Source organism: Mus caroli, unplaced genomic scaffold, assembly GCF_978045245.1.
Source record: "Mus caroli unplaced genomic scaffold, Mus_caroli_1 scaffold_1, whole genome shotgun sequence".
NCBI lineage: Eukaryota > Metazoa > Chordata > Mammalia > Rodentia > Muridae > Mus > Mus caroli.
This window is the reverse complement of record NW_028227256.1, coordinates 168,746,176-169,018,420: the sequence shown is the minus strand read 5'-3', so window position 1 is coordinate 169,018,420 and position 272,245 is coordinate 168,746,176. Positions and strand designations below refer to the sequence as shown.

The window sequence follows — 272,245 nt, the reverse complement described above, 5'->3', positions numbered from 1 at the left end:
CTTGAAATGATTGTGTGTCTAGTATCATGAACCCATGCAGAAGATGGTTGGAGTTTTTGATCCGTTGTTTTTCAAGACAGGGTTTCTCTGTATAGCTCTGGCTGTACACCAGGCTGCCCTCAAACTCACAGAGATCCTCCTGCCTCTGCCTCCGAGGGCTGGGATTAAATGTGTGTGCCACTGCCACCAGGCTCAGTTTCTTACACCTTAATGAGTTCTTATATCTCCACAATGCCTTGTACATAGTGGATAACTAGTTACATAGAATTAACATAGGTAAGTTTTCACTTCTAGAACTTCATTCTGGTCACTTTCCTAAATGCTTTGGACATGTTGGCTGGAATTATGCAATTAAAGTGCATGCGCGCGCGTGCGTGTGTGTGTGTGTGTGTGTGTGTGTGTGTGTGTGTGTGTGTGTGTGTTTCATTTTCCTTTTTGGCTTTTTGGACAACATATTGAATACAGCCCAGGCTAGCTGCTGTTCAGACTAGGATGGCCTTGAATTTACAGCAGTCTTCCTGTGACTTGCCTCTTGAGTGCTGGGGTTACAGGTTTACAAGCCTGATTACCTGAGTTTGATCCCTAGAATCCACATGGTGGAGAGAGAAAACCAACTCCTTGCAAGTCATCTGAGCCCCACATGTGTGTTGTGGCATGCCCCATCACATACAAAATAAAATGTCATTTACATTATTTTAAATTAATTTTTTGTGTGCATGGGTGTTTTACCTGCATGCATGTCCTGTATCAGGTGCATGCCTGGTACCTTCAGAGTCCAGAAAAGGGCAATGGATTTGCTGGAGCTGACGTTAAAGGTGGTTGTGAGCACCATGTGGGTGCTGGGAGGCAAGCCCTAGGCCTCTGGAAAGCAGCTAGTGCTCCTAACTACCAGGCCATCCCTCCATCCAGCCCCTGTAGTTTTTTTTAAATAGCAACTCTGAGGTAGGAAACAGTTATCTTCTGTGTGGGGATGATAGAGTCTTGGCTTTTTCTTTTTTTTTTTTTTTTTTTGTAATATTATATGAGAAGTTTTGTGACTTGAAATTTATCTCTGTTATCTGGAAATTGATGGTAACTTTTTAATTTTTTTAAAAAGATTTATTTATTTCTGTATATGAGCACACACTGTAGCTGTACAGATGGTTGTGAACCTTCATCTGTTGTTGGGAATTGAATTTAGAACCTCCGCTCCCTCTGTTGGCCGGGTGGTTTGTAAGCCACCATGTGGTTGCTGGGATTTGAACTCGGGACTTTTGAAAGCACAGTCCTCTTACCTGCTGAGCCATCTCACCAGCCCAACATTTTAATTTTTAAAACATTATTAATAATTATTACTGCATGTGCTTATTTGGGTGCACCTGTGTGCACATGTGTCAGTCATAGGAGAATTTTGTATAGTTGGTTCTCTTCCTCCACCTAAAAAAAAAAAAATTATTTATTTATTTTATGTATATGAGTACACCGTAGCTGTCTTTAGACACACCAGAAGAAGACATCAGATCCCATTACAGATGGTTGTGAGCCACCATGTGGTTGCTGGGAATTGAACTCAGGACTTCTGGAAGAACAGCCAGGGTTCTTAACCTCTGAGCCAACTCTCCAGCCCTGCCTCCGCGCTCCTCACCCCTTCTTCCACTTTTAAGTACGTTTTTCCAGATTGTACTCAGGTTGTTAAGTTTGTATAAAGTGCTTTTATCCACTGAGCCATCTCCCCAGCTTCAAATTCAGATGGTAGTTTTTGAAATTACTTCATTAATATTAGGGCTGTCCATCCTCAAATCCTTTGTTCTTCACATTTTAATTCATCCATTAATTCATAGGTCTCTGCTATACATAAACTTTGTGCCTGAGCTATATAGTGAGTTCTGTTCTCATGTAGGCATGTAGATTGGTTGTATCTACAAGTAATTTTTTTCCATAACTCAGAATAGCTTAAAACTTTGTATGTTGCTGAGACCCTTCTTGAACTTGTGACCCTTCTGTCTCTGCCTCCCAGTTGCTAGGTGGCAGGTGAGCTGGCCCAAGCCTGTCTTCAAGCCGTGGTTTGTCATGTAAGAAACTAGGGGCACTGTTTATGATTTTGACGGTGGAGCTTGACCACAGGGCCCCATGTATGTTAAGTGTACACTCTACACGGAGTTACACTCTCAGCCCTCATTTCATTTTCAGTCAGCCTTTCTGCATCTAATACAGTACAAAGGAGCTGGGCATGGTGATGCACGCCTTTAATTCCAGCACTAGGGACACAGAGGCAGGTGAATCTCTGAGTTCGAGGTCAGCCTGGTCTGCAGAGTGAGTTCCAGGACAGCCAGGGCTACACAGAGAAACCCTGTCTCACAGAATGAAAATATAATTAACAACAATCATCTTGTACAAAGGAGCAGAGGCTGATGTGCTGGTGTTGACTCTCCATCTGTATTCTTGAATCTCTTGCAGACATGTCGGCCGTCACTGCCTCCGAGCCCACCTGAATGCTCAGCTTTGTATCAGAAAGTAAGTTCCAACATCTGTGAATATTTTATTAACTTTGTTTTTCTCATGAAAAGGCAGTAGAAGGCCGGGTGTGGTGGTGCACGCCTGCAGAGGCAGGTGGATCTCTGGCAGTTTGAAGCCAGTCTGGTCTACATAGGGAATTCCAGGACAGCCAGGAATCAAGAATACATAATAAGACCCAGTATCAAAACAAGCCCTTAATTTCAAGTAGTTTCAGGACTTAGGGTTGTTTATTTGTTTGTTTGTTTGTTTCTAAAGATTTATTGAATTATTTTATATATGTGAGTATTTTATAGCTGTCTTCAGACACCACATGAGAAGAGGGCATCAGATCCCATTACAGATGGTTGTGGATGCTGGGACTTGAACTGAGGACCTCTGGAAGAGCAATCTTAACCTCTGAGCCATCTCTCCAGCCCTCAGGACTTAGTTCTTAAATATATTTTAAATATATTTTTTCCCTAAAAGTAAATATTTATTCCTAGTTGTTGACATCAACAGTTGTCTACAACAGTTTTTTAAAAGGTTTTATCTTGGAAGTATATATCTTATACACAAGCGGTGCTTTTTTTGTTTGGTTGATTGTTGTTGTTCTTCTTCTTTGGGTTTGTAGCCCTGATTGTCCTGGAACTCGCTGTGTACACCAGGCTGGTCTCAAACTCACAGAGATCCTACTGCCTCTGCCTCCAAGGGCTGGGACTGAAGACACTGGCCACCAGTGTCTTTTGTTTTTTGTTTTTTATGTTGGTGTCATTGTTGTGGTTTTTGAGGTAAGTCTTGGAGTCTTGCACAGCACGCTATAGATCATAAGTGTTCCTTCTCTGTAAGCCTCTGCTGCCGCCGCTACTGACATTCACTGCCATATATGGCACTGTGTACATTTCATCCTGATTCATCAATTATTAATATTGTTGTTTGCTTGTGTAACAGTATAATTATACAAGCATAATCATTATATTTAATAAATTAACTGATGGATGCTTCTCATCAGTTGATTTTCAATTTTTCTCTTTGTTCCATATAATGTGCTTTATAGCACTACAGCCTTTTTCCCCCACAGCCAGAACCTAGTTAGGCTCATAAATGTACTTGGCTGTGTTGTTTTGGGTTTCTTTTTATTTTTTTAGGATTGGGTTTTATTTTGGTTTGTTGTATTTTGTTTTGAGACAGTTTTTCATGTAAGCTCAGACTGCCCTTAAACTTGCTGTGTGGATCAAGATGATAGAAAATTCCTGATCCTCCTGCTTCTATCTCCCAAATGCTACAATCATAGTTTTTACCATCAAGAGCTCTTTTGCTTTTTGAGTCAGTTTTTCTGTGTAGTCTATGCTGGCCCTGTACTTACTATGTAGCCTTGAGCTTCCAGTCTTCTTGCCTCTCTGTTAGTGTGTGCTACCTTAATCTTTTTCTGTTTTTTTTTGTTTTGTTGTTGTTGTTATGTATATGGGTGTTTTGCCTGCATGTTTGTCTGTGTACCACATTCATTCGGTGCCCATGAGGCCAGTTGGATTCCTGAGAACTAGAATTGCTGTTACGAGCTACTGTGTGGGTCCCGGGAATCAAACTCAGGTCGTTTGGAAGAACAGCCTCTGTTCTTAACCTCTGAGCCATTTCTCCAGCCCTTGTCTTTTTTTTTTAATATACTTAATTTATTACTGTATGTTTGGTGGTGCTCATGGATGTGCAAGTAGAGGTCAGAAGACATCATATGGGAGTTGTCCAAGAAGATGGACTTAGGTCATCAGATTTGTCAGCAAGCACTGTTACCCACCGAGCAATCTTGCAGAACCAACAATACCTTTTTAAAAAAGACATTTTAGGTGGCTGGAGAGCACAGCATGAGAGCATGTACTGTTTCTGCAGAGGCTCAGATCAGTTTCCAGTGCCCATGTTACGTAGCTGACAGCTGCCGCCACTCCAGCTCTAGGGGCTCTAATACCCTCTTCAGGCCTCAGCACTAAGGTACACACACCCACACATAGACACACATATATCCATATAACTAGAAATAAAATACAACTTTAGAATGCACTGTTTGCTGTGTAAAATCTGTGCCTTAGTCCTTTTTGACCCTTTGTTTTATTTTAGTGCTGCTCCTTTGGGAACCACAGCTAAGGAAGAGATGGAGCGGTTCTGGAAGAAGAACACGAGTTCAAACCGTCCTCTCTCTCCCCATTTGACTATCTACAAGTAAGGGCCCTGGAGCCGGGTGGGCTGGTGTTGCCTTCATTTTCCTAATTATTGGGTGTGCAGTGCCTGGGAGCCGTGGGCTGGCCAATAGAGATGCCATTGCATACCTGAGTCCGGCTTCTTAACCTGGTAGTTGATGCGAGAGTCTACGGAAAGCTGCCAACAAGTAGAAGGTTTCTGAGTGCACAGCTGCCAAAACAATCATTGAAAGGCAAGCAGGCCATGTGTGCCAGGCGCTTCCCGTGTTGCTTACCTGTGTTGTGTTGCATGGCTCCTGTGCAGCCTGGGTCCACAGTACATAGCGTGCACATTTTGTGTTGTACGTTAGCATCACACTACACAACATTGAATGCTGTCTGCGACACTGCTGCTTGGATTTGAGTCTGTGGTATGTATTTTTTTTTTTAAATTGAGGTGTTTTCTACTCACATAGAAGCCTAGTGCTTTAATTATGGAAAACAGTGACTTCTAGTACTTCTCTACTGTGATCCCTTAGCATATAAATATCAAGATCTTACAACATTGGAGTATGCTAGAATGTTTGATCTTAAAAATCACTGTTTGAAGGCACATGCCTTTAATCCTAGCACTTGGGAGGCAGGGGCCTCACAGATCTCTGTGATTTCCGGCCAGTCTACAGAGTGAGTTTCAGGACAGCCAGGGCAATGCACAGGGAGAAATTGTTGTTTGTGGTTGACCACAGTGGCAAATGTGTGCACATCTGGAATAGTAGCACTTGGGGTGCTGAGGCAGGAGGATCACAAGTTTAACCTCATCCTCAGTTAAATAGCAAGTTCAAGGCCAGCCTGAGCGATAAGACACACACACAGATGTACACTTCTGCACTCCTATTAGAGAAATGGCTCCTCATGGTAATGTAAGTTATCAGGCTGAGAAGCTGGTTCAGTGAGCTGAGGTTCCTGGCACTAAGCATGATGACTTGAGCATGATCCTCTGGGGAAGGAGAGAACTGACCTTCACCTCCCAGGTTCAGCTCAGACCTGCAGTTTGTGCACCATGGTACTAAATTAATAAATGAAATATTTTAAAATGAATACACATGTTAACCAAGGCTGTATTCTTTTCCTTTGGCTGTAGGAAAATCTGTAGTTTCTAGCTTCTTGAGGCCACTTAGAGTGCTTAGCTATGTGCCTTACTAGTGTATTGTTGGTGTTTTAGACAAGGCCTTATGTAACTGAGGATGGCCTTAGATTTCTTATCCCCCGACTTCTACCTTTTGAATACTGAGATTACAGGTGGAGCACCGCCACACTTGTCTTCTTGAACATGCCCTTTGGATTTCTTTCTTTCTTCCTGTAGGGCAAACCTTGCTTTCTTTCAAAGATTCCTATTTTGCACAAAAGTTATGCTCTTTTACATTCACTGTTTATTTTGATGCTCAAATTGTTGTAGCTGTGGCTACTAGGAGTTCTCCAGTATGGCACCAGTGTGGGGTGCTAGATGTGCTCATTGCTACGAGCACACTAACTGTAGGTCCTCTCCTTGAATAGAGCTGTATGTGATCACTTCGCCCACATACATGTACACATAGCTATGTATGCATGTATACATGCATGTCCTTTTATCTCTTAGGTTTAGAAATAGAAGTGCTAACTGATTTATGTCTTCTAAGAAAATCCCTGCAGATCTTTTAGAAAATTAAAAGTAAATAAATAAACACCAACTCAGCAAAGTGTCTTGAGCCTTGCTACCCTCTTTGCTTGGCTTCCTGCCAGGGGATACTGGCCATTTTTTTAGCCACCTCCACAAATACCACAACCCTTTGGGATTTTTTTTTTCCAACTCAGATTCCAGAAATAATTTTAATTGCAGAAATTGGACATTGTATCCTAAGAGAAGGATGTTAATAAGCAATCTTAGTATTCTATAGTGAAATCTTTTACAAGATGATTGGTGAAACCCTGTCTTAAAAAATGAAGAGGTGGGAGAGGGAGGCAGAGGGGGAGGGAGATGGTTGGGGAGGGGTGGGATCACAGTGTATGGGCACACATTTCGTACAACCTTTAATAAGGGGTCACCCTCCCCTCTAGACCACCACCCAGCAGAGGTAGTGGAGGAGGAAAGTTATTAGAATGTGGGGAAGTGGACCTGCTCAGCAATAGTTCTTTGGGGTGAGCTCGATCTTCTGGGGCAGCAGTTCAGTCCCAGAGCAAACACCAAATATAATTCAGCAGCTGCAGACACCAGGCACGAGCCCGCAGTTACAGTCCAGTCCTTTCAGCAAGCAGACACCAGGCAGCTGCAGCTCAATCTTGAAGAAACCACCAAGTGGTCTAAGGCGAGGCCATGAATGGGCAAGCTGCCACAGGAACCTCAGGAGAAGTTCTTGGGCGAGTTCCTCTCAGTGGTGGAGTTATCTCAAGTTGAGCTCATCAACGCTATGTAAGGTGAACAAACACCTGTTTGCTGTTAGCAAAGAATAATTAGGTGGAGCAAACCAAACCAAGGCTCAATGCTCATCTCCCACTCTCTGTGAAGTCATATTTATACTCCTTTATCAAGCATCTATCCTTTCAAGTGTCTGCTATATCCTTTCACCTGTGTCTGCTTCAGAAAAACAGACTTCCACATGTCTGCTTTTGCAAGACACACCTTCACCTGTGTGCCTCAGTAAAACCTCATTTGACATAACTAACTTTCCAAAGAACTATAAGTTTCCACTTCAACAGTGATGGAGAAATTCCCAAATAACCTTGGCCTTTCTTCACAGTTCATTTGAAGAAAATGACATTAGGTCCATTTATGAATGTTTGCGTGAAAAAAAAAAAAAGAAATGGCAGGAAACATGAAGATATTTCCCAAATAATATGTCAAGCAAAGATGTCTGAAGTAGCCAATATCATACTTTTATTGTTCCTTTTGTTTCCTGAAACAGAGTCCTACTTGGTCTAGACAGGCCTTGAACTCTTTTAAGATCTTTCTCTCTATCTCCCTCCCTCTGTCCTTCCTTAACCTCCCTCCCTCCCTCTCTACTTCCCTCCTTCTATCTATCTGTCTGTCTGTCTGTCTATCTCACTATCTCACTGTGTAGCCCAGAGTTTACAGGTGTGAGTCACCACAACCACCCCGATTGCTTTCTAGTTGTACCCCTCTAATTGATACCCAGATGGGGACCCTGGTGAAAGGATTTTGAACTGTGTTGTTTTTATTACACATACAGAGTTTTCTGCTCTTACAGAGCCTAATGATTTAATCACAGTATATGTTTTCTGTTCTCAACAGTAGCAGATACTTGGCTTGGTAAAGTCGGGGATAACTTTTTTTTTTTAATATTTTTTTTTATTGCGTATTTTCCTCAATTACATTTCCAATGCTATTCCAAAGGTCCCCCCATACCCTCCCCCCCAGGGATAACTTTTAAAAGGATTTATTTTTATTTAATGTGTGTAAGTGTTTTGTCTGCATGTATATATGAACACCACTGCATGCCCTCTGCCCACAGTGGCCACAAGAAGGCGTTAGATCCCCTGGAGCTGGTTACAGACTGTTGGGAGCCATGCCATGGGTGCTTAGAACTGATCCCCTGCCATTTGCAAGAGAAGCCTCTCTTGCCCTTTGCAAGAGAAGCAAGTGTTCTTAACTGCTGAACAATTTCTGCAGCCCCAAGAAACAGTTTTATTTGTTTGTGTATTTATTTACTGTTTTGTTTTTTGAGATAGCGTTTTTCTGTGTAGCACTGGATATCTTGGAACTCACTCTGTAGACCAGGTTGGCCTGGATCCTCCTGCCTTTGTCTCCCAAGTGCTGGGATCTAAAGGCGTGCGCCACCACTCCTGGCTCTTTGAGATACTTTTTTAATAAGTAATTTTTCTTCTTTTTTGCAGTAGAGTGAACCCAGGGCATCATGCATGATATCAATCTCTGAGCTGTGTACTCAGCCAAAACTTTTACTTTGAAATTAGAAAGTGAAAATAGAAATATGAGCCGGGCAGTGGTGGCACATGCCTTTGCACATGCCTTTAATCCCAGCACTTGGGAGGCAGGGGCAGGTGGATTTCTGAGTTCAAGGCCAGCCTGGTCTACAGAGTGAGTTCCAGGTCAGCCAGGGCTACATGGAAAAACCCTGTCTCGAAAAACCAAAAATATTTTTAAAATAAAAATAAATAAAAATAAAAAAACGAAATAAATCTTTAAAAAAACAAAACAAACAAAAAAAGAAACTAGGAATATGAAAGCTAGGTAAGGTTTTCTTGTTTTTGTCTTTAAGGATTTATTTTATGTGTATGAGCATTTTGCCTGCGTTCATTTGTATATGCCACATGTGTGCCTGTTCTCTCAGAGGTTAGAACAAGTGTGGGATCTCCAGAACTGCAGTGATAGATGGCTTTGAGCCACCATACAGGGACTAGGAATTTAACCCAAGGCTTATGCAAGAGTAACAAATGCTCTTAACCAGGAAGCCATGTCTCCAGCCCCAGTCATCCTAAAACCAAAACCAGGACAAAACCAGGAAACCGTTGTCATCCTTTCCTTGTTAAAACTTGTCTTATGTGTTTCTTTGTAGATGGTCTCTTCCTATGGCACTGTCCGTTTGCCACCGTGGCTCTGGAATAGCCATGAGTGGAGGTAAGTATGTATAGTACACACACATGGACACACACACACACACACACATCCTAGAGGAACCGCTGTGACTCTGACTCTCATCCCCACCTTCTTTGCACCCGGTACCTGATTTAGAATGCATGTGAGTCCTTAGAGCTTTCCTTTTTTTTTTTTTCCTTCTAATTTTGGTTTTAATTTTTTTGATACAGGGTTTCTCTGTGTAGCCCTGGCTGTCCTGGAACTCACTCTGTAGACCAGGCTGGCCTCAAACTCACGGAGCTCCATCTGCCTCTGCCTCATAAGTACTGGGACTAAAGGTGTGTGCCACCACTGCCTGGTTCACTTTAAACGTTTCATTAACTCATTCCTTTAACAAGTAACTGAATCCCTATGTTCTTACTAAATTCAGTAACGCTTGCTACTCTTGTAGAGGACTGGGGTTTGGTTTGATTCCTAGGGTAGCTCACATCCATCAATAATTATAGTTCCAGGGGATCTACTACCCTCTTCTGGCTTCCATGGACACAAGGCACACAGTTGGTACACATAAGCAGTTGTAACCCCATACACATAAAACAAAATACAAACAAAGCTTTTAAAAGTATTTTTAAAAGCCCGGCATAGTGGCGCACGCCTTTGATCCCAGCACTCGGGAGGCAGAGGCAGGCAGATTTCTGAGTTCGAGGCCTGTTGTAAGCCGGCCCGCGGCTTACAAGGACCAGGTACACCTGGGAGGCAGTCTGGGGCTGAAAGAGACTTAGAAGGCGAGAAATTAATGGAGCCAAGACATGATTCTGTTCAAGCCTTCCAGTTTACTAAGAGAGTCTACTTATAAAAGGGGAAGGCCCATCCCCCACCAGTCCATTCTTGGTGTCTGGAGCCAGCCTGTAGGTGATGTGCAGAATAGAACGTTCCTCCTGGAATGTCTCAGGGGCTTCTCAGTGGTAGCAGTGTCTTGGAGAGGGCAGTGGCAGGTGGCAGAGCAAAAGAGCCATCTAGGTCGGAAGGCTCCACCTTAGGTAATTTCCTTCTCAGTGGCAGCAAGGTCAAAGTCCAGATCAGCCTACTTCAGGGCTGAGGGAGGCTACAGAGGCCAGCCCGAACTACAAAGTGAGCTCCAGGACAGCCAGGGCTATACAGAGAAACCCTGTCTCTCTGTAAAAAAAAAAAAAAGGGGGGGGGGGCTGGCGCCGACTGCTCTTCTAAAGGTCCGGAGTTCAAATGCCAGCAACCACATGGTGGCTCACAACCATCCGTAACGAAATCTGATGCCCTCTTCTGGAGTGTCTGAAGACAGCTACAGTGTACTTACATATAATAAATAAATAAATCTTTAAAAAAAAAAAGTATTAAAAAAGTAAACAACAAAAAACAAGACCAGATAGCCTTTATTCTGTTAAAAAAAAAAAAAAAAAAGTACGTCAAGAATCCCCAGCTAGTCATGGTAGTACATGCTTTTTTTAGTTACTTATTTTTTACTTTATGTGCATTGGTGTTCTTCCTGCTTGTATGTGTGTGTGTGAGTGTCAGGTCCCCTAGAACTGGAGATGCAGGCAGTCGTGAGCTGCCATGTTGGTGTTGGAAATTGAACCCAGGTCCTTTGGAAGAGCAGTCAGTGCTTTTAACTGCTGAGCCATCTCTCCAGCCTAGTGGTGCATCCTTTAACCCCAGCACTCAGGAGGCAAAAGCAGGCCAATCTCCGTGAGGTGAAGGCCAGCCTAGTTTACATAAACAGTTGCTGTTCCCTTTGAGATTCCCTAGATCGTCATTCTTTTCACTTGTAATACTTCTTTATGATGGAGGGTTTGATTAGATATACATACTTCTGAATATAGGCTGTGGTGATTGCTGTGTTTATTAGTAATTGATGTAGTTAGTCTTTGACATCTCAGAAAATGTCTGCTCATTTATAGTTTAAAATCTTGTTCTCAGCCCATTGCACATTGTGAGTACCCTGTTTTGGTGTCTATGTTCCCAAGATGGAAATGCATGGGGAAGTGGTCACCAGGAGAGGACGTGCTGACAAGTGCTTTACTGTACACCAGTGCAGATCCTCCCTCTGTCTCCCACATGCTGGGATGATAAGCATGTATAATCATACAGGTTTTAATTGTTAATTATTTTTACATTTATAAGTATTTTGCCTGTATGTATATCTATGTACCATGTTCGTGCCAAATCCCTGAATTGTCCAGAAGATGCCATTGGCTCCTCTAGAACTGGAGTTGCAGGTTGTGTGAACATTGATACCACTTGGGTGCTGGAAAATGAACCCAGGTCCTCTGAAAGTGAAGCCGGCACTCTTAACTATTGAGCCTACATGTTTTATAAAATATGCTTTTATTATTTTTAATTATGTGTATAGATTTGTAGGGTATGTACACATGAGTACAGGTGCTCTTGAAGGCGGGAGGGGGGTATGATTCCCCTGGAGTTACAGGTGGTGCCAGCTTCTCAGTGTGGGTTTTTGGGAACCAAACTCAGGTTCTCTACAACATCAGTGTGCACCTGTAACTGCTGAGCCACCTCTCTGGTCCCTCATACATGGTTTTATAAAAAAAACCAAAAGGCCCTAGATTTCAAAACCAGGGCTTATATATTTTGGCAAGTGATCTACATCCCTAGATGGCAACAAATTTTCTCATTTCAAAGAGGTTTAGGATTATATCAGGTGTCAAGAGCTGTCATAGAATCCAGTTTAATATATTCCGTTCTTTGTAACTGATAGCTGCGTCTTCTCTCTCAGGGGTCTCTCTTTTTGGCCTGTCGGCACTGCTGCTTCCTGGGAACTTTGAGTCGTATTTGATGTTTGTGAAGTCCCTGTGTTTGGGGCCAACACTGATCTACTCGGCTAAGTTTGTGCTTGTCTTCCCGCTCATGTACCACTCCCTGAATGGGATCCGACACTTGGTAAGTTTCTTGTAGGCGAAGAGCAGGAGGGCTAGGAAGCTCTCTCCTTCGTTTCTGAGCATAGTGTTCTTGCACCTTTTCCTACCCTCCTACCCCCCTCTTTTTAATGCTAGGGTCACTGAACCAAGAGCCTTATCCGTGCTGTACCTTTGAGCTACGCCTCTAACATTAGAGCTAGTCTTTGTTTGCTTCTGAGACAGAGTATATCACTATGTAGCCCTGGTGGGCCTGGACCATTCTATATAGATCAGGATGGCCTTGAATTTGGGATTTTCCTCCTGACTCTGCATCCCAGGTGCTGGAATTATAAGCATGAGACACCACATATAGCCTAACCTTATTTGACTATCTGTTTTAATTTTACTTATTTATGTTTTATTCAATGTGTGTGTGTGTTTTGTACATACGCCTGTGCATGTGTGTCAGTGGTCCTGGGCTTGCCTTTTCCTGAGCCGTCCTGCCAGTACCATTCTTTTTTTTTTTTTCAGGACCATTCTTTTTTTTTTTTTTTTTTTTGGTTTTTCGAGACAGGATTTCTCTGTATATCCCTGGCTGTCCTGGAACTCACTTTGTAGACCAGGCTGGCCTCAAACTCAGAAATCCGCCTGCCTCTGCCTCCCGAGTGCTGGGATTAAAGGCGTGCGCCACCATGCCCGGCTTTTCAGGACCATTCTTTTTTTTTTTTAAAGATTTATTTATTTATTATATGTAAGTACACTGTAGCTATCTTCAGACACTCCAGGAGAGGGCGCCAGATCTTGTTACGGATGGTTGTTAGCCACCACCATGTGGTTGCTGGGATTTGAACTCTGGACCTTTGGAAGAGCAGTCGGGTGCTCTTACCCACTGAGCCATCTCACCAGCCCTTCAGGACCATTCTTAAGGCTAATTGTACTGGGTCTTTACTGAAGTCCTTGTGGGGAAAGCTAAACAAGGTCTCTTGTGCATTTCTTTGTGAATGTGGGTTAGGTCAGTACTGAAAGAGATTAGTGTGAGCGTCCCCACTTTCATTAATAAAAGACCCCTGAGACCAAGGCTGACAAAGAAGACAGACCGAGGGGTTAATATGAGCTGGCGCCTGGTATTCATCAGGTAATCTTGACCCTGGGCATTTCATTATGAGCTAGGCGAGTCGCTGCTGCCTTCAGCTGAAGTCTTTCTACCCTGAGCAACGAGTCTGATCAGACTCCAGTGTGGAGTTTTGCTTTCCTCTCTTTGGCTGTGTTGAGTAACTGGAGAAAATGAGAGCAAGCATAGATTAGGTGCCAAAGACCCTGGGGTGCTAGTGGTTGTTACAGTTTGTTACTGTGGTACTGAGAATTGAACCCAGGACCTTGTGCATGCTAGACAGGTACTGTACTCCATGTACCACATAGCTGTATCTGCTGTCCTTTTGAAACTTTTTCCATGTTAAAATTTTATTTTTGAATGTTGTCTTTGTGTGTGTGTGTGTGTGTGTGTGTGTGTGTGTATGTATGTATGTGTGTACCATGTACATAGTTGGTCCTCTGTGTGTGTGTGTGTGTGTGTATATATATATACCATGTACATAGTTGGTCCCCATGGAAGCCAGAAGAGGATGTGGCTATGAGCCACCTTGTGTGCTAGGAAGAACACCTGGATCCTCTAGAAGAACGGGCAGTGCTCTTAACACTGAGCTGTCTCCTCCAGCCCCAATCTCTCCCCTTCCCAACCCCCCCCCCCCAGGCCCTGGCCTCCAAGAAGGTCTTATATAGTCAAGATTGGCCTTAAATTCACTATTTAGACAAGAATGACCTTGAAATTCTTATTCTCCTGCCTCTAACTCAATTGCCAACTGCTGGGATTGTGAGTGCTACCATTTTTGGCTTTTTGAGATAGGGTCTCATAAAACCTAGGTTGGCCTTAAATTTGCTGTGTACCCAAGGCTGGCTTTGAACACACCCACATTACTGCTGTATTTCAGACAGGGCTCACTTCATTGCCCAGGCTTGCCTGGTCCTCACTCTGTAACTAGCTGGGCCTTCCTGCCTTGCCCCCTCAGTAGCTGCCATTGCATTCCTGAGCTTCCACCTAGTCTTGACTAGGATTCTAAATTCAGATCTTGAAGTCAGGAATATGATAGTCAGCTGAAAACTGTTCATGTTACCTCTTACGTTGATCCTAACACTACATGGCGCTAGTTCAAATTGGGGCTAGGCCTTGGGACCTGTCTCCAGCATCTCATATTAAGTGGGGGGAGGGGAGACGACATGCTGCCATCATTTGGACTCAAAGTCTCAAAGGCAGAGGCAGGCAAATCTCTGATTACAAAGCCAGACTGGTCTACTTAGCAAATTTCAGATCAGCAACTCTGTCTTAAACACATCCACACCCAAGAACAGCATCAATGACAGCAACAGATAGAAGTCAGCACTCTGAGAAGAAGGTCAAGGTTGTCTTCGATCTCATAAGTTTCAGGCTAGGCTTGGTATGCAAAATTCAGTCTCAAAACGAAATAAAATCTGATGTCCTGGGTTTTGTTTGTGTTTTTTTGTTTATTTGTTTGTTTTTGTTTTGTTTTTTTTGCCTTTCTTTTTTATTTTGATTGACTGACTGATTGATTGATTTTTTTGGTTTTCCAAGACAGGGTTTCTCTGTGTAGCCCTGGATGTCCTGGAACTCTCTCTGTAGACCAGGCTGGCCTTGAATTCAGAAATCTTCTTGCCTCTGCCTCCCAAGTGCTGGGATTAAAGGTGTGAGCCACCACTGCCCGGGTCTTTTTTATATTTTTAAGACACTTTTATATGGAGGGTTGGCCTTAAATTGGTTGTATGTAGAAGGATGACCTTGAACTCCTGATTCTCCTGCTGCTGCCTCTGGAATTATGCCAACACATCCAGCTCTTAGCTTTAAATTCCTATTTTTATTTTATGTATTGAGTGTTTTAGCTGCATGTGTGTTAGCATGTTGTATATGTTGTGCCTGGTACCCACAGAGGCTAGGAGAGGAGGGTCAATCCCCTGGAATTGGGTTAGAAATGGTGGCAAGCCACTATGTGGGTGCCAGGAGTCAGCCCCTGATCCTAACCACTGAACCATCTCTCCAACACCAGCTCAAAAGGAATGAAAGCTTGCTCAAACCTGCCTTGGGGTCAGAGCATTTTAAGAGTTCATATTTGTGACCCACTAATCTTGTATCCTTCAAGAAGTAATTAAAGTGTATTTTTTCCAGTCTTCATTATTTCTGAACTCAAGCAAAATGTCAGTTGGGTGGCTTTTGCCTTAGTTTGACCTTTTATAGCCTCCACCTCAGAGCCAGCTTTAGAGACAGCATTCTCTGGATTCCAGTCTGGTCCAATAGACAGTTGAGAGAGGGGGAAAAAAAAAACAAGAGCTAAATGATGTATTAAATTAAGTGTATTTATCAAGTGTTCCCCAGAGCAGTGTTCAGTTTGATTTGAAGTGACTCCAATTCCTGAGGGAGACAGTAGAGAGAAAAGACAGTTTCATTAATGGCTTTTGACTCTACAGAACAAAGCTCTGTAAAGAGAATCAGTTGAAGGCTTGGCATCCTGGCTCAGGCAGGCACTTCTTTCTGTTAGTTTTTGTCTTATACCGAGGTGGATTTGGGGGTCATTTGGCAATTACAGAACACAAGCTGTTTGCCCTGGTTCCTGCCTGTTACGGTAATCTCTGTTGAGATAAAGTGGGCACCTAAAGGCTTTACTTAAGCCCTAAATCTGCTTTTGTGTTTTTCTTTTGACAAGTACTAGCTCTGGGTATAGGTCAGGTTTTAATGAAATTGTGTTCTTAGCAGTTGCCTGGCTGGAAGATCTAATAGGTTAAAGGAAAATGGTATGGTTGGTTATAAAGAAGATGGAGGCTTTCCGCACTGTGACCTCCCTCCCCCCTCACCTGAGTCTGGGGTTCTATTGTAGCTTTGACTGTCGTGGAGCTTACGCTATAGACCAGGATGGCTTCAAATTCCCAGGGTTTCATCTGTCTTGGCTTCCCAAGTGCTGAGAGAGGTAGGGCCTTTGACCTCCCTTCTGGAGGCTTCTCCTGTCACTGCTCCCCAGATGGACTCAGTGTCTCATGAGCACTGAGCAGGGGAAGTCTTTGTGCAGTGTGCACAAAGATGTCATCTGGGTAGAGACTAATGAGGGTATCTTGTTTTTTTGTTTTTCTTCTGAGTTCCCCCCAAATTTCTCTGCAGTGATTCCTAATTCAGTCAGTTTTCTAGTTAGATTGTGGAGGTTCATGTGTTTACATATGTTGAGGCTCCTATGTGTGATAAGTACAAAACCTGAACACTGCTTTTTGCCCTAAAGTTGTGGTTTTCAATGCTGCAGCCCTTCAGTATGTATGGTTCCTCATGTATTGTGTCCCTCAGCCATAATACTATTTTCGCTGCTACTTTATAATTCTATTTTTGCTACTGTTATGAATCATAATATAATATCTGGTATGCAGGACATCTGAGATACAACCCCAGAGGGTCACAACCCACAAAGTGAGAGCTGCCCTTGAGTATGTATGTGCTTAGAGAGTAAGGAAGAGAGGCTAGTGTTTGCTTTGCTTTCAGTGCTGGAGGTCTAACTTGGTACATACAAGGCAAGTTTTTACAGCTCAGCGTATACAAGCCCTCAATTCTTAGTGTTTTTAAAAATGTGCCCTTTGATCCAGTGGGTAGACAGTCCACTTATTGGATTGATACAAAAAAAAAAAAAAAAAAAAAAAGACTGAAAAGAAGGAATTTAATAGACTAGAAAATACATAGCATAGCATGTATTAGTAAGGGTAAATATTTTTAATGTTTCATAAACTTACAAATACATATCTACTAGACTCCAATTTAGAAGGTTTTTTTTTAGTGGGACTGTAGTAAAAAGCAGTTTTGGCCTAGGTGTGGTTGTAAATGCCTGGAATCCCAGCTGTTAGGGAACCTGAGATGGGAGGATCCTGCGAGTTTAGAAATTTGAATGCGGGGCTGGTGAGATGGCTCAGTGGGTAAGAGCACCCGACTGCTCTTCCGAAGGTCAGGAGTTCAAATCCCAGCAACCACATGGTGGCTCACAACCATCCGTAACGAGATCTGTGACTCCCTCTTCTCGAGAGTCTGAGGACAGCTACAGTGTACTTACATATATATAAATAAATCTTTAAAAAAAAAAAAAAAAAAAAGAAATTTGAATGCATCCTAAGTCAGTATAGTGACGTCCTGGTTGGGAGAGGATAAAAAACAAAGAAAGAGAAAAACATGGAAAGTTAGATTCTGCTTGGGGTGGTGGCACACACCTTTGATCTCAGTTCTTAAGAGGCAGAAGCAGATGAAGTTTGAGGCCAGCCTCGTCTACAAAGTAGGTTCCAGGACAGATAGGGCTACATAGGGAAACCCTGTCTTAAAAAAACAAAAACAAAACAAAACAAACAAAAAAAAAAACCGGGGCTGAATAGCTCAGCAGTTAAGAGCACTGGATGCTTTCCTAGAGGGCCAAGGTTCAAATCCCAGCACCCACGTGGCAGCTTAAAACTGTAACTTGAGTTCCAGGGATCTGATACCCTCAAACATACATACATGTACGACACCAATGCACATCAAATAATTAAAGAAATCATTACAAACAAACAAAAAAAACTAGGCATAGTGGTGTACAACTTTAATCTCAGTACTTGGGAAGCAGAGGAAGGTGGATCTCTGAGTTCAAAGCCAGCCTTGTCTACAAAGCAAGTTCCAGGATACTACATAGAGAAACCCTGTCTCAAAAAACCAAACAGACAAACAAAAAGAGATCTTAGAGGGAGTTATAGCTCAGTTGGTAGAATACTTGCCCAGCATTTACAAAACCCTGGGTTTGATCCCCAGTACCACATGAACTGAGTATTGTAATCCCAGTGTTCAGAAGGTGGAGGCAGGAGGATCAGAAGTTCAAGGTTTTTCTTGGCTACACGATGAATTCAAAACCTGCCAAGATCCTATCTCCAAGGAGGAGAGGAGGAGTCAGTGCTAGGCCCCAGGAATATCTCCAGTCCATCAGACCTGAAGGACAGTCTCACTAAGGAAGAGTTCTGTGATTGTCTCTGCTATGCATCATATTCCCTTTCAGAGGTTCACAGGCTGGGTTAGTAAACTGCTTAAGAATCTTGCAGTTAGGGGCTGGTGAGATGGCTCAGCAGGTAAGAGCACCCGACTGCTCTTCCTCAGGTCCTGAGTTCAAATCCCAGCAACCACATGGTGGCTCACAACCATCTGTAACGAGATCTGACTCCCTCTTCTGGAGTGTCTGAAGACAGCTACAGTGTACTTACATATAATAAATAAATAAATAAATCTTTTTAAAAAAAATCTTGCAGTTATAGCCACAGAACTTTAACCACATCCACATGATGTCCCACACGATGCAGAAGTACTTCGGTCCAGATATTGTGAACACCTGTAACCCCAGCACTTAGGAAATGCTGGCAGGAGGAGCTTGAGTTGAGTCCATCCTGGGATACAGGATGAATTCTACACTAATCTGAATCATATAACAAAGATCTTCCCCACCCCAGCCGAGAGCTGAACCCAGGGCCGTTGGCTTCCTAGGCAAGTGCTCTCTATCAAGTTAAATCCCCAACCCCATATAACAAGATTCTATCTCAGAAAACAAAACTGTTTTGAAGGAAAACTTTTCCAGAAACACTGATCTAGATGTGCTGTCAGGTAGAGAGAGGAGATTATGTCTGTACAGTCTGGAAGCTTTTGTGTGGAGGGCCTTTGGCATTCTGAAGAACAGTCACCCATCAGTACCACATGAGATGACTTGATTTTCGTCACTGGGGAGCGGGTGGTAGGGACCGTGTTGTGGCTTTCAGAAGTGTGAAACTGGGACATAGGGATATGCTGCTTTTCTCGGAACCCCAAAAAGGGAAGTACCGTTCAGTAGGTAGAACATTTCTGAGACAGGAATTGTAAGAGTGACTGGAGTTCTAATTGCTGAAAATAAAAATTAAAGCTTGTCTTCCCCTCTTTTTCTACAGCTATGGGACCTAGGAAAAGGCCTGGCAATTTCCCAGGTCTGGCTGTCTGGAGTGGCAGTTGTGGTTCTTGCTGTGTTGTCCTCTGGTGGGCTGGCCGCCCTGTGAAGAGCTGGAGTTCCCAGCACCCCTGTACATCATCAAACTGATTTATATTCCTGTTTATCACTCTCCCCACCCCTCTCCCCAGCCACCCAGGTGCTCCTGATTTGTTTAGATGCCACATGCTTTCAATCCCCTTGGAGTGCAGTAGAGCGGCTTAAAGACCTGTCGTAGTAGGAAAGGGTCGTCCTTCCTGGGCCTGGGAGCCCTCGCTCCTGCTCCACATTTGACTGATTTGTGCTGAGGGTCAGCTTTCCGCTGCTTCTTGCTGAGACAGTGGAAACAATGCCAGTTCTGTGACCTCCCTGAGTGCCACTGCCTGTGGGCTGCTGGCTTAAAGGACACTTCTGTCCATTGGTCAGCTCGGGGCCTTTAGCACCCACACCGCGTGACTGAGAGGAGAGAGGTGGAGGAGGAGGGATTGTCCTGCTCAGCTAGAGGGAGATAAAGAGCAGCCTGGGAGCTTGGAGCTCGAGCCTGGGAACAGATACACAGCTTTTAATGTATGAGGAAAATCAAAAAAAAAAAAATTGTATTAAGTTTCTGTTCAGTTTTTCATTTCTAGGAAAATACGCCTTTAATGTCATATTTTCTAAATTTATGTACCATCTTTCTTTGGAAACAATTAAAGTACTACTCATTTTATGCTTGACTCTTTGGAATCTAGTGACAGGTGGGTATTAAGGGTCTAATCTCTGCCCCTCCCTTTGGATCTTGGACATGTACACCCTCCAGTATGGAGAGAAATAGTTTGCCCAACAACTACCACTGTGAAAAATGAGGTAATCACAACCAAGTAGTGGAGAGATTTTGGTCAAGGAAAGAACATAAGAAGCCAGCTAAGCATGCAGGGAGCTTTTGGGGGTTACAGGGCCCAGCCCTGTGGATGGCCAGCTTTGTACTTCAGCAGATCATTTGGTTATGGATACCAAGCACCAGTGGAGGTGGAGGCTAAGGGCTAAATTAGATTTGGGGGGAGGTGGGGGAAGTAGAAGAAATTTTTAAAAGCAGGGCAGGATTGGAGGTGTCAGAATTCTTGAAAATATACAGTGGGAAAATGTTGCTTCTTTACCCTTACTGAGACCCTGGATCCTTTCCAAGGGTGCTTTGTTTGTGGTGCTAGGGGTCAAAGCCAGGTCCTTGTGCGTGTTAGCAAGCACTGTGCCACTACACCAATTCCCTAGCCAGGAGTGCTATTTTGATAGATTTTTGCCAACTCTGGAGTAAGAGATCCATCTTGGGACTAGAGATTTGGTTCCATGATCGTATGCCCAAGGCCTGTGGTTCAGTCCCCACCACCAAGAAAAACACTAAGAGATTGGTCAAAGCACTGGATTGAAGAGTGATTGTTGGGTGGCAGTTAGACAGGAAGACAGCATGAACTCAAATCCGTGGCAGCAGAGATGGGCTGGGCCCAGGTTGGGTTGAGGCCTGTTTCATTAGTCTCTTGAAATCTGTAGAAAGGGATTCACCATCTATCCCCAGCTGGCCTGGAACTCTTACCCAGACTACCTTCCAGTTGGTGTGCTCTTGCTTCTGCCTCCCGGGTGCATGTTACCACCACCCTCAGCCTATTCCTGGTCCCAAGGAGTGTTTGGCCTCAAGCAACGATCACTACCCACTTTCCTCTAGACAGGCCCCGGGAGGTCTGGTGGTGCCAGGAATCCAGCCCAGGGTCCCATCCGTGCTAGGCAAGCACTGAACCTGAGTCAGGCCTTGCCAAGTACCCAGACCGGCCCAGACAGGCCTTGAACTGACGACCCAACTGTTTCAGCCTCCCAAGTAGCTGGAATTACAGGAGCATGCTACCACATCCAACTGCCGGGATGCCCTGTAGCTTTCATCCAGCATCAGTCAGGTTGTCCTTTGAGTAGGGTCAGAGTTCATGGGGAAACACTTTGGCAGGCTGGGAAATTAATGTGGACATTTTTACTTTTTTTTTTTTTTTTTTTTTTGATGGCTTCTTAACGAGTGATTGAAGGGAAGTAGATCGCCTGGCTTCTTTATTTTTCTCTTTGTAAGCCGGTCTGTAGGTATATATATATATATATATATATATATATATATATATATATATATACACTGTAGTTGTCTTCAGATACCCCAGAAGAGGGCATCGGAGCTCATTACAGATGGCTGTGAGCCACCATGTGGTTGCTGGGATTTGAACTCAGGACCTTCAGAAGAGCAGTCAGTGCTCTTAACTGCTGAGCCATCTCTCCAGCCCTGGCTTATATCTTTTAAAATGTAGTTTAATAAGGGCATTTAAAGGCTTCTAACCTACCACCCAGCAGAGGTAGTGGGAAGGAAAGCTTAGTAACCAGACATTTGTACGTCACTGGTCTGTCAAGATAACTCAGTGGGTGCAGGCTCTGGCCTCCAAGCCTGAGGACCCGAGTTTGATCCCAGGATCCACGTGTCAGAAGGATCCACACTCCGCAAGCTATCTCTGGCTTCCACGTGCTTGAGGCACACCTCCATGCATACATAAAGTCAATGAATGCGTGTAATAAAGTTTTGTGTGCTCTACTAAGTGACCACACTTGTGATTCGGAAGATAGTGACAAAGTTTGGTTCTGAAGTTTTGCCCTTGTGTGGTGCAAACCAGCTTCCTCTTGGTCATGCTGTGGGAGTCACTGACATTCTTGTTAAGACTCACTGTCCCCTCTTCCCCAGCCTTCCTTGTAATTATGGATTTACAAAAGACAGACGTAAACCAGGAGAAAACCCAGGACAGTAAAAGACTTAACACACAATGTTTATTTCCCTAAATCTGCCTTCACTCCTGGCCCACCATTTCTCTGTTCCACATTTCTGAATACAGGGTCTTACCTATTTCAGTCGGTCTCTAAAATGTCACCCCAGCGTGGCATAGATCTGGACCTCTGCTAGACTAGGACCTACTTGGTGTTCTTACACGGGCTTGGAGGTGGGTTGTTGGGAGAGTTGGCTGGAGTTTGGGGACCTGGAGTGTGACCTGCAGAGGGGTGCGAGCTTTGCGGTTCATCTGGGTTGTCTCCTTGGATGACCGGGGAGCTGGGAATTATGGTTGGATTTGGTGCTTGTTGTACAGTCTTGGTGACAGATTTCTTCTGTTTCGTCTGACTGTCGGGATCGAAGGGCTGTTGGGACAGGGTGTGGTATTTCTCATTAGGCCCAGGTTGTTCCCAGTCACCCTCAGAATCCAACTCCCTTTCTTAATAGGCCCCCGGCAGGCAGGAGGAGGTCAGGGTTTGAATAAGAGCAGTTAAATTTAACCTCCCCCTTGGAATTCTTTTCTACTGGGGTTAGAGGTGGGGAACAAGGTGGCTTCTTTGTTTTGTTCCTTCAGACCTTAGTGATGAGGGACTGGGCAGCATGAGACAGATTTGGTTAGAGGTCCCCTCCCTTGGCTAGAACAGTGATTGGCAGAACAGTTTTGAGGCTGGAAAGAAATGGGGGTTTTGGTTAAACAGGAAGGATAGATACCTTGCCTGAGATCTCAGGACGCAGCCCATTACAGGCGTTGAGTAGATCAGGATTCTTGTGTATCCATTTGGTGAGGTTGTCGGCAGCTGTAGTTGTGCGGGCGGTCAAGATCACCTTAGCAGGTGGGATCTTCAGGGGCATTTGCCAGGTGCCCATGAAGGAACCCCAAGGACTTGCCTAAAGGAAAAGGGATTGTTCACCAGGTCTTCACGGCTGGTAGTGTCTGCTTGGCGGGGCTGTCTGGCTTCACGGCCACTCTGTTGTCTTGCCAATGCTTAGTAAGGAAACACCTGAGAGAGGGCCTAAGGCAGTGGCTTACCAAGTAAAAGGGAAGCTTTGCTTCTGTCAGTTTCTTCAGTTCGGCTGTTTTCTAGTCCCTTTCCTTCCAACTTAAATTTTTCATTCTTAGGCTAAGTGTGAGAAAGGAGTCCTGGGCATAAATATTGTCATCTGAAAACATTGCTTACATGTTTTCAGGACTTCCATGTGCTAACCTCAGCTCCGTCCTGGCAGATAGAGGGTAGGGGCATCACAGATTGGACTTTAGTTTTCTGTGTGACTGGAGCTCTGCTTTTATGCATTAGTTCTTTTTGTTCGTTTTGAGACAGCATCTCTCTCTCTCTCTCTCTCTCTCTCTCTCTCTCTCTCTCTCTCTCCCTCTCTCCCTCTCTCCTCCTTGGCTATCCTGAAATTCACTGTGTAGACCAGGCTGGCCTCAAACTCACAGATTCTCCTGCCTCTGCCTATTGAGTATTAAATCCCCCCTGGGATTAAAGGTGTATGCCACCACAACTAGCTAGCTCCTCCCCACCCCCTTTTTTTCTGGTAGAAGGGAGGTGGGGAATCTCACCTTGGAACGGGGCACTGAAGGCAAGAGATGCCCTCGATCGTTGGCGATGATCTGAGTGTAACCTTCATGAGCAGCGATTTTCTGTATTTTGGGGTAGAAAGAGAAGTGCCTGAAGTGAAAGAGGGGCTTGGAGTAAAAGTATGGGAGAGAAACACATGGACTGTTCAAGGGCTAAGGGACTTAGGTGACAGAGAGAACCAGTGAGGCCAGTCATCGGAAACTGGCCTTGGAGAGGGGCACTGAGCTCAGAATACCTCTTTTGTTGGCCTGGCAGGAGACCAGTTCTGCAGGTACGTGGGTAAGTAAGCTTTTTCATACTGTGGAGAGAAAGAGGAGAGTTCCTGTGAGATGGTGACACTGTTCTCTACAGTTAGGTGAATGCTAACTCACTGTGGCAAGGGTATATAGGGAGGAAGCTATCTTAAGGGAGGTAGGTGCTAAGACAATGGTTGCAGAGTATAAGGAGATCTGACCTGGGCACTAAGTCTGGGAAGAAAAGCCTACCAGCTGGAGGGAAGGGTTGAGAACTGACTCTTGTGTAGGAAGATGCCCTGACAAAACCCAACAGTTGGTATGCCAACCTACAAACAACACGAAAAGAAGAGAGCTAAATACAAAGAAAGACGAGATTGTGTCTGGCTTTGCAACGCTGCATATTGAACCCAGGATCTTGTGCGTGCTAGGTAAGTATGAGATTATAATCTGTTTGCTCAAGATGTGTACCGGGGGTGTAGCTCTGAGTTACAGTGCTTATCTAGCATGTACAGAGCTATGGTCCTCAGTGCTAGTGGGTAAAGATGAATTTTAAGGAGCTGGTATAAAGTATGTGTGTGTGTGTGTGTGTGTGGTTAGACTATTTTGTTTTTAAAAATGCAATTAAATGTTAATGTTTGAGGTTTATTGTGTTCTACTGAGCACTACAAAATTTAATTTTTAATTTTCACATAGCTGCTAAAACCTTTTAAATTATATTTGTGACTCACTGCTGGAGACTGCTAGATTAGACCAAGGGATGGTAACCAAATCCACATTGCTACCTGCTTTTGGAAGGCCAAGGGGCAGAAAACGCCACTTTATTTATTTATTTATTTGAGGCTGGGTTCCACCTTTCTGTCCCTGCCTCCCTGGCAAGAACGTTTTTTTATTTGTAAAAATAGACCATTTGTAAAACTATTTGTAGACATAAAACAACCATTTGTGTTGCTTTGACAGAAGGTAGTTGGCCAAGGTGGCACACACCTGTAAGCCTCACGATTAGCAGAGGAAGGTAGGAGGGTTGTGACTTTGTGGTCCAGTCTGAGAGAGGTAGGTAGTAGGCAAGACCTTACCTGCCTACCTACTCACACACATACACATAAACGAAGAAAAAGAACAACACTAAACTGGGAATACTAAAGAAGGAAAATATTTTCTCCAAAGGAATTCCAAAAGTGTGTAGTCAATATTTTGTTTCTTTTCTTACTACAAGACTCTGGCTGGCCTGGAACTCTCTATGTAGACCAGACTGACCTCGAACTATCAGTGATTATTTTGTGTCCTTGTTTTCATTCTCTCTCTCTCTCTCTCTCTCTCTCTGTGTGTGTGTGTGTGTGTGTGTGTGTGTGTGTGTGTGTGTGTGTGTGTGTGTGAGGGGGGAGGGGTTCTCTTGAAGCTCAGGTTAGCCTTGGACTCAGTATGGAGCCCCAGAATGCCTTGAACACCCATCCTCCTGCCTCGGGGACCACTGGGGAGCATCTCTACCCCTATATTTTGAATTTTTCTGAAACAAATTAGTGCTAACTTTCATGTAAATAGATATGACTTTGTCTCTTGACTTACAAAGCCTAAACTGCTTACTCTGGCCTATAAAAATAAAATCACTGCTTCCTGGCTTACGGTCTACAAATTTAACCCAGATCCTCTTTGCTTGTTCCTGGGCCCTCCCAACCATGAGATGAAGCACCACCTCAACCCAGTCAGAATCTGATGGGAGCGGGTAGATCTGGAACATAAACTCAAATGTAAAAGGGTGAAGAGCAAGCGCTTACCTGGTTGGCACTGTAGTTAGTAGCCATGATCCAGTGCTGTTTACACTTGTTGCCTGGCAACTGCAGAAGGACAGCCTTCTGGGAGTAACTCCCGGTCAGCAGGGGTTGGGCTACGTTCTGTGGTTCACACTACCCTCTTCCTTTCTCTCCGAAACGTAGGTTCATTTTCATTTTAGAATATAGAGGCCCAAACAAACATGAGAAAATGAACTGAGAAGTAGCCATGGATACCTTGAACACCCTGTCCTCCTGCCTCTGCTTCCAAAATCCCGGGACCACTGAGCAGGACCGAGCAGGACCGAGCAGGACCGAGCAGGACCGCTGCATTTGCCTCAGTTACTATGCTTTGAATGTGTCCAAAACAAATCAGGGATAACTTACATGTAAATAGCTGTTTCCCCAACATACGTTAAGTCTGCTTCAGAATGTCCAGGTTGTCTTTGAATGACATCTTCAACTATTTAAACAAACTTTGAGACCCCCCGCCCCCAGCTGAGGGTGTGAGACACTGTGGTATAATGAACTAACTAAGCCTAACTCCCCATCCATCACATCCTGTAGTGATGGCCTGCTTTGCACACTGACGGATAAGGTGAATGAAATGTTCACTCACAGTGGGAATTGGGCGCTGCCAAGATGATGCTCACAGGATAACAAAGGCACAATGCTTAGGAAGCAACCAACTGGTTTGTTCCCAAAAGGAAATATATGTCTTATCCTTGGTCCTTAAGTGACTCCTGTCTCCTCCATCGCTCTACAGTCACAGGACCCAAGATACAGCTTCATGGTGTTGGTTAGGATATGGGAAATCAGGACGTAGGGTGGGACACTGAGTAGGTACCAGGGCCTGAGCCTATTAGCTATAAAACCAAGAAACCCTGAGAGACATTGAAATTTCTGTTAAGTCCATCTACTCATCTATTGGGGTGTTAGAACTAAAGAGGGCTTGTCAGTTACATAGTCTTAAGTTTAAAAAAAAGAAAAAAACCCAAGTTGTCCAAAGATACTTAAGAGCCAGATATGACTGTGCACGCCTGTAATCCCAGTATCCAGGAAGTGGAGACAGGAGGATCTCAAGTTCAAGACCAGCCTTGGCTATGTAGTAGGATCCTGTCTCAAAAAACCAGGGAAGGGACTCATGAGCCCCCCCTCCTTCCTGGGGCTATGGAGGCAATCAACTGTTGCTGGGGGAGGGGCTCACAAGGCCCTGCCCTTTATGTTAATGGTTTCTGGAGAGGGCACGATCTTCTTTTCAGTGTTGTAGCCAGCCACACTGGTAGGTGGTCCATGCTCCTATGAATAACCTCCCACGTGTGCAAGCATCTCTGAGCTCAGTGAGACATACACACGCACTCGAACACTCTAGAGCATGGTCACGCCTCTAACCTCAGAACTTGGAGGAGTCAGACCTCTAAATTTGAGCCAACCAGGTTTACATAGTAAGTTCCAGGCCAGTCAGGGATGCATAGAAAGACCTTATCTCAACAACCAAACAACAAGAACAAAAGTTCACGTGAAGTGAGAAGAGGGTATGGGGGAAGCAGATGGGGTCCACTGGGAGGGGGAGGGGCATAAGAGCATAAGAGGGTGAACGGATTCAGAATCCTACATGTATGAAAATGTCACAATGAAACCCATTATTCTATAGATCATAGGTGCTGGTTTGAAGGAAGGACGTGGGGTGGGGAAGGGAGCTGGGGAGATGGCTCAGTGACTGGGAGTGCTCTCTGCTCATCCAGTGGAGCCAAGCTGGCTTTCCCAGCGCCCATGGCTCTCAGCCTCTGTAACCACAGCTATGTGGAATCTGACGCCCTCTTCTGAAACAGCTACCTCAACTCACACATATGATTTTAAAACAAATTATTTCTTTTCAAGAAAGAAAGCAAGCTGCATGTGGTTGTTTATACCTGCAATCCCAGCCTTTGGGATGCTGAAGCAGGAGGATGGCTCCAAGTTTGGGTTACTTGAGGCTGCCTCCAAAATTCAGTGGGAGATAATTGTTAGTTCTTTCTTCCCCTAAAATGTTTCTCCTATCCAACCCAGCATAACGATACTCCTGACCCTTCCAGATAATGGGGTAAGAACAGCTCTTATTACAGACTCTGACAGTTCACAGCTGGGTAATGTGACATAGGCCAGCAGCCCCGTGTGCTCTGTCCCCGTGGTTCTCATTACTCTCTAGAGTGATGGAGGACAGAGGAGTTATTTTAGGATCAAGGGCTGTCTCTGCTCTCGAACATCCATTTTGCCCACAAGAGGCAAAGTGACAGCTCTGTAGCCATGGCTTTTCTGGGAACTGCTGTCTTCGTTAACTATCAAGGCAGTTTTCCCTCGGCGCTGTGGGCAGTGTGTGAACTCAGACCTAAGTGAGGACAACATTAATGTCCATCCTGGAGCCAAATTATCTGGATGAAATTCTGGCTGTGCTTGGAAAATGAGGCCTTAGAAAAGTTCTTCAGCCCGGGCTTTAGCGACCTTGCATGAGAAATGTAGACTGTCCTACTTCAGAGCATTAACTGTGCTAACATGGCCTGTAGGCACTTCATGCAAAGAGGGCTCAAGAATTTTACTGGCTTAAAAGTGCCTGGGGTGGGGATGGGAGGTGAATGTGAGGTGCACACTTTTCATCCCAAAAATTGGGAGCCAGAGCTGGTGGATCTCTGAGTTTGAGGTCAGCCTGCTCTACATAGTGAGTTCCCAGTCAGCTGTGGCTACACAGTCTTTTTTTTTTTTTTTTTTGAGACAGGGTTTCTCTGTGTAGCCCTGGCTGTCCTGGAACTCACTCTGTAGACCAGACTAGCCTCGAACTCAGAAATCCGCCTGCCTCTGCCTCCCGAGTGCTGGGATTAAAGGCGTGCGCCACCATGCCCGGCCTTTACACAGTCTTAATGTGTCTCAAAACAACAAAAAGAGTATCCAGAGGTGATCAGCAAGATGGCTCAGTGGGTTAAAATACTTGCCTGAGAAGCCTGATGGGCTGAGTATTGTCCCAGAGCCCATGTGACAAAGCCAACTGTACCTGTAAGCCACGCACTCCTCTACCTAGACAGATGTGCAAGATAGCGCCCACCTGGGCTGGAGAGATGGCTCAGCTTCATCCTCTCCCTCTCTTTCCCTCCCTCCCTCCCTCCCTCCTTCCCTCCCTCCCTCCCTCCCTCTCTCTAAACATGTCCAGAAAGCACTTGGATTTCCTCTTCATGTAAATGAAGCATTCCCAGCACCCAGCACCTCAGCCCTAGCCAATAATGTACACTCACCTCAAAAGCCCTACCTACTCTCCAAGATTTATATAACCTTTATTATCCCCAAATAAAGAGACAACACACACACACACACACCCCTCAAGACAACCGAGTTCCTGTGAACCGATTACAGAGAAAGATTCTGTCTCAAAACAAAACCATGAAAAAACCATGTATGATGTATGTGTGCTATAACATGCGCTAGTGTAGAGGACTTCTTTTAATAACCACGTGTGCACCACTGAAGGTGCGCACCTCATCCGCTTTGCGCGCTGAACACGGAAGCTTCTCCTGAAGACAGGGCAGCAATGCCACTGCGCATGCGTCACTTGGCATGTGCGCATGTCAGTAGCATACATTAGGAAATAAGGTTGTGGAATCAAAGAGTCAGATTTGGGAAACTGCTTTTCACAGACATTCATTTCGTCCTTGAACCGCTTCTGAAAGTCTCCTAGCAGGTCTGGGGATGGAACTTAGTAGAGGAGTTGTGTCGTGTGTTCATGTGGAGCCCTGGTTTCAAATCCAGCACCTCAGAAAACAAAGAAAACAGAACCCACACACTCAGACGAGTCAAGCAAGTTTGGGGCAGACACCAAAAGCTTAGCTCTCCAAATAGCACAAGCATTATGTACTGTGGTTTATCTAATTCACCATCGGACAAAGTGTGAAACTTAGACCTCTGCCACTAGACAGGGGCTCTAGACCACGCTGGCTCAATCCCCTATGTAGCTGTGGCCTTCAACTTCTGACCCACCTGCCTCCACTTCCTGAGTTCTGGAGGCCTAGCTGTCTATCACCATACCACACTTGAAACACGAACTTTTCTTTTTTAAATCTAAGACTTATATTTTGTGTGGTGATTCTGCACAGGGGCTACGCTGATCTCTGTGTTATTCTAACTTTAACTGTGTGCTGTGGTTCACACCTGTGATCTAAGCACTTAGAGAAACTGTGGAAGGAACACTCTTTTTTTATTATTATTTTTGTTGTTGTTGTTTTTTGTTTTTGGGGACAGGGTTTCTCTTGTAGCTCTGGCTGTCCTGGAACTCACTCTGTAGACCAGGCTGGCCTCGAACTCAGAAATCCACCTGCCTCTGCCTCCCAAGTTCTGGGATTAAAGTCGTGCGCCACCACTGCCCGGCCAGCTTGCACTCTTAATGGCGTAAGTGGTTATTACTCGACTTAGGCATCTGTTTCCCTTCTTGGGCGGTTTGACACCAGAACCATTAGATCTGGTGATGTTGTCAAGCCTCCAAGATTTCTCCCAAATAGCTCCAAGGAGTCCTGCTTGTTACTTCACTGGTCCCAGCGGTAACTAGGTGTTGGAGTGGAGAGCCAGACTTTGTAGATTCCCCCATACAAGCTGAAAGCAGTTGGTGCATAGTAAGGCCAGAAATGATACAGGACTACAAAGGAAAGTGCTTCAGTTCCAAAACACCTGGGTTCTTTTCTGAGACTACAGCACCCCCTAATGGAAATTGTTATTATCTCTTTCTTTACTCTGTGTGTGTGTGTGTGTGTGTGTGTGTGTGTGTGTGTGTGTGTGTGTGTGAGAGAGAGAGACAGAGACAGAGAGAGAAAGACAGAGAGAGAGACAGAGAGAGCACGAGAGGAGGAGGAAGATGAGGAGGAGGAGAAGAAGAAGAAAGAAGAAACTAGAATTTGTCTTCAAAACAAAACTGGCCTAGATAGTTTCACAGAGTATTCCATTAAACCTTCTTTTTCTTTATTCTGTAAGAACCAGGGGTTGAACCCAGGTGTACATGGTAAGCAGCACTCTCTCACTGAGATACATTCCCTATCCTTTTAAATCTCTTTTAGAAATTGCTTTTCTTGGACTAATAGGGTGGCTACATGAGTAAAGGCACTCGCCACCAAGCCTGACAACGTGAGATTGATCCCCAGATCCTTATAACGGCAGGCTAGCCAGGCAACAGCGACCTAGGCCTTAACATCTTACCTAGGCCTAAACATTCCATTTAGGCCTTACTATTTGAGATTGGAATATTTGAGGTCAGCTTGGGTTACACAGTGAGACTGTCTCAATGGGACAAAGAGGATGAGTTTATTTTACTTTTTTTTTTTTTTGTTGATTGGAAGCAAGAAGTTTATGTTCCTTTGGTAACTTTCTTTTTTAAATGCTGGGCTCAGTGGAGGAAGCCTGCAATCCAGTCTCCTCAGGAGACTGAGGCGGGAAGACGGTAAGCTCAAGGCCTTCCAGAACTAGAGCATGATTCCAAGGACAGTTGGGACATCAGTGAGATCTTGTCTCAAAATAAAAACATAAGATGGAGTTGGAGATGTTGCACAGTGGTGGAGTGCCTGTCTACATGTGAAAAACCAGGGTTTAATTCTTAGTTGTGTGTGTGTGTGTGTGTGTGTGTGTGTGTATACAGGACCACTCCCTGTTACTGGCTAATCTTCATTGTCAACTTGACTAAATTGAAAATCACCTAGGAGACACACTTCGAGGTGTCTGTAAAGGTCCTGTCAGGTTTAACTGTGAAGAGCAGACCTTGCGTGAATGTGGATCACATGGACTGGAGGTCCATACTGAATTCGATGGAGAACGCTGCCTGCCTGCCTGTGTTCTTCTCTTCCACATCCTGACTGCAGACTCAGTGTGACCGGCTGCCACACCCCCCGATACCATAACCTCCTCAGCACGGCAGACTGGACTCTTGAACTGTGAACCTAACTCTTCACTTCCTAAGTTGCCTTTGTCACAGTGATGAGAAAAGTGACTAAGACACAAGCCTGGTGGAATCTTGTACTATTCCAGGACATTGACAGCAAGGAGCCCATCTAACTTTAAAAAATAAATATAAAACCAACCGGGTCCTCATATGGAGTTCCAGGACATCCAGGACTAAAGAGAGAGACCCTCAAAAAAAAAAAACCCTAAATAAATAAACAAACAAATGACATTTAAAGAACTCCAAAAGTGGGAGACAGAAGTGGGAGCCCATCATGTTCCAGGGGCTTTGTAGCAACACCCGATAGGGATAGCTTGTCTCTCCTTCAAAATCAAAATCAGTGACACTTGAGTTAGGAAGACTTGGAGACTCAAGATTGATGATAGGTTGAGGTGCTGGAATCTTCTGGAACTGTTCACTCACGTGACTGGAAATTACACCGGTTGTGAGGTATACTTCCCTGGTAAATTGTCACGTATTGTTTGAGATTTCTAGGAACTGGTTCTGGAGCTGAGATTGTCCATTTCCTCTATTTCAGACCCCAGCATGCTTGTCAAAGTGACCTCCAAGACCCCTTATCTGTGAATGGGCTGCCCCACCCTGATTCTGTGACAGGGGAAAACGGGACATTAACTGCATCTTAGCTGAGGTTGCAGGCAGGAGCAGGCTCATGTGGCCTCTCAGAAGATAGCATTTTAAAAAATGAATTTTATTTCGTTATTTTGCTATCAGGGCATTTTATTTCTCATGTTCAGGATGGCGGGTTCTAAGTGTATCCCAAGACAATGAAGAGGAAGATGTGTCACCTTGTATAATGAAACCGGTGACATTTCCTCTTTAGTCAGTTTCTCCCAAGGAGGAGATATAGGCTACATTGCTCAAGTAAGTACACAGAAATAGCATAATAAAGGGTAATGACTGGAAGCTATTCAGTGACTACAGTTAAGTGTCCGGTCTTACTCTTTTGAGACATCCGTATCCACCCTCAGGTTTCTAATGTGTTTCCTGCATTTTCCTAAGCTGCTCTCTCTCTATCTTTCAGTATTTGTCCTTAAGTCTGTATTAAACAAGGTGGCATCTACACCTACAATGAAGACCGGCACTCAGGACGTGGAGGCAGGAGGTTAAGTGCCAGTACTTGCCGTCTCTCCGGCTCCTGAAGAACACTTCTGACAAATTTTACACATGAAGGTTAAGAGAAAGAGAGACTAGGGAAAGAAAAAGGCATACTTAAGTGTGCGTAAGAGCTCCTCGAGGGAGAGCCATAAGTAAGTATTTTAACACGAGACATATATACCTAAAGTTGTATCTCAAAAGGTTGCTTAGGAACACACGTTTATTGAGTGGTTCTAGAGAAATCAACAGGGTTGCTCAGAGGGCATCTGGTGAAAGTCCTGGGAACACTGCCTCTTCACAAATTGAAGGGTTGTAATGCCTTAAGTAAGTGTTGCTAATTGGGCTTTGTAGTCTGATACTTTGTAGATTCCTCTTTCTTCCACCCTTGCCCACCCTTCCAACCCTCTAATATTAGATAAGAAAGAAAGAGAATAAAAAGGAAAGGGAGCTACATTATGGTTAGACTACTTCCTGTTCATTAGCAGTGTGGAGCTCTTTGGGGGCAAGTTTAATCTTTGCCCACAGGATATCTAATTTCTTCTTGTTTCTTCTTTGCAGACAACTACTTAGCAAATACTTAATCTTTCTCGAAACACACCTTGACCAACAGCAACCAACCAACAACCCACCGCACCACTCGGGACCCTAGCATTTATAGACCCTCTGGAGAGTCCTCAAATTCTAAATGTCACACAACTGCAGAAACTATCTGCAGTTGGCAAAAACGTGCCTCTGCTAGAGCACGAAGCAAATCAGAGTCAGCTGCTGTGGACCGAATGAAGCAGCCCCATATCCCATACCTGGGATTAAACAAAAATATATGCTTATAATATTTCTGTGTTTTTAAAATAAACCAAAATTTCAAAATTGTCACTACACTGCATTATTCTTTTATTATTATTATTATTAAGATAGGGTTTTTCTATGTAGCCCTGTAGACCAGGCCTTGAACTCAGGCTTGATCCACCTGTCTCAGCCTTCTGAGTGTTGTGATCGCAGTGGTACCCACCAACACACACACACACACACACACACACACACACACACACACACACACCAATCCCCCCCACAGCTCTGGCTATCTTGGAACTTATTATATAGACCAACTTGGCCTCTGCTTCCCAAGTGCTGGGATTAAAGCTGTCCACTGGCTCTGTAGAACAAATTTTAAGTCAGTGGTTCTCAACCTTCCTAATACTGCAATCCTTTAGTACAGTCCCTCATGCTGTGGTGACCCCTAACCATCAAATTATTTTCATTACTACTTCATAACTGTGATTTTGCTGTTATGAATAATAATGTAAATGAATATCAGATATTCAGAACATCTGATATGAGACCCCTGTGAAAGGGTCATTGGATCTCCAAAGGGGTCTTGACCTACAGGTTGAAAACCACTCTAAGAAAGAATTTGTGACATTGATGTAAATGTTTGGACCTAGGTCCATCACTTAATAGAATGGGATCACAAGCAGGTCTATTCTTTTCTTGATGCATAACATTTTGATGATGGTAGTTATCTCCTAAAATGATTACAAGGATCGGATGGCACTGTAAATTAATCTGCTACAAAGTAAATGGGAAATGAGCAATTATGATTTCAGAGTTCCCTTTAGTGAATTGAAGATTCTGAAAGTTACTTAATGAAAGATAACTTTCCCAAATTAACTGCTGAACTGTTGAGCTAGGCCGGGATTGAGGAGGGGGAGGATTAGGCTGGTGCGACGGGAACTCTTCTTGGAAGGAAAGGGAAAGTACCCATTTCCCTTGTGGGGTCTTTGGAGCCTCTTGGCCACAGCCCCTGCTGCAGAGAGGACCTGCCCTTTCTCTGCTCCGCTCTCCTCCCGCGTGTGCGTGGCCCGGGAGAGTCACATCCGGTCCCACTGGCCAGAAATGAGCTCAACCCACAACCCCCCTTTCCGTGACTCACGCCTGAGTACCGGGAAAGCGCTACTGGGACCGTGAGACCGGGCATGAAGGCGGGGCGACCAGGGGACGAGGAGGGACAGGCTGAGTCCGGGAGAAGGAACCGGAAGCTGGGGATGGGCCGAGTGGCCTGCAAGTCCCCAGGTCCGCACTTTGGTCTCATGCTATCAAGAAATGCTTCGCAAGCCAGGCCAGCCCCAAACTTGTCTGAGAAACCACTACTACGTACCACGTCTCTCTGTTTTCGATTGGCTCCCTTCATAACCAGTGGTTGTAACCACTAATTTGCTTTCCTCCTGTTAGATGGGTTTATCTGCATAAACCGGCCTCAGTAAATCTTCCATCTCAAGGTCTGTGCTCCATGTTATGTGTATTATTTGTACATTGTACAAAACGAAGATTATTTAGGCCAAAGGTCCAGTATCAGGCGCTGCCGTGTTGTTAGTTCTCTGGTAGGGACCTCGTGGGGATAGAGGAGACATGCAGGGATATCCAGCGATCGATCGGGAAACCAGAAGGAATTCAGGGGCCAAACTTTTTTTATTATTATTTTATTTATTTATTTATTTATTTTGGCTTTTCGAGACAGGGTTTCTCTGTGCTCAGTCTGTAGACCAGGCTGGCCTCGAATCCTTCTGCCTCTGCCTCTCGAGTGCTGGGATTAAAGGCGTGTGCCACCACTGCCCGACATTTTTTTTTAAACAGCAACTTTATTTCAAGAAATACATTCACGATGTAGCTTACTTACTCTGCCCTACTTTTATTTTTTATTTTTAATTTAACGTGTATGGTTGTTTTGCCTGCACGTATATGTCTTTGCACCAAACTTGGTGTCTGGTGCTAGGGAGGCCAGAAGAGGGGGTAGGATAGCTTCCCTGTGAGTGCTGACACCCTCTGGAAGGCAGCCAGTACTCTTAAACACTAGCCCCATCAGGGCTACTTTTTAATGCTTCTAACATCTAAATACTGAGCCACACGGAGGACCAATCTTCTAGCGCACAAACGTTTGTGTGTGGGGGACACACTTTAAACCATATCCAACACAAAGTCCAATATGAGGCAACCTAATCATGGCTGAATACGTGAATACACTGGGGGTTCAAGGTCAGGGTCTGGTTAGACGTTAGTGTATGATTTATGGTCAAAGTCAGATTGCAGCTCAGTCTTCATCCATCCTCAATGGAACGCTGGCTGATGGCCAGACTCACAGTAACAGCACCGTGCTGACTCCCTCCTGACTCCAGCACCGTGCTGACTCCCTCCTGACTCCAGCACCGTGCTGACTCCCTCCTGACTCCTAGGATGTGGCTTTCACTCTGTGTTCTGGAGTGTCCTGCCTCGAATTTAAGAATAGGCCATCACAGACTTGGCATTGAATAAATATTACAACAACAACAACAACAACAAGAACAAGAGATTATCTATCATCTTGAGTTCAAGGCCAGTCTGGATGACAGCGTGAGAACCTGTGTTCTATATCATCCTTCACTTTTGGATGAGTGAGTTTATTAAGTATATATCGAGCAAAAGTGAGAATTAGCCAGGAAGAGTAGCATATGCCTTTAAATCCCAGCACTAGGGAGGCAGAAACAAGAAGATCTCTGTGAAATTTTTTTTAAAGATTTAATTATTTCTTTTATGTATATGAGTACACTGTAGCTGTCTTCAGACACACCAGAAGAGGACATTGGTTTCCATTATAGATGGTTGTGAGCCACCATGTGGTTGCTGGGAATTGAACTCAGGATCTATAGGTGAACAATCAGTGCTTTTAACTACTGAGTCATCGTCTCTCCAGCACCATAGTGAGTCTTTAAAAAAAAAAAAAGGTACTATATTAGGAGTACTGGATGCCCTTCTAGGGGACTAGGTTCCCAGCACCCACATGGCAGCTCCAGTGTCTTTTACTCCAGTTTCAGGAGACTCAATGCCCTCTTCTGGCCTCTGCGCGCGCTAGATTGCATGTGGTGCACATGCATATATGCAGGCAAAACAACCATATGCATTAAAAATAAGTTAAATAGAGTGACTAAGGAAGCGTTGTTGAGGCAGCCAAAGTTCCCAGTCCAAAGTTGAAAGCACGCTGTCCTCCTGGTGAGGTTTCCAAATGAAAGAGCAAATGGCGTGCGCAGATATAGGCTAGGGAATGCTTGCAGAAGCAGCCACACTGGAGCTTCCAGCGGGGAGCGCTGGCTTTCTTAGTGAATGCTAGGAGTTGAACTTAAGTTTTCGTGCTTAGGGAGCAAGCATAATAATAGAGATGGGAGCTTTGTAAAGCAAGATAATCACGGGGTAGCGGGAGACGGGATAGCTCTCAGTACAGGTTATAAACTCTGGAGAGGAGGAATATGAGGCAATCCCTGCTGAAAAGATCGGAGCCCTTCTCGGGACAGAAGTATGAACTGACGACTCCACAGTGCCTTCTGGAAGAAGCTGAAGGGAGACATTAATACCTGCGGGTCTCTTTGGGAGGACCAGCTCACTGTCGACAGTCTCCCTTCGTTTGTGTAACTTTAGCTGGGCTGATCCAGCCCTCGATATGATCCAGGAGACGTGTAATTTGGTCAGATTCGTTTGTAGGTTCTGACTGTAAACTCTTTAGATCTTTTTATAGGATTGAAAAAACAGGTTGAAAAACAAAGTAGCTGTTTCCGCCCGGTTTCGAACCGGGGACCTTTCGCGTGTGAGGCGAACGTGATAACCACTACACTACGGAAACAGGCTGACAAGTTGCTCTATATGGGCTGCCCTTGAAGTGAATTGTTTCTTTTCTGGCTTTCTTAAATTCTATTTAGTCAACCAACACCTGGAACAAGCAGGTTCCTCTCTGAAGCTGTTAAATGATTCTCACGCATGGGAATTAGACGGTGCCCCCAAAGAAAACTGCCGGCAAAGTTAAGACTCTGCCCGGGACCCAGAAGCCCAGGGAGGAGCGCCAGCCAGGCTTCCGTAACCACCAATAGGCGCAGCTTTCCAGATCCTGCGGCGCCCCAGGAGTGCTTGGCTGATGAGTATAGAGCGCCACCTGGCGGCCAGCATCTGCTGTGTCGCGCGACTGGAGAGAAATGGAGCGAGCGAAGAAGGCCTGAAACAATGAAAAAGCACCCTGAACCTAAATGTAAAAGGCATTTCCCAGGCTTTCTCGTTCCGTTTTTGTTTGTTTGCTTTTAATGAGTCAAAATGTTTATCTGTTCGTTTCTTGCATCTGAGGTACTCTTCGCTGACATCCCTGGCCTTATTATTTAACCACTGCATGCGGACCGCTTTATCAGGTTTCCCACTGAGTCGGTTCTGCAGAGGCCTGCCCGTTGCCCTAGTTTCTTCCTCCAACTCGACATACACAGGCTCTGCACACTTGGGTGCATGCTCCAAGGACGGACTTGGTGCTTGTCTACGGTTTTGGCAGCTTCACGAATTTCAGTGCTAGGCCATGGTGGACGAGAGTGCTTTTCATACCCTTCTGTAAGGCAGTATTAATGTCTACTGTATCTCCAGGAGCAATGCCTTTCCAGGCCATGGCAACCAAAGAGAAAGAGTCCCTTCCACCCCTTAAAAAAAAACAAAACAAAAATAAAAATAAAATAAAATAGTCATAATACGTAATGGGAGACGTTTGGGCTTTTTGTTTGCGCAGCGTAACTTTTGAGACGAGCAGGTATTTGTGTTGCCCTACATATTATAAAAGTGAAAGTCAGTGGATGAGTACATTTCATTCTGCTAAGATAGAGGACAAAGGAAATGAGAACTGGAGCCAAGAGTCATGGGTGAAGGACGAGGAAGAAAGGAGAGAGCCCTGGGGAAGAGCTGACTGTGTGAGGCTGTGTAAAATGTGAAAAGACCTCAGCTGTTTCCAAGGGGTGCCCTAGACCAACACTAAAGAATGTATCACATTAAGCCACTTTTAGTAGGATCATGGGACATACTTTCTCAGGGAATCTTCTCCAAGCACATGCTGATCCCACTCTGTTGGAAACATTTACACTTTAGAAATCAATACAGAGCCTGATGACGGTAGCACATAGCTCTAATCCCAGCACTCAGGAGGCAGGCGCAGGCAGATCTTGGAGTTTGCAGTCAGCCTGGTCTACAGAGCAGGTTCCAGGACAGCTAGGGCTACACGGAGAAACAAACAGAAAAAAAAAGTCACTTAGAAAGGTTGGATTGACATATATAGCTTTAATAGGATAGAGGTCCTCTTCAAATGTCCTGTGACTGTCCTCTGAGTCCTACTCATACAACCTCCAAGCAGCACTGTCCTCTGACAGGTCGTTCCTCAGCAAATCATCCGGTGATTCTGCATCACATGACACAACCAGACATTTTCACTCCCGTCCTCCTGCCCTTCCTTCCATGGACTTGGTCCCTAAGAGCAGGTGTATGTATTTACTCCTTATTCGTTGGGCTTCAAAGAGCAGGCGCATTGCAGAGATTTTGATCACACAGGTGGTTTCACCAGCTCCGGCGCTGTCGTCACAGCTGACTCTTCTCAGGTATCCCAATTAGGAGGTTCAGTCAGTATACTTTAGTTATTAACACATTTTAAGAATGGAGTCCTTCTCAGTTAATTTAGTCAAAGAGAAAAAAGAGAGGCAGAGAAGAGACAGAGGGAAGAGGACACACTTCTATCCAGTAATGTAGTTTATTTGTAGGGTGAACTACAACGAGTTAAGCAAAAACAAAGCTCTGAAAAGCGTCAAGGTCCAAGACCAGAGTGGCAGCTCTTCAGTGAGCTAGACCCACAGCCAGCAACGTGACTTCAGGATGTTTGAGAAGTAGAGTAAAGGACGATGGTGTGTCTGGCAGTTATAATATTGAGTAGAAGTAAGAGCAAAATGCCCTAACCAAGAATTAAAGGCCACCATGGCGACAGTGATGAACCCTAGACACCAGGCCACCAGGAAGGCATAATGAATGTTTTAGCTGATTGGTTGGTTTGGGTTTTCAAGACAGGGTTTCTCTGTGTAGCATTGGCTGCCCTGGATCTCTCTTTGTAGACCAGGCTGGCTTTGAACTCACAGACATTCCCTTGCTTCTGCCTCCTGTGGGCTGGGGCCAAAGGTGTGCACCACCACACCCAGCTTATAATGAATGTTTTTACTTGAGCACTCTGAGAAAACATTTCAGGATCAGTTTGAATATTTTTGTTTGTGTTAGTGCGTCTGAGAGGAGGTCTCATGTAGTCTAGGCTGGCCTTCAACTTGATAGGTAGCCAAAGCTAGCTTAGAACTCATGATCCTACTGCCTCTGCATCCCAAACGGGAGGTAGCATTTGTGTGCCAAGAGCCATCTAAGAGAGGCTAAAAACCAGCAGGTGATCTCCCAGTCTGATTCCACCTTGGATTAAAATCTATGTCAGATTTGCTCCTGCATGAGAATTTTATTATAGGAAAGATTCCTGCTATTAATATGCTTTTCCTGTTATTACTAAACATATATAACAACCACTAGGTATTAGCCCACCCCTTTGAGCAGATCTCTGCAGACCAATGAAGATGCACTGCCTTGTAGTGATGCTAAATAGACAAATGGATGACTTCTCAATTCTTAATGATGATCCTATAAGAATTCCTAAAACTATAGAAGCAATTATCAAGACCTTTTATAATAGGACTGCTATTAAAGCATTTTTTTATGTAAAACTGCATTGAGAACTCTGAGAACCGTCTTCAAGTGTCATGAGTTAATTGCTTCTAAAATAGCGAGAAAGCATCTACTACTCAGAGCACATTACAGGAGGTTGTAAAACCATTCACCAAAGGTCACTAAAAGGGAACGAATGAGTTACTACGGGTGCAAGGACAGAAGATAAAATATTGACAGGGTTTATCTACACAAAACTTCACTAATAACATTGTCACAAAAGTTATGGTTTTTTTTAACTCTCCATGAACCTGCAGAGCTGGGACAGGTGATGAATGTTTAGGCAGATAATTACTCCTAACGGATATGTACATATTCTCTGTTGTAGACCTCTGACTCGATTTGTGACTTGAATTCATGTGTAAATGTGTGAGGAACTTTTTACCATGTGATCATGTGTTCTGAAAGATGGATAAGTGCTGAGGACACATCGGAGACAGCCCTTATCCCTCATTTTTTCTTATAAGCCCCTTTTCCCCATTTTTCTTACAGAGCTTTTATAGGGAACTTTTTTAGAACTTAGAAATAAAGGCTAAAATCAGTTTTTCTTCTCATGACTTCAACTAGCAGGCAAGGAGACAGAGCCCTGCCCTTCCCGTGGGGAGAACACAAAGGCTATTTTACTTAATCCCCTGCTGTTTTAGGATGAGGTGCTAAATAGTTTCTTCCATCAGAGGCGCTCAGAAGGCGGGCCAGCTACTGAAGGAAAGTGACTTAGACTTAAGATAGATAAACATTTTATTATTAAACAGCAACTTTACATCTCTCTCTCACACACACACCCTGTCGACATTCAGTCTGATGGTAACTGCTCTTTTGGGTCCTCATTTTCTATGGAAGGGCCCTGTACTGTGTGACAGGTGTCTGAAATTCTGTGACTTCCTACAGTTGGCCTATTTTTATGTCAGTTGAGTTCTAAACCTCAAAGGAATGCTAAGAGGTTGAATTTGTGCTGCCCCTAAATCCTTTCCATTGGCAAAACAACTACGACAACGACAACACACTGGGTTTTATTTGGCTGTTCTGCATCTGCTGTGAAAGATGAACAGGGCAAGCGGAACATGGCAGCCAGCTCTTAGGAAATAGAAGCCAGGCGAAGGCTAGTCGCTTGAGTCCAGCTGGGCCTAGATTGTTCTCACCCAGCCGGGGCCTCACAATGAGTGGGTGTGGGAATCTGAGAGCAACAGAGGAAGCGAATACAAGGAAATAATATATGTTTGTCTGTGTATACTGTGTGTATATTTTATGTTGTGTAATAAGATATATCAGAATGTTGCGATGGCTACTTTTGGTTGTCAACTTAGAATTCACTAAAATCTAAGTGGCTGGGTACACCTGTGGGGGATTTTTCTTAATTAAATCATCTGCAGTGGGAAGATCTTTTAATTCAGATCTATTGAGGTGGGAGGATCTTCCTTAATCTGAGCCACGCCTTCTGCTAATGGCCTACATAAGGACGGGGAAGTAGGAGACTCTCTCTCCCTCCCCGTCCCCCTCCACCTCTTTCCCTCCCTCTCTCTCTCCCCCTCCTCCCCCTTCCAGCCTCTCAATTTCTCTCCCTTCCCCTTGCCCCCTCCCTCCCTCTCTCTCTTCCTCTCCCTTTTCCTTGCCCACTTGGCCCCTCTCTGGCTGTCAAGTCCATTCGTTTACTGTCATTAGAGCCTAATTCTTTTCTGACATAGACAGAAGACCAGCTGAGACACCCAGCCTCATGGACCAGGCAACTTCTGTATTCTTGGCCTTTTCGTTGGTAGACAGTCACTGTAGGAGTAGCGGGATCACACTCTAATAAACCCCTTTTCTCTATATGTAGTGATTCATTCTATAAATTATGCTCCTGTAGAGAACCAATACACAGAGTTAAGATAGGAAGGGAAGAGAAAAGGGGAATACAAGCCTTGGGTTTGGCCTAGACTCTATGTGGGGAGGTAGGTCGGAATATCTTCAGTGAGGGAACCAAACTGCAAAATTCGGGATTAGAAGTAGAGCTTATGGATCATAAAACCAGGTGGCGGCACATATCTTTTTCTCAGCACTTGGGAGGCAGAGGCAGGCAGATCTCTGTGAGTCTGAGGCCAGCCTGGTTTCAGGACAGCCAGGGCTACACAGAGAACTGGGTCCCAAGAAAGAACAACAACAAAAACAACAACAACACCCAAAGGCTACAGAATAAATACTCCCTCTCATGGTCCTGAGGTAATAGCCAAATAAGCTACCAATTGTACCACAGAGGCAATGCCAATACACACCCTCCTCCTAAAGATTGTGTTCACGAGGGCCTCGCAAGTCCTCACCTCTACCTGAGGAGCTAATCTCTGTGGACTGTGTGGAAGTGAAAGACTCAAAAACTCCCAAAGGGAGACACTTACTCAAGCCTCGGGACAGCCGCGCACCCAAGAAGACACTGAGACCGAACTTAAGATGTAGAGAGTAAGATTTAATACAGCAACGACAAGAAAGCACATAAAAAAAGCACATATACCAGATATCTGGGGTCGAAACTCATGCAGCCAGCAAGGTACAGAGGAGATTCGGCACCCAGCCCAAATTTTCACAGGCTTTTATAAGAAAAGGGCAAGGGGGGAACAGGGTGGAGAAAGTACAAATTTACGTCACCAAGGGGTCGTGTCCTATATTTTGGCAATGTATTCGATCTATTGGAACATTCTGGGGTAGTACCAGGAGGCCCCTATCTCAAAAATGTTCTTGGCATAGTCTTTAGTTGGGAGGGGTTGGACTGAGTTCGCTCCAGGAGACCCTTATCTCAGAAATGCTCCTGGAACCGTTCTCACTTGGGAGGGGTCGGACCCTGGGGTGAAGAGTGGGGTGAAGAGTTCAGAATGTACTCTGAGGTAAAAAGTTCAGGTGTGTTCCGGGAACAACCTCTAGATGGGAGGGGTAGGACTCCGAGTTGAAAAGTTCAGTAATTTTCCTCTTTCAGAAGCATCACCTGCTAAGAACAAGCTGATGGCCTATTAGCAAGAGGCTGAAAATAGAAGGTGGGATTCAGAGAGAGAGAAAGAGAGAGAGAGAGAGAGAGAGAGAGAGAGAGAGAGAGAGAGAGAGAATAAATTACAAGCTAGTTGGGGAACGAGCCTGAGCTTACAGCCTGGGGCACGATTTAAAAAGACTGCTGTTACAGAGTAAACAGTTGGTGGCCTCTTGGGAGGTATGGCCGTCCAGTCCAGCAACTAAAATGCAAACAGGGTTCACCTGAATGGGGGGCTGGAAATGAAAGGGCAGAGGGGGGGGCGGGAGAAGAATGAAGCCAGAACAAGGTTCTGAAAGTTTATAAAGGGAAACCCCACAAAATCCACTCCTGTTTCAGATGGAGTGTGTTGCAGAGCAAGGTCAGCGCAGGCAGCCAAAACGGCTAAGATCCCATGGGAACCTGCAACTGCTGGCAAGGCAGATGCCTCTGTCCAGGTCAGACAGACCTGTTGTGACAAATGTTCAAGGTCTGCTTAGCCTGCTCAAGGCTGGGAACGTTACAGGGAGGGAGAGTCAGTTTTCTTCAAGGCTGGGTTGACCAGGTTCCAATAAATAGTCCCACACCCAGAAATGTATGGGCAGCACGAATTTGGGCCCAGGTATGTCAAAAAACAAAATTGGGGGGGGGGGGGAGGAGACAAGGTGGGAGGGTGGAACCAAGAAAAGTGGGGGTGAATATTATTAAAATGTACTGTGTGGAATTCTTAAAGAATTAATAAGAAGCCTTTAAAAATGTTGTATTTGTGGATCTCCTGCTTTGTAGCATTCTGCTGCTTTGTCCTGATATCCTTAGAACTCAGTGGCACAAAACTAAGAACACCAAACTGCCTCCACGTATGTCCTCCCCCCAAGTCCTGCAGTCTCCCCCTTCCCAGCTAGAAATTAGTGAAAACTAAGCTCACTGCGGTCTGCAGTGGGGAACAGACATGTTGGGAAGAGAGCTCACTGCCCATTTGAACTAGAATCTGTGCTAGAAGATGTCAGCATGGTGGATGTCTCTGTTTCTGTAAATGTCTCTGAAGCCAGGTTTTCTAATTTATTTGTGAATTTTACGCCCAGACACTGAGCCTTACTTCAAAAATCAAAGTTAAATCACACGGAAGCAATCTGTGAATGACTCTCAAGCATAAGAAGACAAAGTTTTAAATATTCCATAGAGAGTAAAACCATGTCTGAGAAGGAAAGAGACTGAGCAGGTTGAACACACAATCTCCACACACACACACCCCAGGCCAGTGCCACACAATCATTCAAAAATATCCCTGATGGGTCTGAGGGTATTTGATGAGCATGGACATAATCCTAGCACTCTGGAGGCAAAGGCGGGGCTATCACCAGTTCTAGGCTAGCTTGGGCTACATATGAAGAATTGTCTGGGAAAAAAAAAATTTTTAAACTTTACAAAGGCTGGGATTGCCCAGAGAAGCCCCCAAATTTATAATTACTTTACCTCAATTTAATTTTTAACATTGAAGTACACAGTCAAGCAGACGAAACCCAGAGTTTTGACCGAGCCCCCACCCCCACCCCCAAAAAGTGATTTACTGATCAGCTACATCCCCAATCCTCTGCCAGATATTCTGAATCAAGAAAAGGTTTTAGCAATGGATGTAATTTCCCCTTGGCTTTTAAGAGTCCATAGCCGTTCGTCATTTGGAGATTTCTTCCACTGTGGAAAATTCAACAAAGACTTCTGACTTCTGATATTTCTAGCCCTAGTTCCCACCAGTAACTTAGAAGTTCCTGGTTAAAGAAACGGACGACATTCATTGTACTTAATAGGTTTGACAAATCTAGATGTCACACCGGATGGGGCTAACTGTTCCGATGATAAAATGATCTTGGAAAATGTCCGTCCGTCCTGGGCAGCTGGGAACTGTTACTATATTGTATGTTTCCCCACCCTCTTTATTACAACTGCCAAGATCTCCTGTGGTTTTTCAAAAGACCTATAACCATTTAGCTGGAGTTCAAAGATCAAGAGCCCAGAAGCTTCAAGCCAATAATCTGCCTGTCCAACTCCCCAACAATGGTCAGCTGTGAATGGAAATCCAAGGATCTAGTAATTGCTCAGTCCCACAAGACAAGCAGGTGAAAAAGAGCGAATCTTCCTTCTTCCAGTGTCCTTAGTAGGTCTCTAGCAGAAGGTGTGGCCGAGATTAAAGGTGTGTACCACCACGATTTGTCCCAGATGACCTTGAACTCAGAGATCTCCTTGCCCTAGTCTCCTGGGATCTATAGTCACTATGCCTCAAGATCTCCATGCCAAGATCAGAAACTTGTATCGCCCAGCCTCAAGAGCTGGATCGCAGGTGAGCCTTCCAATTCTGGATTGTGGTTCATTCCAGATAGAGTCAAGTTGACAACCAAGAAGAACCATTTCTAGAGGACTTTTTTCTGAGTTAAGGGCCGGTGATGTGTCTGACGAGGCTGGGCGCACTGCGAGGCTTGTGTGTGCGGGCGTGTGATGGTGGCAGTACTTCCGGCTGGGCGCCAAGGGATGCAGAAAGCCTGAGATGTGCAAAAGTAAAATACTCCGAAAAGAAAGAGCAGGAACGAGGTGTGCATTTGAGGGCAAATGTGTTTAAAAGGACAGGAGTGCAGAGTCATAGAGGAATTCTAAACATACGCATGGTGAGGTGGTGTTGAGCAGCATAAGGACCATTAGAAAGCTTTAGCAGGTAAGAAAACTAAGAACTAGTGGAGTATACAGAGTAAATTTGAAAAAAAGCTGCACTTCCCTGACCGGGAATCGAACCCGGGCCGCGGCGGTGAGAGCGCCGAATCCTAACCACTAGACCACCAGGGAGTGATGGGAGGCTCCTTTCGCGAAGAATACCTAGGTCTGATCTAAAGTTCATTACTATTTATTAACTTAGCTTTTTGATGGGCAACCATAAGCAGAAGACTCCAAAAGGTACCTGCCCCTGGCACCTATCCTCCCGCTGGCCACATCCTCAAAATATCTCAAGCCTCTGTTAGGTCACGCAGTCTCGATACAAGCTGAGAGGCACCAGAAAGATCTAGTATTCAACAAAAACAAGCTGAGAAGCACCAGAAAGATCCAGTATTCGACAAAAAACACTATGCGTTGGCCGGGAATCGAACCCGGGTCAACTGCTTGGAAGGCAGCTATGCTCACCACTATACCACCAACGCAACATTAACTCTGAGTTGTGGAACATTCTGTCCTCTTAGCCTCTACAATCGGGAGCCAGGCCAGGCCACGAGAGCCACAGGCACCGGTGACCGCTTAGTCCGGGCAGGCCACTACCCAGAGCAGCCTGGCACACCGCTCAGGCCCAGCATGGCGCACGCCGCCCGTTCGGGCACACCTGGAGCCCACCGCGGTTGGGGTTGGGATGGGAGGGCTCGCTAGGGGCAGTGGGGGACGGAGAGGAGCGTTTTGGCAGGCGCCAGGGCGCTGGGCCAGCGGCCAGCAAAAGGCTTTGAGGACCCGGGACGGCTTTGCTGGAGGACACCGTGCGGGGCTGGATTATCTGGGTCTGCGTGTAGGGCGTGAGTAGAAGGGAGAGCGCCCATGGGGTCGCCTATCTGGCTATTAAAAAAAAGAAAAGTTACTGCGTCTCCCCGTCGGGGAATCGAACCCCGGTCTCCCGCGTGACAGGCGGGGATACTCACCACTATACTAACGAGGACGACGTCAGTGCCAGAACCCTGACGACAGCCACTGTCCGATGTCCGCCAGGATCGCCAGCTTCGGTCTGAGCCATCATCCATCTCTCTGCACTTCACAGCACCTCAACCCTAAATCCTCCGGGACCTAGCGACAACACCCCTCCCACCAGGAGCCGGACCTGCGTGCAACCATCCGGTGATCGCCCTCTGCCGTCTTCTCCGGAGAAGAGGCTCGGGATGGCAAGCTTGAGTTGTTGCTGAACTGGTTCCTAAACCGAAGATGATGACCCGAGACCCGGGGACTTTGGAGCATCGTGACAATTGTAGTAGAATCCAATTGCCTCTTTTCTGTGGCGAGGTTTACAGCTTGAATTTGGAGTCCAGATGCACTTGTTGCTAGATCCATTCAGCAGAGGATAAAGGGGCACGCTCAAACTATCCCTTCCACCTGAGCTGCTTATTGGCACTCGTTGTAGTCAGGATGGCCGAGCGGTCTAAGGCGCTGCGTTCAGGTCGCAGTCTCCCCTGGAGGCGTGGGTTCGAATCCCACTCCTGACAAAGTTTTGTACCTTTTTATTCCTGCTAGGTAGCAATTTGCAACTTTCAAACATCTTTTCTCTTCCTCCCCTGACATGAATAGCAAGTACTCAACCATCCACCTCAGCTCACCTTTGCCCCCCTCACCCCAGTCCCTTTCAGTCTCGATCATCACTTTAAGGTGCTGCCGTCCCTGCTTCCCCTCACCGTAAATTAATATATCTAATCTTTCTCCTTATTGTTTCTACATTTTCAATTACTGCTAGAAAAACATTACACTTCATGCTGAACCTTTTTCTAGGTCCTTTAGAATTTTATTTCCACATTTGGATTACATAAGTAAATGGTGAGTGTGGGCTCTTCTTCTCCAAGTTAGCTACCCAGTGTTCCTACTTTGATTACATATAGAGAACTATTTTTTTTTTCTTACTGCTTTCTGATACTAGTCCTCACCCCCTAAGTTCCTGATTTTGTACTTAGTTCTGTATCCGTCCTTGGCTTGCTTCTTTGTGGGCTTTCCTGTGCTCTGGTCTATGCCCAGGGCTTGCGAATGCTGGACAAGAGCTTTACACGTTAGCTGCAACCCCTTGCTCTTCTCAAATTTATGAGATAGGGTCTGTGATGGTTTCTGTATGCTTGGCCCAGGGAGTGGCACTGATAGGAAGTGTGGCTCTGTTGGAGTGGGTGTGGTCTTGTTGGAGTAGGTGTGTCACTATGGGCATGGGCTTTAAGACCCTCACCCTAGCTGCCTGGAAGCCAGTATTCTGCTAGCAGCCTTCCGATGATGAAGATGTAGAACTCTCAGCTCCTCCTGCACCATGCCTGCCTGGATGCTGCTATGTTCCTGCCTTGATGATAATGGACTGAACCTCTGAACCTGTAAGCCAGCCCCAACTACATGTTGTCCTTTATAAGACTTGCCTTATTCATGGTGTCTGTTCACAGCAGTAAAACCCTAACTAAGATTACAGATAAGTGATTTGATGAATCTCAGAAGAGACCTTGAACTTGGGACTTTTAACATTGTTGAGACTGCTATAGACTATGAGGACTTTGAAAGTTGGACTAAATGCATTTGGCTTTATGCTATGTTTAAGTATGCCCCTCCCATAGACTCCTGTGTTTGAATAAGTCTATGGGGGCCAGGGAGTGGAATGTGATGGTTTGTATATTCTTGGGCCAGGGAGTGGCACCATTTGGAGGTGTGGCCTTGTTGGAATAGATGTGACCTGGTTGTAGTAGGTGTGCCACTGTGGGTGTGGGTTTAAGATCCTCACCCCAGTTGCCTGGAAGTCAGTCTTCCACTAGCAGCCTTTGGATGAAGATGTAGAACTCTCAGCTCTGCCTATGTCATGCCTGCCTGGATACTGCCATGCTCCCACCTTGATGATAATGGACTGAACCTCTGAACCTGTAAGCCAGTCCCAATGAAATGTTGTCCTTTATAAGACTTGCCTTGGTCATGGTGTCTGTTCACAGCAGTAAAAACCTACTATTTTCACCTCTTGCATCTCCCACTGCCCCCTTTAAATCCTTTTACTATACTTTAAATAGTATTTTTTTAAAGTACTCATGTATGTCTGTATGAGCACCATGTGCATGCAGTGAATGCAGGGCCTGAGATGGAGATCAGAACTTCTGGGCTGGAGCTGCAGCTGTTGTGAGCTGCCATATGGGCTCCGGGAACCAAGCCTGAGCCTTCTGCAAGTTGTAGCTGGGTTGACCTTGAGTTTCCTGGTAATGAGAGATGGGCTTTGAACTCCTGATCCTCTTGTCTCTACCTCCAAGGATTTGGATCACAGGCCTGCCCCACCACAGTTGTGGTTGATGGGGTGGGGGGTGGGCGGGAGACGACTTGATAGAGTCAGTGATGTCGGGTATTTCCTGCGTCTATTTCTCTCAATACCAGAGCATGGTTTGGAAGCTTCTTTCTGGTACAAGTTAGGTTGAATGTCACAAGCATAGTTGATGGGGGGGGGGGGAGGAGCCTTTTGACACTCATGATATAAAGCACAGCTCTATGCTGGAAGACAGTAAGAAGTGGTTTATTCTGAATTGAATATGAATGAACATGGTCAGTTTGTCCCAAACAACACATCTCAATATGGAAGCTGTTACATACATTTTTTTTTTATTACAGAACAAACCAAACCATTAACCAAGGTGTGTTTTAAGTAACCTGGTGTGAACATTGGTAGGGAGGAGCAAGATGAAAAGAACGCTGCTGTGGATTTTGAATGTTATCTGATAGCATTCTTAGTGTTTGGGTTAGAAGCTAGTGATCTGTGAATTGGATTTGATGGTGAAAAGGAGGTTAAGTTGAAAGACCCCCGTTTCCGGGGAGACCCTCGCTCAAGTCTCAGGATGAGCCGATGCCCCAATAACTCGAGAGAAACCGTTCTTGATGCATGAGGTTTATTCGGGCATCAGCATGCTGAGGCCGAGCTCATAACCCGCATGGGGCAGAGGAGATCGACTCCAGCAGTTGCAGTCAAGGGTTTTTAAAGAATAAACTGTAAAGTGAGGGGAGGATAAGACCACAAAGACTGGGGAAGTTGAGTAAACATCGTAAAAATGGGGATGGTGAATTACAGCTCATCTCTCATGGAAAGGTTACAGGTTATCTTTGGCAAACATTCTTGGTCCCTTACACTATGAGTCAGGCGCCTGGGCGGGTCACCCAGTGGTCATCATTCTCTCGGGCTGAAGGCGAAAGAACAAAGAACTCCATGCTGGGCTTCGTTTCTAGGGGTCTAAGAAACACATTGAGTTGGGGTCTTACAAGGTCCGATACAGAAGTGAGCAATGAATGGCTATTAAGGAGACCAAAGATAGCCCAAAATAATTTGGCTGAGTTTGCAACATCCCGTCTCCCTACAACCATGATGCCACAATTGGTCAATCTGCCTTGTAGAATGTTTAACTAATCCCCCCCATGCCTTCCTATGAAAACTAATAGTCTGCAGAATTGAATCTACACAATTTCAGTGTTCCTAAGGTAGAGAATACACACAGCATATGCCTGTGTTTGTGAGGTCATTGTTTAATTCTTAAGCTTGCTCTTTTCTTCCCTTTTTCTTTGTGTTGCTGTTTGGGTTTTCTTTCTTTTTTTAAAAGATGATGACTAGCCATGTAACTCCAGAGGCTGGCTCTTGGTGCTGTTTCTCAAGAGGTGTGTCATCATGACCTGCATTGTATTTTGAGATAGATTTTGCTGGGTTCCTTAGGCTGGTCTTGAACTTATCAGCTCAAGTGATTCTTCCAATTGAGCCTCCTGAGTGCTGGGACAACAGGCATACATTATCCCACTAGCAAAGTGAAGCACTTCTGTCACAGATAGAAAATGTTAAGTTTCAAACCTGGGACCAGCAGCTGAGGTGTCAGTTTAATTTATCAAAGGAGGCCTGGCCCCCAGGCTTTCCCAGCATCCCTCAGTCTCAAGGGCTAGGCTGCCCTTCCCCTTATCTGATCCAGACATTGCTTATCTACTCTCTCTGCTCTTCCTTCTGCCTCTCTTTTGCTCCTTTTGTACTTCTGGCCTTCTGGCTGATGATCTTGGTGATAGGTGATTTGTCCACTGCCATTGAACTGAGCCAATTCAGATCACATTAACTGCAAGTTTATTAGGAAACCGCTCTCCGAAAGTCGAGCTCACTGCCCCCAGGGACTAAAGCCAGAGAACTCACCTTGGGGAAGGGAGAGAAAGAGAGGAGGGAGAAAGAGAGAGAAAAAGCATGTGTGCAGAAAGAAAAGAGGAGAGAGAGAGAGAGAGAGAGAGAGAGAGAGAGAGAGAGAGAGAGAGAGAGCAAAATGTCTGGATTATATAGGAAAGAACCTCTGGGGGCAGGGGGAGAGCAGTCCAGCCCCTGGGCTGGAAAATTCAAGGTTGGGGACAGGGTTTGTTAGGTAGGGACTAAGGAATGCTGGGAGAACCTGGAGGCCAGGTCTGCTTTGATATTTAAAATATGTGCTTCAGTCCCTTTTCCCGTTCCCCTCTCTCACTCTTCTCCCCCTCTCTCCACAAGGTTCAAGGTCATGACCACTCTGGACTTTCCCAGATATGTCTGCCCCTGGCTGTACTATTCTGTGTAACTATGTAACTATGCTCTTCTGCATATCTATGCTTGATATGTTTCCTAATGTGGCCTGATGCTGGGGAGAGGGTGTGCCATACCATGCTGAGGAACCCCACCCCACCCCCCAGGTACCAGCCATATTATGGGTCTAGTATAAAATGAAGTTTATTTTGGGGCAGCAGAGAAGGGGGGTTGAGAACGGAGTAGAGGCAGAGAAAGAGAGAGTGAGAGGCCAAACCTACTCCATCTTGGGACTGGCCTCCATCTTAAAGAAAAAAAAAAAAAAAAAAATCCTGAGAACTTGACCTGCAGCGGAACCCAAGCTGCACCCAAGTAGCAGAGAGGACCTCAGGGCTTGTCCTTGGCAGAGTTACTCCCTAGCTACTTCCTAGCAACCGTTAGTCAAAGATCAGTCTGATTGTTTCAGATGCACTTTCAGACCTTTGCGACTGTTTATCGTCTTGCTTCAGAGCACTCACTTGTTGGCTTGTAGTCATTCTATTAGATGCTTTGCCAGACTGGACCGCCCCTCCCTCACCCCTTCACTTTCTCCCATTTTCGTATAAGAACTTGTCCTGCTCCGCCTTCCCTTCCCATCCTGCTGTGTCAGGGTTGGGCTGGAGGAGAGTTCAAGCCTGAGCTTATAATAAAGAGACCCTGATGCTGCTATTACATCGGATATGGCTCTTTGGTGGTCTGGGGTTCACAAATGCCTCCTGGCACAAGGGGGGGGGGGGAGAGAGAGAGAGAGAGAGAGAGAGAGAGAGAGAGAGAGAGAGAGAGAGAGAGAGAGAGAGAAGTGGAGGTGGCTAAACCTTTTATAACGAGCCAGGCTCAAACCTGGCTGTTGCTAGGTAACTGTTGGGCGGAGCCTAGAAAAAATGCTAACAAAGCTCTCCCGGGCATGCTCTCCCTCTATCTAAAATAAACTTTCTCCAAAACCATGGAAGCCATGTCCTTTCCTTTCCTTTTTATTTCGTTTTTAGTTAATTAAAATATAGGAAATGAGGACTAAAGACATGGCAAGGAGATTAAGAACATCTATTATTCATGCAGAGAACCCAAGTTTCCTAGCACCCATATTAGGTGGCTCGCACCTTCTGTAACTCCAGCTCCAGGGGATCCAACATCCTCTTCTGACCTCCATGGGCCCTTGAACTCATGTACAAACACCCCAACACATACATTTATTTTTGTTTGTTTGTTTTGGTTTTTCGAGACAGGGTTTCTCTGTATAGCCCTGGCTGTCCTGGAACTCACTTTGTAGACCAGGCTGGCCTCGAACTCAGAAATCCTCCTGCCTCTGCCTCCCAAGTGCTGGGATTAAAGGTGTGTACCACCACAGCTTACTTTTTAAACAGTAAAAGTCAGCAAATAATAAGTAAATGATTCAAACAACTCACAAGTCTCAAGAAGTCCCTGAATCTTACAATGTTCACAAGGCCACTCTATCCCCGAACTTATACAAGCAACAGGGACACTTGTGAACAGAGCAGTTTCTGAAACATATAAGCTTCCTATAAGTCATTGCAGAGAGCTCCAGGGAATGTAGCTTCCATGAGTCACCACTCAGATTGGAGTGGGATTTGCAGTAATCCAGCTGTCTTTGAGTCATGTATGCTGATAGTGCGCTTTTTTACTATGGCAGTAGTTGCATGGGTCTTGCTACAGATAGTGAGACATAATTAAGGATATCCTATGGAGAAGTGGAACGTCCATTGTTGGGATAACCTACCCCCCCCCCCCCGCCCCATACACATAATGTCAGCTGGCTATGGATGTACGCCCCTGTATTGTCATTTCTCCAGCCCACAAGACCTGCTTTCCATATGTAAATGCTCTTGGCTTCATCACCTACCCCAAAAGATGTAAACAGACTGATCCACAATTCTCTCAGATTATTATGTTTAAAAAGCAAGCTGCCAAGGGGGAGGTCACATAGCCCTCAATTTGGCCAAAGGGCAGCACTAAGGGAAGGAGGACGTCAGGCTGCTGATTGGTTCAGAGCAAGTAAGGCGTGGAACCCCTCCCACTATGCTAATAAGCCTTTCATAGAAGAGAAAGAAGAGAGTTTCGGATGAATAAGGGGCTGGAGGCTGGTGCTGGAAGAACAGAGCCCAGCAATGAGGTAGAGCCGAAAAAGCAGTGAGGTTGAGACGCTGTGGCAGCCAGGTTCAGGTCCAGTCTACACGGTTAGCTGAGGGACTGCCCCCAGCCAAAAGGCTAACAGGCTTATACTGTACAGATGTCTCCCAGTCTTTATTATTAAACTCCAAGTGGGACCACCTCAAAGTGCCCACAATCGTCCACAGATGGAATCGTCACAGATCTGGTATCGAGTGACGTTCCTTCTTGATGAACTAGTGGGGTTCTCCAGATGAGTGTAGAGATCCCCTGAAATTGGTTAAAGATTTAAGCCAAATTTTATAATCCCTTACAGTAACACATGAGGTTGGAGAACATGGACAGGTTGCTAAAGAGGTCACGTGCTCACTGTTATGTGTAATAAAACATATGACTGGCTAACAGTGATTTCAGCTGGCTTAAGCAATCTCTACTTATCTATAGCCTCTGGAATGTTAGGTATTTTCCTGTTGGTGGCCCCGGTCTAGTGTCCTGAAACAGTTTGTGGTTTTTCTAGTAGAGTTTAACCTGAGGACAGGGCCCAGTGTATAAAACGGAGGCCTGCTTACAAAATGGAGTTTGTCAGGTCTAGTTGGGGCCCTTCAATTAGATAAGCTATTAAGGACCAGCACTTATCACCATCTGAGATCTGAAAGACACTAAAAGAAAAGACCGGTATAGCTGAAGGGTAGGTATAAGATGACATTTAATGTCCAGTTCATCAGGCCAGATCCTACTGTCTTTAGGAGAGTCAAAAAAGAAGTTGATTCAGTGGAGAAATCAGTAGACTTTGTGGGACTTTAGTGGCCTTTGCTGACATTTTAGTGGGGCGTGGACCTCGGGAGGTAGAAGGTCTGATAAATCTAAAAGACTCCGAAGGACATGTAAATAGGGTTTATAAAGTCCAAAACAATCAGGAGGAAGTAAAACAGGTAAGGTCTCTCTCTGTTGGAGTTACTCAAAGGCAAAACATGGTAAAATTTGTGTTGAGCGAGAGATCCTTAAAAAATTACCAGAGAGCCAAATGCTGGTAAGTTTCTGATATGCTTTTTCTTAGTTAGGGTTTTATTGCTGTGAAGCGACACCATGACTAAGGGCAAGGGCAACTCTTTTTTTTTTTTTTCTTTTGTTTTTTTTTTTTTTTTTCGAGACAGGGTTTCTCTGTGTAGCCCTGGCTATCCTGGAACTCACTCTGTAGACCAGGCTGGCCTCGAACTCAGAAATCCGCCTGCCTCAGCCTCCCAAGTGCTGGGATTCAAGGCGTGCGCCATCACTGCCTGGCTAAGGGCAACTCTTATGTAGGTCAACATTTCATTGGGGCTGGCTTACAGGTTCTGAGTTTCAGTCCATTATCATCATGGCAGGAAGCATGGCAGCATGCAGGCAGGCATTGTGCTGGAGGAGCTGAGAGCTCTCCATCTTGTTCCAAAGGCAAACAGGAGAAGATTGCCTTCCAGGCAACTAGCAAGGGTGAAGTGGAAACTTCTTTGGAAAGCCGGTTGTGTTGGAAGGTGTTTTGCTGGGGCAAACACATGAAGGAGTGTTTTCCTGAAGCAGACACAAGTGCAAGGGTGAATCACTAAAGCACACTCATTTCGCTGAAGCAGACACAGGTCAAAGGATGTTCTGCTAAAGTGAGCCTGTGAAAGGACACGTGATGAAGGATTCTACACGAATGTTTACAAAGTGAGTTCCAGGACAGCCAGGGCTACACAGAGAAACCCTATCTCAAAACAAAACAACTCCCTGTTAGCAGCTTTCCTCAACAGATAGCCCAGGGCTCTGAAATCTTGGAATTTTGGGGGTCTCCAAGGCAACTTCAATGTTACAGCTTCTTATCCCAATGTCCAGGATCCACACATGATCTTATGGGTTCCTCCAAAGGGCTTGGTTTACATCTCTAGCACTCTAGGGTCTGTTTGACTCCACTCTACTGATGCTGCTGCTCTTGGTGGTCATCCCATTGGTACTGGCATCTTTAATTTGCTGAAGTCTTTTACTGCAACTAGGCTTTACCAATAGCTTCTCATAGGTTCTGTTCATAGTGCCAAGCCTCTACTTCTTTGCATGACCCCTTCACATCTGGGCTGTCAACTGCAATTGAGGTTGCACCTTCACCAATGGCCTTCCCTGGCCTCTCACAGTGCCAAGCTTCAGCTGCTCTCCATGACACCTTCATGCCTTTAAAACCAATACCACTTGGGTAATTCTTATACATTTCCAGGTCCAGCTGTAGCACAAGGTACAATCTTGTTTATCTCTGGAACACAGCTTCTTTGTGCTTTCAGAAAATATTCCCAGAGGATTTCACCTCAGTGCTACTGGTCTCTTCATAATCACTGCTAATGTCTTGGCTCCAGCTAACTAGCATCAGTTGTCCCAGTAACCCCTTCTATTCTTGACTCTAAAGCCAGAGCCACATGGCCAAAGATGCTGAGTTCTGCTGCTTGCTGGGACTGGAACATAGCCTCCTTGTTCTATTACCTCATCACTAGCTTTCTGTTTTCCAACTCCTTCACTGCCTAAGTTTGGTTGTTATGGAAGTTACTAGGTAGACTGACTTTGAACCCAGTGATTCACATGGCTCTGTCTTCTAAATGCTGGGATTAAAGGCATGTGTCACCATGCCTGGACCTCAGCTTTTCTTCACCTAGAACTTTCTCTGTCCTAGGCTGGCCTTGAACTCAGAGATCTGCTTGCCTTTGTCTCCTTTGATTAAAGGTGTGTACCACCATGCCTGAGCCTAAGCTTTTCATGGCCACTATTACTCAAAATCTAGATCAGAACTCTGTGTCTTCCAGCCTTAAAATCTGAATCACAGGTGGGTCCTTCATTACTAGACTGTAGTTCGTTCCACAGGAAAAGTCCAAATGAAAACAATAACCAGGTAATGAAAATGCCTAAATATAACTATCCCTTATTCAACTGCAAAAGCACAAACAATAAGTTTAGCTGGGTGGAATCTTGCCCTGAGGTCTGTTACTCGCTTAATCTGTTTATTTCCTTTAATAAAGGATTCAGCTCCAGTCTACTTCCAGGTGCCTCTTTATTCTTTGTACCATACATTTTGTATTTTCCTTTCTCAGCTTGCTCCTTTTCATAAAAACACTCTTCATAAGAGTGAACTTTAGTAACCACACAACAGAATTTATACCAGGCTGTTTGAGACTTCCTTTGTCAAAGCAAATAAAAAGTCTCTTTACCTTAGCCTCAGGTAGACTCTTCAGACAGGGTCGAAAAGCAGTCACCTTCTTCACCAAAATATCACAAGAACAGTCTCTAGGCCCCATATTAAACTTCTCCTCTACTGGGCCAGGTCAACACAGTTCAAATCACCCTCAGCACCAACATCTTCCATATTCCTACTAGGATGGCCCATTAAACCCAACTTAAAGCATTCCACTGCTTTACAAATCCAAAGTCCCCAAATCCACATTCTCCCTAACAAAAACAAGGTCAGGCCTGTCACAGCAACACCCCAGTCCTTGGTTCCAATGTCTACCTTATTTAGGGTTTCCATTGCTGTGAAGAAACACCATGACCACGGCAACTCTTATAAAGGACAACATTTAATTGGGACTGGCTTACAGGTTCTGAGGTTCAGTTCATTATCACCATGACAAGAAGTATGGCAGTGTCTAGGCAGCCCTGGCACTGGAGGAGCTGAGAGTTCTACATCTTGTTCCAAAGGCAAACAGGAGAAGACTAGGCATCCAGGCAGCTAGGAAGGTCTTAAAGCCCACGCCCACAGTGACACAGTTCCTCCAACAAGGCCATATCTACTCCAAGAAGGCCATACCTCCTAATAGGACCTGTCCCTAGGCCAAGCATGTTCAAACCACCACAGACTTTAAAGTCTGAAACACACACACACACACACACACACCTGTTCTAGAGAATTTGATGATGTAAAGGGTTTAAACAATTGAGGTGTGACAGGCACAGAGAAGCAAAAATATACAACCTGGCTCCTCCTTGGGCCTGAGCCAGATTGAGCAACATAAGTCAGTCCTGTCAACACTGTTGGGCTACGAGGTAAATAGCAACTCATAATAGATAGCAGCGGCTCAGGATCAAAGGGATGGATAGCTCAAGGAAATGCCTGGATTTATGGGACTTGGTGGAGCAACGTTTCTCATACAAGTGATCATACCCAACATTGCAATTTTAAATATTTTTATTTTTTATTTATTTTTTTTAAAGTTAATTTTTTTTTAAAAGATTTATTTATTATATGTAAGTACACTGTAGCTGTCTTCAGACACTCCAGAAGAGGGCGCCAGATCTCGTTACAGATGGTTGTGAGCCACCATGTGGTTGCTGGGATTTGAACTCCTGACCTTCGGAAGAGCAGTCGGGTGCTCTTACCCACTGAGCCATCTCACCAGCCCCCTTAAAGTTAATTTTTTATTAGGTATTTTCCTCATTTACATTTCCAATGCTATCCAAAAAGTCCCCAATACACCCCCCCCACTCCCCTATCCACCCACTCCCACTTTTTGGCCCTGGCATTCCCCTGTACTGGGGCATATAAAGTTTGTGTGTCCAATGGGCCTCTCTTTCCAGTGATGGCTGACTAGGCCATCTTTTGATACATATAAAGCTAGAGTCAAGAGCTCTGGGGTAGCCGGGCGTGGTGGCTTTAATCCCAGCACTCGGGAGGCAGAGGCAGGCGGATTTCTGAGTTCGAGGCCAGCCTGGTCTACAAAGTGAGTTCCAGGACAGCCAGAGCTATACAGAGAAACCCTGTCTCGAAAAACCAAAAAAAAAAAAAAAAAAAAAAAAAAAAAAAAAAAGAGAGAGCTCTGGGGTACTGGTTAGTTCATAATGTTGTTCCACCTATAGGGTTGCAGATCTCTTTAGCTCCTTGGGTAATTTCTCTAGCTCCTCCACTGGGGGCCCTGTGATCCATCCAATAGCTGACTGTGAGCATCCACTTCTGTGTTTGCTAGGCCCCGGCATTGTCTCACAAGAGACAGCTATATCTGGGTCCTTTCAGCAAAATCTTGCTAGTGTATGCAATGGTGTCAGTGTTTGGAAGCTGATTATGGGATGGATCCCTGGATATGGCAGTCTTTAGATGGTCCATCCTTTTGTCACAGCTCCAAACTTTATCTCTGTAACTCTTTCCATGGGTGTTTTGTTCCCAATTCTAAGAAGGGGCACAGTGTATATTTATTTTTAATTATGTATTTGTGTCTGTGCATGTGAGTACAGGTGACAACAAAGGGCAGAGGCAGTGGACCCTCTGAAGTGGGAGTTATACATAGATGCTGTGGATATCATTTGGGTCCTCTGGATTAGCAGTGTGTGCTTCTAACTGCTGAGCTATCTCACCAGATCCCAACAGTGATATTTTATTTTGGGGGTGGGTATTTTTGGGACAGGGTTGGTCTGTGTAGCTTTGGCCATCTGGCCTGGAACTCACTTTGTAGACCAGGTTGGCCTTGAATTCAGAGATGTTCATGTCTCTGCTTCCAGAGCATTGGGATAAACAGCATGAGCCACCATTGCCCAGACTATTTGTTTTGTTTTGTTTTTGATGAAGGGCTTGATCAAAGTGATGAGGCCTTTTTGAACTGTATTGGCACTACTTATAATTTCTCTTTAAACATTAACTTAGCTGTCTAAGACATATTGACACTCATTTGAAACAGATAACTGTGGGCCTCCAGAAATGCTGCCTGCCCTCTGTAGACAGATTTTGTTACACAATTAGATCCCTTAAGGATCTTACAGATTGGGAAAAACAGTAAAGACAAGTTTAAACAAATGTTGTGAATAGCAGATGCTGTTTGTATTTTGATGCTAATTCCACTCTCCTGGGAGGGGTTGTAGACAAGGAGTCACATACTCAGGTGATTTCTTGTGAACCAATCATCTTAAAAATGAAAGAGCCAATCACTGGGCAAGTAGGAAGGACTTCCCGGTTGGACAGAGGAAGAGAGGAAGCTGGAGAGAGTTAGGTCTTTTTGGACAGGGATAGCTTAGGACAAGATGTAATTACTAGTGTCTCCTGGCTTCAGTGGCGGATCTGTCAGGATTCACCACCAGAGGATTTATATTTAATATGGTTTACAAAATTAGGATTTTAGTTGTTGCACACAGCAATTGAGTTACTGCTGTTTCTGAACTAAGCGTATGTTGCATTTTCCTTCACACAGTGGCTCGTCTGGGTTCAAGAGAGAAAGGGACAGCAGCGAAGCATGGTAGGTTTGCTTGATGGGCACCGCAAAAGTTTTAAAGCGTGGGGCTGGAGTAATAGTGACCGGCCAGTGGGAACCTAGCAGGCTGAGTGGAGAAGTTTTGGGAGCTTCAGGCCAGAGAGTCTCCACGAGATGAAAACAGACCGGCCATTGCCTGCCAGTGCATGGCCATCCAGGCCACTGGGGCAGCAAGTTGCTAACACAAGCGCAGGAACTAGCTGGTTCATTCTTTTTAATATTTCCTGCAACAAGCAAAGGCAGTCTGAACAGGGGACAGTAACCTGAGCTCATAAGGTTGTAAAATGAAACTTCACCAACATCTTCTGATTGGTTAAAATAAAAAGCCTATGGCCTATAGCAAAAAAACAAAAAACAAAAAACCAAAAACAAACAAACAAACAAAAAACAGAGTAACAAGGTGGGACGTCCAGGGACAGAGGACAACTCTGGAAAGGAGTCAGGCACAGGAGATTGGCCACCCAGACTGGGAGGAAGCTGGACATATGAAACTGATGAGAGACAACTAACCAGCCATGTGACAAAACTTAGTAGAAATGGGATAATTAGGTTATGAGCCAGAGGGCAAAAAGCCTAGCATAAGGCCTAGGCATTCTTAAATAAATATAGATGCCATGCCATTATTTGGGAACTGGGGCAGAAACAGAAGTGCCCACACTTACAAAACCAGGGACTGTATTTGGTCACAACTAAAAGAAGTCCATAGAGGAAAGAAAACCCTTGTGTTATTGTGGATGCAACATTTGTCGTCAGTTTAAAAAACCTATGGCTTTAGCAGGAAACAGAAAGTGGATGATCCAGGAGGCAAAGAGGATTCTGGGATAGAGCCAGGCACAGAGAGATTTGCCCGGGAAGATGTGAGGAGATGGCTGAAGAGAGAAAATCAAGAAGACCAAACAAAGAAACAAACAAACAATGTCTTTGCTAAACCCTCCATTTTGGGGCAGCTCTGAAACTGCCTGAGACAGGAAATGTCCCCAGCCAGGACTTCAGCTTGCATGTCTAATAAAGCCTGTAGGCTATGGAATTCTCATAACTTACTCATAACATCCTTTCATATGGCAAGCATGGAGATTCATGGTACAGTTTGTTTATGTGATCAAACTATCTTCTGAAGAAAGGCAGCTGTCTTTCACCTGCACTAAGATCAGGAAATCATCCTTAATTGATCTGTTCACCCTGTGCATTCCAACCAATCTCTTTATAGAACTGTATGTTGCTGGTAAGGTTTGTATATTACAGAATGGAAGGCCAGGAGGCAGCCTTGATAGGATTCACTCTGGAGATGCTCAGATGTTGAGACCTGCTGTTCCAGCTCCCTGCTTGATCCTGCCTCAACGGCATCATAGCTGTTTCCTCTAAAGACCGACTTCTGGGATAACTTCAGAACAGCTTGCTTGCTTGATCCAGCCTTTCAGACTGTTCCAGTTACGACTTTAATTAAACTCCAAGCTTTCTCAACATATAGAGACTAAATAACACATGCTAACATGCTACAGCTGGCTTTCTTAAGACTAACCACGTTTCTAATTTTTTTGGGCCCCCCAAAAGGAATTCTTTTTTTTTTTTTTTTTGGTTTTTTTTCGAGACAGGGTTTCTCTGTATAGCCCTGGCTATCCTGGAACTCACTCTGTAGACCAGGCTGGCCTCGAACTCAGAAATCCGCCTGCCTCTGCCTCCCAAGTGCTGGGATTAAAGGCGTGTGCCACCACGCCCGGCTCCAAAAGGAATTCTTCACTCCAATTCAGCAGGAAGCAATTATCAGAAGACTGTTGTACCAGTTCCTTAAGTTGAGGGTGGATAGCTTTGGTCATTTTGTGGGTTATATATTGTCATTTTAGAGGATGGTTACAAATAATTATGGTCTTGGACAAGAAGGAGGCAAAATAGGGAGGTTATATTCAGGGGTTTCTTTTCCCTTTCCTTTTCTCTTTCTTCCCTTCTTTCTTAGTTAAGTAAAAAATAGGGGGATACAGAAATATAAGAAACTAGACAAATAGGGTAGATTATTGAATCTACTCTTAAACCAAAAGAGATTTTATAGCCATAATCTTACATTGATAGAGATCTTTGTATTTTGATGCAAAAATGAGGTTATATTTTATTGTATTGGTAGGTAATTTTGAATATTGATACAAAGTATCACTATAAGCTTAATTTGTTTAGAATTTAAGAAGATATTTTAGGTCTAAGAAAATGTTTTTAGGATGGTAATGCAAATACAATAGAAAGTAGGTTAAGAACAAAACTTTAAACACACCTAAATAAGATAGATAATAGACTACTTTCTAAAGTTGCCAAATACTATGGACTGGACATTGTAAATGTATATCATACCTTATAGTTTTCATAATTGTTATAATTATGTTCAATTTATATTTGAAAGAAAAGAAGCCTTTTTTTTTTTTTTTTTGGTTTTTTGAGACAGGGTTTCTCTGTATAGCTCTGGCTGTCCTGGAACTCACTCTGTAGACCAGGCTGGCCTCGAACTCAGAAATCTACCTGCCTCCCGAGTGTTGGGATTAAAGGCGTGAGCCACCAGCCCATCGAAAAGAAGCCTTTTATTGGACTAAAAGGGGGAATTGTAGAGCGACTATCTGGAGTATCATGGATGCATCACCTGTCAATTAAAAAGCCTATGGCCTATGGCTTTGGCAGGAACAGAAAGGTAAAAGATCCATGAGGCAGAAAGAATCCTGGGATAGAGCCAGGCATGGGAAGATTCACCCAGGAAGATCTAAGGAGACAGGCACAGGGTACGTGAGCACAGGTAGCCAGCCATGTGGTCAAATGTACATTAAAATAAACGAGATCTTTTAAATTAGGATATAGTCACAAAAGAGCCTAGCCGTGTGGCCGAAGTAGCAAATAAATTTTGAGTCTAAAACTTATTTCTCGGAGTGTGGGGATGGGAGGAAGAATGAAAGCCTATCTTTCCTAGAAGTCTATGCCAGCTAGGGGAAGCACAGCACCTCGGGAAGGGAGATTGAAGGTGTGGCTGTGCCTGGAAGGGTTTAGAAGAAACCTGTAGGAGGAGCTTTCAAGATTGATTGCAGGAGGTGTTGTGGGTGAGATTGCAGGAGGTGTTATTTCGAGTACTTTGAAATCTACAAATGGAGTCAGAGATGAACGACTACTTCTCAGTTAAGGGGAGTGGATATAAGGCCTGACTGGATCTCTTCAGAAGAGGGAAGAAGGGATACAGGGTTACAAGCAACGACAGAAAGTGCCTAGACACTGGCTCAGCCAGCAGCTATGAAGATCTGCAGCCGTGAGTGCAGATTAGACTGGACTACTAGACTCAGAAACACTAGACTGAGACAATGTGTGACTCTGGACCAAAACCACAGGCCAAGCTCCAGGAACTGACTGAGGCAATGCAGACTTCAAGACCAAACTACTGGACCCTGCAGAGGCTGGGAATCGAACCCTGTATATTTCAGACATAGGACAAGAGAGGTCCACTAGAGAGAGGTGTAGTGTGATTTTTCTTGTGAGCCAGACCTTTTTAAAGGACACCCCCCCCCCCAGTTGCTAGTCAACTGACGCATTAGGAATTTGTAGCTGTTTGAACTGCGTGCTCCTACGGGCTTCAGGATTGGTTGTCTCTTGAATGCCAGGGAACAGGATGGGATATGAATGCCCAGGCTGAGAAAAGGCAGCGGGCTAGCAGAGTCGGGAGAGAAGGCAGTTGGTGCAGAAGATATTGTTAGGAGACAGGTGAGCCAGGCATGAGGAGAGCAGATTGGATAAACATTATAGTACGGAACTTCTACTGTTGGGGAAAACTGGGGGAACGGACTCGCAGACTGTTGGGGTATTGACAGAAGGGTTGGTAGAAACATTTGAAGGGGCTGAGTTAGAAAGTGGGAGGAAAGCCGGGCGTGGTGGCGCATGCCTTTAATTCCAGCACTTGGGAGGCAGAGGCAGGAGGATTTCTGAGTTCGAGGTCAGCCTGGTCTACAGAGTGAGTTCCAGGACAGCCAGGGCTACACAGAGAAACCCTGTCTCAAAAAAAAAAAAAAAAAAAAAAAAAGAAAGTGGGAGGAATGGTGGTGAAAGGAATGAGATTTAGGGATATTCTCTCTCTCTCTCTCTCCCTCCCTCCCTATCTAGTGTTAGTAGTGAATGAATGAAACCCGGAGATAAAGGGTTGGGGGGAAAACCAACAGAGTAGAAAAGAGACAGGAAAGTCTGTAGACATTCTGAGACAGCCCGGTTGTGTGTGGGAATCTGGAGGTGTCAGCGGCGTTAGGGTACAGTTTGAAAGGTGCAGGAGATGCAAGGCCAGGAATCTATGGGAGGGGCCGGGGGCGAGACTGCAGATCCGCAGGCCGGCACACAGGCAGTGTGTCAAACACACTGGCAGCAGCCTGTCTTGCTCCAGGAGGCAGTAGCCAGGGGCTTGGGGGGAACGCTTCCTGGTAGTATAGTAGACAGAATTTGGCGCTCTCACAACTCCGGCCCAGGTTCGATTTCCAATAAGGGAAACGTCTCTTCTTCCTCTCGGCAGCTTGTCCTGCCACCCCGCTCCTCTCTCCTGACACCTCAAGCAAGCTCCCTTTTGACCAAGAGCCCAACAGTCCAAATGCGCACGCACCATCACACGTGGCGCTCTCCCGCAGGGGTCTGCAGGCCCGCACACAGGCAGTGTGTCGAGCACACTGGGCAGTAAGGCTGTCTGGCTGTCTGGTTACAGGAGGAAATAGATAGGTTTTTTTTGTTTGTTTGTTTGTTGTTGTTGTTGTTTTGTTTTGTTTTGGGGGGGGGGTGAGGACGCCATACCGCCATATCACCTGCAAGCGGACTTGACTAGACCGGGCGTACAGGCTCCCACCAGTCTGTCTATGCCAGGTACACAAGCTGGGAATCGAAGTTTAGACGCTGAAAGGTGCCAAAATCCCTCCAGGTCCCGGTCCGGATCCTCCCGCCACAAATCCCTGCCTTACAGGACACAGGAGCACAGCTGAATCGCAACAGTATCTCGTGATGACATCAGGGAGTGATGTCCACAGCCCCTCCTCACCGCTCAGAGGCCGGTTCTCCAAGCTCGGCAGGGGTAGGAGGCCCGCAAAAAGGTGGTCACCAGGGCTGCAGATCCGAGTCGTGGTGTCACCGGGTACTGGAGGCTTTTGGAATGCATCGCAGTACAGAGTGAGAGGTGCTCAGTGGATGAGTACCAGACTGTCGGTCCTGCATGGCGTGGAAAACTGGTCAGCGTCCATGAGTCCAAGTCCGCAAGGTCTTCATTGGTATAATGTTCAGTATACACGTCTGTAACGCGGGAGTTAGGATAAAATCGGAGACAAGGACACATGTTGTCGTTTTTTGACACATAGGCGTGCCGGGGTCACTGACCCTTCAACACTAAAACCAAGACAAAAACAAGAGGACACAGGCAGGCACCGAACCCCGGAGTCCTCAAAACCGGGTTGGCCTAAGCAAGAAGCCACTGCGCCCCAGAGAAAAGGCGTGTGCGGTCCCCATGACGCCCCTACTAAGCCCTCCGATCCCAACCCCAACCGCGGTGGGCTCCCCGTGTGCCCGAACGGGCGGCGTGCGCCTCTCTGGGCTTGAGCGGTGTGCCAGGCCTGTCTGGGTGGTGGCCCCGGGGGCGCTGGCTGGCAGCAGGCAGGAGGCGAGAGCGCCCCAGAGGAAAGGCGAGTGCGTGCCAGTGCGCTAAGCCCGAAGCAGGAAGCGCGCGTGAGACGGCGAGGAAAAGCGCGGAGCGGCGGAGCCGTGTGTGTGGTCGGGGTTCGGGCCACGCGGGCGTGCGCAGGGAGGGAAGTCAGCGGTAGGCGTCGTGGTGGAAGGCTCTGGGCACTGTCCGGAGTCAGTCTGTCAGTCGGCGGCGTCGTGTGGGCGCCGTCCCAGCGGTGCAGCGTTGGTGGTATAGTGGTGAGCATAGCTGCCTTCCAAGCAGTTGACCCGGGTTCGATTCCCGGCCAACGCAGGGTGCCCACTTTTTGCCAAGGTCCCGAGCCCTGGGGGACCCTGCCAGGCGCCTCTGAGCTTGTGCTTGTCGCCAGGCTGCGCTAGCGACCGAAGCCCAAGCGCCAGACCTTTTTAGGTTGGGACGGGAGGGAAGAGAAGAGGCAGGGGCAGCGGTGCCTAGTCCGTGAGGTCGCACCCTGTTTGGCCGCAGAGACGGGGGGTGGGAGGGTGGGGGGGTGGGCGTGGGTGTCGGGGTGTGGGTATAGGTGTGGGTGGGGGCAAGAGGCAGGGCAGGTAGAGGCGCGGATTGCGGAACGCCCAACGCCCAAGGCCGAACTCCAGCCTCCTAAGGAGGGGCTAAGCATTGGGCCGGCTTGTAGTAGCCCGCCCAAGTCCGCCAGGCGGGCGAGCAGTGTGTCTGCCACGGTGACGGAGGGGCTGTGTGTCTGAGTGTCTCCAGGAGTGGGTAGCCGGGGCCGTCGGGCCGACGCTCCCTGGTGGTCTAGTGGTTAGGATTCGGCGCTCTCACCGCCGCTGCCCGGGTTCGATTCCCGGACAGGGAAGCCTCTCTTCTTCCTCTCTGCACCCTCACTTCCCCAAACCTCGCTCCTCTCCCTCGCTCACTTTTGCCCAAAACCAACGCACACCAACAACAAACACAACTCGACCATTAGCGCCTGGCGCCGTGGCACGCGCACACGCACACACACACACACACACACACACACACGCACGCACGCACGTACGCACGCGCGCGCGCGCTCCCACGACCCGATACCCCATAGACGTCTTCCCGCTTCAAGCTCTCCCTGTCTGCACGCTGCCCATTCCTTTCCCACACTACCACTCCGGCCCAGCCTCTCTGCCCCCACACACCAAATTTGCACCTCTCCACTACAGACTCGTTGCTTACCCTGCAACCAAGACTACACACCCGCCCCCATCACAAGCGGACCTCTTCACACGCCGCCCGGATTACAAACACTCGTCCACTCATGTCACTCATGGAGCCTCAACAGGACTCCATCTCCTCCTCATCGCCTGCTCTTAGGTCTGGAACAAACCCTCTAGCTAGCCCGCCCCACCTGCCTCATGGAGCAACTGCATCGCATGCAGAGCATGCATCGCGCGCATCCCATGGGCCCAGTCAGCTTTCCCCAATAGTCACAAATGACCGTCCAGTTCAAGCATCTGTAGCGATTTCATTCACTTCACACACACACACACACACACACACACACACACACACACACACAAACGCGCGCGCGCATTAATCTTTTATATATACCCACATATATGAACATATAACCATATATGATATGTATAGGTTTATATCTATATCTATCCATCAATGCAACACATACAGACACACACACACGCACGCGCACACACACAACTCTGTGTATTATGTATATTTGGGTTTTTGGACTATGTATAGGAGATGTCGGAGAATGGAATACGGTGCTGGTGGTGGTCTTGGTGGTGGTGGCGTTGGTGGTGGCACGGAGAGAGGGACGGTTGCAGGGTTGGAAGGGGTTCCAGTGGGCAATTGTTATTGCGAGGCAGATGTCCGCTGCAGAGCCACAAGCTCATGGTGTGGTTCCCGCCCCCCCCGGCCCCCCGACTTCACAGGGACCGCCATTGGGTGCGAGGCGAGTCACGGTTTCCCACGCAAGCCCCCAGAGCGGTTTGGGCGAGCAGAGGATATTCGGGGGGTCGTAAGGCCACTGTTTCTCGGGATCCTGGTGTCGCTGGCCACAGTGGCGGATGTGAGTCGGGAAAGAAACCTTTGCCCAGCGGATGCGTGCCCTGCCCGGTCGCCTCCGTCCTGACCCTGCCAGCCCAGTGCCCGATCCTGAGTGCTGAGCGGAGGACTGTGCTCCACCTCAATGGGTAGCATGGTGAGAGGTGCCAGCAGATCCTGCGGGCAGCACAGACAGTGCTTATTCCGACCCGACTCCACCCCATCCCTGCCACCAAAGGCCGATTCCTGGGCACCAGGGGGCACCAGTCGGAAAGGGCATCCGGAAGGGACTGTGCGGCAGGCCTCGGGGCAGCCATGTAGGGAGAGAAGGTTGTGCGAAACAGACACCGGGGTGTGCGCGAGGGGGTCGGGGGGGGGGCGCAGCCTACCCTAGCAGGTGTCCAACAGGCGGCTGGGGTTGGGGTGGGTGTGGGTGTGGGGATGAGGCACATGCCGCCTGCAAAGATGCACGTTCGGTTCTGTTCTACTTGGGGTTTGTCAAGTTGACAGCTCAACTTGTGAAGAGGGACTCTGAATTGAGAAAAACCGTCTCCAAGGTAGGCAAAGTCTGTGCGGTAGGGTCCAGAACAGTCAGGAGTGGCTGTGGAGCAGCTCGCTGAAGGTTGGGATCGTGTTGGGATGGGGGAGTTGCAGCAAGGACCTGCTACCCCTGCGCAGGTGGTCTGGAGCAGTGGAATTCCGGTATGCTCCTGACATCTAGAAGAAAGGTAACAGCGAAGTCATTGTGTTTCACGGTGTCTTGGGTAGACAACAGAAGGGAGATTTGTTCTCAGAAAATCCTTTGACTTGGAAACAATCTTTGCAGAAAGCCGAGATGGTCTTCTCTCATCTAAGTGGTTGTTTTGGGGAAGGAGCCTTACAGCCTTGAAGCCAGTTCTGGGTCACAAGACAGTCTTGGCACACCCAGAAGGCCTTGCATGATTAAAGAAAGTCATCTGAGTAGTCACAAATGAGTGTCCAGTTCTAGCATACGTAGTGTAGTGATTTCTCCTTTCATTTAACATACACTCTCTCACACACACACATTAACTTTTTGTATATACCCACATATATGAACATATAACCACATATGATATGTATACATATATATCTATATCTATCTATTAATACACACACACACACACACACACACACACACACACACACAGGCGCACACTGATGACTGTACCCAGTAAGGACAAAAGTTGCAGGGACCTGCTGTTTTTCTTCATGAACTCTACATACACACAAGGCTAGGGACTTTGTGACAAGGAGGAACGTGCTTTAGCCTCCTCTGCCAAGGAAAAGGAAGAGATCCAACGAGTTTTGTGTAGCGATCAAGAAATATGCTGTTGTGTGGCTGGCTATTCCAGGGAGGGTTAGGTCACTGAGGCGCAACTTCTCTGCTGCCTGCAAGGCGGCATCTTTGGCATATCCATCTTGGAGTGACCCTCTTTCTCTGCTCAGAACACTGACAGTCCTGAGCTGTGAGGAAAGCAGGTGGAGCAAGCCTGTAGGGAGAAGCCCTCTGTTGCATCACTTCCTTCCTCTGTGCTCCTTCCTGGGGTTTCCCTCCTGGAGGGACTTCTGAGCCAGCCTTAATTAAGGTGAAACAAGCACTTCCTTGTCAAGGTTGCTTTGGGTTATGGTGTTTGACCCCAAGAACAGAAACTCTAGCTCAGACAGAAATTGGTACCAGGAGTGGGGTATTGCTGGGACACACCTGGCAGGTACCTCTTTGGGGAGGGTGGAGGGACTTTGAGCTCTGGGCTGGAAAGGCTCAAGATGGATGCTTCCAGGCAGCTTGGAAGGACGTCTGGAGAGCAATGGAGCTGACAAGACGGAAGGGAGGCAAGACTCGCTAAGGTGTTTTTATATCGATCCCAACCCCCCTCCCCAGACCCTCAGAGGGCATCTTGGGAGTCCCTGATAGACTCTGCTGGGGCCATTTGGGGTTCTGAGTCAAGAATCTGTGGTCCAGATCAGGCGGGGCTGGAGAATCATCCGTGAGTAGTGAGCAGGAGAGCGGATCCACCAAGGTGAGACCTCGCCCGTGCACGGACAAATCATTGATGGTGCTCAGCTGGAGCTGAGAAACAAGCCACGCTTAACAAGCCGGCAGCATACTGCAGCCAACCCCCCTGGGACTATTTCCTGAAGGCTCAAAAGACAGGTGCCAAGTTGCATGGGTGCCCAGTGTGCATCTCATGCTAGCCAGTCTTTTGAGAATGTGCAGGAGCCAGCCAAACTGTGATGGATGGAAGGCATGAGGGAGGATGGATGCCAGAGAGCAGCTGAGGATTGGGGATGCACGGCGGGCATGGGTCCTGCAGCCTGATCCCAGGCACGGACTGGGGTGCTTCAGCTCCTGTTCTTTCCAAGACCTCCATACAGGACCAGCACACCCACCCAATAGCAGCAACAGCAGCAGGAGGAGGAGCAGCATTAGAAAGAGCATCAGCCATTAGACAACCATCACCAGCAGCAGCAGGTGCAAACAAACAAACAAACAAACAAACAAACAAACACCTGACCAACCGAGGCATCCCTATTAAGTGCTGGGGAGGCAGCAGTTGCAGTGTAACAACCCTGGGTGCGACCATCAGTGACGGTCATTGAGGGACCTGTAAGGGAGGCAGGGCTTGGCATGGAGGACCATGGAATCAACTGTTGGCACTTGTGCTTCTCATGGCTGTGCTATGTGTGTGTGTGTGTCCCTCTCTCTTGCTCTGTTTGTCTATCTGCATGTGGTCTTTGTGTGTGTCTCTCTTCCTCACTGTCTCTCTCTTCCTCTGTCTCTCTCTCTGAGTGGGTGCTCCCAAAGTCATGCGTGGGTATGTATCTTTCTCTGTCTGTGTGTCTCCCTTGTTGCATATCTGTGTGTGTCTCCCTCCATCTGTCTCTGTCTGTGTCTCTCCCCCACGCCCTCCCTCTCCCCTTCCTCTCCCCCTGCCCCTCCCTCTCCCCCTCCCCTCCCCTGCCCCTCCCACCCTCTCCCTCCTCTCTCCCTCCCCCTGTCCCCTCTCTAGCTCTCCCTGCTCTCTCCCTGCCCATCTCCCTCTCCCTCCCCCTCCCCCTCCTCTCCCCCTCTCCAACCCCCTCCCAGTTCTCCTCCCCCTCCCCCTCCCTTTTCCCTCCCCCTTCCATCCCTCCCCCTCCCTTCCCCCTCTCTCCCTCTCCCTCTCCCCTTCTCCCACTCTCTCCCTCTCCTCCTCTCTCCCCCTCTCTCCCCCTCTCTCCCCCTCTCCCGCCCCCTCCCCCTCCCCTTGCCCTCCCCCTCCCCCTTCCCCTCCCCACCCCCCCTCTCCCTCTCCCTCTCCCTCTCCCTCTCCCTCTCCCTCTCCCTCTCCCTCTCCCTCTCCCTCTCCCTCTCCCTCTCCCTCTCCCTCTCCCTCTCCCTCTCCCTCTCCCTTTTCCTGTGTGTGTCTGTGTGCATGCAGGAGTACTTTCAGAAGCACACCCCACCCATTGGGCAGAGAGGGAGTAGTGGACCGGAAGGATGTGAGGTTGGGCTCTAGCAGGATGAAGACACAGAAGAGAGTTGTCTGGTTAGCCAAGTCCACATCCCAGAGGAGGAGGAGGGGGTATGCCCAGCACTGTAGGGAGGGAGCCTGTAGGTGAAGGTGGTGTCAGGTTTAGATGGCTCAGTGGGTAAGAGCACCAATTGCTCTTACAGAGGTCCTGAGTTGAATTGCCAGCAAGCACATGGTGGCTCCCAACCGTGTGTAATGGAATCTGATGAATGTGGTGTATGCGGTGTCTTCTGTTGTTTCTAAAGAGAGGGAGAGTGTACCTGCAGGAAACAAATATATAAATCCTTGAAGAAGAAGAGGAGATTGTAGAGGGGAAAGCATAAGAAGGTGGTGGTGGTGGTGGTGGTGGTGGTGGTGTTTGCTGTTGCTGCAGGCGAGTGGGTAGGCTGAGTGTGTCAAGTGATTGGAAGGAGCCTCTAGGTAGTTGTTGTGAGAATGAAGAGAGGCGAGGCTTGCAGGCCAGAGAGTGTGTGCCAAGTGTCCCTGTGGGCGTGAAGACCAAAAGGGACTGGACTCTGCATGGGCCGGGAATCGAACCCGGGCCTCCCGCGTGGCAGGCGAGAATTCTACCACTGAACCACCCATGCCCTGTCTACAGCCATCACCTGATGAACTCTCAGCCTGTGCTTCCTGCCAGGACCCAAGACCCATTAGCACACGTTTTCCCCCCGACAGAGCCTAGGCCGGAAATGATGCATGCATGGATGGAGAGGTGCGTGGATGGATGGAGGCATATATGGATGGATTCACGGACGGTTGGTTTTGGTTGGGTTGGTTGGTGGGTGGATGGAAGGATGCATGCCTGGATGGATGGATGCACCGGTCAGGGGAGGCCGCGCCAGAGGGTAGGAGAGTCCGGGCCCCGAGCTGAGGTCCTGGGGTGAACCCCGACAGATCCAGATCTGTGGCACCCACCAAGTTTGGGAGGCGAGGAGCGTGGAGGCGCTGGAGAGGTTGAGGATGGAGGCAAGAGATGCGGTGTGTGGGTTGGGGTGCGGTGCGGTGCGGTGCGGTGCGGTGCGGTGCGGTGCGGTGCGGTGCGGTGGAGTTGGGGTGGCAAAAGGCGAGGCTGTCAGGAGTGGGATTCGAACCCACGCCTCCAGGGGAGACTGCGACCTGAACGCAGCGCCTTAGACCGCTCGGCCATCCTGACGGCGGTTTGGGCTCCAGGTCACTCGCCTGGCAGGCGTCCGGCGCCCACGCGCGCGCCCGCATGCGGACTCGACGCGCAGGGGCGCCCGGGCTGGCGTGGGGCCGGCCGCGTCTGGGTGGTCAAGCTGCGGGCCTAGCCCGCCCAACTCAAGCCTGCTCCGCCTCGCCCGGTGCCAGCGCGTTGACGTGGAGACTCTGCCAGGCGCCAGAGTCCCTCCGGGTCCCGGTCCGGATGCCCGCAGCCCAGCAGGCAGGCAGGCCCGCAGGACCAGGTGTGTGGCGCCAGCCTCTGGTGATGCCGTCGGCGAGTGATGCGGGCAGCCAGGCGTCAGCGCTCAGAGGCCGTGTCTCCAGCCCGGCGGGGCGGCAGGGGTCCAGCCGCACGGTCCCCCAGGGCTGCGGGTCGTGGTCCTGCTGTTGTCGCCGGGTCCCGGGGGCTTATGGGTTGCGGTGGAGTGTAGAAGAAGAGGTGGGCGTTGGATGAGACGGAGGTTGTGGGTCGTGTGTGTCGTCGTAGACGGTCGGGCGACGGTGCGTGGTAGTCGGCGTTGTCCTCGTTAGTATAGTGGTGAGTATCCCCGCCTGTCACGCGGGAGACCGGGGTTCGATTCCCCGACGGGGAGACGTAGCGTCCTTTTTGGAAAGACAGGCGGCCCCCGGGCTACTGTCCCTCCCACCCCAGCCCCACACGCAGACCCAGACGATCCAGCCCAGCACGGTGTCCTCCAGCAAAGCCGCCCCGGAGCTCTCAAACCCTTTTTCTGGCCGCTCGCCCAGCGCCTGGGGCCTGCCAACACGCTCCCCGTCCGCCCCTGGCGAGCCCTCCCATCCCAACCCCAACCGCGGTGGGCTCCGCGTGTGCCCGAACGGGCGGCGTGCGCCTCTCTGGGCTTGAGCGGTGTGCCAGGCCTGTCTGGGTGGTGGCCCCGGGGGCGCTGGCTGGCAGCAGGCAGGAGGCGAGAGCGCCCCAGAGGAAAGGCGAGTGCGTGCGAGTGCGCTAAGCGCGAAGCGCGAAGCGCGCGTGAGACGGCGAGGAAAAGCGCGGAGCGGCGGAGCCGTGGGTGTGGTCCGGGTTCGGGCCACGCGGGCGTGCGCAGGGAGGGAAGTCAGCGGTAGGCGTCGTGGTGGAAGGCTCTGGGCGCTGTCCGGAGTCAGTCTGTCAGTCGGCGGCGTCGTGTGGACGCCGTCCCAGCGGTGCAGCGTTGGTGGTATAGTGGTGAGCATAGCTGCCTTCCAAGCAGTTGACCCGGGTTCGATTCCCGGCCAACGCAGGGTGCCCACGTTTTGCCAAGGTCCCGAGCCCTGGGGGACCCTGCCAGGCGCCTCTGAGCTTGTGCTTGTCGCCAGGCTGCGCTAGCGACCGAAGCCCAAGCGCCAGACCTTTTTAGGTTGGGACGGGCGGGAAGAGAAGAGGCAGGGGCAGCGGTGCCTAGTCCGTGAGGTCGCACCCTGTTTGGCCGCAGAGACGGGGGGGTGGGAGGGTGGGGGGTGGGCATGGGTGTCGGGGTGTGGGTATAGGTGTGGGTGGGGGCAAGAGGCAGGGCAGGTAGAGGCGCGGATTGCGGAACGCCCAACGCCCAACGCCCAAGGCCGAACTCCAGCCTCCTAAGGAGGGACTAAGCATTGGGCGGGCCTGCAGTAGCCCGCCCGAGTCCGCCAGGCGGGCGAGCAGTGTGTCTGCCACGGTGGCGGAGGGGCTGTGTGTCTGAGTGTCTCCAGGAGTGGGTAGCCGGGGCCGTCGGGCCGACGCTCCCTGGTGGTCTAGTGGTTAGGATTCGGCGCTCTCACCGCCGCGGCCCGGGTTCGATTCCCGGTCAGGGAAGCCTCTCTTCTTCCTCTCTGCACCCTCACTTCCCCAAACCTCGCTCCTCTCCCTCGCTCACTTTTGCCCAACACCAACGCACACCAACAACAAACACAACTCGACCATTAGCGCCTGGCGCCGTGGCACGCGCACACGCACACACACACACGCACGCGCGCGCGCTCCCACGACCGGATACCCCATAGACGTCTTCCCGCTTCAAGCTCTCCCTGTCTGCACGCTGCCCATTCCTTTCCCACACTACCACTCCGGCCCAGCCTCTCTGCCCCCACACACCAAATTTGCACCTCTCCACTACAGACTCGTTGCTTACCCTGCAACCAAGACTACACACCCGCCCCCATCACAAGCGGACCTCTTCACACGCCGCCCGGATTACAAACACTCGTCCACTCATGTCACTCATGGAGCCTCAACAGGACTCCATCTCCTCCTCATCGCCTGCTCTTAGGTCTGGAACAAACCCTCTAGCTAGCCCGCCCCACCTGCCTCATGGAGCAACTGCATCGCATGCAGAGCATGCATCGCGCGCATCCCATGGGCCCAGTCAGCTTTCCCCAATAGTCACAAATGACCGTCCAGTTCAAGCATCTGTAGCGATTTCATTCACTTCATACACACACACACACACACACACACACACACACACACACACACACACAAACGCGCGCGCGCATTAATCTTTTATATATACCCACATATATGAACATATAACCATATATGATATGTATAGGTTTATATCTATATCTATCCATCAATGCAACACATACAGACACACACACACGCACGCGCACACACACAACTCTGTGTATTATGTATATTTGGGTTTTTGGACTATGTATAGGAGATGTCGGAGAATGGAATACGGTGCTGGTGGTGGTCTTGGTGGTGGTGGCGTTGGTGGTGGCACGGAGAGAGGGACGGTTGCAGGGTTGGAAGGGGTTCCAGTGGGCAATTGTTATTGCGAGGCAGATGTCCGCTGCAGAGCCACAAGCTCATGGTGTGGTTCCCGCCCCCCCCGGCCCCCCGACTTCACAGGGACCGCCATTGGGTGCGAGGCGAGTCACGGTTTCCCACGCAAGCCCCCAGAGCGGTTTGGGCGAGCAGAGGATATTCGGGGGGTCGTAAGGCCACTGTTTCTCGGGATCCTGGTGTCGCTGGCCACAGTGGCGGATGTGAGTCGGGAAAGAAACCTTTGCCCAGCGGATGCGTGCCCTGCCCGGTCGCCTCCGTCCTGACCCTGCCAGCCCAGTGCCCGATCCTGAGTGCTGAGCGGAGGACTGTGCTCCACCTCAATGGGTAGCATGGTGAGAGGTGCCAGCAGATCCTGCGGGCAGCACAGACAGTGCTTATTCCGACCCGACTCCACCCCATCCCTGCCACCAAAGGCCGATTCCTGGGCACCAGGGGGCACCAGTCGGAAAGGGCATCCGGAAGGGACTGTGCGGCAGGCCTCGGGGCAGCCATGTAGGGAGAGAAGGTTGTGCGAAACAGACACCGGGGTGTGCGCGAGGGGGTCGGGGGGGGGGCGCAGCCTACCCTAGCAGGTGTCCAACAGGCGGCTGGGGTTGGGGTGGGTGTGGGTGTGGGGATGAGGCACATGCCGCCTGCAAAGATGCACGTTCGGTTCTGTTCTACTTGGGGTTTGTCAAGTTGACAGCTCAACTTGTGAAGAGGGACTCTGAATTGAGAAAAACCGTCTCCAAGGTAGGCAAAGTCTGTGCGGTAGGGTCCAGAACAGTCAGGAGTGGCTGTGGAGCAGCTCGCTGAAGGTTGGGATCGTGTTGGGATGGGGGAGTTGCAGCAAGGACCTGCTACCCCTGCGCAGGTGGTCTGGAGCAGTGGAATTCCGGTATGCTCCTGACATCTAGAAGAAAGGTAACAGCGAAGTCATTGTGTTTCACGGTGTCTTGGGTAGACAACAGAAGGGAGATTTGTTCTCAGAAAATCCTTTGACTTGGAAACAATCTTTGCAGAAAGCCGAGATGGTCTTCTCTCATCTAAGTGGTTGTTTTGGGGAAGGAGCCTTACAGCCTTGAAGCCAGTTCTGGGTCACAAGACAGTCTTGGCACACCCAGAAGGCCTTGCATGATTAAAGAAAGTCATCTGAGTAGTCACAAATGAGTGTCCAGTTCTAGCATACGTAGTGTAGTGATTTCTCCTTTCATTTAACATACACTCTCTCACACACACACATTAACTTTTTGTATATACCCACATATATGAACATATAACCACATATGATATGTATACATATATATCTATATCTATCTATTAATACACACACACACACACACACACACACACACACACACACACACACACAGGCGCACACTGATGACTGTACCCAGTAAGGACAAAAGTTGCAGGGACCTGCTGTTTTTCTTCATGAACTCTACATACACACAAGGCTAGGGACTTTGTGACAAGGAGGAACGTGCTTTAGCCTCCTCTGCCAAGGAAAAGGAAGAGATCCAACGAGTTTTGTGTAGCGATCAAGAAATATGCTGTTGTGTGGCTGGCTATTCCAGGGAGGGTTAGGTCACTGAGGCGCAACTTCTCTGCTGCCTGCAAGGCGGCATCTTTGGCATATCCATCTTGGAGTGACCCTCTTTCTCTGCTCAGAACACTGACAGTCCTGAGCTGTGAGGAAAGCAGGTGGAGCAAGCCTGTAGGGAGAAGCCCTCTGTTGCATCACTTCCTTCCTCTGTGCTCCTTCCTGGGGTTTCCCTCCTGGAGGGACTTCTGAGCCAGCCTTAATTAAGGTGAAACAAGCACTTCCTTGTCAAGGTTGCTTTGGGTTATGGTGTTTGACCCCAAGAACAGAAACTCTAGCTCAGACAGAAATTGGTACCAGGAGTGGGGTATTGCTGGGACACACCTGGCAGGTACCTCTTTGGGGAGGGTGGAGGGACTTTGAGCTCTGGGCTGGAAAGGCTCAAGATGGATGCTTCCAGGCAGCTTGGAAGGACGTCTGGAGAGCAATGGAGCTGACAAGACGGAAGGGAGGCAAGACTCGCTAAGGTGTTTTTATATCGATCCCAACCCCCCTCCCCAGACCCTCAGAGGGCATCTTGGGAGTCCCTGATCGACTCTGCTGGGGCCATTTGGGGTTCTGAGTCAAGAATCTGTGGTCCAGATCAGGCGGGGCTGGAGAATCATCCGTGAGTAGTGAGCAGGAGAGCGGATCCACCAAGGTGAGACCTCGCCCGTGCACGGACAAATCATTGATGGTGCTCAGCTGGAGCTGAGAAACAAGCCACGCTTAACAAGCCGGCAGCATACTGCAGCCAACCCCCCTGGGACTATTTCCTGAAGGCTCAAAAGACAGGTGCCAAGTTGCATGGGTGCCCAGTGTGCATCTCATGCTAGCCAGTCTTTTGAGAATGTGCAGGAGCCAGCCAAACTGTGATGGATGGAAGGCATGAGGGAGGATGGATGCCAGAGAGCAGCTGAGGATTGGGGATGCACGGCGGGCATGGGTCCTGCAGCCTGATCCCAGGCACGGACTGGGGTGCTTCAGCTCCTGTTCTTTCCAAGACCTCCATACAGGACCAGCACACCCACCCAATAGCAGCAACAGCAGCAGGAGGAGGAGCAGCATTAGAAAGAGCATCAGCCATTAGACAACCATCACCAGCAGCAGCAGGTGCAAACAAACAAACAAACAAACAAACAAACAAACACCTGACCAACCGAGGCATCCCTATTAAGTGCTGGGGAGGCAGCAGTTGCAGTGTAACAACCCTGGATGCGACCATCAGTGACGGTCATTGAGGGACCTGTAAGGGAGGCAGGGCTTGGCATGGAGGACCATGGAATCAACTGTTGGCACTTGTGCTTCTCATGGCTGTGCTATGTGTGTGTGTGTGTCCCTCTCTCTTGCTCTGTTTGTCTATCTGCATGTGGTCTTTGTGTGTGTCTCTCTTCCTCACTGTCTCTCTCTTCCTCTGTCTCTCTCTCTGAGTGGGTGCTCCCAAAGTCATGCGTGGGTATGTATCTTTCTCTGTCTGTGTGTCTCCCTTGTTGCATATCTGTGTGTGTCTCCCTCCATCTGTCTCTGTCTGTGTCTCTCCCCCACGCCCTCCCTCTCCCCTTCCTCTCCCCCTGCCCCTCCCTCTCCCCCTCCCCTCCCCTGCCCCTCCCACCCTCTCCCTCCTCTCTCCCTCCCCCTGTCCCCTCTCTAGCTCTCCCTGCTCTCTCCCTGCCCATCTCCCTCTCCCTCCCCCTCCCCCTCCTCTCCCCCTCTCCAACCCCCTCCCAGTTCTCCTCCCCCTCCCCCTCCCTTTTCCCTCCCCCTTCCATCCCTCCCCCTCCCTTCCCCCTCTCTCCCTCTCCCTCTCCCCTTCTCCCACTCTCTCCCTCTCCTCCTCTCTCCCCCTCTCTCCCCCTCTCTCCCCCTCTCCCGCCCCCTCCCCCTCCCCTTGCCCTCCCCCTCCCCCTTCCCCTCCCCACCCCCTCTCCCTCTCCCTCTCCCTCTCCCTCTCCCTCTCCCTCTCCCTCTCCCTCTCCCTCTCCCTCTCCCTCTCCCTCTCCCTCTCCCTCTCCCTCTCCCTTTTCCTGTGTGTGTCTGTGTGCATGCAGGAGTACTTTCAGAAGCACACCCCACCCATTGGGCAGAGAGGGAGTAGTGGACCGGAAGGATGTGAGGTTGGGCTCTAGCAGGATGAAGACACAGAAGAGAGTTGTCTGGTTAGCCAAGTCCACATCCCAGAGGAGGAGGAGGGGGTATGCCCAGCACTGTAGGGAGGGAGCCTGTAGGTGAAGGTGGTGTCAGGTTTAGATGGCTCAGTGGGTAAGAGCACCAATTGCTCTTACAGAGGTCCTGAGTTGAATTGCCAGCAAGCACATGGTGGCTCCCAACCGTGTGTAATGGAATCTGATGAATGTGGTGTATGCGGTGTCTTCTGTTGTTTCTAAAGAGAGGGAGAGTGTACCTGCAGGAAACAAATATATAAACCCTTGAAGAAGAAGAGGAGATTGTAGAGGGGAAAGCATAAGAAGGTGGTGGTGGTGGTGGTGGTGGTGGTGGTGTTTGCTGTTGCTGCAGGCGAGTGGGTAGGCTGAGTGTGTCAAGTGATTGGAAGGAGCCTCTAGGTAGTTGTTGTGAGAATGAAGAGAGGCGAGGCTTGCAGGCCAGAGAGTGTGTGCCAAGTGTCCCTGTGGGCGTGAAGACCAAAAGGGACTGGACTCTGCATGGGCCGGGAATCGAACCCGGGCCTCCCGCGTGGCAGGCGAGAATTCTACCACTGAACCACCCATGCCCTGTCTACAGCCATCACCTGATGAACTCTCAGCCTGTGCTTCCTGCCAGGACCCAAGACCCATTAGCACACGTTTTCCCCCCGACAGAGCCTAGGCCGGAAATGATGCATGCATGGATGGAGAGGTGCGTGGATGGATGGAGGCATATATGGATGGATTCACGGACGGTTGGTTTTGGTTGGGTTGGTTGGTGGGTGGATGGAAGGATGCATGCCTGGATGGATGGATGCACCGGTCAGGGGAGGCCGCGCCAGAGGGTAGGAGAGTCCGGGCCCCGAGCTGAGGTCCTGGGGTGAACCCCGACAGATCCAGATCTGTGGCACCCACCAAGTTTGGGAGGCGAGGAGCGTGGAGGCGCTGGAGAGGTTGAGGATGGAGGCAAGAGATGCGGTGTGTGGGTTGGGGTGCGGTGCGCGGCGGTGCGGTGCGGTGCGGTGCGGTGCGGTGGAGTTGGGGTGGCAAAAGGCGAGGCTGTCAGGAGTGGGATTTGAACCCACGCCTCCAGGGGAGACTGCGACCTGAACGCAGCGCCTTAGACCGCTCGGCCATCCTGACGGCGGTTTGGGCTCCAGGTCACTCGCCTGGCAGGCGTCCGGCGCCCACGCGCGCGCCCGCATGCGGACTCGACGCGCAGGGGCGCCCGGGCTGGCGTGGGGCCGGCCGCGTCTGGGTGGTCAAGCTGCGGGCCTAGCCCGCCCAACTCAAGCCTGCTCCGCCTCGCCCGGTGCCAGCGCGTTGACGTGGAGACTCTGCCAGGCGCCAGAGTCCCTCCGGGTCCCGGTCCGGATGCCCGCAGCCCAGCAGGCAGGCAGGCCCGCAGGACCAGGTGTGTGGCGCCAGCCTCTGGTGATGCCGTCGGCGAGTGATGCGGGCAGCCAGGCGTCAGCGCTCAGAGGCCGTGTCTCCAGCCCGGCGGGGCGGCAGGGGTCCAGCCGCACGGTCCCCCAGGGCTGCGGGTCGTGGTCCTGCTGTTGTCGCCGGGTCCCGGGGGCTTATGGGTTGCGGTGGAGTGTAGAAGAAGAGGTGGGCGTTGGATGAGACGGAGGTTGTGGGTCGTGTGTGTCGTCGTAGACGGTCGGGCGACGGTGCGTGGTAGTCGGCGTTGTCCTCGTTAGTATAGTGGTGAGTATCCCCGCCTGTCACGCGGGAGACCGGGGTTCGATTCCCCGACGGGGAGACGTAGCGTCCTTTTTGGAAAGACAGGCGGCCCCCGGGCTACTGTCCCTCCCACCCCAGCCCCACACGCAGACCCAGACGATCCAGCCCAGCACGGTGTCCTCCAGCAAAGCCGCCCCGGAGCTCTCAAACCCTTTTTCTGGCCGCTCGCCCAGCGCCTGGGGCCTGCCAACACGCTCCCCGTCCGCCCCTGGCGAGCCCTCCCATCCCAACCCCAACCGCGGTGGGCTCCGCGTGTGCCCGAACGGGCGGCGTGCGCCTCTCTGGGCTTGAGCGGTGTGCCAGGCCTGTCTGGGTGGTGGCCCCGGGGGCGCTGGCTGGCAGCAGGCAGGAGGCGAGAGCGCCCCAGAGGAAAGGCGAGTGCGTGCGAGTGCGCGAAGCGCGAAGCGCGAAAGCGCGCGTGAGACGGCGAGGAAAAGCGCGGAGCGGCGGAGCCGTGGGTGTGGTCGGGGTTCGGGCCACGCGGGCGTGCGCAGGGAGGGAAGTCAGCGGTAGGCGTCGTGGTAGAAGGCGCTGGGCGCTGTCCGGAGTCAGTCTGTCAGTCGGCGGCGTCGTGTGGACGCCGTCCCAGCGGTGCAGCGTTGGTGGTATAGTGGTGAGCATAGCTGCCTTCCAAGCAGTTGACCCGGGTTCGATTCCCGGCCAACGCAGGGTGCCCACGTTTTGCCAAGGTCCCGAGCCCTGGGGGACCCTGCCAGGCGCCTCTGAGCTTGTGCTTGTCGCCAGGCTGCGCTAGCGACCGAAGCCCAAGCGCCAGACCTTTTTAGGTTGGGACGGGCGGGAAGAGAAGAGGCAGGGGCAGCGGTGCCTAGTCCGTGAGGTCGCACCCTGTTTGGCCGCAGAGACGGGGGGGTGGGAGGGTGGGGGGTGGGCATGGGTGTCGGGATGTGGGTATAGGTGTGGGTGGGGGCAAGAGGCAGGGCAGGTAGAGGCGCGGATTGCGGAACGCCCAACGCCCAACGCCCAAGGCCGAACTCCAGCCTCCTAAGGAGGGACTAAGCATTGGGCGGGCCTGCAGTAGCCCGCCCGAGTCCGCCAGGCGGGCGAGCAGTGTGTCTGCCACGGTGGCGGAGGGGCTGTGTGTCTGAGTGTCTCCAGGAGTGGGTAGCCGGGGCCGTCGGGCCGACGCTCCCTGGTGGTCTAGTGGTTAGGATTCGGCGCTCTCACCGCCGCGGCCCGGGTTCGATTCCCGGTCAGGGAAGCCTCTCTTCTTCCTCTCTGCACCCTCACTTCCCCAAACCTCGCTCCTCTCCCTCGCTCACTTTTGCCCAACACCAACGCACACCAACAACAAACACAACTCGACCATTAGCGCCTGGCGCCGTGGCACGCGCACACGCACACACACACACGCACGCGCGCGCGCTCCCACGACCGGATACCCCATAGACGTCTTCCCGCTTCAAGCTCTCCCTGTCTGCAAGCTGCCCATTCCTTTCCCACACTACCACTCCGGCCCAGCCTCTCTGCCCCCACACACCAAATTTGCACCTCTCCACTACAGACTCGTTGCTTACCCTGCAACCAAGACTACACACCCGCCCCCATCACAAGCGGACCTCTTCACACGCCGCCCGGATTACAAACACTCGTCCACTCATGTCACTCATGGAGCCTCAACAGGACTCCATCTCCTCCTCATCGCCTGCTCTTAGGTCTGGAACAAACCCTCTAGCTAGCCCGCCCCACCTGCCTCATGGAGCAACTGCATCGCATGCAGAGCATGCATCGCGCGCATCCCATGGGCCCAGTCACCTTTCCCGAATAGTCACAAATGACCGTCCAGTTCAAGCATCTGTAGCGATTTCATTCACTTCATACACACACACACACACACACACACACACACACACACACAAACGCGCGCGCGCATTAATCTTTTATATATACCCACATATATGAACATATAACCATATATGATATGTATAGGTTTATATCTATATCTATCCATCAATGCAACACATACAGACACACACACACGCACGCGCACACACACAACTCTGTGTATTATGTATATTTGGGTTTTTGGACTATGTATAGGAGATGTCGGAGAATGGAATACGGTGCTGGTGGTGGTCTTGGTGGTGGTGGCGTTGGTGGTGGCACGGAGAGAGGGACGGTTGCAGGGTTGGAAGGGGTTCCAGTGGGCAATTGTTATTGCGAGGCAGATGTCCGCTGCAGAGCCACAAGCTCATGGTGTGGTTCCCGCCCCCCCCCGGCCCCCCGACTTCACAGGGACCGCCATTGGGTGCGAGGCGAGTCACGGTTTCCCACGCAAGCCCCCAGAGCGGTTTGGGCGAGCAGAGGATATTCGGGGGGTCGTAAGGCCACTGTTTCTCGGGATCCTGGTGTCGCTGGCCACAGTGGCGGATGTGAGTCGGGAAAGAAACCTTTGCCCAGCGGATGCGTGCCCTGCCCGGTCGCCTCCGTCCTGACCCTGCCAGCCCAGTGCCCGATCCTGAGTGCTGAGCGGAGGACTGTGCTCCACCTCAATGGGTAGCATGGTGAGAGGTGCCAGCAGATCCTGCGGGCAGCACAGACAGTGCTTATTCCGACCCGACTCCACCCCATCCCTGCCACCAAAGGCCGATTCCTGGGCACCAGGGGGCACCAGTCGGAAAGGGCATCCGGAAGGGACTGTGCGGCAGGCCTCGGGGCAGCCATGTAGGGAGAGAAGGCTGTGCGAAACAGACACCGGGGTGTGCGCGAGGGGGTCGGGGGGGGGGCGCAGACTACCCTAGCAGGTGTCCAACAGGCGGCTGGGGTTGGGGTGGGTGTGGGTGTGGGGATGAGGCACATGCCGCCTGCAAAGATGCACGTTCGGTTCTGTTCTACTTGGGGTTTGTCAAGTTGACAGCTCAACTTGTGAAGAGGGACTCTGAATTGAGAAAAACCGTCTCCAAGGTAGGCAAAGTCTGTGCGGTAGGGTCCAGAACAGTCAGGAGTGGCTGTGGAGCAGCTCGCTGAAGGTTGGGATCGTGTTGGGATGGGGGAGTTGCAGCAAGGACCTGCTACCCTTGCGCAGGTGGTCTGGAGCAGTGGAATTCCGGTATGCTCCTGACATCTAGAAGAAAGGTAACAGCGAAGTCATTGTGTTTCACGGTGTCTTGGGTAGACAACAGAAGGGAGATTTGTTCTCAGAAAATCCTTTGACTTGGAAACAATCTTTGCAGAAAGCCGAGATGGTCTTCTCTCATCTAAGTGGTTGTTTTGGGGAAGGAGCCTTACAGCCTTGAAGCCAGTTCTGGGTCACAAGACAGTCTTGGCACACCCAGAAGGCCTTGCATGATTAAAGAAAGTCATCTGAGTAGTCACAAATGAGTGTCCAGTTCTAGCATACGTAGTGTAGTGATTTCTCCTTTCATTTAACATACACTCTCTCACACACACACATTAACTTTTTGTATATACCCACATATATGAACATATAACCACATATGATATGTATACATATATATCTATATCTATCTATTAATACACACACACACACACACACACACACACACACACACACACACACACAGGCGCACACTGATGACTGTACCCAGTAAGGACAAAAGTTGCAGGGACCTGCTGTTTTTCTTCATGAACTCTACATACACACAAGGCTAGGGACTTTGTGACAAGGAGGAACGTGCTTTAGCCTCCTCTGCCAAGGAAAAGGAAGAGATCCAACGAGTTTTGTGTAGCGATCAAGAAATATGCTGTTGTGTGGCTGGCTATTCCAGGGAGGGTTAGGTCACTGAGGCGCAACTTCTCTGCTGCCTGCAAGGCGGCATCTTTGGCATATCCATCTTGGAGTGACCCTCTTTCTCTGCTCAGAACACTGACAGTCCTGAGCTGTGAGGAAAGCAGGTGGAGCAAGCCTGTAGGGAGAAGCCCTCTGTTGCATCACTTCCTTCCTCTGTGCTCCTTCCTGGGGTTTCCCTCCTGGAGGGACTTCTGAGCCAGCCTTAATTAAGGTGAAACAAGCACTTCCTTGTCAAGGTTGCTTTGGGTTATGGTGTTTGACCCCAAGAACAGAAACTCTAGCTCAGACAGAAATTGGTACCAGGAGTGGGGTATTGCTGGGACACACCTGGCAGGTACCTCTTTGGGGAGGGTGGAGGGACTTTGAGCTCTGGGCTGGAAAGGCTCAAGATGGATGCTTCCAGGCAGCTTGGAAGGACGTCTGGAGAGCAATGGAGCTGACAAGACGGAAGGGAGGCAAGACTCGCTAAGGTGTTTTTATATCGATCCCAACCCCCCTCCCCAGACCCTCAGAGGGCATCTTGGGAGTCCCTGATCGACTCTGCTGGGGCCATTTGGGGTTCTGAGTCAAGAATCTGTGGTCCAGATCAGGCGGGGCTGGAGAATCATCCGTGAGTAGTGAGCAGGAGAGCGGATCCACCAAGGTGAGACCTCGCCCGTGCACGGACAAATCATTGATGGTGCTCAGCTGGAGCTGAGAAACAAGCCACGCTTAACAAGCCGGCAGCATACTGCAGCCAACCCCCCTGGGACTATTTCCTGAAGGCTCAAAAGACAGGTGCCAAGTTGCATGGGTGCCCAGTGTGCATCTCATGCTAGCCAGTCTTTTGAGAATGTGCAGGAGCCAGCCAAACTGTGATGGATGGAAGGCATGAGGGAGGATGGATGCCAGAGAGCAGCTGAGGATTGGGGATGCACGGCGGGCATGGGTCCTGCAGCCTGATCCCAGGCACGGACTGGGGTGCTTCAGCTCCTGTTCTTTCCAAGACCTCCATACAGGACCAGCACACCCACCCAATAGCAGCAACAGCAGCAGGAGGAGGAGCAGCATTAGAAAGAGCATCAGCCATTAGACAACCATCACCAGCAGCAGCAGGTGCAAACAAACAAACAAACAAACAAACAAACAAACAAACAAACACCTGACCAACCGAGGCATCCCTATTAAGTGCTGGGGAGGCAGCAGTTGCAGTGTAACAACCCTGGGTGCGACCATCAGTGACGGTCATTGAGGGACCTGTAAGGGAGGCAGGGCTTGGCATGGAGGACCATGGAATCAACTGTTGGCACTTGTGCTTCTCATGGCTGTGCTATGTGTGTGTGTGTGTCCCTCTCTCTTGCTCTGTCTGTCTATCTGCATGTGGTCTTTGTGTGTGTCTCTCTTCCTCACTGTCTCTCTCTTCCTCTGTCTCTCTCTCTGAGTGGGTGCTCCCAAAGTCATGCGTGGGTATGTATCTTTCTCTGTCTGTGTGTCTCCCTTGTTGCATATCTGTGTGTGTCTCCCTCCATCTGTCTCTGTCTGTGTCTCTCCCCCACGCCCTCCCTCTCCCCTTCCTCTCCCCCTGCCCCTCCCTCTCCCCCTCCCCTCCCCTGCCCCTCCCACCCTCTCCCTCCTCTCTCCCTCCCCCTGTCCCCTCTCTAGCTCTCCCTGCTCTCTCCCTGCCCATCTCCCTCTCCCTCCCCCTCCTCTCCCCCTCTCCAACCCCCTCCCAGTTCTCCTCCCCCTCCCCCTCCCTTTTCCCTCCCCCTTCCATCCCTCCCCCTCCCTTCCCCCTCTCTCCCTCTCCCTCTCCCCTTCTCCCACTCTCTCCCTCTCCTCCTCTCTCCCCCTCTCTCCCCCTCTCTCCCCCTCTCCCGCCCCCTCCCCCTCCCCTTGCCCTCCCCCTCCCCCTTCCCCTCCCCACCCCCTCTCCCTCTCCCTCTCCCTCTCCCTCTCCCTCTCCCTCTCCCTCTCCCTCTCCCTCTCCCTCTCCCTCTCCCTCTCCCTCTCCCTCTCCCTCTCCCTTTTCCTGTGTGTGTCTGTGTGCATGCAGGAGTACTTTCAGAAGCACACCCCACCCATTGGGCAGAGAGGGAGTAGTGGACCGGAAGGATGTGAGGTTGGGCTCTAGCAGGATGAAGACACAGAAGAGAGTTGTCTGGTTAGCCAAGTCCACATCCCAGAGGAGGAGGAGGGGGTATGCCCAGCACTGTAGGGAGGGAGCCTGTAGGTGAAGGTGGTGTCAGGTTTAGATGGCTCAGTGGGTAAGAGCACCAATTGCTCTTACAGAGGTCCTGAGTTGAATTGCCAGCAAGCACATGGTGGCTCCCAACCGTGTGTAATGGAATCTGATGAATGTGGTGTATGCGGTGTCTTCTGTTGTTTCTAAAGAGAGGGAGAGTGTACCTGCAGGAAACAAATATATAAATCCTTGAAGAAGAAGAGGAGATTGGAGAGGGGAAAGCATAAGAAGGTGGTGGTGGTGGTGGTGGTGGTGGTGTTTGCTGTTGCTGCAGGCGAGTGGGTAGGCTGAGTGTGTCAAGTGATTGGAAGGAGCCTCTAGGTAGTTGTTGTGAGAATGAAGAGAGGCGAGGCTTGCAGGCCAGAGTGTGTGTGCCAAGTGTCCCTGTGGGCGTGAAGACCAAAAGGGACTGGACTCTGCATGGGCCGGGAATCGAACCCGGGCCTCCCGCGTGGCAGGCGAGAATTCTACCACTGAACCACCCATGCCCTGTCTACAGGCATCACCTGATGAACTCTCAGCCTGTGCTTCCTGCCAGGACCCAAGACCCATTAGCACACGTTTCCTCCTCCCCCCCCCCCCCCCCGACAGAGCCTGGGCCGGAAATGATGCATGCATGCATGGATGTATGGATTCATGGAGGCATGCGTGCGTGCATGCATGCGTGGATTCATGGATGGAGAGGTGCGTGGATGGGTGGGGGCATACATGGATGGATTCACGGACGGTTGGTTTTGGTTGGATTGGTTGGTGGGTGGATGGAAGGATGCGTGCATGGAAGGAAGGATGCATGCATGGATGGATGGATGGATGCACCGGTCAGGGGAGGCCGCGCCAGAGGGTAGGAGAGTCCGGTCCCCGAGCTGAGGTCCTGGGGTGAACCCCGACAGATCCAGATCTGTGGCACCAAGTTTGGGAGGCGAGGAGCGTGGAGGCGCTGGAGAGGTTGAGGATGGAGGCAAGAGATGCGGTGTGTGGGTTGGGGTGCGGTGCGGGGCGGTGCGGTGCGGTGGAGTTGGGGTGGCAAAAGGCGAGGCTGTCAGGAGTGGGATTCGAACCCACGCCTCCAGGGGAGACTGCGACCTGAACGCAGCGCCTTAGACCGCTCGGCCATCCTGACGGCGGTTTGGGCTCCAGGTCACTCGCCTGGCAGGCGTCCGGCGCCCACGCGCGCGCCCGCATGCGGACTCGACGCGCAGGGGCGCCCGGGCTGGCGTGGGGCCGGCCGCGTCTGGGTGCTCAAGCTGCGGGCCTAGCCCGCCCAACTCAAGCCTGCTCCGCCTCGCCCGTTGCCAGCGCGTCGACGTGGAGACTCTGCCAGGCGCCAGAGTCCCTCCGGGTCCCGGTCCGGTCCGGATGCCCGCAGCCCAGCAGGCAGGCAGGCCCGCAGGACCAGGTGTGTGGCGCCAGCCTCTGGTGATGCCGTCGGCGAGTGATGCCGGCAGCCAGGCGTCAGCGCTCAGAGGCCGGGTCTCCAGCCCGGCGGGGCGGCAGGGGTCCAGCCGCACGGTCCCCCAGGGCTGCGGGTCGTGGTCCTGCTGTTGTCGCCGGGTCCCGGGGGCTTATGGGTTGCGGTGGAGTGTAGAAGAAGAGGTGGGCGTTGGATGAGACGGAGGTTGTGGGTCGTGTGTGTCGTCGTAGACGGTCGGGCGACGGTGCGTGGTAGTCGGCGTTGTCCTCGTTAGTATAGTGGTGAGTATCCCCGCCTGTCACGCGGGAGACCGGGGTTCGATTCCCCGACGGGGAGACGTAGCGTCCTTTTTGGAAAGACAGGCGGCCCGCGGGGTACTGACCCTCCCACCCCAACCCCAGCCCCACACGCAGACCCAGACGATCCAGCCCAGCACGGTGTCCTCCAGCAAAGCCGCCCCGGAGCTCTCAAACCCTTTTTCTGGCCGCTCGCCCAGCGCCTGGGGCCTGCCAACACGCTCCCCGTCCGGCCCTGGCGAGCCCTCCCATCCCAACCCCAACCGCGGTGGGCTCCGCGTGTGCCCGAACGGGCGGCGTGCGCCTCTCTGGGCTTGAGCGGTGTGCCAGGCCTGTCTGGGTGGTGGCCCCGGGGGCGCTGGCTGGCAGCAGGCAGGAGGCGAGAGCGCCCCAGAGGAAAGGCGTGTGCGTGCGAGTGCGCTAAGCGCGAAGCGGGAAGCGCGCGTGAGACGGCGAGGAAAAGCGCGGAGCGGCGGAGCCGTGGGTGTGGTCGGGGTTCGGGCCACGCGGGCGTGCGCAGGGAGGGAAGTCAGCGGTAGGCGTCGTGGTAGAAGGCGCTGGGCGCTGTCCGGAGTCAGTCTGTCAGTCGGCGGCGTCGTGTGGGCGCCGTCCCAGCGGTGCAGCGTTGGTGGTATAGTGGTGAGCATAGCTGCCTTCCAAGCAGTTGACCCGGGTTCGATTCCCGGCCAACGCAGGCTGCCCACGTTTTGCCAAGGTCCCGAGCCCTGGGGGACCCTGCCAGGCGCCTCTGAGCTTGTGCTTGTCGCCAGGCTGCGCTAGCGACCGAAGCCCAAGCGCCAGACCTTTTTAGGTTGGGACGGGCGGGAAGAGAAGAGAAGAGGCAGGGGCAGAGGTGCCTAGTCCGTGAGGTCGCACCCTGTTTGGCCGCAGAGACGGGGGGTGGGAGGGTGGGGGGGTGGGCGTGGGTGTCGGGGTGTGGGTATAGGTGTGGGTGGGGGCAAGAGGCAGGGCAGGTAGAGGCGCGGATTGCGGAACGCCCAACGCCCAAGGCCGAACTCCAGCCTCCTAAGGAGGGACTAAGCATTGGGCGGGCCTGTAGTAGCCCGCCCGAGTCGGCCAGGCGGGCGAGCAGTGTGTCTGCCACGGTGGCGGAGAGGCTGTGTGTCTGGGTGTCTCCAGGAGTGGGTAGCCGGGGCCGTCGGGCCGACGCTCCCTGGTGGTCTAGTGGTTAGGATTCGGCGCTCTCACCGCCGCGGCCCGGGTTCGATTCCCGGTCAGGGAAGCCTCTCTTCTTCCTCTCTGCACCCTCACTTCCCCAAACCTCGCTCCTCTCCCTCGCTCACTTTTGCCCAACACCAACGCACACCAACAACACAACTCGACCATTAGCGCGTGGCGCCGTGGCACGCGCGCGCGCGCGCCCGCGCTCCCACGACCCGATACCCCATAGACGTCTTCCCGCTTCACGCTCTCCCTGTCTGCACGCTGCCCATTCCTTTCCCACACTACCACTCCGGCCCAGCCTCTCTGCCCCCCACACACCAAATTTGCACCTCTCCACTACAGACTCGTTGCTTACCCTGGAACCAAGCAAGACTACACACCCGCCCCCATCACAAGCGGACCTTCTTCACACGCCGCCCGGATTACAAACACTCGTCCACTCATGTCACTCATGGAGCCTCAACAGGACTCCATCTCCTCCTCCTCGCCTGCTCTTAGGTCTGGAACAAACCCTCTAGCTAGCCCGCCCCACCTGCCTCAGATGGAGCAACTGCATCGCATGCAGAGCATGCATCGCGCGCATCCCATGGGCCCAGTCAGCTTTCCCGAATAGTCACAAATGAGCGTCCAGTTCAAGCATCTGTAGCGATTTCATTCACTTCACACACACACACACACACACACACACACACACACACACACACACACACAAACGCGCGCGCATTAATCTTTTATATATACCCACATATATGAACATATAACCATATATGATATGTATAGGTTTATATCTATATCAATGCACACACATACAGACACACACACACGCACGCGCACACACACAACTCTGTGTATTATGTATATTTGGGTTTTTGGACTATGTATAGGAGATGTCGGAGAATGAAATACGGTGCTGGTGGTGGTCTTGGTGATGGTGGTGTTGGTGGTGGCACGGAGAGAGGGACGGTTGCAGGGTTGGAAGGGGTTCTAGTGGGCAGTTGTTATTGCGAGGCAGATGTCCGCTGCACAGCCACAAGCTCATGGTGTGGTTCCCGCCCCCCCCCCACCCCCCGACTTCACAGGGACCGCCATTGGGTGCGAGGCGAGCCACGATTTCCCACGCAAGCCCCCAGAGCGGTTTGGGCGAGCAGAGGATATTCGGGGGGTCGTAAGGCCACTGTTTCTCGGGATCCTGGTGTCGCTGGCCACAGTGGCGGATGTGAGTAGGGAAAGAAACCTTTGCCCAGCGGATGCGTGCCCTGCCCGGTCGCCTCCGTCCTGACCCTGCCAGCACAGTGCCCGATCCTGAGTGCTGAGCGGAGGACTGTGCTCCACCTCAATGGGTAGCATGGTGAGAGGTGCCAGCAGATCCTGCGGGCAGCACAGACAGTGCTTATTCCCACCCGACTCCACCCCATCCCTGCCACCAAAGGCCGATTCCTGGGCACCAGGGGGCACCAGTCGGAAAGGGCATCGGGAAGGGACTGTGCGGCAGGCCTCGGGGCAGCCATGTAGGGAGAGAAGGCTGTGCGAAACAGACACCGGGGTGTGCGCGAGGGGGTCGGGGGGTGGGGCAGCCTACCCTAGCAGGTGTCCAACAGGCGCGTGGGGTTGGGGTGGGTGTGAGTGTGGGAATGGGGCACATGCCGCCTGCAAAGATGCACGGTCGGTTCTGTTCTACTTGGGGTTTGTCAAGTTGACAGCTCAACTTGTGAAGAGGGACGCTGAATTGAGAAAAACGTCTCCAAGGCAGGCAAAGTCTGTGCGGTAGGGTCCAGAGCAGTCAGGAGTGGCTGCGGAGCAGCTCGCTGAAGGTTGGGATGGTGTTGGGATGGGGGAGTTGCAGCAAGGACCTGACACCCCTGCGCAGGTGGTCTGGAGCAGTGGAATTCCGGTATGCTCCTGAATCTAGAAGAAAGGTAACAGCGAAGTCATTGTTTTTCACGGTGTCTTGTGTAGACAACAGAAGGGAGATTTGTTCTCAGAAAATCCTTTGACTTGGAAACAATCTTGGCAGAAAACCGAGATGGTCTTCTCTCATCTAAGTGGTTGTTTTGGGGAAGGAGCCTTACAGCCTTGAAGCCAGTTCTGGGTCACAAGACAGTCTTGGCACACCCAGAAGGCCTTGCATGATTAAAGAAAGTCATCTGAGTAGTCACAAATGAGTGTCCAGTTCTAGCATACGTAGTGATTTCTCCTTTCATTTAACATACACTCTCACACACACACACATTAACTTTTTGTATATACCCACATATATGAACATATAACCACATATGATATGTATACATATATATCTATATCTATCTATTAATACACACACACACACACACACACACACACACACACACACAGGAGCACACTGATGACTGTACCCAGTAAGGACAAAAGTTGCAGGGACCTGCTGTTTTCCTTCATGAACTCTACACACAAGGCTAGGGACTCTGTAACAAGGAGGAACGTGCTTTAGCCTCCTCTGCCAAGGAAAAGGAAGAAATCCAACGAGTTTTGTGTAGCGATCAAGAAATATGCTGTTGTGTGGCTGGCTATTCCAGGGAGGGTTAGGTCACTGAGGCACGACTTCTCTGCTGCCTGCAAGGCGGCATCTTTGGCATATCCATCTTGGAGTGACCCTCTTTCTCTGCTCAGAACACTGACAGTCCTGAGCTGTGAGGAAAACAGGTGGAGCAAGCCTGTAGGGAGAAGCCCTCTGTTGCATCACTTCCTTCCTCTGTGCTCCTTCCTGGGGTTTCCCTCCTGGAGGGACTTCTGAAGAGCCAGCCTTCATTAAGGTGAAACAAGCACTTCCTTGTCAAGGTTGCTTTGGGTTATGGTGTTTGACCCCAAGAACAGAAACTCTAGCTCAGACAGATATTGGTACCAGGAGTGGGGAGTATTGCTGGGACACACCTGGCAGGTACCTCTTTGGGGAGGGTGGAGGGACTTTGAGCTCTGGGCTGGAAAGGCTCAAGCTGGATGCTTCCAGGCAGCTTGGAAGGACGTCTGGAGAGCAATGGAGCTGACAAGACGGAGGGGAGGCAAGACTCGCTAAGGTGTTTTTATATCGATCCCAACCCCCTCCCCAGACCCTCAGAGGGCATCTTGGGAGTCCCTGATCGACTCTGCTGGGGCCATTTGGGGTTCTGAGTCAAGAATCTGTGGTCCAGATCAGGCGGGGCTGGAGAATCATCCGTGAGTAGTGAGCAGGAGAGCGGATCCACCAAGGTGAGACCTCGCCCGTGCACGGACAAATCATTGATGGTGCTCAGCTGGAGCTGAGAAACAAGCCACGCTTAACAAGCCGGCAGCATACTGCAGCCAACCCCCCTGGGACTATTTCCTGAAGGCTCAAAAGACAGGTGCCAATTGCATGGGTGCCCAGTGTGCATCTCATGCTAGCCAGTCTTTTGAGAATGTGCAGGAGCCAGCCAAACTGTGATGGATGGAAGGCATGAGGGGGGATGGATGCCAGAGAGCAGCTGAGGATTGGGGATGCACGGCAGGCATGGGTCCTGCAGCCTGATCCCAGGCACGGACTGGGGTGCTTCAGCTCCTGTTCTTTCCAAGACCCCCATACAGGACCAGCACACCCAGTAGCAGCAAGAGCAGCAGGAAGAGGAGCAGCATTAGAAACAGCATCAGCCATTAGACAACCATCACCAGCAGCAGCAGGTGCAAACAAACAAACAAACAAACACCTGACCAACCGAGGCATCCCCATTAACAGCTGGGGCGGCAGCAGTTGCAGTGTAACAACCCTGGGTGCGACCATCAGTGAGGGTCATTGAGGGACCTGTAAGGGAGGCAGGGCTTGGCATGGAGGACCATGGAATCAACTGTTGGCACTTGTGCTTCTCATGGCTGTGCTATGTGTGTGTGTGCGTGTGTGTGTGTGTCCCTCTCTCTTGCTCTGTCTATCTGCATGTGGTCTTTGTGTGTGTCTCTCTTCCTCTCTGTCTCTCTCTTCCTCTGTCTCTCTCTCTGAGTGGGTGCTCCCAAAGTCATGCGTGGGTATGTATCTTTCACTGTCTGTTTGTCTCCCTTGTTGCATATCTGTGTGTGTCTCCCTCCATCCGTCTCTGTCTCTGTCTCTCCCCCACGCCCTCCCTCTCGCCTTCCTCTCCCCCTGCCCCTCCCTCTCCCCCTCCCCTCCCCTGCCCCTCCCACCCTCTCCCTCCTCTCTCCCTCCCCCTGTCCCCTCTCTAGCTCTCCCTGCTCTCTCCCTGCCCATCTCCCTCTCCCTCCCCCTCTCCCTCCTCTCTCCCTCTCCAAACCCCTCCCAGTTCTCCTCCCCCTCCCCCTCCCTTTTCCCTCCCCCTTCCATCCCTCCCCCTCTCCCTCCCCCTCCCCCTCCCCCTCCCCCTCCCCCTGTCCCTGTCCCTGTCCCTGTCCCTCTCCCTTTTCCTGTGTGTGTCTGTGTGCATGCAGGAGTACTCTCAGAAGCACACCCCACCCATTGGGCAGAGAGGGAGTAGTGGACCTGAAGGATGTGAGGTTGGGCTCTAGCAGGATGAAGACACAGAAGAGAGTTGTCTGGTTAGCCAAGTCCACATCCCAGAGGAGGAGGAGGGGGTATGTCCAGCCCTGTAGGGAGGGAGCCTGTAGGTGAAGGTGGTGTCAGGTTTAGATGGCTCAGTGGGTAAGAGCACCAATTGCTCTTACAGAGGTCCTGAGTTGAATTGCCAGCAAGCACATGGTGGCTCCCAACCGTGTGTAATGGAATCTGATGAATGTGGTGTATGCGGTGTCTTCTGTTGTTTCTAAAGAGAGGGAGAGTGTACCTGCAGGAAACAAATATATAAATCCTTGAAGAAGAAGAGGAGATTGGAGAGGGGAAAGCATAAGAAGGTGGTGGTGGTGGTGGTGGTGGTGGTGTTTGCTGTTGCTGCAGGCGAGTGGGTAGGCTGAGTGTGTCAAGTGATTGGAAGGAGCCTCTAGGTAGTTGTTGTGAGAATGAAGAGAGGCGAGGCTTGCAGGCCAGAGTGTGTGTGCCAAGTGTCCCTGTGGGCGTGAAGACCAAAAGGGACTGGACTCTGCATGGGCCGGGAATCGAACCCGGGCCTCCCGCGTGGCAGGCGAGAATTCTACCACTGAACCACCCATGCCCTGTCTACAGGCATCACCTGATGAACTCTCAGCCTGTGCTTCCTGCCAGGACCCAAGACCCATTAGCACACGTTTCCTCCTCCCCCCCCCCCCCCCCGACAGAGCCTGGGCCGGAAATGATGCATGCATGCATGGATGTATGGATTCATGGAGGCATGCGTGCGTGCATGCATGCGTGGATTCATGGATGGAGAGGTGCGTGGATGGGTGGGGGCATACATGGATGGATTCACGGACGGTTGGTTTTGGTTGGATTGGTTGGTGGGTGGATGGAAGGATGCGTGCATGGAAGGAAGGATGCATGCATGGATGGATGGATGGATGCACCGGTCAGGGGAGGCCGCGCCAGAGGGTAGGAGAGTCCGGTCCCCGAGCTGAGGTCCTGGGGTGAACCCCGACAGATCCAGATCTGTGGCACCAAGTTTGGGAGGCGAGGAGCGTGGAGGCGCTGGAGAGGTTGAGGATGGAGGCAAGAGATGCGGTGTGTGGGTTGGGGTGCGGTGCGGGGCGGTGCGGTGCGGTGGAGTTGGGGTGGCAAAAGGCGAGGCTGTCAGGAGTGGGATTCGAACCCACGCCTCCAGGGGAGACTGCGACCTGAACGCAGCGCCTTAGACCGCTCGGCCATCCTGACGGCGGTTTGGGCTCCAGGTCACTCGCCTGGCAGGCGTCCGGCGCCCACGCGCGCGCCCGCATGCGGACTCGACGCGCAGGGGCGCCCGGGCTGGCGTGGGGCCGGCCGCGTCTGGGTGCTCAAGCTGCGGGCCTAGCCCGCCCAACTCAAGCCTGCTCCGCCTCGCCCGTTGCCAGCGCGTCGACGTGGAGACTCTGCCAGGCGCCAGAGTCCCTCCGGGTCCCGGTCCGGTCCGGATGCCCGCAGCCCAGCAGGCAGGCAGGCCCGCAGGACCAGGTGTGTGGCGCCAGCCTCTGGTGATGCCGTCGGCGAGTGATGCCGGCAGCCAGGCGTCAGCGCTCAGAGGCCGGGTCTCCAGCCCGGCGGGGCGGCAGGGGTCCAGCCGCACGGTCCCCCAGGGCTGCGGGTCGTGGTCCTGCTGTTGTCGCCGGGTCCCGGGGGCTTATGGGTTGCGGTGGAGTGTAGAAGAAGAGGTGGGCGTTGGATGAGACGGAGGTTGTGGGTCGTGTGTGTCGTCGTAGACGGTCGGGCGACGGTGCGTGGTAGTCGGCGTTGTCCTCGTTAGTATAGTGGTGAGTATCCCCGCCTGTCACGCGGGAGACCGGGGTTCGATTCCCCGACGGGGAGACGTAGCGTCCTTTTTGGAAAGACAGGCGGCCCGCGGGGTACTGACCCTCCCACCCCAACCCCAGCCCCACACGCAGACCCAGACGATCCAGCCCAGCACGGTGTCCTCCAGCAAAGCCGCCCCGGAGCTCTCAAACCCTTTTTCTGGCCGCTCGCCCAGCGCCTGGGGCCTGCCAACACGCTCCCCGTCCGGCCCTGGCGAGCCCTCCCATCCCAACCCCAACCGCGGTGGGCTCCGCGTGTGCCCGAACGGGCGGCGTGCGCCTCTCTGGGCTTGAGCGGTGTGCCAGGCCTGTCTGGGTGGTGGCCCCGGGGGCGCTGGCTGGCAGCAGGCAGGAGGCGAGAGCGCCCCAGAGGAAAGGCGTGTGCGTGCGAGTGCGCTAAGCGCGAAGCGGGAAGCGCGCGTGAGACGGCGAGGAAAAGCGCGGAGCGGCGGAGCCGTGGGTGTGGTCGGGGTTCGGGCCACGCGGGCGTGCGCAGGGAGGGAAGTCAGCGGTAGGCGTCGTGGTAGAAGGCGCTGGGCGCTGTCCGGAGTCAGTCTGTCAGTCGGCGGCGTCGTGTGGGCGCCGTCCCAGCGGTGCAGCGTTGGTGGTATAGTGGTGAGCATAGCTGCCTTCCAAGCAGTTGACCCGGGTTCGATTCCCGGCCAACGCAGGCTGCCCACGTTTTGCCAAGGTCCCGAGCCCTGGGGGACCCTGCCAGGCGCCTCTGAGCTTGTGCTTGTCGCCAGGCTGCGCTAGCGACCGAAGCCCAAGCGCCAGACCTTTTTAGGTTGGGACGGGCGGGAAGAGAAGAGAAGAGGCAGGGGCAGAGGTGCCTAGTCCGTGAGGTCGCACCCTGTTTGGCCGCAGAGACGGGGGGTGGGAGGGTGGGGGGGTGGGCGTGGGTGTCGGGGTGTGGGTATAGGTGTGGGTGGGGGCAAGAGGCAGGGCAGGTAGAGGCGCGGATTGCGGAACGCCCAACGCCCAAGGCCGAACTCCAGCCTCCTAAGGAGGGACTAAGCATTGGGCGGGCCTGTAGTAGCCCGCCCGAGTCGGCCAGGCGGGCGAGCAGTGTGTCTGCCACGGTGGCGGAGAGGCTGTGTGTCTGGGTGTCTCCAGGAGTGGGTAGCCGGGGCCGTCGGGCCGACGCTCCCTGGTGGTCTAGTGGTTAGGATTCGGCGCTCTCACCGCCGCGGCCCGGGTTCGATTCCCGGTCAGGGAAGCCTCTCTTCTTCCTCTCTGCACCCTCACTTCCCCAAACCTCGCTCCTCTCCCTCGCTCACTTTTGCCCAACACCAACGCACACCAACAACACAACTCGACCATTAGCGCGTGGCGCCGTGGCACGCGCGCGCGCGCGCCCGCGCTCCCACGACCCGATACCCCATAGACGTCTTCCCGCTTCACGCTCTCCCTGTCTGCACGCTGCCCATTCCTTTCCCACACTACCACTCCGGCCCAGCCTCTCTGCCCCCCACACACCAAATTTGCACCTCTCCACTACAGACTCGTTGCTTACCCTGGAACCAAGCAAGACTACACACCCGCCCCCATCACAAGCGGACCTTCTTCACACGCCGCCCGGATTACAAACACTCGTCCACTCATGTCACTCATGGAGCCTCAACAGGACTCCATCTCCTCCTCCTCGCCTGCTCTTAGGTCTGGAACAAACCCTCTAGCTAGCCCGCCCCACCTGCCTCAGATGGAGCAACTGCATCGCATGCAGAGCATGCATCGCGCGCATCCCATGGGCCCAGTCAGCTTTCCCGAATAGTCACAAATGAGCGTCCAGTTCAAGCATCTGTAGCGATTTCATTCACTTCACACACACACACACACACACACACACACACACACACACACACACACACAAACGCGCGCGCATTAATCTTTTATATATACCCACATATATGAACATATAACCATATATGATATGTATAGGTTTATATCTATATCAATGCACACACATACAGACACACACACACGCACGCGCACACACACAACTCTGTGTATTATGTATATTTGGGTTTTTGGACTATGTATAGGAGATGTCGGAGAATGAAATACGGTGCTGGTGGTGGTCTTGGTGATGGTGGTGTTGGTGGTGGCACGGAGAGAGGGACGGTTGCAGGGTTGGAAGGGGTTCTAGTGGGCAGTTGTTATTGCGAGGCAGATGTCCGCTGCACAGCCACAAGCTCATGGTGTGGTTCCCGCCCCCCCCCCCCACCCCCCGACTTCACAGGGACCGCCATTGGGTGCGAGGCGAGCCACGATTTCCCACGCAAGCCCCCAGAGCGGTTTGGGCGAGCAGAGGATATTCGGGGGGTCGTAAGGCCACTGTTTCTCGGGATCCTGGTGTCGCTGGCCACAGTGGCGGATGTGAGTAGGGAAAGAAACCTTTGCCCAGCGGATGCGTGCCCTGCCCGGTCGCCTCCGTCCTGACCCTGCCAGCACAGTGCCCGATCCTGAGTGCTGAGCGGAGGACTGTGCTCCACCTCAATGGGTAGCATGGTGAGAGGTGCCAGCAGATCCTGCGGGCAGCACAGACAGTGCTTATTCCCACCCGACTCCACCCCATCCCTGCCACCAAAGGCCGATTCCTGGGCACCAGGGGGCACCAGTCGGAAAGGGCATCGGGAAGGGACTGTGCGGCAGGCCTCGGGGCAGCCATGTAGGGAGAGAAGGCTGTGCGAAACAGACACCGGGGTGTGCGCGAGGGGGTCGGGGGGTGGGGCAGCCTACCCTAGCAGGTGTCCAACAGGCGCGTGGGGTTGGGGTGGGTGTGAGTGTGGGAATGGGGCACATGCCGCCTGCAAAGATGCACGGTCGGTTCTGTTCTACTTGGGGTTTGTCAAGTTGACAGCTCAACTTGTGAAGAGGGACGCTGAATTGAGAAAAACGTCTCCAAGGCAGGCAAAGTCTGTGCGGTAGGGTCCAGAGCAGTCAGGAGTGGCTGCGGAGCAGCTCGCTGAAGGTTGGGATGGTGTTGGGATGGGGGAGTTGCAGCAAGGACCTGACACCCCTGCGCAGGTGGTCTGGAGCAGTGGAATTCCGGTATGCTCCTGAATCTAGAAGAAAGGTAACAGCGAAGTCATTGTTTTTCACGGTGTCTTGTGTAGACAACAGAAGGGAGATTTGTTCTCAGAAAATCCTTTGACTTGGAAACAATCTTGGCAGAAAACCGAGATGGTCTTCTCTCATCTAAGTGGTTGTTTTGGGGAAGGAGCCTTACAGCCTTGAAGCCAGTTCTGGGTCACAAGACAGTCTTGGCACACCCAGAAGGCCTTGCATGATTAAAGAAAGTCATCTGAGTAGTCACAAATGAGTGTCCAGTTCTAGCATACGTAGTGATTTCTCCTTTCATTTAACATACACTCTCACACACACACACATTAACTTTTTGTATATACCCACATATATGAACATATAACCACATATGATATGTATACATATATATCTATATCTATCTATTAATACACACACACACACACACACACACACACACACACACACAGGAGCACACTGATGACTGTACCCAGTAAGGACAAAAGTTGCAGGGACCTGCTGTTTTCCTTCATGAACTCTACACACAAGGCTAGGGACTCTGTAACAAGGAGGAACGTGCTTTAGCCTCCTCTGCCAAGGAAAAGGAAGAAATCCAACGAGTTTTGTGTAGCGATCAAGAAATATGCTGTTGTGTGGCTGGCTATTCCAGGGAGGGTTAGGTCACTGAGGCACGACTTCTCTGCTGCCTGCAAGGCGGCATCTTTGGCATATCCATCTTGGAGTGACCCTCTTTCTCTGCTCAGAACACTGACAGTCCTGAGCTGTGAGGAAAACAGGTGGAGCAAGCCTGTAGGGAGAAGCCCTCTGTTGCATCACTTCCTTCCTCTGTGCTCCTTCCTGGGGTTTCCCTCCTGGAGGGACTTCTGAAGAGCCAGCCTTCATTAAGGTGAAACAAGCACTTCCTTGTCAAGGTTGCTTTGGGTTATGGTGTTTGACCCCAAGAACAGAAACTCTAGCTCAGACAGATATTGGTACCAGGAGTGGGGAGTATTGCTGGGACACACCTGGCAGGTACCTCTTTGGGGAGGGTGGAGGGACTTTGAGCTCTGGGCTGGAAAGGCTCAAGCTGGATGCTTCCAGGCAGCTTGGAAGGACGTCTGGAGAGCAATGGAGCTGACAAGACGGAGGGGAGGCAAGACTCGCTAAGGTGTTTTTATATCGATCCCAACCCCCTCCCCAGACCCTCAGAGGGCATCTTGGGAGTCCCTGATCGACTCTGCTGGGGCCATTTGGGGTTCTGAGTCAAGAATCTGTGGTCCAGATCAGGCGGGGCTGGAGAATCATCCGTGAGTAGTGAGCAGGAGAGCGGATCCACCAAGGTGAGACCTCGCCCGTGCACGGACAAATCATTGATGGTGCTCAGCTGGAGCTGAGAAACAAGCCACGCTTAACAAGCCGGCAGCATACTGCAGCCAACCCCCCTGGGACTATTTCCTGAAGGCTCAAAAGACAGGTGCCAATTGCATGGGTGCCCAGTGTGCATCTCATGCTAGCCAGTCTTTTGAGAATGTGCAGGAGCCAGCCAAACTGTGATGGATGGAAGGCATGAGGGGGGATGGATGCCAGAGAGCAGCTGAGGATTGGGGATGCACGGCAGGCATGGGTCCTGCAGCCTGATCCCAGGCACGGACTGGGGTGCTTCAGCTCCTGTTCTTTCCAAGACCCCCATACAGGACCAGCACACCCAGTAGCAGCAAGAGCAGCAGGAAGAGGAGCAGCATTAGAAACAGCATCAGCCATTAGACAACCATCACCAGCAGCAGCAGGTGCAAACAAACAAACAAACAAACACCTGACCAACCGAGGCATCCCCATTAACAGCTGGGGCGGCAGCAGTTGCAGTGTAACAACCCTGGGTGCGACCATCAGTGAGGGTCATTGAGGGACCTGTAAGGGAGGCAGGGCTTGGCATGGAGGACCATGGAATCAACTGTTGGCACTTGTGCTTCTCATGGCTGTGCTATGTGTGTGTGTGCGTGTGTGTGTGTGTCCCTCTCTCTTGCTCTGTCTATCTGCATGTGGTCTTTGTGTGTGTCTCTCTTCCTCTCTGTCTCTCTCTTCCTCTGTCTCTCTCTCTGAGTGGGTGCTCCCAAAGTCATGCGTGGGTATGTATCTTTCACTGTCTGTTTGTCTCCCTTGTTGCATATCTGTGTGTGTCTCCCTCCATCCGTCTCTGTCTCTGTCTCTCCCCCACGCCCTCCCTCTCGCCTTCCTCTCCCCCTGCCCCTCCCTCTCCCCCTCCCCTCCCCTGCCCCTCCCACCCTCTCCCTCCTCTCTCCCTCCCCCTGTCCCCTCTCTAGCTCTCCCTGCTCTCTCCCTGCCCATCTCCCTCTCCCTCCCCCTCTCCCTCCTCTCTCCCTCTCCAAACCCCTCCCAGTTCTCCTCCCCCTCCCCCTCCCTTTTCCCTCCCCCTTCCATCCCTCCCCCTCTCCCTCCCCCTCCCCCTCCCCCTCCCCCTCCCCCTGTCCCTGTCCCTGTCCCTGTCCCTCTCCCTTTTCCTGTGTGTGTCTGTGTGCATGCAGGAGTACTCTCAGAAGCACACCCCACCCATTGGGCAGAGAGGGAGTAGTGGACCTGAAGGATGTGAGGTTGGGCTCTAGCAGGATGAAGACACAGAAGAGAGTTGTCTGGTTAGCCAAGTCCACATCCCAGAGGAGGAGGAGGGGGTATGTCCAGCCCTGTAGGGAGGGAGCCTGTAGGTGAAGGTGGTGTCAGGTTTAGATGGCTCAGTGGGTAAGAGCACCAATTGCTCTTACAGAGGTCCTGAGTTGAATTGCCAGCAAGCACATGGTGGCTCCCAACCGTGTGTAATGGAATCTGATGAATGTGGTGTATGCGGTGTCTTCTGTTGTTTCTAAAGAGAGGGAGAGTGTACCTGCAGGAAACAAATATATAAATCCTTGAAGAAGAAGAGGAGATTGGAGAGGGGAAAGCATAAGAAGGTGGTGGTGGTGGTGGTGGTGGTGGTGTTTGCTGTTGCTGCAGGCGAGTGGGTAGGCTGAGTGTGTCAAGTGATTGGAAGGAGCCTCTAGGTAGTTGTTGTGAGAATGAAGAGAGGCGAGGCTTGCAGGCCAGAGTGTGTGTGCCAAGTGTCCCTGTGGGCGTGAAGACCAAAAGGGACTGGACTCTGCATGGGCCGGGAATCGAACCCGGGCCTCCCGCGTGGCAGGCGAGAATTCTACCACTGAACCACCCATGCCCTGTCTACAGGCATCACCTGATGAACTCTCAGCCTGTGCTTCCTGCCAGGACCCAAGACCCATTAGCACACGTTTCCTCCTCCCCCCCCCCCCCCCCGACAGAGCCTGGGCCGGAAATGATGCATGCATGCATGGATGTATGGATTCATGGAGGCATGCGTGCGTGCATGCATGCGTGGATTCATGGATGGAGAGGTGCGTGGATGGGTGGGGGCATACATGGATGGATTCACGGACGGTTGGTTTTGGTTGGATTGGTTGGTGGGTGGATGGAAGGATGCGTGCATGGAAGGAAGGATGCATGCATGGATGGATGGATGGATGCACCGGTCAGGGGAGGCCGCGCCAGAGGGTAGGAGAGTCCGGTCCCCGAGCTGAGGTCCTGGGGTGAACCCCGACAGATCCAGATCTGTGGCACCAAGTTTGGGAGGCGAGGAGCGTGGAGGCGCTGGAGAGGTTGAGGATGGAGGCAAGAGATGCGGTGTGTGGGTTGGGGTGCGGTGCGGGGCGGTGCGGTGCGGTGGAGTTGGGGTGGCAAAAGGCGAGGCTGTCAGGAGTGGGATTCGAACCCACGCCTCCAGGGGAGACTGCGACCTGAACGCAGCGCCTTAGACCGCTCGGCCATCCTGACGGCGGTTTGGGCTCCAGGTCACTCGCCTGGCAGGCGTCCGGCGCCCACGCGCGCGCCCGCATGCGGACTCGACGCGCAGGGGCGCCCGGGCTGGCGTGGGGCCGGCCGCGTCTGGGTGCTCAAGCTGCGGGCCTAGCCCGCCCAACTCAAGCCTGCTCCGCCTCGCCCGTTGCCAGCGCGTCGACGTGGAGACTCTGCCAGGCGCCAGAGTCCCTCCGGGTCCCGGTCCGGTCCGGATGCCCGCAGCCCAGCAGGCAGGCAGGCCCGCAGGACCAGGTGTGTGGCGCCAGCCTCTGGTGATGCCGTCGGCGAGTGATGCCGGCAGCCAGGCGTCAGCGCTCAGAGGCCGGGTCTCCAGCCCGGCGGGGCGGCAGGGGTCCAGCCGCACGGTCCCCCAGGGCTGCGGGTCGTGGTCCTGCTGTTGTCGCCGGGTCCCGGGGGCTTATGGGTTGCGGTGGAGTGTAGAAGAAGAGGTGGGCGTTGGATGAGACGGAGGTTGTGGGTCGTGTGTGTCGTCGTAGACGGTCGGGCGACGGTGCGTGGTAGTCGGCGTTGTCCTCGTTAGTATAGTGGTGAGTATCCCCGCCTGTCACGCGGGAGACCGGGGTTCGATTCCCCGACGGGGAGACGTAGCGTCCTTTTTGGAAAGACAGGCGGCCCGCGGGGTACTGACCCTCCCACCCCAACCCCAGCCCCACACGCAGACCCAGACGATCCAGCCCAGCACGGTGTCCTCCAGCAAAGCCGCCCCGGAGCTCTCAAACCCTTTTTCTGGCCGCTCGCCCAGCGCCTGGGGCCTGCCAACACGCTCCCCGTCCGGCCCTGGCGAGCCCTCCCATCCCAACCCCAACCGCGGTGGGCTCCGCGTGTGCCCGAACGGGCGGCGTGCGCCTCTCTGGGCTTGAGCGGTGTGCCAGGCCTGTCTGGGTGGTGGCCCCGGGGGCGCTGGCTGGCAGCAGGCAGGAGGCGAGAGCGCCCCAGAGGAAAGGCGTGTGCGTGCGAGTGCGCTAAGCGCGAAGCGGGAAGCGCGCGTGAGACGGCGAGGAAAAGCGCGGAGCGGCGGAGCCGTGGGTGTGGTCGGGGTTCGGGCCACGCGGGCGTGCGCAGGGAGGGAAGTCAGCGGTAGGCGTCGTGGTAGAAGGCGCTGGGCGCTGTCCGGAGTCAGTCTGTCAGTCGGCGGCGTCGTGTGGGCGCCGTCCCAGCGGTGCAGCGTTGGTGGTATAGTGGTGAGCATAGCTGCCTTCCAAGCAGTTGACCCGGGTTCGATTCCCGGCCAACGCAGGCTGCCCACGTTTTGCCAAGGTCCCGAGCCCTGGGGGACCCTGCCAGGCGCCTCTGAGCTTGTGCTTGTCGCCAGGCTGCGCTAGCGACCGAAGCCCAAGCGCCAGACCTTTTTAGGTTGGGACGGGCGGGAAGAGAAGAGAAGAGGCAGGGGCAGAGGTGCCTAGTCCGTGAGGTCGCACCCTGTTTGGCCGCAGAGACGGGGGGTGGGAGGGTGGGGGGGTGGGCGTGGGTGTCGGGGTGTGGGTATAGGTGTGGGTGGGGGCAAGAGGCAGGGCAGGTAGAGGCGCGGATTGCGGAACGCCCAACGCCCAAGGCCGAACTCCAGCCTCCTAAGGAGGGACTAAGCATTGGGCGGGCCTGTAGTAGCCCGCCCGAGTCGGCCAGGCGGGCGAGCAGTGTGTCTGCCACGGTGGCGGAGAGGCTGTGTGTCTGGGTGTCTCCAGGAGTGGGTAGCCGGGGCCGTCGGGCCGACGCTCCCTGGTGGTCTAGTGGTTAGGATTCGGCGCTCTCACCGCCGCGGCCCGGGTTCGATTCCCGGTCAGGGAAGCCTCTCTTCTTCCTCTCTGCACCCTCACTTCCCCAAACCTCGCTCCTCTCCCTCGCTCACTTTTGCCCAACACCAACGCACACCAACAACACAACTCGACCATTAGCGCGTGGCGCCGTGGCACGCGCGCGCGCTCCCACGACCCGATACCCCATAGACGTCTTCCCGCTTCACGCTCTCCCTGTCTGCACGCTGCCCATTCCTTTCCCACACTACCACTCCGGCCCAGCCTCTCTGCCCCCCACACACCAAATTTGCACCTCTCCACTACAGACTCGTTGCTTACCCTGGAACCAAGCAAGACTACACACCCGCCCCCATCACAAGCGGACCTTCTTCACACGCCGCCCGGATTACAAACACTCGTCCACTCATGTCACTCATGGAGCCTCAACAGGACTCCATCTCCTCCTCCTCGCCTGCTCTTAGGTCTGGAACAAACCCTCTAGCTAGCCCGCCCCACCTGCCTCAGATGGAGCAACTGCATCGCATGCAGAGCATGCATCGCGCGCATCCCATGGGCCCAGTCAGCTTTCCCGAATAGTCACAAATGAGCGTCCAGTTCAAGCATCTGTAGCGATTTCATTCACTTCACACACACACACACACACACACACACACACACACAAACGCGCGCGCATTAATCTTTTATATATACCCACATATATGAACATATAACCATATATGATATGTATAGGTTTATATCTATATCAATGCACACACATACAGACACACACACACGCACGCGCACACACACAACTCTGTGTATTATGTATATTTGGGTTTTTGGACTATGTATAGGAGATGTCGGAGAATGAAATACGGTGCTGGTGGTGGTCTTGGTGATGGTGGTGTTGGTGGTGGCACGGAGAGAGGGACGGTTGCAGGGTTGGAAGGGGTTCTAGTGGGCAGTTGTTATTGCGAGGCAGATGTCCGCTGCACAGCCACAAGCTCATGGTGTGGTTCCCGCCCCCCCCCCACCCCCCGACTTCACAGGGACCGCCATTGGGTGCGAGGCGAGCCACGATTTCCCACGCAAGCCCCCAGAGCGGTTTGGGCGAGCAGAGGATATTCGGGGGGTCGTAAGGCCACTGTTTCTCGGGATCCTGGTGTCGCTGGCCACAGTGGCGGATGTGAGTAGGGAAAGAAACCTTTGCCCAGCGGATGCGTGCCCTGCCCGGTCGCCTCCGTCCTGACCCTGCCAGCACAGTGCCCGATCCTGAGTGCTGAGCGGAGGACTGTGCTCCACCTCAATGGGTAGCATGGTGAGAGGTGCCAGCAGATCCTGCGGGCAGCACAGACAGTGCTTATTCCCACCCGACTCCACCCCATCCCTGCCACCAAAGGCCGATTCCTGGGCACCAGGGGGCACCAGTCGGAAAGGGCATCGGGAAGGGACTGTGCGGCAGGCCTCGGGGCAGCCATGTAGGGAGAGAAGGCTGTGCGAAACAGACACCGGGGTGTGCGCGAGGGGGTCGGGGGGTGGGGCAGCCTACCCTAGCAGGTGTCCAACAGGCGCGTGGGGTTGGGGTGGGTGTGAGTGTGGGAATGGGGCACATGCCGCCTGCAAAGATGCACGGTCGGTTCTGTTCTACTTGGGGTTTGTCAAGTTGACAGCTCAACTTGTGAAGAGGGACGCTGAATTGAGAAAAACGTCTCCAAGGCAGGCAAAGTCTGTGCGGTAGGGTCCAGAGCAGTCAGGAGTGGCTGCGGAGCAGCTCGCTGAAGGTTGGGATGGTGTTGGGATGGGGGAGTTGCAGCAAGGACCTGACACCCCTGCGCAGGTGGTCTGGAGCAGTGGAATTCCGGTATGCTCCTGAATCTAGAAGAAAGGTAACAGCGAAGTCATTGTTTTTCACGGTGTCTTGTGTAGACAACAGAAGGGAGATTTGTTCTCAGAAAATCCTTTGACTTGGAAACAATCTTGGCAGAAAACCGAGATGGTCTTCTCTCATCTAAGTGGTTGTTTTGGGGAAGGAGCCTTACAGCCTTGAAGCCAGTTCTGGGTCACAAGACAGTCTTGGCACACCCAGAAGGCCTTGCATGATTAAAGAAAGTCATCTGAGTAGTCACAAATGAGTGTCCAGTTCTAGCATACGTAGTGATTTCTCCTTTCATTTAACATACACTCTCACACACACACACATTAACTTTTTGTATATACCCACATATATGAACATATAACCACATATGATATGTATACATATATATCTATATCTATCTATTAATACACACACACACACACACACACACACACACACACACACACAGGAGCACACTGATGACTGTACCCAGTAAGGACAAAAGTTGCAGGGACCTGCTGTTTTCCTTCATGAACTCTACACACAAGGCTAGGGACTCTGTGACAAGGAGGAACGTGCTTTAGCCTCCTCTGCCAAGGAAAAGGAAGAAATCCAACGAGTTTTGTGTAGCGATCAAGAAATATGCTGTTGTGTGGCTGGCTATTCCAGGGAGGGTTAGGTCACTGAGGCACGACTTCTCTGCTGCCTGCAAGGCGGCATCTTTGGCATATCCATCTTGGAGTGACCCTCTTTCTCTGCTCAGAACACTGACAGTCCTGAGCTGTGAGGAAAACAGGTGGAGCAAGCCTGTAGGGAGAAGCCCTCTGTTGCATCACTTCCTTCCTCTGTGCTCCTTCCTGGGGTTTCCCTCCTGGAGGGACTTCTGAAGAGCCAGCCTTCATTAAGGTGAAACAAGCACTTCCTTGTCAAGGTTGCTTTGGGTTATGGTGTTTGACCCCAAGAACAGAAACTCTAGCTCAGACAGATATTGGTACCAGGAGTGGGGAGTATTGCTGGGACACACCTGGCAGGTACCTCTTTGGGGAGGGTGGAGGGACTTTGAGCTCTGGGCTGGAAAGGCTCAAGCTGGATGCTTCCAGGCAGCTTGGAAGGACGTCTGGAGAGCAATGGAGCTGACAAGACGGAGGGGAGGCAAGACTCGCTAAGGTGTTTTTATATCGATCCCAACCCCCTCCCCAGACCCTCAGAGGGCATCTTGGGAGTCCCTGATCGACTCTGCTGGGGCCATTTGGGGTTCTGAGTCAAGAATCTGTGGTCCAGATCAGGCGGGGCTGGAGAATCATCCGTGAGTAGTGAGCAGGAGAGCGGATCCACCAAGGTGAGACCTCGCCCGTGCACGGACAAATCATTGATGGTGCTCAGCTGGAGCTGAGAAACAAGCCACGCTTAACAAGCCGGCAGCATACTGCAGCCAACCCCCCTGGGACTATTTCCTGAAGGCTCAAAAGACAGGTGCCAATTGCATGGGTGCCCAGTGTGCATCTCATGCTAGCCAGTCTTTTGAGAATGTGCAGGAGCCAGCCAAACTGTGATGGATGGAAGGCATGAGGGGGGATGGATGCCAGAGAGCAGCTGAGGATTGGGGATGCACGGCAGGCATGGGTCCTGCAGCCTGATCCCAGGCACGGACTGGGGTGCTTCAGCTCCTGTTCTTTCCAAGACCCCCATACAGGACCAGCACACCCAGTAGCAGCAAGAGCAGCAGGAAGAGGAGCAGCATTAGAAACAGCATCAGCCATTAGACAACCATCACCAGCAGCAGCAGGTGCAAACAAACAAACAAACAAACACCTGACCAACCGAGGCATCCCCATTAACAGCTGGGGCGGCAGCAGTTGCAGTGTAACAACCCTGGGTGCGACCATCAGTGAGGGTCATTGAGGGACCTGTAAGGGAGGCAGGGCTTGGCATGGAGGACCATGGAATCAACTGTTGGCACTTGTGCTTCTCATGGCTGTGCTATGTGTGTGTGTGCGTGTGTGTGTGTGTCCCTCTCTCTTGCTCTGTCTATCTGCATGTGGTCTTTGTGTGTGTCTCTCTTCCTCTCTGTCTCTCTCTTCCTCTGTCTCTCTCTCTGAGTGGGTGCTCCCAAAGTCATGCGTGGGTATGTATCTTTCACTGTCTGTTTGTCTCCCTTGTTGCATATCTGTGTGTGTCTCCCTCCATCCGTCTCTGTCTCTGTCTCTCCCCCACGCCCTCCCTCTCGCCTTCCTCTCCCCCTGCCCCTCCCTCTCCCCCTCCCCTCCCCTGCCCCTCCCACCCTCTCCCTCCTCTCTCCCTCCCCCTGTCCCCTCTCTAGCTCTCCCTGCTCTCTCCCTGCCCATCTCCCTCTCCCTCCCCCTCTCCCTCCTCTCTCCCTCTCCAAACCCCTCCCAGTTCTCCTCCCCCTCCCCCTCCCTTTTCCCTCCCCCTTCCATCCCTCCCCCTCCCCCTCCCCCTCCCCCTGTCCCTGTCCCTGTCCCTGTCCCTCTCCCTTTTCCTGTGTGTGTCTGTGTGCATGCAGGAGTACTCTCAGAAGCACACCCCACCCATTGGGCAGAGAGGGAGTAGTGGACCTGAAGGATGTGAGGTTGGGCTCTAGCAGGATGAAGACACAGAAGAGAGTTGTCTGGTTAGCCAAGTCCACATCCCAGAGGAGGAGGAGGGGGTATGTCCAGCCCTGTAGGGAGGGAGCCTGTAGGTGAAGGTGGTGTCAGGTTTAGATGGCTCAGTGGGTAAGAGCACCAATTGCTCTTACAGAGGTCCTGAGTTGAATTGCCAGCAAGCACATGGTGGCTCCCAACCGTGTGTAATGGAATCTGATGAATGTGGTGTATGCGGTGTCTTCTGTTGTTTCTAAAGAGAGGGAGAGTGTACCTGCAGGAAACAAATATATAAATCCTTGAAGAAGAAGAGGAGATTGGAGAGGGGAAAGCATAAGAAGGTGGTGGTGGTGGTGGTGGTGGTGGTGTTTGCTGTTGCTGCAGGCGAGTGGGTAGGCTGAGTGTGTCAAGTGATTGGAAGGAGCCTCTAGGTAGTTGTTGTGAGAATGAAGAGAGGCGAGGCTTGCAGGCCAGAGTGTGTGTGCCAAGTGTCCCTGTGGGCGTGAAGACCAAAAGGGACTGGACTCTGCATGGGCCGGGAATCGAACCCGGGCCTCCCGCGTGGCAGGCGAGAATTCTACCACTGAACCACCCATGCCCTGTCTACAGGCATCACCTGATGAACTCTCAGCCTGTGCTTCCTGCCAGGACCCAAGACCCATTAGCACACGTTTCCTCCTCCCCCCCCCCCCCCCGACAGAGCCTGGGCCGGAAATGATGCATGCATGCATGGATGTATGGATTCATGGAGGCATGCGTGCGTGCATGCATGCGTGGATTCATGGATGGAGAGGTGCGTGGATGGGTGGGGGCATACATGGATGGATTCACGGACGGTTGGTTTTGGTTGGATTGGTTGGTGGGTGGATGGAAGGATGCGTGCATGGAAGGAAGGATGCATGCATGGATGGATGGATGGATGCACCGGTCAGGGGAGGCCGCGCCAGAGGGTAGGAGAGTCCGGTCCCCGAGCTGAGGTCCTGGGGTGAACCCCGACAGATCCAGATCTGTGGCACCAAGTTTGGGAGGCGAGGAGCGTGGAGGCGCTGGAGAGGTTGAGGATGGAGGCAAGAGATGCGGTGTGTGGGTTGGGGTGCGGTGCGGGGCGGTGCGGTGCGGTGGAGTTGGGGTGGCAAAAGGCGAGGCTGTCAGGAGTGGGATTCGAACCCACGCCTCCAGGGGAGACTGCGACCTGAACGCAGCGCCTTAGACCGCTCGGCCATCCTGACGGCGGTTTGGGCTCCAGGTCACTCGCCTGGCAGGCGTCCGGCGCCCACGCGCGCGCCCGCATGCGGACTCGACGCGCAGGGGCGCCCGGGCTGGCGTGGGGCCGGCCGCGTCTGGGTGCTCAAGCTGCGGGCCTAGCCCGCCCAACTCAAGCCTGCTCCGCCTCGCCCGTTGCCAGCGCGTCGACGTGGAGACTCTGCCAGGCGCCAGAGTCCCTCCGGGTCCCGGTCCGGTCCGGATGCCCGCAGCCCAGCAGGCAGGCAGGCCCGCAGGACCAGGTGTGTGGCGCCAGCCTCTGGTGATGCCGTCGGCGAGTGATGCCGGCAGCCAGGCGTCAGCGCTCAGAGGCCGGGTCTCCAGCCCGGCGGGGCGGCAGGGGTCCAGCCGCACGGTCCCCCAGGGCTGCGGGTCGTGGTCCTGCTGTTGTCGCCGGGTCCCGGGGGCTTATGGGTTGCGGTGGAGTGTAGAAGAAGAGGTGGGCGTTGGATGAGACGGAGGTTGTGGGTCGTGTGTGTCGTCGTAGACGGTCGGGCGACGGTGCGTGGTAGTCGGCGTTGTCCTCGTTAGTATAGTGGTGAGTATCCCCGCCTGTCACGCGGGAGACCGGGGTTCGATTCCCCGACGGGGAGACGTAGCGTCCTTTTTGGAAAGACAGGCGGCCCGCGGGGTACTGACCCTCCCACCCCAACCCCAGCCCCACACGCAGACCCAGACGATCCAGCCCAGCACGGTGTCCTCCAGCAAAGCCGCCCCGGAGCTCTCAAACCCTTTTTCTGGCCGCTCGCCCAGCGCCTGGGGCCTGCCAACACGCTCCCCGTCCGGCCCTGGCGAGCCCTCCCATCCCAACCCCAACCGCGGTGGGCTCCGCGTGTGCCCGAACGGGCGGCGTGCGCCTCTCTGGGCTTGAGCGGTGTGCCAGGCCTGTCTGGGTGGTGGCCCCGGGGGCGCTGGCTGGCAGCAGGCAGGAGGCGAGAGCGCCCCAGAGGAAAGGCGTGTGCGTGCGAGTGCGCTAAGCGCGAAGCGGGAAGCGCGCGTGAGACGGCGAGGAAAAGCGCGGAGCGGCGGAGCCGTGGGTGTGGTCGGGGTTCGGGCCACGCGGGCGTGCGCAGGGAGGGAAGTCAGCGGTAGGCGTCGTGGTAGAAGGCGCTGGGCGCTGTCCGGAGTCAGTCTGTCAGTCGGCGGCGTCGTGTGGGCGCCGTCCCAGCGGTGCAGCGTTGGTGGTATAGTGGTGAGCATAGCTGCCTTCCAAGCAGTTGACCCGGGTTCGATTCCCGGCCAACGCAGGCTGCCCACGTTTTGCCAAGGTCCCGAGCCCTGGGGGACCCTGCCAGGCGCCTCTGAGCTTGTGCTTGTCGCCAGGCTGCGCTAGCGACCGAAGCCCAAGCGCCAGACCTTTTTAGGTTGGGACGGGCGGGAAGAGAAGAGAAGAGGCAGGGGCAGAGGTGCCTAGTCCGTGAGGTCGCACCCTGTTTGGCCGCAGAGACGGGGGGTGGGAGGGTGGGGGGGTGGGCGTGGGTGTCGGGGTGTGGGTATAGGTGTGGGTGGGGGCAAGAGGCAGGGCAGGTAGAGGCGCGGATTGCGGAACGCCCAACGCCCAAGGCCGAACTCCAGCCTCCTAAGGAGGGACTAAGCATTGGGCGGGCCTGTAGTAGCCCGCCCGAGTCGGCCAGGCGGGCGAGCAGTGTGTCTGCCACGGTGGCGGAGAGGCTGTGTGTCTGGGTGTCTCCAGGAGTGGGTAGCCGGGGCCGTCGGGCCGACGCTCCCTGGTGGTCTAGTGGTTAGGATTCGGCGCTCTCACCGCCGCGGCCCGGGTTCGATTCCCGGTCAGGGAAGCCTCTCTTCTTCCTCTCTGCACCCTCACTTCCCCAAACCTCGCTCCTCTCCCTCGCTCACTTTTGCCCAACACCAACGCACACCAACAACACAACTCGACCATTAGCGCGTGGCGCCGTGGCACGCGCGCGCGCGCGCGCCCGCGCTCCCACGACCCGATACCCCATAGACGTCTTCCCGCTTCACGCTCTCCCTGTCTGCACGCTGCCCATTCCTTTCCCACACTACCACTCCGGCCCAGCCTCTCTGCCCCCCACACACCAAATTTGCACCTCTCCACTACAGACTCGTTGCTTACCCTGGAACCAAGCAAGACTACACACCCGCCCCCATCACAAGCGGACCTTCTTCACACGCCGCCCGGATTACAAACACTCGTCCACTCATGTCACTCATGGAGCCTCAACAGGACTCCATCTCCTCCTCCTCGCCTGCTCTTAGGTCTGGAACAAACCCTCTAGCTAGCCCGCCCCACCTGCCTCAGATGGAGCAACTGCATCGCATGCAGAGCATGCATCGCGCGCATCCCATGGGCCCAGTCAGCTTTCCCGAATAGTCACAAATGAGCGTCCAGTTCAAGCATCTGTAGCGATTTCATTCACTTCACACACACACACACACACACACACACACACAAACGCGCGCGCATTAATCTTTTATATATACCCACATATATGAACATATAACCATATATGATATGTATAGGTTTATATCTATATCAATGCACACACATACAGACACACACACACGCACGCGCACACACACAACTCTGTGTATTATGTATATTTGGGTTTTTGGACTATGTATAGGAGATGTCGGAGAATGAAATACGGTGCTGGTGGTGGTCTTGGTGATGGTGGTGTTGGTGGTGGCACGGAGAGAGGGACGGTTGCAGGGTTGGAAGGGGTTCTAGTGGGCAGTTGTTATTGCGAGGCAGATGTCCGCTGCACAGCCACAAGCTCATGGTGTGGTTCCCGCCCCCCCCCCACCCCCCGACTTCACAGGGACCGCCATTGGGTGCGAGGCGAGCCACGATTTCCCACGCAAGCCCCCAGAGCGGTTTGGGCGAGCAGAGGATATTCGGGGGGTCGTAAGGCCACTGTTTCTCGGGATCCTGGTGTCGCTGGCCACAGTGGCGGATGTGAGTAGGGAAAGAAACCTTTGCCCAGCGGATGCGTGCCCTGCCCGGTCGCCTCCGTCCTGACCCTGCCAGCACAGTGCCCGATCCTGAGTGCTGAGCGGAGGACTGTGCTCCACCTCAATGGGTAGCATGGTGAGAGGTGCCAGCAGATCCTGCGGGCAGCACAGACAGTGCTTATTCCCACCCGACTCCACCCCATCCCTGCCACCAAAGGCCGATTCCTGGGCACCAGGGGGCACCAGTCGGAAAGGGCATCGGGAAGGGACTGTGCGGCAGGCCTCGGGGCAGCCATGTAGGGAGAGAAGGCTGTGCGAAACAGACACCGGGGTGTGCGCGAGGGGGTCGGGGGGTGGGGCAGCCTACCCTAGCAGGTGTCCAACAGGCGCGTGGGGTTGGGGTGGGTGTGAGTGTGGGAATGGGGCACATGCCGCCTGCAAAGATGCACGGTCGGTTCTGTTCTACTTGGGGTTTGTCAAGTTGACAGCTCAACTTGTGAAGAGGGACGCTGAATTGAGAAAAACGTCTCCAAGGCAGGCAAAGTCTGTGCGGTAGGGTCCAGAGCAGTCAGGAGTGGCTGCGGAGCAGCTCGCTGAAGGTTGGGATGGTGTTGGGATGGGGGAGTTGCAGCAAGGACCTGACACCCCTGCGCAGGTGGTCTGGAGCAGTGGAATTCCGGTATGCTCCTGAATCTAGAAGAAAGGTAACAGCGAAGTCATTGTTTTTCACGGTGTCTTGTGTAGACAACAGAAGGGAGATTTGTTCTCAGAAAATCCTTTGACTTGGAAACAATCTTGGCAGAAAACCGAGATGGTCTTCTCTCATCTAAGTGGTTGTTTTGGGGAAGGAGCCTTACAGCCTTGAAGCCAGTTCTGGGTCACAAGACAGTCTTGGCACACCCAGAAGGCCTTGCATGATTAAAGAAAGTCATCTGAGTAGTCACAAATGAGTGTCCAGTTCTAGCATACGTAGTGATTTCTCCTTTCATTTAACATACACTCTCTCACACACACACATTAACTTTTTGTATATACCCACATATATGAACATATAACCACATATGATATGTATACATATATATCTATATCTATCTATTAATACACACACACACACACACACACACACACACACACACAGGAGCACACTGATGACTGTACCCAGTAAGGACAAAAGTTGCAGGGACCTGCTGTTTTCCTTCATGAACTCTACACACAAGGCTAGGGACTCTGTGACAAGGAGGAACGTGCTTTAGCCTCCTCTGCCAAGGAAAAGGAAGAAATCCAACGAGTTTTGTGTAGCGATCAAGAAATATGCTGTTGTGTGGCTGGCTATTCCAGGGAGGGTTAGGTCACTGAGGCACGACTTCTCTGCTGCCTGCAAGGCGGCATCTTTGGCATATCCATCTTGGAGTGACCCTCTTTCTCTGCTCAGAACACTGACAGTCCTGAGCTGTGAGGAAAACAGGTGGAGCAAGCCTGTAGGGAGAAGCCCTCTGTTGCATCACTTCCTTCCTCTGTGCTCCTTCCTGGGGTTTCCCTCCTGGAGGGACTTCTGAAGAGCCAGCCTTCATTAAGGTGAAACAAGCACTTCCTTGTCAAGGTTGCTTTGGGTTATGGTGTTTGACCCCAAGAACAGAAACTCTAGCTCAGACAGATATTGGTACCAGGAGTGGGGAGTATTGCTGGGACACACCTGGCAGGTACCTCTTTGGGGAGGGTGGAGGGACTTTGAGCTCTGGGCTGGAAAGGCTCAAGCTGGATGCTTCCAGGCAGCTTGGAAGGACGTCTGGAGAGCAATGGAGCTGACAAGACGGAGGGGAGGCAAGACTCGCTAAGGTGTTTTTATATCGATCCCAACCCCCTCCCCAGACCCTCAGAGGGCATCTTGGGAGTCCCTGATCGACTCTGCTGGGGCCATTTGGGGTTCTGAGTCAAGAATCTGTGGTCCAGATCAGGCGGGGCTGGAGAATCATCCGTGAGTAGTGAGCAGGAGAGCGGATCCACCAAGGTGAGACCTCGCCCGTGCACGGACAAATCATTGATGGTGCTCAGCTGGAGCTGAGAAACAAGCCACGCTTAACAAGCCGGCAGCATACTGCAGCCAACCCCCCTGGGACTATTTCCTGAAGGCTCAAAAGACAGGTGCCAATTGCATGGGTGCCCAGTGTGCATCTCATGCTAGCCAGTCTTTTGAGAATGTGCAGGAGCCAGCCAAACTGTGATGGATGGAAGGCATGAGGGGGGATGGATGCCAGAGAGCAGCTGAGGATTGGGGATGCACGGCAGGCATGGGTCCTGCAGCCTGATCCCAGGCACGGACTGGGGTGCTTCAGCTCCTGTTCTTTCCAAGACCCCCATACAGGACCAGCACACCCAGTAGCAGCAAGAGCAGCAGGAAGAGGAGCAGCATTAGAAACAGCATCAGCCATTAGACAACCATCACCAGCAGCAGCAGGTGCAAACAAACAAACAAACAAACACCTGACCAACCGAGGCATCCCCATTAACAGCTGGGGCGGCAGCAGTTGCAGTGTAACAACCCTGGGTGCGACCATCAGTGAGGGTCATTGAGGGACCTGTAAGGGAGGCAGGGCTTGGCATGGAGGACCATGGAATCAACTGTTGGCACTTGTGCTTCTCATGGCTGTGCTATGTGTGTGTGTGCGTGTGTGTGTGTGTCCCTCTCTCTTGCTCTGTCTATCTGCATGTGGTCTTTGTGTGTGTCTCTCTTCCTCTCTGTCTCTCTCTTCCTCTGTCTCTCTCTCTGAGTGGGTGCTCCCAAAGTCATGCGTGGGTATGTATCTTTCACTGTCTGTTTGTCTCCCTTGTTGCATATCTGTGTGTGTCTCCCTCCATCCGTCTCTGTCTCTGTCTCTCCCCCACGCCCTCCCTCTCGCCTTCCTCTCCCCCTGCCCCTCCCTCTCCCCCTCCCCTCCCCTGCCCCTCCCACCCTCTCCCTCCTCTCTCCCTCCCCCTGTCCCCTCTCTAGCTCTCCCTGCTCTCTCCCTGCCCATCTCCCTCTCCCTCCCCCTCTCCCTCCTCTCTCCCTCTCCAAACCCCTCCCAGTTCTCCTCCCCCTCCCCCTCCCTTTTCCCTCCCCCTTCCATCCCTCCCCCTCCCCCTCCCCCTCCCCCTGTCCCTGTCCCTGTCCCTGTCCCTCTCCCTTTTCCTGTGTGTGTCTGTGTGCATGCAGGAGTACTCTCAGAAGCACACCCCACCCATTGGGCAGAGAGGGAGTAGTGGACCTGAAGGATGTGAGGTTGGGCTCTAGCAGGATGAAGACACAGAAGAGAGTTGTCTGGTTAGCCAAGTCCACATCCCAGAGGAGGAGGAGGGGGTATGTCCAGCCCTGTAGGGAGGGAGCCTGTAGGTGAAGGTGGTGTCAGGTTTAGATGGCTCAGTGGGTAAGAGCACCAATTGCTCTTACAGAGGTCCTGAGTTGAATTGCCAGCAAGCACATGGTGGCTCCCAACCGTGTGTAATGGAATCTGATGAATGTGGTGTATGCGGTGTCTTCTGTTGTTTCTAAAGAGAGGGAGAGTGTACCTGCAGGAAACAAATATATAAATCCTTGAAGAAGAAGAGGAGATTGGAGAGGGGAAAGCATAAGAAGGTGGTGGTGGTGGTGGTGGTGGTGGTGTTTGCTGTTGCTGCAGGCGAGTGGGTAGGCTGAGTGTGTCAAGTGATTGGAAGGAGCCTCTAGGTAGTTGTTGTGAGAATGAAGAGAGGCGAGGCTTGCAGGCCAGAGTGTGTGTGCCAAGTGTCCCTGTGGGCGTGAAGACCAAAAGGGACTGGACTCTGCATGGGCCGGGAATCGAACCCGGGCCTCCCGCGTGGCAGGCGAGAATTCTACCACTGAACCACCCATGCCCTGTCTACAGGCATCACCTGATGAACTCTCAGCCTGTGCTTCCTGCCAGGACCCAAGACCCATTAGCACACGTTTCCTCCTCCCCCCCCCCCCCCCCCGACAGAGCCTGGGCCGGAAATGATGCATGCATGCATGGATGTATGGATTCATGGAGGCATGCGTGCGTGCATGCATGCGTGGATTCATGGATGGAGAGGTGCGTGGATGGGTGGGGGCATACATGGATGGATTCACGGACGGTTGGTTTTGGTTGGATTGGTTGGTGGGTGGATGGAAGGATGCGTGCATGGAAGGAAGGATGCATGCATGGATGGATGGATGGATGCACCGGTCAGGGGAGGCCGCGCCAGAGGGTAGGAGAGTCCGGTCCCCGAGCTGAGGTCCTGGGGTGAACCCCGACAGATCCAGATCTGTGGCACCAAGTTTGGGAGGCGAGGAGCGTGGAGGCGCTGGAGAGGTTGAGGATGGAGGCAAGAGATGCGGTGTGTGGGTTGGGGTGCGGTGCGGGGCGGTGCGGTGCGGTGGAGTTGGGGTGGCAAAAGGCGAGGCTGTCAGGAGTGGGATTCGAACCCACGCCTCCAGGGGAGACTGCGACCTGAACGCAGCGCCTTAGACCGCTCGGCCATCCTGACGGCGGTTTGGGCTCCAGGTCACTCGCCTGGCAGGCGTCCGGCGCCCACGCGCGCGCCCGCATGCGGACTCGACGCGCAGGGGCGCCCGGGCTGGCGTGGGGCCGGCCGCGTCTGGGTGCTCAAGCTGCGGGCCTAGCCCGCCCAACTCAAGCCTGCTCCGCCTCGCCCGTTGCCAGCGCGTCGACGTGGAGACTCTGCCAGGCGCCAGAGTCCCTCCGGGTCCCGGTCCGGTCCGGATGCCCGCAGCCCAGCAGGCAGGCAGGCCCGCAGGACCAGGTGTGTGGCGCCAGCCTCTGGTGATGCCGTCGGCGAGTGATGCCGGCAGCCAGGCGTCAGCGCTCAGAGGCCGGGTCTCCAGCCCGGCGGGGCGGCAGGGGTCCAGCCGCACGGTCCCCCAGGGCTGCGGGTCGTGGTCCTGCTGTTGTCGCCGGGTCCCGGGGGCTTATGGGTTGCGGTGGAGTGTAGAAGAAGAGGTGGGCGTTGGATGAGACGGAGGTTGTGGGTCGTGTGTGTCGTCGTAGACGGTCGGGCGACGGTGCGTGGTAGTCGGCGTTGTCCTCGTTAGTATAGTGGTGAGTATCCCCGCCTGTCACGCGGGAGACCGGGGTTCGATTCCCCGACGGGGAGACGTAGCGTCCTTTTTGGAAAGACAGGCGGCCCGCGGGGTACTGACCCTCCCACCCCAACCCCAGCCCCACACGCAGACCCAGACGATCCAGCCCAGCACGGTGTCCTCCAGCAAAGCCGCCCCGGAGCTCTCAAACCCTTTTTCTGGCCGCTCGCCCAGCGCCTGGGGCCTGCCAACACGCTCCCCGTCCGGCCCTGGCGAGCCCTCCCATCCCAACCCCAACCGCGGTGGGCTCCGCGTGTGCCCGAACGGGCGGCGTGCGCCTCTCTGGGCTTGAGCGGTGTGCCAGGCCTGTCTGGGTGGTGGCCCCGGGGGCGCTGGCTGGCAGCAGGCAGGAGGCGAGAGCGCCCCAGAGGAAAGGCGTGTGCGTGCGAGTGCGCTAAGCGCGAAGCGGGAAGCGCGCGTGAGACGGCGAGGAAAAGCGCGGAGCGGCGGAGCCGTGGGTGTGGTCGGGGTTCGGGCCACGCGGGCGTGCGCAGGGAGGGAAGTCAGCGGTAGGCGTCGTGGTAGAAGGCGCTGGGCGCTGTCCGGAGTCAGTCTGTCAGTCGGCGGCGTCGTGTGGGCGCCGTCCCAGCGGTGCAGCGTTGGTGGTATAGTGGTGAGCATAGCTGCCTTCCAAGCAGTTGACCCGGGTTCGATTCCCGGCCAACGCAGGCTGCCCACGTTTTGCCAAGGTCCCGAGCCCTGGGGGACCCTGCCAGGCGCCTCTGAGCTTGTGCTTGTCGCCAGGCTGCGCTAGCGACCGAAGCCCAAGCGCCAGACCTTTTTAGGTTGGGACGGGCGGGAAGAGAAGAGAAGAGGCAGGGGCAGAGGTGCCTAGTCCGTGAGGTCGCACCCTGTTTGGCCGCAGAGACGGGGGGTGGGAGGGTGGGGGGGTGGGCGTGGGTGTCGGGGTGTGGGTATAGGTGTGGGTGGGGGCAAGAGGCAGGGCAGGTAGAGGCGCGGATTGCGGAACGCCCAACGCCCAAGGCCGAACTCCAGCCTCCTAAGGAGGGACTAAGCATTGGGCGGGCCTGTAGTAGCCCGCCCGAGTCGGCCAGGCGGGCGAGCAGTGTGTCTGCCACGGTGGCGGAGAGGCTGTGTGTCTGGGTGTCTCCAGGAGTGGGTAGCCGGGGCCGTCGGGCCGACGCTCCCTGGTGGTCTAGTGGTTAGGATTCGGCGCTCTCACCGCCGCGGCCCGGGTTCGATTCCCGGTCAGGGAAGCCTCTCTTCTTCCTCTCTGCACCCTCACTTCCCCAAACCTCGCTCCTCTCCCTCGCTCACTTTTGCCCAACACCAACGCACACCAACAACACAACTCGACCATTAGCGCGTGGCGCCGTGGCACGCGCGCGCGCGCGCCCGCGCTCCCACGACCCGATACCCCATAGACGTCTTCCCGCTTCACGCTCTCCCTGTCTGCACGCTGCCCATTCCTTTCCCACACTACCACTCCGGCCCAGCCTCTCTGCCCCCCACACACCAAATTTGCACCTCTCCACTACAGACTCGTTGCTTACCCTGGAACCAAGCAAGACTACACACCCGCCCCCATCACAAGCGGACCTTCTTCACACGCCGCCCGGATTACAAACACTCGTCCACTCATGTCACTCATGGAGCCTCAACAGGACTCCATCTCCTCCTCCTCGCCTGCTCTTAGGTCTGGAACAAACCCTCTAGCTAGCCCGCCCCACCTGCCTCAGATGGAGCAACTGCATCGCATGCAGAGCATGCATCGCGCGCATCCCATGGGCCCAGTCAGCTTTCCCGAATAGTCACAAATGAGCGTCCAGTTCAAGCATCTGTAGCGATTTCATTCACTTCACACACACACACACACACACACACACACACACACACACACACACACACAAACGCGCGCGCATTAATCTTTTATATATACCCACATATATGAACATATAACCATATATGATATGTATAGGTTTATATCTATATCAATGCACACACATACAGACACACACACACGCACGCGCACACACACAACTCTGTGTATTATGTATATTTGGGTTTTTGGACTATGTATAGGAGATGTCGGAGAATGAAATACGGTGCTGGTGGTGGTCTTGGTGATGGTGGTGTTGGTGGTGGCACGGAGAGAGGGACGGTTGCAGGGTTGGAAGGGGTTCTAGTGGGCAGTTGTTATTGCGAGGCAGATGTCCGCTGCACAGCCACAAGCTCATGGTGTGGTTCCCGCCCCCCCCCCCCACCCCCCGACTTCACAGGGACCGCCATTGGGTGCGAGGCGAGCCACGATTTCCCACGCAAGCCCCCAGAGCGGTTTGGGCGAGCAGAGGATATTCGGGGGGTCGTAAGGCCACTGTTTCTCGGGATCCTGGTGTCGCTGGCCACAGTGGCGGATGTGAGTAGGGAAAGAAACCTTTGCCCAGCGGATGCGTGCCCTGCCCGGTCGCCTCCGTCCTGACCCTGCCAGCACAGTGCCCGATCCTGAGTGCTGAGCGGAGGACTGTGCTCCACCTCAATGGGTAGCATGGTGAGAGGTGCCAGCAGATCCTGCGGGCAGCACAGACAGTGCTTATTCCCACCCGACTCCACCCCATCCCTGCCACCAAAGGCCGATTCCTGGGCACCAGGGGGCACCAGTCGGAAAGGGCATCGGGAAGGGACTGTGCGGCAGGCCTCGGGGCAGCCATGTAGGGAGAGAAGGCTGTGCGAAACAGACACCGGGGTGTGCGCGAGGGGGTCGGGGGGTGGGGCAGCCTACCCTAGCAGGTGTCCAACAGGCGCGTGGGGTTGGGGTGGGTGTGAGTGTGGGAATGGGGCACATGCCGCCTGCAAAGATGCACGGTCGGTTCTGTTCTACTTGGGGTTTGTCAAGTTGACAGCTCAACTTGTGAAGAGGGACGCTGAATTGAGAAAAACGTCTCCAAGGCAGGCAAAGTCTGTGCGGTAGGGTCCAGAGCAGTCAGGAGTGGCTGCGGAGCAGCTCGCTGAAGGTTGGGATGGTGTTGGGATGGGGGAGTTGCAGCAAGGACCTGACACCCCTGCGCAGGTGGTCTGGAGCAGTGGAATTCCGGTATGCTCCTGAATCTAGAAGAAAGGTAACAGCGAAGTCATTGTTTTTCACGGTGTCTTGTGTAGACAACAGAAGGGAGATTTGTTCTCAGAAAATCCTTTGACTTGGAAACAATCTTGGCAGAAAACCGAGATGGTCTTCTCTCATCTAAGTGGTTGTTTTGGGGAAGGAGCCTTACAGCCTTGAAGCCAGTTCTGGGTCACAAGACAGTCTTGGCACACCCAGAAGGCCTTGCATGATTAAAGAAAGTCATCTGAGTAGTCACAAATGAGTGTCCAGTTCTAGCATACGTAGTGATTTCTCCTTTCATTTAACATACACTCTCACACACACACACATTAACTTTTTGTATATACCCACATATATGAACATATAACCACATATGATATGTATACATATATATCTATATCTATCTATTAATACACACACACACACACACACACACACACACACACACACAGGAGCACACTGATGACTGTACCCAGTAAGGACAAAAGTTGCAGGGACCTGCTGTTTTCCTTCATGAACTCTACACACAAGGCTAGGGACTCTGTAACAAGGAGGAACGTGCTTTAGCCTCCTCTGCCAAGGAAAAGGAAGAAATCCAACGAGTTTTGTGTAGCGATCAAGAAATATGCTGTTGTGTGGCTGGCTATTCCAGGGAGGGTTAGGTCACTGAGGCACGACTTCTCTGCTGCCTGCAAGGCGGCATCTTTGGCATATCCATCTTGGAGTGACCCTCTTTCTCTGCTCAGAACACTGACAGTCCTGAGCTGTGAGGAAAACAGGTGGAGCAAGCCTGTAGGGAGAAGCCCTCTGTTGCATCACTTCCTTCCTCTGTGCTCCTTCCTGGGGTTTCCCTCCTGGAGGGACTTCTGAAGAGCCAGCCTTCATTAAGGTGAAACAAGCACTTCCTTGTCAAGGTTGCTTTGGGTTATGGTGTTTGACCCCAAGAACAGAAACTCTAGCTCAGACAGATATTGGTACCAGGAGTGGGGAGTATTGCTGGGACACACCTGGCAGGTACCTCTTTGGGGAGGGTGGAGGGACTTTGAGCTCTGGGCTGGAAAGGCTCAAGCTGGATGCTTCCAGGCAGCTTGGAAGGACGTCTGGAGAGCAATGGAGCTGACAAGACGGAGGGGAGGCAAGACTCGCTAAGGTGTTTTTATATCGATCCCAACCCCCTCCCCAGACCCTCAGAGGGCATCTTGGGAGTCCCTGATCGACTCTGCTGGGGCCATTTGGGGTTCTGAGTCAAGAATCTGTGGTCCAGATCAGGCGGGGCTGGAGAATCATCCGTGAGTAGTGAGCAGGAGAGCGGATCCACCAAGGTGAGACCTCGCCCGTGCACGGACAAATCATTGATGGTGCTCAGCTGGAGCTGAGAAACAAGCCACGCTTAACAAGCCGGCAGCATACTGCAGCCAACCCCCCTGGGACTATTTCCTGAAGGCTCAAAAGACAGGTGCCAATTGCATGGGTGCCCAGTGTGCATCTCATGCTAGCCAGTCTTTTGAGAATGTGCAGGAGCCAGCCAAACTGTGATGGATGGAAGGCATGAGGGGGGATGGATGCCAGAGAGCAGCTGAGGATTGGGGATGCACGGCAGGCATGGGTCCTGCAGCCTGATCCCAGGCACGGACTGGGGTGCTTCAGCTCCTGTTCTTTCCAAGACCCCCATACAGGACCAGCACACCCAGTAGCAGCAAGAGCAGCAGGAAGAGGAGCAGCATTAGAAACAGCATCAGCCATTAGACAACCATCACCAGCAGCAGCAGGTGCAAACAAACAAACAAACAAACACCTGACCAACCGAGGCATCCCCATTAACAGCTGGGGCGGCAGCAGTTGCAGTGTAACAACCCTGGGTGCGACCATCAGTGAGGGTCATTGAGGGACCTGTAAGGGAGGCAGGGCTTGGCATGGAGGACCATGGAATCAACTGTTGGCACTTGTGCTTCTCATGGCTGTGCTATGTGTGTGTGTGCGTGTGTGTGTGTGTCCCTCTCTCTTGCTCTGTCTATCTGCATGTGGTCTTTGTGTGTGTCTCTCTTCCTCTCTGTCTCTCTCTTCCTCTGTCTCTCTCTCTGAGTGGGTGCTCCCAAAGTCATGCGTGGGTATGTATCTTTCACTGTCTGTTTGTCTCCCTTGTTGCATATCTGTGTGTGTCTCCCTCCATCCGTCTCTGTCTCTGTCTCTCCCCCACGCCCTCCCTCTCGCCTTCCTCTCCCCCTGCCCCTCCCTCTCCCCCTCCCCTCCCCTGCCCCTCCCACCCTCTCCCTCCTCTCTCCCTCCCCCTGTCCCCTCTCTAGCTCTCCCTGCTCTCTCCCTGCCCATCTCCCTCTCCCTCCCCCTCTCCCTCCTCTCTCCCTCTCCAAACCCCTCCCAGTTCTCCTCCCCCTCCCCCTCCCTTTTCCCTCCCCCTTCCATCCCTCCCCCTCTCCCTCCCCCTCCCCCTCCCCCTCCCCCTCCCCCTGTCCCTGTCCCTGTCCCTGTCCCTCTCCCTTTTCCTGTGTGTGTCTGTGTGCATGCAGGAGTACTCTCAGAAGCACACCCCACCCATTGGGCAGAGAGGGAGTAGTGGACCTGAAGGATGTGAGGTTGGGCTCTAGCAGGATGAAGACACAGAAGAGAGTTGTCTGGTTAGCCAAGTCCACATCCCAGAGGAGGAGGAGGGGGTATGTCCAGCCCTGTAGGGAGGGAGCCTGTAGGTGAAGGTGGTGTCAGGTTTAGATGGCTCAGTGGGTAAGAGCACCAATTGCTCTTACAGAGGTCCTGAGTTGAATTGCCAGCAAGCACATGGTGGCTCCCAACCGTGTGTAATGGAATCTGATGAATGTGGTGTATGCGGTGTCTTCTGTTGTTTCTAAAGAGAGGGAGAGTGTACCTGCAGGAAACAAATATATAAATCCTTGAAGAAGAAGAGGAGATTGGAGAGGGGAAAGCATAAGAAGGTGGTGGTGGTGGTGGTGGTGGTGGTGTTTGCTGTTGCTGCAGGCGAGTGGGTAGGCTGAGTGTGTCAAGTGATTGGAAGGAGCCTCTAGGTAGTTGTTGTGAGAATGAAGAGAGGCGAGGCTTGCAGGCCAGAGTGTGTGTGCCAAGTGTCCCTGTGGGCGTGAAGACCAAAAGGGACTGGACTCTGCATGGGCCGGGAATCGAACCCGGGCCTCCCGCGTGGCAGGCGAGAATTCTACCACTGAACCACCCATGCCCTGTCTACAGGCATCACCTGATGAACTCTCAGCCTGTGCTTCCTGCCAGGACCCAAGACCCATTAGCACACGTTTCCTCCTCCCCCCCCCCCCCCCCGACAGAGCCTGGGCCGGAAATGATGCATGCATGCATGGATGTATGGATTCATGGAGGCATGCGTGCGTGCATGCATGCGTGGATTCATGGATGGAGAGGTGCGTGGATGGGTGGGGGCATACATGGATGGATTCACGGACGGTTGGTTTTGGTTGGATTGGTTGGTGGGTGGATGGAAGGATGCGTGCATGGAAGGAAGGATGCATGCATGGATGGATGGATGGATGCACCGGTCAGGGGAGGCCGCGCCAGAGGGTAGGAGAGTCCGGTCCCCGAGCTGAGGTCCTGGGGTGAACCCCGACAGATCCAGATCTGTGGCACCAAGTTTGGGAGGCGAGGAGCGTGGAGGCGCTGGAGAGGTTGAGGATGGAGGCAAGAGATGCGGTGTGTGGGTTGGGGTGCGGTGCGGGGCGGTGCGGTGCGGTGGAGTTGGGGTGGCAAAAGGCGAGGCTGTCAGGAGTGGGATTCGAACCCACGCCTCCAGGGGAGACTGCGACCTGAACGCAGCGCCTTAGACCGCTCGGCCATCCTGACGGCGGTTTGGGCTCCAGGTCACTCGCCTGGCAGGCGTCCGGCGCCCACGCGCGCGCCCGCATGCGGACTCGACGCGCAGGGGCGCCCGGGCTGGCGTGGGGCCGGCCGCGTCTGGGTGCTCAAGCTGCGGGCCTAGCCCGCCCAACTCAAGCCTGCTCCGCCTCGCCCGTTGCCAGCGCGTCGACGTGGAGACTCTGCCAGGCGCCAGAGTCCCTCCGGGTCCCGGTCCGGTCCGGATGCCCGCAGCCCAGCAGGCAGGCAGGCCCGCAGGACCAGGTGTGTGGCGCCAGCCTCTGGTGATGCCGTCGGCGAGTGATGCCGGCAGCCAGGCGTCAGCGCTCAGAGGCCGGGTCTCCAGCCCGGCGGGGCGGCAGGGGTCCAGCCGCACGGTCCCCCAGGGCTGCGGGTCGTGGTCCTGCTGTTGTCGCCGGGTCCCGGGGGCTTATGGGTTGCGGTGGAGTGTAGAAGAAGAGGTGGGCGTTGGATGAGACGGAGGTTGTGGGTCGTGTGTGTCGTCGTAGACGGTCGGGCGACGGTGCGTGGTAGTCGGCGTTGTCCTCGTTAGTATAGTGGTGAGTATCCCCGCCTGTCACGCGGGAGACCGGGGTTCGATTCCCCGACGGGGAGACGTAGCGTCCTTTTTGGAAAGACAGGCGGCCCGCGGGGTACTGACCCTCCCACCCCAACCCCAGCCCCACACGCAGACCCAGACGATCCAGCCCAGCACGGTGTCCTCCAGCAAAGCCGCCCCGGAGCTCTCAAACCCTTTTTCTGGCCGCTCGCCCAGCGCCTGGGGCCTGCCAACACGCTCCCCGTCCGGCCCTGGCGAGCCCTCCCATCCCAACCCCAACCGCGGTGGGCTCCGCGTGTGCCCGAACGGGCGGCGTGCGCCTCTCTGGGCTTGAGCGGTGTGCCAGGCCTGTCTGGGTGGTGGCCCCGGGGGCGCTGGCTGGCAGCAGGCAGGAGGCGAGAGCGCCCCAGAGGAAAGGCGTGTGCGTGCGAGTGCGCTAAGCGCGAAGCGGGAAGCGCGCGTGAGACGGCGAGGAAAAGCGCGGAGCGGCGGAGCCGTGGGTGTGGTCGGGGTTCGGGCCACGCGGGCGTGCGCAGGGAGGGAAGTCAGCGGTAGGCGTCGTGGTAGAAGGCGCTGGGCGCTGTCCGGAGTCAGTCTGTCAGTCGGCGGCGTCGTGTGGGCGCCGTCCCAGCGGTGCAGCGTTGGTGGTATAGTGGTGAGCATAGCTGCCTTCCAAGCAGTTGACCCGGGTTCGATTCCCGGCCAACGCAGGCTGCCCACGTTTTGCCAAGGTCCCGAGCCCTGGGGGACCCTGCCAGGCGCCTCTGAGCTTGTGCTTGTCGCCAGGCTGCGCTAGCGACCGAAGCCCAAGCGCCAGACCTTTTTAGGTTGGGACGGGCGGGAAGAGAAGAGAAGAGGCAGGGGCAGAGGTGCCTAGTCCGTGAGGTCGCACCCTGTTTGGCCGCAGAGACGGGGGGTGGGAGGGTGGGGGGGTGGGCGTGGGTGTCGGGGTGTGGGTATAGGTGTGGGTGGGGGCAAGAGGCAGGGCAGGTAGAGGCGCGGATTGCGGAACGCCCAACGCCCAAGGCCGAACTCCAGCCTCCTAAGGAGGGACTAAGCATTGGGCGGGCCTGTAGTAGCCCGCCCGAGTCGGCCAGGCGGGCGAGCAGTGTGTCTGCCACGGTGGCGGAGAGGCTGTGTGTCTGGGTGTCTCCAGGAGTGGGTAGCCGGGGCCGTCGGGCCGACGCTCCCTGGTGGTCTAGTGGTTAGGATTCGGCGCTCTCACCGCCGCGGCCCGGGTTCGATTCCCGGTCAGGGAAGCCTCTCTTCTTCCTCTCTGCACCCTCACTTCCCCAAACCTCGCTCCTCTCCCTCGCTCACTTTTGCCCAACACCAACGCACACCAACAACACAACTCGACCATTAGCGCGTGGCGCCGTGGCACGCGCGCGCGCTCCCACGACCCGATACCCCATAGACGTCTTCCCGCTTCACGCTCTCCCTGTCTGCACGCTGCCCATTCCTTTCCCACACTACCACTCCGGCCCAGCCTCTCTGCCCCCCACACACCAAATTTGCACCTCTCCACTACAGACTCGTTGCTTACCCTGGAACCAAGCAAGACTACACACCCGCCCCCATCACAAGCGGACCTTCTTCACACGCCGCCCGGATTACAAACACTCGTCCACTCATGTCACTCATGGAGCCTCAACAGGACTCCATCTCCTCCTCCTCGCCTGCTCTTAGGTCTGGAACAAACCCTCTAGCTAGCCCGCCCCACCTGCCTCAGATGGAGCAACTGCATCGCATGCAGAGCATGCATCGCGCGCATCCCATGGGCCCAGTCAGCTTTCCCGAATAGTCACAAATGAGCGTCCAGTTCAAGCATCTGTAGCGATTTCATTCACTTCACACACACACACACACACACACACACACACACAAACGCGCGCGCATTAATCTTTTATATATACCCACATATATGAACATATAACCATATATGATATGTATAGGTTTATATCTATATCAATGCACACACATACAGACACACACACACGCACGCGCACACACACAACTCTGTGTATTATGTATATTTGGGTTTTTGGACTATGTATAGGAGATGTCGGAGAATGAAATACGGTGCTGGTGGTGGTCTTGGTGATGGTGGTGTTGGTGGTGGCACGGAGAGAGGGACGGTTGCAGGGTTGGAAGGGGTTCTAGTGGGCAGTTGTTATTGCGAGGCAGATGTCCGCTGCACAGCCACAAGCTCATGGTGTGGTTCCCGCCCCCCCCCCACCCCCCGACTTCACAGGGACCGCCATTGGGTGCGAGGCGAGCCACGATTTCCCACGCAAGCCCCCAGAGCGGTTTGGGCGAGCAGAGGATATTCGGGGGGTCGTAAGGCCACTGTTTCTCGGGATCCTGGTGTCGCTGGCCACAGTGGCGGATGTGAGTAGGGAAAGAAACCTTTGCCCAGCGGATGCGTGCCCTGCCCGGTCGCCTCCGTCCTGACCCTGCCAGCACAGTGCCCGATCCTGAGTGCTGAGCGGAGGACTGTGCTCCACCTCAATGGGTAGCATGGTGAGAGGTGCCAGCAGATCCTGCGGGCAGCACAGACAGTGCTTATTCCCACCCGACTCCACCCCATCCCTGCCACCAAAGGCCGATTCCTGGGCACCAGGGGGCACCAGTCGGAAAGGGCATCGGGAAGGGACTGTGCGGCAGGCCTCGGGGCAGCCATGTAGGGAGAGAAGGCTGTGCGAAACAGACACCGGGGTGTGCGCGAGGGGGTCGGGGGGTGGGGCAGCCTACCCTAGCAGGTGTCCAACAGGCGCGTGGGGTTGGGGTGGGTGTGAGTGTGGGAATGGGGCACATGCCGCCTGCAAAGATGCACGGTCGGTTCTGTTCTACTTGGGGTTTGTCAAGTTGACAGCTCAACTTGTGAAGAGGGACGCTGAATTGAGAAAAACGTCTCCAAGGCAGGCAAAGTCTGTGCGGTAGGGTCCAGAGCAGTCAGGAGTGGCTGCGGAGCAGCTCGCTGAAGGTTGGGATGGTGTTGGGATGGGGGAGTTGCAGCAAGGACCTGACACCCCTGCGCAGGTGGTCTGGAGCAGTGGAATTCCGGTATGCTCCTGAATCTAGAAGAAAGGTAACAGCGAAGTCATTGTTTTTCACGGTGTCTTGTGTAGACAACAGAAGGGAGATTTGTTCTCAGAAAATCCTTTGACTTGGAAACAATCTTGGCAGAAAACCGAGATGGTCTTCTCTCATCTAAGTGGTTGTTTTGGGGAAGGAGCCTTACAGCCTTGAAGCCAGTTCTGGGTCACAAGACAGTCTTGGCACACCCAGAAGGCCTTGCATGATTAAAGAAAGTCATCTGAGTAGTCACAAATGAGTGTCCAGTTCTAGCATACGTAGTGATTTCTCCTTTCATTTAACATACACTCTCTCACACACACACATTAACTTTTTGTATATACCCACATATATGAACATATAACCACATATGATATGTATACATATATATCTATATCTATCTATTAATACACACACACACACACACACACACACACACACACAGGAGCACACTGATGACTGTACCCAGTAAGGACAAAAGTTGCAGGGACCTGCTGTTTTCCTTCATGAACTCTACACACAAGGCTAGGGACTCTGTGACAAGGAGGAACGTGCTTTAGCCTCCTCTGCCAAGGAAAAGGAAGAAATCCAACGAGTTTTGTGTAGCGATCAAGAAATATGCTGTTGTGTGGCTGGCTATTCCAGGGAGGGTTAGGTCACTGAGGCACGACTTCTCTGCTGCCTGCAAGGCGGCATCTTTGGCATATCCATCTTGGAGTGACCCTCTTTCTCTGCTCAGAACACTGACAGTCCTGAGCTGTGAGGAAAACAGGTGGAGCAAGCCTGTAGGGAGAAGCCCTCTGTTGCATCACTTCCTTCCTCTGTGCTCCTTCCTGGGGTTTCCCTCCTGGAGGGACTTCTGAAGAGCCAGCCTTCATTAAGGTGAAACAAGCACTTCCTTGTCAAGGTTGCTTTGGGTTATGGTGTTTGACCCCAAGAACAGAAACTCTAGCTCAGACAGATATTGGTACCAGGAGTGGGGAGTATTGCTGGGACACACCTGGCAGGTACCTCTTTGGGGAGGGTGGAGGGACTTTGAGCTCTGGGCTGGAAAGGCTCAAGCTGGATGCTTCCAGGCAGCTTGGAAGGACGTCTGGAGAGCAATGGAGCTGACAAGACGGAGGGGAGGCAAGACTCGCTAAGGTGTTTTTATATCGATCCCAACCCCCTCCCCAGACCCTCAGAGGGCATCTTGGGAGTCCCTGATCGACTCTGCTGGGGCCATTTGGGGTTCTGAGTCAAGAATCTGTGGTCCAGATCAGGCGGGGCTGGAGAATCATCCGTGAGTAGTGAGCAGGAGAGCGGATCCACCAAGGTGAGACCTCGCCCGTGCACGGACAAATCATTGATGGTGCTCAGCTGGAGCTGAGAAACAAGCCACGCTTAACAAGCCGGCAGCATACTGCAGCCAACCCCCCTGGGACTATTTCCTGAAGGCTCAAAAGACAGGTGCCAATTGCATGGGTGCCCAGTGTGCATCTCATGCTAGCCAGTCTTTTGAGAATGTGCAGGAGCCAGCCAAACTGTGATGGATGGAAGGCATGAGGGGGGATGGATGCCAGAGAGCAGCTGAGGATTGGGGATGCACGGCAGGCATGGGTCCTGCAGCCTGATCCCAGGCATGGACTGGGGTGCTTCAGCTCCTGTTCTTTCCAAGACCCCCATACAGGACCAGCACACCCAGTAGCAGCAAGAGCAGCAGGAAGAGGAGCAGCATTAGAAACAGCATCAGCCATTAGACAACCATCACCAGCAGCAGCAGGTGCAAACAAACAAACAAACAAACAAACAAACAAACAAACACCTGACCAACCGAGGCATCCCCATTAACAGCTGGGGCGGCAGCAGTTGCAGTGTAACAACCCTGGGTGCGACCATCAGTGAGGGTCATTGAGGGACCTGTAAGGGAGGCAGGGCTTGGCATGGAGGACCATGGAATCAACTGTTGGCACTTGTGCTTCTCATGGCTGTGCTATGTGTGTGTGTGCGTGTGTGTGTGTCCCTCTCTCTTGCTCTGTCTGTCTATCTGCATGTGGTCTTTGTGTGTGTCTCTCTTCCTCTCTGTCTCTCTCTTCCTCTGTCTCTCTCTCTGAGTGGGTGCTCCCAAAGTCATGCGTGGGTATGTATCTTTCACTGTCTGTTTGTCTCCCTTGTTGCATATCTGTGTGTGTCTCCCTCCATCCGTCTCTGTCTCTGTCTCTCCCCCACGCCCTCCCTCTCGCCTTCCTCTCCCCCTGCCCCTCCCTCTCCCCCTCCCCTCCCCTGCCCCTCCCACCCTCTCCCTCCTCTCTCCCTCCCCCTGTCCCCTCTCTAGCTCTCCCTGCTCTCTCCCTGCCCATCTCCCTCTCCCTCCCCCTCTCCCTCCTCTCTCCCTCTCCAAACACCTCCCAGTTCTCCTCCCCCTCCCCCTCCCTTTTCCCTCCCCCTTCCATCCCTCCCCCTCTCCCTCTCCCGCTCCCTCCCCCTCCCCTCCCCTTCCCCCTCCCCCTCCCCCTCCCCCTGTCCCTGTCCCTGTCCCTCTCCCTTTCCTGTGTGTGTCTCTGTGCATGCAGGAGTACTCTCAGAAGCACACCCCACCCATTGGGCAGAGAGGGAGTAGTGGACCTGAAGGATGTGAGGTTGGGCTCTAGCAGGATGAAGACACAGAAGAGAGTTGTCTGGTTAGCCAAGTCCACATCCCAGAGGAGGAGGAGGGGGTATGTCCAGCCCTGTAGGGAGGGAGCCTGTAGGTGAAGGTGGTGTCAGGTTTAGATGGCTCAGTGGGTAAGAGCACCAATTGCTCTTACAGAGGTCCTGAGTTGAATTGCCAGCAAGCACATGGTGGCTCCCAACCGTGTGTAATGGAATCTGATGAATGTGGTGTATGCGGTGTCTTCTGTTGTTTCTAAAGAGAGGGAGAGTGTACCTGCAGGAAACAAATATATAAATCCTTGAAGAAGAAGAGGAGATTGGAGAGGGGAAAGCATAAGAAGGTGGTGGTGGTGGTGGTGGTGGTGGTGTTTGCTGTTGCTGCAGGCGAGTGGGTAGGCTGAGTGTGTCAAGTGATTGGAAGGAGCCTCTAGGTAGTTGTTGTGAGAATGAAGAGAGGCGAGGCTTGCAGGCCAGAGTGTGTGTGCCAAGTGTCCCTGTGGGCGTGAAGACCAAAAGGGACTGGACTCTGCATGGGCCGGGAATCGAACCCGGGCCTCCCGCGTGGCAGGCGAGAATTCTACCACTGAACCACCCATGCCCTGTCTACAGGCATCACCTGATGAACTCTCAGCCTGTGCTTCCTGCCAGGACCCAAGACCCATTAGCACACGTTTCCTCCTCCCCCCCCCCCCCCCCGACAGAGCCTGGGCCGGAAATGATGCATGCATGCATGGATGTATGGATTCATGGAGGCATGCGTGCGTGCATGCATGCGTGGATTCATGGATGGAGAGGTGCGTGGATGGGTGGGGGCATACATGGATGGATTCACGGACGGTTGGTTTTGGTTGGATTGGTTGGTGGGTGGATGGAAGGATGCGTGCATGGAAGGAAGGATGCATGCATGGATGGATGGATGGATGCACCGGTCAGGGGAGGCCGCGCCAGAGGGTAGGAGAGTCCGGTCCCCGAGCTGAGGTCCTGGGGTGAACCCCGACAGATCCAGATCTGTGGCACCAAGTTTGGGAGGCGAGGAGCGTGGAGGCGCTGGAGAGGTTGAGGATGGAGGCAAGAGATGCGGTGTGTGGGTTGGGGTGCGGTGCGGGGCGGTGCGGTGCGGTGGAGTTGGGGTGGCAAAAGGCGAGGCTGTCAGGAGTGGGATTCGAACCCACGCCTCCAGGGGAGACTGCGACCTGAACGCAGCGCCTTAGACCGCTCGGCCATCCTGACGGCGGTTTGGGCTCCAGGTCACTCGCCTGGCAGGCGTCCGGCGCCCACGCGCGCGCCCGCATGCGGACTCGACGCGCAGGGGCGCCCGGGCTGGCGTGGGGCCGGCCGCGTCTGGGTGCTCAAGCTGCGGGCCTAGCCCGCCCAACTCAAGCCTGCTCCGCCTCGCCCGTTGCCAGCGCGTCGACGTGGAGACTCTGCCAGGCGCCAGAGTCCCTCCGGGTCCCGGTCCGGTCCGGATGCCCGCAGCCCAGCAGGCAGGCAGGCCCGCAGGACCAGGTGTGTGGCGCCAGCCTCTGGTGATGCCGTCGGCGAGTGATGCCGGCAGCCAGGCGTCAGCGCTCAGAGGCCGGGTCTCCAGCCCGGCGGGGCGGCAGAGGTCCAGCCGCACGGTCCCCCAGGGCTGCGGGTCGTGGTCCTGCTGTTGTCGCCGGGTCCCGGGGGCTTATGGGTTGCGGTGGAGTGTAGAAGAAGAGGTGGGCGTTGGATGAGACGGAGGTTGTGGGTCGTGTGTGTCGTCGTAGACGGTCGGGCGACGGTGCGTGGTAGTCGGCGTTGTCCTCGTTAGTATAGTGGTGAGTATCCCCGCCTGTCACGCGGGAGACCGGGGTTCGATTCCCCGACGGGGAGACGTAGCGTCCTTTTTGGAAAGACAGGCGGCCCGCGGGGTACTGACCCTCCCACCCCAACCCCAGCCCCACACGCAGACCCAGACGATCCAGCCCAGCACGGTGTCCTCCAGCAAAGCCGCCCCGGAGCTCTCAAACCCTTTTTCTGGCCGCTCGCCCAGCGCCTGGGGCCTGCCAACACGCTCCCCGTCCGGCCCTGGCGAGCCCTCCCATCCCAACCCCAACCGCGGTGGGCTCCGCGTGTGCCCGAACGGGCGGCGTGCGCCTCTCTGGGCTTGAGCGGTGTGCCAGGCCTGTCTGGGTGGTGGCCCCGGGGGCGCTGGCTGGCAGCAGGCAGGAGGCGAGAGCGCCCCAGAGGAAAGGCGTGTGCGTGCGAGTGCGCTAAGCGCGAAGCGGGAAGCGCGCGTGAGACGGCGAGGAAAAGCGCGGAGCGGCGGAGCCGTGGGTGTGGTCGGGGTTCGGGCCACGCGGGCGTGCGCAGGGAGGGAAGTCAGCGGTAGGCGTCGTGGTAGAAGGCGCTGGGCGCTGTCCGGAGTCAGTCTGTCAGTCGGCGGCGTCGTGTGGGCGCCGTCCCAGCGGTGCAGCGTTGGTGGTATAGTGGTGAGCATAGCTGCCTTCCAAGCAGTTGACCCGGGTTCGATTCCCGGCCAACGCAGGCTGCCCACGTTTTGCCAAGGTCCCGAGCCCTGGGGGACCCTGCCAGGCGCCTCTGAGCTTGTGCTTGTCGCCAGGCTGCGCTAGCGACCGAAGCCCAAGCGCCAGACCTTTTTAGGTTGGGACGGGCGGGAAGAGAAGAGAAGAGGCAGGGGCAGAGGTGCCTAGTCCGTGAGGTCGCACCCTGTTTGGCCGCAGAGACGGGGGGTGGGAGGGTGGGGGGGTGGGCGTGGGTGTCGGGGTGTGGGTATAGGTGTGGGTGGGGGCAAGAGGCAGGGCAGGTAGAGGCGCGGATTGCGGAACGCCCAACGCCCAAGGCCGAACTCCAGCCTCCTAAGGAGGGACTAAGCATTGGGCGGGCCTGTAGTAGCCCGCCCGAGTCGGCCAGGCGGGCGAGCAGTGTGTCTGCCACGGTGGCGGAGAGGCTGTGTGTCTGGGTGTCTCCAGGAGTGGGTAGCCGGGGCCGTCGGGCCGACGCTCCCTGGTGGTCTAGTGGTTAGGATTCGGCGCTCTCACCGCCGCGGCCCGGGTTCGATTCCCGGTCAGGGAAGCCTCTCTTCTTCCTCTCTGCACCCTCACTTCCCCAAACCTCGCTCCTCTCCCTCGCTCACTTTTGCCCAACACCAACGCACACCAACAACACAACTCGACCATTAGCGCGTGGCGCCGTGGCACGCGCGCGCGCGCGCCCGCGCTCCCACGACCCGATACCCCATAGACGTCTTCCCGCTTCACGCTCTCCCTGTCTGCACGCTGCCCATTCCTTTCCCACACTACCACTCCGGCCCAGCCTCTCTGCCCCCCACACACCAAATTTGCACCTCTCCACTACAGACTCGTTGCTTACCCTGGAACCAAGCAAGACTACACACCCGCCCCCATCACAAGCGGACCTTCTTCACACGCCGCCCGGATTACAAACACTCGTCCACTCATGTCACTCATGGAGCCTCAACAGGACTCCATCTCCTCCTCCTCGCCTGCTCTTAGGTCTGGAACAAACCCTCTAGCTAGCCCGCCCCACCTGCCTCAGATGGAGCAACTGCATCGCATGCAGAGCATGCATCGCGCGCATCCCATGGGCCCAGTCAGCTTTCCCGAATAGTCACAAATGAGCGTCCAGTTCAAGCATCTGTAGCGATTTCATTCACTTCACACACACACACACACACACACACACACACAAACGCGCGCGCATTAATCTTTTATATATACCCACATATATGAACATATAACCATATATGATATGTATAGGTTTATATCTATATCAATGCACACACATACAGACACACACACACGCACGCGCACACACACAACTCTGTGTATTATGTATATTTGGGTTTTTGGACTATGTATAGGAGATGTCGGAGAATGAAATACGGTGCTGGTGGTGGTCTTGGTGATGGTGGTGTTGGTGGTGGCACGGAGAGAGGGACGGTTGCAGGGTTGGAAGGGGTTCTAGTGGGCAGTTGTTATTGCGAGGCAGATGTCCGCTGCACAGCCACAAGCTCATGGTGTGGTTCCCGCCCCCCCCCACCCCCCGACTTCACAGGGACCGCCATTGGGTGCGAGGCGAGCCACGATTTCCCACGCAAGCCCCCAGAGCGGTTTGGGCGAGCAGAGGATATTCGGGGGGTCGTAAGGCCACTGTTTCTCGGGATCCTGGTGTCGCTGGCCACAGTGGCGGATGTGAGTAGGGAAAGAAACCTTTGCCCAGCGGATGCGTGCCCTGCCCGGTCGCCTCCGTCCTGACCCTGCCAGCACAGTGCCCGATCCTGAGTGCTGAGCGGAGGACTGTGCTCCACCTCAATGGGTAGCATGGTGAGAGGTGCCAGCAGATCCTGCGGGCAGCACAGACAGTGCTTATTCCCACCCGACTCCACCCCATCCCTGCCACCAAAGGCCGATTCCTGGGCACCAGGGGGCACCAGTCGGAAAGGGCATCGGGAAGGGACTGTGCGGCAGGCCTCGGGGCAGCCATGTAGGGAGAGAAGGCTGTGCGAAACAGACACCGGGGTGTGCGCGAGGGGGTCGGGGGGTGGGGCAGCCTACCCTAGCAGGTGTCCAACAGGCGCGTGGGGTTGGGGTGGGTGTGAGTGTGGGAATGGGGCACATGCCGCCTGCAAAGATGCACGGTCGGTTCTGTTCTACTTGGGGTTTGTCAAGTTGACAGCTCAACTTGTGAAGAGGGACGCTGAATTGAGAAAAACGTCTCCAAGGCAGGCAAAGTCTGTGCGGTAGGGTCCAGAGCAGTCAGGAGTGGCTGCGGAGCAGCTCGCTGAAGGTTGGGATGGTGTTGGGATGGGGGAGTTGCAGCAAGGACCTGACACCCCTGCGCAGGTGGTCTGGAGCAGTGGAATTCCGGTATGCTCCTGAATCTAGAAGAAAGGTAACAGCGAAGTCATTGTTTTTCACGGTGTCTTGTGTAGACAACAGAAGGGAGATTTGTTCTCAGAAAATCCTTTGACTTGGAAACAATCTTGGCAGAAAACCGAGATGGTCTTCTCTCATCTAAGTGGTTGTTTTGGGGAAGGAGCCTTACAGCCTTGAAGCCAGTTCTGGGTCACAAGACAGTCTTGGCACACCCAGAAGGCCTTGCATGATTAAAGAAAGTCATCTGAGTAGTCACAAATGAGTGTCCAGTTCTAGCATACGTAGTGATTTCTCCTTTCATTTAACATACACTCTCTCACACACACACATTAACTTTTTGTATATACCCACATATATGAACATATAACCACATATGATATGTATACATATATATCTATATCTATCTATTAATACACACACACACACACACACACACACACACAGGAGCACACTGATGACTGTACCCAGTAAGGACAAAAGTTGCAGGGACCTGCTGTTTTCCTTCATGAACTCTACACACAAGGCTAGGGACTCTGTGACAAGGAGGAACGTGCTTTAGCCTCCTCTGCCAAGGAAAAGGAAGAAATCCAACGAGTTTTGTGTAGCGATCAAGAAATATGCTGTTGTGTGGCTGGCTATTCCAGGGAGGGTTAGGTCACTGAGGCACGACTTCTCTGCTGCCTGCAAGGCGGCATCTTTGGCATATCCATCTTGGAGTGACCCTCTTTCTCTGCTCAGAACACTGACAGTCCTGAGCTGTGAGGAAAACAGGTGGAGCAAGCCTGTAGGGAGAAGCCCTCTGTTGCATCACTTCCTTCCTCTGTGCTCCTTCCTGGGGTTTCCCTCCTGGAGGGACTTCTGAAGAGCCAGCCTTCATTAAGGTGAAACAAGCACTTCCTTGTCAAGGTTGCTTTGGGTTATGGTGTTTGACCCCAAGAACAGAAACTCTAGCTCAGACAGATATTGGTACCAGGAGTGGGGAGTATTGCTGGGACACACCTGGCAGGTACCTCTTTGGGGAGGGTGGAGGGACTTTGAGCTCTGGGCTGGAAAGGCTCAAGCTGGATGCTTCCAGGCAGCTTGGAAGGACGTCTGGAGAGCAATGGAGCTGACAAGACGGAGGGGAGGCAAGACTCGCTAAGGTGTTTTTATATCGATCCCAACCCCCTCCCCAGACCCTCAGAGGGCATCTTGGGAGTCCCTGATCGACTCTGCTGGGGCCATTTGGGGTTCTGAGTCAAGAATCTGTGGTCCAGATCAGGCGGGGCTGGAGAATCATCCGTGAGTAGTGAGCAGGAGAGCGGATCCACCAAGGTGAGACCTCGCCCGTGCACGGACAAATCATTGATGGTGCTCAGCTGGAGCTGAGAAACAAGCCACGCTTAACAAGCCGGCAGCATACTGCAGCCAACCCCCCTGGGACTATTTCCTGAAGGCTCAAAAGACAGGTGCCAATTGCATGGGTGCCCAGTGTGCATCTCATGCTAGCCAGTCTTTTGAGAATGTGCAGGAGCCAGCCAAACTGTGATGGATGGAAGGCATGAGGGGGGATGGATGCCAGAGAGCAGCTGAGGATTGGGGATGCACGGCAGGCATGGGTCCTGCAGCCTGATCCCAGGCACGGACTGGGGTGCTTCAGCTCCTGTTCTTTCCAAGACCCCCATACAGGACCAGCACACCCAGTAGCAGCAAGAGCAGCAGGAAGAGGAGCAGCATTAGAAACAGCATCAGCCATTAGACAACCATCACCAGCAGCAGCAGGTGCAAACAAACAAACAAACAAACAAACAAACACCTGACCAACGGAGGCATCCCCATTAACAGCTGGGGCGGCAGCAGTTGCAGTGTAACAACCCTGGGTGCGACCATCAGTGAGGGTCATTGAGGGACCTGTAAGGGAGGCAGGGCTTGGCATGGAGGACCATGGAATCAACTGTTGGCACTTGTGCTTCTCATGGCTGTGCTATGTGTGTGTGTGCGTGTGTGTGTGTGTCCCTCTCTCTTGCTCTGTCTATCTGCATGTGGTCTTTGTGTGTGTCTCTCTTCCTCTCTGTCTCTCTCTTCCTCTGTCTCTCTCTCTGAGTGGGTGCTCCCAAAGTCATGCGTGGGTATGTATCTTTCACTGTCTGTTTGTCTCCCTTGTTGCATATCTGTGTGTGTCTCCCTCCATCCGTCTCTGTCTCTGTCTCTCCCCCACGCCCTCCCTCTCGCCTTCCTCTCCCCCTGCCCCTCCCTCTCCCCCTCCCCTCCCCTGCCCCTCCCACCCTCTCCCTCCTCTCTCCCTCCCCCTGTCCCCTCTCTAGCTCTCCCTGCTCTCTCCCTGCCCATCTCCCTCTCCCTCCCCCTCTCCCTCCTCTCTCCCTCTCCAAACCCCTCCCAGTTCTCCTCCCCCTCCCCCTCCCTTTTCCCTCCCCCTTCCATCCCTCCCCCTCCCCCTCCCCCTCCCCCTGTCCCTGTCCCTGTCCCTGTCCCTCTCCCTTTTCCTGTGTGTGTCTGTGTGCATGCAGGAGTACTCTCAGAAGCACACCCCACCCATTGGGCAGAGAGGGAGTAGTGGACCTGAAGGATGTGAGGTTGGGCTCTAGCAGGATGAAGACACAGAAGAGAGTTGTCTGGTTAGCCAAGTCCACATCCCAGAGGAGGAGGAGGGGGTATGTCCAGCCCTGTAGGGAGGGAGCCTGTAGGTGAAGGTGGTGTCAGGTTTAGATGGCTCAGTGGGTAAGAGCACCAATTGCTCTTACAGAGGTCCTGAGTTGAATTGCCAGCAAGCACATGGTGGCTCCCAACCGTGTGTAATGGAATCTGATGAATGTGGTGTATGCGGTGTCTTCTGTTGTTTCTAAAGAGAGGGAGAGTGTACCTGCAGGAAACAAATATATAAATCCTTGAAGAAGAAGAGGAGATTGGAGAGGGGAAAGCATAAGAAGGTGGTGGTGGTGGTGGTGGTGGTGGTGTTTGCTGTTGCTGCAGGCGAGTGGGTAGGCTGAGTGTGTCAAGTGATTGGAAGGAGCCTCTAGGTAGTTGTTGTGAGAATGAAGAGAGGCGAGGCTTGCAGGCCAGAGTGTGTGTGCCAAGTGTCCCTGTGGGCGTGAAGACCAAAAGGGACTGGACTCTGCATGGGCCGGGAATCGAACCCGGGCCTCCCGCGTGGCAGGCGAGAATTCTACCACTGAACCACCCATGCCCTGTCTACAGGCATCACCTGATGAACTCTCAGCCTGTGCTTCCTGCCAGGACCCAAGACCCATTAGCACACGTTTCCTCCTCCCCCCCCCCCCCCCCCCCGACAGAGCCTGGGCCGGAAATGATGCATGCATGCATGGATGTATGGATTCATGGAGGCATGCGTGCGTGCATGCATGCGTGGATTCATGGATGGAGAGGTGCGTGGATGGGTGGGGGCATACATGGATGGATTCACGGACGGTTGGTTTTGGTTGGATTGGTTGGTGGGTGGATGGAAGGATGCGTGCATGGAAGGAAGGATGCATGCATGGATGGATGGATGGATGCACCGGTCAGGGGAGGCCGCGCCAGAGGGTAGGAGAGTCCGGTCCCCGAGCTGAGGTCCTGGGGTGAACCCCGACAGATCCAGATCTGTGGCACCAAGTTTGGGAGGCGAGGAGCGTGGAGGCGCTGGAGAGGTTGAGGATGGAGGCAAGAGATGCGGTGTGTGGGTTGGGGTGCGGTGCGGGGCGGTGCGGTGCGGTGGAGTTGGGGTGGCAAAAGGCGAGGCTGTCAGGAGTGGGATTCGAACCCACGCCTCCAGGGGAGACTGCGACCTGAACGCAGCGCCTTAGACCGCTCGGCCATCCTGACGGCGGTTTGGGCTCCAGGTCACTCGCCTGGCAGGCGTCCGGCGCCCACGCGCGCGCCCGCATGCGGACTCGACGCGCAGGGGCGCCCGGGCTGGCGTGGGGCCGGCCGCGTCTGGGTGCTCAAGCTGCGGGCCTAGCCCGCCCAACTCAAGCCTGCTCCGCCTCGCCCGTTGCCAGCGCGTCGACGTGGAGACTCTGCCAGGCGCCAGAGTCCCTCCGGGTCCCGGTCCGGTCCGGATGCCCGCAGCCCAGCAGGCAGGCAGGCCCGCAGGACCAGGTGTGTGGCGCCAGCCTCTGGTGATGCCGTCGGCGAGTGATGCCGGCAGCCAGGCGTCAGCGCTCAGAGGCCGGGTCTCCAGCCCGGCGGGGCGGCAGGGGTCCAGCCGCACGGTCCCCCAGGGCTGCGGGTCGTGGTCCTGCTGTTGTCGCCGGGTCCCGGGGGCTTATGGGTTGCGGTGGAGTGTAGAAGAAGAGGTGGGCGTTGGATGAGACGGAGGTTGTGGGTCGTGTGTGTCGTCGTAGACGGTCGGGCGACGGTGCGTGGTAGTCGGCGTTGTCCTCGTTAGTATAGTGGTGAGTATCCCCGCCTGTCACGCGGGAGACCGGGGTTCGATTCCCCGACGGGGAGACGTAGCGTCCTTTTTGGAAAGACAGGCGGCCCGCGGGGTACTGACCCTCCCACCCCAACCCCAGCCCCACACGCAGACCCAGACGATCCAGCCCAGCACGGTGTCCTCCAGCAAAGCCGCCCCGGAGCTCTCAAACCCTTTTTCTGGCCGCTCGCCCAGCGCCTGGGGCCTGCCAACACGCTCCCCGTCCGGCCCTGGCGAGCCCTCCCATCCCAACCCCAACCGCGGTGGGCTCCGCGTGTGCCCGAACGGGCGGCGTGCGCCTCTCTGGGCTTGAGCGGTGTGCCAGGCCTGTCTGGGTGGTGGCCCCGGGGGCGCTGGCTGGCAGCAGGCAGGAGGCGAGAGCGCCCCAGAGGAAAGGCGTGTGCGTGCGAGTGCGCTAAGCGCGAAGCGGGAAGCGCGCGTGAGACGGCGAGGAAAAGCGCGGAGCGGCGGAGCCGTGGGTGTGGTCGGGGTTCGGGCCACGCGGGCGTGCGCAGGGAGGGAAGTCAGCGGTAGGCGTCGTGGTAGAAGGCGCTGGGCGCTGTCCGGAGTCAGTCTGTCAGTCGGCGGCGTCGTGTGGGCGCCGTCCCAGCGGTGCAGCGTTGGTGGTATAGTGGTGAGCATAGCTGCCTTCCAAGCAGTTGACCCGGGTTCGATTCCCGGCCAACGCAGGCTGCCCACGTTTTGCCAAGGTCCCGAGCCCTGGGGGACCCTGCCAGGCGCCTCTGAGCTTGTGCTTGTCGCCAGGCTGCGCTAGCGACCGAAGCCCAAGCGCCAGACCTTTTTAGGTTGGGACGGGCGGGAAGAGAAGAGAAGAGGCAGGGGCAGAGGTGCCTAGTCCGTGAGGTCGCACCCTGTTTGGCCGCAGAGACGGGGGGTGGGAGGGTGGGGGGGTGGGCGTGGGTGTCGGGGTGTGGGTATAGGTGTGGGTGGGGGCAAGAGGCAGGGCAGGTAGAGGCGCGGATTGCGGAACGCCCAACGCCCAAGGCCGAACTCCAGCCTCCTAAGGAGGGACTAAGCATTGGGCGGGCCTGTAGTAGCCCGCCCGAGTCGGCCAGGCGGGCGAGCAGTGTGTCTGCCACGGTGGCGGAGAGGCTGTGTGTCTGGGTGTCTCCAGGAGTGGGTAGCCGGGGCCGTCGGGCCGACGCTCCCTGGTGGTCTAGTGGTTAGGATTCGGCGCTCTCACCGCCGCGGCCCGGGTTCGATTCCCGGTCAGGGAAGCCTCTCTTCTTCCTCTCTGCACCCTCACTTCCCCAAACCTCGCTCCTCTCCCTCGCTCACTTTTGCCCAACACCAACGCACACCAACAACACAACTCGACCATTAGCGCGTGGCGCCGTGGCACGCGCGCGCGCGCGCCCGCGCTCCCACGACCCGATACCCCATAGACGTCTTCCCGCTTCACGCTCTCCCTGTCTGCACGCTGCCCATTCCTTTCCCACACTACCACTCCGGCCCAGCCTCTCTGCCCCCCACACACCAAATTTGCACCTCTCCACTACAGACTCGTTGCTTACCCTGGAACCAAGCAAGACTACACACCCGCCCCCATCACAAGCGGACCTTCTTCACACGCCGCCCGGATTACAAACACTCGTCCACTCATGTCACTCATGGAGCCTCAACAGGACTCCATCTCCTCCTCCTCGCCTGCTCTTAGGTCTGGAACAAACCCTCTAGCTAGCCCGCCCCACCTGCCTCAGATGGAGCAACTGCATCGCATGCAGAGCATGCATCGCGCACATCCCATGGGCCCAGTCAGCTTTCCCGAATAGTCACAAATGAGCGTCCAGTTCAAGCATCTGTAGCGATTTCATTCACTTCACACACACACACACACACACACACACACACACACACAAACGCGCGCGCATTAATCTTTTATATATACCCACATATATGAACATATAACCATATATGATATGTATAGGTTTATATCTATATCAATGCACACACATACAGACACACACACACGCACGCGCACACACACAACTCTGTGTATTATGTATATTTGGGTTTTTGGACTATGTATAGGAGATGTCGGAGAATGAAATACGGTGCTGGTGGTGGTCTTGGTGATGGTGGTGTTGGTGGTGGCACGGAGAGAGGGACGGTTGCAGGGTTGGAAGGGGTTCTAGTGGGCAGTTGTTATTGCGAGGCAGATGTCCGCTGCACAGCCACAAGCTCATGGTGTGGTTCCCGCCCCCCCCCCCACCCCCCGACTTCACAGGGACCGCCATTGGGTGCGAGGCGAGCCACGATTTCCCACGTAAGCCCCCAGAGCGGTTTGGGCGAGCAGAGGATATTCGGGGGGTCGTAAGGCCACTGTTTCTCGGGATCCTGGTGTCGCTGGCCACAGTGGCGGATGTGAGTAGGGAAAGAAACCTTTGCCCAGCGGATGCGTGCCCTGCCCGGTCGCCTCCGTCCTGACCCTGCCAGCACAGTGCCCGATCCTGAGTGCTGAGCGGAGGACTGTGCTCCACCTCAATGGGTAGCATGGTGAGAGGTGCCAGCAGATCCTGCGGGCAGCACAGACAGTGCTTATTCCCACCCGACTCCACCCCATCCCTGCCACCAAAGGCCGATTCCTGGGCACCAGGGGGCACCAGTCGGAAAGGGCATCGGGAAGGGACTGTGCGGCAGGCCTCGGGGCAGCCATGTAGGGAGAGAAGGCTGTGCGAAACAGACACCGGGGTGTGCGCGAGGGGGTCGGGGGGTGGGGCAGCCTACCCTAGCAGGTGTCCAACAGGCGCGTGGGGTTGGGGTGGGTGTGAGTGTGGGAATGGGGCACATGCCGCCTGCAAAGATGCACGGTCGGTTCTGTTCTACTTGGGGTTTGTCAAGTTGACAGCTCAACTTGTGAAGAGGGACGCTGAATTGAGAAAAACGTCTCCAAGGCAGGCAAAGTCTGTGCGGTAGGGTCCAGAGCAGTCAGGAGTGGCTGCGGAGCAGCTCGCTGAAGGTTGGGATGGTGTTGGGATGGGGGAGTTGCAGCAAGGACCTGACACCCCTGCGCAGGTGGTCTGGAGCAGTGGAATTCCGGTATGCTCCTGAATCTAGAAGAAAGGTAACAGCGAAGTCATTGTTTTTCACGGTGTCTTGTGTAGACAACAGAAGGGAGATTTGTTCTCAGAAAATCCTTTGACTTGGAAACAATCTTGGCAGAAAACCGAGATGGTCTTCTCTCATCTAAGTGGTTGTTTTGGGGAAGGAGCCTTACAGCCTTGAAGCCAGTTCTGGGTCACAAGACAGTCTTGGCACACCCAGAAGGCCTTGCATGATTAAAGAAAGTCATCTGAGTAGTCACAAATGAGTGTCCAGTTCTAGCATACGTAGTGATTTCTCCTTTCATTTAACATACACTCTCTCACACACACACATTAACTTTTTGTATATACCCACATATATGAACATATAACCACATATGATATGTATACATATATATCTATATCTATCTATTAATACACACACACACACACACACACACACACACAGGAGCACACTGATGACTGTACCCAGTAAGGACAAAAGTTGCAGGGACCTGCTGTTTTCCTTCATGAACTCTACACACAAGGCTAGGGACTCTGTGACAAGGAGGAACGTGCTTTAGCCTCCTCTGCCAAGGAAAAGGAAGAAATCCAACGAGTTTTGTGTAGCGATCAAGAAATATGCTGTTGTGTGGCTGGCTATTCCAGGGAGGGTTAGGTCACTGAGGCACGACTTCTCTGCTGCCTGCAAGGCGGCATCTTTGGCATATCCATCTTGGAGTGACCCTCTTTCTCTGCTCAGAACACTGACAGTCCTGAGCTGTGAGGAAAACAGGTGGAGCAAGCCTGTAGGGAGAAGCCCTCTGTTGCATCACTTCCTTCCTCTGTGCTCCTTCCTGGGGTTTCCCTCCTGGAGGGACTTCTGAAGAGCCAGCCTTCATTAAGGTGAAACAAGCACTTCCTTGTCAAGGTTGCTTTGGGTTATGGTGTTTGACCCCAAGAACAGAAACTCTAGCTCAGACAGATATTGGTACCAGGAGTGGGGAGTATTGCTGGGACACACCTGGCAGGTACCTCTTTGGGGAGGGTGGAGGGACTTTGAGCTCTGGGCTGGAAAGGCTCAAGCTGGATGCTTCCAGGCAGCTTGGAAGGACGTCTGGAGAGCAATGGAGCTGACAAGACGGAGGGGAGGCAAGACTCGCTAAGGTGTTTTTATATCGATCCCAACCCCCTCCCCAGACCCTCAGAGGGCATCTTGGGAGTCCCTGATCGACTCTGCTGGGGCCATTTGGGGTTCTGAGTCAAGAATCTGTGGTCCAGATCAGGCGGGGCTGGAGAATCATCCGTGAGTAGTGAGCAGGAGAGCGGATCCACCAAGGTGAGACCTCGCCCGTGCACGGACAAATCATTGATGGTGCTCAGCTGGAGCTGAGAAACAAGCCACGCTTAACAAGCCGGCAGCATACTGCAGCCAACCCCCCTGGGACTATTTCCTGAAGGCTCAAAAGACAGGTGCCAATTGCATGGGTGCCCAGTGTGCATCTCATGCTAGCCAGTCTTTTGAGAATGTGCAGGAGCCAGCCAAACTGTGATGGATGGAAGGCATGAGGGGGGATGGATGCCAGAGAGCAGCTGAGGATTGGGGATGCACGGCAGGCATGGGTCCTGCAGCCTGATCCCAGGCACGGACTGGGGTGCTTCAGCTCCTGTTCTTTCCAAGACCCCCATACAGGACCAGCACACCCAGTAGCAGCAAGAGCAGCAGGAAGAGGAGCAGCATTAGAAACAGCATCAGCCATTAGACAACCATCACCAGCAGCAGCAGGTGCAAACAAACAAACAAACAAACAAACAAACACCTGACCAACGGAGGCATCCCCATTAACAGCTGGGGCGGCAGCAGTTGCAGTGTAACAACCCTGGGTGCGACCATCAGTGAGGGTCATTGAGGGACCTGTAAGGGAGGCAGGGCTTGGCATGGAGGACCATGGAATCAACTGTTGGCACTTGTGCTTCTCATGGCTGTGCTATGTGTGTGTGTGCGTGTGTGTGTGTGTCCCTCTCTCTTGCTCTGTCTATCTGCATGTGGTCTTTGTGTGTGTCTCTCTTCCTCTCTGTCTCTCTCTTCCTCTGTCTCTCTCTCTGAGTGGGTGCTCCCAAAGTCATGCGTGGGTATGTATCTTTCACTGTCTGTTTGTCTCCCTTGTTGCATATCTGTGTGTGTCTCCCTCCATCCGTCTCTGTCTCTGTCTCTCCCCCACGCCCTCCCTCTCGCCTTCCTCTCCCCCTGCCCCTCCCTCTCCCCCTCCCCTCCCCTGCCCCTCCCACCCTCTCCCTCCTCTCTCCCTCCCCCTGTCCCCTCTCTAGCTCTCCCTGCTCTCTCCCTGCCCATCTCCCTCTCCCTCCCCCTCTCCCTCCTCTCTCCCTCTCCAAACCCCTCCCAGTTCTCCTCCCCCTCCCCCTCCCTTTTCCCTCCCCCTTCCATCCCTCCCCCTCTCCCTCCCCCTCCCCCTCCCCCTCCCCCTCCCCCTGTCCCTGTCCCTGTCCCTGTCCCTCTCCCTTTTCCTGTGTGTGTCTGTGTGCATGCAGGAGTACTCTCAGAAGCACACCCCACCCATTGGGCAGAGAGGGAGTAGTGGACCTGAAGGATGTGAGGTTGGGCTCTAGCAGGATGAAGACACAGAAGAGAGTTGTCTGGTTAGCCAAGTCCACATCCCAGAGGAGGAGGAGGGGGTATGTCCAGCCCTGTAGGGAGGGAGCCTGTAGGTGAAGGTGGTGTCAGGTTTAGATGGCTCAGTGGGTAAGAGCACCAATTGCTCTTACAGAGGTCCTGAGTTGAATTGCCAGCAAGCACATGGTGGCTCCCAACCGTGTGTAATGGAATCTGATGAATGTGGTGTATGCGGTGTCTTCTGTTGTTTCTAAAGAGAGGGAGAGTGTACCTGCAGGAAACAAATATATAAATCCTTGAAGAAGAAGAGGAGATTGGAGAGGGGAAAGCATAAGAAGGTGGTGGTGGTGGTGGTGGTGGTGGTGTTTGCTGTTGCTGCAGGCGAGTGGGTAGGCTGAGTGTGTCAAGTGATTGGAAGGAGCCTCTAGGTAGTTGTTGTGAGAATGAAGAGAGGCGAGGCTTGCAGGCCAGAGTGTGTGTGCCAAGTGTCCCTGTGGGCGTGAAGACCAAAAGGGACTGGACTCTGCATGGGCCGGGAATCGAACCCGGGCCTCCCGCGTGGCAGGCGAGAATTCTACCACTGAACCACCCATGCCCTGTCTACAGGCATCACCTGATGAACTCTCAGCCTGTGCTTCCTGCCAGGACCCAAGACCCATTAGCACACGTTTCCTCCTCCCCCCCCCCCCCCGACAGAGCCTGGGCCGGAAATGATGCATGCATGCATGGATGTATGGATTCATGGAGGCATGCGTGCGTGCATGCATGCGTGGATTCATGGATGGAGAGGTGCGTGGATGGGTGGGGGCATACATGGATGGATTCACGGACGGTTGGTTTTGGTTGGATTGGTTGGTGGGTGGATGGAAGGATGCGTGCATGGAAGGAAGGATGCATGCATGGATGGATGGATGGATGCACCGGTCAGGGGAGGCCGCGCCAGAGGGTAGGAGAGTCCGGTCCCCGAGCTGAGGTCCTGGGGTGAACCCCGACAGATCCAGATCTGTGGCACCAAGTTTGGGAGGCGAGGAGCGTGGAGGCGCTGGAGAGGTTGAGGATGGAGGCAAGAGATGCGGTGTGTGGGTTGGGGTGCGGTGCGGGGCGGTGCGGTGCGGTGGAGTTGGGGTGGCAAAAGGCGAGGCTGTCAGGAGTGGGATTCGAACCCACGCCTCCAGGGGAGACTGCGACCTGAACGCAGCGCCTTAGACCGCTCGGCCATCCTGACGGCGGTTTGGGCTCCAGGTCACTCGCCTGGCAGGCGTCCGGCGCCCACGCGCGCGCCCGCATGCGGACTCGACGCGCAGGGGCGCCCGGGCTGGCGTGGGGCCGGCCGCGTCTGGGTGCTCAAGCTGCGGGCCTAGCCCGCCCAACTCAAGCCTGCTCCGCCTCGCCCGTTGCCAGCGCGTCGACGTGGAGACTCTGCCAGGCGCCAGAGTCCCTCCGGGTCCCGGTCCGGTCCGGATGCCCGCAGCCCAGCAGGCAGGCAGGCCCGCAGGACCAGGTGTGTGGCGCCAGCCTCTGGTGATGCCGTCGGCGAGTGATGCCGGCAGCCAGGCGTCAGCGCTCAGAGGCCGGGTCTCCAGCCCGGCGGGGCGGCAGGGGTCCAGCCGCACGGTCCCCCAGGGCTGCGGGTCGTGGTCCTGCTGTTGTCGCCGGGTCCCGGGGGCTTATGGGTTGCGGTGGAGTGTAGAAGAAGAGGTGGGCGTTGGATGAGACGGAGGTTGTGGGTCGTGTGTGTCGTCGTAGACGGTCGGGCGACGGTGCGTGGTAGTCGGCGTTGTCCTCGTTAGTATAGTGGTGAGTATCCCCGCCTGTCACGCGGGAGACCGGGGTTCGATTCCCCGACGGGGAGACGTAGCGTCCTTTTTGGAAAGACAGGCGGCCCGCGGGGTACTGACCCTCCCACCCCAACCCCAGCCCCACACGCAGACCCAGACGATCCAGCCCAGCACGGTGTCCTCCAGCAAAGCCGCCCCGGAGCTCTCAAACCCTTTTTCTGGCCGCTCGCCCAGCGCCTGGGGCCTGCCAACACGCTCCCCGTCCGGCCCTGGCGAGCCCTCCCATCCCAACCCCAACCGCGGTGGGCTCCGCGTGTGCCCGAACGGGCGGCGTGCGCCTCTCTGGGCTTGAGCGGTGTGCCAGGCCTGTCTGGGTGGTGGCCCCGGGGGCGCTGGCTGGCAGCAGGCAGGAGGCGAGAGCGCCCCAGAGGAAAGGCGTGTGCGTGCGAGTGCGCTAAGCGCGAAGCGGGAAGCGCGCGTGAGACGGCGAGGAAAAGCGCGGAGCGGCGGAGCCGTGGGTGTGGTCGGGGTTCGGGCCACGCGGGCGTGCGCAGGGAGGGAAGTCAGCGGTAGGCGTCGTGGTAGAAGGCGCTGGGCGCTGTCCGGAGTCAGTCTGTCAGTCGGCGGCGTCGTGTGGGCGCCGTCCCAGCGGTGCAGCGTTGGTGGTATAGTGGTGAGCATAGCTGCCTTCCAAGCAGTTGACCCGGGTTCGATTCCCGGCCAACGCAGGCTGCCCACGTTTTGCCAAGGTCCCGAGCCCTGGGGGACCCTGCCAGGCGCCTCTGAGCTTGTGCTTGTCGCCAGGCTGCGCTAGCGACCGAAGCCCAAGCGCCAGACCTTTTTAGGTTGGGACGGGCGGGAAGAGAAGAGAAGAGGCAGGGGCAGAGGTGCCTAGTCCGTGAGGTCGCACCCTGTTTGGCCGCAGAGACGGGGGGTGGGAGGGTGGGGGGGTGGGCGTGGGTGTCGGGGTGTGGGTATAGGTGTGGGTGGGGGCAAGAGGCAGGGCAGGTAGAGGCGCGGATTGCGGAACGCCCAACGCCCAAGGCCGAACTCCAGCCTCCTAAGGAGGGACTAAGCATTGGGCGGGCCTGTAGTAGCCCGCCCGAGTCGGCCAGGCGGGCGAGCAGTGTGTCTGCCACGGTGGCGGAGAGGCTGTGTGTCTGGGTGTCTCCAGGAGTGGGTAGCCGGGGCCGTCGGGCCGACGCTCCCTGGTGGTCTAGTGGTTAGGATTCGGCGCTCTCACCGCCGCGGCCCGGGTTCGATTCCCGGTCAGGGAAGCCTCTCTTCTTCCTCTCTGCACCCTCACTTCCCCAAACCTCGCTCCTCTCCCTCGCTCACTTTTGCCCAACACCAACGCACACCAACAACACAACTCGACCATTAGCGCGTGGCGCCGTGGCACGCGCGCGCGCGCGCCCGCGCTCCCACGACCCGATACCCCATAGACGTCTTCCCGCTTCACGCTCTCCCTGTCTGCACGCTGCCCATTCCTTTCCCACACTACCACTCCGGCCCAGCCTCTCTGCCCCCCACACACCAAATTTGCACCTCTCCACTACAGACTCGTTGCTTACCCTGGAACCAAGCAAGACTACACACCCGCCCCCATCACAAGCGGACCTTCTTCACACGCCGCCCGGATTACAAACACTCGTCCACTCATGTCACTCATGGAGCCTCAACAGGACTCCATCTCCTCCTCCTCGCCTGCTCTTAGGTCTGGAACAAACCCTCTAGCTAGCCCGCCCCACCTGCCTCAGATGGAGCAACTGCATCGCATGCAGAGCATGCATCGCGCACATCCCATGGGCCCAGTCAGCTTTCCCGAATAGTCACAAATGAGCGTCCAGTTCAAGCATCTGTAGCGATTTCATTCACTTCACACACACACACACACACACACACACACACACACACACACACACACACACAAACGCGCGCGCATTAATCTTTTATATATACCCACATATATGAACATATAACCATATATGATATGTATAGGTTTATATCTATATCAATGCACACACATACAGACACACACACACGCACGCGCACACACACAACTCTGTGTATTATGTATATTTGGGTTTTTGGACTATGTATAGGAGATGTCGGAGAATGAAATACGGTGCTGGTGGTGGTCTTGGTGATGGTGGTGTTGGTGGTGGCACGGAGAGAGGGACGGTTGCAGGGTTGGAAGGGGTTCTAGTGGGCAGTTGTTATTGCGAGGCAGATGTCCGCTGCACAGCCACAAGCTCATGGTGTGGTTCCCGCCCCCCCCCCCACCCCCCGACTTCACAGGGACCGCCATTGGGTGCGAGGCGAGCCACGATTTCCCACGTAAGCCCCCAGAGCGGTTTGGGCGAGCAGAGGATATTCGGGGGGTCGTAAGGCCACTGTTTCTCGGGATCCTGGTGTCGCTGGCCACAGTGGCGGATGTGAGTAGGGAAAGAAACCTTTGCCCAGCGGATGCGTGCCCTGCCCGGTCGCCTCCGTCCTGACCCTGCCAGCACAGTGCCCGATCCTGAGTGCTGAGCGGAGGACTGTGCTCCACCTCAATGGGTAGCATGGTGAGAGGTGCCAGCAGATCCTGCGGGCAGCACAGACAGTGCTTATTCCCACCCGACTCCACCCCATCCCTGCCACCAAAGGCCGATTCCTGGGCACCAGGGGGCACCAGTCGGAAAGGGCATCGGGAAGGGACTGTGCGGCAGGCCTCGGGGCAGCCATGTAGGGAGAGAAGGCTGTGCGAAACAGACACCGGGGTGTGCGCGAGGGGGTCGGGGGGTGGGGCAGCCTACCCTAGCAGGTGTCCAACAGGCGCGTGGGGTTGGGGTGGGTGTGAGTGTGGGAATGGGGCACATGCCGCCTGCAAAGATGCACGGTCGGTTCTGTTCTACTTGGGGTTTGTCAAGTTGACAGCTCAACTTGTGAAGAGGGACGCTGAATTGAGAAAAACGTCTCCAAGGCAGGCAAAGTCTGTGCGGTAGGGTCCAGAGCAGTCAGGAGTGGCTGCGGAGCAGCTCGCTGAAGGTTGGGATGGTGTTGGGATGGGGGAGTTGCAGCAAGGACCTGACACCCCTGCGCAGGTGGTCTGGAGCAGTGGAATTCCGGTATGCTCCTGAATCTAGAAGAAAGGTAACAGCGAAGTCATTGTTTTTCACGGTGTCTTGTGTAGACAACAGAAGGGAGATTTGTTCTCAGAAAATCCTTTGACTTGGAAACAATCTTGGCAGAAAACCGAGATGGTCTTCTCTCATCTAAGTGGTTGTTTTGGGGAAGGAGCCTTACAGCCTTGAAGCCAGTTCTGGGTCACAAGACAGTCTTGGCACACCCAGAAGGCCTTGCATGATTAAAGAAAGTCATCTGAGTAGTCACAAATGAGTGTCCAGTTCTAGCATACGTAGTGATTTCTCCTTTCATTTAACATACACTCTCACACACACACACATTAACTTTTTGTATATACCCACATATATGAACATATAACCACATATGATATGTATACATATATATCTATATCTATCTATTAATACACACACACACACACACACACACACACACACACAGGAGCACACTGATGACTGTACCCAGTAAGGACAAAAGTTGCAGGGACCTGCTGTTTTCCTTCATGAACTCTACACACAAGGCTAGGGACTCTGTGACAAGGAGGAACGTGCTTTAGCCTCCTCTGCCAAGGAAAAGGAAGAAATCCAACGAGTTTTGTGTAGCGATCAAGAAATATGCTGTTGTGTGGCTGGCTATTCCAGGGAGGGTTAGGTCACTGAGGCACGACTTCTCTGCTGCCTGCAAGGCGGCATCTTTGGCATATCCATCTTGGAGTGACCCTCTTTCTCTGCTCAGAACACTGACAGTCCTGAGCTGTGAGGAAAACAGGTGGAGCAAGCCTGTAGGGAGAAGCCCTCTGTTGCATCACTTCCTTCCTCTGTGCTCCTTCCTGGGGTTTCCCTCCTGGAGGGACTTCTGAAGAGCCAGCCTTCATTAAGGTGAAACAAGCACTTCCTTGTCAAGGTTGCTTTGGGTTATGGTGTTTGACCCCAAGAACAGAAACTCTAGCTCAGACAGATATTGGTACCAGGAGTGGGGAGTATTGCTGGGACACACCTGGCAGGTACCTCTTTGGGGAGGGTGGAGGGACTTTGAGCTCTGGGCTGGAAAGGCTCAAGCTGGATGCTTCCAGGCAGCTTGGAAGGACGTCTGGAGAGCAATGGAGCTGACAAGACGGAGGGGAGGCAAGACTCGCTAAGGTGTTTTTATATCGATCCCAACCCCCTCCCCAGACCCTCAGAGGGCATCTTGGGAGTCCCTGATCGACTCTGCTGGGGCCATTTGGGGTTCTGAGTCAAGAATCTGTGGTCCAGATCAGGCGGGGCTGGAGAATCATCCGTGAGTAGTGAGCAGGAGAGCGGATCCACCAAGGTGAGACCTCGCCCGTGCACGGACAAATCATTGATGGTGCTCAGCTGGAGCTGAGAAACAAGCCACGCTTAACAAGCCGGCAGCATACTGCAGCCAACCCCCCTGGGACTATTTCCTGAAGGCTCAAAAGACAGGTGCCAATTGCATGGGTGCCCAGTGTGCATCTCATGCTAGCCAGTCTTTTGAGAATGTGCAGGAGCCAGCCAAACTGTGATGGATGGAAGGCATGAGGGGGGATGGATGCCAGAGAGCAGCTGAGGATTGGGGATGCACGGCAGGCATGGGTCCTGCAGCCTGATCCCAGGCACGGACTGGGGTGCTTCAGCTCCTGTTCTTTCCAAGACCCCCATACAGGACCAGCACACCCAGTAGCAGCAAGAGCAGCAGGAAGAGGAGCAGCATTAGAAACAGCATCAGCCATTAGACAACCATCACCAGCAGCAGCAGGTGCAAACAAACAAACAAACAAACACCTGACCAACCGAGGCATCCCCATTAACAGCTGGGGCGGCAGCAGTTGCAGTGTAACAACCCTGGGTGCGACCATCAGTGAGGGTCATTGAGGGACCTGTAAGGGAGGCAGGGCTTGGCATGGAGGACCATGGAATCAACTGTTGGCACTTGTGCTTCTCATGGCTGTGCTATGTGTGTGTGTGCGTGTGTGTGTGTGTCCCTCTCTCTTGCTCTGTCTATCTGCATGTGGTCTTTGTGTGTGTCTCTCTTCCTCTCTGTCTCTCTCTTCCTCTGTCTCTCTCTCTGAGTGGGTGCTCCCAAAGTCATGCGTGGGTATGTATCTTTCACTGTCTGTTTGTCTCCCTTGTTGCATATCTGTGTGTGTCTCCCTCCATCCGTCTCTGTCTCTGTCTCTCCCCCACGCCCTCCCTCTCGCCTTCCTCTCCCCCTGCCCCTCCCTCTCCCCCTCCCCTCCCCTGCCCCTCCCACCCTCTCCCTCCTCTCTCCCTCCCCCTGTCCCCTCTCTAGCTCTCCCTGCTCTCTCCCTGCCCATCTCCCTCTCCCTCCCCCTCTCCCTCCTCTCTCCCTCTCCAAACCCCTCCCAGTTCTCCTCCCCCTCCCCCTCCCTTTTCCCTCCCCCTTCCATCCCTCCCCCTCCCCCTCCCCCTCCCCCTCCCCCTCCCCCTCCCCCTGTCCCTGTCCCTGTCCCTGTCCCTCTCCCTTTTCCTGTGTGTGTCTGTGTGCATGCAGGAGTACTCTCAGAAGCACACCCCACCCATTGGGCAGAGAGGGAGTAGTGGACCTGAAGGATGTGAGGTTGGGCTCTAGCAGGATGAAGACACAGAAGAGAGTTGTCTGGTTAGCCAAGTCCACATCCCAGAGGAGGAGGAGGGGGTATGTCCAGCCCTGTAGGGAGGGAGCCTGTAGGTGAAGGTGGTGTCAGGTTTAGATGGCTCAGTGGGTAAGAGCACCAATTGCTCTTACAGAGGTCCTGAGTTGAATTGCCAGCAAGCACATGGTGGCTCCCAACCGTGTGTAATGGAATCTGATGAATGTGGTGTATGCGGTGTCTTCTGTTGTTTCTAAAGAGAGGGAGAGTGTACCTGCAGGAAACAAATATATAAATCCTTGAAGAAGAAGAGGAGATTGGAGAGGGGAAAGCATAAGAAGGTGGTGGTGGTGGTGGTGGTGGTGGTGGTGTTTGCTGTTGCTGCAGGCGAGTGGGTAGGCTGAGTGTGTCAAGTGATTGGAAGGAGCCTCTAGGTAGTTGTTGTGAGAATGAAGAGAGGCGAGGCTTGCAGGCCAGAGTGTGTGTGCCAAGTGTCCCTGTGGGCGTGAAGACCAAAAGGGACTGGACTCTGCATGGGCCGGGAATCGAACCCGGGCCTCCCGCGTGGCAGGCGAGAATTCTACCACTGAACCACCCATGCCCTGTCTACAGGCATCACCTGATGAACTCTCAGCCTGTGCTTCCTGCCAGGACCCAAGACCCATTAGCACACGTTTCCTCCTCCCCCCCCCCCCCCGACAGAGCCTGGGCCGGAAATGATGCATGCATGCATGGATGTATGGATTCATGGAGGCATGCGTGCGTGCATGCATGCGTGGATTCATGGATGGAGAGGTGCGTGGATGGGTGGGGGCATACATGGATGGATTCACGGACGGTTGGTTTTGGTTGGATTGGTTGGTGGGTGGATGGAAGGATGCGTGCATGGAAGGAAGGATGCATGCATGGATGGATGGATGGATGCACCGGTCAGGGGAGGCCGCGCCAGAGGGTAGGAGAGTCCGGTCCCCGAGCTGAGGTCCTGGGGTGAACCCCGACAGATCCAGATCTGTGGCACCAAGTTTGGGAGGCGAGGAGCGTGGAGGCGCTGGAGAGGTTGAGGATGGAGGCAAGAGATGCGGTGTGTGGGTTGGGGTGCGGTGCGGGGCGGTGCGGTGCGGTGGAGTTGGGGTGGCAAAAGGCGAGGCTGTCAGGAGTGGGATTCGAACCCACGCCTCCAGGGGAGACTGCGACCTGAACGCAGCGCCTTAGACCGCTCGGCCATCCTGACGGCGGTTTGGGCTCCAGGTCACTCGCCTGGCAGGCGTCCGGCGCCCACGCGCGCGCCCGCATGCGGACTCGACGCGCAGGGGCGCCCGGGCTGGCGTGGGGCCGGCCGCGTCTGGGTGCTCAAGCTGCGGGCCTAGCCCGCCCAACTCAAGCCTGCTCCGCCTCGCCCGTTGCCAGCGCGTCGACGTGGAGACTCTGCCAGGCGCCAGAGTCCCTCCGGGTCCCGGTCCGGTCCGGATGCCCGCAGCCCAGCAGGCAGGCAGGCCCGCAGGACCAGGTGTGTGGCGCCAGCCTCTGGTGATGCCGTCGGCGAGTGATGCCGGCAGCCAGGCGTCAGCGCTCAGAGGCCGGGTCTCCAGCCCGGCGGGGCGGCAGGGGTCCAGCCGCACGGTCCCCCAGGGCTGCGGGTCGTGGTCCTGCTGTTGTCGCCGGGTCCCGGGGGCTTATGGGTTGCGGTGGAGTGTAGAAGAAGAGGTGGGCGTTGGATGAGACGGAGGTTGTGGGTCGTGTGTGTCGTCGTAGACGGTCGGGCGACGGTGCGTGGTAGTCGGCGTTGTCCTCGTTAGTATAGTGGTGAGTATCCCCGCCTGTCACGCGGGAGACCGGGGTTCGATTCCCCGACGGGGAGACGTAGCGTCCTTTTTGGAAAGACAGGCGGCCCGCGGGGTACTGACCCTCCCACCCCAACCCCAGCCCCACACGCAGACCCAGACGATCCAGCCCAGCACGGTGTCCTCCAGCAAAGCCGCCCCGGAGCTCTCAAACCCTTTTTCTGGCCGCTCGCCCAGCGCCTGGGGCCTGCCAACACGCTCCCCGTCCGGCCCTGGCGAGCCCTCCCATCCCAACCCCAACCGCGGTGGGCTCCGCGTGTGCCCGAACGGGCGGCGTGCGCCTCTCTGGGCTTGAGCGGTGTGCCAGGCCTGTCTGGGTGGTGGCCCCGGGGGCGCTGGCTGGCAGCAGGCAGGAGGCGAGAGCGCCCCAGAGGAAAGGCGTGTGCGTGCGAGTGCGCTAAGCGCGAAGCGGGAAGCGCGCGTGAGACGGCGAGGAAAAGCGCGGAGCGGCGGAGCCGTGGGTGTGGTCGGGGTTCGGGCCACGCGGGCGTGCGCAGGGAGGGAAGTCAGCGGTAGGCGTCGTGGTAGAAGGCGCTGGGCGCTGTCCGGAGTCAGTCTGTCAGTCGGCGGCGTCGTGTGGGCGCCGTCCCAGCGGTGCAGCGTTGGTGGTATAGTGGTGAGCATAGCTGCCTTCCAAGCAGTTGACCCGGGTTCGATTCCCGGCCAACGCAGGCTGCCCACGTTTTGCCAAGGTCCCGAGCCCTGGGGGACCCTGCCAGGCGCCTCTGAGCTTGTGCTTGTCGCCAGGCTGCGCTAGCGACCGAAGCCCAAGCGCCAGACCTTTTTAGGTTGGGACGGGCGGGAAGAGAAGAGAAGAGGCAGGGGCAGAGGTGCCTAGTCCGTGAGGTCGCACCCTGTTTGGCCGCAGAGACGGGGGGTGGGAGGGTGGGGGGGTGGGCGTGGGTGTCGGGGTGTGGGTATAGGTGTGGGTGGGGGCAAGAGGCAGGGCAGGTAGAGGCGCGGATTGCGGAACGCCCAACGCCCAAGGCCGAACTCCAGCCTCCTAAGGAGGGACTAAGCATTGGGCGGGCCTGTAGTAGCCCGCCCGAGTCGGCCAGGCGGGCGAGCAGTGTGTCTGCCACGGTGGCGGAGAGGCTGTGTGTCTGGGTGTCTCCAGGAGTGGGTAGCCGGGGCCGTCGGGCCGACGCTCCCTGGTGGTCTAGTGGTTAGGATTCGGCGCTCTCACCGCCGCGGCCCGGGTTCGATTCCCGGTCAGGGAAGCCTCTCTTCTTCCTCTCTGCACCCTCACTTCCCCAAACCTCGCTCCTCTCCCTCGCTCACTTTTGCCCAACACCAACGCACACCAACAACACAACTCGACCATTAGCGCGTGGCGCCGTGGCACGCGCGCGCGCTCCCACGACCCGATACCCCATAGACGTCTTCCCGCTTCACGCTCTCCCTGTCTGCACGCTGCCCATTCCTTTCCCACACTACCACTCCGGCCCAGCCTCTCTGCCCCCCACACACCAAATTTGCACCTCTCCACTACAGACTCGTTGCTTACCCTGGAACCAAGCAAGACTACACACCCGCCCCCATCACAAGCGGACCTTCTTCACACGCCGCCCGGATTACAAACACTCGTCCACTCATGTCACTCATGGAGCCTCAACAGGACTCCATCTCCTCCTCCTCGCCTGCTCTTAGGTCTGGAACAAACCCTCTAGCTAGCCCGCCCCACCTGCCTCAGATGGAGCAACTGCATCGCATGCAGAGCATGCATCGCGCGCATCCCATGGGCCCAGTCAGCTTTCCCGAATAGTCACAAATGAGCGTCCAGTTCAAGCATCTGTAGCGATTTCATTCACTTCACACACACACACACACACACACACACACACACAAACGCGCGCGCATTAATCTTTTATATATACCCACATATATGAACATATAACCATATATGATATGTATAGGTTTATATCTATATCAATGCACACACATACAGACACACACACACGCACGCGCACACACACAACTCTGTGTATTATGTATATTTGGGTTTTTGGACTATGTATAGGAGATGTCGGAGAATGAAATACGGTGCTGGTGGTGGTCTTGGTGATGGTGGTGTTGGTGGTGGCACGGAGAGAGGGACGGTTGCAGGGTTGGAAGGGGTTCTAGTGGGCAGTTGTTATTGCGAGGCAGATGTCCGCTGCACAGCCACAAGCTCATGGTGTGGTTCCCGCCCCCCCCCACCCCCCGACTTCACAGGGACCGCCATTGGGTGCGAGGCGAGCCACGATTTCCCACGCAAGCCCCCAGAGCGGTTTGGGCGAGCAGAGGATATTCGGGGGGTCGTAAGGCCACTGTTTCTCGGGATCCTGGTGTCGCTGGCCACAGTGGCGGATGTGAGTAGGGAAAGAAACCTTTGCCCAGCGGATGCGTGCCCTGCCCGGTCGCCTCCGTCCTGACCCTGCCAGCACAGTGCCCGATCCTGAGTGCTGAGCGGAGGACTGTGCTCCACCTCAATGGGTAGCATGGTGAGAGGTGCCAGCAGATCCTGCGGGCAGCACAGACAGTGCTTATTCCCACCCGACTCCACCCCATCCCTGCCACCAAAGGCCGATTCCTGGGCACCAGGGGGCACCAGTCGGAAAGGGCATCGGGAAGGGACTGTGCGGCAGGCCTCGGGGCAGCCATGTAGGGAGAGAAGGCTGTGCGAAACAGACACCGGGGTGTGCGCGAGGGGGTCGGGGGGTGGGGCAGCCTACCCTAGCAGGTGTCCAACAGGCGCGTGGGGTTGGGGTGGGTGTGAGTGTGGGAATGGGGCACATGCCGCCTGCAAAGATGCACGGTCGGTTCTGTTCTACTTGGGGTTTGTCAAGTTGACAGCTCAACTTGTGAAGAGGGACGCTGAATTGAGAAAAACGTCTCCAAGGCAGGCAAAGTCTGTGCGGTAGGGTCCAGAGCAGTCAGGAGTGGCTGCGGAGCAGCTCGCTGAAGGTTGGGATGGTGTTGGGATGGGGGAGTTGCAGCAAGGACCTGACACCCCTGCGCAGGTGGTCTGGAGCAGTGGAATTCCGGTATGCTCCTGAATCTAGAAGAAAGGTAACAGCGAAGTCATTGTTTTTCACGGTGTCTTGTGTAGACAACAGAAGGGAGATTTGTTCTCAGAAAATCCTTTGACTTGGAAACAATCTTGGCAGAAAACCGAGATGGTCTTCTCTCATCTAAGTGGTTGTTTTGGGGAAGGAGCCTTACAGCCTTGAAGCCAGTTCTGGGTCACAAGACAGTCTTGGCACACCCAGAAGGCCTTGCATGATTAAAGAAAGTCATCTGAGTAGTCACAAATGAGTGTCCAGTTCTAGCATACGTAGTGATTTCTCCTTTCATTTAACATACACTCTCTCACACACACACATTAACTTTTTGTATATACCCACATATATGAACATATAACCACATATGATATGTATACATATATATCTATATCTATCTATTAATACACACACACACACACACACACACACACACACACACAGGAGCACACTGATGACTGTACCCAGTAAGGACAAAAGTTGCAGGGACCTGCTGTTTTCCTTCATGAACTCTACACACAAGGCTAGGGACTCTGTGACAAGGAGGAACGTGCTTTAGCCTCCTCTGCCAAGGAAAAGGAAGAAATCCAACGAGTTTTGTGTAGCGATCAAGAAATATGCTGTTGTGTGGCTGGCTATTCCAGGGAGGGTTAGGTCACTGAGGCACGACTTCTCTGCTGCCTGCAAGGCGGCATCTTTGGCATATCCATCTTGGAGTGACCCTCTTTCTCTGCTCAGAACACTGACAGTCCTGAGCTGTGAGGAAAACAGGTGGAGCAAGCCTGTAGGGAGAAGCCCTCTGTTGCATCACTTCCTTCCTCTGTGCTCCTTCCTGGGGTTTCCCTCCTGGAGGGACTTCTGAAGAGCCAGCCTTCATTAAGGTGAAACAAGCACTTCCTTGTCAAGGTTGCTTTGGGTTATGGTGTTTGACCCCAAGAACAGAAACTCTAGCTCAGACAGATATTGGTACCAGGAGTGGGGAGTATTGCTGGGACACACCTGGCAGGTACCTCTTTGGGGAGGGTGGAGGGACTTTGAGCTCTGGGCTGGAAAGGCTCAAGCTGGATGCTTCCAGGCAGCTTGGAAGGACGTCTGGAGAGCAATGGAGCTGACAAGACGGAGGGGAGGCAAGACTCGCTAAGGTGTTTTTATATCGATCCCAACCCCCTCCCCAGACCCTCAGAGGGCATCTTGGGAGTCCCTGATCGACTCTGCTGGGGCCATTTGGGGTTCTGAGTCAAGAATCTGTGGTCCAGATCAGGCGGGGCTGGAGAATCATCCGTGAGTAGTGAGCAGGAGAGCGGATCCACCAAGGTGAGACCTCGCCCGTGCACGGACAAATCATTGATGGTGCTCAGCTGGAGCTGAGAAACAAGCCACGCTTAACAAGCCGGCAGCATACTGCAGCCAACCCCCCTGGGACTATTTCCTGAAGGCTCAAAAGACAGGTGCCAATTGCATGGGTGCCCAGTGTGCATCTCATGCTAGCCAGTCTTTTGAGAATGTGCAGGAGCCAGCCAAACTGTGATGGATGGAAGGCATGAGGGGGGATGGATGCCAGAGAGCAGCTGAGGATTGGGGATGCACGGCAGGCATGGGTCCTGCAGCCTGATCCCAGGCATGGACTGGGGTGCTTCAGCTCCTGTTCTTTCCAAGACCCCCATACAGGACCAGCACACCCAGTAGCAGCAAGAGCAGCAGGAAGAGGAGCAGCATTAGAAACAGCATCAGCCATTAGACAACCATCACCAGCAGCAGCAGGTGCAAACAAACAAACAAACAAAAAAACAAACAAACAAACACCTGACCAACCGAGGCATCCCCATTAACAGCTGGGGCGGCAGCAGTTGCAGTGTAACAACCCTGGGTGCGACCATCAGTGAGGGTCATTGAGGGACCTGTAAGGGAGGCAGGGCTTGGCATGGAGGACCATGGAATCAACTGTTGGCACTTGTGCTTCTCATGGCTGTGCTATGTGTGTGTGTGCGTGTGTGTGTGTCCCTCTCTCTTGCTCTGTCTGTCTATCTGCATGTGGTCTTTGTGTGTGTCTCTCTTCCTCTCTGTCTCTCTCTTCCTCTGTCTCTCTCTCTGAGTGGGTGCTCCCAAAGTCATGCGTGGGTATGTATCTTTCACTGTCTGTTTGTCTCCCTTGTTGCATATCTGTGTGTGTCTCCCTCCATCCGTCTCTGTCTCTGTCTCTCCCCCACGCCCTCCCTCTCGCCTTCCTCTCCCCCTGCCCCTCCCTCTCCCCCTCCCCTCCCCTGCCCCTCCCACCCTCTCCCTCCTCTCTCCCTCCCCCTGTCCCCTCTCTAGCTCTCCCTGCTCTCTCCCTGCCCATCTCCCTCTCCCTCCCCCTCTCCCTCCTCTCTCCCTCTCCAAACACCTCCCAGTTCTCCTCCCCCTCCCCCTCCCTTTTCCCTCCCCCTTCCATCCCTCCCCCTCTCCCTCTCCCGCTCCCTCCCCCTCCCCTCCCCTTCCCCCTCCCCCTCCCCCTCCCCCTGTCCCTGTCCCTGTCCCTCTCCCTTTCCTGTGTGTGTCTCTGTGCATGCAGGAGTACTCTCAGAAGCACACCCCACCCATTGGGCAGAGAGGGAGTAGTGGACCTGAAGGATGTGAGGTTGGGCTCTAGCAGGATGAAGACACAGAAGAGAGTTGTCTGGTTAGCCAAGTCCACATCCCAGAGGAGGAGGAGGGGGTATGTCCAGCCCTGTAGGGAGGGAGCCTGTAGGTGAAGGTGGTGTCAGGTTTAGATGGCTCAGTGGGTAAGAGCACCAATTGCTCTTACAGAGGTCCTGAGTTGAATTGCCAGCAAGCACATGGTGGCTCCCAACCGTGTGTAATGGAATCTGATGAATGTGGTGTATGCGGTGTCTTCTGTTGTTTCTAAAGAGAGGGAGAGTGTACCTGCAGGAAACAAATATATAAATCCTTGAAGAAGAAGAGGAGATTGGAGAGGGGAAAGCATAAGAAGGTGGTGGTGGTGGTGGTGGTGGTGGTGTTTGCTGTTGCTGCAGGCGAGTGGGTAGGCTGAGTGTGTCAAGTGATTGGAAGGAGCCTCTAGGTAGTTGTTGTGAGAATGAAGAGAGGCGAGGCTTGCAGGCCAGAGTGTGTGTGCCAAGTGTCCCTGTGGGCGTGAAGACCAAAAGGGACTGGACTCTGCATGGGCCGGGAATCGAACCCGGGCCTCCCGCGTGGCAGGCGAGAATTCTACCACTGAACCACCCATGCCCTGTCTACAGGCATCACCTGATGAACTCTCAGCCTGTGCTTCCTGCCAGGACCCAAGACCCATTAGCACACGTTTCCTCCTCCCCCCCCCCCCCCCCGACAGAGCCTGGGCCGGAAATGATGCATGCATGCATGGATGTATGGATTCATGGAGGCATGCGTGCGTGCATGCATGCGTGGATTCATGGATGGAGAGGTGCGTGGATGGGTGGGGGCATACATGGATGGATTCACGGACGGTTGGTTTTGGTTGGATTGGTTGGTGGGTGGATGGAAGGATGCGTGCATGGAAGGAAGGATGCATGCATGGATGGATGGATGGATGCACCGGTCAGGGGAGGCCGCGCCAGAGGGTAGGAGAGTCCGGTCCCCGAGCTGAGGTCCTGGGGTGAACCCCGACAGATCCAGATCTGTGGCACCAAGTTTGGGAGGCGAGGAGCGTGGAGGCGCTGGAGAGGTTGAGGATGGAGGCAAGAGATGCGGTGTGTGGGTTGGGGTGCGGTGCGGGGCGGTGCGGTGCGGTGGAGTTGGGGTGGCAAAAGGCGAGGCTGTCAGGAGTGGGATTCGAACCCACGCCTCCAGGGGAGACTGCGACCTGAACGCAGCGCCTTAGACCGCTCGGCCATCCTGACGGCGGTTTGGGCTCCAGGTCACTCGCCTGGCAGGCGTCCGGCGCCCACGCGCGCGCCCGCATGCGGACTCGACGCGCAGGGGCGCCCGGGCTGGCGTGGGGCCGGCCGCGTCTGGGTGCTCAAGCTGCGGGCCTAGCCCGCCCAACTCAAGCCTGCTCCGCCTCGCCCGTTGCCAGCGCGTCGACGTGGAGACTCTGCCAGGCGCCAGAGTCCCTCCGGGTCCCGGTCCGGTCCGGATGCCCGCAGCCCAGCAGGCAGGCAGGCCCGCAGGACCAGGTGTGTGGCGCCAGCCTCTGGTGATGCCGTCGGCGAGTGATGCCGGCAGCCAGGCGTCAGCGCTCAGAGGCCGGGTCTCCAGCCCGGCGGGGCGGCAGAGGTCCAGCCGCACGGTCCCCCAGGGCTGCGGGTCGTGGTCCTGCTGTTGTCGCCGGGTCCCGGGGGCTTATGGGTTGCGGTGGAGTGTAGAAGAAGAGGTGGGCGTTGGATGAGACGGAGGTTGTGGGTCGTGTGTGTCGTCGTAGACGGTCGGGCGACGGTGCGTGGTAGTCGGCGTTGTCCTCGTTAGTATAGTGGTGAGTATCCCCGCCTGTCACGCGGGAGACCGGGGTTCGATTCCCCGACGGGGAGACGTAGCGTCCTTTTTGGAAAGACAGGCGGCCCGCGGGGTACTGACCCTCCCACCCCAACCCCAGCCCCACACGCAGACCCAGACGATCCAGCCCAGCACGGTGTCCTCCAGCAAAGCCGCCCCGGAGCTCTCAAACCCTTTTTCTGGCCGCTCGCCCAGCGCCTGGGGCCTGCCAACACGCTCCCCGTCCGGCCCTGGCGAGCCCTCCCATCCCAACCCCAACCGCGGTGGGCTCCGCGTGTGCCCGAACGGGCGGCGTGCGCCTCTCTGGGCTTGAGCGGTGTGCCAGGCCTGTCTGGGTGGTGGCCCCGGGGGCGCTGGCTGGCAGCAGGCAGGAGGCGAGAGCGCCCCAGAGGAAAGGCGTGTGCGTGCGAGTGCGCTAAGCGCGAAGCGGGAAGCGCGCGTGAGACGGCGAGGAAAAGCGCGGAGCGGCGGAGCCGTGGGTGTGGTCGGGGTTCGGGCCACGCGGGCGTGCGCAGGGAGGGAAGTCAGCGGTAGGCGTCGTGGTAGAAGGCGCTGGGCGCTGTCCGGAGTCAGTCTGTCAGTCGGCGGCGTCGTGTGGGCGCCGTCCCAGCGGTGCAGCGTTGGTGGTATAGTGGTGAGCATAGCTGCCTTCCAAGCAGTTGACCCGGGTTCGATTCCCGGCCAACGCAGGCTGCCCACGTTTTGCCAAGGTCCCGAGCCCTGGGGGACCCTGCCAGGCGCCTCTGAGCTTGTGCTTGTCGCCAGGCTGCGCTAGCGACCGAAGCCCAAGCGCCAGACCTTTTTAGGTTGGGACGGGCGGGAAGAGAAGAGAAGAGGCAGGGGCAGAGGTGCCTAGTCCGTGAGGTCGCACCCTGTTTGGCCGCAGAGACGGGGGGTGGGAGGGTGGGGGGGTGGGCGTGGGTGTCGGGGTGTGGGTATAGGTGTGGGTGGGGGCAAGAGGCAGGGCAGGTAGAGGCGCGGATTGCGGAACGCCCAACGCCCAAGGCCGAACTCCAGCCTCCTAAGGAGGGACTAAGCATTGGGCGGGCCTGTAGTAGCCCGCCCGAGTCGGCCAGGCGGGCGAGCAGTGTGTCTGCCACGGTGGCGGAGAGGCTGTGTGTCTGGGTGTCTCCAGGAGTGGGTAGCCGGGGCCGTCGGGCCGACGCTCCCTGGTGGTCTAGTGGTTAGGATTCGGCGCTCTCACCGCCGCGGCCCGGGTTCGATTCCCGGTCAGGGAAGCCTCTCTTCTTCCTCTCTGCACCCTCACTTCCCCAAACCTCGCTCCTCTCCCTCGCTCACTTTTGCCCAACACCAACGCACACCAACAACACAACTCGACCATTAGCGCGTGGCGCCGTGGCACGCGCGCGCGCGCGCCCGCGCTCCCACGACCCGATACCCCATAGACGTCTTCCCGCTTCACGCTCTCCCTGTCTGCACGCTGCCCATTCCTTTCCCACACTACCACTCCGGCCCAGCCTCTCTGCCCCCCACACACCAAATTTGCACCTCTCCACTACAGACTCGTTGCTTACCCTGGAACCAAGCAAGACTACACACCCGCCCCCATCACAAGCGGACCTTCTTCACACGCCGCCCGGATTACAAACACTCGTCCACTCATGTCACTCATGGAGCCTCAACAGGACTCCATCTCCTCCTCCTCGCCTGCTCTTAGGTCTGGAACAAACCCTCTAGCTAGCCCGCCCCACCTGCCTCAGATGGAGCAACTGCATCGCATGCAGAGCATGCATCGCGCGCATCCCATGGGCCCAGTCAGCTTTCCCGAATAGTCACAAATGAGCGTCCAGTTCAAGCATCTGTAGCGATTTCATTCACTTCACACACACACACACACACACACACACACACAAACGCGCGCGCATTAATCTTTTATATATACCCACATATATGAACATATAACCATATATGATATGTATAGGTTTATATCTATATCAATGCACACACATACAGACACACACACACGCACGCGCACACACACAACTCTGTGTATTATGTATATTTGGGTTTTTGGACTATGTATAGGAGATGTCGGAGAATGAAATACGGTGCTGGTGGTGGTCTTGGTGATGGTGGTGTTGGTGGTGGCACGGAGAGAGGGACGGTTGCAGGGTTGGAAGGGGTTCTAGTGGGCAGTTGTTATTGCGAGGCAGATGTCCGCTGCACAGCCACAAGCTCATGGTGTGGTTCCCGCCCCCCCCCACCCCCCGACTTCACAGGGACCGCCATTGGGTGCGAGGCGAGCCACGATTTCCCACGCAAGCCCCCAGAGCGGTTTGGGCGAGCAGAGGATATTCGGGGGGTCGTAAGGCCACTGTTTCTCGGGATCCTGGTGTCGCTGGCCACAGTGGCGGATGTGAGTAGGGAAAGAAACCTTTGCCCAGCGGATGCGTGCCCTGCCCGGTCGCCTCCGTCCTGACCCTGCCAGCACAGTGCCCGATCCTGAGTGCTGAGCGGAGGACTGTGCTCCACCTCAATGGGTAGCATGGTGAGAGGTGCCAGCAGATCCTGCGGGCAGCACAGACAGTGCTTATTCCCACCCGACTCCACCCCATCCCTGCCACCAAAGGCCGATTCCTGGGCACCAGGGGGCACCAGTCGGAAAGGGCATCGGGAAGGGACTGTGCGGCAGGCCTCGGGGCAGCCATGTAGGGAGAGAAGGCTGTGCGAAACAGACACCGGGGTGTGCGCGAGGGGGTCGGGGGGTGGGGCAGCCTACCCTAGCAGGTGTCCAACAGGCGCGTGGGGTTGGGGTGGGTGTGAGTGTGGGAATGGGGCACATGCCGCCTGCAAAGATGCACGGTCGGTTCTGTTCTACTTGGGGTTTGTCAAGTTGACAGCTCAACTTGTGAAGAGGGACGCTGAATTGAGAAAAACGTCTCCAAGGCAGGCAAAGTCTGTGCGGTAGGGTCCAGAGCAGTCAGGAGTGGCTGCGGAGCAGCTCGCTGAAGGTTGGGATGGTGTTGGGATGGGGGAGTTGCAGCAAGGACCTGACACCCCTGCGCAGGTGGTCTGGAGCAGTGGAATTCCGGTATGCTCCTGAATCTAGAAGAAAGGTAACAGCGAAGTCATTGTTTTTCACGGTGTCTTGTGTAGACAACAGAAGGGAGATTTGTTCTCAGAAAATCCTTTGACTTGGAAACAATCTTGGCAGAAAACCGAGATGGTCTTCTCTCATCTAAGTGGTTGTTTTGGGGAAGGAGCCTTACAGCCTTGAAGCCAGTTCTGGGTCACAAGACAGTCTTGGCACACCCAGAAGGCCTTGCATGATTAAAGAAAGTCATCTGAGTAGTCACAAATGAGTGTCCAGTTCTAGCATACGTAGTGATTTCTCCTTTCATTTAACATACACTCTCTCACACACACACATTAACTTTTTGTATATACCCACATATATGAACATATAACCACATATGATATGTATACATATATATCTATATCTATCTATTAATACACACACACACACACACACACACACACACAGGAGCACACTGATGACTGTACCCAGTAAGGACAAAAGTTGCAGGGACCTGCTGTTTTCCTTCATGAACTCTACACACAAGGCTAGGGACTCTGTGACAAGGAGGAACGTGCTTTAGCCTCCTCTGCCAAGGAAAAGGAAGAAATCCAACGAGTTTTGTGTAGCGATCAAGAAATATGCTGTTGTGTGGCTGGCTATTCCAGGGAGGGTTAGGTCACTGAGGCACGACTTCTCTGCTGCCTGCAAGGCGGCATCTTTGGCATATCCATCTTGGAGTGACCCTCTTTCTCTGCTCAGAACACTGACAGTCCTGAGCTGTGAGGAAAACAGGTGGAGCAAGCCTGTAGGGAGAAGCCCTCTGTTGCATCACTTCCTTCCTCTGTGCTCCTTCCTGGGGTTTCCCTCCTGGAGGGACTTCTGAAGAGCCAGCCTTCATTAAGGTGAAACAAGCACTTCCTTGTCAAGGTTGCTTTGGGTTATGGTGTTTGACCCCAAGAACAGAAACTCTAGCTCAGACAGATATTGGTACCAGGAGTGGGGAGTATTGCTGGGACACACCTGGCAGGTACCTCTTTGGGGAGGGTGGAGGGACTTTGAGCTCTGGGCTGGAAAGGCTCAAGCTGGATGCTTCCAGGCAGCTTGGAAGGACGTCTGGAGAGCAATGGAGCTGACAAGACGGAGGGGAGGCAAGACTCGCTAAGGTGTTTTTATATCGATCCCAACCCCCTCCCCAGACCCTCAGAGGGCATCTTGGGAGTCCCTGATCGACTCTGCTGGGGCCATTTGGGGTTCTGAGTCAAGAATCTGTGGTCCAGATCAGGCGGGGCTGGAGAATCATCCGTGAGTAGTGAGCAGGAGAGCGGATCCACCAAGGTGAGACCTCGCCCGTGCACGGACAAATCATTGATGGTGCTCAGCTGGAGCTGAGAAACAAGCCACGCTTAACAAGCCGGCAGCATACTGCAGCCAACCCCCCTGGGACTATTTCCTGAAGGCTCAAAAGACAGGTGCCAATTGCATGGGTGCCCAGTGTGCATCTCATGCTAGCCAGTCTTTTGAGAATGTGCAGGAGCCAGCCAAACTGTGATGGATGGAAGGCATGAGGGGGGATGGATGCCAGAGAGCAGCTGAGGATTGGGGATGCACGGCAGGCATGGGTCCTGCAGCCTGATCCCAGGCACGGACTGGGGTGCTTCAGCTCCTGTTCTTTCCAAGACCCCCATACAGGACCAGCACACCCAGTAGCAGCAAGAGCAGCAGGAAGAGGAGCAGCATTAGAAACAGCATCAGCCATTAGACAACCATCACCAGCAGCAGCAGGTGCAAACAAACAAACAAACAAACAAACAAACACCTGACCAACGGAGGCATCCCCATTAACAGCTGGGGCGGCAGCAGTTGCAGTGTAACAACCCTGGGTGCGACCATCAGTGAGGGTCATTGAGGGACCTGTAAGGGAGGCAGGGCTTGGCATGGAGGACCATGGAATCAACTGTTGGCACTTGTGCTTCTCATGGCTGTGCTATGTGTGTGTGTGCGTGTGTGTGTGTGTCCCTCTCTCTTGCTCTGTCTATCTGCATGTGGTCTTTGTGTGTGTCTCTCTTCCTCTCTGTCTCTCTCTTCCTCTGTCTCTCTCTCTGAGTGGGTGCTCCCAAAGTCATGCGTGGGTATGTATCTTTCACTGTCTGTTTGTCTCCCTTGTTGCATATCTGTGTGTGTCTCCCTCCATCCGTCTCTGTCTCTGTCTCTCCCCCACGCCCTCCCTCTCGCCTTCCTCTCCCCCTGCCCCTCCCTCTCCCCCTCCCCTCCCCTGCCCCTCCCACCCTCTCCCTCCTCTCTCCCTCCCCCTGTCCCCTCTCTAGCTCTCCCTGCTCTCTCCCTGCCCATCTCCCTCTCCCTCCCCCTCTCCCTCCTCTCTCCCTCTCCAAACCCCTCCCAGTTCTCCTCCCCCTCCCCCTCCCTTTTCCCTCCCCCTTCCATCCCTCCCCCTCCCCCTCCCCCTCCCCCTGTCCCTGTCCCTGTCCCTGTCCCTCTCCCTTTTCCTGTGTGTGTCTGTGTGCATGCAGGAGTACTCTCAGAAGCACACCCCACCCATTGGGCAGAGAGGGAGTAGTGGACCTGAAGGATGTGAGGTTGGGCTCTAGCAGGATGAAGACACAGAAGAGAGTTGTCTGGTTAGCCAAGTCCACATCCCAGAGGAGGAGGAGGGGGTATGTCCAGCCCTGTAGGGAGGGAGCCTGTAGGTGAAGGTGGTGTCAGGTTTAGATGGCTCAGTGGGTAAGAGCACCAATTGCTCTTACAGAGGTCCTGAGTTGAATTGCCAGCAAGCACATGGTGGCTCCCAACCGTGTGTAATGGAATCTGATGAATGTGGTGTATGCGGTGTCTTCTGTTGTTTCTAAAGAGAGGGAGAGTGTACCTGCAGGAAACAAATATATAAATCCTTGAAGAAGAAGAGGAGATTGGAGAGGGGAAAGCATAAGAAGGTGGTGGTGGTGGTGGTGGTGGTGGTGTTTGCTGTTGCTGCAGGCGAGTGGGTAGGCTGAGTGTGTCAAGTGATTGGAAGGAGCCTCTAGGTAGTTGTTGTGAGAATGAAGAGAGGCGAGGCTTGCAGGCCAGAGTGTGTGTGCCAAGTGTCCCTGTGGGCGTGAAGACCAAAAGGGACTGGACTCTGCATGGGCCGGGAATCGAACCCGGGCCTCCCGCGTGGCAGGCGAGAATTCTACCACTGAACCACCCATGCCCTGTCTACAGGCATCACCTGATGAACTCTCAGCCTGTGCTTCCTGCCAGGACCCAAGACCCATTAGCACACGTTTCCTCCTCCCCCCCCCCCCCCCCCCCGACAGAGCCTGGGCCGGAAATGATGCATGCATGCATGGATGTATGGATTCATGGAGGCATGCGTGCGTGCATGCATGCGTGGATTCATGGATGGAGAGGTGCGTGGATGGGTGGGGGCATACATGGATGGATTCACGGACGGTTGGTTTTGGTTGGATTGGTTGGTGGGTGGATGGAAGGATGCGTGCATGGAAGGAAGGATGCATGCATGGATGGATGGATGGATGCACCGGTCAGGGGAGGCCGCGCCAGAGGGTAGGAGAGTCCGGTCCCCGAGCTGAGGTCCTGGGGTGAACCCCGACAGATCCAGATCTGTGGCACCAAGTTTGGGAGGCGAGGAGCGTGGAGGCGCTGGAGAGGTTGAGGATGGAGGCAAGAGATGCGGTGTGTGGGTTGGGGTGCGGTGCGGGGCGGTGCGGTGCGGTGGAGTTGGGGTGGCAAAAGGCGAGGCTGTCAGGAGTGGGATTCGAACCCACGCCTCCAGGGGAGACTGCGACCTGAACGCAGCGCCTTAGACCGCTCGGCCATCCTGACGGCGGTTTGGGCTCCAGGTCACTCGCCTGGCAGGCGTCCGGCGCCCACGCGCGCGCCCGCATGCGGACTCGACGCGCAGGGGCGCCCGGGCTGGCGTGGGGCCGGCCGCGTCTGGGTGCTCAAGCTGCGGGCCTAGCCCGCCCAACTCAAGCCTGCTCCGCCTCGCCCGTTGCCAGCGCGTCGACGTGGAGACTCTGCCAGGCGCCAGAGTCCCTCCGGGTCCCGGTCCGGTCCGGATGCCCGCAGCCCAGCAGGCAGGCAGGCCCGCAGGACCAGGTGTGTGGCGCCAGCCTCTGGTGATGCCGTCGGCGAGTGATGCCGGCAGCCAGGCGTCAGCGCTCAGAGGCCGGGTCTCCAGCCCGGCGGGGCGGCAGGGGTCCAGCCGCACGGTCCCCCAGGGCTGCGGGTCGTGGTCCTGCTGTTGTCGCCGGGTCCCGGGGGCTTATGGGTTGCGGTGGAGTGTAGAAGAAGAGGTGGGCGTTGGATGAGACGGAGGTTGTGGGTCGTGTGTGTCGTCGTAGACGGTCGGGCGACGGTGCGTGGTAGTCGGCGTTGTCCTCGTTAGTATAGTGGTGAGTATCCCCGCCTGTCACGCGGGAGACCGGGGTTCGATTCCCCGACGGGGAGACGTAGCGTCCTTTTTGGAAAGACAGGCGGCCCGCGGGGTACTGACCCTCCCACCCCAACCCCAGCCCCACACGCAGACCCAGACGATCCAGCCCAGCACGGTGTCCTCCAGCAAAGCCGCCCCGGAGCTCTCAAACCCTTTTTCTGGCCGCTCGCCCAGCGCCTGGGGCCTGCCAACACGCTCCCCGTCCGGCCCTGGCGAGCCCTCCCATCCCAACCCCAACCGCGGTGGGCTCCGCGTGTGCCCGAACGGGCGGCGTGCGCCTCTCTGGGCTTGAGCGGTGTGCCAGGCCTGTCTGGGTGGTGGCCCCGGGGGCGCTGGCTGGCAGCAGGCAGGAGGCGAGAGCGCCCCAGAGGAAAGGCGTGTGCGTGCGAGTGCGCTAAGCGCGAAGCGGGAAGCGCGCGTGAGACGGCGAGGAAAAGCGCGGAGCGGCGGAGCCGTGGGTGTGGTCGGGGTTCGGGCCACGCGGGCGTGCGCAGGGAGGGAAGTCAGCGGTAGGCGTCGTGGTAGAAGGCGCTGGGCGCTGTCCGGAGTCAGTCTGTCAGTCGGCGGCGTCGTGTGGGCGCCGTCCCAGCGGTGCAGCGTTGGTGGTATAGTGGTGAGCATAGCTGCCTTCCAAGCAGTTGACCCGGGTTCGATTCCCGGCCAACGCAGGCTGCCCACGTTTTGCCAAGGTCCCGAGCCCTGGGGGACCCTGCCAGGCGCCTCTGAGCTTGTGCTTGTCGCCAGGCTGCGCTAGCGACCGAAGCCCAAGCGCCAGACCTTTTTAGGTTGGGACGGGCGGGAAGAGAAGAGAAGAGGCAGGGGCAGAGGTGCCTAGTCCGTGAGGTCGCACCCTGTTTGGCCGCAGAGACGGGGGGTGGGAGGGTGGGGGGGTGGGCGTGGGTGTCGGGGTGTGGGTATAGGTGTGGGTGGGGGCAAGAGGCAGGGCAGGTAGAGGCGCGGATTGCGGAACGCCCAACGCCCAAGGCCGAACTCCAGCCTCCTAAGGAGGGACTAAGCATTGGGCGGGCCTGTAGTAGCCCGCCCGAGTCGGCCAGGCGGGCGAGCAGTGTGTCTGCCACGGTGGCGGAGAGGCTGTGTGTCTGGGTGTCTCCAGGAGTGGGTAGCCGGGGCCGTCGGGCCGACGCTCCCTGGTGGTCTAGTGGTTAGGATTCGGCGCTCTCACCGCCGCGGCCCGGGTTCGATTCCCGGTCAGGGAAGCCTCTCTTCTTCCTCTCTGCACCCTCACTTCCCCAAACCTCGCTCCTCTCCCTCGCTCACTTTTGCCCAACACCAACGCACACCAACAACACAACTCGACCATTAGCGCGTGGCGCCGTGGCACGCGCGCGCGCGCGCCCGCGCTCCCACGACCCGATACCCCATAGACGTCTTCCCGCTTCACGCTCTCCCTGTCTGCACGCTGCCCATTCCTTTCCCACACTACCACTCCGGCCCAGCCTCTCTGCCCCCCACACACCAAATTTGCACCTCTCCACTACAGACTCGTTGCTTACCCTGGAACCAAGCAAGACTACACACCCGCCCCCATCACAAGCGGACCTTCTTCACACGCCGCCCGGATTACAAACACTCGTCCACTCATGTCACTCATGGAGCCTCAACAGGACTCCATCTCCTCCTCCTCGCCTGCTCTTAGGTCTGGAACAAACCCTCTAGCTAGCCCGCCCCACCTGCCTCAGATGGAGCAACTGCATCGCATGCAGAGCATGCATCGCGCACATCCCATGGGCCCAGTCAGCTTTCCCGAATAGTCACAAATGAGCGTCCAGTTCAAGCATCTGTAGCGATTTCATTCACTTCACACACACACACACACACACACACACACACACACACAAACGCGCGCGCATTAATCTTTTATATATACCCACATATATGAACATATAACCATATATGATATGTATAGGTTTATATCTATATCAATGCACACACATACAGACACACACACACGCACGCGCACACACACAACTCTGTGTATTATGTATATTTGGGTTTTTGGACTATGTATAGGAGATGTCGGAGAATGAAATACGGTGCTGGTGGTGGTCTTGGTGATGGTGGTGTTGGTGGTGGCACGGAGAGAGGGACGGTTGCAGGGTTGGAAGGGGTTCTAGTGGGCAGTTGTTATTGCGAGGCAGATGTCCGCTGCACAGCCACAAGCTCATGGTGTGGTTCCCGCCCCCCCCCCCACCCCCCGACTTCACAGGGACCGCCATTGGGTGCGAGGCGAGCCACGATTTCCCACGTAAGCCCCCAGAGCGGTTTGGGCGAGCAGAGGATATTCGGGGGGTCGTAAGGCCACTGTTTCTCGGGATCCTGGTGTCGCTGGCCACAGTGGCGGATGTGAGTAGGGAAAGAAACCTTTGCCCAGCGGATGCGTGCCCTGCCCGGTCGCCTCCGTCCTGACCCTGCCAGCACAGTGCCCGATCCTGAGTGCTGAGCGGAGGACTGTGCTCCACCTCAATGGGTAGCATGGTGAGAGGTGCCAGCAGATCCTGCGGGCAGCACAGACAGTGCTTATTCCCACCCGACTCCACCCCATCCCTGCCACCAAAGGCCGATTCCTGGGCACCAGGGGGCACCAGTCGGAAAGGGCATCGGGAAGGGACTGTGCGGCAGGCCTCGGGGCAGCCATGTAGGGAGAGAAGGCTGTGCGAAACAGACACCGGGGTGTGCGCGAGGGGGTCGGGGGGTGGGGCAGCCTACCCTAGCAGGTGTCCAACAGGCGCGTGGGGTTGGGGTGGGTGTGAGTGTGGGAATGGGGCACATGCCGCCTGCAAAGATGCACGGTCGGTTCTGTTCTACTTGGGGTTTGTCAAGTTGACAGCTCAACTTGTGAAGAGGGACGCTGAATTGAGAAAAACGTCTCCAAGGCAGGCAAAGTCTGTGCGGTAGGGTCCAGAGCAGTCAGGAGTGGCTGCGGAGCAGCTCGCTGAAGGTTGGGATGGTGTTGGGATGGGGGAGTTGCAGCAAGGACCTGACACCCCTGCGCAGGTGGTCTGGAGCAGTGGAATTCCGGTATGCTCCTGAATCTAGAAGAAAGGTAACAGCGAAGTCATTGTTTTTCACGGTGTCTTGTGTAGACAACAGAAGGGAGATTTGTTCTCAGAAAATCCTTTGACTTGGAAACAATCTTGGCAGAAAACCGAGATGGTCTTCTCTCATCTAAGTGGTTGTTTTGGGGAAGGAGCCTTACAGCCTTGAAGCCAGTTCTGGGTCACAAGACAGTCTTGGCACACCCAGAAGGCCTTGCATGATTAAAGAAAGTCATCTGAGTAGTCACAAATGAGTGTCCAGTTCTAGCATACGTAGTGATTTCTCCTTTCATTTAACATACACTCTCTCACACACACACATTAACTTTTTGTATATACCCACATATATGAACATATAACCACATATGATATGTATACATATATATCTATATCTATCTATTAATACACACACACACACACACACACACACACACAGGAGCACACTGATGACTGTACCCAGTAAGGACAAAAGTTGCAGGGACCTGCTGTTTTCCTTCATGAACTCTACACACAAGGCTAGGGACTCTGTGACAAGGAGGAACGTGCTTTAGCCTCCTCTGCCAAGGAAAAGGAAGAAATCCAACGAGTTTTGTGTAGCGATCAAGAAATATGCTGTTGTGTGGCTGGCTATTCCAGGGAGGGTTAGGTCACTGAGGCACGACTTCTCTGCTGCCTGCAAGGCGGCATCTTTGGCATATCCATCTTGGAGTGACCCTCTTTCTCTGCTCAGAACACTGACAGTCCTGAGCTGTGAGGAAAACAGGTGGAGCAAGCCTGTAGGGAGAAGCCCTCTGTTGCATCACTTCCTTCCTCTGTGCTCCTTCCTGGGGTTTCCCTCCTGGAGGGACTTCTGAAGAGCCAGCCTTCATTAAGGTGAAACAAGCACTTCCTTGTCAAGGTTGCTTTGGGTTATGGTGTTTGACCCCAAGAACAGAAACTCTAGCTCAGACAGATATTGGTACCAGGAGTGGGGAGTATTGCTGGGACACACCTGGCAGGTACCTCTTTGGGGAGGGTGGAGGGACTTTGAGCTCTGGGCTGGAAAGGCTCAAGCTGGATGCTTCCAGGCAGCTTGGAAGGACGTCTGGAGAGCAATGGAGCTGACAAGACGGAGGGGAGGCAAGACTCGCTAAGGTGTTTTTATATCGATCCCAACCCCCTCCCCAGACCCTCAGAGGGCATCTTGGGAGTCCCTGATCGACTCTGCTGGGGCCATTTGGGGTTCTGAGTCAAGAATCTGTGGTCCAGATCAGGCGGGGCTGGAGAATCATCCGTGAGTAGTGAGCAGGAGAGCGGATCCACCAAGGTGAGACCTCGCCCGTGCACGGACAAATCATTGATGGTGCTCAGCTGGAGCTGAGAAACAAGCCACGCTTAACAAGCCGGCAGCATACTGCAGCCAACCCCCCTGGGACTATTTCCTGAAGGCTCAAAAGACAGGTGCCAATTGCATGGGTGCCCAGTGTGCATCTCATGCTAGCCAGTCTTTTGAGAATGTGCAGGAGCCAGCCAAACTGTGATGGATGGAAGGCATGAGGGGGGATGGATGCCAGAGAGCAGCTGAGGATTGGGGATGCACGGCAGGCATGGGTCCTGCAGCCTGATCCCAGGCACGGACTGGGGTGCTTCAGCTCCTGTTCTTTCCAAGACCCCCATACAGGACCAGCACACCCAGTAGCAGCAAGAGCAGCAGGAAGAGGAGCAGCATTAGAAACAGCATCAGCCATTAGACAACCATCACCAGCAGCAGCAGGTGCAAACAAACAAACAAACAAACAAACAAACACCTGACCAACGGAGGCATCCCCATTAACAGCTGGGGCGGCAGCAGTTGCAGTGTAACAACCCTGGGTGCGACCATCAGTGAGGGTCATTGAGGGACCTGTAAGGGAGGCAGGGCTTGGCATGGAGGACCATGGAATCAACTGTTGGCACTTGTGCTTCTCATGGCTGTGCTATGTGTGTGTGTGCGTGTGTGTGTGTGTCCCTCTCTCTTGCTCTGTCTATCTGCATGTGGTCTTTGTGTGTGTCTCTCTTCCTCTCTGTCTCTCTCTTCCTCTGTCTCTCTCTCTGAGTGGGTGCTCCCAAAGTCATGCGTGGGTATGTATCTTTCACTGTCTGTTTGTCTCCCTTGTTGCATATCTGTGTGTGTCTCCCTCCATCCGTCTCTGTCTCTGTCTCTCCCCCACGCCCTCCCTCTCGCCTTCCTCTCCCCCTGCCCCTCCCTCTCCCCCTCCCCTCCCCTGCCCCTCCCACCCTCTCCCTCCTCTCTCCCTCCCCCTGTCCCCTCTCTAGCTCTCCCTGCTCTCTCCCTGCCCATCTCCCTCTCCCTCCCCCTCTCCCTCCTCTCTCCCTCTCCAAACCCCTCCCAGTTCTCCTCCCCCTCCCCCTCCCTTTTCCCTCCCCCTTCCATCCCTCCCCCTCTCCCTCCCCCTCCCCCTCCCCCTCCCCCTCCCCCTGTCCCTGTCCCTGTCCCTGTCCCTCTCCCTTTTCCTGTGTGTGTCTGTGTGCATGCAGGAGTACTCTCAGAAGCACACCCCACCCATTGGGCAGAGAGGGAGTAGTGGACCTGAAGGATGTGAGGTTGGGCTCTAGCAGGATGAAGACACAGAAGAGAGTTGTCTGGTTAGCCAAGTCCACATCCCAGAGGAGGAGGAGGGGGTATGTCCAGCCCTGTAGGGAGGGAGCCTGTAGGTGAAGGTGGTGTCAGGTTTAGATGGCTCAGTGGGTAAGAGCACCAATTGCTCTTACAGAGGTCCTGAGTTGAATTGCCAGCAAGCACATGGTGGCTCCCAACCGTGTGTAATGGAATCTGATGAATGTGGTGTATGCGGTGTCTTCTGTTGTTTCTAAAGAGAGGGAGAGTGTACCTGCAGGAAACAAATATATAAATCCTTGAAGAAGAAGAGGAGATTGGAGAGGGGAAAGCATAAGAAGGTGGTGGTGGTGGTGGTGGTGGTGGTGTTTGCTGTTGCTGCAGGCGAGTGGGTAGGCTGAGTGTGTCAAGTGATTGGAAGGAGCCTCTAGGTAGTTGTTGTGAGAATGAAGAGAGGCGAGGCTTGCAGGCCAGAGTGTGTGTGCCAAGTGTCCCTGTGGGCGTGAAGACCAAAAGGGACTGGACTCTGCATGGGCCGGGAATCGAACCCGGGCCTCCCGCGTGGCAGGCGAGAATTCTACCACTGAACCACCCATGCCCTGTCTACAGGCATCACCTGATGAACTCTCAGCCTGTGCTTCCTGCCAGGACCCAAGACCCATTAGCACACGTTTCCTCCTCCCCCCCCCCCCCCGACAGAGCCTGGGCCGGAAATGATGCATGCATGCATGGATGTATGGATTCATGGAGGCATGCGTGCGTGCATGCATGCGTGGATTCATGGATGGAGAGGTGCGTGGATGGGTGGGGGCATACATGGATGGATTCACGGACGGTTGGTTTTGGTTGGATTGGTTGGTGGGTGGATGGAAGGATGCGTGCATGGAAGGAAGGATGCATGCATGGATGGATGGATGGATGCACCGGTCAGGGGAGGCCGCGCCAGAGGGTAGGAGAGTCCGGTCCCCGAGCTGAGGTCCTGGGGTGAACCCCGACAGATCCAGATCTGTGGCACCAAGTTTGGGAGGCGAGGAGCGTGGAGGCGCTGGAGAGGTTGAGGATGGAGGCAAGAGATGCGGTGTGTGGGTTGGGGTGCGGTGCGGGGCGGTGCGGTGCGGTGGAGTTGGGGTGGCAAAAGGCGAGGCTGTCAGGAGTGGGATTCGAACCCACGCCTCCAGGGGAGACTGCGACCTGAACGCAGCGCCTTAGACCGCTCGGCCATCCTGACGGCGGTTTGGGCTCCAGGTCACTCGCCTGGCAGGCGTCCGGCGCCCACGCGCGCGCCCGCATGCGGACTCGACGCGCAGGGGCGCCCGGGCTGGCGTGGGGCCGGCCGCGTCTGGGTGCTCAAGCTGCGGGCCTAGCCCGCCCAACTCAAGCCTGCTCCGCCTCGCCCGTTGCCAGCGCGTCGACGTGGAGACTCTGCCAGGCGCCAGAGTCCCTCCGGGTCCCGGTCCGGTCCGGATGCCCGCAGCCCAGCAGGCAGGCAGGCCCGCAGGACCAGGTGTGTGGCGCCAGCCTCTGGTGATGCCGTCGGCGAGTGATGCCGGCAGCCAGGCGTCAGCGCTCAGAGGCCGGGTCTCCAGCCCGGCGGGGCGGCAGGGGTCCAGCCGCACGGTCCCCCAGGGCTGCGGGTCGTGGTCCTGCTGTTGTCGCCGGGTCCCGGGGGCTTATGGGTTGCGGTGGAGTGTAGAAGAAGAGGTGGGCGTTGGATGAGACGGAGGTTGTGGGTCGTGTGTGTCGTCGTAGACGGTCGGGCGACGGTGCGTGGTAGTCGGCGTTGTCCTCGTTAGTATAGTGGTGAGTATCCCCGCCTGTCACGCGGGAGACCGGGGTTCGATTCCCCGACGGGGAGACGTAGCGTCCTTTTTGGAAAGACAGGCGGCCCGCGGGGTACTGACCCTCCCACCCCAACCCCAGCCCCACACGCAGACCCAGACGATCCAGCCCAGCACGGTGTCCTCCAGCAAAGCCGCCCCGGAGCTCTCAAACCCTTTTTCTGGCCGCTCGCCCAGCGCCTGGGGCCTGCCAACACGCTCCCCGTCCGGCCCTGGCGAGCCCTCCCATCCCAACCCCAACCGCGGTGGGCTCCGCGTGTGCCCGAACGGGCGGCGTGCGCCTCTCTGGGCTTGAGCGGTGTGCCAGGCCTGTCTGGGTGGTGGCCCCGGGGGCGCTGGCTGGCAGCAGGCAGGAGGCGAGAGCGCCCCAGAGGAAAGGCGTGTGCGTGCGAGTGCGCTAAGCGCGAAGCGGGAAGCGCGCGTGAGACGGCGAGGAAAAGCGCGGAGCGGCGGAGCCGTGGGTGTGGTCGGGGTTCGGGCCACGCGGGCGTGCGCAGGGAGGGAAGTCAGCGGTAGGCGTCGTGGTAGAAGGCGCTGGGCGCTGTCCGGAGTCAGTCTGTCAGTCGGCGGCGTCGTGTGGGCGCCGTCCCAGCGGTGCAGCGTTGGTGGTATAGTGGTGAGCATAGCTGCCTTCCAAGCAGTTGACCCGGGTTCGATTCCCGGCCAACGCAGGCTGCCCACGTTTTGCCAAGGTCCCGAGCCCTGGGGGACCCTGCCAGGCGCCTCTGAGCTTGTGCTTGTCGCCAGGCTGCGCTAGCGACCGAAGCCCAAGCGCCAGACCTTTTTAGGTTGGGACGGGCGGGAAGAGAAGAGAAGAGGCAGGGGCAGAGGTGCCTAGTCCGTGAGGTCGCACCCTGTTTGGCCGCAGAGACGGGGGGTGGGAGGGTGGGGGGGTGGGCGTGGGTGTCGGGGTGTGGGTATAGGTGTGGGTGGGGGCAAGAGGCAGGGCAGGTAGAGGCGCGGATTGCGGAACGCCCAACGCCCAAGGCCGAACTCCAGCCTCCTAAGGAGGGACTAAGCATTGGGCGGGCCTGTAGTAGCCCGCCCGAGTCGGCCAGGCGGGCGAGCAGTGTGTCTGCCACGGTGGCGGAGAGGCTGTGTGTCTGGGTGTCTCCAGGAGTGGGTAGCCGGGGCCGTCGGGCCGACGCTCCCTGGTGGTCTAGTGGTTAGGATTCGGCGCTCTCACCGCCGCGGCCCGGGTTCGATTCCCGGTCAGGGAAGCCTCTCTTCTTCCTCTCTGCACCCTCACTTCCCCAAACCTCGCTCCTCTCCCTCGCTCACTTTTGCCCAACACCAACGCACACCAACAACACAACTCGACCATTAGCGCGTGGCGCCGTGGCACGCGCGCGCGCGCGCCCGCGCTCCCACGACCCGATACCCCATAGACGTCTTCCCGCTTCACGCTCTCCCTGTCTGCACGCTGCCCATTCCTTTCCCACACTACCACTCCGGCCCAGCCTCTCTGCCCCCCACACACCAAATTTGCACCTCTCCACTACAGACTCGTTGCTTACCCTGGAACCAAGCAAGACTACACACCCGCCCCCATCACAAGCGGACCTTCTTCACACGCCGCCCGGATTACAAACACTCGTCCACTCATGTCACTCATGGAGCCTCAACAGGACTCCATCTCCTCCTCCTCGCCTGCTCTTAGGTCTGGAACAAACCCTCTAGCTAGCCCGCCCCACCTGCCTCAGATGGAGCAACTGCATCGCATGCAGAGCATGCATCGCGCACATCCCATGGGCCCAGTCAGCTTTCCCGAATAGTCACAAATGAGCGTCCAGTTCAAGCATCTGTAGCGATTTCATTCACTTCACACACACACACACACACACACACACACACACACACACACACACACACACACACAAACGCGCGCGCATTAATCTTTTATATATACCCACATATATGAACATATAACCATATATGATATGTATAGGTTTATATCTATATCAATGCACACACATACAGACACACACACACGCACGCGCACACACACAACTCTGTGTATTATGTATATTTGGGTTTTTGGACTATGTATAGGAGATGTCGGAGAATGAAATACGGTGCTGGTGGTGGTCTTGGTGATGGTGGTGTTGGTGGTGGCACGGAGAGAGGGACGGTTGCAGGGTTGGAAGGGGTTCTAGTGGGCAGTTGTTATTGCGAGGCAGATGTCCGCTGCACAGCCACAAGCTCATGGTGTGGTTCCCGCCCCCCCCCCCACCCCCCGACTTCACAGGGACCGCCATTGGGTGCGAGGCGAGCCACGATTTCCCACGTAAGCCCCCAGAGCGGTTTGGGCGAGCAGAGGATATTCGGGGGGTCGTAAGGCCACTGTTTCTCGGGATCCTGGTGTCGCTGGCCACAGTGGCGGATGTGAGTAGGGAAAGAAACCTTTGCCCAGCGGATGCGTGCCCTGCCCGGTCGCCTCCGTCCTGACCCTGCCAGCACAGTGCCCGATCCTGAGTGCTGAGCGGAGGACTGTGCTCCACCTCAATGGGTAGCATGGTGAGAGGTGCCAGCAGATCCTGCGGGCAGCACAGACAGTGCTTATTCCCACCCGACTCCACCCCATCCCTGCCACCAAAGGCCGATTCCTGGGCACCAGGGGGCACCAGTCGGAAAGGGCATCGGGAAGGGACTGTGCGGCAGGCCTCGGGGCAGCCATGTAGGGAGAGAAGGCTGTGCGAAACAGACACCGGGGTGTGCGCGAGGGGGTCGGGGGGTGGGGCAGCCTACCCTAGCAGGTGTCCAACAGGCGCGTGGGGTTGGGGTGGGTGTGAGTGTGGGAATGGGGCACATGCCGCCTGCAAAGATGCACGGTCGGTTCTGTTCTACTTGGGGTTTGTCAAGTTGACAGCTCAACTTGTGAAGAGGGACGCTGAATTGAGAAAAACGTCTCCAAGGCAGGCAAAGTCTGTGCGGTAGGGTCCAGAGCAGTCAGGAGTGGCTGCGGAGCAGCTCGCTGAAGGTTGGGATGGTGTTGGGATGGGGGAGTTGCAGCAAGGACCTGACACCCCTGCGCAGGTGGTCTGGAGCAGTGGAATTCCGGTATGCTCCTGAATCTAGAAGAAAGGTAACAGCGAAGTCATTGTTTTTCACGGTGTCTTGTGTAGACAACAGAAGGGAGATTTGTTCTCAGAAAATCCTTTGACTTGGAAACAATCTTGGCAGAAAACCGAGATGGTCTTCTCTCATCTAAGTGGTTGTTTTGGGGAAGGAGCCTTACAGCCTTGAAGCCAGTTCTGGGTCACAAGACAGTCTTGGCACACCCAGAAGGCCTTGCATGATTAAAGAAAGTCATCTGAGTAGTCACAAATGAGTGTCCAGTTCTAGCATACGTAGTGATTTCTCCTTTCATTTAACATACACTCTCACACACACACACATTAACTTTTTGTATATACCCACATATATGAACATATAACCACATATGATATGTATACATATATATCTATATCTATCTATTAATACACACACACACACACACACACACACACACACACAGGAGCACACTGATGACTGTACCCAGTAAGGACAAAAGTTGCAGGGACCTGCTGTTTTCCTTCATGAACTCTACACACAAGGCTAGGGACTCTGTGACAAGGAGGAACGTGCTTTAGCCTCCTCTGCCAAGGAAAAGGAAGAAATCCAACGAGTTTTGTGTAGCGATCAAGAAATATGCTGTTGTGTGGCTGGCTATTCCAGGGAGGGTTAGGTCACTGAGGCACGACTTCTCTGCTGCCTGCAAGGCGGCATCTTTGGCATATCCATCTTGGAGTGACCCTCTTTCTCTGCTCAGAACACTGACAGTCCTGAGCTGTGAGGAAAACAGGTGGAGCAAGCCTGTAGGGAGAAGCCCTCTGTTGCATCACTTCCTTCCTCTGTGCTCCTTCCTGGGGTTTCCCTCCTGGAGGGACTTCTGAAGAGCCAGCCTTCATTAAGGTGAAACAAGCACTTCCTTGTCAAGGTTGCTTTGGGTTATGGTGTTTGACCCCAAGAACAGAAACTCTAGCTCAGACAGATATTGGTACCAGGAGTGGGGAGTATTGCTGGGACACACCTGGCAGGTACCTCTTTGGGGAGGGTGGAGGGACTTTGAGCTCTGGGCTGGAAAGGCTCAAGCTGGATGCTTCCAGGCAGCTTGGAAGGACGTCTGGAGAGCAATGGAGCTGACAAGACGGAGGGGAGGCAAGACTCGCTAAGGTGTTTTTATATCGATCCCAACCCCCTCCCCAGACCCTCAGAGGGCATCTTGGGAGTCCCTGATCGACTCTGCTGGGGCCATTTGGGGTTCTGAGTCAAGAATCTGTGGTCCAGATCAGGCGGGGCTGGAGAATCATCCGTGAGTAGTGAGCAGGAGAGCGGATCCACCAAGGTGAGACCTCGCCCGTGCACGGACAAATCATTGATGGTGCTCAGCTGGAGCTGAGAAACAAGCCACGCTTAACAAGCCGGCAGCATACTGCAGCCAACCCCCCTGGGACTATTTCCTGAAGGCTCAAAAGACAGGTGCCAATTGCATGGGTGCCCAGTGTGCATCTCATGCTAGCCAGTCTTTTGAGAATGTGCAGGAGCCAGCCAAACTGTGATGGATGGAAGGCATGAGGGGGGATGGATGCCAGAGAGCAGCTGAGGATTGGGGATGCACGGCAGGCATGGGTCCTGCAGCCTGATCCCAGGCACGGACTGGGGTGCTTCAGCTCCTGTTCTTTCCAAGACCCCCATACAGGACCAGCACACCCAGTAGCAGCAAGAGCAGCAGGAAGAGGAGCAGCATTAGAAACAGCATCAGCCATTAGACAACCATCACCAGCAGCAGCAGGTGCAAACAAACAAACAAACAAACAAACAAACACCTGACCAACGGAGGCATCCCCATTAACAGCTGGGGCGGCAGCAGTTGCAGTGTAACAACCCTGGGTGCGACCATCAGTGAGGGTCATTGAGGGACCTGTAAGGGAGGCAGGGCTTGGCATGGAGGACCATGGAATCAACTGTTGGCACTTGTGCTTCTCATGGCTGTGCTATGTGTGTGTGTGCGTGTGTGTGTGTGTCCCTCTCTCTTGCTCTGTCTATCTGCATGTGGTCTTTGTGTGTGTCTCTCTTCCTCTCTGTCTCTCTCTTCCTCTGTCTCTCTCTCTGAGTGGGTGCTCCCAAAGTCATGCGTGGGTATGTATCTTTCACTGTCTGTTTGTCTCCCTTGTTGCATATCTGTGTGTGTCTCCCTCCATCCGTCTCTGTCTCTGTCTCTCCCCCACGCCCTCCCTCTCGCCTTCCTCTCCCCCTGCCCCTCCCTCTCCCCCTCCCCTCCCCTGCCCCTCCCACCCTCTCCCTCCTCTCTCCCTCCCCCTGTCCCCTCTCTAGCTCTCCCTGCTCTCTCCCTGCCCATCTCCCTCTCCCTCCCCCTCTCCCTCCTCTCTCCCTCTCCAAACCCCTCCCAGTTCTCCTCCCCCTCCCCCTCCCTTTTCCCTCCCCCTTCCATCCCTCCCCCTCCCCCTCCCCCTCCCCCTCCCCCTCCCCCTCCCCCTGTCCCTGTCCCTGTCCCTGTCCCTCTCCCTTTTCCTGTGTGTGTCTGTGTGCATGCAGGAGTACTCTCAGAAGCACACCCCACCCATTGGGCAGAGAGGGAGTAGTGGACCTGAAGGATGTGAGGTTGGGCTCTAGCAGGATGAAGACACAGAAGAGAGTTGTCTGGTTAGCCAAGTCCACATCCCAGAGGAGGAGGAGGGGGTATGTCCAGCCCTGTAGGGAGGGAGCCTGTAGGTGAAGGTGGTGTCAGGTTTAGATGGCTCAGTGGGTAAGAGCACCAATTGCTCTTACAGAGGTCCTGAGTTGAATTGCCAGCAAGCACATGGTGGCTCCCAACCGTGTGTAATGGAATCTGATGAATGTGGTGTATGCGGTGTCTTCTGTTGTTTCTAAAGAGAGGGAGAGTGTACCTGCAGGAAACAAATATATAAATCCTTGAAGAAGAAGAGGAGATTGGAGAGGGGAAAGCATAAGAAGGTGGTGGTGGTGGTGGTGGTGGTGGTGGTGTTTGCTGTTGCTGCAGGCGAGTGGGTAGGCTGAGTGTGTCAAGTGATTGGAAGGAGCCTCTAGGTAGTTGTTGTGAGAATGAAGAGAGGCGAGGCTTGCAGGCCAGAGTGTGTGTGCCAAGTGTCCCTGTGGGCGTGAAGACCAAAAGGGACTGGACTCTGCATGGGCCGGGAATCGAACCCGGGCCTCCCGCGTGGCAGGCGAGAATTCTACCACTGAACCACCCATGCCCTGTCTACAGGCATCACCTGATGAACTCTCAGCCTGTGCTTCCTGCCAGGACCCAAGACCCATTAGCACACGTTTCCTCCTCCCCCCCCCCCCCGACAGAGCCTGGGCCGGAAATGATGCATGCATGCATGGATGTATGGATTCATGGAGGCATGCGTGCGTGCATGCATGCGTGGATTCATGGATGGAGAGGTGCGTGGATGGGTGGGGGCATACATGGATGGATTCACGGACGGTTGGTTTTGGTTGGATTGGTTGGTGGGTGGATGGAAGGATGCGTGCATGGAAGGAAGGATGCATGCATGGATGGATGGATGGATGCACCGGTCAGGGGAGGCCGCGCCAGAGGGTAGGAGAGTCCGGTCCCCGAGCTGAGGTCCTGGGGTGAACCCCGACAGATCCAGATCTGTGGCACCAAGTTTGGGAGGCGAGGAGCGTGGAGGCGCTGGAGAGGTTGAGGATGGAGGCAAGAGATGCGGTGTGTGGGTTGGGGTGCGGTGCGGGGCGGTGCGGTGCGGTGGAGTTGGGGTGGCAAAAGGCGAGGCTGTCAGGAGTGGGATTCGAACCCACGCCTCCAGGGGAGACTGCGACCTGAACGCAGCGCCTTAGACCGCTCGGCCATCCTGACGGCGGTTTGGGCTCCAGGTCACTCGCCTGGCAGGCGTCCGGCGCCCACGCGCGCGCCCGCATGCGGACTCGACGCGCAGGGGCGCCCGGGCTGGCGTGGGGCCGGCCGCGTCTGGGTGCTCAAGCTGCGGGCCTAGCCCGCCCAACTCAAGCCTGCTCCGCCTCGCCCGTTGCCAGCGCGTCGACGTGGAGACTCTGCCAGGCGCCAGAGTCCCTCCGGGTCCCGGTCCGGTCCGGATGCCCGCAGCCCAGCAGGCAGGCAGGCCCGCAGGACCAGGTGTGTGGCGCCAGCCTCTGGTGATGCCGTCGGCGAGTGATGCCGGCAGCCAGGCGTCAGCGCTCAGAGGCCGGGTCTCCAGCCCGGCGGGGCGGCAGGGGTCCAGCCGCACGGTCCCCCAGGGCTGCGGGTCGTGGTCCTGCTGTTGTCGCCGGGTCCCGGGGGCTTATGGGTTGCGGTGGAGTGTAGAAGAAGAGGTGGGCGTTGGATGAGACGGAGGTTGTGGGTCGTGTGTGTCGTCGTAGACGGTCGGGCGACGGTGCGTGGTAGTCGGCGTTGTCCTCGTTAGTATAGTGGTGAGTATCCCCGCCTGTCACGCGGGAGACCGGGGTTCGATTCCCCGACGGGGAGACGTAGCGTCCTTTTTGGAAAGACAGGCGGCCCGCGGGGTACTGACCCTCCCACCCCAACCCCAGCCCCACACGCAGACCCAGACGATCCAGCCCAGCACGGTGTCCTCCAGCAAAGCCGCCCCGGAGCTCTCAAACCCTTTTTCTGGCCGCTCGCCCAGCGCCTGGGGCCTGCCAACACGCTCCCCGTCCGGCCCTGGCGAGCCCTCCCATCCCAACCCCAACCGCGGTGGGCTCCGCGTGTGCCCGAACGGGCGGCGTGCGCCTCTCTGGGCTTGAGCGGTGTGCCAGGCCTGTCTGGGTGGTGGCCCCGGGGGCGCTGGCTGGCAGCAGGCAGGAGGCGAGAGCGCCCCAGAGGAAAGGCGTGTGCGTGCGAGTGCGCTAAGCGCGAAGCGGGAAGCGCGCGTGAGACGGCGAGGAAAAGCGCGGAGCGGCGGAGCCGTGGGTGTGGTCGGGGTTCGGGCCACGCGGGCGTGCGCAGGGAGGGAAGTCAGCGGTAGGCGTCGTGGTAGAAGGCGCTGGGCGCTGTCCGGAGTCAGTCTGTCAGTCGGCGGCGTCGTGTGGGCGCCGTCCCAGCGGTGCAGCGTTGGTGGTATAGTGGTGAGCATAGCTGCCTTCCAAGCAGTTGACCCGGGTTCGATTCCCGGCCAACGCAGGCTGCCCACGTTTTGCCAAGGTCCCGAGCCCTGGGGGACCCTGCCAGGCGCCTCTGAGCTTGTGCTTGTCGCCAGGCTGCGCTAGCGACCGAAGCCCAAGCGCCAGACCTTTTTAGGTTGGGACGGGCGGGAAGAGAAGAGAAGAGGCAGGGGCAGAGGTGCCTAGTCCGTGAGGTCGCACCCTGTTTGGCCGCAGAGACGGGGGGTGGGAGGGTGGGGGGGTGGGCGTGGGTGTCGGGGTGTGGGTATAGGTGTGGGTGGGGGCAAGAGGCAGGGCAGGTAGAGGCGCGGATTGCGGAACGCCCAACGCCCAAGGCCGAACTCCAGCCTCCTAAGGAGGGACTAAGCATTGGGCGGGCCTGTAGTAGCCCGCCCGAGTCGGCCAGGCGGGCGAGCAGTGTGTCTGCCACGGTGGCGGAGAGGCTGTGTGTCTGGGTGTCTCCAGGAGTGGGTAGCCGGGGCCGTCGGGCCGACGCTCCCTGGTGGTCTAGTGGTTAGGATTCGGCGCTCTCACCGCCGCGGCCCGGGTTCGATTCCCGGTCAGGGAAGCCTCTCTTCTTCCTCTCTGCACCCTCACTTCCCCAAACCTCGCTCCTCTCCCTCGCTCACTTTTGCCCAACACCAACGCACACCAACAACACAACTCGACCATTAGCGCGTGGCGCCGTGGCACGCGCGCGCGCGCGCCCGCGCTCCCACGACCCGATACCCCATAGACGTCTTCCCGCTTCACGCTCTCCCTGTCTGCACGCTGCCCATTCCTTTCCCACACTACCACTCCGGCCCAGCCTCTCTGCCCCCCACACACCAAATTTGCACCTCTCCACTACAGACTCGTTGCTTACCCTGGAACCAAGCAAGACTACACACCCGCCCCCATCACAAGCGGACCTTCTTCACACGCCGCCCGGATTACAAACACTCGTCCACTCATGTCACTCATGGAGCCTCAACAGGACTCCATCTCCTCCTCCTCGCCTGCTCTTAGGTCTGGAACAAACCCTCTAGCTAGCCCGCCCCACCTGCCTCAGATGGAGCAACTGCATCGCATGCAGAGCATGCATCGCGCACATCCCATGGGCCCAGTCAGCTTTCCCGAATAGTCACAAATGAGCGTCCAGTTCAAGCATCTGTAGCGATTTCATTCACTTCACACACACACACACACACACACACACACACACACACACACACACACACACAAACGCGCGCGCATTAATCTTTTATATATACCCACATATATGAACATATAACCATATATGATATGTATAGGTTTATATCTATATCAATGCACACACATACAGACACACACACACGCACGCGCACACACACAACTCTGTGTATTATGTATATTTGGGTTTTTGGACTATGTATAGGAGATGTCGGAGAATGAAATACGGTGCTGGTGGTGGTCTTGGTGATGGTGGTGTTGGTGGTGGCACGGAGAGAGGGACGGTTGCAGGGTTGGAAGGGGTTCTAGTGGGCAGTTGTTATTGCGAGGCAGATGTCCGCTGCACAGCCACAAGCTCATGGTGTGGTTCCCGCCCCCCCCCCACCCCCCGACTTCACAGGGACCGCCATTGGGTGCGAGGCGAGCCACGATTTCCCACGTAAGCCCCCAGAGCGGTTTGGGCGAGCAGAGGATATTCGGGGGGTCGTAAGGCCACTGTTTCTCGGGATCCTGGTGTCGCTGGCCACAGTGGCGGATGTGAGTAGGGAAAGAAACCTTTGCCCAGCGGATGCGTGCCCTGCCCGGTCGCCTCCGTCCTGACCCTGCCAGCACAGTGCCCGATCCTGAGTGCTGAGCGGAGGACTGTGCTCCACCTCAATGGGTAGCATGGTGAGAGGTGCCAGCAGATCCTGCGGGCAGCACAGACAGTGCTTATTCCCACCCGACTCCACCCCATCCCTGCCACCAAAGGCCGATTCCTGGGCACCAGGGGGCACCAGTCGGAAAGGGCATCGGGAAGGGACTGTGCGGCAGGCCTCGGGGCAGCCATGTAGGGAGAGAAGGCTGTGCGAAACAGACACCGGGGTGTGCGCGAGGGGGTCGGGGGGTGGGGCAGCCTACCCTAGCAGGTGTCCAACAGGCGCGTGGGGTTGGGGTGGGTGTGAGTGTGGGAATGGGGCACATGCCGCCTGCAAAGATGCACGGTCGGTTCTGTTCTACTTGGGGTTTGTCAAGTTGACAGCTCAACTTGTGAAGAGGGACGCTGAATTGAGAAAAACGTCTCCAAGGCAGGCAAAGTCTGTGCGGTAGGGTCCAGAGCAGTCAGGAGTGGCTGCGGAGCAGCTCGCTGAAGGTTGGGATGGTGTTGGGATGGGGGAGTTGCAGCAAGGACCTGACACCCCTGCGCAGGTGGTCTGGAGCAGTGGAATTCCGGTATGCTCCTGAATCTAGAAGAAAGGTAACAGCGAAGTCATTGTTTTTCACGGTGTCTTGTGTAGACAACAGAAGGGAGATTTGTTCTCAGAAAATCCTTTGACTTGGAAACAATCTTGGCAGAAAACCGAGATGGTCTTCTCTCATCTAAGTGGTTGTTTTGGGGAAGGAGCCTTACAGCCTTGAAGCCAGTTCTGGGTCACAAGACAGTCTTGGCACACCCAGAAGGCCTTGCATGATTAAAGAAAGTCATCTGAGTAGTCACAAATGAGTGTCCAGTTCTAGCATACGTAGTGATTTCTCCTTTCATTTAACATACACTCTCACACACACACACATTAACTTTTTGTATATACCCACATATATGAACATATAACCACATATGATATGTATACATATATATCTATATCTATCTATTAATACACACACACACACACACACACACACACACACACACACAGGAGCACACTGATGACTGTACCCAGTAAGGACAAAAGTTGCAGGGACCTGCTGTTTTCCTTCATGAACTCTACACACAAGGCTAGGGACTCTGTGACAAGGAGGAACGTGCTTTAGCCTCCTCTGCCAAGGAAAAGGAAGAAATCCAACGAGTTTTGTGTAGCGATCAAGAAATATGCTGTTGTGTGGCTGGCTATTCCAGGGAGGGTTAGGTCACTGAGGCACGACTTCTCTGCTGCCTGCAAGGCGGCATCTTTGGCATATCCATCTTGGAGTGACCCTCTTTCTCTGCTCAGAACACTGACAGTCCTGAGCTGTGAGGAAAACAGGTGGAGCAAGCCTGTAGGGAGAAGCCCTCTGTTGCATCACTTCCTTCCTCTGTGCTCCTTCCTGGGGTTTCCCTCCTGGAGGGACTTCTGAAGAGCCAGCCTTCATTAAGGTGAAACAAGCACTTCCTTGTCAAGGTTGCTTTGGGTTATGGTGTTTGACCCCAAGAACAGAAACTCTAGCTCAGACAGATATTGGTACCAGGAGTGGGGAGTATTGCTGGGACACACCTGGCAGGTACCTCTTTGGGGAGGGTGGAGGGACTTTGAGCTCTGGGCTGGAAAGGCTCAAGCTGGATGCTTCCAGGCAGCTTGGAAGGACGTCTGGAGAGCAATGGAGCTGACAAGACGGAGGGGAGGCAAGACTCGCTAAGGTGTTTTTATATCGATCCCAACCCCCTCCCCAGACCCTCAGAGGGCATCTTGGGAGTCCCTGATCGACTCTGCTGGGGCCATTTGGGGTTCTGAGTCAAGAATCTGTGGTCCAGATCAGGCGGGGCTGGAGAATCATCCGTGAGTAGTGAGCAGGAGAGCGGATCCACCAAGGTGAGACCTCGCCCGTGCACGGACAAATCATTGATGGTGCTCAGCTGGAGCTGAGAAACAAGCCACGCTTAACAAGCCGGCAGCATACTGCAGCCAACCCCCCTGGGACTATTTCCTGAAGGCTCAAAAGACAGGTGCCAATTGCATGGGTGCCCAGTGTGCATCTCATGCTAGCCAGTCTTTTGAGAATGTGCAGGAGCCAGCCAAACTGTGATGGATGGAAGGCATGAGGGGGGATGGATGCCAGAGAGCAGCTGAGGATTGGGGATGCACGGCAGGCATGGGTCCTGCAGCCTGATCCCAGGCACGGACTGGGGTGCTTCAGCTCCTGTTCTTTCCAAGACCCCCATACAGGACCAGCACACCCAGTAGCAGCAAGAGCAGCAGGAAGAGGAGCAGCATTAGAAACAGCATCAGCCATTAGACAACCATCACCAGCAGCAGCAGGTGCAAACAAACAAACAAACAAACACCTGACCAACCGAGGCATCCCCATTAACAGCTGGGGCGGCAGCAGTTGCAGTGTAACAACCCTGGGTGCGACCATCAGTGAGGGTCATTGAGGGACCTGTAAGGGAGGCAGGGCTTGGCATGGAGGACCATGGAATCAACTGTTGGCACTTGTGCTTCTCATGGCTGTGCTATGTGTGTGTGTGCGTGTGTGTGTGTGTCCCTCTCTCTTGCTCTGTCTATCTGCATGTGGTCTTTGTGTGTGTCTCTCTTCCTCTCTGTCTCTCTCTTCCTCTGTCTCTCTCTCTGAGTGGGTGCTCCCAAAGTCATGCGTGGGTATGTATCTTTCACTGTCTGTTTGTCTCCCTTGTTGCATATCTGTGTGTGTCTCCCTCCATCCGTCTCTGTCTCTGTCTCTCCCCCACGCCCTCCCTCTCGCCTTCCTCTCCCCCTGCCCCTCCCTCTCCCCCTCCCCTCCCCTGCCCCTCCCACCCTCTCCCTCCTCTCTCCCTCCCCCTGTCCCCTCTCTAGCTCTCCCTGCTCTCTCCCTGCCCATCTCCCTCTCCCTCCCCCTCTCCCTCCTCTCTCCCTCTCCAAACCCCTCCCAGTTCTCCTCCCCCTCCCCCTCCCTTTTCCCTCCCCCTTCCATCCCTCCCCCTCCCCCTCCCCCTCCCCCTCCCCCTCCCCCTCCCCCTGTCCCTGTCCCTGTCCCTGTCCCTCTCCCTTTTCCTGTGTGTGTCTGTGTGCATGCAGGAGTACTCTCAGAAGCACACCCCACCCATTGGGCAGAGAGGGAGTAGTGGACCTGAAGGATGTGAGGTTGGGCTCTAGCAGGATGAAGACACAGAAGAGAGTTGTCTGGTTAGCCAAGTCCACATCCCAGAGGAGGAGGAGGGGGTATGTCCAGCCCTGTAGGGAGGGAGCCTGTAGGTGAAGGTGGTGTCAGGTTTAGATGGCTCAGTGGGTAAGAGCACCAATTGCTCTTACAGAGGTCCTGAGTTGAATTGCCAGCAAGCACATGGTGGCTCCCAACCGTGTGTAATGGAATCTGATGAATGTGGTGTATGCGGTGTCTTCTGTTGTTTCTAAAGAGAGGGAGAGTGTACCTGCAGGAAACAAATATATAAATCCTTGAAGAAGAAGAGGAGATTGGAGAGGGGAAAGCATAAGAAGGTGGTGGTGGTGGTGGTGGTGGTGGTGGTGTTTGCTGTTGCTGCAGGCGAGTGGGTAGGCTGAGTGTGTCAAGTGATTGGAAGGAGCCTCTAGGTAGTTGTTGTGAGAATGAAGAGAGGCGAGGCTTGCAGGCCAGAGTGTGTGTGCCAAGTGTCCCTGTGGGCGTGAAGACCAAAAGGGACTGGACTCTGCATGGGCCGGGAATCGAACCCGGGCCTCCCGCGTGGCAGGCGAGAATTCTACCACTGAACCACCCATGCCCTGTCTACAGGCATCACCTGATGAACTCTCAGCCTGTGCTTCCTGCCAGGACCCAAGACCCATTAGCACACGTTTCCTCCTCCCCCCCCCCCCCGACAGAGCCTGGGCCGGAAATGATGCATGCATGCATGGATGTATGGATTCATGGAGGCATGCGTGCGTGCATGCATGCGTGGATTCATGGATGGAGAGGTGCGTGGATGGGTGGGGGCATACATGGATGGATTCACGGACGGTTGGTTTTGGTTGGATTGGTTGGTGGGTGGATGGAAGGATGCGTGCATGGAAGGAAGGATGCATGCATGGATGGATGGATGGATGCACCGGTCAGGGGAGGCCGCGCCAGAGGGTAGGAGAGTCCGGTCCCCGAGCTGAGGTCCTGGGGTGAACCCCGACAGATCCAGATCTGTGGCACCAAGTTTGGGAGGCGAGGAGCGTGGAGGCGCTGGAGAGGTTGAGGATGGAGGCAAGAGATGCGGTGTGTGGGTTGGGGTGCGGTGCGGGGCGGTGCGGTGCGGTGGAGTTGGGGTGGCAAAAGGCGAGGCTGTCAGGAGTGGGATTCGAACCCACGCCTCCAGGGGAGACTGCGACCTGAACGCAGCGCCTTAGACCGCTCGGCCATCCTGACGGCGGTTTGGGCTCCAGGTCACTCGCCTGGCAGGCGTCCGGCGCCCACGCGCGCGCCCGCATGCGGACTCGACGCGCAGGGGCGCCCGGGCTGGCGTGGGGCCGGCCGCGTCTGGGTGCTCAGGCTGCGGGCCTAGCCCGCCCAACTCAAGCCTGCTCCGCCTCGCCCGTTGCCAGCGCGTCGACGTGGAGACTCTGCCAGGCGCCAGAGTCCCTCCGGGTCCCGGTCCGGTCCGGATGCCCGCAGCCCAGCAGGCAGGCAGGCCCGCAGGACCAGGTGTGTGGCGCCAGCCTCTGGTGATGCCGTCGGCGAGTGATGCCGGCAGCCAGGCGTCAGCGCTCAGAGGCCGGGTCTCCAGCCCGGCGGGGCGGCAGGGGTCCAGCCGCACGGTCCCCCAGGGCTGCGGGTCGTGGTCCTGCTGTTGTCGCCGGGTCCCGGGGGCTTATGGGTTGCGGTGGAGTGTAGAAGAAGAGGTGGGCGTTGGATGAGACGGAGGTTGTGGGTCGTGTGTGTCGTCGTAGACGGTCGGGCGACGGTGCGTGGTAGTCGGCGTTGTCCTCGTTAGTATAGTGGTGAGTATCCCCGCCTGTCACGCGGGAGACCGGGGTTCGATTCCCCGACGGGGAGACGTAGCGTCCTTTTTGGAAAGACAGGCGGCCCGCGGGGTACTGACCCTCCCACCCCAACCCCAGCCCCACACGCAGACCCAGACGATCCAGCCCAGCACGGTGTCCTCCAGCAAAGCCGCCCCGGAGCTCTCAAACCCTTTTTCTGGCCGCTCGCCCAGCGCCTGGGGCCTGCCAACACGCTCCCCGTCCGGCCCTGGCGAGCCCTCCCATCCCAACCCCAACCGCGGTGGGCTCCGCGTGTGCCCGAACGGGCCGCGTGCGCCTCTCTGGGCTTGAGCGGTGTGCCAGGCCTGTCTGGGTGGTGGCCCCGGGGGCGCTGGCTGGCAGCAGGCAGGAGGCGAGAGCGCCCCAGAGGAAAGGCGAGTGCGTGCGAGTGCGCTAAGCGCGAAGCGCGAAGCGGGAAGCGCGCGTGAGACGGCGAGGAAAAGCGCGGAGCGGCGGAGCCGTGGGTGTGGTCGGGGTTCGGGCCACGCGGGCGTGCGCAGGGAGGGAAGTCAGCGGTAGGCGTCGTGGTAGAAGGCGCTGGGCGCTGTCCGGAGTCAGTCTGTCAGTCGGCGACGTCGTGTGTTCGCCGTTCCAGCGGTGCGCCGTTGGTGGTATAGTGGTGAGCATAGCTGCCTTCCAAGCAGTTGACCCGGGTTCGATTCCCGGCCAACGCAGGGTGCCCACGTTTTGCCAAGGTCCCGAGCCCTGGGGGACCCTGCCAGGCGCCTCTGAGCTTGTGCTTGTCGCCAGGCCGCGCTAGCGACCGAAGCCCAAGCGCCAGACCTTTTTAGGTTGGGACGGGCGGGAAGAGAAGAGAAGAGGCAGGGGCAGAGGTGCCTAGTCCGTGAGGTCGCACCCTGCTTGGCCGCAGAGACGGGGGGTGCGAGGGTGGGGGGGTGGGCGTGGGTGTCGGGGTGTGGGTATAGGTGTGGGTGGGGGCAAGAGGCAGGGCAGGTAGAGGCGCGGATTGCGGAACGCCCAACGCCCAAGGCCGAACTCCAGCCTCCTAAGGAGGGACTAAGCATTGGGCGGGCCTGCAGTAGCCCGCCCGAGTCCGCCAGGCGGGCGAGCAGTGTGTCTGCCACGGTGGCGGAGGGGCTGTGTGTCTGAGTGTCTCCAGGAGTGGGTAGTCGGGGCCGTCGGGCCGACGCTCCCTGGTGGTCTAGTGGTTAGGATTCGGCGCTCTCACCGCCGCGGCCCGGGTTCGATTCCCGGTCAGGGAAGCCTCTCTTCTTCCTCTCTGCACCCTCACTTCCCCAAACCTCGCTCCTCTCCCTCGCTCACTTTTGCCCAACACCAACGCACACCAACAACAAACACAACTCGACCATTAGCGCCTGGCGCCGTGGCACGCGCACACGCACACACACACACACACACGCACGCACGCACGCACGCACGTACGCACGCGCGCGCGCTCCCACGACCGGATACCCCATAGACGTCTTCCCGCTTCAAGCTCTCCCTGTCTGCACGCTGCCCATTCCTTTCCCACACTACCACTCCGGCCCAGCCTCTCTGCCACCACACACTAAATTTGCACCTCTCCACTACAGACTCGTTGCTTACCCTGGAACCAAGACTACACACCCGCCCCCATCACAAGCGGACCTTCTTCACACGCCGCCCGGATTACAAACACTCGTCCACTCATGCATGTCACTCATGGAGCCTCAACAGGACTCCATCTCCTCCTCATCGCCTGCTCTTAGGTCTGGAACAAACCCTCTAGCTAGCCCGCCCCACCTGCCTCATGGAGCAACTGCATCGCATGCAGAGCATGCATCGCGCGCATCCCATGGGCCCAGTCAGTTTTCCCGAAAAGTATAAATGAGGGTCCACTTCAAGCATCGGTCACGAATTCTTTTATTGCACACACACACACACACACACACATTAAAGTGGATATACATGCACATATGAACTGATATACATATATGTGATATTATAGACATACTTTTGTGTGTGTATTTTTTTTTTTTTTGAAAATTTATAGGAGATGTCGTAGAATGTCATTTGGTGCTGGTGGTTGTCTTGGTGGTGGTGGTGATTTGGAGAGAAGGCTGGTTACAGGGTCAGAATGTGTTTCCGTGGACCGGTCTTATTGCTGGGCAGATATCTAGGCCAAAAGCACATTTTGTGGTCCATGTAGAAAAATGACCCATGCATACTCTGAATCCAGGCTGGAATGCCCTCCTCTGTGTCATTTCTCTCCGTCACTTGCTCTGTACTAACCTGTCACCCAAAAGCTTCTAGCATCTCGTGCAACTCCTCGACCAAGACCTTCACCTTTAGGTGACCACAGCGTTGCTGTCCCCCTATCCCTTCCAGGTGGAGAATCGGCTCTGGGTGTTCACACTGGCTGCTGGCCTTTTTGAAGGCATTACAGAAGGTTTGTGGGACCCACCGTGTGGTCCTGGGCCTGCGGAGGTTTATTGATGGGGAAAGTTCTTCCTTACTTAGAAGGCATTGTGTGGTAGGGTGACCTTGCCTCCCAGGAGTGGTTCGACTTTGATTCCGTGGATAGTCAGTTATGGGCTTTGAGTATTGCAAACTAAGTATTGGTCACGAATGCAAAAACCCCCTGTGCCTGGATTCCTTGAGCGTTTTTTCCTGGCTGGTGAGGAGTGAGGAGAGGCACAGTAAGGGAAGTGGTGAGTAGAAGGTCGAGGGCAGATCACACACATTCATTGTTAGCTTTTACTCCGCAGGGAAGGAGAAAACTGCAAGGGCTTCTGCAGTGTAGGAAGGATGTGGCATGGCTGGGGTTTAAGAGAGTGATTGTGCACGCTGTGTTGAGAACAGACTGGAGTATAGCAAGGATAGAAGAGAGAAGAAGAGGGCTATTGCAGTAACCCAGCTTGCAGAAGATATTTGTCTCTGCAAGAATGGCATGTAGAGGAGATTAAAAGTGTTAGATTCCAGGTTAAATAGAATCACCAGGTATGACAATGTTCCTGACTAACTTGATATGGTAACAAAAATGAAATGGGAGACTGGTTGATTCTACAGTTTTTGATTTTTGTTTTTGTTTTAATTACCAGTATTACAGGTTGGGTTTTTTTGTTTTGTTTTTGTTTTGGTTTGATTTGGGGTTTTTTTTTTTGTTGTTGTTGTTGTTTTGGTTTTTTTTGGTACCACTTAAAAACAAAACACTTAATGTTTTAAACTGATGAATGCTTTGGGGATGGAGAGACAACACAGGGATTAAGAGCACTTATTGCTCTTTCAGAGTTCAATTCCCAGCACCTTGTGAAGAGGTTCACAACTGTCTGTAACTCCTGTTATGATCTGAGCCCCCACCCCACCAGAATAGCTGTAGCCATGTTTGTTCCATGTTTACCAGCTCAATAGCTGTAGCATGCCTGCCACGTTGCCGTCACACGCCTACTGGTCACTGACGCTAAGAAGGACTTGGCTCAAGGACGTGCTGACCACATACCCTGTTTTTGTTCTTAATGTTCTGTATGAGGTTTGCTTATTTTAAGAAATGACACAAAGCTCTATGTAGGACCCCTCAAATCAAAGGTCAATACGAACTGTTATGTCTAAAACAGCTTGAGTCAGAGCTGACCGCCTGGTCCTTTTTGCACCTTTTTGCACCTACAAAAACTCACTGTGGTTTTTGTGGCTGATGCTGAAGAATGCTACTAATAAGCTAAAAAGTTACAATAGTCACTCTGTCATCTCAATGTTCTGAAATTCCCCTGTTCACTACCCATCCATCTTACTCAATACTTTGTCTAGTAAGCCAACTGCTCTCTTCCTTATACTTTAAACTTTTGAACCCGTTTTTCTCCTATAAAAAGTCTACTCTGAGAGCAGACTAGTGCCACAATTACGTTTTTCCTTCTGGTGGACCTGGAGGTCCAGTATCATGATATGCGTTCAATAAACTCTTCTTGCTTAACTAAGATGGTGTATGTATGGTTTGAGTGAATTCCTGAACCCCAACACTCCAGTTCCAAGGGATCCAACACTCTTCTGGACCTTCCGGTACCTGTAGACACATTCTCACACACAGACACCCATATAAGAATCATTTTAAAATAAGTATTATGAAAACAACCAGTTTCTTATTTTCTCTTCGGAGTTAATTGAGGGTAAGTTGAACATTCTAGCTTGGGCTTTCCTGCTTCTTCAGTCCCAGAGTTACAGTATGTGGAGCCTGCGGAGATTTGAATGTTGGAAGAATAAGCGTGAGATCTAAGGGGCTGATGCTTCATGTGTTGACTGACATAAAATGAAGAATGATAGGGCACTCTACAGAGATAAGAAAATGCCAGAGAAGCAGTAAGACTGCTATAAGAACACTGTAGTCATCAAGGGTCCCTCTTGGTGTCTGTAAGAGAGATTAGGCAAAACCTATCAGTCCTGAGTTTGTTAACCCCAACTGACAAAGCTAAGGGGGTCCAGAAATCACCCGTTACCCCACACAAGTCGTCTATTATATGCCTTAAGTCAGTCGCTGTAGAAGTGCTGGGGGCTTGGAGGTTTTAGCCCAGTGCACAGGAATGAGCTTGCTTATTTCTTTTCAAAACTAGAAGTTTTCTAAATAATTATTTTCCTACACTGTAGCCTCCCCCAGCCTTGAGTAGGCTGGCTCAGACCTGTTCTGCCACTGTGAACCATACCACCTAGGGTGGAGTCTTCCGACCTAGATAGGTCTATTGTTCTGCCACTGCACTCTTCTCCTAGACAGGGCTACACACAGAGAGGCTGAATCTGTCTTCCTGAGACATTCCTGAGATAAGCTGACAACCTGGCGACCCAGTGCTAACAACTCTGGCAGACCAAGTGTTGACAGGCTGGCAACAAAGCTTCAAAGCCTGGTGTGGCAGGGGATGGCAGGAAGATCTGTTTATCTCACCTTTCCCCTTTATAAGCTCAGACTCTTAAGTAAACATTGGGCCTTGATAGGTATCTGTCTTGGTCTCGTTATTTCTGTTTCCTCCCATATAGCTCCAGCCTCCCCCTCAGGAACCTAGTTCGTGAGGCTGAGGGCAGCTACACTACACATTTGATATATTGTATATGTAGTAGCCACTAGCCTTGAAGTACTTAAAATTGAGTCTGTATTGAAATATGTTCAAGGTAAAACAATATGTGTGTGCTTGGAAATTAAAAACTGACAGCCGGGCATGGTGGCGCACGCCTTTAATCCCAGCACTTGGGAGGCAGAGGCAGGTGAATTTCTGAGTTCAAGGCCAGCCTGGTCTACAGAGTGACCCTGTCTTAAAAAAAAAAAAAAAAAGTCTCACTTCCAGCTCTGATTTCCTGGAAGGAGGCGGGGCTTTTAGATTGTGTAGACAAGGGACAGAGAGAGGAGAGGAAGAGGAGAATCCTCATGACTCAGAGGGAGAGGGATCATATACATAAAAATAAATAAATCTTTAAACACACACACACACACGCTGGTGAGATGGTTAAGAGCGCTCTTCCAAAGGTTATCCCAGCAACCACATGACTCACAACCATCCATAAGGAAATCTGATGCTCTCTTCTGGAGTGTCTACAGACAGCTATAATTAATTATATAATTAATTAATTAAAAAAAGAGCTGAAGGAGAAAAATCGCCCCGCAAACCCTATTGGGTCTGGTGGCTGCCCAGAAAGTAACAGGGCAGCAAAGATAAAGTATAGATTTAGAAGCTGTTTAGCCAGGAATACCGGAGGGGAGGGGAATGTGTGCTAGCCATGCCCAACCATTGAGCTAGTCAAAGCATATCAAAATTAACTGGTTGTGTGTGTGTGTGTGTTTGTCTCACCAACAACTATGTAAGTTCTAGAGGTGGAAGGCTGGTCACCGAACATGTCAGTAAGTGCCTTTATCTTTATCTTGACAGCTCCCATTTTCCTCTTTTGGATAGTGTTTATGTTATTACAATTTCTTTATTAGCAAGCTTATTTCTTCTACTTAAAAACTTTGTTTTTGCCAGGCAGTGGTGGTGCATGCCTTTAATCCCAGCATTTGGGAGGCAGAGGCAGAGGCAGGCAGATTTCTGAGTTTGAGGCCAGCCTAATCTACAGAGTGAGTTCCAGGACCGCCAGGGCTACACAGAGAAACCCTGTCTTGAAAACAAACAAAAACAAAAAAACAGAAAACAAAAACCTTTGCTTTTGCTCCGGGCCTGGTGGCATGTGCCTTTAACCCCAGTACTCAGGTGCAGAGGCAAGCTGATCTCTTTGAGCTCAAGGGCAGCCTGGTTGATATATGGTTTTCAGGACAGTCTGGGCTACAGAGAGAGACAATGTCTCATAAATCAAAATAAACCAAAGTCACCCCCCAACAAGTTTGTTATGTGTGTGGATGCCAAGGTCAGACACTTGCATATAGGATAGAGACCTTCTTGGACTTATTTCTTCAGATAATAATAATAATAATAATCCAATGTTACTTTCAATTACCTGTTTAGAAGATCTGTTTATCTCACCTAGGTCAAAGTTTCTTTGCTGAAGCTGCCTTGAGACTTTCTGCATTGGCCTGTGAGGCAGTCCAGGAGCTTAGGAAAACAGCATCGAATCAAGGCTCAGGGCAGTAAACAGAGGCTCTCTCCTCTGCTTTCTAGTGTTTCCCCCAGTTTCTTCACAGCAAACAGTAGCTTGGGGTTTTCCCCAAGGGTACAAGAAGGTGCTGCGTGTAGAAGGGATATCTGTCAGGCTGAGTCCACATCTTGTTTAACTTGTTATTGTTAAGTTAAGAGAAACAAAGTCTCCTGACCCGTGCGGTTAAGCAAGAGAGTCCATTTCCTTCCTCTTTTTGTACTTCATCTCCTGAACCTCCTCAGACTCTGGCCCAGTTCTTGAATGACTTTGGACACCCAGATGTTTCAGAATGCACACTCTGGAAGCCAATGGCTACTTCCACCACTGTCAATTCTGCTGCTGTTTGGTGAGTAAGTCTTATTCTGAAATCCAATAAGTTCAGCCTCTCTTACTGTCTAGACTCCAGAGACCAGGGTAGTAAAGAGTGGGACTGGTTTAGAAACCGGGGAGAGATTAAAAGGGCCGGAGCCCCATGTCTGGTGGTACCTGATTGTAATCCTAGCACTTGAGTGTGGTCTTGATAGGAGAATCAGGAGTTCAAGGTTAGCTTCAACTATGGTGCGTTCCAATTCCAGGCCAACCTGGCTTTGTGAGACCCTGTGAAAAAAGAGATTTCTAGAGCTGGGTGTGGTGATACGTGTTTTAGTCTCAGCCCTTAGGAGACACAGGCAAGTGGTTAGTCCAGTGATACCCTGTCTCAACAATAACAACAACAGAGGATTCTAACTTCTTAATTACTCTAACGTTACTTAAGGTCAGAATTCAGAGGTACTTTTACAGTCCCTCAAAAGGCTGTCTTGCGTCAAATATCTTTGCAGCTGTGCCAAGCACTTGGCATTAGGTGAGAAGAATATTCAAGCTAGATAAACTAAGAGCAGATAAGATAAGCTAGAGCTAGACTCTAGAGGTGGCTCATGGGGGAAGGGGAGCCAAGCCTATGCCTACTCCTTGCACACAACTGAATTTGCTTTCATCTTCTGCTGTTCTACACTGACCCCACCCCCTCTCTTCTTATTTACAGCTTTTGCAGACAGGCAGAGTGGTAAGTCTGTGCTTCCCTTGTTTACAGAGCGTTACTTCCTTACAGCAGAACGCTCTGCTCACCTTGTAGGGAAATGTCTGTTTTACCAAGGGTCAGGCCTGGGTTTTGGACGGAGCAGTTTTCTCACAATGGGCCCTGGAGTATAATCCTTGCTAAGACTCCAACTGGGTTCTCCAAAGACAGAAAGGAAAGAGACTAGGGCAAGCATGCTTTTTTTTTTTTTTTTTTTTTTTTTTAATGTTTTAAGAGATTGGACCTAGGACCTGGAGTGTGCCACACAAGCTTCTACCACTGAGTTACAAGTCTTTTAAGATTTATTTTGGATAGAATTGCTAAGTTGCCCACAGTGGTCTTGAATTAGTTATATCACAATCACAGTCAGATTTTTATTTTATTTTATTTTATTTTATTTTATTTTATTTTATTTTATTGAGACAGGGTTTCTCTGTGTAGTCTTGGCTGTCCTGGGACTCGCTCTCTAGATCAGGCTGGCCTCAAACTCAGACATCTGCTTGCCTCTGCCTCCCAAGTGCTGGGATTAAAGGCGTGTGCGCCACCACTGCCCAGCACAGTCAGATTTTAAATGCTCCACTCTTTCCATTGCTAGATTACCGCTGTGAATCATTACCCTCAGACCTTTAACTGGTCTGTGATGGCGAACTCTGGCCCCTTGCTCCTCTTTGGAATGCACAGTCCCTCAAAGTTGAGTCGTTCATATCTTCTCTCACTCTCAGCAGCTCTTCCGAAGGCTGTGGTGAAACTGGACCCCCCATGGATCCAGGTGCTCAAGGAAGACATGGTGACACTGATGTGCGAAGGGACCCACAACCCTGGGAACTCTTCTACCCAGTGGTTCCACAACGGGAGGTCCATCCCGAGCCAGGTCCAAGCCAGCTACACGTTTAAAGCCACAGCCAATGACAGTGGAGAATATCGGTGCCAAATGGAGCAGACCCGTCTCAGCGACCCTGTAGATCTGGGAGTGATTTCTGGTTAGTAAAGGCTGGCCCCAGGAGGAGATGGGATACGAGGACTGGGGAATCTGCTTACAGGAAAGAAGTTTACAAGAAAAAGGATGGTCTGGTTTCTGGGAAGCATCACGGAGAGCTTTTCTGAAAGACATTGGTCCTCTCAGTTCCCTTTTCTCTTACTCTGTATAGTCTTGCGTGGGAGAGGATGGCTGTATTGGCCTCAGTCCCAATTGAGCAAGAGGTTCAAGGCTACAGAAAGGCTTCTGCGAGAGAAGCAGAAGGAAGGCCCTGCTTTGTAAACATCAGCTCTGCCAGGGCAGGGGCGGTGGGGTGGCACAGACGCTAGACAGGTAGGCTCTGTAGGACAGGGGCAGCCTCCACAAGCTCGAGGAGCAAGGAGCCAAGATCTCCAAAGGTGGAACTGAAATCTAGCATGTGAGGCCAGCGATGGGAATCCAGTCAAATGTGCAGAAAACAGATAGGCTGTGTGACGACTTTTATCCCGAAATGAAATGAAAGCTTACAGAACTTCACGTTTTCAAAACTTGAAATTGATTTTTTTCATTTAATACATAAAGTATATTTCTGGAGGTCAACATGCAACCTTTTATTATGTGTGTATATTGTTTAGTTCTTAAATTGGTTTAGGTTAGGCACACTTATCACCTCAAATATTTATTGTTCATAGTATAAACACTGAAAAACTTTTTTTTTTTTCGAGACAGTGTTTCTCTGTGTAGCCCTAGCTGTCCTGGAACTCACTCTGTAGACCAGGTTGGCCTTGAACTCAAAAATCTGCCTGCCTCTGCCTTCCAAGTGCTGGGATTCAAGGCATGCACCACCATACCCGGCACAAATCTTTTTTTTTTAAGATTTATTTTATTTATATGAGTACACTATAGCTGTCTTCAAACATAAACCAGAAAAGGGCATCGGATCCCAGTACAGATGGTTGTGAGCCACCATGTGGTTGCTGGGAATTGAACTCAGGGCCTTTGGAAGAGCAGTCAGCTCTTTTAACCATTTCTCCAGTCCAACACTGAAAATTCTTATTTCTGGGTTTGGTTTTTTTTTTTTTTTTGTATATTCAGTATGTTATTTTTGTTTATAGACACTCTACTATACAACAGCATTTCAAAATGTCTTGCTCCTGACTATAAATCAGTCTTTCCCTATTCCACCCTCCCCTCTTCTCTTCCCAGCCTCTCCTAACTTCCATTCTATTCTCAACTTCTGTACAATTGAATATTTCCAATACTATAATATGTGTGATATTGCATACTTGTCTTTCTACAGCTGGCTTAGCTCACTTAACATAATGATTTTCAATTCAATCCACATTTTTGCAAATGGGATTCATTCTCATGGCTAGGCAGCATTCCACTGTGTCGTCACGAGGTGGTTTTAATGGAATGAGTCACACGATCTGACTTAGGTTTGTGTGAATAGATGACAGTGTTCAGTTTAATAGCGTCTGTAATGAAAATGTCCTTGAACACTATCCCACTATGAGTTTATAGTTTACTTCAGATGTATCTTGATGCCCTGAGGACGACACATGTCTAGTGTTTTAGATTCTCCTGTTTAATACCAAAATAGTGAGTACAACAACAACAACAACAACAACAACAGTACTTTAAGGATGGGTATAGTTGCACATGCATCTAGTCCCACCACTCTGGAGGCATAGGCAGGTGTGTCTCTGTAAGTTCTAGATCAACCAGGGCTACATAGTGAGAGTGTCTCGAAATAAATTAAGATAAAATAAGTTTTTTAAAAAAAGATCCCAGTGCCAGAGAGATCCTGGAAGTACAGTCAGTTTCTGTACACAGAGCTCTGAGAAATAAATACTGGATTGACTTTAAACATCTGACCAATGATACCGTAGCTACCCATTATCTTCTTCACACCCCACCTGCCCTGAAGCAGTCAATGGTTCTTGCTTGTCCTCTGAAAATATTAAATTGTAAATTAAAAACCCTTAGAGGCCTTAGGTAGCCCTCTAGTTACTGCTCAGTCAGATGCCCATCTGCAGTGTAGCTGATAAATTCTTCTTCCTTAAAAAATAGACAGATGTGGTGGGACGTAGTGACAAATGCCTATAAGCCCAGCACTCGTGAGGCAGAGGCAAGTGAATCTCTGTGATTCCAGGCCAGCCAGGGCTACCCAGTGAGACATTGTCCCCAAAAGCAGCAAGGCAAAAATAGACACTCCCAAAGAGCAAAGGAAACACAAAAACAAGTAACCAAACCGAAAAATGTAGAGCTGGCAAGATGGCTCTCTAGATAAAAGTGCTTGCCACGCAACCATGTAAACCTGAGCTCAATCTCTGGAACCCAGAGGTGGAAGGAGAGAACTAACTGACCTACATGTGAACTCTGTGTGTGTGTGTGTGTGTGTGTGTGTGTGTGTACATGATGTGCACTATACATGTGACCCCTACCATCAACGAAGGTTGGGAATGCTTGTAGGATTTTTTTGTTTTGTTTGTTTGTTTTTGTTTTGTTTTTTTAGATTTATTATGTATATAATATTCTATCTACATTTAAGCCTGAAGGTCAGAAGAGGGCGACCGATCTTATTATAGATGGTTGTGAGCCACCATGTTATTGCTGGGAACTGAACTCAGGACCTCTGGAAGAGCAAACGGTACTCTACATCTCTTCTGCCCCCATGAGGTTCTTTTTTTTTTTATTAAGATTTATTTATTATTATACATAAGCACACTGTAGCTGACTACAGACGTCCCAGAAGAGGTCGTCAGATCTCATTACAGGTGGTTGTGAGCCACCATGTGGTTGCTGGAATTTGAACTCAGGACCTTCCAGAGAGCAGTCAGTGCTCTTACCCACTGAGCCATCTCACCAGCCCCCCCCCCCCATGAGGTTCTTAATGAAAATAGAAAAGTGGTTTTACTTATTTATAATAATAAATAAATTAAAAAAAAAAGGGCTGGTGAGATGGCTTAGCGGTTAAGAGCACTGACTGCTCTTCAAATTTGACTCCTGAGTTCAAATCCCAGCAACCACATGGTGGCTCACAACCATCTGTAATGAGATCTGATGCCCTCTTCTGGTGTGTCTGAAGACAGCTACAGTGTACTTATTTATAATAATAAATAAATTTAAAAAAAAAGGAAAGTGGTTTTAAGTTTTACAGTGTTCTGCCTGTGTCTTGTTGTCTATATACAGGTGGGGGCAGGCACAAGATAAGGCTAAAGCCTGTGACTGGGCAGTGGAAAAAGAAGGTAAGCTGAGAGTTTTAGAGACAAGGACAGAGAGACAGAGAGGGGACAGAAGTGAGGAGACAAGATGGAAGCTATAGGAGAGGAGGAACAAGAACCTCGAAGTCCTGGCCTGGGAGTCATAAGGATTGGGGATTTCTTAGGTAGATGATTAAATAATAAGGAGGGTGCATTTGCCCTATCCGGTGTGTAGCTTGTGTTTATATCAGTTGAGTTTTAAGTTCTTTGTGAGTTGAGAATTTACTGATACAAATCTGACCGATAGCCAGGCAGTGGTGGCTCACGCCTTTAATCCCAGCACGTGGGAGGCAGAAGCAGTCGGATCTCTGAGTTCGAGGTCAGCCTGGTCTACAGAGTGAGTTCCAGGATAGCCAGGGCTACACAGAGAAACCCTGTCTCGAAAAAAACCATCTTACTGAAAAGTCAGATGTGATGACATAAACCTTTAATCTCAGCACTTGGGAGGCTGTAGCAGACGTATCTCTGTGAATTAGAGGCCAGCCTGGTCTGCAGAGTGAGTGGGACAACCAGAGCTACTATAAAGAGACCTGACACATCTCAAACGAAGCCAAACCAACCAACCATATAGCTCACACCTGTATGTAATATCAACCGAGGCACGGGGCTTGCTGCTGGCTTTAGTTACATGATGAGTTCTACAGTCCCCTCAATAAGTCATACATTTCCTTTTTGTTTGTTTGCTGGTGGTGGAAGTTTCCACTAGGGTGTGTCATGCTCTCAAGTGCTTGTGTTCCAAGACTGAGATACTGTAATCTTAACACCAAGAGACCGTATTAGGGGGTGGTCCTGGGAGAAGGTAACCAGGCCATGAGTTGGAGTCCGTATGAGGGAGACCTACAAAAGTTCTGTAGGAATGACAATAAAGCTCACTTCTATAAACTAGGAGGTAAGCTCTCACTCGATGTACACATTTCTGATCTCTCACTTTAGAGTAATTTGAGAAGTAAGTGTGCATTGTTTATAAGCCACTGAGGTTCCGTTTTGAGCATTTGCTTATTAAGATTGAGTACCACAAAGTCCAGGTTTGAGGGTGACCTTGAACTCTTGATCCTTCTGCTCCACCTTCCACATTCTGGGATTACAGACACGTTCTACCACATCTGGCTCCTGGGTGCTTAGTTCATGGCACTTTGTCAAAGCAGCCTGAGTAGAGCAGGACAGAGCCTGGCCTGATTCAGGCTCCTCTCACTCAAACGCAGTTCATGACTCCTTGCCTCACTTTCTACGATTTGTTCAAAAATCATATTATTAAATTAGTAACCCTAAACCATAAGCAGCACTTATGCTAATAATAAACCGAAAGCTCTATTCTATAACTCCAATAGTTACTGAAATTAATGTATGTTCCACATTTAGTGTTATTGGTTTGTTTGTTTGTTTGTTTGTTTGAGACAGGGTTTCTCTGTGTAGCCCTGGCTGTCCTGGAACTCACTCTGTAGACCAGGCTGTCCTTGAACTCAGAAATCCACCTGCCTCTGCCTCCCAAGTGCTGGGATTAAAGACATGTACCACCCCTGCCCGGCCATTTAGTGTTTTAAATGCATAAAACTTTTTCAAAATTGCTTTTAATACCTCATAGATTTAATGGCATGTTTCTCCTGTGTGAGTCTTGTGGCCCTGTATGATAGGCAGTTGTAGAGGCCCTGGCATATATGTATATATTTGTGGTTTTTGTTTTTAAGATTTACTTATTAAATGTATATGAGTACACTATAGTTGTCTTCAGACACACCAGAAGAGGGCATCCAATTTCATTACAGATGGTTGTGAGCCACCATGTGGTTGGTGGGAATTGAACTCAGGACCTCTGGAAGAGCAGTCAGTGCTCTTAACCACTGAGCCATCTCTCCAGCCCTGGCTGTTGAGATAGGGTTCATATGGTCCAGGCTTGCTATACAGCGGATGACCTTGAATTTCTGATTGTTCTGCCTCCATCTCTGAGGTATTGTGATTTTACAACATTCCCTGTCCCTAGGGATTGAACCTGGGCTCTTATGTATTCATTCTGCTGAGAGATAGCTACAGCACTTGGGTATCTTTTTGTTTGTGTGTTGGTTGGTTTTTTGAAACAGGGTTTCTCTGTGTAGTCCCTGCTGGAACTCCTCTGTAGACCAGGCTGGCCTGGAACTCACAGACCTCCACCTGCCACTGTCTCCAGAGTGCTGGGATTAAAGGTGTGTGACACTATGGCTCAGCTACCCCTTTGTATCTTACTCTTGGTAAATTTTCTTTATGTCTTTCAGACTGGCTGCTGCTCCAGACCCCTCAGCTGGTGTTTCTGAAAGGGGAAACCATCACGCTAAGGTGCCATAGTTGGAGGAACAAACCACTGAACAGGATCTCGTTCTTCCATAATGAAAAATCCGTGAGGTATCATCCCTACAGTAGTAATTTCTCTATCCCAAAAGCCAACCACAGTCACAGTGGGGACTACTACTGCAAAGGAAGTCTAGGAAAGACACCACACCAGTCCAAGCCTGTCACCATCACTGTCCAAGGTGAGCTGCTATGCCTGGCTTTAAAACATATTACTTTATTTCAAAACACTCTACTGTCTGCTGTCTGAGACTTGTGACTATCGCCTGACCTCTTTTTTTTTTTTTCCGTTTTTGTTTTTGTTTTTTGGTTTTTTTGGGTTTTTTTTTTTGTTTGTTTGGTTGGTTTTTTTTGAGACAGGGTTTCTCTGTGTAGCTCTGGCTGTCCTGGAACTCACTCTATAGACCAGGCTGGCCTTGAACTCAGAAATCTGCCTGCGTCTGCCTCCGAGTGCTGGGATTAAAGGCATGGGCCACTATGCCCGGCTCTTACCTGACCTCTTAAACTCTAGCTTGGGGCAGCCACGTTGGCCTGGGAATCTTTCTCTAATCACAAGGAAACACGACTCTGTTCTTGAGATATTTTGTATTGTGAAATCCTAATGATGTCTTTTAGGATTGCAACTTCTTTTGACAGTCTAGTATTGATTGGTGAACACGTCCCAGTCACAGGACCAGAGGAGGTGGTTGGTGAAGAGCTATTGAGGTAGTTTATGGGTTGCTAGTGCAAGGTTGCCCTAAAGGATGTTTTCCAGCCATGAACCGTCACTACAGGCTTCTCAGAGTGAAGGGCTCTGAGATCCAACTGAGGTAGAATGGTAGGTGCATTCTGCTCCTTTCCTTTTGCACTCACAGTGCAGTGAAATACATTTTAAAGATTCCTGTGAATGCATTCCTGTAACTCCAGCACTTGCAAGGTTGAGGCAGGAGCATGTTAATGAGAGGTCAGACTGGAGAGGAAAAGACGGCTTCCCTCAAAACCCTGACCCAAAATCCCTGTTTTCAAACAGGATGTTGCTTCACGTGGCGTTTGCTGAATCTCAGTGTTGGGGTCCAGCAATCACCTCACAAACCACACGAACACCGATGTCAGTCAGACAGAGATAGTTTATTGAGCATATTAGCCCCGGGACTGATCGGCCACAGCTATGGGCCAGATTCAGAAACTGAACCATGACCCAGAGCTAAGATCCCATAGGGGTTTTAAAGCCCCAAATCCACAAACATCTGTGTTGTTATTCCCCCAGCAGGATTGAGGGATAGGGATTTCCTAGGAACATGTCTTTGTTATACATTTATCCTGTTTCCCTTGGTTGGGGTACTCAACTGTGACAAGGGACTTGCCTTGTCCAATATTCATGTCTTAACTTGCTAACTAGGATGTCCGTTACCTGTGGATATGTCTCTTTCTGCAAAGTAGGATGCCAGTTCCCAGGGAGCTCTTGGGAATTTAGACTTTACTTGACTACTTCTCAAAATGGAAGTCTTAGTCCAAATAGTTTTTTTGGTACAGGTGTCTCTTATGTTGGGGTCCATCTCAGAGTTAGCTTATAAAGGCAAAAGCCATCAAAGCTCATACACAGGTGTAGGAAGTGCTGCTGGGTGGTTGGTTCAGGTCCAAGCTTATTGTGGGTAACTATACAAGGCAGTTCTACCGACTTCTCTCCTGATTGGTTTCCAGGGGCACAGAACATGGCAGGATATGTGATCAATCTTGGCGATAGAAAGTTTCCTAGTAACAGCAGAGACCTATGAGAAAGTTTCCTTATAATGGCAGGCTAGCCAGGTAACAGTTAGCTAGGCCTTAACATTTTATCTAGGCCTTAACATTCAACCTAGGCCTTGTAATATTATACCTAGGCCCTAACACTCAGTGACCGCAAAGTCTGCTATAATTTCAGACAGATATGGCCATGGCCTTTAGGAAAGGCAGACTTAGCAACAGATTGGAGAAGGTTAAGAGATGACAAACCCGGGCTGGTGAGATGGCTCACTGGGTAAGAGCACCCGACTGCTCTTCCGAAGGTCCAGAGTTCAAATCCCAGCAACCACATGGTGGCTCACAACCATCCGTAACGAGATCTGGCGCCCTCTTCTGGAGTGTCTGAAGACAGCTACAGTGTACTTACATATAATAAATAAATAATGACAAGCCCACTGAAAGCCAGACCTGGTGGTGCATGCCTTTAATCTCAGCACTCTGGAAGCAGATGCTGGCACATCTCTGTGAGTCTGAGGCCAGCCTCATCTATAAAGTGAGTCCAGGACAGCCCCAGGATTTCTGTTATACAGAGAAACCATGTCTCAAGAAAAAAAAACACACATAACCAAACAAGAAGTCCATTGAAGGCTTCCTGACTTATTATCTGCTCTTGTCCTTATTTTAAGTACTTGGCGTGCGTCACTTTACAAAGGCTCTGCACTAGGGACCTCACCGTTTATTCTGAATTTCTGTCTTAATGGCTCACTTCTTCCAATTCTTCCTGCTCCCCTCCCAGATCCAGCAACTACATCCTCCATCTCTCTAGTCTGGTACCACGCTGCTTTCTCCCTAGTGATGTGCCTCCTGTTTGCAGTGGACACGGGCCTTTATTTCTATGTACGGAGAAATCTTCAAACCCCGGGGGAGTACTGGAGGAAGTCCCTGTCAGTCAGGAAGCACCAGGCTCCTCAAGACAAGTGACATCCCATCCATCGTATGGCAAAACATTGATGGCAGCAGCAACTTTTCAGCCACACAGCCTTCCTTTGAAAGCAACTTACAAGCAGGCCGGGATGTTTGGTTCTTCAAGCACAAACGACTTAGGAGGCTGAGGAAGGAGGATCACCAGTTCAAGGCCTGCCTAGGTCACACAGAGAGAGTGAGTGCAAGTCTAGCCTGGATAACGCAGTGAGATCCTGGGTTTAGGAGGCTCATCAGGAAAGAGAACCTGTTGCTAATCTCACAAACAAGATGCCTACTGCCCATGTGGCCAAAGGAGAGAACAAGGTCCTGGAAGTTGTCCTCTGACCTCCACCATCCACCATGGCAGATGCACACAATAAATTAAAATGTAATGTATATTTTTAAACAAGAGACAGGGGCAGGCTAAGGGTTGATGGCATAGCTGTTATCCAGTACACATGATGCCCTGGGTTTGACCTCCTATAATAAAGCAAAAAATCAACGGTGGGCTAAGGATCTCCTTTTGGTGACTTCTTTGTTCAAAATAATTAAGCGCTTTTCCTTGTATTTAGAAGGAAACCTAGTGCCTTTGCAGTGTTCTCCAAGACGATACCACAGGCTCTTGTCTCTCTGATCTCATTTCCTTCTGCTTTTCCTTCCTTGTTCTTGCTCAGTTTTGCTCTTCCTGGAACACAGCAGCCATACTTCTCCAGATCATTGTTTTTCTGACTCAGGGATGTTCCTGCTGACAGATTCCCACATCCTGCCTCATGTTGCCTTTGTTTAAATATGATTCATGTCAACTGAAGAAGTATAGCAAAGTAAAAACAAAATTCGAGGCTTTTAGGCCCAGGCTTGGGAGTGTGGTCTTTGTGGCTTAGTGCTCCAGGTGCTGGTCATAAAACAGATAGCGACATTCCTTCCTCCACCCACCCGCTTCCTGGGTTCAAAGAGTGTTCATTCAAAGAAAGTCACCCTGACCTACCCTGACCATTGCTGGAACCTGCAATGCAAATGTGCTTTCGTTAGGGGCTCTTAGAAACTGTCTTGAGAAATAACCCTCACAATTACCAGGTATTCCTTGTGACTCTTGTGACTTTGTACTTCCTTGTGACTCTTAACTGGTATTTTTGGTATTTTCCAACAACGCCCTCCCCACCTCCTTGAGTTGTGGTTTCTTCCTTTAAATACCCCCTTACTCAGCTACTCAGGGCGCCACGGTCCTCTACCCCTGCGTGGTGTATGACCGTGGGCCCGAGAGCGCTCTTGAATAAAAATCCTCTTGCAGTTTGCAGCAAGACTGTTTCTTGTGGGTGATTTTGGGGTGTCACCTCTCCTGAGTCAGAACGTGGGGGAGTCCTCACGTTGTAGGTCTTTCATTTGGTGCGTTGGCTGGGAAACACGACCACCCCTCACACCCGAGAACCCACCTGGAGGTATGGGGATCCCCTCTTGTGTGTGTGCCAGCCGGTGTCTCTGTTTTGAGTGTCTGTTTTCTGAAACGAACATTGGAACATGTGCTTGTTGTGTTGGGTTGTTTGTGTCTTGTCCTATGTTTCTGAAGCACGGTGAAGTCTGAGTTTGGATCCATCTGAGTTTATTGAATTTGTGTCTTGGTTTCAGGGTTACGAGATCGTCGGTTCGAGTCCCACCTCATGCCTTGGTTTTACACCTGGCAGAGTGAGGAACAAGTGTGCTTCTCTGGTTTTGGTCGTCTAGGTAGAAGTGGACGACAGTGTTTGTAAATGATGGGGTGATGGGGTTTTCTGAAATGCACGCGCAGTCGGTATTTGCAGCTGTCCTTTTGGGCCGTAAGGACCGGAGGACTGTGGTCGGCAGACGTGCTAGGAGGACCACAGGCTGTGGCCCTGGGGGACGCCCTGGGAGGTAAGGAGAGCCAGGGACACATGGCCGTCTCCGGATCGGTCAGAGGGACCGAGTTCTGTTGAAGCGGAAGCTTCCCCCTCCAAAATCGTCTAATTCTTTTGCCTGCTTGTGGAGGACAAGAAAGGGTCGAATGTGTCTGGATCTGTTGGTTTCAGTTTTATGTGTTTTTGTGTATGTGTTTAGAGCTATGTGAAAATCTAGAAAAGCAAAGGTAATTCTCATAGGTGCTTTATACCCTGACTAGAGATAGTTTACACCTGAGATGTGAGAGAATGGGTTTTGAGAAAAGCAGTACTCTCCGACTATCTGAGGATAATTTGGTAAAATAAAATAAAATAAACAGTATTAATTGGTCTTTGGAGCTCTGCACCTGTAGTTAGGAATCTAGTGTGGCTAGAGAAGCCCTGCTAGGAGCTGATTACTAGCAGCTTCTCAAGTTCTATGGTAAGGGAACAGATGGCTGTTTTTCCTACAAAAATTAGATTCATCAGGTGACAAGGTGCTCCTCTCTTGAAATTACAGCTAGAAAAATTAAGAATTTTGTTTGGTTTAAATGAGCAAATGTATACGACCATTTCATTTTTGTTTCTAAATAGTTTCAAAAGTATAAATATGTTTTATATGTCTTGGTTATAGATTAGTGGCTCATAAGTTATTGGTTATGATTAAAAATTTGTAACATTGGTAACAAAAAGTTGACTTAAAACGGGTAACTCTGGGTTAGAGTAATTTAGAACTACAACATGCAGCATGAGACAACCCATGGGAACAGGTCTCTAAAGATACGCCTGAATTGGGTAATATTCTATGTAATTCTTATCCTAGAAATCCGATTTATAAAAGATAAGATTTAGGGTAGTGTCTTTTTGAAATATTGGTGGCTATACCTTCTTGTGTTTGTGTGCAGGAACAGGCAGCCAAAATTTTTAGCAAGTAATGTTTTTGGAGTTTATTTTTAAAGAAAAAATAGATTGTTTTCACTGTTAAAATTGGGTTTTGCTTCTCAAAATTGTGGTTGTATGAAGCCTCCTGAGTGGCCTAGTCCACAACCTTCCCCTTATCCACAGCCTCAACCCCCCGCTGATGGAGAACCCTGAACCCCTCAGGGTGGCAGGAGGAGGACCGCTGCAGGTACATGGAACTGCAGAGCACAGAGTCCGGGCGGACTCTGGTGGACCCGCCCAAACTTTAACCCTTCATTACTGGTCATTTTCCTCTGCTGGTATTTATAACTGGAAAACTAACCACCCCCTTTCTCAGGATCCCCAAGCCTCACAGGATTGGTGGAGTCCCTTATGTTCTCTCATCAGCCTACTTGGGATGATTGTCAACAGCTGTTGCAGATGCTCTTAACAACCGAAGAGCGAGAGAGAATTCTGTTAGAGGCTAGAAAAATAGCCTGGGAGCCAACGGGCGGTCTACACAGCTACAAAATGAGATCGACATGGGATTCCTTTTGACTCGCCCCAGTTGCGACTGCAACATGGCTGAAGGTAAGGAGAGCTTGAAAATCTAACGCCAGGCTCTGGTCTCCAAGGTGCCTCAAGACGGGCCCACTAATTTGGCTAAGGTAAGAGGTAATGCAGGGGTCGATCAAACCTCCCTCAATGTTCCTTGAAAGGCTTATGGAAGCCTACAGGCGGTTCACTCTCTTTATTCTTACCTCGGAAGCCCAGAAGGCCTCAGTGGCCTGGCCGGCCTTCATAAGGCAGTTGGCCCCCGATATCAGAAAGAAACTTCAGAGATTAGAAGGTGTATTATGAGAGGGAGACAGTTATGCGATCTAGTGAAAGAGGCAGAGAAAGTGTGTGTGTGAGAGAGAGAGAGGCGGGAGGCAGAAGAAAGAGAAAACAGGAGGGATCTTAGACAAGAGAGAAATTTGACTAGAATCTTGGCCACAGTGATAGGAGAGAAAGAAAACGACAGGATCTAGACAGGAAACCTGGGCAACTGAAGACCGAGCCTCAGCTAAAAAGACTCAGCTGTGTCAGACTGAAGTTACTTATTTGAGATACACCCTTCGAGACGGGAAGTAGTGGCTAACTACGCCAAGGCAAGTAAGAGAATTCTTGAGTACTGCTGGCTTCTACAGACTCTAGATACCTGGGTTGGCAACCTTAGCTGCCCTGTTGTACCCCCTAACCAAGGAAGGGGAGATGTTTTGTGGACCCCATATCACCAGAAAGTCTCTATGTAAAAGAGAGAGCAGGGGTCACCAGAAGAGTCCTTTCTCAGACTTTGGGACTTTGAAAAAGGCCAGTGGCTTACCTATCCAAGAGGTTACACCCTGTTGCCAGCGGGTGGTTTTCTTGCCTGCCAGTGGGTGGTTTTCTTGCCTGATGGATGATGACCAACGCTTCTGTGACACATCAGAACTTTTTGTTGACTGAACGAGTGACCTTCGCTTCATTCCACCTGCTGTCCCACTGCGTGAGACTGCACCTACTCATCACTGCGCTGACATTCTGGCAGAAGAGCTGGTACACTGATGGCAGTAGCCTCATGGTTAAAGGTAAGCAGAAGGCAGGGACAGCAGTACGGTGGTGGACAGAAAGCAAGTGATCTAGGCCAGCAGCCTCCCTGAAGGGACGTCGGCCCAGAAAGCTGAACTTGTGACTTTGAGACAAGGTCCATAAATAGTAAAAGAAAAGTCTACACTGACAGCAGGTATGCTTTTGCCACTGTACGGGGCAATATACAGACAAAGAGGGCTGTTGACATCTACAGAGAAAGACCTAAGATGCTGTGGCTAAAGAAAATCAGATGGCAGATCTAACCGCCAAACAGGTGGCTCAAGGAGCAATGATCCTGGCAGTCGAGGAGCCTAAAGATTATTATGACATCAGAGAGACCAGCTTTAGATACACCCCTGAGCACTATCAAGTTATGGACAGTATTTGACTTGGCCTGGGGGCCAAGAAATTCAAAGGTGTGGTTAGGTCCTTTGACTACTATGTTACAGGACTCTCTGACTTGGCAGAAGAAATAGTCAAAAGCTGCAAGGCCTGTGCTATGATGAGGTAGAATTTCTTTTTTTTTTTTTTTTAAAGATTTATTTATTTATTATATGTAAGTACATGTATCTGTCTTCAGACACTCCAGAAGAGGGCGCCAGATCTCGTTACGGATGGTTGTTAGCTACCATGTGGTTGCTGGCATTTGAACTCTGGACCTTTGGAAGAGCAGTCGGGTGCTCTTAACCACTGAGCCATCTCACCAGCCCCGAGGTAGAATTTCTAAAAGAAATCTTCCCAAGGTAATGGACCTGCCTTTGTTGCCCAGGTAAATCAGGGACTGGACAAGATATTAGAGATCGGTTAGAAGTTACATTGTGCATGCAGGCCCCAAAGCTCAGGACAGGTAGAGAGAATAAATAGAACCATTAAGAGACCCTTACCAAATTGACAGCAGAGACTGGCACTAATGATTGGATAGCTTTCCTACCCTTTGTGCTCTTCAGGGATAGAAACACCCCTGGACAGTTTAGACTGACCCCCCTATAAATTACTCTACAGGGGGCCCCCTCCACTGGTAAAAATAGCCTCTGTACATAGTGCTGACATGCTGCTTTCCCAGCCTTTGTTCTCTAGGCTCAAGGTGCTCACAGCGAGCGAAAAAGCAGCTCTAGAAGGCCTACTCAAGAGAAGAAGACCTGCTACATTAGACGTCTCCACACAGAAAACCTTGAGACTCGGGTGGAAAGACCCTTATCTTGTACTCTTGACCACCCTACTTTCTACCTTTATGGGACCCCTTTTGATTTTGCTTCTGCTTTTAATTATAGGTCCATGTGTGTTAAATAGGCAAGTCACCTTTATTAGATCAAGAATTAGTGCAGTGCGGCTTTTAGTTTTGAGACAACAGTACCATGCCCTAAAGGATCAAGTATGTCAGGGAGAAGATAGTGTCTAGTTCTAAGATTAGAACTACTAACAAGTAGAAGGGGGGAATGAAGAAGTATAGCAAAGTAAAAACAAAATTCGAGGCTTTTAGGCCCAGGCTTGGGAGTGTGGTCTTTGTGGCTTAGTGCTCCAGGTACTGGTCATAAAACAGATAGCGACATTCCTTCCTCCACCCACCCGCTTCCTGGGTTCAAAGAGTGTTCATTCAAAGAAAGTCACCCTGACCCACCCTGACCATTGCTGGAACCTGCAATGCAAATGTGCTTTCGTTAGGGGCTCTTAGAAACTGTCTTGAGAAATAACCCTCACAATTACCAGGTATTCCTTGTGACATTTGTGACTTTACACTTCCTTGTGACTCTTAACTGGTATTTTTGGTATTTTCCAACAACGCCCTCCCCACCTCCTTGAGTTGTGGTTTCTTCCTTTAAATACCCCCTTACTCAGCTACTCAGGGCGCCACTGTCCTCTACCCCTGCGTGGTGTATGACCGTGGGCCCGAGAGCGCTCTTGAATAAAAATCCTCTTGCAGTTTGCAGCAAGACTGTTTCTTGTGGGTGATTTTGGGGTGTCGCCTCTCCTGAGTCAGAACATGGGGGAGTCCTCACGTTGTGGGTCTTTCATCAACCTAAACTCATACTAAGGTTTGAGCCTCAGGTGCAGTGCTGCTAAGTGGGAGAGACCAACAGGAGGCATTTAGACTCTAGGGGCTGAGCTTAGGCCTCCTCCACAGATGTGTGATTGATGATTTTTGGGAGGAATAGTTTAGCCACCTTGCAGCTTAACTGCTTTCTCTCCCACAAGTGCCCGTACTTACTGTATCCTGCCCTGCATAGAGCAACACAAAGTCCTCCTCAGAAGCCCAGCAAATGTGGCCATATGAACTCGGTATCTCTAACTGTGAACTAAATAGCCCTCCCCACTTTCTTACTAAAGTACTAGTCTCAGATGCTTTACAAGAGCAACAGAAGACAGACTCTGATCATGTCCTTCAGTTTTTATTCAAGGATTAGCAGCACATGTTCTTTGATTATTCAATAGTATAACCTTATTCCTCTATCACCTTCCTAAGTCTCCTGAGGTGGAATTTTCTGCTTTCTCTGGGGACTCAGTTGTATCAGGTGACGTTTTCCTGGAGGCTGTCTTGTGAAAGAGCACGTGATGTTTTGTTGGCATGGACTCTTGAGGGGTCTGTGATGTTTAGAAAGACTATAAAGATAACCTCTGCCGGGTGGTAGTGGCGCACGCCTTTAATCCCAGCACTCAGGAGGCTGAGGCAGGCGGATTTATAAGTTCGAGGCCAGCCTGGTCTACAAAGTGAGTTCCAGTACAGCCAGGGCTACACAGAGAAATCCTGTCTCGAAAAACCAAAAAAAAAAAAAAAAAAAAAAAAAAAAAAAAAACCCCACAGACAGTGAGAGGAGGCATGGATTTGCCTTGCAACACTTGACTGGTCTTTGCTGATATTTGCTAACGTGACTTAGAGTGACTTAATGTAGAGAGAAACGAGCCTCCTGGTATTCCATTCCAGCAAGCTTCTTAGAGTAGTGCCTACTTGCCGGAGGTTTGTAGTTTCTTCTGGATTGAGCTGCTGCTACTGATGCGTGTTGGGTGTTTTTGGTTGGATGATATGTAGCATGAAATATTTAAAAAGCAATCCATGCTATACTGGCCAGGCACCGACGGCCAGGCAGGCCTGTTCTCATCTCAGTAGACTCTCTGAGCCTGAGCGCCAAAAATCTCTCTCCACCTGGTTGGCTAAGTTCCCATGAAGGGTCGTTACCACACCAGCCCCACACTTCCAAAATCCCACGGCTTTTGGGGGTGTACTTCTTGCAAACACACGCTTTGCCGTACCTTTCTCTCTGGAACCCCGTTGAGTCGCCCTGTGAAGGAAAACACCACAAAAATTTAGTTTAGGTAACAGGTAGTACAATCGTTGGGCACAGCAACTAGCAACCTAACTAGTGCCATTCTAGGTCAAGTCCTCTGAATCCCAACGGATCTGCCACCTGAACCACAGGCCTCTGCTTCCTACATCTTGGCCTTCATGCTCATCTGCCATTCCCAAGTCCCCAAGCCAAGTCCCTCTCCTCTTCCGCAGTCCCTTTCTCCGACCCGGAAGTCCCGCCTACCTGCCCAGTGATTGGTTCCTTAGAATCTTTATTCATTAGGGGAAGGTTCACCAGAAGTCACCTGAGTATGTGGATTCATTCTCCTCCTCATTCCAGGCAGCTGTTGGGCCCCCAGGGGCCCAAGTGTAGAGAACGCGACCCCCCAAAACACAGCTTGACGACAGATCGCTGCAATGACAAGAGGTTTTTATTCCAACGCGCATGGGGTTGCTCAGCCTCGCAGGGAGATTGTCAAAAGTACAGCTTTTGAATACTCTTTTGAAAAGGGGGCTTCACAGTGATATCATTATTGGCTAGCAAAGCAATAGTATAATTTTAATTTTAGTGATCAACTATTGACGTGCCAGAAAACTTCGTCAGCAAGGTTAGGGAGGGCAATATGTGGTTTAGCTCGGAATTCAAACTGAGGCAGGGTTTCCAAGGACTGTTATCTGTATTATAGCTAATTTTTGAGAACTGCTAATCTTGCTCTGGCAGCTATGGTCATCATGACCTCTAAGTCAGCCCTCTCAGATGGGGAAGGGGCCGGGTGGTATTGAACTTGCTTATATTGGCAGGGAAAGGGAAAATTCCTCAAGCAGCAGGGGTAGGGAAAAGCGTCTGCAAACAGCGTTGGTGCACATTAGCCACGCTAAAAACTATATTTCTTCACAGCCTCTCCTGGGGAAGTGGAATTAGTATCAAAATACAAACAGCACCAGGGCTATCCACAACACTGATACTGCCGCTACTGATTCATTTTTGGAATTGCCCCAAAGAACTACTTCTAAACAGGTGCACATCCCCTACTTCCTGTTAACCTTCTCCCCGACCTTTGGTTGGTGGGCTAGAAGGGAGGTTGAAGCATTTCAGAACCCTTATTAAGACAGGCAGTGGTGGCGCACGCCATTAATCCCAGCACTTGGGAGGCAGAGGCAGGTGGATTACTGAGTTCGAGGCCACCCTGGTCCACAGAGTGAGTTCCAGGACAGCCAGGGCTACACAGAGAAACCCTGTCTCAAAACACACACACAGAGAAAGATTAAAAAAGAAAAAACATATTAAGAAGTAGGTTTTGAAGAATATAGCTTACTATCTCCTCTCCTGATCTATTTTTCTCCTTTTTTTTAATCATCAATGTACTGTATGCTTGCTTGTTTAGTGTGTGACTCCCCTCCCCCATCCATTAATTTATGAGCTAGAAGGGTGACTGTTTTGTTTGCCACCACATAGTCAGACCCTAATTCAGCATGTGGTAAAACAATAAATATGTGTGGATTAAGTGCATTCCTTAATGTTTGAAATCAGAGATCATTAGGCTGCAAAGTCTTTATAGAAGGAGGTCCAGTTGGGTGGGTATGGCCAAGCCTTTAATCTCAGCACTCAGGAATGCAGAGGCAGGTGAATCACTGAAAGTTCAAGGCCAGCCTGGTTTACATAGTGGATATCTGGGCTGCACAGAGAAACCCTGTCTTGAAAAACAAAGAAAAGCAAAACCAAAACAAAACAAAAAGCCCCCCTCCAACAAAAACAAACAAAAGAAGGTGACCCAATCTTATTTTAAGATTAGATGTGCCTTAGATGAAGTCATTTGATCAAGAACATATGGCTAGTTGGTGTGACAGACTTTTATAGTTTGGGGTCACGCTATAAACCATACTGTAGAGCTTGGCTTTATTTTGTACTGAGTGTTGGATCATAGGTGTCCCTTCAGTTCACAGTGGTGGAGTACTTTAAGATACCCCACTGGGTTATTATCTTTCTGGGAAGAAAACGGCCATTTACGAAGCAGGAGTTTTCTGTTTCTGCAACTTAGAAGTTTCAGCCGGTGCCGGAGGCATGGCCTGTAGTGCCAGTGTTAGGCAGCTAGCCGGCGTTAACAGAGCTGGAGGACATGGAGAGTGGACCCCTCTTGTAATCAGTTTTGGGCTTCACCCCTCGTTTACTGGATGTAGAGATGGAGGCATTAGGGCGTGGGTGAAGCCCATTAAAGGAAAGTTATGTCCTCCAGGTCAAAAAAATAAAATCAGAGGCAGATGCTTACAGAGCTTCACTGCTAACCCTGCTCTCTTCCATGAATTGTAGTTCAAAAGCATTTCTCTTCCTCTTCCTTCTTTGTTCTGTTTTGAGACAGGGTCTCTCTCTATAAAGCCTTGACTGTCCTAGAACTCACTATGTAGACCAGGCTGGCCTACACACATAGATAGATCCACCTGCCCCTGCCTCCCAAGTGCTGGGATTAAAGACCTGAACCACTATGCCAGGCCCCATCCCCCTTTCTGTCTTCTCTTTAGATGCTGACCAAAGTCCCAAGTGTGCTTGCCCTTGATGCTTGTGTTTCTTACTGTTTTTCTTACACACACACACACACACACACACACACACACACACACACACACACGTCTGTTTGCAGACCTCCATTGCTGACCTTGATGTCTTTCTCTTTTCCCTCCTGGCAGCTTCTGGGATTTGCACTGGGCCCACTCTGGTTTCCTCTCAAATTCTAATGAAAAGGTCTTTGGCTCTCCTTATGAGTTTGCCTTTAGGTTCTTTTATCCACGAGACTGAGAACTTACAAAAGGGAACTCTGACTCCCTGGTAATATGCTGAGAGACCAGGTGTCAGACTCCCTGGTAGGCAGACAGACAGTGAGAAAGGCTAGGTAATGAATGAAGGTGGTGAATTTTGAATTTCAAAGATGGCCTGCTTCTGCCTCACCCCCTCAGTCTTGAGACAAAAGCCTGGCAGCTTAAAACAATGGCTTTGTAGGACTTTGTTTCGCCCAGCAGCCCGCTGCTGATGGACTTGCCCATCAAGTCCAAGGCCTGCTCAGGATGAGTCACAGAACAGTTCTGGATCGATCAACTGTTAGAACCTAGTGGGGAAACCCCCACCCAATTCCCCATTCAGCGTGCACCCAAAAAATCACGAAGGACCATCTCTTGATGTAATTACATGAGGACGTTTAATTACGGAGCTCCGGACCAACATGCATCCCACACAGGAGATAACGAATGTCGGCCACGAGGCTCGAAAGCTAGGGGTTTTTATGGGGTAAGGGGCTTGGGGTGTGGAATTCAGCATAGTGACACACTATTGGCTTATTCAAACATTAACAGAAAGATTACATGTCAGCAAAAGAGCATCAGGACTTTGTTCCTGTGGGCTGGGGGCTTATCTTTGTTCACATAGCAACCAGTTGATGTATGACTTTACCGGAGTCAAGGGGCAGTAGACAGAGGGGAGGTTCCGGCCAGGTGGTGTTAACCCAGACAAGATAGCCCTGCTTGTCCTTGCTTTTTTTTTTTTTATTTTTACAGTCAAGCTGTTCTTAGGAATGTCTTCACAACAGCCCTGTCTGTTCTGCTTTTTTTTTTTTTACATGAATCACAAGTTACAAAATCTCATTTTCCTTCACAACCATCCTCAACTTCTCTTCTCTTCTCTTCTCTTCTCTTCTCTTCTCTTCTCTTCTCTTCTCTTCTCTTCTTTTCTTTCTTTCTTTCTTTTTTTTTTTTTTTGAGACAGGGTTTCTCTATATAGCCCTGGCTGTCCTGGAATTCACTTTGTAGACCAGGCTGGCCGTGAACTCAGAAATCCGCCTGCCTCTGCCTCCCAAGTGCTGGGATTAAAGGCGTGCGCCCCACTCTCGGCCTCCTTTTAATTCTTTAACTGTCAGAGAAAATGAACTCGATCAAGGCCCCTAGACTGTTTTAATTTGGGACACCTAAATTTGTATTCCCTGGGGAGAAGGGGTGTGGGGACGGGGGGGGGGGGGGGGGAGTGAGCCAGTGCCTGCCTTTTCCCCAAGGGGGTTTTAAAAAATCTTTTGGATTTTAATATAAGTTCAACATCAGGAAGTCAAAATGGAATGTACTGAATTAAAGAAAATGGGGCATGATAAAAAGACTCTTTTTTTTTTTAAACCTCAGACAGAGGGAAGTAACACAGTCTCACTGGTTTATGAACCCACCTCAGCCTTAAAGACAGCGGTCGCGACCTCTCTGTGGGGGTCAAAGAACCCTTTCACAGGGGTCACTTATCAAATATCCTGAATATCAGATATTTAAATTATGATTCATAAACAGTAACAAATTTACAGTTATGAAGTAGCAAAGAAAACAATTTTCTGGTTGGGGATAACTAGGACCTGAGGAACTGTATTAAAGGGTCGCGGCATTGGAAGGTTGAGAACCACTGCTCTGGGGACGTAAAATCAACTGATGCTACACTAATGTATTCTATATCTGAATCATGGGGTCATTTGCACCCGAGAAAAAAACAGGGTCACAGAGAAAAAAAAAGCCGCAAAGTCTTTCCAAAACGTTCTGGGGACGATGCTTCTTTGGGAAAGGGACATTTATAGGATTAGTCTCAAAATCAGGAGTGAAATGTGGGCTCTCTCATCAGCAGTGTTCTTCAGCATTGTTCCCGAATTCTACGGCCACAGTGTTGTTTGACTTTCTTAGAGGTAAACCGGTAAAAGAATAAGAATAAAATCGAAAGAACCCTGAGTTTCGGGGGAAGGCTGGAGAAAGTACCGGGGTCAAGCCTCTGAAAAGGAAAATTAGAAACAAACACATAGAAAACACACAATTCGTAAAAATACAACGTGCATTGGCCGGGAATCGAACCCGGGCCTCCCGCGTGGCAGGCGAGAATTCTACCACTGAACCACCAATGCTAGACAGACTTTGTGCTTGAAGGACTCTTATTTCAGTTGATCCCTATTACTAATTCATGTGTTACCAATCTCTTTGCGTCAGTCTCGAAAAGCCTGCCCTAGTGTTTCAAGAATTCATTCTTTCAAAACAGGCCTCCACCCCCACCCCCCAACTATTTTCATTTCTAGCTTAGAAACTGCTTCTGTTTGCATGACAGAACGCGCCGGCCTTCCCATTGCAGCTGGGCCTGGCCTCGGGTTGCGCGTGCGCAGGACTGCCCTCCAAACACTAAAGGGAAGAACTTGTCCCCAGTGTTGCTCCCTTAACTTGAGGCTGTCACCACTCTGCACCTACAGAATCATACAACCTTCCCTTCCGTGTGGTTCTTTGCAGCAGCTCTTAGTTTACGTGGGGCATGGGTGCAGCCACTCTGCAACTTCGCCTCTCTGGGTTGCTGGGTCCTAATCTGCCAGAGTCAGCGCGGCCGGCCCAGGCTGAGTGAGAGGGCTCGGGTGGGCGACCAAGATGTCAGAGGGCTCGGGTGGGCGAGGAAGACTCGGAATGGTCTCCTGGGCGAGGGCAGGAGGAGGCGGGACTCCCACAACCGAATAAAAACCCCATGGCCCTGAATCAGGACTGCAGCGTTGAGCAGCTCCAGCTCCCGCCACCTCGAGCATTTGAATGCCCTTCTGATGTGAGAGCGAGAAGCCACGTCAGGAGAGGCCTGATACTGGCCCTATCAATGAGAAAATCGAATGGTCCATCATGATGAGTCCTTGACGCCACAAGGTCTGGACTGATGGGCCTCCTAGGCATTTTTATAATCCCACCTTATAACTTCAGAGGTGAGAGCGGATATCTTGCCCTGGAAACTGGGATATTTTTTGTCATTATGTTTTGTAACTGAGGTCTGTGTTATTTGATTTTTTTTTTTTTTAAAGTCCACTTCTTGCTGATGGTGAGTGCCTTTAATTCCTGCCTTCAGGAGGCTAAGGCAGGAGGATCTCTGAGTTTGAGGGCAGCCTGGTTTACATAGCAAGTTCCAGGACAGCCAAGACTATGTTGAGGGCCCCTGTCTCGACAAACAAATGAGCAAAACAGGCAAACAAGCAAGCAAACACACAGATCCACGTCTCCCATTTTTAAAAGTTAAAAACTAGAGGCTGGAGTGGTGGCTCAGAGATTAAGAGCGCTGGGTTTTCTTTCAGAGGTCCTGAGTTCAATTTCCAGCATCCATATGGTGGCACATAACCACCTATAATGAGATCTGGTGCCCTCTTCTGGCCTGTAGGCATACATACAGCCAGAAGGCTGTATACATAATAAATAAATTTAAAAACAAACAAAAAACCAAAACAAAATCCACAAAAGCAAAAGCTATTTGTCCTGAGCATTCGCACTGCACGTTGCCACTGCCTTCATCTGTAGTTCATGTGTTTTATGGTTGTTTTGTTACATGCAATACAATTGTAGATCTAGGTAAACTTTAAAAAATCCCCATCTTGTTTTTACTCCAACAAGTCTATATACAACAATGCTTTCTTTAAAATCAATTTGTTTCCTTAATTACTTACTTTACACGCACTAGTGTTTTATCTGCAAACATGTCTGTGTGAACGTGCCAGGTATTGGAGTTACAGACAATTGTGAGCTGCCATGTGTGCTAGGAATTAAACCTGGGTTCTTGGGAAGAACAGCCCTTCTCTCAACCACTGAGCCCCTAATTTTTACTTTTAAAAGATTCACTTTTATTATTTTAAATTGTGTGTGGAGGAGACGGGTGTGTGCATATGAGTGCCGGTGCCTTTGGAGACCAGAGGTATGGCATCCCCCAGAGGTGGAGTAACAGGCTCCTGTGATTGTGAGTCACCTGATGTGGGTGCTGAGACCCAAACTCAGGTCCTCTGCAACAGCAGAATTCATCCTTAACTGCACCATCTCTCCAGCCCCTAAAGTAATCTCCCCCACCCCACCCCTTTTTTTTTCTTTTTTGGTTTTTTTTGAGACAGGGTTTCTCTGTGTAGCCCTGGCTGTCCTGGAACTCACTCTGTAGACCAGGTTGGCCTCGAACTCCTAAAGTAATTTTTTTTTTAAAGATTTTTTTTTTTTTAAATATAAAAGTAATGGGCTGGGGAGATGGATCAGTGGTTAAGAACACTTGCTGCTCATGCAGAGGACCCAGGTTCAGATCTCAGCACCCACATGACAACTTACACTCCAACTTACACCCTGTCTCTCATTCCAAGAGCAGATCTGGGGTCTTTTTCTGGCCTCAACAGGCACCACACACACATGTAGGCCACATACCTACATGAAGGCAAAACAACTCATATGCATTATAGAATCTCCATACATGAGTACCACTCTACTGTCTTCTCGTTCATGGCTTCCTAACTATCTTTCCTCTGCCCCTCTCTCCCCTCCAGCTGGTTCTTTTTCTTCTCATAAGTGGAAGAATTTGAGGCAGGCACATTGAGAGAGTACAGTGCCATGCGGATTGTACTAGAAACGGGGTATGGTTCTCATAGGTGATCCTATGGTTAAAAATATATATTGGAAGTCTGGCTTGTTGGCATTGATTGCTCTAATAAGTACTTTATATTATTGCCTTGTTTGCTTGTTTGTTTTGACGGTTTTGAGATTGGGGGGGGGTGTTGTCTTACTATGCTGCCCTGGCTGGTCTAGAACTCATGATGTAGACCAGGCTGGTCTTCATAGATCCTCCTGTCTTTGTCTCCTGAATCTTTGCATGGCTTTAGGAACTGACCTGACAGGAGGCAACAAGGAAATGAAGAAAAGACAAATACACACAGGCACATGGACACCCAGAAAGGCTGTTGTCAGGTGAACTAAACTCTTTGATGGAGAAACCACACCACCAGGCAGTTCAGTGTGTTTATTAATATACACCTGAACAGTGTGAGCAGGGTTATTGCATACAGCTGAACAAGAAGGCAGGTTTAGAGAATCTCGGTAGGAGCAGTCTCTGTAGGGGACAGTCTTCAGGCCATAAGCATGCAGGCAGAGAGAGCTGTGGTGTCCATTCTCTGCACACAGTATCACCATCCACACTCAGACCTGAAGAAGGCTTTTCCATCCCTCTGAGCTCTACTCTTCCATGGCCTCTGACATGGCTGTGTCCATGTCAACAGCTCACATTCCTTCATGGCTTCCTCCACGCCTCCCACACTCTTACTCTGATTATTATTATTATTATTTTGGTTTTTCGAGACAGGGTTTCTCTGTGTAGCCCTGGCTGTCCTGGAACTCACTCTGTAGACCAGGCTGGCCTCGAACTCAGAAATTCGCCTGCCTCTGCCTCCCACGTACTGGGATTAAAGGTGTGTGCCACCACGCCCAGCATTGAGATTCTTTTTTAAAATAAATAAATAGATAAATGAATGAATTCTTGGACAATTTCACATACATACAGAATGTATTTTGATTATTGCCTCCCACACCATCTCTTATTTTTTTAAGACATCTTTTATTTATCTTCTGAGAATTTTATACATGCACAGCCTGTACCTTATTCTATTCCTTCCAAAGACCCCCCCTCCTGCTACCTTTAACAGCCCCCGACACACATCCTCCTCCAATCTTCATGCTCTCTTTTTTTCCTTCTCCCTGAGTCCAGTGAGTACAGTCTGCTGGAATGTTGCTGGACTGATCTTGCTCAGGCAACCTTTTGAGGTCATGTCCAACGTCATGTTCAGAAGACAGAGTTTTGCAGCACTCTTCCTTCCTATTCTGTTCCCTATTCTCCAGCCCTTACATTCTGTCCTCTCCCTCTTCCTCAGTGTTCCCTGAATCCTGGGAGGCTGACAAAGATGTTCTGTTTAGGGCTGGACATTCAACAGTCACATATTTTCAGCATTTTGATCATTTTTGGAGTTTCTGCACTAACTCTTGTTGCCATTTACAGATGAGAGCTATCTCTGGCCAAAGCCGATAGCTCTTATCTGTAAACACAAATATTTAGAAGGCAGTTTGATACATCCACTTAGTCAACAACAGTAGCAGCCCCTCCTAAGGCCTGTCTCCCCTACATCCACGGGCTTTAACCAGTTTTACCAATAATGAATTTCCTGTAGAGCACATCTCATAACTAATGTAAAAGAGGCTGGTCACCCACACTTTCGGTCATGCCGTTGTGACTGTACAGTGCACACCCCCGCTTTCCTTTTTTTGAAACAAACCCTATTTTAAGTGTATATGCATATGCATCTGTGTGTCCCTGTGGTCTTAATAACACCTCTTAGCAATATGAAAGCTTGGCAGCAAGGAGGAAATTTCTGGTCACTTCAAAATTGATTTTTTTTTTTTAATTTCCCGAAGCTATAGCATATCGTGTCTTCAGCAATGGAGTCTTACCATATAGCATGGTGGGCAACCAAGAGGGGTGGCAATAGCTTCTGGGGCCTCTCTGACTAATAACTCATACAGAGAGAGTCAACCCTGACACTGAGGCTTCCATTTAATAACACATGTCTTCTCAAACCGTCGCATTATAGAACTGGGCGCATCTATCAGGGGTGATGCTACTTTTTAATGCTCGCCTCACATTCCTTTTAAGAATTTTCTGACAGTCTAGCATCTTTTTCCTTACATGTCTCTCCTAAGAATGCACCCTGTATTTCTTTAGTTTGGATGCGGTAACTTTGTATTCTTTTTCTTAAGTTATGGTGCCTGACATATTTTAAATGCTTAGATGACACAGAGTGAACGCTGGCCTCTTGAAAAGCCAAAGAAAGAGCACTTCTACATCAGCATCATCCTGTGAAGAGGATAGGCTAGCCATTTAATGCACATTCGACTTACCTGGGAATCCTGTAAGAGGCTCGTCAGCAGGCGGGAGACACAACTCGAATTCTGAACTTCTAATGAGTAGGCTGTCTCACTCCGTTACTTCTTATACCCATTTTACTAGGAAGACAATTAGGACTCAGAAAGAGCAAGTGCTTTTTCAAGAGTCAGAGTCTAGTTGGTCAGCGACGGGGAACAGAGCTGTGTCTGACAAACTTTAATTAACCGACCTAAAGCTTCCCAGCCTCACAGTTATGGTCAACTTAACAGCTTTCCCTCTTGTCAAAAAGACAATTTCCCCCTCCACCAAGCTTCTCTTAAACTAGAAAGTGTTTCCTTTATGATCATCTAGAAAAAGGGTCTCATGAAGAGTTTAGGGTTTTTTTTTTTTTTTTTTTTTTTTGGTTCGGCTATATGAAATAGCACATTCCCATAAATAGCAAATTACTTAATTAGAATTGGTCGTGGGGTTAGGCAAGGCGATAGAGAACCTCATGCTTACAAATGTTTGCTAGCATTGGTTCAGCATTGAAAGAGTTGAGATAATTGTAGTAAAATTAAGGGATCCTAGGTTGGGAATTATTTTATTTATTTTTTTAATTTTCTTTTTTACCAAAAGATACCATAAATACGAATGTTCAATTATGATGGGAAAACTAGGAAAAAGTATATTGTCAGAAGTGGGATTCGAACCCACGCCTCCAGGGGAGACTGCGACCTGAACGCAGCGCCTTAGACCGCTCGGCCATCCTGACACATGGCAACAGACTTTTCATACGTTTTTAAAAGGGCTTTAATACCCTTAAATGTCGATGACGTCGCCATCTGTGATTTCTCCAGATAAAAAGAAACCCAAACTCTCCGGGAACGCTTTTGCAAAGCAAAACAAGTGAAAGTAGCGAACAGATCTTTCCTATCTCTTACTTCCGCATCTCTTTAAACCTTCCATCATCCATCTCTTCTGGGACCTTTCGGTTTTCTTTTTATCAGAGGGGCCGAGTCAGGCCGCAGATGATCTCTTAGCGACCAGTTCTCCTCCCCACCCGTCGTTCTAAGTAGTTTATGGAACCGGTGCCGGGTGGACTTTGGGAGCTGCCTGGAGGTGCTGAGCGTTTGCGGAGCCTGGAACCGAGAACGTCAGGCGGTGAACAGGGCGAGAAGCGGAGGAAATATTTCCTTCTGGGTTGATGCCGAATTTTCTCACGGAATTCATTTTTAAATTTGCGGAAAACAGATACACAAACATGCTCAGTAAATTTCTTCCTTCTATTAAAGAGACAAAACGAAACCAGGTACCGTGCTGCGTTGGTGGTATAGTGGTGAGCATAGCTGCCTTCCAAGCAGTTGACCCGGGTTCGATTCCCGGCCAACGCAGAGCTAGGGGTATTTTTATACTTTCTGATGAAATCAACCCTAAGTTTTCCCGCATTAGGTTCTAAAGGTATTTTCATTTCATCTCTTCTGTTTTGGGCTCTTCTGTAGTCCGGGATGTTCTGTCAGAATCTCAGCCTTGCACAAACAAGGCTCCGTATCTGAGACACTCAAATTGTAGCCGTCAGTTACTAAACGTTTGAAACTGACCAGTAAGTGTAAAAATCGCCTTTTAAAATTTTATTTTAATTGAATTAATTAAAAATAAATAATTAATGGAGCCATTAATGAAAAAAATTAAATAAAAATGTAAATGGCTACCCAGTTCAGCTACTGAAGAACTTAAAGTAGGAAACAGTCATATGTGTATTTTTGATTTATATATTTTTTATGAACTCTATATAGATACTACTTGTTCTTCCTATTAAAATTTGAGTGTAAAATACATTATCGACTTTGAAGACCAAGAAAAATAATCTAGTTAATAATTTTTTACATTAATTGCATGTTGAAATAATATTTTGGATGTATTAAATTAAATAGGAGTTATTAAACTTATCACGTCTCTCTTTGTTATTGACTAAATTTGTCCTTCGATAATTTCTCACGTGTATATAAAGGACTTGTTTACGTTCACCTCAAGCCCTCTTGCATTTCCTTCCCACTCCTGTGATTCCTCCTTCCAATCTCTTTTCCACTTTCGTGTTTTCTTGGTTTGCTTTGTGACCCGCGGATTTTAACCGGCAACCTATTCCTTTCTGCTGTTTAAACTGGCTATTGGAAATTCGTAGATAGATATATTTTTTTTCATGAAAGCAAAATTTTGACAACGTCCAAGGACCGTCAATAGTTTACAAATATCTTTCTTGAGCAGCTACTTTAAGCAGTCTGTCATGGTTGTCCTCGTTAGTATAGTGGTGAGTATCCCCGCCTGTCACGCGGGAGACCGGGGTTCGATTCCCCGACGGGGAGACTCATGAATCTTTTAATCCATTCTTTATTTTCTATATTTATATCTTTGATTGATCTTCCAATAGAAGGATAATCACTTTTAAAAATAAAACTCCGAGTTTATATTTCCAAGAACCTCTCTCTAACCAAATTAGTGAAAAAGGTGCAGCAGCTTTTCAGTATGCGCAGGTTCTTAACCCTACCTGTATCGAGGCTATGGCACTCTCACGCTTCTTAAAACACTGGTCATCACGACGATTCCCATCTTTGCCGCACCATAGGAAAGTGGCTGGACCAAGTTTTCAAGTCTGAATTCTTTTCCACTGCCACACTGCAATTGTGTAGATTTGGGAAACAGCCATCCCAGCTGGCGATGACAGAGAATAACAAAAATGTCCTATCTGAACCTAGCATGGAAAGAGCACTGGTCTGAAGATCAGGACAGACCCTTTGCAGTACTAAAGTCCCGAGAAGCCAGTTCTGCATGAGGAAAAATGTGCACTATATACTCAAAGAATTTGAATCTCAACCCTTTGACCTCAAATTGTTCAATCTTTTAAAGCTCCAATTCCAGCATTTGTTTTAATCACTTCATTGGGTTAACGTATATTACTACACCATAATTATCTTAACAAATTTATTCTGATCATTTATTTATTTCCAGTGGATTTTCCCTGTTTTCTGTGGTACAGCTCTCTCTATCTGGTCCCCGCCCCTGTGTTGAAACATTATTTTTGAATGGTCCTTTTGAGTGTAAATGACTATATGTGTAAAAGAACCCCACCATAGTATATATTCATTTTGGAGGGAAAAAAAAAGATATTTGTTTTCCTATACTATGTATTCCTTGCAGAAAAAAAATAGAGAATGAATAAATAAAGCAAAGACACCCCACCCTCATCATGAAGGAAACACCTGCTCTCGTTTTGCTCAATATTTCTCTGGCATTTATTCTTCCAGTCCAGGGTCTCTTGCATGCTAGGTGAATGCTCTGTTTTGAGCTACATCTCCAGTTCACTAGGGTGGTTTTGTTTTTGTTTTTGCTGTAGGGGAGGATGAGTGGGGCACATTTTGAATATAAAGTTGGGATAAAACTGTGCATGTTGCTTGCTGTTGATAAGGCTGCGTCTTAGAGCTGCCTCTGCTTCATAGTGAAGTTGAGAGATTACAGACACTCTGGCTTCCTTCCTCTGCTCGCGCACACTTGGCCTCCCCCACTAGAAACACCTGGCACCTGACTGCTGTATTTGTTACAGCGGTGAACTATACTGACAGCATAAGCACCCACAGAACTGCTCGCTCGGTGTTGTACATTTCACAAGTTCCGATGTTAAAACCAAACCAAACAAACAGAAAACGAAAACAAACAAAAACACCTACATGCTTTTTTACTTAGAATTGTTCTATTTCCACAGTTATTGAATGTTAGCTTAAAACATTCTTTCAATCATTTATTTCATTATATGGCCACATTATAGTTTTTTGATTAAGTCTCTCAGTTTTGAACATTTACGTTGTTCCCAGTGTTTTTCTGTCCTCTCTGGTGAGAACACTTGTTAATCTCTGCTCATTGCTTAGTCTTTCCTGGATAACGTTCTCTGGCTGTCCTAGAATCCTTCTTAGCACTTGCCCAATTCAGATTCATTCTCTCTCTCTCTCTCTCTCTCTCTCTCTCTCTCTCTCTCTCTCTCTCTCTCTCAGAGTTGACTTTCCCTCATATGACTCTCCTTTCTGGGATTTACTCCTTCAACTTTCAGCCTTTAGAATATTGTATGAAGACTTAGTATCTGTATTTGCTCTACTATATAAAAACCATTTAGAAAGACCCCAAATTAATTAGGTGGTAGTTAAGTCCTGGTGTATGCTGGGATTCCTGCTATGTTGGCTTTCTTTGTCAGTTTCTTTCTTTGTTGTTTTTGTTCTTTTTAAGTGCTTCTTTTCTTTTCCCTTCTTCTCCCTCCTCCTTCTCTTTGATGGCTGTCACATGCAGCCTGGCAGTGGGCAGGCAGGTGTGGCATTGGAGCAATAGCTGAGAGCTTAGATCCAGATTCACAGACATAACCAGAAGAGAGCTAACTGGGAATGGCCTTTTGAAACGACCTGCAAATGACACTCCTCCCTCAACAAGGCTACATCTTCTAATCTTCCCCAAACAGTTCCACCACAATGAGCCTATGGGGCCATTCTCATTCAAACCACCACAAAATCCAAAAAGAAAAAGAAAAAGAAAAAGAAAAAAGGAAAGGAAAAAGAAAAAGAAAAAGAAAAGGTCATGTAGTACATTATGTGTGTGTTATATAACAAGTATATAATGCAAAAATACAAAATATGTGCATATATAATTTCTGCATGTAAGTATCTTTGTTTGTATGAAACCTTTGAAAATGTTGACCTGTGCTTAAACTTAATCTGTGCTCTTGGAAGAGGCGGCAGAAACAGACACAAGGAGGTACTAGTGTGTGGAGGCTCCCGAAAGCTCCCAAGACCTGGGCAATACAGAAAATGGCTCATTAGACTGAAGTCCTGATGAGGACCCTTAAACAGAAGGCAGTAGACTAAGGGGAAATGTGCCTTTTGCTATTTGTTTGCAGATGTGTCATCGTTAAGTTACAAGAATTTTTAAATCCCCTGTTTTGCCTGGGTGACTCATGGCCCAGTAGACTTCAAGACAGCTGGTATGACTAGTTTTGTTGTAAGAACCCTTAGTACTTTTGCCAGACACACCTGGAAACGTGGTTGTTACGTTAAAAATAATGAGCTCATGGCTCAGTACTTACGCACGCACATTTGCCTACGTAAATTAACTAGGCCTGCCTGCAACGTTTCTAAACAAATCCAACTTAATTCCCAAACTCTCAGAAAGCATTAGTTTTGTATTTCCCAAAGACTATTGGTTCGTTCATCCTCTTGTCTCAGATTAAGCGGGTAGAACCGGGACTTGTTCCTTATCAATGTAGGAGATGGTGCCCTTTTTTTTTTTTTTTTTTTTTTTTTTTTTTGCTGTATTTGCGGTTAGGTTAATTTCTTTGTCAATTCCAATCGTAATTCTTGGCAGATAGGCGACCAACATATTCTTTAGTAGGTGACTTGACAGCACTCTTAAGCATCACCGGTCTCTGTGGCGCAATCGGTTAGCGCGTTCGGCTGTTAACCGAAAGGTTGGTGGTTCGAGCCCACCCAGGGACGGTGGGAATATTTTGTACCTCGCATTCCTGAAGTTTGTTCAAGGAATTCAAGCTATCTCCCCTTCGCTGTCCGCCAGGAGCCCAGTGGCATTCCTAATGTTGTGTTCTGCCTAAGCGTTTTGCTAGCAGTCACTTGAAGCCAACCTACTTTCGTGATTACAGCACGTTTACTGCTGAAACGACATAGAAAGCTGATACTCCATAGGAGTTTGGACGTTCAGCGATACTGATCCGAAGATAACTACTTTTCTTTGTCTCCAGTCACCTTTGCCTGGCTTTCCTTCTTATTTCAGGACTCCTGAATCTCGCCCTGACTGCCGATTCTTGGAGCGTCCATATTGGACCAGGTGCCTCCACTTGCCGCACCTTACTTTCTTCTTAATCTCATCATCACCTACTGGTACCAGAAGAGGTTCCCTTTCTCAGGTCTTTAATTCTCTGCTCCAGAAGCTGCCCCAGAGTCCATCCGTAAACTCCGAACCTGATCAGCGTCTACTCCTTCAATACCTGGTGCTATCTGATGCCGTCTCTTTAGCTTGGACAGCAATGTCTTTTTGTAAGTGGCCCCGAAACGGTCCCTTCTCCCTCACTGGCCCTTTTAGACCCAATAGGTTGAACGGCACCTCCTAAACTCACGGTTTGTCTTTTGAATCTTTGTCCTGGACTCGCAGCTCCTTTCTCCTTTTGCCTGGTAAACTCCCGCTTTCACGCCCTCTCCCCAAATGAACCTCCTCTGCTGGCTTTCTCCAGCCTCCGCTACCTGCCTGTTTTGCTCACGAGAACGAAAGGATGAGAACAACTTGGGATGCGACGGAGTTGTTCACGTGACTTTCTCAGCACCTACTGGCACATTGTAGGTGAGAAAGACAATCACAGAAGACATTTTACTACCCTGGTGTTGTGTTTTATAAACAGACAAGGAGGGAAGGAATACGTTCGGCGGAGGTGCAGTCAGGTGTGGGGGAAGGGGGTGCCTCCGCGGGCCCATGCCGAGGCATCCCTTCCCCTTGAGGGACCAGCCACACGAAGGTATAGTATAGAATAGAGTTTATTCAGGGCGTAGGGAGGGAAGTTGAGAGGGTAGTAGAGGCAGAGAAAGGCAGAGAGAAGGAGATAGCAGAGAAGTAGAGGCCGGCCCTGAGCACGTGAAGAGAGATGGGGGAGGGGAATGGAGAGAAAGGGGGAGCGGGACGAGAGGATAGAGGAAAAGCAAGAAGGCAAGAGAGACCGGAGGGGGTCTAGCAGCCTCTTTTATAGTGAGTCAGGCATACCTGGGCTGTTGCCAGGTAACTGTGGGGCGGAGCCTAGACAAAATGCTAACACCTGGGACCCCAACTTGGTCTTGGGTTGTGTATGCACACACTCTTGCTATAATGCACTAGACGGTTCGGTTCTTACATGTTAGTACTCTGGCACACTTACCCATCTCCAAACAACACTCGGAGTAACCTCAGAACTCTCCCACCCCCAACCCACACTGGGCTCTACATACTCAGTCTATGAATAATAACGTGTCTCCCTAGCCCTGGCAACAATCAATTTTAAATAGTTTCTAATATTCGTGTGTATTTTCAGTGTGTCTGGCTATGAAGAGCAGGAGAGTTGACCCAGCTTGAATTGGTTTGGGGTACATGCCAATGTCCTTAGTAACCTTTTACAGACACTCCACTCCGATATTTACCATCTTATGCCTAGGCACAATAGGGAGTACATATGACAAAAAATCAGATGCATTATGGGAAGGGACATAGAAACAGAAAAGCTGACTTTTTATAGTCCCAGTGCCTCTTCTAATTCTTAATATGATGATTTTGGTCACCAAGTGTCTTCACTCTCTGGCCATTCCTTTCTGTGAACTTGTCGTGGACTCTTAACACATTTTTTCCCAATACAGATGCAGAGCTAGCTCTATTTCTCCACTTAGCTCGACACAAGTCATTTGCTATCTTTTTAACCCCCACCCCCACCCCCTACCCCAGTAGCCCAGAACTGACCAATGTCCTAGGCAGACACATTAAGATGTTTCAATAGACCATCCCAGCTCCTATGGAGACTTCCCTGAACAACTCAAGCTGATGTCACAGATGCAGGTTCCTATTCATTCACTTACTTGTAGCTTCTGGTCTAGGAAGATAGTCTTATCTCTGGTCTAAGATGGTGATGCCTCCCTGGTCTGCCCTAGACTCCTCTGTTCTTTCTTTCTCTTTTAGATTTATTGTATTTTATGTACATGAGTATTTTGCCTGTATGTGTATTGTTGGTGCCTAGGTAACTGTTACCCATCTAAGCTTGCCACTTTGTACTGCTGCTTCTCCTGTTACTAGGAAACTTTCTAATGCCAAGTTGATTACATATCCTGCCATGTTCTGTGCCCCTGGAAACCAATCAGGATAGAAGTCGGTAGAACTGCCTTGTATAGTTACCCACAATAAGCTTGGACCTGAACCAACCACCCAGCAGCACTTCCTACACCTGTGTATGAGCTTTGATGGCTTTTGCCTTTATAAGCTGACCCTGGATGGACCCCAACATAAGAGACACCTGCATCAATATAGGAAACTATTTGGAGTATGGTCTAGTAAAGTTTAAATTCCCAAGACCTCCCTGAAAACTGACATTCCACTTGGCAGAATGAGACATGTATGTGGGCAACTGGCATCCTCGTTGGCAAGTTACAAGTCCTATCCTGGTTAAAGACGTTAAGACATGAATGTTAGACAAAGCAAGTCCCCTGCCACAGCTGAACACCCCAACCAACGGAAGCAGGATAAGTGTACAACACAGACATGTTCCTAAGGAAGTATGATATCCCTAAATCCTAATAGGTGAAGTAGCTTGGCACACAGATGTTTGTAGATTTGGGGCTTAAAAAAATCATGTAAGGTCTTAACTAGGGGTCATGGTTCAGTTCCTGAATCTAGACTATGGCCCCGGTCAACCAGTCTTGAGGCTTATGCTCAATAAGCTACCCTTGTCTGACTGAGATCGGTGTTTGTGTGGTTTGAGAGGCGATTCCTGGACCTCAGCAATATGCATACTACATTTGTGCTTGGAGCCTGGTGCCAATGGAGGTCAGAAGTGGGTATCAGATCCCTTAGAACTGGGGTTATAGATGGTTGTAAACTACTATGTGGGGTCTGGGGATTGAAACCAGAGCCTTGCCAAGAACAGCCAATGCTCTTAACTGATGGGTCATCTCTCTAGCTTCCTCCTTTACTCTTTACAATAAAACAATTATTTGACCTGGAGCTGGAGAGATTACTCAGTCGTTAAGAGCATCTCTTGCAGAGTCCTTAGGTTGGGTTCCCAGCATCTACATGGTGGCTACCAACCATCAGTAACACCAGTTCAAGGGCATCTGACTCCCTCTTCTGATCTCTGAAAACACCAGGGCCAAGTGTGATGTGTATGCATACATGAAGGCTAAAAACACTCATACACATAAAAATAAATAAATCTAAAAAGAATTACGGTTTCTTACATGTATACAGTATAGTTTGGTCATTCTCTGTAGGAGAAGATGCAGGCATGACTGACAGACTACTTGGCATACTGTGCTTTTACATAAGAAGCATGGTACACCAAGCCCCAGAAGTCAGAACACTGAATTGTGGGTAGCATGAGTAGCCAGTAGCTGGCCTTCAGTGGAGTTTGCACTCTCTAGGGCTTCTTAAATGTGCATCTTCTGCATAGAGATCCTGGCGGTAAGCACCCTCACTGTCTAATCCGACATAAGGTGCTAACCAATCGTGCCCAATAGGCTTCCACTATACAAGTGGTTGCTCACGTGCAAAAAAAAAGCAGATGCTGTTCTCTGAGACCGACTCCAAAGTGGATTATCTCTGCACCCTCTATCTACCCATCGGCACCCTACCCGTTGGCACTGCTGTCTTGTCAAGGGATGCCCTGGTAATGACAGCAACCTTCACCCTCCGTTACCCTCTTTTATGGCCTCCCACTCCCACAGAGACCCCTCTGCTTCTGAACAAGTCCCTCTCCTGCTCTCTTTAGAGTCTTGTTTGTTTCCCACTGAGTTTAGTTGAGGTTACTTGCATGCAAACAGGTTATGACCAGAGGCTATACAACTGAAGAGAGAGACTTCCCTCCCCCAGATATTATCAACCGGCTCTGCTCAGGGAGGGGCAATACCTCCCCTTCCCCAGCTCTTAACTGTTTACTTCATGAGTTCAGCTGCACTGCCTAGATCCGCAGGACTTCCCACACTCTGGAGGAAATCTGGGAGTTCCCAGAAGGCAACCAGACCTGAGGAAGACACAGAAAAGCTGCTGCACTGGCTCAAGCAGCCATTCCCTTTTCGACAGAAGTTTATTTAGGAGCGATGGTTAAGCACAGAAAGGATCGCCACCCAGAGTCCAGGCTGCTGCTTTGCTCTGATGGAATGTTTGGGGCAGAGAAAGTGTAAAATTCGGAAGAATTGCTGCTTGGGAGGGCAGCTGCGTGCGCATTGCTGCATCACTGTTGGTCCTTGGAGACCCCAGGCTTTCTGTTTCCCCTGAGATAGCCCATTGGAGAGAGACAAACAAACAAATGAACACACAACACCAAACAAACAAACAAACAAACAAACAAACAGTTGGGGAAGGGGCCTTTGTATTATGTCTGCTGCTCAAAGCATGGTGACCGATGCAGCTGGTGAGGTTGCAAGCTCCCAGGGAGGCTCATGGGCTCTACACCATTGCTCTTATCATCCCATGAGATAAGAGCTCACTTGTCCTGAGGTTCCTTGCTCCATTGAATCTTGGGTTCCTCATAGTCAGCCACAGGACTTTGAAGACCCCTCTGCACAGAGAAATACAGCACTGTGTCTATTGCAAACAAGAGTCCTATCAGCAGGCAGAATGTGATTTGATGCCACGGTGGAAAAGTGGATGCAGACCCTGGATCTAGGAAGAGAATTGAGAGACAAGAAAGATGGCTGTCATTAAGGCAGGGGCTTGGAAGAAACAGGGAGATCAACACCATCAGACTGCCTCTGACACCTGCTGGGAACCAGGTCCAGGGAATAGAAGGGAGAGCCTGGGAGAATTCTTTGCTCCTCCTCTCACCGATTTCCCGCCTCAGTGCAACCAGAGAGGAGCTCAGCAGCTCAGATGCTTAAGTCACAGCTCCTGCTTGTTTGATGGTGATGCTACAGAGAGGGACTGGCAAGGTATGTTGTCTACAGGAGTCACATGACAGCTGTGAGGTTCTCTCTCTCTCTCTCTGTCTCTCTCTGTCTCTCTCTGTCTGTCTCTCTCTCTCTCTCTCTCTCTCTCTCTCTCTCTCTCTCTCAGTTTTTAAAAACAGGGTCTCATTTTGTAGCTCTGGCTGGTCTGGAACTCACTGTGTAAACCAGATTGTCTCCAAACTCAGAGATCCACTGCCTCTGCCTCCTGACTGCTACTATGAAAGATGTGGGCTATCTCAGGGAAAAGGGAAAGCCTGGGGACTTCAGGACCAACAGTGAAGCAGCAGGGAACACACAGCTGCCCTCCCAAGAATCAATGTTTCAGTCCAGCTCAATATATATATTTTTAATTTAACCATTTTTGTTTTGATTTTATGTGTGTGGGCGTTTTACCCACATTATATCAGAGCACCAGCTTCATGCCTGGTGCCCACAGAGGCCAGAGAAAGGATGTCAGATTCCCTGGAACTGGAGTTAAAATTGACTGGGAATCAAATCCAGGTCCTCTGGAAGAGCAGCTAGTGCTCTTAACCACTGAGCCATCTCCCCAGGCCTGGGCTTAATATTTTTTAATTAAAAATTATATACATGTAGTGTGTGTGTGTGTGCTTTTGTGCTCATGCACATGTGTGTATATGTGTGCATTTGTGTATCTATGCATGGGTATAAGTGAGTGTGTATGTATGCTTCTATGTGTGTGTGTTTGTGTGTGCGTGCATTTGGAGGTCAGAGGCTAACCTTGGGTGTCATCCTCAGAAATGCCACTCACTTCCTCTAGACAATATTTTGCTTAGATTTTACTGTCAATATAACCCAGCCTAGGGTCACCAGTAAAGAGGAAACCTCAGTTGAGTCATCGCCCAAGTCAGTGAGAAACTGAGATGATGGCTGTGGGGAGGCCAGCCCACTGTGGGCAACACCATCCCTAGGCAGGCAAGCTACAAAGAGAACTAGCTGAGCATGAGCCAGACAGCAAGGCAATGAGCAACGTCCTTCCATAGCTTTTGCTTCAGTTCCCGCTTGAGTTCCTGCCCTGACTTTTCTCAGTGAAGGACTAAATGCCCTAGAAGTATAAGCTGAGATAAACCCTTCCTCCCCTAAGTTGGTTTTGGTCGTAGCGTTAATTACAACAGAAAGCAAACTAATACAGAAAGGGTCTTCCATGGGCCTAGAGCTCATTACGTAGGTTAATGGGAATTCCCCAGGATCCCTTGTCTTTCCCTTCCCAGTCCTGGGACTCCTAATGTGCCACCGAACGTGACATGCTGTGTGGCTCTGGGGCTCTGGCTCAGGCCCTCATGCTTGTGAGGTCCTGAGCTAGCTTCGCAGCCCGAGCTGCATTTGTTGTTTGTCTGTTTGACACAGGGTCTTATATGTGTCCCTGGCTAGTCTGAAACTCATTTATACAGACCTGTCAGGTCTTCAGGCTACAGAGATCCACCAGCCTCTGCCTCATAGTGCTGGGATTAAAGGCATATGCTACCAAGCCTAGCCCAGTTTTAATTTTAATTTTAAAAATATTTATTTATTTATTTACTTATTTATTTATTTTGTTCAGGCATGTGTATGTGCACTGCATTCATGAAGTTCCCTGGCAGGTGAGAAGAGGCATCAGATTCCATGGAACTGGAGATATGGATGGTTGTGAGCCACACTATGCGTGCTTGGTATTGAACTCAGGTCCTCTGCAAGAGCAGCAAGTGCTCTTAACCACTGAGTCATCTCTCCAGTCCTCTAACTTTTAATTTTGATATAATTTTAAACTATGAGCAAATGTACCTGAATACCATAAAGAACTCTCATATGTCTTTTACTTAGACTCTTTAATTGTTTTCATTTGACTTGTTTGCTTTATCATCTGGTCTTTTCTCCTAAATGAGAGTGGCCCCCAAAGGCTCATATACTTGGACGAGCCTAGTTGTTCTTCCCTAGTTAGTGGAACTGTTTTGGAGGGGTTAGTGAGCATGGTCTCGTTGGAAGAGGTATATCACTCGGTTGGGCTTCAAAAGCCCAAACCAGGCCCAGTCTCTCATTCTCTCTGCCTGCTATATGAAACATAGCCTGCAGAGAAGATGTAAGCTCTCAGCTACAGCTCTAGTGCCATGCCTGCCTGCTCTGTGTTCCCCACGATGATGATCATGGACTTACTCTCTGAAACGATAAGCAAACCTCCAATTAAATGCTTTCTTTTATAAGTTGCTTTAGTTCAGGTGTCTCTTCATAGCAATATAAAAGTAATGAAGACACCCTTTGAGAGTCCACATCTGTGCCAGATTAAGATTTTTTTTTTTTTCAAGACAGGGATTCTCTGTGTAGCCCTGGCTGTCCTGGAACTCACTCTGTAGACCAGGCTGGCCTCGAATTCAGAAATCTGCCTGCCTCTGCCTCCCAAGTGCTAGGGATTAAAGGCATGTGCCACCACGCCCTGCTTTAGATTAAGATTTTAAAGACTCTTGCTGCCAATCCTAACCACCTTAGTTAGTTCAATCCCCAGGACTCATTCTGGAAGGAGAGAACTGACTTCTAAAATTCTTCTGACCTCCATGAGCTCACTGTGGCACGTGCACACAATAAATAAATATGATGATGATGATGATGATGATATTAAACCCTAGCACACTGTAAAAGGATCTGAAGAACTCTTACCGCCTAGGCTTATACGAATAGATGCTGAAGATTTGTTGTTGTGTCCAATGAGCCCTCTGCAGAAGTAGGAGCCACTGTCATTGTGTGTAGCTTTTGGAATGAGTAATTCAGAATTTTCATGGAAATACTTCTTGCCTTTGCCGTCCTGTAAATAGGTGACCTTCCGTACAGGTCTGTTTTGCCAGCTGTGGCATCTCAGATGAATGGGGTCCCCCTCCTGGAACCACCACTTAGTGGTCTGAAGCAATAGCCAGCCTAAAAGACAGAGAAATCTCAGTCAGGTAAATGGTATTTTTGTTTTGTTTTTCCAGACAGGTTTTCTCTGTGTAGTCCTAGCTGTCCTAGAACTTTATAGACCAGGCTGGCCTCAAACTCTGGGATCTGCCTGCCTCTGCCTCCCAAGTGCTGGGATTGAAGGCGTGCACCACCACTGCCCAGCCGAGAAGTCTCAGTCAGGAGGGTGAATTCTGAATGTGGATCTTTTCTGCAGGGCAAGGTTATCACCCCATCCTAGAAGCAATGGAAATCCAGACTGAGAATTGTCCTACATAGCTCCTCAGATCACACATGACCTTTAGTCTAAAGAAGAAGACAGGTACACACACACACAGACAGAGACACACACACACACACACAGACAGAGAGAGAGACACACACACACATAGAGAGAGAGACAGAGAGACAGACACACACACACACACACACACAGAGAGAGAGAGAGAGAGAGAGAGAGAGAACTACAATGAAGGAGAAGAGAAACAAAGTTGAGGATATCTGCAGAACCCCTATATGCTGGGCTTACATTCAGCAGGTAATAAGGACTCAGTATTTCCAAACCAATTATATTTAAAAATGGGTTTCTAAGTCAGGTGGTGTAGTGCATGCCTTTAATTCTGGGAGGCAGAAGCAGGCTGAGCTCTGTGAGTTTGAGGCCAGCCTGGACTACAGAGTGAGTTCCAGGACAGCCAGGGCTACATAGAGAAACCCTGTCTCTAAAAAACTAAACCAAAGCCAAAACCAAAATAAGCTTTCTACATTAAAAAAATAATAATAAAGTTAGATTTCAAGAGATACAGGGATGTTGAGAGTCCCTGCAGTGGTCAGGATCAGGAGAGTAAGTGTTCATAGGAGTGGTTGCAACAAAGGTAGGTAGAGGAGGCCTCAGTATGAAAGTCGGAAGGAGAGAAGTGGGGGTGGAGGGCAGGGAGAGAGAAGGGCGAGTTGTCGAGTCATTTCTGGTTCTCAAAGGCTGGGGGGCCTCAGTTAGACCATGATTAAGCAAGGCTTTCACCAGAGAAAGGAAGGCCAGGGTGCCATTCCCACAATAATCTCAGGTGATCAGATTTCACACAGCGGGGCTGTGAAGTCAAGTGGGACAGAGCCTGGGGAAATACAAGTCAGATAAACACTGATAGCAGGTGACAGTATTAATGGGATCATGTTAAGTGCACAGAAAGGAAGGTGTGTGTGAAGATTAATAGGAGTTTACCCTGGGGGGGGGGGACTAGCAGCAGAGGTTATTAAAATGCTCTTTTCCTATTAATTTTTGAAATATAACCCAAGTGACATTCATAGTAAGAACAAAGACAAATATACTGTGGGTTTTAAATTTTAGTGCCCAGAGATAAACAAAATTAGTAGGACATTTTGGCAGAGATTCTTCACCAGGAAGAGTCGCCAAACTGAGAGCAATTTCTATTATTTAATGAGTTAGATCATTTATCAGCCAAGGCGGTATACAAGAAGCAGAGGCAAGAACATTAGGAGTTTAAAGGTTAGCTTGGACTATATAGTGAGTTCCAGGCATCTCTGGACTACATGGTACCTATTACCAAAAAAAAAAAAAAGAAAAAAAAAAAAAGAAAAGAAAAGCCCCTAACATAAACAATAAATAAACAAGCTATATTGGTTATCAAAAATACCATGCATCTGTTTAGCCGCTTACCTTTTCAGCTAAGGAGTACATTGCAATTAGTATAAGATTGTAATTGATATGGATATAGCATAGTTTATATATTTGCTTCTTTTTTAGACAGGGTTTCTCTGTCTAAAAAAGTAAGTTCCAGGATAGCCCTGGCTGTCCTGGAACTTACTTTGTAGACCAGGCTGGCCTTGAACTCAGAAATCCGCCTGCCTCTGCCTCCCAAGTGCTGGGATTACAGGCGTGCGCCTCCACCACCACCACCCAGCTATATTTGTTTCTTAAGCCATGGTCTCCTGATGTCAAGGTTGTCTTGCACTTGTTTCGTACAGCCAAGGATGGTCCCATGCCCCTTGATCCTCCTCCTCTGCCTCCCAAGAGCTGGGGTCACAGGTGCGTTCCACAACAAAGACTGGGGGAACATTCTTGTTTTGTCTGTCTTGCTGCAAACATAACTAATATGCAAACATATATTCATTCAGCAAACACATGACAGACATTTTACACTGGGGATATTCAGATTTCTACCGTTTATGGTCTCTAACCTTACAGAACCTATAGTCTAGAATGTAGAAATATATTCTGAACATTATACTGCAGTGTGGTACGTTCTACAATGAGCTAAGAGAGAGGGATTAAAGAGCCAATGAGATAATAATAATAATAATAATAATAATAATAATAATAATAATATTCTATCCAAAGAAGATACAGAGCATAAGCAAAGGTGAATCTGGCCCTAAAGGAAAATCTGGGGCTTTCTTGATCGATTTAATGCTCATGGCCACAGCCTCTCCAAGTCCTTGTTAACTAGACAGTCAACGCCCATTTCTAGAGCAAAGTCAAGCCAAACTAATTAGAGTTGAATTTTCTTTTTACCTTTTTTTTTTTTTTTTTTTTTTTTTTTTGAGACAGGGTCTCACTATGTAGCTCTGGCTGTTCTGGAATTTACTGTGTAGACCAGGCTGGCCTCAGTCTCACAGAGATCCCTCTGTCACCGCCTCATGAGTGCTAGGTTTAAAGGCATAAGCCACCATGCCTGTCTCTTGATTTCTATTATTTTAAAAAAGGTACACGTGTTGGGCTGGAGAGATAGCTCAGTGGTTAAAAGATCCTGAGTTCAATTCCCAGCAACGACATGGTGGCTCACAACCATCTGTAATGGGATCTTATGTCTTCTTCTGGTGGGTCTGAAGACAGCTACAGTGTACTCACATATATAAAGTAAATAAAAATCTTAAAAATAGAAATGTTTATGTGTGTGTGTGCATGTACTCATGTGCCATGTCCTGTTTGTAAAGATGAAAGGACAACTTACAGGTGTGTGTTCTTTCCTTCTGAGTTCTAGGGACCGAACCCAGGTTTATCCAGGCTTAGCAGTAAGCATCTTTATCCACAGAGCTGCCTCCCTGCCCTAAGACTTGATTTTCCTATTGCCTTCTTTCAGCCAACAAGATAATTGATGTTGTAGCTCTGCACAGTGAGATCTGTGTAGTCTAGGTGGATAGTTAGAGACAAAGGAACCACAAGAACCATTTTGGGATGCCCAGTTCACTGGGACCCCGATATAGACTCCCTTGTCAGCCCTGCCCCACCCTCTCACACTGTACAAATGGGTCAGTTGTGTAAACAGAGTCAGGCTGACAGTATGTGATGTGATTCCAAGTATGCTAGGAAAGATCTATGCCTGAAAAAGTAGTTCTCTTAACTGCTCTCAAACTAGGATGCTGTTATTGACACACACACTCACACACACACACACACACACACACACGTCTATCCAATGATAAATGTGATTTTTCAACCTGTGTGTGGGTCAAGTGCTTATCTGGGTAGATATCAGATATCCTGCATATCAGTTCCATGTTATGAATCATTACAACTCATAACAGTAGCAAAATTACAGTTATGAAGTCGCAATGAAATAATTTTATGCCTGGGGGTCACCACAACACGGGGAACTGTATCAAAGGGTCGCAGCAGGAGCTGGTGAGATGGCTCAGTGGTTAAGAGCACCGACTGCTCTTTTGAAGGTCCTGAGTTCAAGTCCCAGCAACCACATGGTGGCTCACAACCATCCGTTGTGATGCCGATCTGATGCAGATCCGATCTGATGCCCTCTTCTGGAGTGTCTGAGGACAGCTACAGTGTACTTACATATAATAAATAAATAAATAAATAAATAAATAAATAAATAAATAAATAAGTCTTTAAAAAAAAAAAGGGTCGCAGCATTAGGAAGGTTGAGAAGCACTGATGTAAAGGGTGAGTGTGTAGATACCTCCACACTGCCATGTCAAGGACCCAGACCCAAGGCCCTCTTTAAAGTGAGGCTTAGAGGGATGGTCCAAGTGTGGGTGTTGATAGGTACGTGCAGAAAATGTCCACTGTAACTCTACCCTTGGATGTTTATAGCCTAAAGACTGTCCCCTACAGAGACTGCTCCTACTGAGATTAGCTAAACCTGCCTTGGTAATCTCTATTTAACAATATACATACAGACATACAGACAGATACAGATATAGCTATCTCTGTGTTTAGCTGTATGTAGTGACCCCAATTCCTTGTTTAGCTGCATGCAGTAATTCCACTCTCTGTTCAACTCTATCTAGTAAACGTGCTTAGCTTCCTGGGGCCTGGGGCTTTGTCAGCGAGCTGGACTCTCTGATCCAAGATTTTCTGTGTGTCAGTGTGTATTTATCTTTTCCTTATCCCCTTGCCTCCTAAGACAGATCCGTCCCTCATGCTAGAAGGGGCCAAGTGTAAGTCCCCACGTAAGTCCCCGCATGGCATGCATGGGAAGATAGTATAGACAGGTTATTAAAGATCTGAAACAGTATTGCTGGGCTGTCTTGGACCTGCCAACTCCCAAATAAGGACATAGAGATTTATTAATATTTCTGAAAGCCTAGGCAATATAGCTTGGCTGGGTCTCAGCTAGCTCATACAGACTAACCCCGACTAACCCCGTTGTCCTGCAACGTGACCAGTTACTTATCACTCAGTTCCTTCTACCCCAGTGTCAGGCTCCCTGGCCCTAAATCTTCCCACAGTTCCTATCTCTGCCCGGAAGTCCCTCCTTTCCTCTCCTGCTTTGCTCTCGTCCATCGGCTCTTTATTAAGCCAATCAAAGGGAGGGAGTAAGTTTACAAAATACTGAGGCCGGTGACGAGCCCTAAGAATAATGGTATCAAAATCCAGGCAGTAATCAGCTCTCTGCGGGTACAGACATCAACATTTGAAGAATACCAAGACAACCTTACACAGAGCAGAGGAGGACCGCTGTTTGGCCTTTTAGATGAGCAGGAGTGTAATCTCTTAGGGATAAGATAGGAGAGGGAAACTGAGGTTCTAGGAACATAGTCTAATGAATGAATGATATGGAACATGTCCTGATATCAGAGTGCGTGTCTATGTTGTATGTGTTCTGTGAAAACACCAATTCCTGGAGTCGTTAGATGCCCTCCTGAACACACTGCAGGAGTTTGATGCTCTGCAGACTTATAGTCAGAACTAGAGTTCTACCCCCATCCGAGGGACCGTGTGTCACCCTACCATATTAATCCAAACCATACTGGCTTTCCCCAAATAATTCAGGCCCCTCTTTCCCTTCAACTCACCCATATGGACCTCTAGCTGCACTGGGTCACTGAGCGTGGAGAGGGCTGTCTGGCACCTGTACATTCCACTGTCCTTAACTCTGGCACTTTGGATGACATAGTTGGCATCCTGGTGTGGGATGAGGCTTTCGTTATGGAACCACTTGGTAGAACTGTCCTCGGGGGAGAAGGTGCCCTGGCATCTGAGGGTCACGCTGTCTTCCTCAAGCACCCTGACCCACTTGGGGTCTAGGTTCACCACAGCCTTTTGGAGACCTGATGAGGAGTCAAGAGAATTTGGAGTGAGGACACAGGAGTGGGCCCTAGCCTGGTACTCCCAGGGTAATACAGGCAGAGGAAACAAACCTGAAGCGCTCTCAGCTGGCCTATGGCTCATTCTTTGGGTATCTAGGCAGGGAAGCACTTGACCCCAATTTTGACCTTTTCTGTAGCTGGAGAAAAATTGGCCAGAGGTACTAGGGTCAATCCTGACTGTGTTAGGGTATTGCTCCTAGCCCCCAGACCCTGTCCCCACACCAGACACCATACAATAGTCCTTTCCCAACTTCCTGGGGCCTTTGTGTGTATTTCCCTCCATCAATCTAAGACTCTGAGGCAAACTCACCAGCTCGAATGCCAGAGAAAGCTGCAAGAAAAAGAAAGGCATGAGTCAGATGCTAAGCAGCGAGACTCCCTCCCACCTTCCCTCTGGCTGCTCCTTCTCTTCTCTAAGGCCTGGGCCTGTGCTTCAGGAAACTCAAATCCTAGTTCTTGTCATTGTTTCCTTTCTCCTTGTTCCCTGTTAAAACTGTCAGGTTAAAAGTAACCATCACATTTCCCTAAATCAAGCCACAGAAACCACCTTAACCTAAACCCGGCCTGGAAAGAGATGCTAGGATGTCAGCAAGCATAAACCTTAGGGCCACCTAGTTCTTGCTCTTCGATTTACACTTAGGGAAACAGGGACCCAAACCGATGAACTCACAGTCCCCTCCTAATGAAGCACAAATCAGAGCTTATCTCTAACAGTCTGTCTTAGGAGTTAAATCCAGGCCCATAGTGGGGGTTCTATGCCTGACCTGAAACTCGGGAGGTCTCTGCTGAACGTAGGTAGTCATAAGTTTGTACCTTCATCTAGACTGAGTCCCACTTACCTGTAAGTACCAGAGCTGTTGGTAGTAGTAGCTGCCACATGCTGCTGCAGCAGACAGAAAATGTCACCACAGATATCCGGAACCCTTAAGGGCCCTATTTGACTAGAAGAGAGGAAGTAAATAGCCTTCCCCCCAACCCCCCAGGCCATCTCACCAGTTTCCTTTTCCAGAAACACCATCTGATTCCTGACTGTGGGCTCTGATGGGTGAGCCCTGTGGCAGGGCAGGGACAGGAGGGAGAGCCCCAGGAAAACATACCAAGGGGGATAGAACCACTTGTTCTGTGTAGATCAGAGCTGAGCACCCGGGGACACACAGAGAGTCTATCAGAGGATGCTCTTCATAGAATCAAAGCTCCCAGGGCCAAGAATGGGGCAACATGACCCTGTTGATGGCCTTCACAGCAAGGGCCATGTCCCAGGGGTCCCTTGGTTCTGTCTCAGAATTTACTTCTGTCCTGCCTGGCCCAGACCCATCTGCATGCAGGCAAGGGTCTGAACCCATATATAAAATAGTAATTTAAACTTTTCAATCTACTAATATCTCTTTTCAATACTATCTCAACCTACATTTTCATTCAAAACATATTGAATTTGTTTTTCTTTTAAAAATCTGGGATATGAGCCGGGCGTGGTGGCGCACGCCTTTAATCCCAGCACTTGGGAGGCAGAGGCAGGTGGATTTCTGAGTTCGAGGCCAGCCTGGTCTACAGAGTGAGTTCCAGGACAGCCAGGGCTACACAGAGAAACCCTGTCTCGAACCCCCCCCCCCCAAAAAAAAAATCTGGGATATGTAAGAAGTTACCAAGTGATAGCTAAATTCCACTTTTTTGTGTGTTTGGTTGTTTGTTAAGAGAAACCCACACAGGAGGAGAGGAATGCTCTGGGAAGAGAAGAGACCAATGGGAGGCAGAGAGAATCACAGAAAAGCAGGAGTGCCAGGCGAAGACAAGAACGCCTTAAACCTTCTTTGCTCCTCTGTGTGATTCCAATGATTATCGAGATGAATCAGCACCGAGCCAAGTATATTCACTTCTTTTGTGGAAAAAAATCTAGATGAAGGTTGAGTTGTGGAAACTTGGCAGTTCTGGGTGCTAAGTCCCAAATACTGCTGCTGCTGTCATGGTTTGGCATCCAGCAGGGGACTGAAGGAAGTAGAGGAACTCCTATTTGATGTCACCATCATTTTGACACCATCCTTAGTGGATTTCCTTTCTCTGCTGAGCTTCAAAGCAGGTCAGAGGCTCCATTTCACAGTCACTTGGCTCTGTGGGTCAGACCTGTGACACAGCAGGATACCCTGGTAGCAGGATCAGGTAGCAGAGGAAGCCGCTCACTCTGAAACACAGAAAGCTGGGATGGGAGCTTTAACTTCACCCCAGTGTGGCTGGCACTGTGCTTACCACAGTAGATCGGGTGATTCCTATCTCTAATGATTCTCTGGGCCTGGGCTGGTCTCTGGGTCAAATGGCCAGAGTTCAGGACTTCTCAACAGAAAACATGAAGGGTGGTGTAACAGGAAGTGGTGAGATTGGTTAACATCTTGTTTCCACTTCTTCCCCAACATATTCACACAGTGTCTTCCCTCAACCTCCCCTTAACAAAGCTAAGGGTTTAGCAGTCATATCAGTTCAACTCCTAGACAAAAGAAATCAGATGACACTATTTGGTAGGGTCGCTTCATCAGTGCGCTCCTAGGAATCTGGTCAGAACTCCTCTGACTTGGAGAGGGAGAGCTGTAAGGTAGGGAAAGTGGAGCTGAGCAAGGGATAAGTGCTGCCGAAGGTTGAGGGCTGCCGAAGGAAGGGCACTGCTGACCACTGCTTTGGGCTAATGCTCTCTATTCCAGAATCCCACGAAGACCATCTCTCGATCTCTACTTTTGCTTTACTTATCTGTAGAGCTAGTTGACTGTTGCCCATGGCCGTCCAATCCTCCTGGTGTTCCTGCACCAGCCCCTCCCTACCAGGCCTCTGGTTTGGATGTCTGCTGAAGGTGGACAGGAGGCGTGATCCAGACAGCTATTCTAACGTTGCTCAATCGAGTCACACTGTGTCAAATACAGCTGAGAATCCGGAACCTCTAAGCGCTTTGCTACAGTGCTTTGAGGCTTATCTAGAAAACCTGAAGCAGAAAAAAAAGGTGCCTATAGCTCTCTGGGCAGTTTCTAAGGTAAAGGCTGTGTGTTCCAGGCACTTTCTGTTTTCCGATTTTCTGGCGGTGTTCTGTAGCATAAGGCTACAAGTTCAGTTCGTCTTTCCTTCCTTGAAGTTTCACTTTTTCCTCTGACTCATCTTTTCTCCATGCCCTCAAGGGAGGAAAATGTTGGTAGCAGGGGCAAAGGCTAGATTGGAAAGAGAGGAAGAAGTGCATAGGAAAAGAGAAAGGGGCACAATATGGGTGATATCTTAGTGGTGTTTTTTTTTTTTTTTTTTTTTTTTTTTTTTTTTTTTTGTTTTTGAGACAGGGTTTCTCTGTATAGCCCTGGCTGTCCTGGAGCTCACTTTGTAGACCAGGCTGGCCTCGAACTCAGAAATCCACCTGCCTCTGTCTCCCAAGTGCTGGGATTAAAGGCGTGTCCCACCACTGCCTGGCCTTAGTTATTTTTTTATTGCTGTAATAAGACACCATGACTAAGGCAACTGACAGAAGAAAGAGGTTACCGGGACTTGGAGTGGGTAAATCTATGACCAGCATGGTAGGAGACAGGCAGGCGTGGCGCTTGAGCAGTAGCTGAGAATTTACATCCTTATCTGCAGGTAGGAAGTAACACAGGGAAAGACATGGGCTTCAAAACCCACCTCCAGTGGCACACCTTCTCCAACAAAGCCACACCTCCAAATCCTTCCTAAACAATTCCATCAACTGGGGACCAAGTATTCAAATATGTGTACTTCTAGGAGCCATTCTCATTTAAATCACCACAGGCAAGAAGCATCCAGAGGGATTTTGTGAGTGTTCATTGAGCAGCCCTTAAGTAGGTTATTATCAGAGTGGTCGGAAGGGTGCATTTACAGTGTTGAGGAAGATTAAAAATTTCACAGAGGAGCAGCTGGACTTGGGATGTATTATACAGAAGCCGTAAACAAATAATTATCTCCACCTTTTGTTGTGGATTGCCCTGGTGCTGTTGGTATTTTGATATTAATTCTGCTTCCTCAAGAGGGGCTGCCCTGATGAAGAGTGGATCACACACTCAGGTGATGTCATGTGAAACGTCTTCCCATTCTAACTGGTCAGAAAAAGGCTAGAGCCTGTGATTGGGCAGTGGAAGGGAAAGGTGGGGCTGGAGGTTTTAGAGAGGGGAAAGAGAAGGATGAGGAAAGTAGAGAAAGAGGGGGTGGAAGGAAGATGGACCACATGGTCTGGAGGAGCCACAAGTAGCAAGGGATCTCATAGATGGGGGTATAGACTAATGTAGTGGTAGATCTAGGTCCAATCTAGGCCCAATCTAGGCGTGCAGCTTATAAATATTATAACTGAGTTATATGTTCTTTGCACGGGCTGATTCGGGTTGGAGATTTACTGCAATACCTTTTGTTTTCTCTCCTTTCTTTCCCCACTCCTTTTCCCCCTTCTTCCTTTTTTCCGCTATTTTTTTTTTCCTTCAGTAATGGATTGCAAAGTACAGATTATTGAGATTACACAAGTCAATCAGTTGCCATTCCATAACACTTATAGATTCCTAGAGAAAGACCACCAGGTAAGAATCTGAAGTGCTCTGGGGACTGTGCGAGTGCTTCTGAAATTCTACCTATGCACAGATAAGGCAAGGGCTGGTCCATTTAGGTGAAGGGTCTACACAGAAGAGCAGGGGCTAGTTGGACCACAGAATTTGAAGGAGAAGCATAGACATTGTGTTCATATGACATCTGGTCTCAAATGAGCCTGGGATTAAATCTCAACTCCATCACTTATTTAACCCTTACAGGCCTCAGTTTCCTTATCTGTAATACATGGGGGGGGGGTTGGGGGGGTGCGGGCTAGCAATAATAACACAAAACTCCAAGGAGGTGTTTAAATGAAACAGTTCAGATGGAGCCGCTGGTTTGGTATGTGGAGCCATGCCTGTTGATTAGCAGGAGAGGCAGAAGATGGAAGATTGAGGCTTTCCTTCATTCAGTGGTGGTATTTTCTTTTTTCTTTTCACTATGACCAAAGGATTTGTTTTGACTTATGGTTTCACAGGACACAGTCCAACATGGTAGAGAAGGCCCATGCACAGACAGCACAATGGTGGTGGGAGGCTGGGACTCTTTACCTACCCGTGGTTTATCAGAGAAGAGAACAGAGATCCCAGGGCTTGGGAGCAGGGAGATGCTACAAACCTCAAGGGCTGCCCCGGTGAGCCACTTTCTTCAGCTAGACTTTGCCTCATAAGGGTTTCACAATCTCCAAAAGGAGTACCACCAGCTAGGGGCCAGGAGCTGCGGGTGACATTTCACATCTTAACAGTTGTGACACAGCTGACCTCTGAAACTCCATTAGGCTTTGACATTGTGACTCATCACAGAATGAACGGTAAGGCCTTGGAAGGCGTGGGGTCTACTCATTCTGTTTAATGAATTTATTCCCAATATTCATCCTAGGGTCTGGCACCTAGTAGGGACTCAGCTAACACTGGTCAGGTGATCACAAAGGTTTTTGAATGGGCAACAGTGCTGTGTCCCCTCCTCTCCTCTCCCCTGGAGCTGATGTTATAGGCAGCTGTGAGCTGCCTGCTGAGGGTTCTAGGAACTAAACTTGGGTCCTTTGCCAGGGCAGTAAGTACTTTCAACCACGGTGTTGTCTTTGCTGCCTCACTATAAACAATTTGTTCTTTTTTTTTAAAATTTATTTTATATATATGACAAGTACACTGTAGCTGTCTTCAGACACACCAGAAGAGGGCATCAGATCCTATTACAGATGGTTGTGAGCCACCATGGGGTTGCTAGGAATTGAACTCAGGACCTCTGGAAGAGCAGTCAGTGCTCTTAACCACTGAGCCACCTCTCCAGCCCCCATGATTTATTCTTAATATACATGTAAACAGTGAATTAATCTGGAGGATGTATTTCTTTCTTTTTTTCTTTTTCTTTTTTGTTATTTTTATTTTTATTATTTTTTGAGACAGGGTTTCTCTGCCTCCCAAGTGCTGGGATTAAAGGTGTGCTGCCACCACCGCCTGGCTGTATTTCTTTACCTTATGTTAGTCCCCAGTAATCCCCCAGGGAAACGAAGATTTACTTAAAACTGCACCTCAATAGCTGGGCAGTTAAGTGAACTATCTTTACTTTCTATGCTAATCTGGCAACCTCTCGGTCCCATCCCGAGATACTTGCATATTACCATCGACCTGGCTCTTTGGGCTTCGGGTGTGTTCCCATGATCTCTCTCTGGACCCTCTTCCTCATGGCTCCAAATCCTCCTTCCTCCTCTGTGATCTGTCTTATTTTTATTTATAAATAAATAAACGAGTGACACGTGGAGCTGAGCGTGGTGGTGCATGCTGGGAATCCTGTCCATGGGAGTTGGAAGCAGGAGGATCGGGGAATTGAAGGTCAGCAAAGCTGCATGAGACCCTGCCTCAAAAGGAAGAATTAAAAAAAAAAAAAAAAGAATAAGGCTGATGGTCAGGCTTGGTGGGTAAACCTTTACCCGCTTGTTGCGTAAGTCTGATAACCTTTGTTTGGTTCCTTGACCCTGTAGTAAAGTAGAGGGAGAGAACTGGATCCACAAAGTTGTTCTCCGACCTCTGCATGCATACCATGCATAAATAAATGCAAAATAAATAAATAAATAAATACTCCTTAATAAATAAATGCATAATTGATTAGAAAAATTGTATTATTTATTTTTATTCTGTGTGTAGGAGTGTTTTCTTTGCAGGTTTACCTGTGCCTCTTGTGTGTCGTGCCAGTAGAGATCAGGAGAGGGGGTTGGGGGTGGGATCCCTTGGAACTGGAGCTAGAGATCATTGCGAGCAGCCATGTGGGTGCTGGGAACTGAGCCCAGGTTTTCTGCAAGTGTAGCCAGTGCTCTTAACCATTGAACCATCTCTTTAGCTCCCTAACTAAATACATTTTAAAAGAAAAAAATATATCGTCATATTTTTAAAAACAGAAAAGTATTCTTCTAGTCTGAAAAGTGAGCTACAGGGCAGAAAAATTAAAAATAGAGCCCTATTATCTCAACTATTTAGTTAAAACTCAGGCCTCCTCTGTGTTATATTTTAAAGGTTCTTTGTTTTGTTAAGCATGGGGACACAGACCTTTAGTCTGAGTGCTTGGGAGGCAGAGACAAGTGGACCTATGTGAGTTTGAAACTAGCTTGGTCTTCTGTGTAGTGAGTTCCAGGACAGCCAAGGCTACATAGAGAGACCCTGTCTCAACAAGCAAGCAAACAAGCAAACAAACAAGGTTCTTTGTTTTAAAAGTGAAAATGCATTTGTATAACCTAAGAGAGGTGCTAAGAACTGACAAGGCTGGAGTGCATGGTTGTCCATAGGGGTGGTAGAGAAGGAGAGCCCGGGTGAGGCTCAACTCTTCCTTCTTTCTGATTAGGAGGCGGTAGCATTTTTTATGGACATGAGATATACAAGAGGGGCAGGAAGCTAGGAGAAGGGTGTGTGTGTGTGTGTGTGTGTGTGTGTAATGTTCTCGGCTCTTGTTGCTGAGTGAAAGGCCATTATGAAGAGTCCAGGTGAAGAGTCGCAGTAATCAGTTAGACACAAAGCCCTGACCCTTGGAAGGCCGATCAGGATGGAGACATGGTTGAGGTGGCCCACATGGTTGATGTTTTAAGCTTTAGATAAGGGAGTAGCTTCTCTCCCAAGAAAGCATGAGAATACACACCCCTTCCCCGCTCACTGAAGAAGCTCCATGCCAACCCCTGCAGAATTCCTAGGAAGGTAACACACGGCTTGCTTGCAGAATGTTGCTAGCCTGGTTGCTTCCTGGCTTCATGGCAGAAAGAAGGGCTTACAATAGAGTATGGATAAGGTCTCTATAGCTTATCCCTATATCCAATTATTAAGAGTAGCCAGGGAGGGGGGTAGTGAGGAAAAAGGAGGTGGGGTTAAGAAGGAGAGGGAACCAAACAGAGAAACTTGGCACACATTTTCACATGCTATGAAAAGGAAGAACAACTAACAAAAGGGTTTGGGCAGAAGAGGCTCAAAAAGGGAGGGCAGGAAGATCATGAAGAAGGGAGTGGTCACCAGAACTGGAAAGGGCACATGGGGGCAATAGCCCAATTTCAGAGGTCAGAGCTGGTTTCGATTGAAAATTAAGAGGGGGAACATCTTGTAGGTTCCCACTTCCTTTATGAATTTCTGTCAGGAAGGAATAGTGAATATTTTTCCTGGCTGCTCAAGTTTCTTCTCTTCTCTTGAACATTTCATTTTCTTTGGGGGTGGGGGAAGTTCTACTGCGCAGTCCTAAGAGGTGGTTATGGTTTTCTACCACAGAAATGAAAGGGGTCAGGGCCTCCTTTGCTCCACCTCGGAGCAATGTCATGGGCTAAATTGTATCGACCCCAAAGCCATATGTCAAAGTTGATATGCTGAGCCTTTTGTACTAAGAACAGGGCTTTAAAGTGGCCTGACATTAAAGTAAACAAAGTCATTAAGATGTGTTCTAATATAATGACCAGCATAAGAAGAGATTCAGGGGGACTGGAGAGATGCCTCTGTGGTTAAGAGCACTGGCTTCTCTTGCAGAGGATCTGAGTTCAAGTCCCATCACTGACTTCAGTGACATCATCCAAGCTAGGGAGTCATGAAGGGACTAGGAGAAAGGTAACTATCTTGGTTGCCTTTGGAATAGGCCAGGTATAGAATTCCAAGAGCTTATTATTTGAAGACTTAAAAATTTATGAATGTGTATGTGGGGGTGGAGCGGATTTTCTGTATGCTGTGCCTATGGAGGCCAGAAGATTGCATTGGATCCCCCAGAGCTGGAGTTACAGGTGGTTGTGAGACACCCGTTGTGGGTACTGGGAACTGAACTGTCTTCCTCTAGAAGGGCAACAAGTTCCATTAACCACTGAGCCATTTTCCCCAACCTCCACTGATCTATTCTTATGTAACAAAACACTTTGGAGGCTTAATGTCTTAGTGCAATAACTCCACTGTTGTGAGAGGCAAAGATCTCTGGGAAATGGGCAGTAAGAACAATCACTATGGGCAATCAGAGGGTCATTCTTACTGTCGTCCAGGTCTAAGCTCACCCTCTTTTATTTATATTGTCTTTTTTCTCAACCAAAACCTTGTGTAGGTTCATCTCTACATTTTAAATGCTGTTACTTTTAAAGCTTATCAGATGCATCACCTCACAGGAAAGCTTGCCTTTTGGAAGCTGGCTATACTTCTGGTTTGAGGAGGGTACGAAAGGGCCTAGCATTGTTTGAGTGAGGGTTGAAGACTCAGACAACTGGAGGTTGTGATTTCTGGGAAGATTCCTCACAAATACGTCTGGTATCAGAGCAGGAGAGCTTCAAGTCTGAACCCAGCTGTGAACATCAACTGGAGAAGCTACGTGTGACATCTCCGAGTGGTGGTTGCTCAGAGTTCTATAAGTAAAAGTTCCAAAAAAAATAACGTTCTAGTACATTCACATGGCCTTTATGATGCGGGGTTGGAAGCTAGATATCTTCACTTTCCACTGTATGATAGTCATTAGAACAGCTGAAGGCCCGAGCAGGAGCTGGTGAGATGGCTTAGTGCTTAAGAGCATGTGCTGCTCTTCCAGAGGACCCAAGCTTAATTCCCAGCACCCACAGGGAAGCCTTTGACCATCGAAAGCTCCAGTGCCAGGGGAATCCAATGCCCTCTTCTGGCATCCATGGGTGCTCACCGCATGTGTGTGCTGCAGAAGAATACATTCAGGCAAACACTCATATACACATCGAATAAAATAAAAAATAAATAAAACCTCAAAAAACAAAACGAAGCAAATGCCAGGTGCTGCTGGTGGTGTACACTTTTAATCTCAGCACCTGGGAGGCAAAACCAGATGGATCTCTGGGTTTGAGGCTAGCCTGGTCTACAGAGTGAGTTCCTGGAAGGCTTGGGCTGCGTAGAGTAAGCCTGTCTGAAAACCAACAACAACAGAGAGAGAGAGAGAGAGAGAGAGAGAGAGAGAGAGAGAGAGAGAGAGAGAGAGAGAGAGAGAGAGAGAGAGAGAAAGATCCTACTCATCTCTTGATACAAAGTATGTAAAATAATTTGCAGTTTTGTTTCTTCTTCTTCCTCCTCTTCTCCTTCTTCTCTCTTCCTCCTCTTCTCCTCCTCCTCCTTCTCTTCTTCTCCTCATCTCCTCCTCCTCCTCCTTCTCCTCTTCCTCCTCCTCCTACCCCTTCTTCGAGACAGAGTCTAACTGTGTAGCCTTGGCCTGGAAGTCCCAGAGATATGCATCTGACGCCTGTAGCTATTTAGGATTGTCATGGTTAAAATGAAATTCTTTAGAGTAGGAAAAGGCCTATAGTCATGTATGGGAGGCTGGATTATAAAAGGAAGAAAAGAGCTTTCATTCTATTCCAAGGTAAGTTATAAGAAGAAGACATTAGCTGACACTGACTAGAAAGATGAAAGTTAGACATTGCTCATGTAACTCCCTCCCCCCTCCAGACGATGACCTTGACTTCACTGTGGTCTTTCTTGCCTGAACCTCCCAAGGTCCTACAGGCATTACAAGGTACACTCCACTTCATCCAGCCAATTTTATATCTCAACAAATATCAACTAGAGGAAAGATGACTCTACCACTAGCTCACAAAGAAATTAACAATTAATGTTTACAAAGAGACAGAAAGAAATTTAATTGCCTTGTTTTGTTGAGTTATGAATTTATAAAGGAGTTATACATCTAGGAAGCACCAGCATCACTTAATTAAAAAAATGAGGAAAAGAAATAGGAGACTGGAAATATAGAAGGAAGAAAAGGGTAGTTAGAGACATGATGGTATCATTTGTTTTTATATAGGTGTCTATGGGTGTTTCACATCCATGTGTTGGTAATGTACCAGATGCATGTAGTACTCACATAGTTCAGAAGGAGGTACCACACCCCCAGGAACTAGAGTTACAGCTATGTGGATCCTGGGAATCGAGCCCTGATCTCTGGAAGAGCGACCAGTGCTCTTAACTACTGAGCCCCAGAGATGTGGAGGTATTAAATGGGGCAAAAGTTAGACTAGAATCCTTACAGTGAGAAATTAAAAAGATAGATGTTGCAGGATATGGTGGTGCATGCCTTTAATCCCAGCACTTAGGAGACAGAAGTAGGGTGAACCTCTGTGAGGTTGAAGTCGCCTGGTTCCTATCATGAATTCCTCCCCAACTAAGGTGACATAGCAAGACTCTGTCTCAAAGAGTGGGGGCACAGGGGGCGGCAGATGCTGGAAAAGTGAAAAGCATACATTCATGTACATTGACATCGATTCTTAGAAGAAAATGTACATAGAGTCAGGCATACACAGAGATGTCCAGAAATAGTCACACCTAGAGACAGCGTGGGAACCAGCTGAGAGCAAATCCTACAACCAGGAAGGGACAGACAGAAGTAAGAGAAGAAGCTGGTAGGAAATTTAAATACACATAGTGGTGTGAACTTAAGTCATAGCTTGTTCACTTAGCCTGTGGGTATTCAAATAATATAGCCCGTTACCATATGAGAACTTTCCAAACCATGACACTATCTTTTAGACTGACTTATAACTAGCCTATCCACATTAAAGCATAGCTAGACTCTGCTCGAATTAGTCATTTAAAAAATTTTAAATGTATATTTATTTCTATCATCTTTAATTGTGTGTGATTGTGAACACATGCATGAGTGGGTGCATGTGTGTGTGTGTATGTGTGTGTGTGTGTATCTAAACACATGAGTACAGATGTCCTCAGGAGCCAGAGGTGTCAAATACCCTGGAGATGCCACCAGATGTGGGGCTTGGGACTCAGACTTGGGTTTTCTTCAAGAGTAGTACATGCTCTTAAGCACTGAGTTATCTCTCTAGATTTTACAAAATAATTTTTTAATGTTAGTTTTAGGGGGTAGGAGATATGGTGCAGCCATTAAGAGCACTGGCTGATATTCCAGAGGATCTGGGTTTGATTGCCAACACACACAGGGTGGCTCAAACCATCTGCAACTACAGTCCCAGGGGATCTGGTGCCCTCTTCTGGCCTCCAGAGGCAGTGCATGCACATGGTCTACATATATACGTGCAGATGAAACACCCATACACATGGTGGCTCACAACCACCCATAATGAGATCTGACACTCTCTTCTGGTGTGTCTGAAGCCAGCTACAGTGTACTTATGGGCTGGAGTGAGCGGGGCCACCCATCTGTCTGTCTGTCTGTCTACATGTCCACTTGCCTGCCTCTGTCTCTTCCCAGGTCCTCACTCCTCTCCCCTTCCCTGACTAACCTTTTCACACCAGGTCTGTTGCATGGGGCAATTTCCGGTGGGCATAACTCGGCATGGCCCCCGCCTTGACACATTCTATTTCATAACAATATGTACTTAGGGTGCCGTGTGATATTTCCATGCTTATCTATAACTATATAGTTTTTAAACCAAGTGAGACATACTGGTCTCCTGGAGCATTTGCCATTTCTTTGAAACAGCAGAATTTTAAAGTCTCAGAGCAGAAGCCTCTTGTTGCTGTGCTTTGTTATGAGAGAAATTTTGACCTAGAGGGAAGGAAATCCAAGACTTGGTTTCAGTTTCATGGGGCATCAAAACACTTCCCTTCCCTAAGTCTGCTTCCTCATTCATAAAGCTAGCTAATTACGTCAGATGTATCTAGCTTTCTCCATTTATTCTAAAGTTCTGGATTTGGCTTCCAGTTGATGTAGGTTAGAAAGACAGAAGAAATTGAAGGGGTGTATAACCGGAAAAGTTCCCTCACCTGGGAGTCTGATGGAAGCCTTGGGATTCTAGTACAGCTGCAAAGAGTGTTAGCATAAACATGATATCCTTTTATGTAGAGATACTTTATTCCCAAATAGCAGTGAACTAGGACCAATGACTGTATGCATGTGCTCTTGGGTCCCAGGACCTCATTCCTTTTCCTGAGAATCTCAACCAAGAGTGCTGGCCTTGTTTATAGTAAAGATGCCTTACTATCATGTATTCAGGTGAGCTAGACAGTTCCTTTATGTGAAATCCTGTTGTTACCATCTAGGTAAAGTGTTAAGGTCAAACCATCCGCCCAGCAGCACTTCCTGAACCTGTGCATAAGCTCTTATGGTATTTGCTTTTATAAGCTGACCCTTAGGATGGATCCCAACATAACAGAGGCACCTGCATCAATATAAGAAACTATTTGAAATAAGAATTCCATTTTGTTAGGAGTTGAGAAAATTTTCAGTTCCCAAGGCCTCCCTGGAAACTGACATCCTACTTGGCAGAAAGAGACATGTATGTGGGCAACTGACATCCTGATTGGCAAGTTAAGACATGAATGTTAGACAAGGCAAGACCCCTGCCACAGTTGAATACACCAACCAATGGGAGCAGGCTAAGTGTACAAAACATGACATGTTCCAAAGGAAACTCCCTAAACCCTGATTGGTGGAATAACTTGGCACAGATGTTTGTGGATTTTAGGCTTAAAAACCTTGTAGGATCTTATATCAATGGTGCTGTTCAGCTCCTGAGCCTGAATCCTGGTCTCAGTCAGATAGGGATAGTTTAGTGAGCATACACTTCAGTCCTGGGGTGTATGCTCAATAAACTACCCCCATCTACTGAGATTGCGTTTGTGTGGTTTGCTAGGTGACTTCTGGACCCCAACACTGTCAGCCCCCTCCCCTGCCCCCACTTGTTTACATCCCTTAGCAGACCTTTCACATGGTAACTTCAAAATCCACCAAAACGGTGTATTTGAATGTTGTGAAAGTGTGGGAGAACTCTCAGACAACCCACACTCTGCCTTTTAGGTGTGTCTTGTTGCTTCTATGTCTCCCCACTTCCTCTGAACTCTCGTGCTGAAGTCTACGCTCTTTTTTTTTATTAGACTCCGGCTCTGCTTCACACTGACTAGACCTGAAATTCTTGTCTAGGCCAAAGCACTGAGTCCCCAACTGACCTGAGTCAAGGTTTCTAAAAGATTAAGCGAGTTTATCAGGGAGCTGTGAATGAGATAGTAGGGAGCTGGGTATCCTGTCTCTACCCCACGACACTGTAGAAAGTCGTGATTTTTCCTTCCTGAAAATCCAAATGAAGGTCTTTAGGGGACGTTGGACAGGCAAAACCTTTAACATGTAAAGATTGTTATAAAAGTGGAATTCTTGCTCTTATTATGACACAAAATACCCAGAGACGCTGAGAGGGAAATGAAGACTTAGTTTTTGAAAAGTAAGTGGAAACCAGGAGGTGATGGTAGCACTGGAAAGCAGAGACAGGCAGTTCTCTGTGAGTTTGAGGCCAGCCTGGAGTACAGAGGGAGTTCTATCATAGCCAGAGCTAACCCTATCTTGAAGGGGAAAAAAGGAACTACCATTTTTTTTTTTTTTGGTTTTTTCGAGACAGGGTTTCTCTGTGTAGCCCTGGCTGTCCTGGCACTCACTTTGTAGACCAGGCTGGCCTCGAACTCAGAAATCCGCCTGCCTCTGCCTCCCGAGTGCTGGGACTAAAGGCGTGCGCCACCACGCCCGGCCCTACCATTTTGTTTTATTTTAATTTTTAATTAGTGCATCCTGAGGCGGATAGAAAGACAGAGAAACTTTAGAGAAGACGAGAAGGGGAAGGAGCCTTACCAGCAGAGAAGGAAGAATTTCAGCACAGCTCACAGCTGCCCAAGGTCTCCCCCCTTCCAGCCACAAGACTACGATTCTCTAGGCATCACACCAGAAACCTCACTTATAGGAAAGGATACTTCCAAGTGGCCTCTGGTTTTATCTTTTCAGGTTATAACTACCTCCATAACAACCCTAGAATCTCACTTAGCAAGAGAGGGTGTGGATGGGCGGAATTTTAACCACCTCTTGAGACACAACCTGAGAGCCACCAAACTGGTATATAGGATTGATCCTAAAACACTTAACTGTGGCTCTCCTTTGAGGAACATAGACTCATACTAGGACATGTCTTAGATGTGTCTTATTTTCTTTGCCTAAGTACCCTCCTTTCTCTTAGCCCTAGTACTTATATCCTTTATTAAAATATTTTGAGCCAGACACATTTTTGATCTCAGCACTGGGGAGGCAGAAGCAGGTGGGTCTCTGAGTTTGAGGCCAGCCTGGCCTACATAGAGAGTTCCAGCCTAGCCAGAGCTACATAAAGGAGGCCCAAACAACAACAACAACAACACAAGCAAACAAACAAAAACAGAGAAATTGAGATGACTCAGCAAGTATGTACTTGTGGCCAGGTCTGTAGATGCAAATGTGAGCACTGGGGCCCCATGTAGCAGAAGGAGAGAATCAATTCCAGCAAGATGTCTTCCAGCCTCCGCAAGTGCATGCACACACACTAATAAAGTAGTACAATAAAGCCAGGCCTGGTGGCACATGCCTTCAGTCCTAGCACTACAGAGGCAGAAGTCCACATCGTGAGTTCCACGTCAGCCAGGACTACTTAGATATTCTGTGTAGACTACAAATACTACTACATATTGTGTTTTTAAAAAGTCAATCAACCAATCAATAAATGCATTTTAATAAAATCTCCCCAATCAATAAATGCATTTTAATAAAATCTCCAACTCTTGATACTAGGAAGGTCTGAAATTCTTTCCTATGATGAAGCCAAGGACCCTAGTCTGGTCTGGTGGAGGTCACTTAAAGAGGAGGACTCTGCTCAGGTTGCTGAAAGAGATAGCTTAGGGCAGTGTCGCTCTCCACTGCAGATTGACTACGGCATCTTCAGCACTGACTTCCCTTTCTCAGGGAACTTCAGCTCATGGTGAGTGGATGTGACTGATTCTCCTTTGAGTGTCTTATTGTTAAATGGCTTAGGTCATTTTTTTTCTCTTTTTGGGGGGGGGTGGGCTGGGGTGAGGTGAGGCAGTGTCTGTCTACATCTGGCTGTCCTGGAATTCACTGTGTAGACCAGGCTGTCCCCAAACTCAGAGATCTCCCTACCTCTGCTGGGATGAAAGGTGTGTGCCATTCTGAAGAGCCAAAGATGCAACTTTCCCTGGACAGAGCCCTTCTACTCCATAGCCATTTCTGCTTTTTCCTTTTTAACTTATTAACTGTTACTCTTGGTTGTCAAGTTGATTAGGATCAGCTAAGAGACAAGTCAGTGGCTACATCTGTCAGGGACTTTCTTAATTAGGTTAATTGACATGGGAAGAACCACTGTAAATGTGGGTAGCAGCTGCTGGTGATAGCCCAGGTATTCTGAGATCTGAAGGAAAAGCTTTTGTTTTTTGAGTGTTTGGCATCCCATTTTACAAGTAAATTAGTATGCTGTAGTGTGATTTATCTTGTGAGCCTGGCCCTTTAAGAATTCTTAGCTGTTAGAACTGCTTGACCCTGCTGGTGGTGGTGCATGCTTTTAATCTCAGCACTTGGGAGACAGAGGCAGGTGGGTTTCTGAGTTCGAGGCCAGCCTGGTCTTCAGAGTGAGTTCCAAGACATCGAAACCCTATCTCTAAAAACCTAAAAACCAACCAAACAAAACAACAACAACAACAACAACAACAACACCCTGCTTGACCCTATAACCTTCAGTGCTGGTTACCTCTTGAATTTCAATGACTGGCTTTGGCATCCACATGGTAGGTAAACCGAGGCAGGCAGCTGTTGGGAGTCAATGCTTAGAGCTGCTGCTGCTGGGGCTGGATCCAGATACCTACAGGGGCTGCTGCCAAAAGCCGGGGATTAGAGAAGCCACTCAGCAGAGGGAACAATGCTTAACTTACTGGGGCTGGCACTCTCTATGGCCAGCAAGGAAAACTTTTAACTCTTTCAACTCTTTTAACCCCTTGGAGCCGGTGAGAAAGAGAAGGAAAGAGAGAAAATTCACACACACACACACACACACACACACACACACACACACACACAGTGTATGAAACAAAAGGCAGAGTCCAGTAACTTCATATATACAATATACATGCATATATACATACACACATACATAAATGCATACAGATCTACAGATGGTGTTTTATGTTTTAAAAAAGAGAGGGAGAGACTATGGTTGTAGAGCTAGGTATGGTGAGGTGTGGGAGGGGCACCTTTGCAGGTCCAGGCTGAGGAATTCCCTCCCCCTGAGGTATCAGCCATTTGATGGGTATAGTGTGGAATATATTTATTTATTAAATAGTTTATTTAGAAGGGGAGTTGGGAAGGGAGGAGGAGGAGAGAGAGAGGCCAGCCAGGAACATAAAGTGGGTAGGGGAAGAGAGGGAGAAAGAGGTCAGGGAGAGAAGGGAGTCAGAGAGAATAAGAGAGTAAGAGAGAGAGGAGGGGGCAAGCAGCCCCTTTTATAGTGAGTCAGGCACACCTGGCTGTTGCCAGGTAACTGCTGGATGGAGCCTAGAAGGAGTACTAACAGAGGGACACAGACACATTCACATTGAGAATGGTTAGAGCAAAGCTCCAGCAAGCAGGCTCCAAGAATTTCACACATACACGTACATACATAATTACACAATGGGTGGATAGAGTGAGCTCCAAGCCATACCCAGACAAGCTTTACATGTGTACATACATGCACACAGTTGATGGATGGAAGGAACACTGTTGCAACCCCCATTTTCACAAACTTTACCCATATACAGAAAGAAACATGTTCCAGACATACATTTTAAAAAAAAAGATTTATTTATTATGTATACAGAGTTCTGTCTGCATGTTTGTCTACAGGCCAGAAGAGGGCATCAGATCCCATTTCAGATGGTTGTGAGCCACCATGTGGTTGCTGGGAATTGAATTCAGGACCTCTGGAAGAACAGCCAGTGCGTTTAGCCTCTGAGGTGAAGCCATCTCACCAGTCCCCAGCCAGACATGCTTTCTTCCATAGCTTACATATCCCAGCAAAATCTTTCAAGCAGTATACAATTACAATGTGATTACATTTTAGTTTTCTTCTAGTAAATGATTATGAAAATGATTGTGGAAAACAGTGTGTTATCCAATACCTTTATGTAGTACAGGTAAAGAAAACAAATTATTCCCCAAAACCCATGTACATCCACAACCAGGCAACTTGTTATAGATTAACAAAGTGTAAGCAAGCAAGGGAGTTTCTAAGCCAATTTCTCTTACTGGCAGGCAACAATCTGCAGTTACAAAGAAAGAAAGGAGCAATTGTTATTTATCTTTAAAAGTAATCTTGTAAAAATGTTAAAAGAAATCTTAACTTTTATATAAAAAACAGTCATATCTACTGTAAATCCTCAGAATGCATCAGCAATTCTTTTTGTTTGTTTGTTTGTTATTGTTTTTTGGTTTTTGAGACAGGGTTTCTCTGTAGCCCTGGCTGTCCTGGAACTCACTCTGTAGACCAGGCTGGCCTCGAACTCAGAAATCCGCCTGCCTCTGCCTCCCAAGTGCTGGGATTAAAGGCGTGCGCCACCACGCCTGGCTAACAATTCTTAATAAAGCATATCAGGAAGTTGAGGGCAAAAGTGGATATAAGAAATCAATTATTACCAGTCCAGCTTCAGTGAGAGTCACGTCAGCCAGTGCTGTTCTTGTTCCCTGACCATGTGCCTTTCTCAACTTCATATTGTTCCCTAAGATTTTTTTATTTTTTTTAACATATATATATATATCAGAGTCAGTAGTAAAAACATCTCAACTAGTTTCACTAACAAGTTTATTTTTCCACATGTTTTCTAAGGGTGGCAGTCAGTGTTGACAATCTATGTCTCTAAGTTCTTCTCTAGGGTGGTGATTGAATCATTAATCTGCCCTAGCAGCAATGTCTGAAAGAGACCAAGCATTAATATTGTGAGTGCCAGAGACACTGCCCAGTGAGGGACTGGAAGCTCCCTTAGAGTTTTCATAATTCTTATATTAAGATGATGTGAGGGCAGCAGGCCTCACACGTGGTCCTCAGGGCCGTGCCATCCCGAGGCCCACCCATGTGGCTGTGATAACCTGTGGGCTGCATTCCGTGAGTTCTAAAGCCATTTGCTGTTCCTCCTGCATGACCCTTGGCAGGAAAGGGTATGAAAAAGCCAGCCGAGGCTGAGGAAGAGGATTGGGCCAGCAGAGGAGGAAGAGAAGGCAGTTGGTGCAGGAGATAGTTTAGGAGAGTTGAGGTGGGAGAGACTGTAGCAGATAGGCTACAACAGTTGGGAGGAGGGACTATTTAAGCAGACTGTCAGGGAAACTGAGGGAGGAACATTTGTAGGGGCTGCACTGGACACCGGGAGGACGGCTGACAGGGAGTTAAGAGAGCTGGTTATTGTTTGTAAGAAAAGCAGGTGTTGGGTTGGAGAGATGGTTCGGTGGTTAAGAGCATTGACTGTTCTTCTGGAGGTCCTGAGTTCAAATCCCAGCAATCACATGGTAGCTCACAACCATCTGTGATGGGTTCTGATGCTCTCTTCTGGTGGCATTTATTTATTTATTATAAAATAAATAAAAATCTTCTTCTCTCTTGTTTTAAAAATCTTTTTATTAGATATTTTCTTCATTTACATTTCAAATGCTATCCCAAAAGTCCCCTATACTCTCCCCCCGCCCTGCTCCCCTACCCACTCACTCCCACTTCTTGGCCCTGGCATTCCCCTGTACTGGGGCATATACAGTTTGCTAGACCAAAGGGCCTCTCTTCTCAATGACACTCCTCTATTGCTGGTGGAATTGCAAGCTGGTACAGCCATTCTGGAAATCAGTCTGGCAGTTCCTCAGAAAACTGGACATAGTACTACCGGTAGATCCAGCAATACCTCTCCTGGGCATATACCCAGAAGATGTTCCAACTGGTAATAAGAACACATGCTCCACTATGTTCATAGCAGCCTTATTTATAATAGCCAGAAGCTGGAAAGAACCCAGATGTCCCTCAACAGAGGAATGGATACAGAAATTATGGTACATTTACACAATGGAGTACTACTCAGCTATTAAAAACAATGAATTTATGAAATTCTTGGGCAAATGGATGTATCTGGAGGATATCATCCTTAGTGAGGTAACCCAATCACAAAAGAAGTCACTTGATATGCACTCACTGATAAGTGGATAAGCCCAGAAACCTAGAATACCCAAGATACAACTTCTAAATAAAAATCTTTAAAAAAGAAAGAAAGAAAAGCAGAAAGAAAAAACTGAAACAAAACACAAGACCCCCTTTTTACAATACGGCTTGCTTTCAAATTCACCTACCCTGTTGCTGCATAGCTGACACCCACCTCCGTCATTTACTGACATGAGAGCCTAGCTTCTTCTGCCTTTCAATGTGGGTTGAAGACAAGTGGCTCGCCAGCAAGATTCCTGGCCTTCAGCACTATCAGTGCAAAGCCTTTCCGTTGTGGTAGCATTTATTTATTATAAAATAAATAAAATTTGTTGGAGCACTCAGACTGAATCATGTAAGCCAATCTAAGAGCTGCCCCCTTCAGTCAGCTCTAATTCCCTGACTTATTACTGTAACAAAACACGATCTTTCTCAGTATGTGATAATCACGAGATTTAGGGGAGGCTAGAGCTTTCCTGGCACCAGGAAATCATTTTCAGTTAGCTTAAGCCAGAAATTCTCCAAGTTGAGCTATAGCAGAGTCATCTGGAGAGCTAGGTCTCTTTCACAGTTTCTGAGTTTGGTAGGGCCTAAGAATTTGCATCTCCAGCAAGTTTCTAAGCAATGCGGATGCTGATTTTGAGAACCACCGCTCTGAGGCAGTCACAGGATTCCACTCTCTTGTCAGGCATCGAGCTGATCACGTGAACATGGCTGGGGCCAGCAAACCGCAATCTGCTGGATCCTGAGGTACAAGGATTGGCCAGTTCGCTATCAGTCTTTGGACTTGGTGCTATTTCACCACACGCTGCCCGGAGCTGTTGCTGTCAGCTTCAGCATGCTTTCACAAGAAAAGAAAAGTGGCTGACGTGTTGAAGAGAGCGAGGCAAAGAGAAGGAAGTGTCTGCACTGTTGCGGGCACTGTGGTAGGCTAGAGACTGCTGCAACAGCAGATTACAATGATGGAGAGGTATGTTCCTTAAACAGGAAAAGCAAGACCACCCAAAACTGACTGGGGCCCAGCAGAGATAGCAACTGTCATTTGAATGACGTCTCTATATTGATTAGCCTTGTAAAGTGCCCTTTTCCCTTCATGCATTTGTTGCTATGTCATATCTGAAATCTCCATATAAGGACAAAAATGGATAGTAGCCCTGTTGGGTAAACAAAAGGGATCCCAGCCCATCCCTGCGGTTCCCTGATTTTTCTCTTCCTAAACTCATGGCTACTCTTTCCCTGCATTAACGATTGCCCTAAAAAAGTTGCCCAAAGTTCTGTGCAGTGTGACCATTTCTGGGGCCCTCACCCACTGCCTGAGTGCGCACTTTTGTTCTGAAATGAACTTCCTCCTAATTCCTTACTTTGCCTCATTAAAAGAAAAAGGTTTTCTGATGATGATGAGAGACTAGAAACACTGGGTAAAGGTTTCACCACCACCAACAGTATTATTACACGTTATCTATAATGTATAGTTACACGTTTAAGAAACTTGGTATGCTACATGGTAAAGCCATTTTTTTTTTTTTTGTCTATGTAAGCTGTTTTCTGTCATTTGCTGTAGGAAGCCACCTAATGATGCTCTCTTCCAGAACTCAAAGACTCTACTTAATGCAGCAGAGGCTAGAGGGACTGGGTTTCCAGACCTCAGGCTGAGGGCTATAATGCTGACCAGTACTAAGCACTAAGGAATCTCTACTTCTAGATGACCATAAAGGCTAAAACTCAGGATTCTGCCAAGACTGAAGGATAGGAAAATGTAGAACTAACTAAAAACTATGCATAGTTATAATCTCTATTTTCCAGAAGCACAAAAGAATCATGCCGTGTGTACTGGCTGGTTTTGTGTGTCAACTTGACACAAGCTGGAGTTATTACAGAGAAAGGAGCCACATTTGAGGGAATGCCTCTATGAGATTCAGCTGTAAGGCATTTTCTCAATTAGTGATCAAGGGTGGGAGGGGCCACGGTGGGTGGTGCCATCCCTGGGCTGGTAGGCCTGGGTTCTATAAGAAAGCAAGCTGAGCAAGCCAGGGGAAGCAAGCCAGCAAGTAACATCCCTCCATGGCCTCTGCATCAGCTCCTGCTTTCTGACCTGCTTGAATTCCAGTCCTGACTTCCTTTGGTGATGAGGAGCAACGTGGAAGTGTAAGCTGAATAAACCCTTTCCTTCCCAACTTGCTTCTTGGTCATGCTGTTTTGACCAGGAATAGAAATCCTGAATAAGACACCATGTTAGGGTACCAATTTCAGAGGCCTGCATAAGGACACTAGAGGGCACTGTTCACTGCTGCCAAGCTCTGGGGAAAGGCAGCCTGCCAGAGTCCAGCCCTTGGAAAGCAGACCAGCTCACTCCTATGCCTCAACCTTGAAAAGTCTTATTAATCCCTAGACAATGACCATTGGTGGCAATCCTTTGCCTGGGACATACTCTTGCTATACGTGAGCTCTGCTTACCTCCAATCTTTTCAACTTATAAATAACTTATAATAAACATTATACACACACCCTCCTCTTGTTGCCTATGAAATTCATGCTTTGGGTTTACAGAGACAACGAACCCAGACACCTGAGATGGGAAAGCCTTCATTTCTATTAAGGACTTCCCATTTCCTTTGAACCAATGCAAATGGCTAAACTTTCTTGAACCCTTTAGCTTTAGGAAGGCAGAACAGGCATCTTGTAGGCAGAATGTCAGGATAGAACGGACCTCTCTGACCATTAAATTCGTTGCATTTTTGAGAGCGAGGAGTGTAGCATAGTGAGATGCAGGTAGACTATAAAAAGGTATTTGTGCATCACCATTGTGTGCCTTACAGGCCATGATGAGTTTGGCCTTTATCCTGAGGTCATGGGGTACCACTCATCATTTTAAACAGCAAAGTGTACTTGGGATTTAAGAAGACTATTCTGGTAACAGACAGGTTGAGAAGTAAGACTGAGGGAAAGACAAGTTAGGTTGTTGCAACGGCTCTGGTTGCAGATGAAGGTGATTAAGACTAAGGAGGAAATGGTGTAAGTAAGATTAGGATGTTTAGCAAGAAAAACTGCCAAAAGTTGGATGTGAGTTTTGAAAGAGAGAACCAACCATGATGTCTTAGTTAGAGATTTTCTGCTCTGAACAAACACCATGATCAATACAAGTCTTGTCAAAGACAATATTTAATTGAGGCTGGCTTACAGGTTCAGAGGTTCAGTCCATTATCATCAAGGTGGGAGCCTGGCAGCATCCAGGCAGACATGGTGTAGGCAGAGCTGAGAGTTCTATATCTTCACCTGAAGGCTGCTAGCAGAATACTGGCTCGCAGGCAGAAAGGATGAGGGTCTTATATTCACACCCACAGTGACACAACTACTCCAACAGGGCCACACCTTCTAATAGTGGCACTCTAATAGTGGCTGAGCATATACAAACCATCACACATGACATCTGGGTTTCTGGCTCAGGAGGTGCCATTCTTCTATGTGGGAAGACAATGGAAAGAAGTTTGGCTGGGGTGAATTTAAGGGAGAGGTGCGGGTATTTTGAATCGTGTGTGTGTGTGTGTGTGTGTGTGTGTGTGTGTGTGTGTGTGTGTGTGTTTGTGTGTGTGTTGAGGTGGGCGGGGGCTATCTGTGAATCATGCCAGTGGCTGGGTCAGGACTATCTGGCTGTCTGTAGAAGTCTTTTCTAGAACTGGATACATGGGCTTGAGATGAATTGTGCTTTGAGAAAATGGACTGGAAGCTGGGAAAGACGATTCTATAACACAAACTCAGAGCTGATTTGCTGGAAAGAGTTGGTTCCTTCGGCCCTGCATGGTAATGGAAAGCAGGACAGAAAGCCTGGCGTGTCGTGTCTGCCTTGACTCTGAATTCTCCTATTTTACTCCGCATAGCTGTGGTAATCAGAGTGTCCACGTAAAAACGGGTGGTGCCTAACCTACCTCACCCTTCATCAAGACTAGAGACACAAAAGTGAGAGTAACTGAAACTTACCATTTACAATGTCCTGTTCCAGCAATACCAGAGGAGCCATAAGGTCCTTGTCCCGAGCTTATGACTGCCCTGGATTCCAGGAAGAGCAAAGCTCCGTGGAAAGACTGTCCACTCTATAGAGGAAGAGAGTTATCTCTGATGACAAAGACTCTCTAAGAAGAAGTGATCATCTTGTAAGAATCAGACCGATCTGTCTTAAAGCTACTGCTTTTGCCTGAGAACATGGCCATGCTACTAGCCACTCCTGGATTCCCGTTTGTTCCACTCCCCTTTGCTCTGGGAGGTGAATGAGCAAAGTTTGTTCCTCTACAATTTGCCTTCTAGCCACATTTGCTGGGTGTTATGATCTCCGACCTGGAAAAGTGTGCCCTTACCAATTTATTATCTCCATCTTTCCACTTGCCCTAAACTTCAGGGGCTAGTCCTACCTAGCCCCTTCCAAACATCCTTGGCCACTTGCCTGTAGCAGAGGCCATAGGCCCAAGCTCCTCCCACGACCTCACATGGTTGCTGCCTTCTTCTTCCTCCAAAGCATGACAAAAAGACCCCCTTTCTCCTTTCTTGCATCTCCCTTTCCTCCTGGGACCCAGAAGTCCTACCTATACCTTCCATCCAGCAATTACCCCTTGGCCTTCTTTACTGACAAATCAGGAACCAATTGGGGAACAGGACTTTAACATCAGAACTGCTCCCTTCACCTATCCTTTGCATAGTGTTTGTAACCACGTCTTTGGGCCACTATGCAGAGTCACAGTAGGAGAATGGCCAACCAGATCACACCTTGACCATGAAGACTTAACTATATATTCCTCCTGCTTTCTGCCTCAGATCTTCTTCTATTGAGACCAAAGCTCATGTCAGTACCCTCGAGTCAGAGTCCGATATCAGACCCTTTGTTTTTTTCCCTTCTCTCTTTGCTTTTACCAACACTTGCCTCTAAACTCCATGCTAGGACCCCCAAAATTGCTGAGGAGTCCCCAAACTTGTTTCTCTTCCTAACATGGCTGCATTGAATAAATCTACTTTTTAATGATTAATTTCTCTCTCTCTCTCTCTCTTTCTCTGTGTTTTGTTTTGTTTTTTTGAGACAGGGTTTCTCTGTATAGCTCTGGATGTCCTGGAACTCACTTTGTAGACCAGGCTGGCCTCAGAAATTCCGCCTGCCTCCCAAGTGCTGGGATTAAAGGAGTGTGCCACCACTAATTTGTCTCTTTAATTGGCCTAGTGAAAGTGGGTAGCTGATCATGGTTTTATGGGGATGCTAGGACCCTGGGTGACCCCAAAGACTCTGGTAACAGATCTATTTTCATATTTTTGAGAACTTTCACACTGACTTCCATAGTGGCTAGACTAATTTACATTCCCACCAGCAGGGTGTGAGGTCTGGCTTCTCTCTGTATCTTCCTGCCTCTGCTCCCGGAGTGCTGGGGTTACTGGCATGCACAACCTCACCTAGTTTCTGTCAAGTTTTAATTTGCATATCTCTGATGGTTAGCAATGTGGAACATTTTTTTCATATGTCTCTTGGTCGTTGGCACATTGTCTTTTGAGAACTGTCTGTTTGCCTTTCTAGTTTATTTGCTGATAATGTTGTTTGGTTTCTTCTTCTATAGTTTCTTGAGTTCTTTGTATATCCTAGACATGATTTCTGTTAGGTATGTACTTACCAAAGGTCCCCCTCCCATCCTATACGCTTGTCTCTTTACTTGTATCTTTTGCTTTGTAGAAACTTGAACATTTCATGCTGTTCCATCTGTTGATTGATGGCGAACATTGTTCCCTATGCAGTTAGCACAGGCTGGGGAACAGAACCTTCAGTGTTCACATGCAGATTCTGGATCAAAACATCAGAACCACCCCTTACAAATAGCTG

At 51.6% G+C, this 272,245-nt stretch overlaps 4 protein-coding genes and 87 non-coding genes across 94 annotated transcripts in view; 57 read left to right on the top strand and 34 right to left on the bottom strand.

The window, feature by feature from the left end:
* Sdhc (succinate dehydrogenase complex subunit C) overlaps nucleotides 1-19,883 on the top strand; it is a 22,323-nt gene extending 2,440 nt beyond the window's left edge. Inside the window, exons 2-6 of the mRNA XM_021161399.3 lie at nucleotides 2,437-2,493; nucleotides 4,582-4,683; nucleotides 9,209-9,270; nucleotides 11,996-12,159; nucleotides 19,140-19,883. Coding sequence (XP_021017058.1) covers nucleotides 2,437-2,493; nucleotides 4,582-4,683; nucleotides 9,209-9,270; nucleotides 11,996-12,159; nucleotides 19,140-19,244 — 490 coding nt within the window. The 3' untranslated portion in view covers nucleotides 19,245-19,883. The remainder of the gene's footprint in view (nucleotides 1-2,436; nucleotides 2,494-4,581; nucleotides 4,684-9,208; nucleotides 9,271-11,995; nucleotides 12,160-19,139) is intronic.
* A 2,088-nt stretch (nucleotides 19,884-21,971) lies between these two features.
* Cfap126 (cilia and flagella associated protein 126) lies at nucleotides 21,972-25,684 on the bottom strand. Its single transcript, XM_021173252.3, has 5 exons — nucleotides 25,584-25,684; nucleotides 23,811-23,873; nucleotides 23,557-23,637; nucleotides 22,707-22,883; nucleotides 21,972-22,360 (listed from the first exon to the last, which is right to left on the bottom strand). The coding sequence occupies exons 1-5, from the start codon at nucleotides 25,608-25,610 to the stop codon at nucleotides 22,139-22,141; spliced, it is 570 nt and encodes a 189-aa protein (XP_021028911.1). The 5' UTR covers nucleotides 25,611-25,684; the 3' UTR covers nucleotides 21,972-22,138.
* An 11,525-nt stretch (nucleotides 25,685-37,209) lies between these two features.
* Trnav-cac (transfer RNA valine (anticodon CAC)) lies at nucleotides 37,210-37,282 on the bottom strand. Its single transcript has one exon. It is a non-coding gene; the product is annotated as a tRNA-Val (tRNA).
* An 8,649-nt stretch (nucleotides 37,283-45,931) lies between these two features.
* Nucleotides 45,932-46,003, bottom strand: Trnae-cuc (transfer RNA glutamic acid (anticodon CUC)). The gene has a single exon. It is a non-coding gene; the product is annotated as a tRNA-Glu (tRNA).
* A 278-nt stretch (nucleotides 46,004-46,281) lies between these two features.
* On the bottom strand, nucleotides 46,282-46,353 carry Trnag-ucc (transfer RNA glycine (anticodon UCC)). Its single transcript has one exon. It is a non-coding gene; the product is annotated as a tRNA-Gly (tRNA).
* A 428-nt stretch (nucleotides 46,354-46,781) lies between these two features.
* Nucleotides 46,782-46,853, bottom strand: Trnad-guc (transfer RNA aspartic acid (anticodon GUC)). The gene has a single exon. It is a non-coding gene; the product is annotated as a tRNA-Asp (tRNA).
* A 455-nt stretch (nucleotides 46,854-47,308) lies between these two features.
* Nucleotides 47,309-47,391, top strand: Trnal-cag (transfer RNA leucine (anticodon CAG)). The gene has a single exon. It is a non-coding gene; the product is annotated as a tRNA-Leu (tRNA).
* Nucleotides 47,392-65,675: 18,284 nt separating this feature from the next.
* On the top strand, nucleotides 65,676-65,747 carry Trnag-ucc (transfer RNA glycine (anticodon UCC)). Its single transcript has one exon. It is a non-coding gene; the product is annotated as a tRNA-Gly (tRNA).
* A 5,774-nt stretch (nucleotides 65,748-71,521) lies between these two features.
* On the bottom strand, nucleotides 71,522-71,592 carry Trnag-gcc (transfer RNA glycine (anticodon GCC)). The gene has a single exon. It is a non-coding gene; the product is annotated as a tRNA-Gly (tRNA).
* Nucleotides 71,593-72,075: 483 nt separating this feature from the next.
* Trnal-cag (transfer RNA leucine (anticodon CAG)) lies at nucleotides 72,076-72,158 on the bottom strand. Its single transcript has one exon. It is a non-coding gene; the product is annotated as a tRNA-Leu (tRNA).
* A 550-nt stretch (nucleotides 72,159-72,708) lies between these two features.
* Trnad-guc (transfer RNA aspartic acid (anticodon GUC)) lies at nucleotides 72,709-72,780 on the top strand. Its single transcript has one exon. It is a non-coding gene; the product is annotated as a tRNA-Asp (tRNA).
* Nucleotides 72,781-73,356: 576 nt separating this feature from the next.
* Nucleotides 73,357-73,428, top strand: Trnag-ucc (transfer RNA glycine (anticodon UCC)). The gene has a single exon. It is a non-coding gene; the product is annotated as a tRNA-Gly (tRNA).
* A 479-nt stretch (nucleotides 73,429-73,907) lies between these two features.
* On the top strand, nucleotides 73,908-73,979 carry Trnae-cuc (transfer RNA glutamic acid (anticodon CUC)). Its single transcript has one exon. It is a non-coding gene; the product is annotated as a tRNA-Glu (tRNA).
* Nucleotides 73,980-79,175: 5,196 nt separating this feature from the next.
* Nucleotides 79,176-79,246, bottom strand: Trnag-gcc (transfer RNA glycine (anticodon GCC)). The gene has a single exon. It is a non-coding gene; the product is annotated as a tRNA-Gly (tRNA).
* A 1,106-nt stretch (nucleotides 79,247-80,352) lies between these two features.
* On the top strand, nucleotides 80,353-80,424 carry Trnad-guc (transfer RNA aspartic acid (anticodon GUC)). The gene has a single exon. It is a non-coding gene; the product is annotated as a tRNA-Asp (tRNA).
* A 577-nt stretch (nucleotides 80,425-81,001) lies between these two features.
* Nucleotides 81,002-81,073, top strand: Trnag-ucc (transfer RNA glycine (anticodon UCC)). The gene has a single exon. It is a non-coding gene; the product is annotated as a tRNA-Gly (tRNA).
* Nucleotides 81,074-81,552: 479 nt separating this feature from the next.
* Nucleotides 81,553-81,624, top strand: Trnae-cuc (transfer RNA glutamic acid (anticodon CUC)). The gene has a single exon. It is a non-coding gene; the product is annotated as a tRNA-Glu (tRNA).
* Nucleotides 81,625-86,812: 5,188 nt separating this feature from the next.
* Nucleotides 86,813-86,883, bottom strand: Trnag-gcc (transfer RNA glycine (anticodon GCC)). The gene has a single exon. It is a non-coding gene; the product is annotated as a tRNA-Gly (tRNA).
* Nucleotides 86,884-87,432: 549 nt separating this feature from the next.
* Trnal-cag (transfer RNA leucine (anticodon CAG)) lies at nucleotides 87,433-87,515 on the bottom strand. Its single transcript has one exon. It is a non-coding gene; the product is annotated as a tRNA-Leu (tRNA).
* Nucleotides 87,516-88,070: 555 nt separating this feature from the next.
* Trnad-guc (transfer RNA aspartic acid (anticodon GUC)) lies at nucleotides 88,071-88,142 on the top strand. The gene has a single exon. It is a non-coding gene; the product is annotated as a tRNA-Asp (tRNA).
* A 582-nt stretch (nucleotides 88,143-88,724) lies between these two features.
* Trnag-ucc (transfer RNA glycine (anticodon UCC)) lies at nucleotides 88,725-88,796 on the top strand. Its single transcript has one exon. It is a non-coding gene; the product is annotated as a tRNA-Gly (tRNA).
* Nucleotides 88,797-89,273: 477 nt separating this feature from the next.
* Nucleotides 89,274-89,345, top strand: Trnae-cuc (transfer RNA glutamic acid (anticodon CUC)). The gene has a single exon. It is a non-coding gene; the product is annotated as a tRNA-Glu (tRNA).
* A 4,973-nt stretch (nucleotides 89,346-94,318) lies between these two features.
* On the bottom strand, nucleotides 94,319-94,389 carry Trnag-gcc (transfer RNA glycine (anticodon GCC)). Its single transcript has one exon. It is a non-coding gene; the product is annotated as a tRNA-Gly (tRNA).
* Nucleotides 94,390-94,938: 549 nt separating this feature from the next.
* Nucleotides 94,939-95,021, bottom strand: Trnal-cag (transfer RNA leucine (anticodon CAG)). The gene has a single exon. It is a non-coding gene; the product is annotated as a tRNA-Leu (tRNA).
* Nucleotides 95,022-95,576: 555 nt separating this feature from the next.
* On the top strand, nucleotides 95,577-95,648 carry Trnad-guc (transfer RNA aspartic acid (anticodon GUC)). The gene has a single exon. It is a non-coding gene; the product is annotated as a tRNA-Asp (tRNA).
* Nucleotides 95,649-96,230: 582 nt separating this feature from the next.
* On the top strand, nucleotides 96,231-96,302 carry Trnag-ucc (transfer RNA glycine (anticodon UCC)). The gene has a single exon. It is a non-coding gene; the product is annotated as a tRNA-Gly (tRNA).
* A 477-nt stretch (nucleotides 96,303-96,779) lies between these two features.
* On the top strand, nucleotides 96,780-96,851 carry Trnae-cuc (transfer RNA glutamic acid (anticodon CUC)). The gene has a single exon. It is a non-coding gene; the product is annotated as a tRNA-Glu (tRNA).
* Nucleotides 96,852-101,826: 4,975 nt separating this feature from the next.
* Trnag-gcc (transfer RNA glycine (anticodon GCC)) lies at nucleotides 101,827-101,897 on the bottom strand. The gene has a single exon. It is a non-coding gene; the product is annotated as a tRNA-Gly (tRNA).
* A 549-nt stretch (nucleotides 101,898-102,446) lies between these two features.
* On the bottom strand, nucleotides 102,447-102,529 carry Trnal-cag (transfer RNA leucine (anticodon CAG)). The gene has a single exon. It is a non-coding gene; the product is annotated as a tRNA-Leu (tRNA).
* Nucleotides 102,530-103,084: 555 nt separating this feature from the next.
* On the top strand, nucleotides 103,085-103,156 carry Trnad-guc (transfer RNA aspartic acid (anticodon GUC)). The gene has a single exon. It is a non-coding gene; the product is annotated as a tRNA-Asp (tRNA).
* Nucleotides 103,157-103,738: 582 nt separating this feature from the next.
* Nucleotides 103,739-103,810, top strand: Trnag-ucc (transfer RNA glycine (anticodon UCC)). Its single transcript has one exon. It is a non-coding gene; the product is annotated as a tRNA-Gly (tRNA).
* A 477-nt stretch (nucleotides 103,811-104,287) lies between these two features.
* Trnae-cuc (transfer RNA glutamic acid (anticodon CUC)) lies at nucleotides 104,288-104,359 on the top strand. The gene has a single exon. It is a non-coding gene; the product is annotated as a tRNA-Glu (tRNA).
* A 4,933-nt stretch (nucleotides 104,360-109,292) lies between these two features.
* Trnag-gcc (transfer RNA glycine (anticodon GCC)) lies at nucleotides 109,293-109,363 on the bottom strand. The gene has a single exon. It is a non-coding gene; the product is annotated as a tRNA-Gly (tRNA).
* A 548-nt stretch (nucleotides 109,364-109,911) lies between these two features.
* Nucleotides 109,912-109,994, bottom strand: Trnal-cag (transfer RNA leucine (anticodon CAG)). Its single transcript has one exon. It is a non-coding gene; the product is annotated as a tRNA-Leu (tRNA).
* Nucleotides 109,995-110,549: 555 nt separating this feature from the next.
* On the top strand, nucleotides 110,550-110,621 carry Trnad-guc (transfer RNA aspartic acid (anticodon GUC)). Its single transcript has one exon. It is a non-coding gene; the product is annotated as a tRNA-Asp (tRNA).
* Nucleotides 110,622-111,203: 582 nt separating this feature from the next.
* Nucleotides 111,204-111,275, top strand: Trnag-ucc (transfer RNA glycine (anticodon UCC)). The gene has a single exon. It is a non-coding gene; the product is annotated as a tRNA-Gly (tRNA).
* A 477-nt stretch (nucleotides 111,276-111,752) lies between these two features.
* Trnae-cuc (transfer RNA glutamic acid (anticodon CUC)) lies at nucleotides 111,753-111,824 on the top strand. The gene has a single exon. It is a non-coding gene; the product is annotated as a tRNA-Glu (tRNA).
* A 4,937-nt stretch (nucleotides 111,825-116,761) lies between these two features.
* On the bottom strand, nucleotides 116,762-116,832 carry Trnag-gcc (transfer RNA glycine (anticodon GCC)). Its single transcript has one exon. It is a non-coding gene; the product is annotated as a tRNA-Gly (tRNA).
* A 550-nt stretch (nucleotides 116,833-117,382) lies between these two features.
* On the bottom strand, nucleotides 117,383-117,465 carry Trnal-cag (transfer RNA leucine (anticodon CAG)). Its single transcript has one exon. It is a non-coding gene; the product is annotated as a tRNA-Leu (tRNA).
* Nucleotides 117,466-118,020: 555 nt separating this feature from the next.
* Nucleotides 118,021-118,092, top strand: Trnad-guc (transfer RNA aspartic acid (anticodon GUC)). The gene has a single exon. It is a non-coding gene; the product is annotated as a tRNA-Asp (tRNA).
* A 582-nt stretch (nucleotides 118,093-118,674) lies between these two features.
* On the top strand, nucleotides 118,675-118,746 carry Trnag-ucc (transfer RNA glycine (anticodon UCC)). The gene has a single exon. It is a non-coding gene; the product is annotated as a tRNA-Gly (tRNA).
* Nucleotides 118,747-119,223: 477 nt separating this feature from the next.
* Trnae-cuc (transfer RNA glutamic acid (anticodon CUC)) lies at nucleotides 119,224-119,295 on the top strand. The gene has a single exon. It is a non-coding gene; the product is annotated as a tRNA-Glu (tRNA).
* A 4,975-nt stretch (nucleotides 119,296-124,270) lies between these two features.
* Trnag-gcc (transfer RNA glycine (anticodon GCC)) lies at nucleotides 124,271-124,341 on the bottom strand. The gene has a single exon. It is a non-coding gene; the product is annotated as a tRNA-Gly (tRNA).
* Nucleotides 124,342-124,890: 549 nt separating this feature from the next.
* Trnal-cag (transfer RNA leucine (anticodon CAG)) lies at nucleotides 124,891-124,973 on the bottom strand. Its single transcript has one exon. It is a non-coding gene; the product is annotated as a tRNA-Leu (tRNA).
* Nucleotides 124,974-125,528: 555 nt separating this feature from the next.
* Nucleotides 125,529-125,600, top strand: Trnad-guc (transfer RNA aspartic acid (anticodon GUC)). Its single transcript has one exon. It is a non-coding gene; the product is annotated as a tRNA-Asp (tRNA).
* A 582-nt stretch (nucleotides 125,601-126,182) lies between these two features.
* Trnag-ucc (transfer RNA glycine (anticodon UCC)) lies at nucleotides 126,183-126,254 on the top strand. The gene has a single exon. It is a non-coding gene; the product is annotated as a tRNA-Gly (tRNA).
* A 477-nt stretch (nucleotides 126,255-126,731) lies between these two features.
* Trnae-cuc (transfer RNA glutamic acid (anticodon CUC)) lies at nucleotides 126,732-126,803 on the top strand. The gene has a single exon. It is a non-coding gene; the product is annotated as a tRNA-Glu (tRNA).
* Nucleotides 126,804-131,780: 4,977 nt separating this feature from the next.
* On the bottom strand, nucleotides 131,781-131,851 carry Trnag-gcc (transfer RNA glycine (anticodon GCC)). Its single transcript has one exon. It is a non-coding gene; the product is annotated as a tRNA-Gly (tRNA).
* Nucleotides 131,852-132,400: 549 nt separating this feature from the next.
* On the bottom strand, nucleotides 132,401-132,483 carry Trnal-cag (transfer RNA leucine (anticodon CAG)). Its single transcript has one exon. It is a non-coding gene; the product is annotated as a tRNA-Leu (tRNA).
* Nucleotides 132,484-133,038: 555 nt separating this feature from the next.
* Trnad-guc (transfer RNA aspartic acid (anticodon GUC)) lies at nucleotides 133,039-133,110 on the top strand. Its single transcript has one exon. It is a non-coding gene; the product is annotated as a tRNA-Asp (tRNA).
* A 582-nt stretch (nucleotides 133,111-133,692) lies between these two features.
* On the top strand, nucleotides 133,693-133,764 carry Trnag-ucc (transfer RNA glycine (anticodon UCC)). The gene has a single exon. It is a non-coding gene; the product is annotated as a tRNA-Gly (tRNA).
* A 477-nt stretch (nucleotides 133,765-134,241) lies between these two features.
* Nucleotides 134,242-134,313, top strand: Trnae-cuc (transfer RNA glutamic acid (anticodon CUC)). Its single transcript has one exon. It is a non-coding gene; the product is annotated as a tRNA-Glu (tRNA).
* Nucleotides 134,314-139,249: 4,936 nt separating this feature from the next.
* Trnag-gcc (transfer RNA glycine (anticodon GCC)) lies at nucleotides 139,250-139,320 on the bottom strand. The gene has a single exon. It is a non-coding gene; the product is annotated as a tRNA-Gly (tRNA).
* A 552-nt stretch (nucleotides 139,321-139,872) lies between these two features.
* On the bottom strand, nucleotides 139,873-139,955 carry Trnal-cag (transfer RNA leucine (anticodon CAG)). Its single transcript has one exon. It is a non-coding gene; the product is annotated as a tRNA-Leu (tRNA).
* Nucleotides 139,956-140,510: 555 nt separating this feature from the next.
* Nucleotides 140,511-140,582, top strand: Trnad-guc (transfer RNA aspartic acid (anticodon GUC)). The gene has a single exon. It is a non-coding gene; the product is annotated as a tRNA-Asp (tRNA).
* A 582-nt stretch (nucleotides 140,583-141,164) lies between these two features.
* Nucleotides 141,165-141,236, top strand: Trnag-ucc (transfer RNA glycine (anticodon UCC)). The gene has a single exon. It is a non-coding gene; the product is annotated as a tRNA-Gly (tRNA).
* Nucleotides 141,237-141,713: 477 nt separating this feature from the next.
* Nucleotides 141,714-141,785, top strand: Trnae-cuc (transfer RNA glutamic acid (anticodon CUC)). The gene has a single exon. It is a non-coding gene; the product is annotated as a tRNA-Glu (tRNA).
* A 5,580-nt stretch (nucleotides 141,786-147,365) lies between these two features.
* On the bottom strand, nucleotides 147,366-147,448 carry Trnal-cag (transfer RNA leucine (anticodon CAG)). The gene has a single exon. It is a non-coding gene; the product is annotated as a tRNA-Leu (tRNA).
* Nucleotides 147,449-148,003: 555 nt separating this feature from the next.
* On the top strand, nucleotides 148,004-148,075 carry Trnad-guc (transfer RNA aspartic acid (anticodon GUC)). Its single transcript has one exon. It is a non-coding gene; the product is annotated as a tRNA-Asp (tRNA).
* A 582-nt stretch (nucleotides 148,076-148,657) lies between these two features.
* Nucleotides 148,658-148,729, top strand: Trnag-ucc (transfer RNA glycine (anticodon UCC)). Its single transcript has one exon. It is a non-coding gene; the product is annotated as a tRNA-Gly (tRNA).
* A 477-nt stretch (nucleotides 148,730-149,206) lies between these two features.
* Nucleotides 149,207-149,278, top strand: Trnae-cuc (transfer RNA glutamic acid (anticodon CUC)). The gene has a single exon. It is a non-coding gene; the product is annotated as a tRNA-Glu (tRNA).
* A 5,593-nt stretch (nucleotides 149,279-154,871) lies between these two features.
* Nucleotides 154,872-154,954, bottom strand: Trnal-cag (transfer RNA leucine (anticodon CAG)). Its single transcript has one exon. It is a non-coding gene; the product is annotated as a tRNA-Leu (tRNA).
* A 555-nt stretch (nucleotides 154,955-155,509) lies between these two features.
* Nucleotides 155,510-155,581, top strand: Trnad-guc (transfer RNA aspartic acid (anticodon GUC)). Its single transcript has one exon. It is a non-coding gene; the product is annotated as a tRNA-Asp (tRNA).
* Nucleotides 155,582-156,163: 582 nt separating this feature from the next.
* On the top strand, nucleotides 156,164-156,235 carry Trnag-ucc (transfer RNA glycine (anticodon UCC)). The gene has a single exon. It is a non-coding gene; the product is annotated as a tRNA-Gly (tRNA).
* A 477-nt stretch (nucleotides 156,236-156,712) lies between these two features.
* On the top strand, nucleotides 156,713-156,784 carry Trnae-cuc (transfer RNA glutamic acid (anticodon CUC)). The gene has a single exon. It is a non-coding gene; the product is annotated as a tRNA-Glu (tRNA).
* Nucleotides 156,785-162,382: 5,598 nt separating this feature from the next.
* Nucleotides 162,383-162,465, bottom strand: Trnal-cag (transfer RNA leucine (anticodon CAG)). Its single transcript has one exon. It is a non-coding gene; the product is annotated as a tRNA-Leu (tRNA).
* Nucleotides 162,466-163,020: 555 nt separating this feature from the next.
* On the top strand, nucleotides 163,021-163,092 carry Trnad-guc (transfer RNA aspartic acid (anticodon GUC)). Its single transcript has one exon. It is a non-coding gene; the product is annotated as a tRNA-Asp (tRNA).
* A 582-nt stretch (nucleotides 163,093-163,674) lies between these two features.
* On the top strand, nucleotides 163,675-163,746 carry Trnag-ucc (transfer RNA glycine (anticodon UCC)). The gene has a single exon. It is a non-coding gene; the product is annotated as a tRNA-Gly (tRNA).
* Nucleotides 163,747-164,223: 477 nt separating this feature from the next.
* Trnae-cuc (transfer RNA glutamic acid (anticodon CUC)) lies at nucleotides 164,224-164,295 on the top strand. Its single transcript has one exon. It is a non-coding gene; the product is annotated as a tRNA-Glu (tRNA).
* Nucleotides 164,296-169,854: 5,559 nt separating this feature from the next.
* On the bottom strand, nucleotides 169,855-169,937 carry Trnal-cag (transfer RNA leucine (anticodon CAG)). The gene has a single exon. It is a non-coding gene; the product is annotated as a tRNA-Leu (tRNA).
* A 555-nt stretch (nucleotides 169,938-170,492) lies between these two features.
* Trnad-guc (transfer RNA aspartic acid (anticodon GUC)) lies at nucleotides 170,493-170,564 on the top strand. Its single transcript has one exon. It is a non-coding gene; the product is annotated as a tRNA-Asp (tRNA).
* A 582-nt stretch (nucleotides 170,565-171,146) lies between these two features.
* On the top strand, nucleotides 171,147-171,218 carry Trnag-ucc (transfer RNA glycine (anticodon UCC)). The gene has a single exon. It is a non-coding gene; the product is annotated as a tRNA-Gly (tRNA).
* Nucleotides 171,219-171,695: 477 nt separating this feature from the next.
* Nucleotides 171,696-171,767, top strand: Trnae-cuc (transfer RNA glutamic acid (anticodon CUC)). The gene has a single exon. It is a non-coding gene; the product is annotated as a tRNA-Glu (tRNA).
* A 5,580-nt stretch (nucleotides 171,768-177,347) lies between these two features.
* Trnal-cag (transfer RNA leucine (anticodon CAG)) lies at nucleotides 177,348-177,430 on the bottom strand. Its single transcript has one exon. It is a non-coding gene; the product is annotated as a tRNA-Leu (tRNA).
* A 555-nt stretch (nucleotides 177,431-177,985) lies between these two features.
* On the top strand, nucleotides 177,986-178,057 carry Trnad-guc (transfer RNA aspartic acid (anticodon GUC)). The gene has a single exon. It is a non-coding gene; the product is annotated as a tRNA-Asp (tRNA).
* Nucleotides 178,058-178,639: 582 nt separating this feature from the next.
* On the top strand, nucleotides 178,640-178,711 carry Trnag-ucc (transfer RNA glycine (anticodon UCC)). The gene has a single exon. It is a non-coding gene; the product is annotated as a tRNA-Gly (tRNA).
* Nucleotides 178,712-179,188: 477 nt separating this feature from the next.
* On the top strand, nucleotides 179,189-179,260 carry Trnae-cuc (transfer RNA glutamic acid (anticodon CUC)). The gene has a single exon. It is a non-coding gene; the product is annotated as a tRNA-Glu (tRNA).
* Nucleotides 179,261-184,864: 5,604 nt separating this feature from the next.
* Nucleotides 184,865-184,947, bottom strand: Trnal-cag (transfer RNA leucine (anticodon CAG)). The gene has a single exon. It is a non-coding gene; the product is annotated as a tRNA-Leu (tRNA).
* A 555-nt stretch (nucleotides 184,948-185,502) lies between these two features.
* On the top strand, nucleotides 185,503-185,574 carry Trnad-guc (transfer RNA aspartic acid (anticodon GUC)). The gene has a single exon. It is a non-coding gene; the product is annotated as a tRNA-Asp (tRNA).
* A 582-nt stretch (nucleotides 185,575-186,156) lies between these two features.
* Trnag-ucc (transfer RNA glycine (anticodon UCC)) lies at nucleotides 186,157-186,228 on the top strand. The gene has a single exon. It is a non-coding gene; the product is annotated as a tRNA-Gly (tRNA).
* Nucleotides 186,229-186,705: 477 nt separating this feature from the next.
* On the top strand, nucleotides 186,706-186,777 carry Trnae-cuc (transfer RNA glutamic acid (anticodon CUC)). The gene has a single exon. It is a non-coding gene; the product is annotated as a tRNA-Glu (tRNA).
* A 5,595-nt stretch (nucleotides 186,778-192,372) lies between these two features.
* On the bottom strand, nucleotides 192,373-192,455 carry Trnal-cag (transfer RNA leucine (anticodon CAG)). Its single transcript has one exon. It is a non-coding gene; the product is annotated as a tRNA-Leu (tRNA).
* A 219-nt stretch (nucleotides 192,456-192,674) lies between these two features.
* On the top strand, nucleotides 192,675-211,546 carry LOC110288995 (low affinity immunoglobulin gamma Fc region receptor III). Of its 3 annotated transcripts, none has more exons than XM_085842816.1 (6): nucleotides 192,675-192,731; nucleotides 199,858-199,961; nucleotides 200,637-200,657; nucleotides 201,395-201,649; nucleotides 207,137-207,391; nucleotides 209,707-211,546. In XM_085842816.1, the coding sequence occupies exons 2-6, from the start codon at nucleotides 199,877-199,879 to the stop codon at nucleotides 209,889-209,891; spliced, it is 801 nt and encodes a 266-aa protein (XP_085698942.1). In that variant the 5' UTR covers nucleotides 192,675-192,731; nucleotides 199,858-199,876; the 3' UTR covers nucleotides 209,892-211,546. The 3 variants fall into 3 exon arrangements, with proteins under 3 accessions (XP_085698942.1, XP_085698938.1, XP_085698941.1); XM_085842812.1 differs by having other exon boundaries at nucleotides 201,392-201,649; nucleotides 209,707-211,545; XM_085842815.1 differs by lacking the exon at nucleotides 192,675-192,731 and adding an exon at nucleotides 193,616-193,688 and having other exon boundaries at nucleotides 201,392-201,649; nucleotides 209,707-211,545.
* On the top strand, nucleotides 193,011-193,082 carry Trnad-guc (transfer RNA aspartic acid (anticodon GUC)). Its single transcript has one exon. It is a non-coding gene; the product is annotated as a tRNA-Asp (tRNA).
* On the top strand, nucleotides 194,221-194,292 carry Trnae-cuc (transfer RNA glutamic acid (anticodon CUC)). The gene has a single exon. It is a non-coding gene; the product is annotated as a tRNA-Glu (tRNA).
* A 10,843-nt stretch (nucleotides 211,547-222,389) lies between the features above and the next one.
* On the bottom strand, nucleotides 222,390-222,460 carry Trnag-gcc (transfer RNA glycine (anticodon GCC)). Its single transcript has one exon. It is a non-coding gene; the product is annotated as a tRNA-Gly (tRNA).
* Nucleotides 222,461-227,918: 5,458 nt separating this feature from the next.
* Trnal-cag (transfer RNA leucine (anticodon CAG)) lies at nucleotides 227,919-228,001 on the bottom strand. Its single transcript has one exon. It is a non-coding gene; the product is annotated as a tRNA-Leu (tRNA).
* A 547-nt stretch (nucleotides 228,002-228,548) lies between these two features.
* Nucleotides 228,549-228,620, top strand: Trnag-ucc (transfer RNA glycine (anticodon UCC)). Its single transcript has one exon. It is a non-coding gene; the product is annotated as a tRNA-Gly (tRNA).
* An 897-nt stretch (nucleotides 228,621-229,517) lies between these two features.
* On the top strand, nucleotides 229,518-229,589 carry Trnad-guc (transfer RNA aspartic acid (anticodon GUC)). Its single transcript has one exon. It is a non-coding gene; the product is annotated as a tRNA-Asp (tRNA).
* A 3,091-nt stretch (nucleotides 229,590-232,680) lies between these two features.
* Trnan-guu (transfer RNA asparagine (anticodon GUU)) lies at nucleotides 232,681-232,754 on the top strand. The gene has a single exon. It is a non-coding gene; the product is annotated as a tRNA-Asn (tRNA).
* Nucleotides 232,755-237,056: 4,302 nt separating this feature from the next.
* On the bottom strand, nucleotides 237,057-247,366 carry Fcgr3a (Fc gamma receptor IIIa). Of its 2 annotated transcripts, XM_021168820.3 has the most exons (5): nucleotides 247,262-247,366; nucleotides 246,733-246,753; nucleotides 246,129-246,383; nucleotides 240,588-240,842; nucleotides 237,057-237,657 (listed from the first exon to the last, which is right to left on the bottom strand). In XM_021168820.3, exons 1-5 carry the CDS (start codon nucleotides 247,299-247,301, stop codon nucleotides 237,479-237,481), a joined length of 750 nt encoding a protein of 249 aa, XP_021024479.1. In that variant the 5' UTR covers nucleotides 247,302-247,366; the 3' UTR covers nucleotides 237,057-237,478. The 2 variants fall into 2 exon arrangements, with proteins under 2 accessions (XP_021024479.1, XP_029335297.1); XM_029479437.1 differs by lacking the exons at nucleotides 246,733-246,753; nucleotides 247,262-247,366 and adding an exon at nucleotides 246,474-246,547.
* Nucleotides 247,367-272,245: the final 24,879 nt, after the last annotated feature.

What these genes read in the sequence shown, in the direction of transcription:
- Cfap126 (XM_021173252.3), bottom strand. Translation starts at nt 25,610, where the DNA reads ATGGCTACTAACTACAGTGCCAACCAG. An exon ending in CTAACTACAGTGCCAACCAG is followed by an intron (nt 23,874 to 25,583) that starts GTAAGCGCTTGC and finishes TTCTCTCCACAG; the next exon opens with TATGAAAAAGCTTACTTACC. An exon ending in GTCCTGAGATCTCAGGCAAG is followed by an intron (nt 22,361 to 22,706) that starts GTATCTATCCTT and finishes CTGTCCCAACAG; the next exon opens with CCCTTCGATCCCGACAGTCA.
- LOC110288995 (XM_085842812.1), top strand. Translation starts at nt 199,877, where the DNA reads ATGACTTTGGACACCCAGATGTTTCAGAATGCACACTCTGGAAGCCAA. An exon ending in TTTTGCAGACAGGCAGAGTG is followed by an intron (nt 200,658 to 201,391) that starts GTAAGTCTGTGC and finishes TCTCACTCTCAG; the next exon opens with CAGCTCTTCCGAAGGCTGTG. An exon ending in AGATCTGGGAGTGATTTCTG is followed by an intron (nt 201,650 to 207,136) that starts GTTAGTAAAGGC and finishes TATGTCTTTCAG; the next exon opens with ACTGGCTGCTGCTCCAGACC.
- Fcgr3a (XM_021168820.3), bottom strand. Translation starts at nt 247,301, where the DNA reads ATGTGGCAGCTACTACTACCAACAGCTCTGGTACTTACAG. An exon ending in GCAGCTAGAGGTCCATATGG is followed by an intron (nt 240,843 to 246,128) that starts GTGAGTTGAAGG and finishes TCTGTCTTTTAG; the next exon opens with GCTGGCTATTGCTTCAGACC. An exon ending in TATTCGTATAAGCCTAGGCG is followed by an intron (nt 237,658 to 240,587) that starts GTAAGAGTTCTT and finishes TTCTCTTCCTAG; the next exon opens with ATCCAGGGTCTGCATCCACT.